Source organism: Magallana gigas, chromosome 10 (assembly GCF_963853765.1).
Source record: "Magallana gigas chromosome 10, xbMagGiga1.1, whole genome shotgun sequence".
NCBI lineage: Eukaryota > Metazoa > Mollusca > Bivalvia > Ostreida > Ostreidae > Magallana > Magallana gigas.
In genome coordinates, this window is record NC_088862.1 from 21082613 (window position 1) to 21309278 (window position 226666).

Sequence of the window (226666 nt, forward strand, 5' to 3'; positions counted from 1 at the left end):
AAACATTGTAACAATCATGTTAAAACATGATTTAAAAAAAACTATCCTTTATTGTAGTCCAATTAATTAAAAGGTATACATATAAATGTTAAATTGTTAATTGTCACTTCACACATGATCAAAACAAACTGGTGGTACGATCGAAAGCGCTTTGCTTCATTTTTAAATTGCACTGTGGCAACGCACTTTAAAAATCAGAGTACTGAAAGTACCGAAAGCCGGCCTCTTTTTTTTTGGGGGGGGGGGGGTTTACTTAGGCACATAGGTTCAATTGCACAAATTTCTTTAAATAGTGATTCATGTTTCAATAAGGCAAATATCTACTTTTGCCAGAGTCTTTAAATATTATTATCCTAATAGAACCGGTATATTCACACACCAAAAAACATTAAGATCATCTGTTTTACAATTTGTGAAAACTTTTTACCAATATCCAGACAGTGTAGAGTGTAGATTTGAATTCGTTAAATCCTTGAACACCTTTCATCTTTGACCAATTTTTATGCACTTCAAGAATTCAAAATTCAGCGCAAGAATATTTTGGAGAAACTGATTGAAATCATCTTATCACTTTCTGTCATCCTACAATTTGTGAAATTCAGCAGTAAAAGTTCAAGTTGTTACATATTTTACAGGCGTAGAGTTACTGAGGATATGAGAAGGGATATTGACACTTGGTTAATGTTTCTGGAAAATTTCAATGGAGTTACGTCATATAGATTGGTCTATTGATCAAACGATTTTGATCTCCAGTTATATACAGATAGTGCAGGTAATGCTAATTAAGGATGCGGGGCAATTTTCGGTCATCATTGGGCATACTTGGGTTGGCCGGACCATTGGAAGGCATCGGATATCTTCTCAGACATAACATTTTTGGAGCTAGTTCCTATAACTATGGCTTTTGCAATTTGGGGCAGCAATTTGTCTGGTAAAAGGCTAATAATTCATACTGATAATGAAGCCTTAGTTTCAATTCTCAATTTTTATACCTCAAAGTCCAAAAGAGTCATGTATTTGCTAAGGCATATAGTTTTGCAAGGTCTGATGCTTAATATTTAGTTTAAAGCTAAGCATATAGCAGGGATATACAATGTTCAAGCAGATTCTCTTTCTCGACAGCAATGGAATCGATTCAAGGCCGGTTTTCCAGGAGCAAACAGCCATCCACCCGCAATTCCTGCATCATTTCTGCACATGATTTACAGCTTAGATCCCAGGAGCTCCTGAGTTATGCTTTGTCAAACAATACCTGCAAACTGTATGATACTGCAGTAAACGCATTTCATTTGTTTTGTCAAGTCTATCAAAGTCGGCCAGTTTGGCCCCCATCTCAGTCAGATTTAGTCAATTTTGTGTCATATCTATCACTGCGGAAATTTTCAGCCAGCTCAATTAAAACATATATTGCAGGTTTTTCTTACCTTTGTAAATTACATGGCTTCCCAGACAGGACCCAAGATTTCTTACTTTAAAAAAGTTTTGCTTGGCATGAGCCGCAGCAATCCCCACCATGACACTAGACAACCAATTACCTTGCAGATTTTAACCAGCATGGTCCAGACCGTCTCAAGCATCTGCCATTAATATTATGAATCTACACTTCTTACAACTATATTTGTTGCAGCATTCTTTTGGGTTTTTCAGAATTGGCGAGTTAGTACAAAACACAAAGCAGGATGTGGGGCATGCTATTCAAGTGCAAAATGTGTCATATTCACCACTTGACAACACTATAAAACTTGTCATCTTTCAAAGACTGATCAGGCGGGTAGGAGGGCTGCTATTCAACTTAAGTCTACACATAGGATTGTTTGTCCTGTGTCCTGTATTAGGTTATATTTACAGTTGAGGCCGAATTGTAGGGGGTCATTATTTTGTCATATTTCAGGAAGTTCGGTGACTAAATACTAGATAGTATCAGTTTTCAATATGTTACCAGAGAAATTAGGTTTAGACACTAGGGTGTACAAGACACATGCATTCCGTATTGGTGCAGCATCTAATGCTTGGGCGTCAGGAGCAAGTCAGCACTCTATCGCAATTGAGGGTAGATGGAAATCTTCTTGCTTGCTTAATTATATAAGACAGTAGCTCCTTTTTAAAAAATGTTATTATAATAAGGTATTGAAGGTGAAAACCTTATCTCATGTTTTTATTTACATGTCAAATTTTTTTTAGATTATAGAAAAATCTGGATTGTTGGGTCATCCATCATTAAACATGCTTTTTGTCCTGCAAGGAAGTTTTGCCGGGGCACTGATTACAGCTAGATAGACACAAGGCATTCATTTTCTGGTAGGGCAAAGGGGGCATGAGGTGGGGTGAACTTTACTCTAAGATTAAGACATTGCTTAAAGTAGAATATCCACCTCAAATTTTGGTCATGCATTGCGGAGGCAATAATATCCCTATGCAAAACGATCCTTAATCAATTGAACTGCGATTTAGTATCATCAAAACCTTGGAAAAACTTTCTAGACTGAAGCCATCCACCACTTTAGTTTGGTCCCAGATTCTGCCAAGGGGTGTATGGAGGGATGGGAGGAATCCAGTAGCTTTAGAAGCGGCTAGGAAGCGAACAAATAGGGCTGTTGCGTCTGCACTTAAAAGGTTGGGTGGTAAATATATAAGATATCCAGAGCTGCGCATTGATAGCCCTGGTTTGTTTGCCACAGACAAGGTACATCTTTCTGGCCTGGGCAATGATTTATTTCTGTATCGCTTGCAACAAGCACTACAATTTTACATTATTGTCCGACCCCACTGTGTTTGCGTCGCCTAGAGTAGGGGAAGAGGGGCCATGGCTGCGCTATGACTAATTGGGTCATAGTTAGTCACACTTGACGGTGACTTCATGTTGTTGTTATTTCACCTTGGTCTCAGTCATGTTGACTTGAGAAAAATTTTGTGTGTGTGTTTTTTCTTACTTGGTCAATTTTCAGACCATATAACTATTGATAAACTATTATTTTACTTTATCATTTCAAGCAAGGGCATTATTTCACTACTACAACAAGTAGTTGTCTTATACTCTTATGCCTTTGGGCATTAATCTTCCCTGCCCTTCATGCTTTGATCTTGCTTTTTAATTTGTAATGGCTAAATGATATATAATGATTAATCTCAACCTGAAGCCCTCGTTCATGGGTGTAGCTCTACTGGTGGCGCAGACTATGCTGTGCATACTCTCGTGGCGGCATTCTGGCTTACCAGTAGTGCTTATTTCAACAATATCAATTGACAGTTATTTGCATTTGTATATATATTATGGACTAGCTGAGCAAGCAGTTGACCATCTGTTCCCAGGGCTCAAGCTTTTGCTTTGCTTGTTTGTTAGGGGTGCTCTGTAAGGCAAGAATTGATGCCTGGCTCCCACATTTTTTAAGCAGGCATGGCCAATCATCGCCAAATAAAACTTAAAATAATATACTGTGTAGTTGTTTTTCATTGGGCAATTCCCCAAACTTGTTTTGTTTTCTGTATTTCATCTTTGATAATTACGATACAAAAGTTCTGAGATGACTGCAATTACAAACTGACTGTAAGCTCAAACAAAATAAACTTGCATTGAAGGGGATGTTAATTATACGTTTAACAAAGGAATATAGAAGGAAAATGGTTTATTTAAACTTATTTTCATCCAGGTGTCATATATTAAATTTTGCACTTACTGGGTGGGTGTACATACAAATTGTACATTGTTGTAAATTTTTTATTTAAACCCACCCAGTAAATTCAAAAACTAAAGTTACTATGTGTGATTTCACTATGCAAGTATCCGGATATATAAATATTGTAAAGTTCTGACTTTTCAGCAAAACAGAGCTATTCATTACAATCAGTCATTTAATTTCAAGGCACGTGTACGGAGCTCTAATGATATTGATGTTTTTTTTTTGGTCAGCTGTTTTGTCAGCTGTTGTATCACAAACACTGTCATGCATCATCTCATGACAGAAAATCATTCTTTCGAGACGTCTTTCTAAATACACTTAATTGTTATATTAACTTAAACCGATGCTAACTGAAACAGCCTTTCCGGATCATCTTCGACGCCTCCAACATACTTTAAAGTCCAACAGTTCGTTAAAATAAATAACTTTATTTGTTTAGTGCAGAATCAATGTGAAGCCTAGTCAAACATTTACTTGGAAAACTAGAACTATTTCAAAATACCAATGCTTTATTTGGTCTACTTAAAGTACACAATAGTAAGACAATCACCTGTCTTATGTATACTCAGCAGAAACGAATAAATAACTAAAGTCGACGTTTGTTTACATTTATGAATGATTCTGATTATTCATATTTCATTATCTTTCAAGCATATGGTCAGAAAATCGGCACATTTTTGCTTATAATGGGAAAAGTCATCATGCAATATTCAACAACTAAAATCGGATGAAAGTAAAGATCTACAAAAATGAAAAGAACCTAAAGGTTTATGAAAATTAGATATAAAAATTCTTCTTTACATATTAGCACTTGAAAAAAAAGCTCATATGAATAAAGTGTGCAGAACTTAACTACTTGGTTAACACGAAAAAATATTGTAATTTAAACTATGTTGTTGATAAAATATTTAGGATACATGCATCTATATTTCAGTAAAATAATAATAAATATGTTTTGACCTTTCTTTGCAAAAATAAATGGAGTAAAGATTCCCGTTATACTTTTTATAAGAAATGCAATCGAAAGTTTCGAAAATATCTTATTTTCGACATACATATTCTCTTAAAGTATAAAGTACGGTTAACATGAAAAAAATCATTTATGATATCAAAAAAACTCTGGAAAAAATCAACTTAAACCCACGAAAATCATTTTTAGATTTTGACACTAGGAGATAGTTATACATACATGAAACATCAGTGTAAGGCAGACCTAGTAATGATAATTAGTTATCAGACATACCTTAAGTTTTAATGTATGATTTTTCAAGCTATAAACTGCCGTAAATTCCTTATTAAACGCGAGAAATTAATATCCGCGTAAAATCGCGATAAGCACATCTCGCGGATTTTAAAATCTCTCTTTAATTTGTGTACAGATGTAAATTTTTGGGAATATGATAAAAATTCGGCGTTCGCGATTTTACAATCTCGCGATTTGATGCTAAATCGTTGAATCGCGGAATTAGGTACTCGCGTAAAATAAGGAAATTATAGTATTATTCAGTGAAGAAATTTTTCAAAAATATGTATTGTAGGTTGTAAAATTTTAATATCTTTTTATATCGTTGTATATATAACTTATCTTAAGGTGATCGATATTGTCTATAAATGATTACAACGATCCAGTCCTTCAAAGATGGGTCCTTACTGGACAACATCGTCCATAGTTAGACCCATTTTTACAAGACCTTGGACTTTCAGAAGTACGTAGCTATCTATTTCTTGCTACACAACAAGTTACGAATGACGCTGTTTCAAGCGGAATATACACTGATTGCGTAGTCTTAGCTCAAAAGCCAGACAAATCGTGTTGATTTCAAAGAGCCATGGCTGAATTGCCAACAATGAAATAGACAGGCCTACGTCACATTGCTGTTTGACACAACTACCCAAAGTCCAAGACCTTGTTAAAATGGTTCTATATTGTACTGTTTACAATGTACTGAACTATATAATAATCATTATTATTTTTTTATGTTAAACCCATTGTCAGTGATAACGAACTTACTAGACTAAGTATTTAGTAGCAATGCAGTGAATGAATGCATATCTTTTCGGTTTCAACTTCATATGCACAAAGCCATGTCTAAATCTTGCATTATTTATACATATTTATTTTTGTAATAACAAACACTTCTCATAAGGTAATTACAATAATTATTTAATCATTAGGGAACAATGTAATGCTAGTATTTTAAATATTTAACAGTCCTCATTCTTCTGAATTTTTGTCTTTTTCAGCTGCCCTGCGTGAGGTGTAAACATCCAGCCTTTGTTCTAAATTCTGTGGAAGAAACATAGTGATAATGGGTGCTAATTTATCTTGATAGAGATTTTCATACATGTAATTTGATTATCACTAACAATCCGGTAATTTATTTTCATGCACCAAAATTAGATGAAAGCAAGATCAAAGAATTCGTTAAACAAACTCACTCTCTCTCTCTCTCTCTCTCTCTCTCTCTCTCTCTCTCTCTCTCTCTTTTAATTGATAAAATTTTACCTCTAGTTTACAATCCATTTTCTGAAACTCCTTCTCCCACTTCATTTGAGTTCTTTCCACCTGCAGAAGTTGGACATTCCTTTCTTTCAATGACTTCAAGTATCCAATCCATGCTCTTAAGATTATTTCACTCTGTCCTTGACCATTCCTATTGCTTTTTAACATCAACAAATTAGTCAGCAAATGTTTCATCTGATTCACCTTAGAACCGTTCAAGTAATTTTTAGCTCACCTAAGCTGAAAGCTCAAGTGAGCTATTCTGATCACATTTTGTCCGTCGTCCGTCTATCCGCCCCTCCGTCCGTCTGTAACCTTTTTACAATGTATATTTGAACTTCTTCTTTAAAACCAAATTTGTCACAAAGCATTCTTAAGGGAAGGAAAATATATTTTGCAAAAATAAAAGACCGATCTTAATTCAAAGCGAAGAAAACCTCGAAACTAGAGAAAAAGGGGGTGCATTTTTAAAAATCTCAACTACTGAGTGAAATTCAATTGATGTAATTTAGCATAAATAATCCTTATGGAAAGGAAAATATAAATTGCAAAAATTATGGGCTAATTCTTTTTCAAAACTGAGTTATTACGAAAATGATAATAAAGGAAAGGCGTGTTTCAATCAGTTTACAGCATTACATGAGTCTTGGTAAAATGGGCAGGCAAACCCGGGCCGGGGCAAAACAAAAGATTGGCAGTTATTAATCTACCAATCTCATTAAAATTTTTAGGATATGTTATGGACCAGTTTATTTGTCTTTGCTGTAAATATTACTGCAAAACAATATGCGTATTTTGGAATTGGCGATTGCCGATTTGCCCCGGCTTTTATTTTATTTGCCTACGCATTTTACCAAGACTCGTATTCCATACTTCTAAAACGGGGTTTTTGTTTAAAGCAGCCATGACATATGATAAACGGGTCGATCTGACTATGATGGATTTGTTTGTTGTGCAATAGTTCGCGTACGAAGAGAATCTTTGAAACATGCAAAATACATTGGTGCCGATTTTGTAAGGAAAATTAAATATAGAAAGTTAAATATTTAAATACGTTGTCAGTTTTCGCATATGACGGTGGTGTTAGCTTGTTTTGATTTTCGTTTCGTTTTCATTATTTATGCTTTGTTACCTGGGAACTATCGCCTGTATTTTGTAATTTTTACGAATCAAATCAAACAGAGACTTCGGTAAATCAGACAGTTAACTGTTTACCTGCGCAAATTAAAGGTCATATGAAACGATACCCTGACCATTTTGAGTTATATACGGGAATGAGTTCATAAGTGCCTATTTAATAAGACTGACATCGTTTTTTGAATATTTTATGCATCATGTGAGCGCCACAGTCGATCAAAATCACTTGATCGGGAAAAGGAACATTGACTTACGCGGCTTACCTCCCTTGCTTATGACGCCAGTATGACCCAATGGCCTTATAAAGCTATGTTGTGAATACAAATATCCATGTCATTTTGCAGTATTTTAAAAGCAAAAAATACTATCTTATATAAAAACTTGTATAATTATACCATAATCAACCACGGCAGTATTTTTTCTCTCAAGAAATGAAATCGTGTGCGTTTATATTTGATAGCGTGTACCTATTCAGTTTAGAGACTGCACGGAGAAAGAATGATTTTCTTCATACATGTAAATGTACATGCAAGTATAATATAATTTTAATATATGCATGTATATATGTTTTATTACAATCTTTTTAATGAAAAAAATAAGTGATCGTTTTTTCCCATTTGCACGTTCATGTAATTCATTAAGATTTTTTTTCTCTAAACAACTTGCATGTATAGGCCTCGTGGTGCCTAATTCGCTTCACGACTAAATTGTTTGTTTCGCTTTCAAACTCACAAACATGTTACCATTTAATTATTTTAAGTCTAAAAAAATTTCTTCGAATGTTTTGATTTGAAACGTGTACTTGTATGTGCGGTGTTTTGATTTTACAACGTGTATACATGTGTGGTGTTTACTCACAGAGCCCTTCTATCTCACTTTCTTCCGAAATTTTTTCTTTCGTTCTTTTATTATTATTGATGCTTGTTCTTAATAAAATCTGTTGATTATCTTCACATTCGTTCACAACTATTTTTATCAAACAACCGATTTATTTTACCGATACATTTTTAAATCCTTAAATGCCATATTTCCGCGAATTAAAGGATGATATGCTGTATATAACTACTCTCTGGGGCCCCCTCTTTATACAATGAATGTGAAATCTACACCAATTTGATAGTTTTCCAGACACGAGTAAATAAAAACGACACCGTTAAAACAGTTTCCATGATAGTTCTGACACATTAATGTTGCGGGGATAAAGGAATTATTGCTATTCCTAAGAAAATTTTACAGTGGAAAATTATCCTGGTTTGTAGCCATTTGTTATTTTTGAAAATGAGTGAGCCTTAGTAAAATAGAGTGATGTGCATGCAATACTGTAAAATTGATTTATTAAAGCTTTTTAACATGTCATGTGACAACATTTTTTCATTCCAGTGTATTCATCAATCAAGTGTGGGTAAAGTTATAAAAGTCACACGAGTTTACGCCAGGTAAACAACAGTCATTTAATTATAATGGAGAAGACAAATTAAATTTTTACATGTTTTTAATTTGAGGAATTGAGCGCACTGAGGTACATTTTTCTTCTTCACATCTATAGAATTTTTTGTATTAAAATACAATAACTATTATATTATATTTAAAAAAAAAATACAAAAACTAGTAAGTAGTTGAGGAAGAAAATGTACAATCATATATGCTCGCATAAATTTTTATCGCTTTATAAAGTGTGGGAGAGGGGATTTAGAACGAAATGTAGGGAATTGGAAGTTAACAGTGTACCCCTACCAAATGTTTAGTTTTATATTTTGCGTAGGATTTTCTTATTCTGTGTAAAAATAGTATTCCATAAGTTACAAAGTCAAAGATAACGTGTATGCAAAAATAAGCGTAAAATTCGAATACTTTACAATATCTATTTTTGTTATTCTACCGAGGGGCCACATGGCACAATATCTTTTGAACGCCCATTGTTGCTCAGGTGTCGGGTGAGCGATGTGGCCCCATGGGCCTCTTGTTTAACTTTACTCTTCTTTACTGAACTGACGTTACATGTAACTGTGATTGAGTGGTTTCTCTGTGTTTTTTTTAAGAAAGGTTTTTCTTTTTTGTAGGTAAAAATAGTATTTTAAAAACTGCCAAAACTATTAAACCCTTACTTATTGGTTGTTGTGGCTTTTGTAGGAGAAGAGGAAATTCAAAAGAAGAAATTTGTCGATGCATGATAGATTTTTCAATGCAATACATGTACCTCTGAGTTGGATGTAGGGTTGCTCTTAATATTTTTTGACATAAAGACTAAAAGTAAATCTAGTTAGTATAACAAAGAACTGTGAACGCTAACGCCTGTTTCCCGCCTACATTTTACATCCAAATATTTCGGAATTTCTGTCAGATATTCAAAAACTAAGTTTTCTACTAAAAGGTATAGTCAATTCCTAGTCAATTTATATCAAAATAAAATTTGTAATCAAATTACTTATTAAATCAAATTTATTATTTGTAATCAAATTACTTATTACTTAAAACAAAAGTTTTGCTAACGCGGGGTCGTAAAATTTTTTCATAGAAATCGGTCTCTATGAGTGAGGAAAATATTATTTATCGGCCAATATGTGCATAAAAACTTAATAATATTTACAATATATATCAAAGTAAAATTTCATTTTAATTCATATCTGTTAATTATTTTCGGTAAAAATACGCTAAATAACAATAATTAAGACCCCTCAAAAGCAATTTTCGTTTCAGGGGGGGGGGGGGGGGGAAGAGAGAGATGTTTCAAAAAACATTTCCGTTTTCCGTTATTTTCTATTATGAAATGAGCTATTTTAACCCAAAATACAAAGTTATAAAGTTTACCATCTTTGTTTGACCAAATCATTTATATTTAATGAAAATATTCATAAATGTTTACATTATTATAAAAAAAATAACTTTAATCTGTTAATTAGACAACTTTCAACAAATTACTTTTAGTTAGGCGGCTAGACAATGCTATCGTTCGCAGTCTTTTTTGGTTGAGACAGGTGGGTTAAAAAAGTAGTTTGCGTTCAATCGACATATTTAGCTAATGATATGCATTGGCTGGGTTCTAAATCAAACCAAATAAATGAAATAAAATTGAAATTAGGTTTTATTTGCTTTCAAAAAACATACTTCTTATGGACACGCTCTTTGACCAGTCTCTTCCGGTTGTTCATATCAAATTGGCTGAGGAAAAACATCGGAGAATTGTTGTAAAAGGTGAACTTGTTTTTGAAATGCAAACATGTTCACCTATGTAAAATGTTTTGGATCTTTTGTAACACTGACTTATGTATCATGCATGGTTGAATAATAAGTCGTTTCAAATACATCATACAGTATGTATCTGCAATATTTACCATAAACGTCAAATAAGTATTTCATTTTATATTTTAAACACAAAGAAACTTATACAGAATACTAAATAAATAAATAATGTATATTAAATATATATCAAAAATTGACAAAGTAAATTAGGAGATTTAGAAAAAATGGCCTTAATAAATTATGATAAAACAATTTCATATAATTAATAATGTTTATCAGATTTAAAAAAAAAAAATAGAAAATGCAATCATACGGTAGTCTAGAAAATATGTATTCTTTTCAAGTTTGTTAGGAAACTTCAAGACCAAATCATACAGTTGAAAGAGAATGGGTCATCTGCTGCAGGAGATCTAACCTTAGATTAAGTAAAGATACCAGCACTTTTCGATTACTTCTTATTCGCGTTTTTACTGGACAGCATCACCTGTTGAATTTTACCTCCGAGTGTTCATTTGTTTGGATTTTCTTTACTTTGAAATCATTCTGGAAAAAAAATTGTAACTGACAAATGTACAAAACATGCATCTATGGAAGGGAATTACCGCCAAAATTCTATGTATCTTGCTTTCATTCTTATTATGCTTACTTCTTTATTCTTCATTACATTTAGACTTGCATGTCACTTTATTGTTTTCATATTCATGCTTATCTAATTTCACTTTGATTCTCTTTTATTCTTTATTGCTTGCTTATTTCTATGTTGCAATATTCTCTTCTTATTCGTGTAAATTCTTTCTTCTATCTCTGTTACAAACGTGAATTCAAACACGCAAACCATAAGGCACTTTAAATAAAGACGAATACAAGTTGTATGAATTTAATGCTGCATTATGACGCCAGGTGGCAGTGTGTGCGCTACAATTGCTGCTCCCGAAGATTTATTAAAACGAAACTAACAAATGGCATAAATTTAATAAATTTGTGAAAACATCTCAAATTAAGGGCTTAGTATAGGAATATGAAATACGTGTTAATTTAGTCAACTTTTAACAAGCCACGATATACGCAGACTCAAAAAGATACGGGGTTTTTTTTGTATACATGTAAAATGTCTCCGCACGGTTCTAAAAAAATCATAAGGGGGGGGGGGGGGGGGGGGGCTGAGAGATAATTTTGTATTAATTTTATTGGTTAATTAACTTGAATAAAAGTGAATTTTCCATTGGGGGGATCTGATCTCATTCTAGATCCGCAATGCAATGCATTGTGTATATATATGCAGTAACAAATTTTTTGCAAATTATTTGCAGAAACGGTTAATTTTTAGAAGAGGAACATGTCATTAGTACTTGTCGACAGGACTCTATTTTCATTTGAGGTGAAAAGAGGTGGGGTGATGCACGGTTCTGTCCAGAGGTACCCGTGGAACATGTAGATGAAAAAGAAATAAATTAAAACCAAATTTAAAGATGTTTTTGAAAAACAATAAAAGGACTGGGGTACGAAATGCTTAGAAGTAGCTTTTCCTGTACTCTAGTACGTGTGAAAATTATCACTTGCATGAATCACTATGTACCTCTCGTTAGGCTACAGTACTGTGTACCCCTGATTAAATGCGATGATCCGCGTGAAATTCCGGGTTAAAAAACTTAAAACTGCAGGTTTTAAAATCATGGCTCACTTATTTTTCTAAAAGTTTTGAACTTGTGATATGAAAACAAAGATTGGTGCACGCGATTTTATATTCTTGCGATTCGGCACAGAACGGTGGAATCGCAGAAGTAAATAAACGTATACGCGGTTAGATTTGAAGGTGTTTATATAAGCTATGATACATGTAACTTAGAGACATGAACCTCATACATGTCTACCTGTCAACTGGTCTTGATTAAATGAAGAGTTGATTTGACCGACTTCCATATCAAGCTTGCGATGATGATAATTATGATACGGGTGCTAATTATGAGAACTGTAAGATTATATCGTCTTATGTAAATAACTGATGCGCAGACTTAGAATTTTATTTTATTTTAGGAGGGGGTCCAGTCACCCCACTACCCTTGAAAATTCACACTTTTTTAAAATTCACATAGTAAACCTACTGAAAATAGAACTCGACCTACCCCACCCCCTCCCCGGCAAACAAAATTATAAATTATCCCTTAGTACATAAACCTCCCCTACATTTCTTGATCTGAACATATAAACATTGGAACGAAATGTAATGGTGCGAAAAATCCCACATTCATCAAGCTACGTTTTTTTTTCCAGAGACCAGCAATTGTAGCGCGCACACTGCCGCCTGGCGTCATAATGCAGCATTCAATTCATGCAACACGTCTTTATTGAAAGTGCTTTATGGTTTGCGTTTTTGAATTCACGTTTGTAACAGAGATAGAAGAAAGAATTAACACGAATAAGAAGAGAATGTTGCAACATAGAATTAAGCAAACAATGAAGGATCAAAGAGAATCAAAGTGAAATTAGATAAGCATGACTATGAAAACAATAAAGTGACATGCAAGTGTAAATGTAAAGAAGAATAAAGAAGTAAGCATAATAAGAATGAAAGCAAGATACATAGAATTTTGGCGGTAATTCCCTTCCATATGCATCAGGGTTTATATGTTGTTCCGGCGAGATAAAATAATGTCAAACATTTTATGATTACTGTCTTCAGCAAAAAGGAAAAATTGTTAAAGATATAGCTTCATATAAACATGGTAACAAAGTAATAGTTCAGTGTGTATGTTTGTAATCTTTGGAATCAGTTGAATTTGTTTTTCAAATTTTTTTCAAATCATATTTTCCCCCAGAAACAAATAATAGACGTTTTTGTCAAAGGCAGTACACCTTATTCGGCTGTGAATTGGCAGGTAAATTATGTTGGATTTAATTATCATCGTCATATGTATTGAAAATAAATTGATTATCTAAAATGGAAACGTTCAGCCTTGATGATTACTTTAATTGAAGTGCATGATATGGCTCAAGTTCAAGTTCGGTTTATTCGCTCAAACCAAATAATTTGGTACAAGAGGAACATATATATAATACACACAAATACAAATCGTCAGAGGTACATACAAACAGGTACATTTTCATACAGGGAAAAAATATAAATAAAAAAGGACAGACTATAGAATCACTACTTATACATGTAAGATTTTGGTATAAAGGATCATAATAGGAAAACAACTAAGAGGAGCAGACAGCATCAAAAATATTTGAAATAAATACACATAATTTTCTTAGCGATTTACAATTGCAATTAGTCATGAGTTCAGAAAACTTAAAAAAATTTGGTCTTTTCCAATATTTTGTGTTTAGGTATTTTTTTCTTATTTCTTCTAGTGCCGAACATTCTAAAATATAATGGAATTCATCACCAATGAGACCTTTATTACACAAAAGACATAACCTCTCATTCAAAGGAATGTTATACCATCTGCCTGTCTCTACAGGAAAACGATGGTTTGATGTACGAAATTTAATGAATTTTTTTCTTAGTTTTACAGGTAAAATATCAAGATATTTCTCAAAGCCAAAATATGGTTTTAAAATTTTATACACCTGACCTCTGGAAGAACAATTTATATCATTGGACCATATTTCATAAATTGGTCTTTTAATCTTTGGTTTACAGTAGCAGATAGCCATTCTTTATTGACAAAATTATGGTTCTGCCAGACATATTGTAGCCCGCACACGTTCAAAATTCTTTGAATACAACATGCGTGTCAAACTTTTAAATATTTGATAGAAAGTTTTTATCCCATTTTATTCATCTTTTATTCATTTTTTTTTTTTTTGCGATAAGCTACACGACCAAAGACGATTTGTTGAATATTAATTAATCATCTTTTCAAAAAGCACATAAGAATAGTCAAACAAGATTTTAATTTATTTCTATTTTTATCACTGTTTGCAAAAGTAATTGAAAATAATTTTACATATCCATAATCTTTTTTTTTTTAATTATTAATTTTCCGTGCAAATCTTAAATGACACAAAGATTTACAAGATGTACAATGGTGGTTTTAGAAACACTTTCCCCCAGTTTTTCTAGTATTTTTTCCAAATAATTAAAGGGTCTGGCAACTAGATTATACATGCTGAAGTACATTTATATGTAAAGTACAATATTTCGATTCTCCAATAACTTTAACACAGAGATTAATTGCCAATATAAATTTATGAATTTGTTTCAGTATAAAGAGTATGCAAATTAACTTGTAAAAAAAATTATTTATATACCCGGTAGCAATAATTCATAGCCAAACAAACTGATGAAAATATCAGATACAAAGAACCAGTAGACAACTCACAGATAAAGTGAATAAAAGTCACTGGAAAAAAGATATAGTTCATTGAATCCCATAAATTAAAAAATAAGAAATGGAAGAAAATATCGCTCTGAAAACATATAATTGATATATATATCTTTTTGTGCACATTAAAAATAATAGAAAATATAACGATAATTGTTTACCGTTGTCGGTGTGGAATTACTGGCATCCCCAGCCTGATCAGTCTGTTGAACAGGTGGATTTTAAAACAGCTTTTTGGCCAGTTACCAAAATAAATGCAATACTTGAATTCACCTGACAGGGTGCAGAAGTGTCAAATGTTGAACAAGGTGTGAGAAGGTGATAGCTCGGTGAACGATCTTAATTTTTTTTAGTCTCTCTCCGGCTGGCACGTTTAACTTTCAGCAATAAATCTCAAGAAGTGACAGGTATCATAATTCTTCACACTAGATGAAATAAACTTATTATTATGAGAGAGAGAGAGAGAGAGAGAGAGAGAGAGAGAGAGAGAGAGAGAGAGAGAGAGAGAGAGAGAGAGAAAGTTTACTTTGTGAATTTTTCAAGGTCACATCTTGCGTTTAAGAAATGAAGTTTATATCATCATGTAATTCATGATATGCCAAGCACTTACTGACCTTCTGTTGTATATAAACACACGTTTATTTCTATTCTCAGTTGGCGTCTTCACCTGAGTTATTCCATTTTTGGGTCAAATTTTCAGCTTTTAATTTAACACTTTGTCGTACATCTTTTTGGAAAACGTGTTTGAGGTTAGGAATTGACGAAAACGTTAATGAAACAAATTTGGAAATAGGAATTAAACTATCGTGGTTAATTTTGATTTTTTTTTTATTTGAAAAAGATCGTTTGTCATCGTTAGCTGTGGAACCTTTCATTACCAGAAAGAGTTGTTTGTTTTCTTCAACCGTTCTGATAAAAGTTTTATAAAGGAGGGAGTAATCTTATTATCAGACAAACTTCTTTAAGTTATAATAAAAAATTCATTTAATTTTCAGAAATGAGACCATATTCCCACATGCTAGTGTCAGTTTAATTGAACATCTTGTTTTCTAAGCAAGTTCAGGCCAGGGTTATAATCTTTTTCCTTAATTTACCGGATGATAAAAATAAATGTGAATTTCATGTTGCACTGAAATCTATTTCAGATATTAAGTTTGAATCTATTCTTCGATTATATTACTAAATTAAAATAAATATTTAAAGAAATTGATACTGCTTAGTCTGTATTTCCTTTAATTTTCCTACATTTCATGATATTTTGATTATTTTTCTATGCATCTAATACTGATATATTTTTGATTTTTACACATCTTGAAGACTTTATACAGGCACGTAGCATCAAGGGGGAGGGGAGGGGGACGGGGGGGGCTGACCCCCCCCCCCACACACACACACTTTTTCTCGCAGCAACAAATTTTCTTTAATTTACATATTAAAAATATTGAATTTTTATGGAGTTTGCCCCCTACTTTTTTCTGAGCCCCCCCCCCCCCCCCCCGATTAGGTTTTTGAAGATCCTGAAAAGCTGCCCCCCCCCCACTTTTAAAAATGATGCTACGTGCCTGTTTTATATAGATTTAATAGACAAAAAGCTATTATATATATATTTATATATATATAATCTGATAAAAATGTAATTTGCTGCAGGAAAACCATATTTTAAAAACAATCTGAGACCGAATAATCCAGTCATTAGTTCTCAGTAGTTGAAAAAATCAGCGTAAATGTTCTTGTTTTTACAATGCTAATTAAGACCATAAAACTACAGTATTTCTGAATTACCAAAAAAAATGTGATATTTTCCTAAGCCACTGTTCCGCCAAAAATATAGTCTCTGTTAGATTCTAAATTTTGATTAATAATTGTATGCCAAGTTGTAAAATAGCAAGTATGATAGAAAAATTTGATCTTTTAATTTCATTTCATCTTGATTTAATGGACATTTAATCAAATGGACATTTGATATTTTGACAAGTCGAAAACCAGATAAGAATTCCTTCTTGAAAGTATCAACCACTTGTTCCCAGCGAACAAATACAAATTCAGCAGCACTGTCTTTTGTTAAACATTCTATACAGGGATAAAGAGGCGCGTCCCAAACTAACTACTGTGGTGTACACTATTAATATGCAAATTAATTTTCTTATATCTAAATAATATATAAAAACTAAACCAAAAAGCTTGTTTTTTGACACATTCTTTACATTATTACCCTTTGTGTCATATTTGAAAGTCAACATTTTATAATCCGCTCCGCTCTACATGAAATGCGAGAAGCAGAGCGGATCAGAAACTCTTTATATATCTTTATATAATCACTTATATCCCATTGCTTAAGGCCTTTCTCGTAGAGATGGGTGCATAAGTTTATTTCTATTTACCGCATGTTAAGGGTCTTGGACATCCCGTGACTTTTTAATACTTTTTAGCTTGGACAGTACGTCACAACATGACAATTGCAGCCCATTGTGAAACTGGTAATGTCACCAAAAGTTCGTGTCAGTTTCGGTCCACGAACCTACAGGTCCCGGGTTCGAATACAGCAGGGGCTTATCGATTTTGCAGCTTAAATTCACAAAGTTGTTACCATTCCCATTTTTATTTGAAAAGTTGTTTTGCTTGTTTTCTTTTGTTTTTGTTGTAAAATACCAAATAATTTCATATAATTTGGTAAAAAGAACGAAAGAAAGCGTAACAAACGAGAAAAAAACCTGCGCAGGTGTTGATTTATTCGGTCATAAATTTTATTTTTCCTTAAGCGATATAGGTAACATTTATGCAACGATGAATTTCCAAAATATACTGATATTTAATATTTCCATGCATATATGTAATGTAAATTATTTTCATTTCCATTGGATTATAATTTTCCATAATTAATATCTCACCTGTCAGGTGCGCCACAAAACTGTGTTTTGTACTCTCTATATAGGCAATAGTCTATCATGTGGTATATACAGATTTTATAATAAAACGGCATATTAAGCGGGATCGATGATCGTATCCATTTATAGACTGTATTGATCTCACTCAAAAGAAGAGTTTTATATTAAAATATAGAAGAAAAAAAAGCAAAATTGAAAAAAAAAAGCAACGAACCTTTTCTTCACTGAATAATAGTTTATAGTTAAACATAAGATTTCTTAAAATTTTAGGTACAGTAGAACTGATGGTTAATTTGTTGACTTCCCAGTCTCCTTAAAGTGACATGGGACACCTGTTGATATTAATGCAGATAAATGTACATTATAATCAAAATATCGTCACCGTTTTGGAAATTCAAATTTTACAATACTTGACCTATAAAATAATGTTTATAAAATTTTTGGATATAGGTAAAAATTATAAAAGAGCTGGATTCGAACTCATATTGTACAATTTTCGTAGTTAGTTTACGCTCTAACTCCTTTCGTTACGCTGTTAGGTCACAATTTTAGGAAAGAACAAATATAGAATCACACTGAATGTTATTATTTATTTCGATTAGGACTAAAGAGGGAAGTACGTCACATAATGGAGGTGTCCCATGCAACCTTAAGCGGATGCAAAAATGCAACCTTGGTACTGGCACACTATCCGACACAGTGTTATTGTTTGTAAAATTCTCAAAATATGAATGTTTTCGGTAACATACTAGTAATATCTTAAATAGTTATCTTTTTTTTTTTGGTATGATTATTATCTTAAATAAATTGTTTATTTATTTGGTAAAAAATACATCTTTTTGTCTAAAACCTATCATCGTCATTTCGAAGAAGAGAATAAAATGAATAAGCTTGTCTGTAAATAAATTTACATACAGGTTACATTATGTCCTTTTAAAATAAAGAGCTGAACACACGATAGGTTTATTCTCAAATGATAGGTCTAAATGGTGTCTTATAATTAGTTATAAACCTACTTCACTTTAAACCCCCCAAAAAATCATTATAAAAAGTACTAGAGTTACATGCACAGCCGTCATGAAAAAGTATTAGGGTATGCACTTTTTGCATTAATTTAAAAAAAAAATCGTATTTGATAAACACAACTTACGTAGATTTTATGCCATCGTTCTTGTTCATAAGCTTATGAATTTAAGACAGTTAAAACAAAAGTCATACATGTACATTGATCTCTATAAAATTCATCATTTTTGTTTCGGATATAGTCCAATGTTTTAAACCAAATTACAGATCCACTTGGAGTTAATTTGTTGCAAACATATTCACATTAAGTAAATTGATTTTATATTGGGTGGACACTTGATACTTCAGCGATGCAGCTTTTTTCTCTAGTTTAATAATACAAAAACTCGTGTTCTCCATGTGTGAATTGTTGAATTACACAACCTACATGTAATTAATAAAAAAACTTTCACCGAGACACTGCTAATCGGGTAAACTATATGGAAACCAGTCCGTTGATATTCCATTAAGCAAAAATGTCAATCATTTTGAAAGTCTCAAGAATTTGGACCAAGACCAAATTAAAGTAATTATCACTATCAGATAATGCTAACATATTAATCCTGCAAGTCGCAGCATTGTTACAGTTCTTGCCGGATATTTATGCCGCCTCCAAGGTGGCAGTTTTGCTCATTTTTTAAAGGATTCTTTCCAAAAAAAAACGTATGGAAAACAACCGGATTTCAATCAACAAAAACGCGGCGAGATGACCCACTATACATTAAAAATATCATTTTGCATCCCAACAATTGAACGGTTTGTTCCCGTTTTGCACACATTTGAAAATTTGGTATCGAAAAATTGTGTGCGAAACGGGAATTTGACCAGGTGAGATAATTGCTTAATTGCTATAGTCTATATCACAATTCCTGCGAGGGCAATTGACAATAAAATAAATAAAACATATCTACTCGCAATTGATATTTACATGTATTTTATGTTACAATATAACTTGCATAAAAGCACATTTACATAATAATTGACAACCATATTCATGAATTTGATTTCAAACATCAATTTGGTCATGAACAATTTCATAATATTTTTTAAACAAGAAAGCTTAAGATTATTGCAAAAATGTTGAATATGTAGCGCATTTGTTTAACTTACTTCCAATAGGAAGTACATGCTAAAAGTTTGAAGAGAAAATATCATATGTTAATATTTAATTATTGCTTTTGCTGACACAAATGGAAGAAATGTGTCTAGTGAAAACGCTGCTAAATATTTTCATTTATGTTGTGTTATGTCTTGAATAATCGAAGAAAAAAGACAACTGTATGATGATAAATCGGCAATTTTATATGCTTTAAAATCAGTAAAGATTATTTCACAAAACCTATCAAATGTAGACCTATTTGATGCATTTTCAACCTTTTTCAGTTCGAGGTATATCGAATCAATATTAAAATATTGTTTTGTCAGTTTTTTTATGTATTTAACCTCTGATTTGAAAAACTAGAAAGTGACCCGCCATATACTAAAGCGGTGATGTTATAAGAACTACTGTCAAGGTCGCTACTTCAAAGATTGAAATATTTTGTGATAAAGATCTGTTTTCTTTCATAATATTCTTTCTGTTGATACCAAACAATCAATTATAAACATGCGTTTTACATAATTTGCAACTCAATTGTAAAAAGAGACATGGAGTACCCCATATGACTGTCTACATGTATGTAGTGTTCCCCTTCATCATATAATTATCCATTGAATCAGCTTCCAATTGGCTTTGGACCAGCAATTTTTCCTAATTCATTTGGTTTCATATTTAAGGTGCATGGACAAAAATGTAAAAGTCAATTCATCTAATCTAATCATTATTTTTTTTATCAGACTTTTTAAATATATCATTATATTTATTTTATCAAACGAAAAAAAAATGTCAATTCATCTAATCTAATCATTATTTTTGTATCAGACTTTTTAAATATATCATTATATTTATTTTATCAAACGAAAAAAAAATGGTGATAGTTATTAGTTATTAGACCTAAAACACAACAAAATATCTATATTCTTCTTGTTTTATCATTAAGGCGCTGATAAAACAAAGGTAAAAATCTAGATAAAATCTTTGACCGAAAGCAGACTATAATTGCTATCACAACACAAATCACACCTATTGTTCTATACCCAATTATCAAATGTGTGCAAAACGGGAACACACCAATTGAACGTTTTGATTAAGGGGGGGGGGGGGGTTGTTAGCGCACCCCCCCCCCCAATACAAATCATACAAGTCCGTAAATTTGTGGCCAGTCACACATAGTATTTAAACAGCCTAGTTTGTTGTGCCTGAAATGGCTCAATGGTTAGTGCACCAGACATAAATTAACCTTTTATATCTAGGATTTTACGTTATGGGTTATTGGTTCGGTTCCCCCAAAATTAACGCAATAAACGAAAAATTAACGATTTTCTTATCGTTTGTTAAATATATCAAAAAACTGAATATAGTTGGAAATTGTGCTTTTGCAAACTTGTATTTTAATATATTTGAATGAATTTAATTGGGAAAAAATAAATTCAAATTTGTATTGGGGGGGTTGGGGGGTGGGGGGGGGGGTTGCGCTAACCCCCCATCTTCTTGTGATGATCAATTTTGTTAATTAATGAAAGTTAATTTTTTTAGGATACGTTATTTCATAAACAATGATCTTATCATTACAAAATGTTAAATCAAACTGCACTTCAATGGACATTCAATTTTGTGGATCAACTTAACAATAAAATCCACCAAAATGGTATTCAACGAATATACTAAAATATGAAACCAAATTAAATCGAAAGTTTAAATAATAATAAAACTAAGACAAAAAAGAGCAGTTATACATGTGTATTTTCTTTCAGTAGATGAATATAAGTGAACAAAAAATGATGTTTTTTTGGTAAAATACAACAGATACAATGCATTTCTAAGATGTGAATTTAAACAAACAACGCCCATCGGCGCATCGCCCTTTTTGACTTAATTAAGTTCGTTTTTTTAATGTTTATGAAACGAAAAACAAACAAAAAAGCCTCTAAATTCCACTAAGTCTTGCAAATAAGCAATTATATACTTTAACAGAAAATCATTTTCATTAAACTCCAACATGACAGTTTACACCCCTCCAGAAGCTCCACTATTGTCCAAGGCTCAAAGTTGAACTTTGCATTTTTCACAATCGTACGTGTGACATGTCAAAGTTTGGACAAACTTGAATCTACACTATATCAGTTTACCTGCACAGCTTCCTTTATAATCTTTCCACTCTACTATTTTTTTTTCAAACAATGAGAGACCACTGTAGTTTTAATCAGAAGAGCTCAATTGAGCCTTAAGACCATTCCATTCCATATTTTCAGCACTATTTAAAATAATTATCAAGTTGTATTCAAATCATAATAAATACCGACTTACCTAAACTTGTGTTAAATGTAAATTGGAAAAAAAAATAACAAAAAATATACCCCGTTTCAAACATTTTAACAACAATGTATATAGGTTATTAGGTTTTCAACTGTTGGCCATGAAACAACTGGGTCATTGACACTCAAGTTGAGTGTCAATCTCCTTAAAGTGAACAATAAAATCCCTCTGTTGCTGTTAGCATTTTTTAGATCAATTTATGATTAACAAAATATCAGCAATTTTAAAATATAATGTAGCAGATGGGCTTTTTTTGAGATTTGCAAAAAGATATAACTCAATTTTCATATAATGACTTGAAATTAAATAGAAACTGGTTTATTTCCCTCTTCAATAAAATTAATTCATATGGCAGCATTACATGTAGACCTTATGCAGCAATTGTTGAAAACTTGCCCATTAACTTTTTTTGCTTCAACAATAAAACATCAGCTGTAGTGTGTAATCACAAGATATGGCTTTTTTTAGTGTGATATTTCATAAACTTTCCATCCAGAGCTAATTAACGCATAAAACACTTTTAAAAATGTATTGTATACACTGTAAATACGCATCCATAAACTGGCTCATTTAACAATTTTTTTTTCACAGAGAAACATTTAAAATATTCTTTAGCTTAGCGGTTTTCACATTTAATTCATATACGTGTAATTATCAAGCAATGCTTGAAAATATCCACAATTAGGTTATATCTACTTGCCAGGTAATATACAATGAAAATTAGTGTTCCACTCTTATTCCAAGTTTTAAAATCTAACATGATTAAAATATTCTGTCACTAAAACACAATCTTTTTCTCATTCCATCCCATTGCTAAAATCTTAAAAAATCATTGGCTCAAACATACAATCACTGATTTTATTAACAAAAATTAAAAAATAAACTTGGACATTGAATGACTAGCAGGCAATTCTTTCCAACATCTTGGGAATTTCCATAAATATCCAATAACCACTTTTTGAACAATTTCAAATAGAAGAAAGTATTACCGGTAATTAAATTTAACTAAATTTTGTTATTTAATGGTTTTCTGTTTTGTTCAAAAAAGTAGGTACTAGTTTTTTGCAAGAATAAAAATTTTAAACTGTATTCATTAACAGTGAAAAAAAATCAATGTTAATCCCACCCCATCCCCCCCCCCCAAAAAATTAACCCAAGTAGTTTGTGAACTAATCTTGGCATCAGAATGAACACGTTCATTTTCCTGTTTGTACTTATGCTGAGAACTATCTATGATCATCAGATCATGTTCTCTGACCTCCGAACCTAAGCAGAAAATGTTCTATACCCCTGAGATTTTGAATGTACACGTATCTAAACAAATCATCTAACAAAGAAAGGTCTTAGCAGCAAGAAATATATTCAATGCACATTAATGTATGATCTGAACGGTAAAAAATGACATCTAAACTCTGTAGGAAATAATACCCAAACACATGAATCTGAGCTGACCATGTCCTAAGAAACCTTAGCAAAAAATCACACCATGCAAACAGCAGCATGCACTTCTATTGTTTCCTTGGAGAACAATTCAGAGCAGAGTGGACATTCTACAAAGGCTGACGGAGAGTCCAGCGTATACTCCTCAAATACTGGTGCCACCTCTGGTAAGACTAAAAAAAATATAGAAAAATATCATATTGAAATTAAAAAAAAAAATAGATTCAGATTTTTTTCCCCTGCTACCTAAGCGTTATTGACTTAAATGCTAAATTTTATTGAAATTGGTCAAATATTCTTTGTTTGTATAAAAAGGATCCAAAAGGCAAGGATTGAATACTGTAACCAACCCATTTAATAAATTACTTTAAGAAGTTTGGTTAGTCAACCAAATTTCCATTTAAATTCACTTATTTTTCTAAATATGATATCTCCTCCAGTCATATACATTCACCATTTTTTAGACAGGAGAAACCCAAACTTTTTTTGAACTGCAATTCTTTAAATAATTTAATATTTCATATAAAGTTACACAGCTCTTTTTTCAGGACAAAGAATATCCATCCAGCCCCTATAAATCATAAAAAGAATCATCCTTGTAGTATATGAAGTTAACTGAGAGGATCTGAACAGAAATCTCCACCACTGTACATGTACCTGTTTCAACAAGGCAGATGTCAGGCTGTTTGTCTCCGAAGGCATCAGCAGAAGTGTGCTCAGTATTTTTTCTTTCTCCTTTGTTGATTTTATTGTTTTTCCTAAATATAAATCACAAAGGCAAATCAAGACTTGTAGTGTATTGTTATGATTAATCTCCAAAAACTTTTGAATCCCCTTACATTTTCATTTTTAGACTACCCATGTTATCTATAAATAGCAACAACTCCTACAGACCTACACGTATCTCACCTTGGTTTGGCCATGTTCCCTTTGACCTTTCCCCCAGATGACCCTGTGGCTGACCCTGCTGCTGTAGACACCCACCCCGACCTCCCCACCCCCTCCATCCCTAGCCAACTCCTCTCCTCATCCTCCAGCTGCTGTCGCTTGGCTCCCCTGTTCAACTTGCTATCTGACCCACTGATGTCCCTTTTCCGTTTTCCGCTGCTAGGTGGAGTGGAACAATTCAGCCACTGATCATCGGTGGATGAAGGTGGATTAGGGTTCACGGGTCGGCTACAGACTGCCTTACCCACAAAGGAGCTCGATTTTACTCTATTGGGACTTGTCAATGAATCAACATGTCTGCCATGTTTATGAGATGGTCCTGCTTTTTTCATATGTAAACTTGATGATGGATTTTCACTAACTTTATCTACAATTTTACTCTTGTCTTTTTGCACAGAAGATTCATTAGACATGGATTCAGTCTGTTTGCACTTAATTCTAGAATGTCCTGTCCCTGCACTGTCATTTTCATCATTTTCATTCTTATTGTTCATGAATATCTCACATATATATTCTTGACTCAGTCTAATGAACACCTTCTTTTCTTCTACTGTTAGCTTTCTTTTTAGTTTCTTCTCAAACTTGTGCCTTATATCTGAAAAAAGAAGTCTTGTAGCAAGAAACACTGCTGCATAATTGCAAATTACAAGTAAATTGGACTAAAACTTATCAATTTTGGTGTCTGATCTGTCTCTGGGTTTGACACTTTCAATGGGTACAAATAGCTTGAGGGTCAAACTTGCTGAGCCCCTGAGAATCATTTATCAATTAAAAAATCCAAAAACCAGGTTATATTGCAGCTTTTACACCACAAGTTGCAAGAAAGTATATTCGTATATGTATAAATGTCAGCAAAACATATTGTAAAATATTCTACAATACAAAATACCGAGGGATTGGTAAATGATTCCGTAAATGATACGCATGTTTTTTCTGAGTAATTTTGCTACAATTCACTATGTTTCTGTCAAAGTACTCTACATGTTTAAGATGTCATTTTGCTTTTAAACAATTGCAGACCAAAGAACAATGAAATACTTTTACCTGCTATTGTGATTTTGTCCAGTTCTTCCCTCTTAAACTCATGGTCATCTAGAAATGTGAGGGCTTGTTCCTCAAACTAGAAGAAAAAAAATTGCAGGATAATTATGGTTTTGCTGCATACTTAAATTGGTAAGAAAGTAGACCAAGAGGAGCATGCACAAGTAGAACCATTTTAACATGACCTTGGACTTTCAGTTGAACGTAGCTATCTGTTTCTTGCGTCAAAACAAGTTAACAATGATGCAATTTCAAGCAAAATACACACCGATTGCGTAGTCTTAGCTCAAAAGCCTGACAAATCTTGTTGATTTCAAAGAGTCATGGCTGAGTGGCCAGCAAAGAAATAGACAGGCCTACGTCACATTGCTGTTTGATACAACTACCCAAAGTCCAAGCTTTTGTTAAAATGGTTCTTAAATGTACACAAACTGTTGAACTGGGAGGAAAATAAAGCAAGATGAGTGACAAAAAAAAATTGAAGGATTTAAAGAAAAGTAAAAATTTAAAAATAATCTACTCGAATCAAGAAACGAAACGAAATGGTGTCATATTTAAAACAAGGGCAGTTTGTGGATTTCTTTGTAAAACACAAACCTGTGGCGATGCCTGCTGAGCTGTATGCATCGAGTACAGTTTTGATTTTCCTTCAGGGGACTCGAGTTTAGGAGGGACTGAGAGCTTGTTCACACTTCCTGATGCAGCAAGAACCAGTTTAGCTGTCCTGTTCAGACAGTGCTCCTGTCCTACTCCATCTTCACCCGACCCTGCTATCTTCATTAATCTAGATTTCAGTTCTTTGGTTTTGCCATCACTGGAAGAAAAAAAAGATAGAGAAAACTAGACATATATGTACATGTAGTTCATTCGTTATGATAAACATTAATGAGTCATTGCAAAATTCACTATTAGTACATGTACTGTAGACTCCTTATTTTGCGTGGGTACTTAATTTAGCGATTCAACGGATCTTTATCAAAATGCGAGAATTAAAAACGTGAATGCCGAATTTCAATCATTGTTTCATGTAGTTTACTTTCATCCGGAAAAAGCGAGATTTTTAAAATCGCATGATGTGCTTCTCGCAATTTTACACAGATATTATTTCCTTGCGTTTAATTAGGAATCTACAATATTTGTTTAAGTAATAAATAACTTTAAATTATAATAAAGAAATATTGATAGTTTTTATAAGGATCCTTGTGCATCCATGTACAAGCAATTATCTCCTCTACCTGTTACTGTAGCTCTCCTTAACAGAAATACAGTTTTTGATGCATCAATATTAAAAACTCAACAATAAAATCCAAAGAAAATTAGATAATGTAATCACCAACAATGCCAAATACTGTTTTAAATCTTCAGAGTATGCACACAGCACTAACATGTAATTTAGATATTCCATAAGTTTATAATTTCTGTCAAGAATTTTTTAAAGAAAACTGAAGAACTTTTGATATTCAACTCCAGATTTTGCTCCCATCAGGATGAAAAAGACATTTACAAAGACTTCAATTGCCCTCTGACAGAACTGTTTACCTGGAGGATAACTTCCCAAAGAAATGTTTCTGGATGGACTTGACAGACTTTGGTGTGTTTAATTTATTTTCTGGAGAAGAAATTGCATCAGCTTCTGTTGTCTTAAAGCAGACAAATGATAACCCCATCTGTACATTTCTTCGGAACGGTTGGCGACAGATGATTTTCACCCTGTCCCATTTCTGTTTCAAAACATCCGTGGCAAAGTCAGCTGAAATAAAAAGAATTGATACACTGTACTGTGATTTTATATATATTTTCTCTGACAGCACATCAATAGTAATTTCTCAAAGAAAATGTACCATAAACGAAATATACCAGTTGGATATATTTTTGATATTCTGTCTGTCTGTCTCTCTCTCTCTCAATCATTCAATCTAACACAAACTGCATTATAAAGCAATAAAGCTATTGCCAATTTAGTAACTACTTTCATTTATTTACAGATACCTATATGTACATGTATAAATACATTATGTAACATTTTAAAAACTATATCTTATAAGTTTTATCGTCACATATTTTTAACTAAAAGCATAGTTTCGACAGAATTTAATATTTTTACTTGGTCCAAACATGCGTGTTTTGTTAAAGCTGGACTCCAGCCTACAATCCTGGGGGGTCATCACACTAGAGGTGGGGGCCAAGGTAACAAATTCCTGATTCAGCGGCCACTCTGAGCGCCCGACCTTGATCTCCACTGTAGCACACCATATTGTGCCTGTGTCAGAAAAAATCAGACAATGATAGCAAAATATAAGCATAAAAAGAATCTTAACCTCAAAATCTTTCCAAAATTTTCCACTTTCATGAAAAAGTTGATTTGTTAATGATTTTATTGCTAATTATTTTTAACAAATTTTTAAAGAACCTAGATAATGAAATTAAAGAAAGCTCATGGACCGGATCTATTGCACTGATCTATTTTATAACATCTGTAATGGCGGCATACATCCAGTACATGGAGAACATGAATACGCAGCTGATTGCTATGTGCTGAATAGAACAATACAACTAAGCCAGTGCTACGCCTGTAAGAAAAACATAATGGTGTATATTATGCACCCCTTTTTTACAAATTCTATTTTAAAAGTGTGTACCTATTATATTAGGCAAATATTACGGTAATGCATTTTAATTTATTTTTGACTTAAATTATAAAGACACTAGGGACGGACTTATGCATAAAAAAGTTGGTGTCAAACCCTGAAATGAAGTCTGAGACAGCTGGTATAAACTTACCTAGATCTATGTACGAAAGGTAGACAGCCTTTTTCAGTTGGAGTGTAACTTCTGCTTGTCCCGATTTATCCGCAGCTGAAGTGAGCCATTTCTTAAAGCCCTCATTGCTTATTAGATTATTAACTTTGAATTTGTCATCCTGAAAAAAGGCGTAAAAACATATCGGTCAACATAACTTCACCTGTTGTTTGATACATTCATGTTCGGTGATGATATTGGAGACTAATCTCATTAAATATGCCCATTAGATACTCAATCATTTGTATCTAAAAAATGAACAACAATTTAAGATATGTGTAAGAACAAAAAATGTTAGTATTCGTGAGACCTATCGAATGAATTCAAGAAAAAGGGGCTGGCTCCTTAAATTAGGAGCCAATTTAAGACTCCATACTCCATTGATCCCTCCAAATACATAAATAACATGATATTCTCGGAAAAATATACCTCAAGCAATTACCATTGTGTATAGAAAAATAATACATATATTGCAAACAATACGCTTACCTGTGAACTGAAAGATACGATATATTCTACAGATATTAGTCCCATGTTTTGAAAGAGCGCGCTAAATCATCTTTACTTCCGGTGGTACTTTTATAGATCAAGCGTACTTGGAATCATTCTATTAAGAAAGGACAATCAATGTACTGAAAATACTGATGCTAGTTGATAAATGGACCAAGTTTTACGTGGTAGGCAAGTGTCAATGCATCTGATTTTTAACAAGATAAGATAATTACAAATCCATCTAATGTTGGCTATTGGCCCTCTCTTCTTTATAATATGATATTATGATACCCCAGCATATGATTTATCAACATAATATTTGTATTGCCAATTCAATGTTATTTTCAGAATTATTGGTAATAAAAATTCACTGTTAAAATGTGAATAATTGTATACGTGAAATTTATAGGCAGAGCTACCGTCGGCATTGTGGCAATACTTGAAAATTAAATTGTGATTTATTCCAAACTTTCCTGAACACTTTGGGTAATTCTTCATCATTATTACTCCAGCAATTTATCATTTGATCCCTATATAATTAGATTGTGTCCGCCAACCTTCACATATACATGTACATATATTACCAAGGTGACTTATAGGCCCAATGGGCCGGGTGCCCAATATTCATGTACAAGTAGTTGTTATAAAATTTGTACGGTACAATTGTACATAATATGCACATGTCACTATAATAAATAATTTACTTACTATACACCTGATTTTGCATTGAAATTTACGTCATATAAGTATACGTATTAACATGACATAGGGCATCCAACTCCAAATGACGTATATACATGTATACACCCCTTCCGTGAAAAAGCATAGGAAAGGTGTTTACAGTTCCATTCTCTTATAAATACGATAAACTATCTACAAAACCAAATATAGGGTACAATGTAGATAGGGCGTTTAAAACAGACTTCCAGGACTTAAATTCATTATTAATAGTGAATTCAATGAACTCATTTAACATAGCCGTTTATAAAACGCAGACTATTCATGAAATCGAAATATTAAATAAGAAATGATAAAGCAAGAGAACCTTGGACATTTTAATATTATTAGGCAGACTCGTTGAAACATTTTTTGGACAACCTCTGGAAATACATTTGATAAAGGAAAAATCATATCGGTGAAAGTTCATATTTTAATAAACATGCACTGAAAAATATTTTAAAATAATGGATCGTCGATATCGATTTTCGGTACAAGCGGTTTTTACATATGTACATATACATAATTGTAAGTCCACTCACAGTTTGCCTCGATTTACTACATAGAATTAACTCCTAATTACATAACATTCTCATATTCTCACGACGTTAGGGGTTCAGCTGAGACCCATGGCCACGAGTGGGCTGAGTCAAGACCCCCGAGATAATACACAGTACATGTAAAAAAATAAAATAAAAAAGGCCTTGTCATAGCCATACTGTACATAAAGGGGTTGTAAAACAAGATGACATCACAATCATCCACATGAATCTATAATCTAGACTGGACCTGATAATACAATGCACGTGACTCTTTTCTCTATCTGATAGTTCATGAATCTTTGATAATAAGAGGGCAGGATGGTTGGGGCCATTTTGAGACTACGTTGATCTATCAATGCAAACTTTAAAGCTAAAATATATGATAATTTTCTTTACTACAGGCACGATGCATCGTTTTGGAAAAACGGGAGGCGGCAGACTTACTAAGTATATGAAATCTTGACACTTATTCTCTAGTGTCTCCAAAATCTAATCCCCCTGGGGGGTACCTTAAACTCTATATTTTTAATGAATGTTAATTTTGCTAAATCTTCTACATTTTTTTTTTTTTACAATTGGGGCATTCGAAATACAATTTTCTTTATGTAAATTCAAAATAAAATGATAATTGTGAAAAATTGGAGTGGGTCGGCAGGGTCCTCCCCTTCCCTCCGATGCTACGTATACGTGTCTGTACTAAAAATAGTTTATAACTTTAAAAATCATCATTTATCTTAACTGCATGGCTGCTAATTTATTGAATGGCTAATTTGTTGATCCTAGTCTTCTAAAGCACCCTCTTGTGTGTGTACATTTCTGAAAATAGTTTTTGACAATTCTTGTCCCGAAAAACTTCTTCCACTTGAAACTAAAGTACACACATGTAATTTGATCCAAACATTACAAACCAACTGAAAACAATTTCATATCAATTTTAAAATGTCAGTTCCGATGCATTTTATTCAAATTTTGCAAGAAGATAGGTGGATAAGGCGTGTAAAATACCAATGCACGGTCGGACAAGATACTAAAAAATTGAAATATCAAATCAATCTGATATTTCTTAAATTAACATTTCAAACAATATATATTAAACATATCATTGATTTTAAACCTATAAATATGTTCAATACCGGGAATATGTTGACTCAAACAGGCGTTTACGTATCAAAACCTGCAAATAGCGTCATTTTTCAGAACTTCAAGGCATTCTCTTCTATATATAAAGAGGGTCTGTGCTCCATATTTTTCTCATAACCTAAATAAGGTCTAATGGAAAACAAACCGACTTCAATCAACAAAAACGTGGAGAAGTGATCCACTATACATTAAAAATATCATTTTGTATCACAACAATTGAAAGTTTTGAAAAAAATAATACAAGTCCGTAAATTGGAGGCCAAAGTGACACATAGTATATAAACAGCCGACTTTGTTGTACGTGTCTGAAATGGCTTAGTGGCTAGCGCACCCGAGATAGGCTTAAGCTAACCTTATATATCTAGGGGTTTTATGTTATGGGTTCGATACCACAGAAATTTAAGGCAACATTTTTTTTCTTCTCTTTTGTTAAATATATCAAAAACTGAATATAGTTATAAATTATGCTTTTTCAAACTTGAATTAAAAGATATTTGAATAGATTCAATTGAAACAAAAATTTCAAAATTGTATTTTGAGACTAAATTTAAACTGAACAAATTCGGATCGACGACCTCGTCGTCCATCCTTTTTCAGACCGGAAGCTACAGACCGGAAGCTAATTTAAAACATCCGGGATAAGCTGACCCTATACACTATATGCGTCTTAAGTTTGATCATGGCTCGGGAAGGGTATTAACTTTACCCCCTTTTGGCCTCCTGTTGTGACATGCCTGTGTTTACTTTAGCATTCAATTTCTGCACACTGAACGTGTTTGATTTTGATTAGAAAACTAAGAGCACTACATAGTATTAATTTATAATGTAATCAACTCACTATTTGCTCATGTTTTGATCGAATAGTACATATCTAGTTCTTTAAATAGGGAGCGGTTGATTAAATATTTATATTATCGACAACCATTCATCAGATAATTAGATGTACAGATACATTATCAGGTCCGAACGTCATCTGGCGTGATCAAATTCTCATAAGCTACCTCTGCCATATTCAAATCGAAAAATACAGTTTTAAATTAGTAGTTTTTAAGTTTGAACTGAACAGTGAAATTCAACAATCTTTTTAAAAAGAAATATAACCTTTGACAATTTGAGGATATATATATATAGATTGTAACTATTCCAGACCAGAGGCCTATGGGCCACATCGATCACCCTATAACAATTTATGACCCAAGTCGATGCGACAAAATATAGTTTTTCTACATTGAAAACAATAAAATGGCATTTTCAATTGCACGATTTCATACAGTTTCTTGCACGACAATGAAACAAAACCTTCATTAGTCGCACGCATAGGACATTTAAGCGAATACAATTTATAATGTCATATATTGTGTAGCATAAGAATTTATCCTACATTTGGCAGTAATCTTTAAAAAAAAACCCACTACAACATTACAATTAGGGGCTAAGTCATATTGAAATATTTGTACCATAGGCGTTGGAACCGGAAGGAGGACTCTTGCGACATAACCATACCCATAACCCCCCCCCCCTTTTTTTGGCTTGTCAAGATTTCTGATAAGGTCTAGCCCCCCACCCCACCCCCAACTTTCAGTTTGCTTCCGACGCCAATGTGCACCATTAGTTTTCAAGTCTGGACCCCTCTTGTGTATTGAATAAAGTAAAAGGTTCACGCGAGAGAGAAAAATCGTTGATACGCGCGTTTTACTGGATGGGTGTAAATAAAAATTTACAACATAAGTACTCTCCAGAGATCTCCTGATGTGCTCTATTAGTATTTCGCGATCGCATACAAGATAATGTCGCACATCTGGACTTTTTCTCTTTTTATTTCAATATATATATATAATGATATCTTTTGAAAATGTTCCATTATATAAAATGAACCAATATCACAAGTTTACGAATTCAAATTTTTGGTGCCTGTTACACGATTTTCCGCAAAGTATATCCTCTAAAAATAAAATATTAATATTAAGCTCAACTCTGATAGGTACATGTACAAGGTACTTTACAGCATTAGACAGACATAGCTTAATTTACATGCGCGTCCACTTCACTGAGAAAACCATTTATATATAGATCCCATTCCCTTGCAGAAGATCATGCATCCTGCCAAGACCAGGCGCTGAGGAGACTGCATTTATAGCACACAGCTCATTCCTACCCAGACAAACGGCAGAAGATCGTATAAATGTATAATTATATTGTCCGTGGTTTACGGATCGAGGTGATTATTAAAGCACACTCTAAATATCTTTTTACCTCCGCAATCGACATTACCCCCTTATGGGCCCCTCGCTGCATTTACTGAACTGATTGTGACGTAAACCCACCTTGTTTCTAAACGCACATGTGTATGTGTAGGCAGAAATGTTTTCGCTAGCTAGAGGATGAGGATAGGGTTTATCAGAGGTGTTGGTTATGGATTATTGTTTATTTCCAGTCTCTCTGTCATTTTTCAAGTAACTGTTTACAAGCGATGGAAAACACGTAAGTACATTTGATTTCATGAATGGTATTTAATTATCAGTGCGCATTGTGACGCATCTAAAATGCATCAACATTTTATTTTTTTTCGTCGAGGAAATACTTTTTTTTTTTTAACAAAGAATAATACTAGTTCCTCATATTTTTATTCTCTAACTTGAATTAAATGTTTTCGGAAGTTTTTTGTCATGAAGAAGGTCACAAATTGAAATTTTCAGTATATTTGTTTTTACAAAGATAACCTAAAGCATACATGCTTGAGGCACGTGTAAAACATTCAAAACACTAGCTTGTGTCATAGGTCTATGATTAAACACAGCAGATGTGAGGTTGTCCGTAAACCAGGTGATACGCCGGTAGATGCTGATGCTCTCTCTCTCTCTCTCTCTCTCTCTCTCTCTCTCTCTCATTGAGACTCCATTGATAATGCGTCGCGCTATCAATTCTGTTGATCATACTATGGAGAAAATCGTGCGAAGATGTTGCTGAACAACTCCATTGGACTGTTACGATCAATATAGCCTGACCGTGCATAACGTGATGATGCCCCCATACTGATTACTGAGACATATGGCCGCCAAATGTCAGTCTGTGTCGGTACAATTGCCATGATCGGGGTTTTCTATTCTATATCCTTGTTGCAAGCGGATATGTCTGGTTCCAGAGAAAACATACCACAATAGGCATTTTTCTTTTTATAATGCATTTATGTTGAGACTTTAGAGTTAAAAATAGCAGAGAGAGAGAGAGAGAGAGAGAGAGAGAGAGAGAGAGAGGGGGGGGTATTTAGAATTATGTTTGAGGTGTCAACCATTTCACTTTTGATAAACATACTTTGAAATATTGGCTGTAAAAAGTCAATATTTTTCAAAAGGTTTCATCATTTCAACAAATTGATATGGCTTAATGTAAAAAATTGCTATGCCAATTTAATATCACAGTGTTGCAAATTGCCATTAATGAATAATGAACTTAATAACCTGCAATAGTGTTTCTTTAAGTTCAGTAATCTTAAAATATCTATAAATATATTAATGATAAATCAGAAATTCCCATGAGCATTAAAGTCATCAAAAAGTAAGGGTTGAGTTATTGCAATGCTAAAATATCAAGTACATTAATGTACATGTGTCTGCATACTTGTTTGTGCTTGGGTTAAAGCAATGTGAGGCTCAAGAAAGTTTCCCTTCTTCAAACTAAAATTCTTATAGATTCTGTCAAGACTTCATTGAAACAGGCTCAGCTGACAGGAAAAAGACCCTTCAGTATTCAACAGGGCTCTTTTTGCACTCTTCCTAGTCAGCCGAATATAATCCTAGTTATATCATTCATCTTTATCATGGTCAGGTCATAATCTTTGTTGTTGTCTTTCTATTTTTAACAAAATTGAATTGCACAAGTTTTGATGTAAATTTAAACCTTCTTTAATTAAAACAAAATTTAATCAACAGTTATTTTTTAGAGAAGACAACAAACTTACTCGAATAAATTGGAGCTCAACTTAAAGTTACCTGTATAAACTTTTTTTGGAAGGGTGGGGGGGGGGGGGGGGTGATGCCATTTTTTCTCAGCTTCAGGCTTGGTGGTGTAGACATAAGTGTAAATTATTGAAAACCTTTGGTATTTACAGATTTTGATTTCAGTTTTGGGAGTTTTGTGCCTCTTGAAATTAAATACATGTAAAAATAAACAAAGGAATTTTGCACTGCATGGTTGTATTGGCCCACCTACTTTCATGAATTTGTTTCATTTCAATGGTTTAAAAATAACAAGAAACTATGATAAAAAAAGAAAAAAACATTGCGTAGAAATAATTTTTTGGCAAGTGAGTTTTGAATGAATTTGAGAGCTCTATAGATAATTTACTTGCATTAGATGATGCTACTATAACTTTTTTATTGTCGATATATATATTATTGTAATTTTTTATGTACTATTTGTAGGTGATGTGGTTTCCTTTAAAGCTGAAGATATCTCCAAAAGAGAAAATACATGGCATCATTATGAGCAAAAAGTATGCTCTCTCTCTCTCTCTCTCTCTCTCTCTCTCTCTCTCTCTCTCTCTCTCTCTCTCTCATACACACTCACAAAGAGTCTGAGTCTTCTTACCCCATATTTGATATCATCTTTCTCAGCTTAGCTATAGGTTCAATATTTAATTTTCAAACAAAATGCAGAGCAATATTGAGTTTTCCTATTATTTGTAAAAATGGTATCATTATGAGCAAAAAGTATGCTCTCTCTCTCTCTCTCTCTCTCTCTCTCTCTCTCTCTCTCTCTCTCTCTCTCTCTCTCTCTCTCTCAAACACACTCACAAAGAGTCTGAGTCTTCTTACCCCATATTTGATATAATCTTTCTCAATATTAGCTTAGCTATAGGTTCAATATTTAATTTTCAAACAAAATGCAGAGCAATATTGAGTTTTCCTATTATTTGTAAAAATGGTCGAGGCAGTTAGGTAATAGACATTAATGCCAGTTTAGGAGGCAGTGAAATGTTTAATTTAACTACAATTCAATAATTTGTGTTATGCCTGTGGATTAAGATAATTAACATAAACAGAGGACTACCCGGTACTTTGAAGATAGGTAAACATTTAACATGTTTAAGAGCCCTAAGGAATGAACACAAATAAATGACTTAGAACCAATTAAGAATGCATGTCAATAAATGCTACAAGCTGCATGTAGAAGCGCTGTGACAGTCGTAATAAATAAAACAGCATGTCAGCATGACCTTAAGCTAGATTATTTATACATGTACTAATTACTTAAAAAAACCATTTCCTTAGGGACAAGATCAAAAGTTCAGTATCTGGAAAAGAAAGATATTACAATGTAAATTCACATAGTTTTATTCATGGCCACTCTACCACAGCAAAATTTATTTTTATGCTATGAAAACATTTCCTTATGAGTGAGATAAAAAATTCAATTTTTCAAAACAAAACTCCTAAATTCACATATTTTTATCAAAACCTCCTATCCATTGTTCATCTATTAATCTAGATCCTTTATCTCCTTCAAAACTATGATAAAAATACAAAAATTTTATAACTTCTTTAATTTACAAGATAAAGAAATTCAGTTGCCAACAAATGCAAAGTCCCATGCAGTACATTTTACACTTCAGATTCTTGATTATTGCTAGGGTAAAAGCACGAGAAGCAGTGCCTTCATCGAGGATTTCAAAATCCCTGGAGCTTTTATTTTTCAGACTGTTGTGAACTAAATGATATATTATAGAGAGAGTTTGTGCTTGTGATTTTATACTCTCACGATTTGATAAAATTGGCAAAATTACAGAATTAATATTACATGTACTCGCATAAAAAAAGGAATCTACAGTGTGCATTAATTATTTCATGTATAATTATAATTATGGGAATCTTGCATTGTACAGTCAGATGGGGGATCATCACATGTGAATTTATGGTAAGACAGGCCTTGAGTTTCTCAAATTTCCAATGGGACCCCTTTTAACATATGCACTTTCAGTCAGTGTGTTTCAAAAGGAAGCTATATATATTTTCAGCAGATTGTGTTACAGAAAAGACTGTATTGTAAAGATATCTAATCTTATTTCATTCCCTCTCTACACACCATACAATGTTCTAAAAAAAAAGAGGCAAAAATGTCTAACAGGGAGACACAAGGGGGTAATGGAAAGGCAATCTCTGACAATTTATTGATGTATGGTATTCACATTTTTAGCTGGATCGATACAACAGGAGTTTGACTAGAGGCCAGAGGATCCCGCCAGAAGATGCTGCTGTCATACAGAAAGTCAATCAAACACTGTGTAAGTCCTGCTACAGAATGTTTTAGCCCTTACTCCCCTCTTTTTTCCGTTTAGAGCTAATATGTATGGCACAAAGTTATCCCTTAATCCTTTAAACAGGAAGTAAGTCAATCTTATTCTCATTAAGGAGGCTGAGTTGTCAACAAATTAACCTTCAAATCTACCTTAACAGTGAACATTTGATCTATTTAGCCATGGACTAATTTACTAATTTAGAAAAAAACAAATTGGGTGTTAGAATTTGAATATTTGTAATAATTCCTTATACAAAGCTCTCTTTTTAAAGAAGATTGATACAGTCTAAAAATGGCCACAACCATCCAGCGTCTTAAGTCATTAATAATGAATGTAAGTTAATTATATTGTCTACTTATAGAAAATATACCCTTAATTTCTGCCCTGTGCGATATAAACAGAAAATTTGCCTACCCTTCCGGCTCTCTGGCTAACATGGGATGCCATATAAAAATTGCCATGTAATAATCTATATATATCATAATCTGTTTGTCGGCCGTTATAGGAAACAGCTATGATAATCAAACTCTCACAGCTATAGTGCAAATTAAAAGTAATGGAATATAAAATCCATGAAAAGCCGAGTTTACATGTAGTTCATCTTCCTACAGTTAAAAAGTTTCCTTTAATCTGAGTTTGGTTGGGAAATGGAGCATAAAAATCAGCAATAGAGATTTAAGAGATTCATGGAATTTTGAAGTATTTTCTTCAGAATATGAGAAATTTTGAATTATTTTGTGGGAACAAGCTTTGAATGCCCCCTTCTTGTTCCCCCCTGTTTAACTGTCATATTCTCCCTATTCTCCCCCTTTCTCTTTCTCTCTCTCTTTCTCTCTCTCACACACACATATAACGTAATAGATAAAAATACTGATAAGTATTTAAAAATAGATCATATCATTATAATGTTCTCTAATGGCAAGCTCTTAAACCTGAAATAGCAACAAAATACTTCAAGCCTCATTTTTTTTCATCTTCAAAAATAGCTATGATCTAAAGTTGTAAATCTTAGGTTAACTTTAATTTGTGAGGACCTTACTTTGCCATTCAACAGGTGGGCAGTCTGTTATGTGATGACAAATTGGCACAAATGAGCCACTTTCAGTAAAAGGATGAACTTTAGTTTCTAAAAAAATTTCAAATTAAACAAAAATTTTTTTTTACCCTATTAATAACACTACATGTAATTAAATTAAACAGGAAGAGTTCATTAGTTTGATTGAACTAAAAATCAACATTACAACAGGACACTCTGAATCTTTTCTGATATTAAAATTGAGGAGTATTTTTTTGCTATATCGAGGCATAGCCTGAGGTTAAAAATAAGGCCTTAGTGAGTCCATTGTTCAGGCCAAGTCGGGTTTTAGAGAATGCCTATGACTTGTAGAAGATAATACCTGGTAATCATTTTTACAAATAAACCACAAATAATAATTTTTATGTTCTGTATTAGAATTATAACTACATATTTTTTAGTTGATATACTTTTATTCGCAAGAAATTAGTGTATTGTTAAATTATTCTATTAGCAAATTGCAGCAAATTTTGAAAAACATTTTTAATTGGAAAATAGAGTTCTTCAAAAACAATGCATGCATGTGTGATTTCTAGTGGTTCAGAGTCTAGTCCATATTGAAGATTTAATCTCTCTAGCAACTGGGTAAACATGGTGTACTATACTGAAATGCTGTACAGCCATTACTAATTATTATACCATACATAACCTTTATCTGCTAGTTTTTTTTAAAGAGAAACAATACATGTAGTGCTTTGTAAATTTTATTAGATATTAATCTAGCACTCATTGAAATCTACATGTATCCATCACATGTCCCTAAGCAGGACATTCCCCTATGACCTACTTCCCCCCTCTAATCTAATCTACACATAAAGTGAGATACGCAATTCAAATTTCACTCTAGGAAAAAAAAAAACTTTTTAAAAATCTGACATTTTGAAGCTTTATTTACACGTCTATTCTATTGGAAATATAGGGATGGAGCAATGGTTGATTTTTGATAAGAGATACAAGAGAGATGGCAATGTCATATTGATGAAACAAGTCTGTACAGAAGCAATTAAAGGCCCCCCCCCCCCACACACACACACACACACACATGAGGGAAATTTATAGGATCCGGTAAAATTAACATTAAAATGAGTGATTAACACAATAGAAAACATTTTTCAATCAGATTTTACATTGGGTCTTTAAGAACTTCTAATGTACTTCCTTGTGTAAAATACACTTAATGCTTTCACTTTCATTTAATGTTGCCATTCCCTAACTGTGTAAGAAATGATTGTGGTTAATTCAAAAAGTGCAACCCCCCCCACCCCTTTATACATTTTAGATATATACCGGTAAGCTTAATAATTTGAATGATTGATCGGACCAGAGTGTTTCAACGTACCACCTGTGAAAAATTGAATTTGATAATCGATCATTTACGATATCTCCATTACTTCCCCAGTTTGAAACTAGCTGTTAAATGTTATCATGATTTATGTATATTTTTAGTTTCCTCCACTTCTTCTGTTGGCTCTTTACAAGTTCTTTACCGGCAATTGCATATCAAGAATTATTAGGACACTTAAAATATGGATATGATATGGAAGTAATTTAGCTAGTGTATAGGCATTTGGCTACATTAAAAAGAAACAACCCAGAGAATTGTGTATGTGCGTTTCCTCATTGTTCATTGTTCATTAGCAAATCAAATTCTGTTCAGCATGCGCTCACCGTTTACTCACCATTTAAGTGGAAAAGTATAAGAACCTTTCAGGGACTGTATTAGCGCGCGATAGGCCCAGATGAATTTTCCCAACAACAATTTGATGATTTTATCCAAATTCTAAAGCCACAGGCTCCTTTTTAAAACCAGAGAGAAATCATCTGCAGTCTGTTCTTCGTTATAATTATTTAGTCATAACAAAGGGAATAATTTCTGCAATGACTTAAGGGGGTAATGAAATCAACAGTTCAACACCTGTGCAAACTTTGACAAAGACTACTAAAAATCCATGTGTTCATATTACAGTAATCTATAATTATATATTGTCAGCAAATTCTTGTACTTGGTTTTTCGCTGTTTTTAAAAACGGGCCTTTGGCAGTTGAATTCTGAAAATTCATCAAAATTTTGGAAAAACTAGCATTTAAAGTTTATATTATTATACCCCCTGCAAACAAAGTTTGGGGGGGGGTATATAGGAATCACCTTGTCCGTCCGTCCGTCTGTCTGTCTGTCTGTCTGTCAGTCTGTCTGTCTGTCTGTCCGTCTGTCTGTGCAATCGTGTCCGGTCCATATCTTTCTTATGGAGAAACATTGGAAGTTCTTACTTCACACAAAGATTGCTTATGACCTAAAGGTGTGTCATGACCTTGACCCAAGGTCATTCGGGCAAGGTCAAGGTCACTGGCAGAAAAAGTGCAAAATTTGTGTCCGGTCCATATCTTTCTTATGGAGAAACATTGAAAGTTCTTACTTCACACAAAGATTGCTTATGACATAAGGGTGTGTCATGACCTTGACCCAAGGTCATTCGGGCAAGGTCAAGGTCACTGGCAGAAAAAGTGCAAAATATGTGTCCAGTCCATATCTTTCTTATGGGGAAACATTGGAAGTTTTTACTTCACACAAAGATTGCTTATGACCTAAGGGTGTGTCATGACCTTGACCCAAGGTCATTTGGGCAAGGTCAAGGTCACTGGCAGAAAAAATGCAAAATTCCTGTCCGGTCCATATCTTTCTTATGGGGAAACATTGGAAGTTCTTACTTCACACAAAGATTGCTTATGATCTAAAGGTGTGTCATGACCTTGACCCAAGGTCATTTGGGCAAGGTCAAGGTCACTGGCAAAAAAAATGCAAAATCCGTGTCCAGTCCATATCTTTCTTATGGGGAAACATAGAAGTTCTTACTTCACACAAAGATTGCTTATGATTTAAGGGTGTGTCATGACCTTGACCCAAGGTCAATTGAGAAAGTTCAAGGTCATTGTTTCAAAAAAGCTAAATTCTGTCTGTGTCATGTCTTGTATTAATGGAAATATTAGAAGCTAAAAATTAACAGTTTTCAAAAATAAAGCAGTTGTTACTGTAAATTCCTAATTAAACGCGGGGAATTAATATCCGCGTAAAATCGCGAGACGCATCCTTCGCGGATTTTAAAATCTCGCCATTATTTTCTGAGAGTTGAAAACTAAAAGAAATAAGGAGAAAAATTCAACGTTCGCGATTTTATATTCCCGCGATTTGATACAAACCAGCGGGATCGCGGAATTAAGTACTCGCGTAATATAAGGAATTTACAGTATTTATAGAAAATGGACAGTGAAATAGATTCATCCAATATTTTTTGTAATAGCAAAAATACACGCGTTATGATTTTTTTCTTAGCGGGGGGTATCAATTGTGAGCTTGCTCACAGTACCTCTAGTTAATTCTTTTTTGATGTGACTTTCATTTAATTTGACATCAGCATGGAGTATAGATAACACCTGCCTCTGCACCACAATCAAATAAATGAGTCACTGTTAGATTATAAACATGATTATTATTAAACATAAATGTACCACTCCACTGAACAAAAATTTAGGTGGCCACAATTATCTACACAGACAGTTTAGAGTGCAGGCTTAGTCTCACTTACTGAAATGTTTCGGTGATGGATTGCTACCAATTATGTATATGTAATGCACATGAAATTTGTCATCATCATGAACAAAATTGCTCTGTATAGTTATTGACCACATGATCTTAGTCATCATTAAATATGAGAGAGAGAGAGAGAGAGAGAGAGAGAGAGAGAGAGAGAGAGAGAGAGAGAGAGAGAGAGAGAGAAGGGGGAGGATCTTGTTTGTCAGATTCATAAGAATGGTTATAAAAAAGATTGAATCATTGTTGATATTTTTTACTCCTTGAGAGGGGTAGGAGAGGGGGATTTATTGGGAGGGGGAGCGGGGAGACAGCTTTAATTGACAAAACCATTAACATTTGCAAAAGGAAAGGGCCAAGATTCGTACCTAAACTAACAGTTGAAAAGTCACTGCTTAAGAAAGCGATGTGACTCATGTTTTGTTTTTTTCTCTCCAAAAGATTTTACCTCTGACAAAGTGGAAAATGAAACATTGGGGACTCAGTTCCTGGACTATGGTCGCCACCAAATTTCCTACGAAGACTTTCTTGACAAGGTAATGATTTACCGTACTATATAAGGTTTTATTGATTTTGTATAGAATCAAGAATTTTCCCATTTATTTTATTCGCATAAGGGAAAAAATTTAATAAATTGATTGGTTTTTTTTCTTGAAATCCCTTTGAAGGAACTTATAGTTTATATTTAATGTAGGTGGATATATGTATCACTTTTATAGGGCAATAACAGGCTCTAGTTGGCTCATAAACCATAAAACCATTAACTATTTGCATGTATTTGTGTCCATCTATTAAGTCAGACAAAAAAATTATACCAATTAAGAGTATCTATTTCATATTACGTAGACATAGCCTATCCATTTTTGACTATTTTCTGCAACTGCTGCTAGGTAAAAAAACCATTTTCCATTTGAAATACAATGTATAAAGGAGGAAAATTGGTGTTTAAGCATTACGCAAGTCTTGCCATATAATGTGCATTTATTTATTTATTTTTAAAATTTGAGACTTAACTGTAAGGCTTTGTGTAAAGATATAGCGCCTCATCGTGTGGGATTTCAATTTCGGCTTTTAAACAAGCAATAGGCTTACAAGCTTGATAATAAAAATCAGGGAGTTTAAATCATTTGACACCTTAATTTCCCTACTTATCTTTTATTAAGAGACATGTTCTAGTTGCAGGAAGTTAATTCAAGTGTTTGTATGAAGTCTGTTGTTCATGCTGCAACTCAACCATTCAGAGCACACAGAGCAGCTATCAGTAGTCATATTGTGTTTCAAGATTTTGATATCTCTGGTATATTTCCTGTTCGCTATTTTTTTAATGGACTTAATTATATATAATTGTTTAATGTTCAACAACAAGCAAAACACACATGTAAATTATGTAATTTGGGACAAAACCCAAGTGGGATTAAGGATGTGCTCAATGCGATCCAATTTTATCGAATTGTGCACATCAGAGTAAAACATTGTACTATTATATAGCTCTTAATAGTTAGTCTCAGATACTTTTTATATATTATCATCACTGGAAAGGAAGAGCAATTATCTTAGCCAATCGGAGGATTGTAATCTCAATTGAAAAAAAACAACTTTCCATGTGGGGAACATGTTACTTCATTAATACATACATGTATCTAATAACAATACCAAGAATATACTTATTAAACACTATTTAAAAGTGTTTAAAGTTAATTTTCACTATCCAATTATACCTGCGTAGAATGTAATAAAGTAATTTATAAATATTGTCAAAGTTGAGTGTCCAGACAAAATGTGAAGGCACAGAGGCAAATTGGCTCATAAGTTTATTTTACTTTAGTAAATAAAAGAAAAAATTGTATTTCTTTCTTTAAAAAAGTTGTTACATGCCAGTTTGATTTTTCCAGCCATCAGTTGATCTGACCAAGCTCCGAGCGAACTGGAGAGCAGACGCCCGGATCATCCAGAATGCCAGCAACAAGAAAAGTAGGTCGTCTGGATCTGTATACAATTTAATTACCACAATATGCCAGTAGTATTTTTTTAAAACTTATTTCTTGCTCAATACACAAAAATGTCTGTAGAATCATTTATTTTTTCATCATTTTTTGCCCAATTTTCTGAGATTTCTTTGATACCTCCCTTAAATTAATATATCCTTAATAAATATTGGACAACAAAATAAAAAACAAGTTGTTTTTGGCTCAGACCAGATTGACACAACTTCATTGGATAAAATGTGTCACACGATTGTCTATATTTCATAGTCGGCAAGATCTATATTATATACTGTATATATAGGGAATTCGAACATAATATAATCCTGTTATATTTCTTTTTTAAATTTACTAACTTCCCAAAAATCTGCAAATCGTTGACATAATAAAACTTTTATTATAAAGGTTTGAAACTATATATGTGGGGGGTTGTAAAAGTCCAAAAAAGGCTCATTCTATGGACTGAATTAACAGTCCAACCTATAATCACCTATTTCCTTAGACATACAGTATAAAATAAAACTTTGTGAGTGATAAAATAATGACAGTTCCTGAGAAAAAGGCCATCACCACAAATTCATTTGATGCCAGAATAACTTTGATAATAATGCTAGTAACATTCCTCTTTTGACCTTTCAAGTTAAATTATGAAATTGTTGTTGAATTAGCTTTGTCATCAATATCCATAGTGATTATGTTTATAATATGAAATGAATTCAGAAGCTTCAAAGAATCTCAACATTATGACCTTTAAAAAGGATTTTATTTTAAAATTAAGTGCCTGTATGTCCTGTAATGTGAAAGGGAAATAGTTGAATAGGGATGAAACACTGCTCTTTTCAGACAGTAGGGATGAGTTTCAATGGCACTTTTGTTTATCATAAGTAACTACTTGTGAACCACAGTGTAATATAGAATACAAATTTAAAGAAAGCATTTAAATTATTTCCTTATTACATGTAAGAGAAGATTACACCTGTCCAACAGATTCCGTTCATTTTCTTCACAGAGGTTGCACATATTGAAATGAAGTTTTGTAAACAGGTTTATCATAATAATATCTGGATCAAGGTAGATGTTGGGTACAGTCGAGCAATTTAGACAGAGTTAGGTCCCTTGGACATATAAAAATTCAATTGATTGCAGTTTCTGTTCATTTTCTTCGCAGAGAATGAACATACTGAAATGAAGTTTGGTATACAGATTTATCATGATAATATCTAGGTCAAGTTTTCAATTTTGGGTACGATCAAGCTATTTTCAACAGATTTATGCCTCTAATAATTTGCAGTTTCCGTTCCATTTATTTTCTTTGCAAAGATTGTACGTACTGAAATTTGGTATACAGATTTATTATAATAGTTATTTAAGTCAAGTTTAATTTTGGGTGTGATCAAATAACTGCTTTACAAACATCTTCTGTTTACAAAATAAATTTAAATGTTTATAATGCACAATGTCACTATATACATGTAGTATAATAAACATTATTATTATTATTTACTTACTTACTTATTAATTTATTTCAATAATTTTTAATTATAACTTTTAACATTTGATGGAATGTTTTTTTGATTTCTCTAGAATTGGGTTACAATTATATACATGTATTACATGGATTGCCAGTGCTCATTTGTATTCATATATGTGTTTCATTTAAATTGGTTGAATTTAAATGCATAAAATTCATTTAAACCTCAACTGAGAAAACCTTACTTTATAGAGTGGTAAAAACTTTTAATTCAGTGATAAAATTTGGCTAATGAGCATTTATTGATGAACAAAATATAGCATTGGCATGCAGCTACATGTATATTTGTTGCAAAAATTTTAATGATTTGAACGTTCTAAAAAACCTAATTTTGACATCACTTAAATAAGGGACTATATAAACATAAAATTCTTCCCCAAACTCTTCAAATTTTCACATGAATTGAATGATATACCGGTATTGCTAAGTTTGGAACCTTGCATTAACCACATTTGCATTACACATGCCTCCACTTAATCATAATTAATTTACACAAATAGAGTTGTTAGTACGTATTTATGAAATTTAATTAATGATTTTGATATTTTACTTGCCAAAAAATACTTAATAATGCAATTCCCCAAAATTTACTATCAAATTTAATTTAATGCTCATTTTGTCTGAACCATACTTTAATTCTCTCCCTTTCGCCCATTCTAGATAATACATGTACTTTCCATACAGAGTGCTGTTTGGCAAAGGATTTGCAGTGACTTTAAACCAAGGTTATAGGTCAAAGGTCTGGACCAAATTGAACCTGTGTAAAATTCATGCCCAGAAATACATGTAATTTCTTTTTCCATTGTCCCCTGTCTTTCGCCTAGGTACATGTATATATGTCTTCACACAAATTTGCAAGGGCAAGGTCACTGATGTAGGTCATACAATGTAGTAATCTGTAAAATGCATACCTGGGTCATATTTTCTTTACTCAAAAAAGAGTGTCTCCAGGTAAATAAGGGTTATACAGTGATAATGAACCAAGGACATGTATCTAGATTTAAAGTCAAAGTACATGTAACAGGAGATTTCTGTAAAATTCTAATCTAGAGGATTTAGAGTAAAAAATACTAATATATTCCACTGAGTTTTGCAAATAATTGACTTTTGAAAGAGACAAAATACATGTACTGTTTATATGATAAAGAACGACAACTGTGGCCAATACCTTTCAAGATCTTGAATGGTTCTTTTCAAATCCATTCGGGTTTTTTTTTTCAGTTGGGTGTTTGAGTTGCTATATATATGAAAAAATTTGATGATATTTTAAAGAAGATTATTTTATTTTTCAGGGTTTTTAACAATCGGCATACCCACAGTTAAACGAGAGAAGGACGAATACATTCTGAACACCGTCCAGTCCATTGTAAACTGTACCACAGAGAAGGAACTCGCCGAAATCTATATCGTGGTTTTCTTGGCCGATTTTGATGCAAAATGGAAGGAGGGAATTAGTCGGCAATTGCGTGAAAAGTTTGAAAAGATCATTTCGCTGGGAACTCTACATGTGATTCAGGCATGGGAGTCATTTTATCCGCCATTGGATAATTTGAAACATACATTCGTAGATCCTGAAACAAAAAAGAAATGGCGTGCGAAACAAAACGTAGATTACGCCTTTTTGTTTTTGTACAGCGAGACTTTAGCACAGTATTATATTCAAATGGAGGATGATATTTATACCATACCGGGCTATTTACAAGCCATTAAAGATTATATCCATAAATTCAGGGAACGCTGGGTTTGCTTGGAGTTTTCTGAGCTTGGTTTTATAGGTAAACTATACCACTCTGATGATATAAACAAACTTGCAAAAATGGTGCTTTTGTTTTACGCACAGCAACCGTGTGATGTGACGTATTTGAATTTCAATACACAGATGTTGCAGTTTAAGAGACACATAAGGCGACCGACCATATTTGAACACGTAGGATACCATTCTTCACTGCCAGGAAAAGTGCAACCTTTAAAAGACCGTTTCTTTCATTCCTATCCCAAGACATTGAAAGGGGACAACCCTCCCGCCAGTGTTTATACGAGCATGCCCTTTGAAGGCTATTTTAACCCTGATAACTGCTATAGTAGAGAAAATGGTATATTCTGGAGCACTAGATCTGGCAAAGCTAACGATTGGTTCACTGTGGCCTTCAGCGAACCACAAATGATAAGCAGAATTGAGATAGAAACGGGAACCCATACTCACCCGCATGATAAAATCCACTACGCTAAACTTGAAGCGAGTTTAGCCTCCCAGGCTAAAGGACCGGGAAAACCAGAGTGTGGTTCAAACAAACTGCTGGGGTATTTCGATGATGGGAATATAAAAGTTGACAACGTGCAATCTATTACTGGTCGTCATAGAATACACTGTCTGAATATCATTCTGACCAACAAACAAGAGACGTGGGTGATAGTGAAAGAAATAGCAGTATTTATAGCCCGTAAACGGTCTCAGTAGGCATAATTTGGGCATTTCTAGTCATACTACTTTGCTTATGAATTCACTTACAATATTATATGTATGTGGAGCGATGTAATTGGGTGTGATCGGTCAAAATTAAAAATGTCAAAAAAAACCCCCAAAAACAAGACTGGTGCCATACCATCCAGATTGCCAACAATGATGGCTATTTCAAGCTTTAATTCATCAAAGGTTATACTAGTCTTTATTTAACCTATACAGTGCAATACTCCTGTTTTCATTTATTTTGTCTTTCTCGTGGAACTTTACGATGTTTTAAAAGTACATGTTTATTTGTGTACAGCCATATAAAAGTAGAAAATATGTTGAGAAAGAAGAATATGTTTCCGGTGATGATGTCATTATCAGTAATTTATGTTAAGATATTACATGTAGTTACTTCTTGCCAAAAAAAAAATCTTGTTGATCTCTTACTTTGTATACTAGTAAGTGGGATAGGAATCAGACATTTATGATTTATGTACAGGTATACAGAGCTGTGTTTTAGAGAGCATTCCTGTTTGTGTCCTGTTTTGCTCACCTGGACCGATTGTTCAAATGAGCTTCTCTGATCTCCTTTCGTCCGTTGTCCATATCTGTCTCTATATTTTTTTTTCACTTTTCCACAGACGTGACGGAGACAATTTCAGCTTAACTTGGTACAACAATCATTGGATAACGTTGGTCAAAGGAAAGATTTAAATTTCCTTCTTCAGAATCAAGGAGCGAGTTAATTAAATCAAAAGTCTAATTAAAGCTTTCTGATATATACTAGGAAATGTATACCATATACACACAGAATGTTCTTCTGAAGAATATTACTGCTCCAAGTTGTAATATTATTGTTGAAGCAAGCTACATGAATATACATGTATGTTTACAGATTTAAGTAAACATGTATAAGATCCCCCTGGGGTAGGCTGCGGGAAATGTAAATTGTCATATGTAAATGATATTTATTTCGACATTTTTGAACAGTGATTGAAAAAGTAATAACCTAGACAAGCTCAAGTTTAATCTAAGTCTTAGTTTTACAGAAGGAATATACAGTGTAAAAGTGAGACTGAGATTAAAAGTGAGGTCATCTAAGTTTTAAGGGACTGGTGAGCGACGTGGCCCGTAATCTTCTATTTTAACTTGATTTTATATATATTTATTTATTAATGAATGATGAGACTGTGTCTAATGTTATACTCTGTCAGTTAAAGCATGGTTTAGACTATTTTTTTTTACATTCAGTTGAATTGATTTTTAAATTACGAACTGTTACATATATCCAAGTTTTTCCTTGTTATTTCAACTCAAATTCATTTCCCTTTGATATTACGAAGTATGAACCGATCTCAATTAGGAAGATTTTATTTGAAAGAAAGAATCTCCATAAAGGTTTACTTAGTAGTACAGGTTATATGCATTGTATAATAAACTTAAAATTGACAATTATTATAGTTAAAGTTTAAATGAACGTGTGAACGAATTTTAAGGAGAATGTATATTGTTATAATGGGTGCTCTTGAACGTGAACTTGAGGTCAACCACATATTTATAAGTAGAAATTGAAGTAGTAATTGAACTCTGTGTTTAAATACTTTTTTTCATGATGAAATAATTAAGAGTTGTTAGGAGTACCTATACATGAGCATAATTGTTATAACACGTAGACTGAAGGTATAAGGGTAACGTACGCAAAATTAAAAAAAAACAAAACACTTTAATATTTTGTATCGAGGAAATGTTTGCTTGTTAGCTGTTTCCCGGGAAACCAAGGGAATTATTTACTACATGTATCAGTACATAATCTGAAGCTTTGAATATTTATAGCAATTATTCCAAGAGGGTGGGGAAGTTGACCATCAACAGCATTCAAGTTGACCATCAACAGCATAAAAGTTGACCATCAACAGCATACTTTTTTTGGGGGGGGGGGGGGGAGATTTGTAGTGCATGGGGGTGGTTAACTTTCCGACATCGGGGCCTATACAAAAACTTCTTATATATTCTGATTTTTAGCGTCTCTGATGTTGACACGTTGGATTGTCATAAATGTAATGCTGTTTAAATATTACCCATGAAATCCACGATTATTTTCGAATAATTTTCGAATAATCACCAGCTTTTACTATCACGGTGCTTTAGAAAACAGAATTTGCTTTATATATGTAGTTGTATTTTAAAGACAATGCTGCTAATTTGTGTTTAATTACGTTTTTGTCATTCAGTGACTGATTCTATTAAATCACGATATTTATGAAATAAAAAATGTTGATTTAGATACAAATGGTGTTTTTATTTTGATGCTTAAAGATTGGCGGGAAAAGGAACGGCATAAAACATTTCGTTAGACGGTTTACAATGCAGAGGTTTTAATTACCGTTCGATATTTGGACATATGTATATTCTAAGGCAAATGAATTTTGTCAAAATACATATCCAACCCTAGTAATCAAATATTCATGATAAATATATGTAACATTGCCAGTGCATGGGGTTTAAGGTAGTCCATCTATTACTGAGGTGAATTTAACAATTTTGATTGAGATGAGCTATATTGAATATCTATTTTTAAAATAATTACGAGGCTGACATAAAGCAAACTCGGGAATATGTACTCAGTCGATATAAATGAACTTTTTGCACTTGGAACTTTTTGAAAGAGTTGTCTGTCCCTGGCAAAAATTTTAAAATTCAATTATTAGAAACATGTACGGTAAAAAATGGATTTTTTTTAGCATTATCAAAGAAAAGGAAAGCTTTTGCAACTTTTTACAGAGATTTGTTAGAAAATTATTTGTACTATAAAGATATATTTAAAAATGCATCTTTTCCCATAGACTTCAATGTTAACTTCAAGATATAATAAATTTGTAAATATTCAAAATTTTAAAATTTTTTAAAGATGAATCTTCATTATTAGATAAATCCCTTAACACCACACTAAGAATTTAGAAATTAAACTTGCAATTTATTAGATATGAAATATGATAGTTATGGATGGACTACCTTAAAATGCCTAATGGAAGACCTTTTTACACCCCATAACCGTTAAAGTTTAGAAATTAAACTTGCAATTTATTAGATATGAAATATGATAGTTATGGATGGACTACCTTAAATTGCATAATGGAATACCTTTTTACAACCCATAACCGTTAAAGTTTAGAAATTAAACTTGCAATTTATTAGATATGAAATATGATAGTTATGGATGGACTACCTTAAAGTACCTAATGTAACACCTTTTTACAACCCATAACCGTTAAAGTGATGGTTAATGAACAATAATACAAAACTATTTGGAACGATACTTTTTACTCAATATGATTGTCACTGTTTGTCTACCTTTGATTGCTAACACTATGTTTAACTCCGAATATACAATTAAGATGTATGTGAAACAAATGAAGAATAAAAATGTATGGAGGGAGATTTTTTCAATGTTTAGATTACAAAATTAGAATGTTTGGAATGTCCACTTGAAAGCTACAAATTACCACTAAGAGAAGCAGTTTCTACCGATACAGAGTTTTGGATGGGTCTGTGTGATAAATCATATGTTCCTATACTCTGTCCTGAGTTTTTGCTTCCACCACTTTTTGCTTGATATTTCAATAATAGTAAATACCTTTGTGCTCAAACTACGTTCATCCACTAATATGAAAAATGTCCAAATTATCTGTTTTGAAACGCCCCCTCTACCGCTTTAGGTTTCAAAACACATCCCAAAATTGAAAGTCTACGGAGATTTTGCATAGCATCAGCCATTAATAAGCCCGGATGATAACGTTAAAAAATTGCGCGAGGTATCCCGAGTACTTCCGAATGGAGAAAAGATGTAAATATTTCCCATTAATAATCTCCGTAAGAAAATTGTTTTCCTTCCTGTGAAATTTTATGATTGAAAAGGGATATAATTGTTCAATGAAGATATCTTGGATATATTCCCTTTCATCGATTTCAATTGTATTTCTTTCACAGGTATGTGTATTTTTATTAAAAATCATCAAAAAGCAATAACTTGCGACAGACTATAGGGGACATGGGAAGGAGACTATATACAGCTAACATGCCGTTAGGTTTGATGAGCGGAAGATGTATTTGTCGGCATTGGGATCTAATCTGGTTTTTGCATATTCTGATCGCAAGCCAACTAAAACTCTCACATGGTGACACATCATTGTAATTGCTTTGTCACAGTTATGCTATATATTGTGGAGGAAGTTGAACCAAAAACTTGGAACATTTTCGTCGGGGTTTCGTCGATAAGGCATGTCCATGATTAGTCATCATTTCGATGGAAGGAAGAGAAAACATCTATAGGCAACACATGCACAGATTCTAGACTTGTGTATGTTAACTCATGGACACCTATTTCTCATATATTAAAACAATAAATTGTTTTCTTTGGTGATTCATGCGGGATATGAAGGTGGCGGCATTGCATAAAATGTAATTTTTTTTTTGCTGCAATGAACACTTCCTCATAACCTGCATGAATCATCAAAGAAAGCATGTTATTGCTTATATTTGCATTTTTCTTTTAACTTAATAAATTGATTGTAAAAAGTAAGCGAAATTCACTCAATTACTGTTCATGCACATTAGTATGTAAGCTAACAGAAACAGCTAAATCGTTTCCTATTGGCATTTGAGTCTGACATCATCGTGATTATTTCGTCTCGAAAGCTAAACACGCAAAAAAAAATCCATAATATATCAATTCCATGGTCGCTTCTAGAGATGACAGCTTCGTTGTATTTAACGGTACAGATACTGAGACATAGAAGTTTTTTTGACATAAGTAATGCGCGGATCTACAGGGGGTTAGGGGGTCCGCCCCCTGTAAAATTCTTTCTTTTAATTACATTATAAAAATAACAAAAATATGCCTCCCTGGCAAACTGAAATAACCGTCTGACCCCCCCCCCCCCCCGGAAAAAATTTCTGGATCCGCGCATATCCAAGTACCAATTGTCATAAACATCTCAAATTCACTGTTGAAATTAAATGTAATAGTTCAGACCTCCATCACCTAGGAAAATAAGGTGTTTCTACAAATCCGGCGACAATAAGACTAAAATGCTCTAGATGGTGAAATGGCACTTAATTAAACTTTAGGTCGATATGAGTGATTTCTGGGAATCCAAAAACTACACCTGAACAAAAGTTACAAAAGGCTTTAGATGTGTTTGCAAATTATTGTGATATATGGAAACTTAATGTCAATATAGCCAAAACAAAAATCCTCATTTTTTCAAAAGGTGCAATGTCAAAGCGTAAATTTTTGTATAAAGGAGTAACTATTGAAAACGTAAAATCATTTTGCTATTTGGGTATTGTTTTATCAAGAAGTGGAAAATTTAATAATGCTAAAAAACATTTAGTAGAACAAGCGTCAAAGGCATTGTATGGTGTTTTACGTAAAATACGTTATTTTAGCCTACCAATTAATTGTCAGTTAGACCTATTTGACAAGGTCATTAACCCAATTTTACTTTACTCGTGCGAAGTGTGGGGTTACGAAAATTTAGATATTATTGAAAAGGTACATTTAAAATTTTTGAAATTTATTCTTAATCTTAAATCTAGTACTCCAAATTGTATGGTGTATGGAGAAACTGGAAGGTATCCATTGTCACTCTTTGTTAAAATTAAAATGATAATGTACTGGGCAAAAGTTTTGACAGCCCACGATTGTAAACTCACTAATGTAATCTATTGTTATTTTTATAGATGTTACAAAAATGGATCTTTTATACATCCATGGATAAAATGTATACATGATATACTCAACTCGTGCGGGTTGTCATATATATGGGAAAATCAAACAATATGTAGTTATAACTGGCTTAAGTCAACAGTTAAAGAAATATTACAAAATCAATTTGTACAAGATTGGAGAAGTATTGTAGATAACTCACCAAAATGTATTAATTATAGAATCTTTAAAACAAATCTCAATTTAGAAAAGTACTTGTTGATTTTACCTACAGATCTACGGATCACGTTTACAAAATTACGAACATGTAATCATCGATTCCCCATTGAAACAGGTAGATGGCATAATATTGAAAAACATTTAAGAAAATGTACAATGTGTGATTCTAATAGTATTGGGGATGAATTTCATTATATTTTAGAATGTACATATTTTGTAAACGACAGAAAAATGTTTTTACCCAAGAGATATTATGAAAACCCAAATATTATAAAATTTAACGAGCTCATGAATACTTTTAATGTAGAAAAACTAAAAAACTTGTCAATATTTATTAAGAAAATTTTCAAAGTCTGTTCTTCCAGAAACCAACTTTAACAACCTATTGTATTGTGATTTTAACTTTTTTTTTGTCATTATTACTTCTACTGTACATGTGATCCTTGACTGTATTCGTGTACATTTGTATATACTGATTTTGAACCTCAAATACCAGTGAACTGGTCTTGAGCGAATAAAGAATTGAAATTGAAACAATCCGAAACCTAATTCCTCTCCCTGGACAATGGTGTAAATCACAATATAAATTAGACTGAAAACAATTGAAATTAGCACTTATGTCGTAGAGTAAAACTTCAATTTGACTGAGTCAATCAAAAGTGGGGTGTATAAGAGTTAATAGAATAATTAAGCAATTTTAAATAACTAAAGTGAATTATTGTCTGGTACATTTATGATTTCTTTTAGAAACAGATAACAGTAACTCAAATTTCACGAAAATGTCTTCAATAAGAGTTTGTCAAAATTTCACTCCATGATAATTCTTTGACTTTATTGGATACATTGGTTTACAAAGGTTATAGATACAATATATTTCTTACTCACTAGAAACTTTGACATATATTACATGTAAATCGCACATCAAACCAACTAATAATTTCCCGTATTTCGGTAGAAATAGTTCACAAGCTAGCAGTGTTCAAAGCATTATTTCAAGATTCACCTGCCTAAGAGAGATAACTCTGCCAGTGAGATAGAACCCATTATTAAACAAACCACAAAACAAAATGAGAAACGTTTCTGCATTAAACTAGAAAAGAAAATTGTCACCGTCCAAATGCCATGGTTACTAAATATAAGCCACGCCTCAAAGGATGGAGAAACACAGACCTGATCTGCACAGATTTGTTTAAATCGGAACCAATTGTCGCTTACTGCAAAACTTAAAAACATTAATGACTTGATTATTAAATCTCAATTCTAATAATTCATGTTTCAATATTCTATGTATCTGAGTATGTGTATATGAGGCGGACAGTTCAAATATGATTATAAGTATTGTTTTTAAATCACTACAACAGTCAAAGGAATATCGAATGATTGACAGCGTCGTTTCCTAATAAATCAATGAAAAGTTAGAAATGACTATAATCATGAAGCACGACTTTTACTGCGAAACTGGAAGGGTCAAATATATCCACCTGGTCAAAATTTAAATAAGGAATAAGGAATCATTCTTTAAGTATTATGAGGTGATAATTTCGGTCGGGGTGTGATCAAATCCAATAAAGTCCGAAGGGCTTTATGATAGATTTGATCACGCCCCGACCGAAATTATTACCTCATAATATTCAAAGAATGATTCCTTATTACTTATATTTATATAATTTTAAGCCATCGTCCGATTAAATATTTAAATATAAATAAGCAAACCCCACTGGCGCCTCGATTTGGCGTCATTTGTATTATGAGTTATATAGTACAAAATCGATACGTAGTGTTATCACAGGCAAAGACACTGGAAAATGTAAATATACGAAAATAACATTCGCAGCGGTGACACAGTTGAAAAACGAAACGAAATGGTGTTGCCGTGACAATGCGGTAATCGATGTCTCCAACTGCGCCACAAGCGCTCTTAATCCCACTTATAATAGAAATACTGTAATTATCTCAAATAAATGCTTTTAAAATTGCTTATTTAAAGAATTTCGTATTGTTTTGTTTCCAAGAATCGGAAATTCTGTTACAAAAATACCGTGTAAGGGGTTAACTATTATGAAAATGCACAACTTTTCAAAACTTTTCTAAATATGATCGCATCTTTACTAGTGACGGATGATGTTAGCGCACTCATTACAGCATCTTCGCTAGCCAAGGGTTTTCGGTCCACTTTGCTTATGGGGAGCAAAGTGGACCGAAAACCCTTGGCTAGCGAAGATGTCATTACAGAGGTCTTATCAAGTTCCCTGGGACGACAATTGCTTTTACCATTGTATTACACACGTACCATCTTTTCAGCAGATAAATTATTCCCATTCTTTTGTCATATCCTATCATTTAGACCTTTATTTAATAAGGCAATCGATAGAAATCAAAATTGATTAATAGTTCAGAATTTAAAAACATCAAAGACATAAAAAAAATTACCAAAATATACATTTTTATAATAGTTTGTCGCAATTAGTCTGAGTTATTTTTTGTTTCTTAGTGTTTCTTTTCTATCAAGCATAGAAGCACTTTCTCATTGCTGGAAACTTAGGTTCCTTAAGGCTAGATATTATGCATATCCTTCTTACCTAAACCAAAACGCCCAATAATGCAGTGCACTCTGATGTTGAAATAGATAGGATAGTGATGAGATAAATGTTTATTAATTAAATACAGTTGTATAACGCACTGAAAACGTTCAAAAAGTCCTTGTTTATTGACAAATTATGAATTTTGCATATATTGATTTTCATCAAATGGAACACCCCCCCCCCTTTTCCAAATTGCTGGATCCGCCTCTGGTACGGATGATCGTGCGAGTCAGAGGGGGTATACACACCGCCCATATTCAGTAGACATAGTTGAAAGCGAGAAATGATGCCGCCAAAGAAGATACAGATGCAGCAGTATTTATTATTATACCTCAATATGATTATTCTATTATATATGATTGGTCTAGAAAGTCACGTGACAGGGCGATCTCATATGAATGAAAAAAGCCGATATGAGCATAGGATGTAGACAAATATAATTAAATCAAAAATATTTAATCATAATGATTCTCTTTATATTTCAGAACCAACTTAACTATCTATGATTTATGAAAGAAAAGTGAGACAGTTACATAGGAAATCAAACAATCACACTTTAATGTTGTGACTGTTGAAAAGTCAAATATTATTAGAAACTAGATCTCGTTACGAGTAACGAGTAGGTCTTCCGTCCGATTTTGTTTTCATATGATACGATGAAATATCGATATTCTCTGCCAAATCTGCGATCTTGGTGAATCTAGGTTTTTTGTCTCGAGACCGAAAACGGACGAACAAAAGAGGTTTATGAAAATAAAAGCTAGGGTTTTTTATACATATGTTTAGTGTACACTACTGTTAATCATAGCAGATGAAACACCAAAGATATTCAGTTAAACTTGTGAAAAAAATGAATTGTTTGAACTCTTCTGGTGAGTACCGGAAGTGACGGTTGACAAAAGAAAACCCGTTAAATATATCTTCAATCGATTGTCTATCATTTATAAAAGTTTGTGTCTCAATCACTTACAGTGACTAAAATCTCGCTGGTATCAATTTTGTAAAAAAGGCTAAGTACCAAAGATATTTGAAATCTTGCTTGTTTTCAAGTTATCTGTAATATAATTTACGAGTGTCTTGGCTCCTCATTTAAGGGGCCAGCCCCTTTTTCTTGAGTTCAATCGAAAGTTCTCACGAATACTAACATTTTTTGTTCTTACACCCATCTAAAATTGTTGTTCATTTTTGAGATACAAATGATTGAATATTTTAGGGGCCAGCCCTATAGATCCTTAATGGGGACAGACTTTGGAGTTTTGATTAGTGGAATTGATTAGAATTATCAATGCAAACATTTTCTTTTCTACATTGCCTAACAAAATATGTCTCCTTCTCTAGATATATTGCATCAAAGTTTAAGTACTTTGGCCCCTTAAAATCCCTAATTACGTCATAAATGGGTGTGAAAATGATTTTACCTGATAAATATTGCTACAATCAACAACTTTGCTTCTATATTGCATTACAAAATTTTGATCGTTTTTAAGTTATTTGCAATAGAGTTTAGGAGTGTCTTGGCCCCTAATTTAAGGGGCCAGCCCCTTTTTCTTGAGTTCAATCGAAAGTTCTCACGAATACTAACATTTTTTGTTCTTACACCCATCTAAAATTGTTGTTCATTTTTGAGATACAAATGATTGAATATTTTAGGGGCCAGCCCTATAGATCCTTAATGGGGACAGACTTTGGAGTTTTGATTAGTGGAATTGATTAGAATCATCAATGCAAACATTTTCTTTTCTACATTGCCTAACAAAATATGTCTCCTTCTCTAGATATATTGCATCAAAGTTTAAGTACTTTGGCCCCTTAAAATCCCTAATTACGTCATAAATGGGTGTGAAAATGATTTTACCTGATAAATATTGCTACAATCAACAACTTTGCTTCTATATTGCATTACAAAATTTTGATCGTTTTTAAGTTATTTGCAATAGAGTTTACGAGTGTCTTGGCCCCTAATTTAAGGGGCCAGCCCCTTTTTCTTGATTTTGTTGGAAAGAACGTTTAATTATCTACTATTTTTGTTATATATGTCTTAACAAAATATCAACTGATAAAAAGATACAGATGAAAACGTATGAAGAATTTGAATGAAAATTCGTACCCAATGTTCGTGCCTAGGCGAGCTCCAAAAAATGGCGCCACTGGCGTAAAACAAAATAATAGTGCACAACTTCAGACTATAGACTACCTATCCTGAAAAGGACTATGTGCGGTATGGTCAAATATCCGCCCCCGATTTCAACCAATTTTTAAATAGTATCGTATAAAAATGAAATCTTCACAAATCATTGTAAAGAGGATGCCTATAACTTTATTCTTGATTTTAGTCATCATTGCTCACTCGCTCTTTATCTATGACGTCACCTAAATGACCTAATTCCCGCAATTTTGCAAACAAATGAAGATATTCTCATTTTTGCTCTATATTTAGCATTCGGAAGTATAGAGCGCAGGTCTGCTCAAGTACAATTTTAACATATGTTTTTCTTCAGATAGTCATACATATTATACTAAAAAATGGTACTTGAGCAAGCCTGCGCTCGATGTTTCCCAGTCGACAAACCAGTCGGAAAACACCCATATTTTGCTACAAAACATCAATTTATCAAAATAATGCAATGTTCATGACGTCATTTCTACATTATGACGTCACTGTGGTGATAACCTTTTACACCTTTATTTCCAATATGATTTCAACTATCTTTCATCTTATTTTAAAGCTCTTTCTAAAACTTTGATTTTGGGGGCAAAAATTGCATAAAACCGCACTTTCATAGTCATATCTCTGATAGTTTCTGAGATCAGCTCTGCACAAAATAGGTCGTAAAAATGTACAAAATGGCCGATAAATCGGTACCGGAAGTGACGACAGGAAAAATCACTTACAGTGACTAAAATCTCGCTCGTATCAATTTTGTAAAAAAGGCTAAGTACCAAAGATATTTGAAATCTTGCTTGTTTTCAAGTTATCTGTAATATAGTTAACGAGTGTCTTGGCTCCTCATTTAAGGGGCCAGCCCCTTTTTCTTGAGTTCAATCGAAAGTTCTCACGAATACTAACATTTTTTGTTCTTACACCCATCTAAAATTGTTGTTCATTTTTGAGATACAAATGATTGAATATTTTAGGGGCCAGCCCTATAGATCCTTAATGGGGACAGACTTTGGAGTTTTGATTAGTGGAATTGATTAGAATCATCAATGCAAACATTTTCTTTTCTACATTGCCTAACAAAATATGTCTCCTTCTCTAGATATATTGCATCAAAGTTTAAGTACTTTGGCCCCTTAAAATCCCTAATTACGTCATAAATGGGTGTGAAAATGATTTTACCTGATAAATATTGCTACAATCAACAACTTTGCTTCTATATTGCATTACAAAATTTTGATCGTTTTTAAGTTATTTGCAATAGAGTTTACGAGTGTCTTGGCCCCTAATTTAAGGGGCCAGCCCCTTTTTCTTGATTTTGTTGGAAAGAACGTTTAATTATCTACTATTTTTGTTATATATGTCTTAACAAAATATCAACTGATAAAAAGATACAGATGAAAACGTATGAAGAATTTGAATGAAAATTCGTACCCAATGTTCGTGCCTAGGCGAGCTCCAGAAAATGGCGCCACTGGCGTAAAACAAAATAATAGTGCACAACTTCAGACTATAGACTACCTATCCTGAAAATTTCATAGTCATATCTCTGATAGTTTCTGAGATCAGCTCTGCACAAAATAGGTCGTAAAAATGTACAAAATGGCCGATAAATCGGTACCGGAAGTGCCGACAGGAAAAATCTCAAAAATGTATAAAATTTACATCAAGACTCATCTTCTCTGAAAAAATGGTCGAAATCGGTCGAATAGTTTTTGAGAAATTTCGTGCACAAAATTTGTGGAAAAAAAAAATAATAATAACTAGATACGACCTCGTTACGAGTAACGAGTAGGTCTTCCGTCCGATTTTTTTTTTTTTTTTAGATAAAATGATACCATGAGATATCGATACAATTTCAAAATTACCTCCCCCCCCCCCCCAAAAAAAAAATTGAAGGTAAAGAATAAAAACCCTAATTACGTCAGACATGGGCCTGACGATGACTCTTTCAAACCGATAATGTAGAGATCAACAACTTTGATTTTTATAATGCATAACAAAATATTTATCGTTTTCAAGTTCTTCGTAATAGAATTTACGAGTCTCCTGGTCCCTAATTAAAGGGGCCAGCCCCTTTTTCTTGATTTTATTGGATAGAACTTTTGATTCTCTACTACTTTTGTTCTATATGTCTTGTCAAAATATCAACTGATAAAAAGATACTGATCAAAACATATGGAAATTTTGATTCGAAATCTGTACCCCATTTTTGTGCCTAAGCGAGCTCCAAGGAATAGCGCCACTGGTGCAAAACAACTAAATAGTGCACAACTTCAAACCATGCTCTACCTATCCTGAAAATTTCAAAGTCATATCTCTTATAGTTTCTGAGATCAACTCTGCACAAAATTGGTCGTAAAAAATTACAAAATCGACCGTAAATCCGGACCGGAAGTGACGACGACAAAAAATTCAAAAACATATAAAATTCAGATAATTTCCCATCATCTGTGAAAAAATTGTTCAGATCGGTTGAGTAGTTTTCGAGAAATCGCGTGCACAAAATTTGGGAAAAAAAAATAATAATAAACAGTACGAAAACAATAAGGTCTTCCGTTGGAAACGGAAGACCTTAATAATAACTAGACACGATCTCGTTGCGAGCAACGAGGAGGTCTTCCGTCCGATTTTTAGAAGAGGAAATGACTTTGCCTTTTATCTTCATCAACGAAACATATCAAGAAATGCAGATGTGATCTAAAAGAGCGATGGATGAAGGATTATACACCCGGTTGGATTCCTAATTTGAAGGACCAGCCCATTTTATATCATATTAAATAAGAGATTTTTTGACCTAATAACAGGTCTAATGACCTGTAATAAAAAGAAACCAAAGAAAAAAAAGAGGGTCTTCCTTTGTAAACGGAAGACCCTAATAACAATAAGAATAGAAGGGTGTTCCGCCTGAGACGGAAGACCCTAATAATAAAAAACTGTTTTTGTCTAAATCTTAATTGAAGAGTGTTTTTCGACTTGTACTACAGTCCAACAACCCTTTTATTTTGAATATTTTAGTTAGAAAAAGAAATAAAAATGAGAGAAAGTAATAGAGAGAAAGAGCAAATCTTGGCTCCGGCGAGATTAGAACACACAACCTTTGCAGGTGTCTCAAAACATGGCTGACGCGAAATAATTCCCGAATTTATCTTTGAATATGGGGCGTTTTCGCCCGGAAGAGGAGCTGAGTTTTTGTATGAGATGAAAAACAACGTGTAAGATGTCTGACTATTCAGGTTTGGTAACAGTGCGAGGTCATTTGAAATATTGATGCGTGTTTGTGTCTGGTGGGGGTTGAAAAGACCCGAGCTTGATTTTTGTCTTAAATAAATCGAAAATAAAATTTTGAGATGTGGATCTCGGATTCGGTTAACAACAATTAGGGGAAGTCCTAAATCAATGACTGATGCATTTTACCCATGTATTTCAGTGTTGAGATTTTTTTTTCGTGTCGTTTACTATTATGTTTGACTGTTCTATTTCAGCAGGATTGATAAAATCTTTATAAATGCAGAAATAACGAAATCAGTAATTGTTCAATCGGCTGCATATTTGACAGACAATAAGAATGGGGTCCGAGGTTCATTTTCACGAATTTTCATTAGGATTGAGTGAAGGGCTTGGGAGTTAGAATTTTTTTTATAGTACGTGTCAAACACGACAATTGAAACTCAAATGCCAAAAACCTCATAACTCTGTTATTAATGAACGAATTGGTCTGGTAATTAGTACAGTAATCTAGAATGGTAATTAGTTGAAATTAAAGGCCCAAGATCAAAGATCAATCGGGCCAGAAAAACAAAATGATTTTATGAATTAGGAGGGGGGGGGGGGTCGGTCGGTGACTTCTATATTAAACGTAGAATATTAAATTCTAAACATCACATATTACACAATTTCTAAATACAATACATATGTTAGAACAATGTATAAGCGTTGTTTGAAAGATGTAACTATTGTTTTTTTTTTTTACATCTGTTTATTCTTAGGTTCAAACACTCATAAACGGGTGGTCAGTTTTTAAACCTTGTCGCAGTCACCCGTTTGTTTGTATAGTTACGAGTATAAACTTCGGAGGTTTTTCTTAATCCCGACAGGCAACAGATTTGTATCAGTATATAGACATGCACAAAAAAAGGAAAAAGTACACCATCTGTAATAAAAATGACTTTTTAGCGTTGACTTCCAATCAGTAAGAAGACAATCATTAAACGATGCATGAATCCATAGACATTATCCCGTAACTAACTTGATATAAAATATGTATAATTTTTGGACGCCAATGTTCATTTAGCTTCTATCCACTTTACTCCATGTTACCTGTACTAGTTCTTATTCAAATCCTAAAACATTTGTACTTTAGAGAGAGAGAGAGAGAGAGAGAGAGAGAGAGAGAGAGAGAGAGAGAGAGAGAGAGAGAGAGAGAGAGAGAGAGATTACATAGTGTTTTATAATGTTCAGGAAATCAAAATACAAGTTGCTGTCCTTTAAAAAAGGACTGCAATACGTGGACCATTTGCATGTGTTTCCAACGAAAACGTGAAAGCCTTAAAATTATCACAGATTCCACCGACTCTAGCCCCCTGCTTTTAACCACTAAATTTGTACGTTGTATTACGTATATATATCTATAGTTGACTTTTAATCTCAGAATTTAAAGGGTTCATACTTCTAAAATAATTATGATCTATATTAATGAAGATTGCATATATAGTAACAGGCATTCGGCGAATTCTAATTTTGGCGCACACATTACGCTTCGCACTACTTTGTTACATACGTTAAAACCATTAATCAAAACACAAATAAGAGAGAAAAAAGATTCGGCACTCAGGGACTGAACCCGGGTCGCCTGGGCACAAGTCCAACACTTTAACGACTGAGCTACGCGGACCCTCGCTTCAGAATTTTGGAGTCCAAAATCTCAAGAATGCGTGGATCGATTTTAAAACGAATATCATATTCAGAAGTTTTCAGAGCGTCTCTATCGAATGAAAAAATAAAAAAAATTTAAATCCAAATAATTGAAAAATTAAGGTTTTTCATTTCCTTCCGGTGACGACCGGAAGTGACGGCGGACGTTCGGATATGCGAAGGGCACTGCGGCCGTTCACTCTCTACCTTCTCTGAAAATTTGAAAGTCCTATCTTGAATACTTTTTGAGAAAAATCGTGAACAAGCAAAAACATAAAATTTTTAATATTTCGGTACCGGAAGTGACGACCAAAAAAATCTCGTGTAATTTTCTTACAAATTTTGTCATAAATAAGATCTGAAAGTTTCATAAAAATCGGCTGAAGCGTTTTTGAGAAAACGTGACAGAAAAAAAAATTAATAATAATAATAATAGAGGAAAAGAAACAAAGCAAAAACAATAAGGTCTTCCGTTTCCAACGGAAGACCTTAATGAACGTATTTTGTGTAATCATATGTTGCATGGTATAATAAAACGTTTATTGCATTAATGTTCAGGGAATATGAAGATTTATTCCCCAGAAAAAAAAACAAATTTCTCTCGGGCGAACCCCTCGGGAAATATAATTTTTCTTGAGGGAATAAATCTTCATGCATGTATTTCCCTCACCATCATGCAATAAATGTATATTGTAAATTTTTTTCTGAACCAGAGATACTTATACAAGGTATATATACTAGTAGCAAAGCATGGCATATTGAGGCTGATAAGTCGTGCAATGATAATAAAACGCTGCAAGATTACATGAGACACGTTGAGCAACAGTCTCACGGTTGCAAAACAGAAGCATAAACACCAACGATTTATCTTACGATCTTAATAAACCGTGTATCACTCGTGGGAGTACACAAAACGTCGTAAAACGTTCGTACTAATGTTTGTGCGTTGCACTGCGGTAATTTGGATCGCGTTCGGTTAGTGCATATCCACTATTCAGGGGAGACTTGATGCGACCAGTAAAACGTGTGCAACGAATGCGAGAGCTCATGCAACGTAAGCAAGGGCTCGTGCGAAGCTCAAAAATTTTGATCGCAAAGTGATGTAAAGTGGTCGTGCGCCAATTGTGAAAGGGGCTTAAGGAACGCTCATCATCGCAGTACAGACGCAGTGGTGGACCAATTGCCCTTGCACAGGCGCTCTCGGAATTCGGTGGGCTGGTACGGCCTTTTAACCAAAAGAAAAAAAGCGCCGTATGCACGCAGTCAGGTCACTCTGCACGCAGTGAGCGCTCTTTACACGTGGTGAATGCGAAGTGACAACTTGAAACACTATAAGCCGGAGCATAGTTAATCACAAGTTAGAACCACATCTACTTGGGAAGGCAGGATTCTGCCGCGGAAACTCCATTAAACGCTTCTGTACATCATCTTGTGAAAATTTCAAATAAAATTCGCAAACAATTAGGAATGTGTCTACGAGTCCACAGTGAATGTACATGTAATTTAACAACGCAGTGTTAGCTCTCTGGCCTGGTGTTGTCATGATAACTGTCATGTTGTAAATTTTGTGTTTGGATCATTATCAAAATATGCAGTCTTTTGCGTCAGTATCAATTTAAAAGGGGTGGGGGGATAATGTTCTGGGGAATATATACAGTACCATTGTATTTTAGAAACTTAAACCTTTATTGTTTAACAAATAAATTGAAAATTTTACTGCTATTATAAAAAAAATATTATTTGTTATGAGATTTCAGTGATTTTATGTTGTCATTAAATTTTTCCAACAATTTTTATCCTACAATATCTTCAATAATATTGATTTTTTATTCCAAAACTCACCGTTAATTTTAAAAACAACATTCATATTTTAATTTCTGCTATGCTCCTTATCAAGTTCTCTTTTAACAATCTCCGATCCTCAGCAAAGCGAAATAACTCGTTCCCATATCCCGAAATATTTTATGGGCGAAGGATCGTAGAGTTTTCAGTTTTGGTTGATCATCTAGAGCGAGGATGTGTTGTGTGCCATAAACCACTAAAGAACAAGATAGGGTATCGTACAAGATCTGCCCCCTAAACCTTGAAAAATCAAAACAATAAACTAAGAGTTGATACGTCTAATAATGCATGTACAATACCTAAACTTTTCCATCATAGTGAAAATTTGAAAGTTCTTGTCCCATTTGATTCAATTTGAATCGCTACTCTATTTTCTTGAATGAGATTTTGTCTGAAAAACCTGTTTTACGTCACAAAATACTGAAAATTCGATGTGAGCGGAAGCAAGAACCGCGATCATACTTTGGGTACAAGAAAATTCAAATATCATTGACTGATGATAAAAATATGAACGTGGTTCTCTCCTCCGCTCATGTGTTTATTTTGAAAATAATGACAAAAAAATCGATCGGGGAAATATTGATCGAGATTATTCCGGAATTGTCGGAAATCCTTTTGTAGCGAATTCCCGAGTGTGTTGTTTATTCCTTAAACATAAAATCAATACAACGAATAAGAAATCAGTTCGCTAATATAACAGAATCATTTTAACTGTAGATAAATTGTATAATTAAAGCAGTAAGCGTTTTGATAGGTTTTTCTTTTACGCTGCCTAGCTTACTTCCGGTTTTATTTTGGCGGTCGAAACAAGTTGTCGGCTGCAACATACATTACATTTTGTGACGATGAAGCTTTGCGCTATCACTGCAATATGCCGGTAAGTACTTAATTCAGTTATCATTTTTCCTAATTATGAAAATGATGATCAAATATCTGATACTAAAAGCGTTAAACGGAAATATTGTTTACACATTTACTAACGTGTTACATATTCCTATCAGACGATCATGATACATTTTCATTACGATGTATTGGGTTTTTTTTAAAAATTAATGCAGGTGAATTCCTTTTAGCATATATGCATGTACAAGTACTAGGGAGATGATTATATCACGGACACTGAAAGTAAATGAAAATAAATATACTGTAATGTATGAATGTATAAAATGCACTACAATAGACCAATCCACACTTTACAAAAGTTATGTCCCTTGGCCACCATCTTTGGGGAAAAGACAATAGGTTTCTCACAGTAGCCTTTGAAGTTTAGAGGTTTGTAACTTTGTCATTTGACAATGAAATTCTGTTTCTGTTGTGTAATTTGAATGCCCCAGGATGGGGCAACCCACACATTGAAGGAATATACTCAATTCAAAAAGATTTTATCACAGGAAGCCCAAATATTTGGTAGCATAAAGAAAAAAAAGTTGGTTTTTCCCTTTTGACATTTGGGTTGACCCCGCAAAGGGAAACAACTTTTGCAAAGTGTAGATTGGACTTTAACATTACATGTATGTATTTACATTAAAGTTCCTTTGTCGATTCATCATCACTGAACATGGGTGATGTGTAGGTTTGAAATTTACAGTTCTAAGTAAGTCTCCTGGCTGTGTATTTGTGTGTTCATTGTCTTTTTTTGTTTCAAAAATGTCAAATCCACATCAATAAATGCACATGTAATGTTTTAGTTGAAACAAAGGAAAATGTGTATGACAATATACATGTCCAACATTACCCCTCTCCCATTAACTCTACAAAAACAAAAGATGCAAAATACTTAAATACATGTACATGAAATGGCCCCAGCCATTTGAGCTGCATGATATATTAATATTGTTTACTTTTAAACCAACTCTCCAATACATGTTCATCATAAAACAAGGTATTATTTTATTTCGGAATAATTATTTTCCTCGGAATTCACCTTTTTCCTGATGAAATATTGTAATTGGCCCTAATAGCCTTAGTTACATGAAAAAAAATATAAATCCATGAGATAGTGTGATTTTAGCAGTGGCAGGGGTAATGGAGAAAAATACATGATTTGCTATGCTCTGAATTTATATACCAGTATTTATCTTATTTATTTGTTTTAATTTATTCTATTTATTTGTTTTGTAATTGTTTGTTTGTTCTTTATTTGATAAATTTTCATTTGTATAAATCAGATTTGTACGACAAATCTCCTAACATCTTCCGGTAGAAAAGGGGGGGGGGGGGTTAGTTTTTCACTGAAAAACTAACCCCCTTAGTTTTTCAGTGAAAAGCTAACCCCCCCCCCCCCCCCCATTCGCGTAAAATCCAGCTGCCTTTCAATTTAGACATTAATATTTGATCTGTAATACGTAAATCATCTCCACAAGCTGTAAATTCGCCACTATAACATCGTAGATGTTGACTGGAAGCAACACTGCACTCCTCAAATCTAAACTTACAATGAAACGAAGTGAAGTAGCCTTTGTATGCGACAATGCTTGGATAAAACGCGATGGCTACGATCGAGACGTACATAATCCAAACTGCGGTCGCGGCAGTTAAGAAATTCACCGAATTCCGAGTTACAATAAAACATCATAGCTATAAGCTGGACGTTATTTACATGACAAGTTCCGACAAGCACTGCATCCATTGCCACAGAAGATTTACCGATCCGCGTCACTTCCGTGTTCGTGACGTCATATATTCTGTTTGCACTGAGAGTTGAAATTGATCGGCGGATCATGAATTAAGCCTGAAATATCTACGAACTTAAAATTGAATACATCTTATCAGTCCCTGGCGACATGAAAATAAATATAATTTCAGCGGGGTTTACATGCTAAGTGTTTACACATTACTTAAGTAGAAATACTAACGTAACAAGTATATTTTCTCATATTTTACAGGTACATGTACTCTAACAGTACGGTATATAAATAACGTATATATCTTGAACAGGTATTTATATGTGTTGTTCAAGTTGTATTCATTAATTTGATTTTTTAATTACCATATTATTTCAGTTTCTGCATGTGATTACAGTACAAGCAGTACGGGTTTTTGTTTTACATATACTACATGTATAATAGGCATCTCTAACATTATAGGAGTGATGGACGTTTTGAATGCATGTTTCTTCTTTAGTCAAACTACACAAATAAGCAGTGGTGTGTAGACATGAATAAACGTCTCTCTGTATTTAACCTGTTGGGTTCATCATTTCTTTTAAAAAAATTCAATAATAATCAGTATTATTTTAATATCTACTGACATTACTTGAAATACCACGTTTCTAATATAATGCATTCTTGACGCAGTACGTTGAATCACATAATGCATTAGCGTGATCGTAATATTCATTCATTTTAATTTTATATTTGTAACATGCAGATATTAAAATTATATTGGAAAAAAACCCACAATGATTTCTATGGAAGTCTGCGATGTACGTTGTTATGAGTTGTGATAGAATTATGGGCTCATTGTAATTCTTCATTTTAATATTCCTTTTTTTTAAAATTTATATAGCTGGAGACATTTCCCATCACCTAAGTAAAATGCTGCGTCAGTGGTCTGGCAGAAACTAAAAAGTTCTCTTCAAAATATTAATTTAAAGTTTTGAAGTTTCAGGATCCGCCCATGAATATTTCTGCCAACTAAAGTGTCGATTTTAGTGTGCAAGTCTTCCAAAACTTCTTCAAACTGACGTATAGCCTACTGTTACGTCACGAAGCTAGAACTGGAGATGTTCAGAGGCATTTGCGAGCACCGGTTGCAGGCAGAGAGAGAGAGAGAGAGATAGAGAAAGAGAGAGAGAGAGAGAGAATATTAAATGATTTTTATGCATGCATTCATTTATTTTCAGAACTATGATTTAAGCATGTTAAACGGCATATATATGTACATACATGTGAATGCATGAAACATACGTACATGACTGAAGAAGATTGAATATTAAAGATCACCGACATGAAAGAAGATCGACTGAATTAAAATTACAGAAAACATAAATATTATGGACACTGCTTTCACAGAGAGAGAGAGAGAGAAAGAGAGAGAGAGAGAGAGAGAGAGAGAGAGAGAGAGAAGGGGGAGGGAGGGAGAATGCCATTAAAAAAAACCATTTATTTTTTAAACAAGTAATACATGTAGCTTTCCAAAAAGCTTGCCTGACAAATGAAAATTGTTTCAAAGGAAAGATGTACAAATTAGGCTATCTTTTAAAAAATATATATTTTTTAATTTTCGCTGCTGTTCATAAATTCATAAATGGAACGTGTATAATCAAGAATCAATTTAAATACATTTATTTTTTTCATCTAGTGCACGTACTACAATATATGGAAATATTCGCCCCGTTTTTTTTCGCCCATTTCGCCCCCGTTGTCAGCGGGCGAATTTAAGACTAGGCGAATTCAAATGTCTCAAAATATCTCAGTCTCTTTAAGCATAACTTTGGACGGGCGATTTCAAGACGGGGCGAAACCGTTTGCAACTGAATAAGGGCGAAAATATACGGTACAATAATTTGACTATAAGCTTGTAATGTGGATCTGGGCATTCTTTCCACATATTTCAACCGCTATTTATTATAATCATGATTATATTGTTGTTGAATGTGTATGCCCCTTGATGACCCTTTAATTGGTGAATAAACAAACATAGATTTTTAGAATTTTATTATTTCAAATTATTTTAGGATTGTTCATGTATCAAAAAATTGTAGGCTTGACAGCAGAAGAGAAAACAGACAAAATTTTTTTATTTGCTAAATAAAGATGCAAAACCAAAGGCCATTTTTGTCATTTCCAACCATAGGAATTTTTTTTTGTTTTCAAATAAAGCTACATGTGTACACGCGGTATTCTCACGATCCCAATTTGGACTCCTCCACTAATGTGATATTAATTTATTATGGCGCGAAGTTCCATTAACATGTACTTTCACCCTCTGCCTTTCACCGAAAGGATTAGATCATCGATGCCTTGAATGAACTCATTAATGAGCCCATCAATGGATCTATGGGGGGAGGGGGTCAAAGAAAGAAGATGGGGCAACAAGAGGGCGCAAATGCCCATTTGGTTTAGTATTGAAACAGAATTTTGAATTTTTTGAGTCAATTGTATGAATTAAAATAGTGATGCACACTACTAGTTATTGTTTAATGTACATTTAGTATGATACGTACATGTAAATTAGTTTTTTTTCATAATTAATGATATTGAACAATTGATCAAAAAATCGGGACAAGCCCCGCTTCAGCGAATCAGTTCCTCCAGAAAATATTCCAGCTTTAGGAATATATATTTATTTTAATCCGAACTGATTATTTTTTGTTGATAATGATACAGCAAACTACATTGAAGCGTTTAATAGTAGCTTACTCCACAAAAGTTTCTACGTAATGTTTTGACTGACCTTTGTCCAATCAGATCGTAGCTGGGCGGAGTTTAGACCTTAACTTGAGAGAGAGAGAGAGAGAGAGAGAAAGTTAACTGGTTAATGGAGTAAATTATAGCCTAGATGAGGCAAGTGACAAATCAAGGTCTAGTATATCTTTTTTAATTTATGAAACTTTGAAGACAACGATGTCTATATATAGATAATGTGAGGAGGTAATGTCAAACATCGAAGACTACGAATATTTAAGAAACTGTTTTTATTACATGTGTTACCGTTAGTACTCTAATCAAAGTTTGCCGAATCTTCCTGGAATTAAACATAGGTTGTAAATTTACTTTGTATAAAACTTTCTTCATGGTTACTCAGTCTGAAACATTCTTTACCTTAGGACGAATTTGTCCGCCATTGTTTTACTTTTCCACTAAGCATCCACCTGCGTTGCCTTTCCTTTACACAACATCTAAATTCATCATGTTCATAAGTGATCATTCGTTCGCATTTCAAAATATTTAATGTCCATATTCTCGGACTCCATGCTAGGAAATTTAGTTGGTTAGCTACGTCATTCTTATCCATGTACATGTTGTCGACGGCGCGCGGCCAAAGAAATTTTCACAATAGTTCTTTAAAACGCTTTAAAGTTATACCAATATAGGATATATATGTAATTTTTATAAACAGACCTTAATTAATTTGTTTGCAAGTTTATAACTAATGATTATTCCTTCATTGGCACCACTTATAATTTACTCAATTCACTCTCTCTCTCTCTCTCTCTCTCTCTCTCTCTCTCTCTCTCTCTCTCTCTCTCTCTCTCTCACATTCAAATCACGAGCGGCAATGTCTTAACTCCGCCCAGCTACGTACTTACATTCTACCATAATATACAACATCCCTGTGAATGTTATTGTCATTTAAATTTTAGACCACCTGTTTTTAATTGACCCTTTCATTTTCGCAGTAAAAATCGTGCCTCTTGTTTATAGCCTACAGTAGGGACTTGTTATCAAATATAAAATCTCGAGGTTTATTGATTTTAAACTTTATCTCCATTAATTGATGGATAAAATATGTTCTAGAAATAAATGTGACAATAAAAAAAAGCAATAGTTTTTTCTGCTGTTGCAACATTTAACATGCTTAGTAGAGACCCCCCCCCCCCCAAGGGTTTTTTTTTTCCATCCGCGCCTGACCTAGTAATGGCATCAATAGTGAAACATAATATACTATTTTATGCAGAATGTTTCTTGAAAATGTCTTGATATACTTAGTTCTTATGCAAAACAGACACCCATTATTTTTTTTTTAAAACATGGTATTGCACACAACAAGCATCAAACATGGCTATGATTTTTTAAAGTAACCTAAAGGCTAATGTTTATATTTTCAACCACTCTACACGTGGTTCAACACGACCGATAACTCTATTCTGAATATCATCGTTTAATTTGAATAACCGCTAGGTGGTGAAAAAAAAAAACCCATATCTTGAAAGATTTTCATGTTTTAACATAAATCAAAGTAGGATATGAATGTGAAAAACGACCAGAACTTACGTATTTTGAGAATATTATCCGAACACATATACTTCCGCTCGAAATTTCAAAGGAACTGAACAAATATCGGTGAAGTCTCGTGAACTTTCATTCGAGAACCTCTGGATTTATTATATACTTAACAACGATAGAGAAAACATTCCGAACACATTCGCAGGGGTGCACAATAGGCAACAATTTGTAGCGGTGACAGGCCCCCCCCTTCCACCAGGATTACACTTATATATGGTGAACCTCCCGTTTACTTGAATACTAATTGTTGCTAATTATATGCCATATGATAAATATTAATCTTTCTTACGTAAAATATTAATATTGCTAGCTCACATTGTCTGCACCGTTTTGGAGAATGCAACTTTCAAACCTTAAATATGCCTGATGTCTAGACGTCAGGCCAATTGCGTCATGCAGGCAAAAAGCACGAGAGCTCACTTTCAGACCCCCCCCCCCCCCAAAAAAAAAAAATAATAATGGGAGTCAATTCTTCAAACCCATGCAGCCAATCGATCCTCTTGCCTCTCTAATGTCAAATATGAGAGGGGACTTGATGTAAAAGTTAGCTTTTTTCTAATCTTTTAAGAAAACCAGGATTGTATTATTTAGAGAGCTCTATCATTGACAACCATTCAAACATTAGTATATACATAACTTTACTAATACATAAATATATGTGTATTGTCACGGTGTGAAATTCAATCTTTCGGACTATTTTTAATTATTGTGTAAATTATGTTTTTCGGACCTTGTGTTAATTGTTACAAAAACTTTTCATATATTTCGACAACTGCTTTATAAACGTTATAAATTCCGCGCAGCATTAATCCCACCTGAGGCACAATCAGTGATGGACATCTAATCTTTTAATTGACTTCTGTTTATGTTTATTAACACTTAAGCTTCTTTCATCATATTAATCCTTTTATGTACATGCTGCTAAAATGTCCCGAGTCACTCAATAGCTGTTTGATAATTGATTTACTTACATCTGTACTTCTTATGTTAATCCTTCATTGTGTTGTTCCATTGTTCATTATATATTATTCTGAATTGTAAATTATAGTCAGTTGGAATCAGACCTTCGGTGCTGATGCATATCAAACTCACGTAAAAATATATTTCATGTAAAATCTATATTAAAGTCTGAAAACTAAAACGCGTGTTGGCGTGTTGGAGGTTTGATGAGGCTGGGTCCAACAACAAGAGAATAAGCTCACCGTTGGCCCAGTATTAGTACTGTACGGGAGAGAGCCCCCCGTAATAGTATTATTAGATACTGGTATATAGCTGAATAACCAAAACTTGCATGTACAATTTAGATTACAGTCTCATCGGAGAGATTAATTCTGCACACCTTTAAAGGGCTGTATATAAATAAATCACATAAACATAAAGCCATCTTGGGATTTTTGACGACTGGAGCGGATCCTTAAAGTTCAGAAAGGACCGAGGATTCAATTGGGTCTTCGTCGAACACACCATCATGCTCTTCTCTTTCCACCTGATAATGATGTCAGCATTGCATGTCAGTTTTGCATCACCAACTACTTTACATATCTATATATGTGTACACTGGTGATATGTACGTATCTGTGCGATAAACCGTATATGCATGGGAGTTTTTATATCGAAAGGATACCTGCGGACTTCTTCCTCATCGGTAGATTGTTCATTGAATTTCTCAGTTTAATTATTATGTGTTAACGTTACGCCGCCCGAATAATTTTGCCATTTTTTTAGAATAAATTTTATAGCAGCGATCTGTGTTTACCCCCCCCCCCCCCCACACTCCTTTATCGATCAAATTCACCGCCCCAATAAGAAATACATTTAGATGAACCTGCGTTATACGTACGCATTCAAACATTAATCTGTGCACGCTCAAGTTGATCAAGTTACATGATCAAAATTTAAAGAATATATATATAATTTTGTTGTGCGTGGATATAAAGACAGGTGCGCTTTCCTATCCATAGTCCCAGTATTCGTGTACACTATAAGAATTTTCCTTACATTGACGGACAAAATGATCCTTCGTAATACTTGTACAGGCCTTCGAAGGTGCGAGTATGTTGCATTTTTACCGAGTAGAAAATCTCAGGTCAGGTGGTAAATCTCAGGTGAGGTGGGGGGGGGGGGGGGGGGCGGAGGGCTTAACGCTGCTAATCTCTATACACAGGAAGGAAATTAATACACAGGAAATAAATAAATTGTCAGAACTGATCTTAATTGGAATAACCTATTGTTCTTAATGTCTGTATGACGCGATTTATACGGAAATGATTCAGCCAATCGAACAGTTGAACTGTACGTTCTACATCGAAGTATGTGTCGTCCAAATTTTCTCTAAACAGACGTGCGTAAAGCACAAGTGAATAAATGCAGTAAATTAATTCTGCCTAAAAAAATATAGCTCAGCACATTGTACTTAATTTCAAAAAAATATTGTAAAAGAAAACAATGCGATCCATAAGAATCTGGAATGAAAAGGCAGCCATGTTACGATGACGATGATCGAGTTGTTTACCAACTCGTGCACCAAGTTCCATAGCCTGTATTACCAGTAAATAAAGCTTTAGTAGCTCATACGTTTGTTTTGAAAAGAAAATTTAATATGTTTTGAAGTTGCTCATCTTTGGAAATTTATTAGGTCGCACAAATTAAAATATGGTTTAATTTCTATTACTAAATTAAAAGTCCCGATCGGAATAATTAAATTGGGTGTAATGTTTATTATATATAAAACAATTGAGCGTTCACTCCAGATGCACCTGTTTTAAACCACAAAAGACGATGGCGAGAAAAGCGTTGTAGTTGTAATAGGATAAAAAGCTTTATTTATTTTCCTTTTTTGATGTTTTTGTTTTGTTTTGTTTTGTTTTTTGGGGGTTTTTTTTTTGGTCAAGATTTCGGATGTTTGCCGGTTTGCCATTTGTCAACTCTTCATTTACTAGCAGCAAAAAACACGTACACCCCGCAAGGTACATGTATACTATTACACTTTGTATTTAAGTTACACATGCGTTTGAAATCAAGCTCGCCCCCCCCCCCCCCCTTTCCTCCAGAAACAACAACAAAAATTCAAATGACCTGGCATTGTTACAAAACTGGGATAGTCAGACATATCATACATTTTTGTTTAATCTCATAAAAAATCAGCTCCTGTCCCGGGAGGAAACGCCCTAAATTCAACTCGGCATCTATCGGTTAGTTTAGCAGTCAACTATGTAGCACAATGGATATATACATGTAACTTCTGACCCACAAGTCCCGTGTTTGGAATATAGCATGGACCTTTTTTTAACCATCAATCTTATTAAAATAATTATAAGACTTGTATAAAACCGCTTTTAATAAATTTTAAACAGTTGATATCCCCCCCCCCCCTAAAAAAATAAATGGGTAGACCTTTATCTGTCAATCAAACACATGATATAATTCCATTTTTATGTATCACCGGGAAAATTAAGGTATTTCTATCAAACCCAAAAAAAATCCGAAGCCTAGGTCCCGACTGATGAAAGTGGAATTAATGGGTTTTTGCCTCAGTGGTACAATGTGATATTGGTATACATATCTGAAGGTCTGTAACTTTCGGTCTTAAAATTCCGATCCTCCAACCGAATTGTTTTTAGACCGGATGCTACAGACCTGCAGCTTATACCGGTTTAACAAATAAAGGAGTTTAGACAAAATGCCTTTAATTACAGTGCATCAAAATTGCATTTCATATTGATAATCTCTATAAAATATAAAAATTTGGGTTTACATGCAAAACTTTTCCCACAGGTGAAGAGGATTCTTACCTTATTCAATAATCCCAACACGTCACTTTCCAGTGGCGTCGGAAGCAAATTGAAAGGGGGGGGGGGGGGGGGGGCTAGACCTATCATCAAAAATCTTGACAAGCAAAACGGAAAAAAAGGCAAATTCCCCAAAGCATGACATGTGTGTGTGTGGAGGGAGTGGGGGGGGGGGGGGGGGTACCGATACCTTCAATCTTCAATATCACTCTTAAATTTCCTTATTTTCATTTCAAATTCTAATAGATACTCCCCCAAAAAATTAGAAGGGGGGGGGACAATTTCGTGATACTTCATTTTTTTTTATATGTAAATTAAAGAAAAATGATGTTTGCTGCGAGAAAAGTTGGGGGAGGGGGGCTGGCCTGACCACCCCCCCCCCCCCCCCGACGTTTTCGACGCCTTAAATTTGCTTTCTTTAAGCTGCTTATCCTGGTATATTTGCCTGCTTTGGATCCCTGCTCCAGTCGTGTCACTAGATTTGAAGAGTATAAGTAAAAATACACGTTATTAAAATATGACGGGTTTTTTCCCTAAAAGGTCAGCTCAGTGTGGTAGAACATAAATAAAAAAATACGATATTCAAATCTTGTTAAAGTGGTGCCCACCGATGGTCTAGGTAAGAATCTCAATGAAAGCTCATGTTTTGTTTTGTTGTTGTTTTTTTAAATAGAAAAAATTCACAAGAAGATTTTGCATTGCAAGGGACTTCAAAAGTACCCGGATAAAAAACTTCGATTATTGTGAAAGGTGTTTTAAGTGTCTTTGAATGGCAAAAATGTATTCTTTATCTAATTATAGACAGGAAGGAGGTGAGGGGGGGGGGGGGGGTAAACACTCATTTGCTACAGTCAGACCGGTATGACACTTATCACACAATGTCATGGAATTGAAATCTGATTTTATGCGTATTTGCAGCTTACGGGATTGAAATCTATTAAAAGCATGTTAAGACTATAAACCTAAAAGTGATTGATTTCTTTTTTATGAAAGATCCAGTAAAAATTCATCTTTTTTAAGAATCTACATAGCACATAATACACGTACTTATTTTATGGTCCAAATTCAACTAGCGTTTTCCTTTTCAACAAATCTGTTTCCTGTGAATTTAATTTTTATTTAATATTCAATCTTCAGTCATGTACGTATGTTTCATGCATTCACATGTATGTACATATATATGCCGTTTAACATGCTTAAATCATAGTTCTGAAAATAAATGTATGCATGCATAAAAATCATTTAATATTCTCTCTCTCTCTCTCTCTCTCTCTCTCTCTCTCTCTCTCTCTCTCTCTCTCTCTCTCTCTCTCTCTCTCTCTCTCTGTGCCTGCAACCGGTGCTCGCAAATGCCTCTGAACATCTCCAGTTCTAGCTTCGTGACGTAACAGTAGGCTATACGTCAGTTTGAAGAAGTTTTGGAAGACTTGCACACTAAAATCGACACTTTAGTTGGCAGAAATATTCATGGGCGGATCCTGAAACTTCAAAACTTTGAATTAATATTTTGAAGAGAACTCTTTAGTTTCTGCCAGACCACTGACGCAGCATTTTACTTAGGTGATGGGAAATGTCTCCAGCTATATAAATTTAAAAAAAAAAGGAATATTAAAATGAAGAATTACAATGAGCCCATAATTCTATCACAACTCATAACAACGTACATCGCAGACTTCCATAGAAATCATTGTGGGTTTTTTTCCAATATAATTTTAATATCTGCATGTTACAAATATAAAATTAAAATGAATGAATATTACGATCACGCTAATGCATTATGTGATTCAACGTACTGCGTCAAGAATGCATTATATTAGAAACGTGGTATTTCAAGTAATGTCAGTAGATATTAAAATAATACTGATTATTATTGAATTTTTTTAAAAGAAATGATGAACTCAACAGGTTAAATACAGAGAGACGTTTATTCATGTCTACACACCACTGCTTATTTGTGTAGTTTGACTTAAGAAGAAACATGCATTCAAAACGTCCATCATTCCTATAATGTTAGAGATGCCTTTTATACATGTAGTATATGTAAAAAAAAAACCCGTACTGCTTGTACTGTAATCACATGCAGAAACTGAAATAATATGGTAATTAAAAAATCAAATTAATGAATACAACTTGAACAACACATATAAATACCTGTTCAAGATATATACGTTATTTATATACCGTACTGTTAGAGTACATGTACCTGTAAAATATGAGAAAATATACTTGTTACGTTAGTATTTCTACTTAAGTAATGTGTAAACACTTAGCATGTAAACCCCGCTGAAATTATATTTATTTTCATGTCGCCAGGGACTGATAAGATGTATTCAATTTTAAGTTCGTAGATATTTCAGGCTTAATTCATGATCCGCCGATCAATTTCAACTCTCAGTGCAAACAGAATATATGACGTCACGAACACGGAAGTGACGCGGATCGGTAAATCTTCTGTGGCAATGGATGCAGTGCTTGTTGGAACTTGTCATGTAAATAACGTCCAGCTTATAGCTATGATGTTTTATTGTAACTCGGAATTCGGTGAATTTCTTAACTGCCGCGACCGCAGTTTGGATTATGTACGTCTCGATCGTAGCCATCGCGTTTTAGCCAAGCATTGTCGCATACAAAGGCTACTTCACTTCGTTTCATTGTAGTTTAGATTTGAGGAGTGCAGTGTTGCTTTCAGTCAACATCTACGATGTTATAGTGGCGAATTTACAGCTTGTGGAGATGATTTACGTATTACAGATCAAATATTAATGTCTAAATTGAAAGGCAGCTGGATTTTACGCGAATGGGGGGGGGGGGGTTAGCTTTTCACTGAAAAACTAAGGGGGTTAGTTTTTCAGTGAAAAACTAACCCCCCCCCCCCTTTTCTACCGGAAGATGTTAGGAGATTTGTCGAAATCTGATTTATACAAATGAAAATTTATCAAATTAAGAACAAACAAACAATTACAAAACAAATAAATAGAATAAATTAAAACAAATAAATAAGATAAATACTGGTATATAAATTCAGAGCATAGCAAATCATGTATTTTTCTCCATTACCCCTGCCACTGCTAAAATCACACTATCTCATGGATTTATTTTTTTTTTTCATGTAACTAAGGCTATTAGGGCCAATTACAATATTCCATCAGGAAAAAGGTGAATTCCGAGGAAAATAATTATTCCGAAATAAAATAATACCTTGTTATAATGGATTATACTCATGTATCTAATGTTATTTATGAAACTTTCAATTGATGAAATATAAGTTTAGAATCATTTAACATAATGATATAATAAAAAATATGTGTGTGTATTAATTACTGGAGATGAATCTCCATTTAACAGCAATATCAATATTATTAACTCTACTTAAATGAACCCTTTTCAATTCATGATTTCATTAGTTAATATGTGCACGTGACACTTTTTGTAAATAGTAGTCAAACCAATAACATTGGTGTAAACTAGATGCTATCATAAGACAGTAATACATGTACTGGCACTCAAGTGCTGTTCCTACCTAAATTACTCTCATTGGTAACTGTGGATGTATAATATTTTTTGATCAGTCAGTCTGTTAATTAGTCCACTGCACAGAATTTTCCAAAACTTTACAGCAAAGTAGGACACAAAAGTGTAGGCGCATTTTACTAGAAAAATATTTATTATAGAATTTTTCTCTTGTCAGAAGACAATATGACATTGTGTGGTTAAAAAAAAATCTTGTCTAATTAACAGATAACTTTTTCATCCAAATCTCCACACATGTATAACCCCTTTATTCATAACATGTTTTCAGCTAAATTCACTTCAGCAGTTCTCAGAAGATTGAAAAAGTAATAATTTTTAAATGAATTTCCAAATCAAGTTTTTTGTGACAAAGGCATTATGTCCCTTTTATTCATTAACTGATACTTATATATATATATATATATCAAAAAATTGCCAGACATATCTTGACATCACATATACCAGGTATTTGTGGTTCTTTGTTATATTATATTTTTCCCATTGGAATTTCAAAATTATATAGACCTGAAGTTGCACAGTTAATATGCTAAAAAAGTAACACATATAAAAGATTGACTCATATTATGTTTCTGCAATTTATACATGCACATAAGATGCATAATATACCCTGTTTACCTGAAAGTTAAAAAAAAACCTTAGTAAACTGGTAAATGTTTATGGAAAAGGTATAAAAGTTTTAAGTTTTAGGAGAATGTCCTGTCTTACTACTTGTTTGTGTACTAAACAATATTTCATGACTATTCATGTATACATACTAAATATATTCAACAATGTACATACATAAACAAATGCAATATTGTGAAAATAAAAATGTACCGGTAATACAGTGTATACTGGTAGTTCATTTTTTAGCTCACCTGAGCTGAAAGCTCAAGTGAGCTATTCTGATCACTTTTTGTCCGTCGTCCGTCCGTCCGTCCGTCTGTCCGTCCGTCCGTCTGTCCGTCTGTCTGTCCGTCTGTAAACTTTTTACATTTTGAACTTCTTCTCTAAAACCGCTTATCCAATTTCAATCAAATTTGGCACAAAGCATCCTTGTGGGAGGGCGAATATAAATTGCAGAAATAAAAGTCCGATCTGTATTCAAAGCGGAGAAAACCTTGAAACTGTAGAAAAAGGGGGGTGCATTTTTAAAAATCTTCTTCTCAAGAACTACTGATTCCAATTCAACGTAGTTTAGCATAAATTATCCTTATTGGAAGGAAAATGTAAATTGCAAAAATTAAGGTCTAATTCTGTTTCAAATCTGAGTTATTACGAAAATAATAATAAAGGAAAGGCGTGTTTCAATCAGTTTAATAGCTTCGGATTCGGCATCCGGTAAAATGGGTAGACAAGACTTGGCCTGGGCAAAACAAAAGATTGGCAGTTACTAATCTGCCAATCTCATTAAAATTTCAGGATATTTGATGGACAAGTATATTTGTATTTGCTGTAAATATTGCTGCAAAATAATGCGTATTTGGCATTGACGATTGCCGATCTGCCCCGGCTTTTATTTTGCCACGGCCCGGGTTTGCGTACCCATTTTACCAAGACTCGTATTCCATACTTCTAAAACGAGGTTCTTTGTTTAAAGCAGCCATGACATTATACGAAAAAGGGTCGATCTGACTATGATGAATTTGCTTGTTGTGCAACAGTTCGCGAATGAAGGGAAATTTTTGAAACATGCAAAATATATTAGTGCCGATTTTGTGAAGTAAATTGAGGCTAAATATTTCAATGCGTTGACAGTTTTCACACATGACGTTAATTGGTGTTAGCTTGTTCTGATTTTCGTTTCGTTTTCATTATTTATGCTTTGTAACCTGGGAACTATCGTCTTTATTTCGTGATTTTTACGTATCAAATCAAACAGAGACTTCGGTAAATCAAACAGTTAACCGTTTACCTGCGCAAATTAAGCAAAATCTGATGTATCAAAAAAGTACTGAAATACAATTTATTCTATCGGTAATTCGGCATTATCTTTTGCGTAATGGTAGATTAATGCAATAGGTTTTGTTGAGATGCTAGGCATTTTCTCGAGTTTATTCAGTTTAAATAGAGTTTGATATCGCTGTTGGAAATATGTAGGTATCTATACATGTATATATATGATTCATTTCGAAAAAATAAATTGTGTTCTTTATTTGTTATAGTGCATGCATGTTTCTTGTGTTTAATTGTTTACAATTTCTATTTACTAACCATGTTTGAGTGTTAAGCTTCGAATTATAAGCAAGATACAGAGATTTGCTCACAATTCTATGTTTGTACACAGATCTTAAAAACTAAAGATTAAAAAAAAAAAAATTGTCAAAATTTATTAAGAAAATTTTCAAAGTCTGTTCTTCCAGAAACAAACTTTAACAACTTATTGTATTGTAAACTTAACCTTTTTTAGCTCACCTGAGCCAAAGGCTCAAGTGAGCTTTTCTGATCACAATTTCTCCGTTGTCTGTCGTCGTCGTTGTTGTCGTTGTTGTAAACTTTTCACATTTTCATCTTCTTCTCAAGAACCACTAAACAGATTTCAACTAAATTTGGCACAAAGCATCACTAGGTGAAGGGAATTCAAGTTTGTTCAAATGAAGTGCCACGCCCTCTTTAAAGGGGAGATAATTGAGAATTATTGAAAATTTGTTGGTATTTTTTAAAAATCTTCTTCTTAAAAACTATTCGGCCTGAAAGCTTAAACTTGTGTGGAGGCATCATGAGGTAGTGTAGATTCAAGTTTGATCAAATCATGGTCCCCGGGGGTAGGGTGGGGCCACAATAGGGGGTCATGTTTTACATAGGAATATATAGAGAAAATCTTTAAAAATTTTCATCTCAAAAACTATTAGGCCAGGAAAGCTCAAATTTGAGTGGAAGCATCCTCAGATAGTGTAGATTCAAGTTTGTTCAAATCATGGTCCCCGGGGGTAGGGTGGGGCCACAATTGGGGGATCAGGTTTTATATAGGAATATATAGAGGAAATCTTTTAAAAATCTTCTTCTCAAAACTATTTGGCCAAGAAAGCTCAAATTGGCATGTAACCATCCTTAGGAAGTGTAGATTCAAGTTTGTTCAAATCATTGTCCCTGGAGGTAGGGCGGGGTCACAATGGGGGATAAATTTTTATAGATAGAGAAAATCTTTAAAAGTCTTCTTCTCAAAACTATTAGGCCAGGAAAGCCCAAATTTGAGTGGAAGCATCCCCAGATCATATAGATTCAAGTTTGTTTAAATAATAGTCCAGTGGTATGGTGAGGCCACAATGGGGGATGAATTTTTACTTAGGAATTTATAGAGAAAATCTTTAAAAATCTTCTTTTTAAAGACTATTTGGCCAGAAAAGGTTTAAAATTGTATAGAGGCATCCTCCGGTAGTGTAAATTCAAGTTTGCAAAATCACAGTCCCTAGTGGTAGGGCGGGACCGTGATGGCGGTTTGAATTTTTACATAGGAATATAAAGAGAAAATCTTTAAAAGTATTCTGGGAAAGTTTTCGGTTCAAAACTCAGTACTTGTGTGAAAGCACAGGTTATGCAGATTTAAGTTTGATGAAACCATGATTCCCTAGAGAAAAGTGGGGCCATGAAATGGGGGGGGGGGTATATAGGAATAGAGAAAAATCTTCTTACAGGTACAACAACAAAAGGGGCTTGGTATTTACCAAAAAATAAGAGGTGGATAAAAATTGGCAGATTTTCAATTTTTTTTTAGCAAGATCTACTGTACTCAGTTGTCAAGATATTTTGACACTGTAATGCTAATTTGATCAGAATGAAATCAATTGTTGCTCAGGTGAGCGATGTGGCCCCTGGGCCTCTTGTTTGTTATATTTGATGATTAGTTGATTGATTTTTAAACAACTTAACCTCTTTTTCAGATATGCCCAAGTCATACAAATGTGCTGTTTGTGGTAGGACACATTTGAAGCAGAGGCGACCTATCAAAACAAAAGAGCTGAAAAGATATGTGACTAAATTAATCAACAGAGAAATTCATATTGATGATGTGATTTGTAATAAGTGTAGAGCTCAGTACAGTAAAACTGTGATTAAATCAGAAAAGACACAAAAAGAAGCGTCCCTCATTGAAGGTGTTATATCAGAGGAGGAGGACTCAAATTATTTAGTCAATATTGAAACTTCAACTGCAGAACATTTGCAAAGTCCCAAGAATATAACATTAAAAGTTCACTCGACTACATCCTCTCATAAGTACTGTGTAATTTGCAAAGAATATCTCAGCAAAGGAAGAAAATCATCTGTTGTACCTCTAAATGCCAGAACACAATCATTTATCGAAAAAGGAATATTCATAAACAGCAAAGCACGTTGTTGTGTTAATCATTTGATTAACAAATTATTTACAAAGGAATCACTGAAGCTACTAAAATCCAAATATATAGAAACTTCATTCAACAGAACTGATATTGTAACTTTATTGGAAAATGTAAGAAAAACTTTGGCCCTCTCCAGTTGCTTAAACTTTGAGAATGTGCATCTATTATCAGACAGTGTATGTTACAGTTTAACTGGAATTACAAAAGAAAACTTTGAAGACATTGTATCCCATTTATCAACTTTGAGAAACAGCAGTGTTCGGACAATCAACACCTGTGTTGCCATTTTACTGACAAAGCTCAGAACTGGTTTGCCAAACCATCTATTGGGTGTTATATTTTCTCTCTCCAAAGATCAGATTCAGAGATGTATTCACAGTGGAAGGAATTGTTTGATGAAAGATTTTGTACCCCTACACATTGGATTTCAACATATATCACATGAAGATTTTGTTTCCAGGCATACTACACCTCTTTCCAAACAATTATTCTCAAGTCATGATGATGATGCTGCAATTGTTGTCTTGGATGGCACCTATGTGTACATCCAGAAGAGCTCAAACTATACCTTCCAAAGGATGTCATATAGCTTGCATAAACATAGACCCTTAGTTAAACCTATGGTCATTGTCGGAACTGATGGTTATATTTTGTCCATTTTGGGACCTTACTATGCGAAAAACAATGATGCCTTAATCACAAAACATATTCTGAAAACTAATACTGATGGAATGAAATCCTGGCTGAATGATAATGATATTTTCATAGTAGACCGTGGATTTAGGGATGTGTCTGGATATCTCATTGAGGAGGGATATGAAGTAAAAATGCCACAATATCTTCAAAAAGGCAACAGTCAGCACAGCACAGAAGAGGCTAATACAAGTAGACTTGTGACAAAAGTGAGATGGGTAGTTGAAAGTGTCAATGCAAGGATTAAACAATGGAAATTCTTTGATAAAGTAGTTTCCAACCATTACATACCATACATTGGCGATTTTCTACATATCGTTTGCGCATTATTTAACTGCTACCGTCCACACTTGGCAGACATGGATTCTTCCTCTAAAGAAATAGCAAAGAAAATGTTGGAGAGAAGTCTTAAGGGAAATGATGTTCAGAAAATGGTTGAAGAGGAAGGACTGCTAAGAAAAAGATCTGTTTTCAAAAAAGTTAATATGAACACCAGTGATACTGCAGTTCCCTTGCCTGAATTTCCCATATTGTCTATGGAAAAGCTGAGAGAAATTACATTTGGAATATATCAGTTAAAAGAGGCAAAAAACTATGTTTTGGATAATTTTACAGAAGATCAGTTTGAAGTGTTTGTGTGCAATTCAGTTGAAAACCTACTGAGAGTAAAACTGAGATCAAGACATTCTAACAGTGTCCGCCACACAGCGTTCATCCATTTTACTTTAGATGGCGAAATTAGTGGCTGGTACTGCACATGCAAAGTAGGGGCACGTGTTGTGGGATGCTGTGCCCATGTAGCCAGTGTCCTCTGGTATCTTGGATACTTTCGCTTTCTAGGAACTCAACTTCATCCTTTGAAGTTTCACGGTAGTATGACTGATGCCAGCCTCCTTCCAGAAACGGACAGTGAAAGTGAGAGTGAGGAAATCCCCGAAGAGTGAAGTTGAAGACATGTTGCATGGTTATAGTATTTGCATTTATGTATGTATCTTACTGTATACCGGAACATGATAATCTTATTGTGATAATTACTGATTTCAACTGTTAACTGTGCTGAAAAGAATTCTTTGTCAAAAATTAGTACACAAGTATATTATCGGCTTGACTTTTGTGTATGCATATTGAATACCAGTTAAATGTGCGCAACATCCTACATCTATTTCTTATTTAATGTAGTGTTATATATCTCTAAATCTCCATCTACAATTGTATACATTCATATACATGTAAAAGTGTGTAAAAGAAAGACTGTGTGGTCTTGCGAGCTTATTAACGACAAAAGTTGAGTTATATAGTTTTAATTTAATTAAGTCCGAAGGTGTTACGCATGACAATTTAAATGAGAAATTAGCTGATGAAGCGAGGCGGTATCCAAGATGGCGTCTTCCCGTGTTATTTTTCCTCCGAGATACCCACTTTTATAACGATGTTTCTTTTTCTACACAAGCCCCTGTGTTACGGGCAAGTGTCGGAATAATTAATAAGTAACAAGCTGTGGTGTTCCAAAAAGAGAGGGAGAGAGAGAAAGAAATAGAGAAAGAAAGAAAAGAGAGACCATCATATCACATTTACATTTAAGGAACGAATTTAATTTCCTATGTTATACGATATAACATAACTTGGGGCAGTTTACGCTTTTTAAACCGCGAAGCAGCGTATAAAAAAGCGTAAATTGTCCCAAGTTATGTTATTCTCGTATAACATAGGTAGAAATTAATTTATTTCTTATAATTTAATTTTCTACCGCTTAAATCAGAAAGAAAGGCTTATTTTTTTTTTTAGTAAAATGACGTTAATCTGTACAAAATTTAAACGTAACGGCAGGCAGATTAATACGTTTTGAACGCACGTCGTATTGTAAACGTTAGCAAGTGTATTCAATCACAGAAATCGAACATGTACCCTCATCGAACATGTATGTAAAAACATAAGTTAATTTTTAGTAAAAAAAAAAAACAAACCAGTTGTGTCATAATATATAGGTGTTTAAACAATTTAAGAAATTTTTCGCAAGGTAAGGTGAATCATTTCACCTAAATTTATTTGGTGACGAAATATCGATAGACTTGTTAAATGGTTTCGCAGAAAATAAGAGTGAAGAATGCAAAATTTGCAAGGCAAATTGACACATTAAAATTGCACCATAGACAACCTGAACACATGCAAATAATTTCATAGTTACTGTAGTTTATCGCTTCTTGAAATCTAAACTTTTCTTATACTACATTAATCATTTCCTTTTATTGTGGAAACACTGAGGGTGCTCGTTAAGACTGTGAGGTATTTTCAAAATGTCTTTATTAAAATGAAAGCTAAACATGACCCCTTGCTTTCGAAAATTTTTACAGTTCAGTTTTTCATCAGCCAACATCCGTCGTAATGGTCGATCATTACAGCAAAATGATGAATGGTGTTCATTGTTCCACTCTTAATCAAATACATGATTATGTCCATATTAATGAAAAATAAGCTTGTTATGTATCTGTGTATGAACGAGAGGCAAATTTGAATTTGAAAACAGGTGTTTGGATCGTTCCTAACAGAGTCAACAGATTCATGTACTATATGAAATCCAGAGAATGGCTGCTACTGTATCTCCTCAGTATTCAAACAGAAAGGATACAAGCATAATACGAGCATGTAAATTACATTGGATGTTTTCATGCAACCAATAAAATTCCTTACAATGATCTCTGCTGTACACGTTTAAAAATTATTCCGATGGCTGTCCTCATGAAACGGTCTTTGGTGGTGTAAAAACTTATAAACGAATGACACCAATTCATCGACTGTATCTCAAACGCATAACGTTTACAAGTCACCTACAGCATCATACAGTTTTCTTAAATTTGATATCTGAAAGCTGTTTTAGGAGAAGAGAAACTTGTGCATTACACAGTTTTTTACCTCCCAGTAGATAACTTCTTCGTTTTTTACTCTTTTCGTACTTTCTATTATCAAGATTTAAAAAAACCCGATAATGAATCTGGATATATGATTATGAATGAACGAATGAGACAAAAAAATATAAAACGGACATCTAATCAAGCGGTTGTCTTTATCAGGTTACATTGTTACCAAGTCATACAATTTTTACACGGCAGTTTATTGGATTTAGCTAAGCCATGGCCATTTACTGCTAATAAACGTACAGTTACAGAGTAACGTTATACATAAAAAAAACCCCTAGACTTGACAAAGACTTCATTTATGCATTTTTGGTGGGGCGTCAGTTGATGTCGATAGCCTGCCAATTTTTTTTTAATTCCAAATAAATAAGATTTTTATTTTTTTTCAATAAATACTGCACAATGGGCAAACTGCATAAAGCAATAATTATGTTACCGTTACATATAATGAAGAAAAAACCCCAATAACTTTTTTTATTAGTTAAAATTAAACGAGAAATATAGCAATATGATTGTCAAAGAAGAGACTTGATTTGGAGTGCACGAAAAAATGTTAGATTTTTTTTTCATCTACATAAAAACCTGACATAAATCACGTTTTTGAGTTATATAACACAATTCCCATTAACTGTACTTTAATCATAATTTCCTAACAAGGATGTTAACAATTGAAGATGAAGAGTATTGTGCGCCACGTTATGATCATTTATTGACGGCCATGAAACCAAAGGGCAAACACCATTTTGTCGTAAATGGGGACTTTTGCATGAACTGCATCATCAAACCATTTTCGTGTGTTTTGTAATTTGTCATTTTACAGCCTGTATAGCTTTTGGTTATTGTCTTTACAAATCCAGTACAAATCCTTTTTTTAACGAATCATTTATAATGCATCGTCTTTATATTATTTCTGTATCAAGTTGTATGTAAACACACTGTAACACACAAAATCTTCATTTGAAAAAAAAAAGATTTACAAAAGAGCATATAATAATGTTTAATCAGACGACGCCATACCGTAACAACAACGCGTATAATATAAAGTGCATGAATTTTAAGATAAATTCATTTTTGCGTTCGAAAGAGGACATTAATTCCAGAGTTTAACGCTCGGTGTCCAAATTCAACAAATAAATAAACACTGTTATTATGTAACAACACACATTAAAATTAAACTGATAATATCAATTACAATATAAATGGAAGTTGGAATAAGATATTAACACCAATACTTCAAAATAGTAAGTAAATTGCATTATAGCATGCAGTGGTTAAATTATGATATATCGAGATTATTCCTAGACTGAATTTTCATTTGAGAAAAAAATGTCAGTGTATGATTACCATACCTTTAAAATCTGGGGTTTTTTCTCCTTGAAAAACTTTCTGCGAAATTGGAAAAACCATATTTTGTTGTAAAGAGCGTTGAGGATGGTGGCTATTTTAGACTGTTTTTATTCATTATCCATGTGAAAAAAGAGGTTCTATTTTAAGCTAAATTGTTTAAAGTTTTTCTTTACTATATGACAATTTAAAGCTAAAAATATATCTCAAAATATATTTTGCAAAATCTGATTGTTGACCACTGAACTTCCTTACCCGCTTCACAGCTGTGAAATCTTATCAAACTCAAGAATTTCAGGAAAAGACAAAACATCCGGACTTTGATGCAGATAAACAAACTAGTTTCCAAGATAAAGGACTTATTTATTAGATAGCGCCTTGTATGGTTAACAGTTATGTGGTAAGTAACGAGACAAGTGTGGTTTTGAAGACGAATTTGTGCGAAAGGATTCTCATTTCATTTACACGTAGTTTAAAACTGTCAAGAATATGAAACCGATAGTTTAGAATTTGTGAAGGATGCTTTTAACGATTTAATGCTAATATTATGTTTTTGTTTGAGTAGGAATTCACAATATTAAACAAATGAGAGAAGCACAAGGGCTGTTGATTATTTTAAATACATTATACATTTTGTTAAGGAGCACTTATTTTAATTATTTATAAATACTAATTAAAAAATCAATAATTTTTCGAAAGCTTTATTGACTTCTTTACAGCTTTGTGCATGTACAGCGTGGTAATATAAACATTTATTTACATTTTCAGAAATCACACACCTATTGCATGAAAATGTGCTCAAGCACAACACCACACACGTAAGTCAATTTGTATTTCAACTTTACAAGTTATTACTCGCAAACCGATAATAAACTTATTTTCAAAATATTTTTCCAGTCAGTTGGCTTTCCAGGTAATGTCTCAGTCAGTTTATCATGGGATGTGTCACATAATAGGGACCCCAGAAGACGTTAGCTGTAGAAGGGATATGGTGGACATTAGCGAGTTCCTGAATAATCAACTGCGTACAAGTCTTGAGGGCAAAGAAATGCAAAGTGGTAGCCACAGAGAAGGATTCCGATTCCACACATCAGACATAGACGAAATGATAATAATACCTAGGCACCATGTAATCTGGGATATGTCACAATTTGGGTTGTACAACACCGACAGACATAAACTGATTCTCTGTAACTCTTCTGAGAGTCCACCAGGATTTACTTTACTTAGGCTCTTACCATCAGAAAACACATACACAATCGTTTACCAAGCTGAATTTTGTGAATGGAAAAACGGAGAGTTGTATATATCAAGCTCTAAATTCAGAGAGATCACATGTTCTCTAATAAGACCTAATTCTACAATGCATGGACCATGTGGTAGTGAACTTGTCGGAAGAACTATGTATGACTATGCCAATTGTTTTGTCAGTGATTTATGGCCTCCCACTGCATCATCATGGATCGAAAGATGTCATGTATGGCCTCCGCAACATGTTTCTAGCGACATTGTCCGAAATGGTTGTCACTTTGTTGCGATAGGACACAAACTAGGAAACCACGAAGACATCGAATGGAGAATATCTTTTTCTCAGGCAGAAAATAAACTTATCTATTCAATGAATCATACGCAATTTTCAACTTATGGCTTGCTGAAATTGTTCCTAAATGAAGTGATAAATGATGGATTAAGCGATGAAGAGAAACTGCTGTGTTCATATCACATGAAAACAGCCATTTTTTGGGCCATTCAGCAAAACATGCTTACTCAGTGGTGTCCAGAAAATATGATGGCGGGTTTCTGGATCTGCTTTAAAATTGTCTTAAAATGGGTGTATAACGGAGTTTGTCCAAATTTTTTTATTCCCCAAAACAACATGTTCTTAAGCCGTGTATATGGCGAAGACCAGAGAAATCTATTCAGAAGACTTCATGAATTGTATGAGAAGGGTTCATCTCTGTTGCTACACATTTCACCTATTAGAGACTGTATCCTTAAACACCTAATCTATATTGGATGTATAGTTTCTTACGATTGCGATTTGGGCTCTGAGGTAACGTTTGATGATAAATTATATAGTGAAATAGATCGTAGAGATACTTTAATAACCCGCAACCTACAGCGCTGTGCAAAAGCCCTTCTCACAATAGAACAGTTGATTTGTTCACCTCTGACAAGTTATATGATCATCCTGTTACAGAAGGTTTCAGCCACTGTCCTTCGAAATACTGCTTTTATACTACACAACCAATACATTGATAAAAGTGGCAACAAAAATACATATATCAGAGACAAAAAGTCACTCCATTTGCTTAGATTATCAATGAAATTTGGATATGTGTCGGACATGCTGTACATTGCAATGTTCTATTACAAAACATTCAGATACAAGGAAGCTTTAACTATCATAGATATATCAAAAGTCAAGATGTCACAACCATATGTCTTGTTTAGAGGAAATGGACAACGTTTGGCGTATATTGAGGCTGTGGGAGGACAACCTTGGTCTACAAAAATGAAACAAGCAATAGCAAGCCATCTTAGGCTTGACAATAATATTTGTTATATTACTGAATTGCTGCTGGAACAGAAGTCTGGTAATCGGAGCAATAGAAGTTGGATCCTCATATCACCATTCATTCTTGCAAATATGCTAGAGTTTTTAATCTGTAGACATAACGACACATCGAAAGCACAAGCGGCTCTAGATAATATAACTGCTCTTATACAGCACAGCGAACAGGGTTTTGTGGCTAAAGATACTATGGATATTTCGTGGGAGATTCTTGGGATCTGTCAAGAGATCAAGGGCAACATCCAGGCTGCCCGGTTTTCATTTCAGCAGTCACTTAAACAATATCCAATTTTTGAAATACAACTTGCTACCAGAGAGAGAATTCAAAACTTAAATGACCAAGAAAAGCATTGACCATCAATCACGTTAATTAATAATAAGAACAATTAGTTGTGACAACAAGGGAAAAGAACAATATGTGAACTAATCCAGATGATAAACATTTCACATGTCAGTCATAGCTGGAATGTCATCTTTGTTCTCTAATGAGTTGCTATTGATGTAAAGATGCTATTTATTACTTAATAAGGAATAAATAATCATTTATTTTCTTTCAAAGGATTATAGATATGGATCTGTTACAAAATAAAATTCCAAAACTTTATTTATCATTTATTTTATTTATCTTTGACAAGTAAAATGTTTTACGGTGCGACTGTTGGGGCGAGCGCAGCATGTGATCAAATAATGAATTATGATAAATCAATAAAAATAAAAGTAGCAACGGAACGTATATGAATTAGAATGAAAAGAAAAATAAAACATAGGCCTACATATTTTTTCAGTAAATTTTCATAAGTTTTTTTTCATTACATATTTAGGCAGAATTTGTCTCAGATGCAATGTTGTTGAATAATAAAGACTTTAACATAATGTTCATTGCAGTTTATTTCCTCTTTTCTTGCAGCAGACATTTTTCCTAAACTTTCATATAAAAAAATTGACTTATCATAAATCATAGAGTTGCCTTTAAAAAAAGTTCGTGGAAATTACCGTTAATATAGTGAATAAAATAAATGTGAGCATTCATTCAAATGAGAGCAAGTTACAACTGTTTCCTATCTCTGATAAAATGTTCACTTTCGTTAGCTCTGCAAGATTTTGAGGAGATTTTGGTATTATATTTCAGCAGATTTACAATAACTAGTTAGAGTAATTTCCCCTTATCAATTGTGAAGTCAAAGTTCAGGTCGGTCAAGTGTCGTCTGTCTCTTTAAAAACTTCCCTGAACAAAAAAATTACGCGAAACATACGGTTTTATTTACTTAAAAAGCATGATGTTCTTGAAATTACACATTTTATCTGTTTCTCAAAAGTTTTAAATTTAATTCTCGCAAGAATGTGAGGTTGGAAACCATTGGTACTTTGAATTGTGGGTCAAAATTTACTGACGCCGAAAAAATCTATCGGATCAATGTATAAGCCTTTGTGACGTCACTCGATTATTTTTGATTGAGAGTGTACTGAGGTGAACTTTAGAGGTAAGATTATTTTGTCATAGGCTTGGCACTGTACCAGTTATCGGCTAAAACTGAACGTTTTATTTTCCCATTGTCTTATTTCTTGATATTTTTTTTAGTAAAACTTGACATACTTTAAATAGTGAACTCCTTATTTATCAATCTGTTAGTTTATATCATTTTTTAGAACCCAAAACATCTTGTTTTGTGCCTTTTAGCACGCCCCGAATTTGCCGATTTTACGATTTACTGTACCAGTTATCGGCTTCGTGATAAAATACATAGAAAAATCCCTATACATGTTGATTTTATACTCTGCTAAATGTAATTTGAATTATGCCCCTTGTGGGGTCGGACTAAAGGTCGTAGGGTTTATGATACATAAACAAACCTCATTAAATTTATCGTTTATTATCATACGGTAATACACCAAATCGTAGACTATTCAGGATATAATTGTGCAATCAGGCGTTCAACTGCGCTACGAATCTCTCAACAATTAGTGAATTCCTTTTGTTTATACATGTTATATGTATTGATATTATATGTCAAATCAAAGAAGGGATATGATAACGTATCACAAGGAGGTAATATTCTATTTTTAACTTATTACGTCACTTCCCAACTGCTGAAAGTGCAAAGATGTAAAATCAGCGGTAAACAATGATCATTTAAGCTCATGTATAAGACATATTCAAAAAAGTTTTCTAGTAAACTTACTTTTCTTTATTGGGAACTGACGACTGAATTAAAAAATCTAGGATTGTCGCGTGCTATAAACCCGGACTATCAGTTTAGCCGATAACTGGTCTTAGCCGATAACTGGTACAGTACCAGTATAGTTGTGTCGACTGTATCCCGTATACATCGTTATTGTTTTTATTGTCTTGCTGATTCTCGTGAGAGTGTGAAGTGATATAAATTGCTGATATGTTTTACGGTGCGACTGTTGGGGCGAGCACAGCATGTGATCAAACAATGAATTATGATAAATAAATGAAAATAAAATTAACAACGTAATTAAATTTGATTGCAAAACATACCTATTTTTCAGTAAATTTACATTATTCATAGTTTATAAGATTTGTTATTGATTGATTGATTTATTTATAAGTAGAACAATAGTTCAATTTCAGATACAATGTTGTTTAATAATAAAGATTTTAATATAAATGTTCATTGCACGTACTCTATCTCCTCTTTTAAAGCGATTGTTACGTACGTCATCCCCTTTTTTGCAGTAGATATTTTTTTTTCTGAAAATTACATACAAAAATTGACTTACCTATTAAAAAATATATATTTTTTTCAATTTACACATAGAAAACCGACTTATCATGTAGTTGCCCCCTCCACTTTTAAGAACAATTAATTTTCAATTTTTTTTAATTAACGCTTAAAAAAAATTTGCTTATCATTTTTTACAAAAAGAAAATGGAGATTGGGAACATGTAATAAATGGAAGTGAAAATAAAGAAACCATTGAACTGCTAAAGATGTGAAGGATTTGAATTTACATGATTTTGAGAATTGACCTTTTTTTCTTTATGCCTTGTAAAGATTTTTTTGGATGAAGCTGCCTTCCACCCACCCACCCCCTTTAAAAAAACGACGCTACGTGTACGTTCATGGAAATTAACGTTACCGTAATTATAGTGAATAAAATAAATGTTAGCATTCATCCAAATGAGTGCAAGTTACAACTGTTTCCTATATCCGAAGAAATGTCAATTTTTAGCTTTGCAAGATTTTGAGAGGATTTTCAGCAGATTTACAATAACTTCAGTTAGAGTAATTTCCCCTTATTGTGACGTCATTGTTCACGTTGGCTAAGTGTCGTCTGACTCTTTGAAACTCCCCTGAGAAATAAAAGTACGCGAAGTATACTGTATTATTTACTTAAAAAGCACGATGTTCTTTTAAAAAATTACACTTCTTATATGCTTCTCAAAAGCTTTACTTTGATTCTCACGAGAACGTGAGGTTGGAAACCATTGGTACTATGAATTGTGGGTCAAAATTTACTGATGCCGAAAAAATCTATCGGATCAGTGTGTAAACCTTTGTGACGTCACTCGATTATTTTTGATTGAGTGTACTGAGGTGAACTTTAGAGGTAACATTGACTGTATCATTGTATGTCCTATACATCGGCATTGTTTTTATTGCCTTGCTGGTTCTCGTGAGAGTGGGAAGTGATAAAAATTGCCGTGATTACAGGGAACTACTGGAATGCAATACTGGTCCGATTTACTGACGCCAAAAAAATCCGTTGAATGAATGTGCAACTAGTCCTAATTTTCTATTTACACACGCCTTGCCCGTAGAGGTCGCTTCGCGCTGGCGCTGCGCTCGCCATGATTTCAGGGAACTACTCGGACGATTAAAACAATGCATTACTGGTCCGATTTACTGACGCCAAAAAAAAACCTGACGTTGAATGAATGTGCAACATGTCCAAATTTTTTCTATTCACACACGCCTTGCCGGTAGAGCTTGATTCGGGCCGGCAAGCTGCGCTTGCTATTAACTATGTTCAAATTGATATCTTTGAAAAAACAAAAACAAAAAAAAAACAAAAAAAAAAAACCAAAAAGCGGCTTTTGTACAACTTATGTAAATATGTATGTGTTGATAAGTTTTAAAAATTGTAAAAAATTAGCGATCTACTCTGTGTTTTTCCATTAAATTCTGATACCTTTAAATGCCTTAACATACAAAAGCCTAATCACTGCGCATGAATTTTCTTAATAGTTACATAATAAGTTTTCAAACATTTATCTCTTTAATATCGTTTGAAAATATACTCTAAAAATGTTTTTAAACACCATGTTTTACAGTTGCTAAATAATAAAGTTGATTCAATAGTTCAAAGAAAAAACTCAAGAGTACTTAATCATGGATAATATTTTCAAAGCTCATCTCAAAATTTTATGGGAATCAATTTTACAGCTGTTCTTGCTGTTACAAATTCACCCCCTCCGAGATCTAAATTAAATACCAATTATCAAATACGATAATTAATTTCATGAATAAGGAAATATGAATATAAGCATTGCATTGATTTGTTTTAGACGTCGTGGTGTCTATAAATGCTGTTAGCTGAGAAGGAAAAAATCATCAATTTGTCTGTTCACCTTACTTATTGAATATATCTCTCTCTCTCTCTCTCTCTCTCTCTCTCTCTCTCTCTCTCTCTCTCTCTCTGCGTGTGTGTGCGGTTCTGTATTTATCTTTCCCTGCAACAAATGAGAATAAATCATTGGAAATATAATGTAACACAATTTCATTTGTCATCATATTTTACATCTTGACTAAACAATTCCTGTTGCTAGCCTTTTAATTAGGTAAATATAAATTCTAAAACTGGTTTTATCAAGATAATTACAAATAAATAAATATATATTGTATAGAGAATTCCTAACGATTTGATGTTATCATATTCAGAGATGACCCATCCTCTCCCATCGGTTATAATTTGAGATCACCACTTTATGGCCCTTCAGGAGTACTTCATTACTTAATCTGGAAGTTCTCCATACTAGCTCGTCTTTTCTTTCGTAATATGTCTTCCTATATCTTTAAAGCAGCATGGTCCGATTTCGACTTAAACACATTGTTAGTCATGCTCAATTAAAAAGTCAAGCGATATGAGTAGAGCTATTAAATCATAGGACCAGGAAGCAATAAATCAAACGAAATTTTAAAATTTTTCATTATCAAAATTTTTCATGAATTTAATCAATGCCAAAAGAGTAAAAAAAGCAAACTTCATTTTTTCTTTAAAAAATGATGCATGTAATTGAACCATTGATTTATCTTTATTTTTTTTATATACTAAGAACCAAATTTAAAGCAATGTTAACGCTCTCATTCATATTGATCAAGCTATAAACAGGAATTAATCAATCATTCATATAAATTCAAGATAGACGAAAACAAGCTAATATTTGTCCACCAATGTTTTTTGTCATAAATTTATTTTTTTTTCTAGAGAAAAAAGTAAATTGCTGACACAACACATGGTATATATCATGCCTGATTATAAGGAAGATATTGGCATACCAAAAGTGCATATTGCCTGGTTATAAGGAAGATACCAAAAGTGCATATTGCTTGACAACTTACTTTATGGATTCTAAAGTTAGCACAGCTGTTCTCTGAGGGACAGAAAGACAGCTGAAACTTGAAAATGTAAGGGCTCTATATGAAAATAGAATAAAAACCCAGATTCAATTGGAGTAAATTTAAGAGGACTATAAGATTGTTGCCACTATTAGACTATAATAATTTCCTTTACTAAAAGAGGTCAATACAAAGATTAAGGAAACTATTGAGGTCAATACAAAGATTAAGGAAACTATTAGAAATTTGAATCTTGCAAAAATGAAATTTTACTCGACCAAATATAGTATATAGCTTAAAAAATAAGATAGATCTTATGGGTAATTTTTAATCTTTTATCTTAATCTTTATGAGTAGATATTTTGTGTGTTTGATATCCAAAAGTATAGTAAAGAGTTAAAATTTAATGTAAAGGTAAACGTTTTTTTATTTTTGTGTAAAGAAGATCACACTAAAAATTATCGAATATTAACGACCTCCGATTCTCAGCAAAGCGAGATAACTCGTTCCCATATCCCGAAATATTTTTTATTCGTACCATGAAGTCTGGCATTTATATTTTTCGGAAATCTTTTGTCAAAAAAAGAGAACATGTTACTAGTAAACAATCGAACATGGAGGGAGACTGTCAACTTTTCATTTACAAGAAATTAGATTCACCATAATACTAACAGCCATAATAATGATAATAAATTTGTAAAGATTTCCTAAATATATAATGTTTATTGTAGCTTTAGCCTATGCAGGAGTTGGAGAAGCTGTTATTACAAAGATGTTTTCTACAATAATCATCCATTGCCTGGCTCACAGTAATTTGAAAGAGAGAGAGAATGTGCTCCTGTATTTGAGTCACTTGCCCAGACCACATGCAGTGATGCATTGGAGGAGGAAGCTTACGAATCAAGGTAAAATTTGATATTTTCATTCATCACAGTATCAGTGAAAGTTTTCAGTTATAGATTTTTTCAAAGAAATTTTACACAGGCTTGAACTTTTCTTCATAAGTATACATGTGTGATTTCCATGCTTTATAATTCAAAATATTCCACTTTTTTTAGTAATACTGGCTTGGTACTGTCTAACGATGCTGGTTGGCAAATTAGAGGTAGAGGATTTTTTTTTATGTGTAAATGAATATGAAATAAAACTACAGTATGTAGTGGGTAAATTTTTTTTTTATATTTGCAAAACCCCAAAATGTGATAATGCTCTATGAAATAAATCAATTTTCACTTTGAAGACATGCATAGAACATGAAATTATTACTGATGTAAAGTAATATACAGAGTGACATACATGACTTAATGAATAAAAAAAAGGTTTATCCACATTTTTTCAGGTCACGGATCAATGATTGGATGCAAAACTCGAAAGGTGGTAGGCTATGACGTAATGGCAAAGACATGCAGAATATGTAAGAGTGCTGAGCTCCACAAACCTGAAAAAAAAATATGACTGCAGAAAGAATTGGGAAGGAAGCTCAAAATCAATGGAACCATCTATGGCCGTAAAAATCCTCAAAAGTATTGAAAACAAAGGACACAAGGTGAAAACTTTAGTGATTGATGATGATACCAGTACCATACATAAAGTGAGATTGTAAGCAAATGCTGACATACAGAAATGTAGCGACAAGAACCATACATTCAAGAACTTTACAAATAATCTGTATGCCTTACAAAAAGAGAAATATAAGAGGATACTGAGTGCGAAAACTATAAGTCACAAAAAGAAATGTTTTGCGTATGCTGTGTCATCTAACAAGGAAGATCCTGTGTCTCTTAAAGAGAATCTACTAGCAATTCCACACCACCTGTATGGCAATCATTCTTCATGTCAAATCAAATGGTGTAGATATCCACAAAACGAGGAAACGTACACACCGAAATATCTACCCTATGGGAAATATCTCACAGACTCTAATCTGTTTCAAGATCTTCAGCAACTCTTTACGTCGTTTGCTAATCAGTCAGAGAAATTTTCTTTACTTGAAAGCACTCAACATATTGAAAACTTCAATCATGTTGTTTCCAGGAGAAACCCAAAAAACAATTTCTACTCTGGATCTGAGAGTACCTACAGTGTTATAGTTGCCGCAGCAGTGTGCAAGAAGAATATCGGAGCTCCAAATGTTCTTCAAGTAAATTCATACAAAAGGTTATACCATTTATTGTCTTTGACACAATTGATTGAAAAATAGGAATCTAATATTCAATTTATATGTTTTATTATTACAGATACATGTACATGAAAAGCTAGCTTTGTCTCCTGGATCATGCACTGTTAAAGATACTGAAAGAAGAACGAAGAAAAGGAAATTGAATTTGGACCAGATATCTGCAAAGGAATTCAAAAAGAGAACAGTAGAATTGAAGAAAAAGTCATCGTCTGCAACAACTTCATCTGAAATAAGAGAGGGTGTAACTTATGAGAGTGCAGTTCTTTCACAGACTGGTAGCATCCCTAATGACAAACTCGAGACTATACCTCCCCTCCAGAACAACTTCACCAAGTTCCATTGCGTCCTGATGAATACAGTAGAGACTACTTTGATCTTGAGACAACTGGTTTAGATCAGTGTGTAAAATTGAAACTATCCTGATAAATACATGAAAAAATGAAATTTTCTTACAAACACGTCATCTTTTCTTTTATTTCAGATGCATCATGTGAAATAACACAAATAGCGGCAAGGTGTGGAGATTCTTCTTTCTGCCAGTATGTATTACCATCAGTTGTCATACAGGAGACGGCTTCAAGGATACCAGGACTTACATGTGACGGTTCAACTTTATATAAAAACGGTGTTCCCGTCCAAGCAGTTTCCATACAGAAGTGCTTGACATCATTTCATGAATGGCTAAATAATACACCGGGTATCAATAAACCAATACTATTTGCTCATAACTGCAGAAAATTCGATAATGTTGTTCAATGCAGAGCAATGAGGAAATGCTCTAATATACCATTGCAAGACTGCATTATTGTGATACTCTGCCTATGTTGAAGAATCTTGCATCTTGTAATACCACAAATTCAACTCTGGAGACCCTTGAGCTAGAAATTCTAGACTGTACATATGTGGCACATGATGCACATGAAGACTGTACATATCTACAGAAACTTGTCGAACATCACAGTGCAGATTCCTATTATTGGAACTATACTTTCAGTATGGATTATATGATGCAAGTTGTACTCCAGATTGAAGACTCTAAATGTAACTAGCAAACTTTGATGCCCTTGCTAACGAACAAAACAGTGTCTGAGAGCATGGTGAAAGGATATCTCTCTTTGGCCTTTCAATGCATCATCTGCAGTTAGCATAAAGAGGAGGAGGCTTTGATGGTGTACAAAGTGTACTGAGTGAGTGTTTTCAAGGAAAACCAAGAGTAAGAAAGCGCATTAACATTATTACATCTGTTGTTGACTTTTTGAAAGAAAACTCTTTCTCATACATGATGTAAAGATATTTTCTTTTATTTCCATTATTATAATGCTTGATACAGCACATTTTTATTTATTTTACATTTACATATCTACTGAATGTTTTTATGTGCAGCAGTTAAGTGTTATCATGCTCTACTGAATACAAATTAGCAAAACCTTGAAGTCACTTCTTTTCCCTTATATAAATCTATACGGATGATGATGCATTATCTTTGAAAAACGCATGGAAACAATACATGTAAGTGCTTCATTTATTATTATAATCATTAGTATGAGACTGTAAAATGTCATTTGCTTTAAAATTTAACTTTCAATTTTTGGTACCTGAGGATCGGAGAACTTTAAAAACAATGAATTTGATGAGATATATGCTTGTACAAAAAAATCTTGTCATTGGTGTTACAAGGAAAATAATATGAAAATATCTTAAAATACATCAAGTAAATAATATTGTACTACAGTTGGATTCATAGATCATAGTGACACCATTCCCTGCTACTAAAAAGATAAATGTACAGGATAAAGTATACAAAGAAATTAAAAAAGTACTAGGTGGAAATGACGTTGAACCTAGCTCACTAAAAGATTTAGTGTGAGTAAATTCTGTAATGCCTTATTGTAACATTCTTTGAAAAAGTTATACGAATTCAATAATGATATTTTTTATTGTTATTGTATTGTATTATATTGCTACACTTCTTATCAAATTCTGATGAAAATTCATGTTTGTTGTGCACAGGTATTTACAACAGGTGATAGACGAAAGTCTCAGGTGTGCTGTAATAGCTCCATGGACAGCCAGGTATCAGGATTTCGACTCCGAACTTGGAGGACATAAAATTCCCAAAAATGTAAGACAGCCCAAGGCCAAAAAACCCATTAGATAAATGTATTGGTACCATATAGCTAAAATGCTGCTACATTGATTTGTTTTATAATATTAAAATAGCAAAATTGAGTTTTCCCCTTTGCAAATATGAATTTGATTTTTCTGCTTTTAATCCTAGTAGACGTGCTTATTAAAGCAATATTCATGATTAAATTTTTTAATGTACAGTAAAACACGATATTAACAGCAGATAATAAGAGGGATTCATTATCACTGTAATAATACAATCATGTACTATAAATTCATAATACGGTACTATTTTAAGATTTGTTATAAGCATGTTTGCTGTAACTGTGTTTTACTGTATAGTTTGTTCATTGGTATGTTTATCAGAATTTTTTGGTCTGATCTTTTGTCGGTGTTAATTTTCCAGACACCGGTCATCCATGCTCTTGGTCTTAGTCTACAGAACGAGAAATACTTCCCACTCCCAAACAAGTATGTAGTTAATCCTTTATCATCAATGTTTCTCCCTCTCTAGCATACTTTACGCAAAAGTTACAGAGGTTTTTAAGAAATAAACAAGAAAATATTAAATACATGTAGTTTACTAAGGTTAATTTAAAATTGTCCTTACTTAAGTGGACACATGAAGCCGTTTTAATCAAAGTTATGGCCATTGTTGCTCAGTTGAACAATGTTGCCCATTGGCCTAATGTTTGAGTTTAATTTGACTGCTGTCAACTCTTGCTTAATAATGCTTACAAACATGATATAGTTTTAATTTATATTCATGGTAATTTTTAACAGGTTTGACCCTGATCGATTAAGTGCAGAAAATTCCAAATCGAGACCATCCTACTCTTTCCAGCGCTTTGGATTTGCTGGCAAGAGAAAGTGCCCTGCCGACATCTTTGCCTATGTTGAAGCTACAATAACACTATTTTCTATTCTTAGAAAGTTCAAGATCAAAATGGTGGAAGGTCAAGTTGTGACCCCAACTTTTGGCTTCGTGACTCACCCAACTGAAGAAGTTTGGATCACGTTGCAGAAAAGATAAAATTTATTATGATATGTGTAGAAATTGTTGTGCCATTGGAAACTGTAGTTTGATAAACTGTTATAATGCTTTCATATATGTTGTGGTGGTGAAAATCAGAAATTTTTCAATAATGTTCTAAATTCTGGCTTCTCTGAACATGTTTCATGTTCGTTGGTGTAGCACAGCTTTTTGTAATGATAAGGAAAAAGTTCAAAAACAGAAAAATTTCTTCGAACTATGAAAACATTATGTAGGTAGTTCATTAGTAGAAAACAAAGTTAATATATTTGATATTTAAATAATTGGGTATAAATACACCACATATGTTGCTTGACTCACTTTATGTCAAATATTTTATGTGCTTGCTTCTGTGTATGTGTTAGATAAGTTCTGCAAGAAGGTTGATAGTTGTTTTTCAAAACCTCTTTACATTATGTATACACGTATAAAATATATACATATAAAAGTTGTAAGGTGTCAGAAGAGTTTCTGATTGCGTTGTTTAGTTTTTTAGTTTGTTTTGTAGGTAATCGAGTGCTTAAATTTTTTTCGTTCGCAATATCATCAGAGCTTACCCCCCCCCCCCCCAAAAAAAAAAACCCTTGGCTAAAGGGCATTAAAGGTTGCTTAAATAAAGGACCTGGTCCTTTCATTGAAGAAAAATTGATGTGAAAATTTGGTGCACAATGTGGCCATCCTTGATGCAACTTCCAAGAATCGTTGATGTCTGTTTAAAAAGCACCAGCAGGAGTCGGGGGAAATATTTCAAATGAATGAAATATGTAGAGGGAGTCTTCAGAAGAATGAGGTGGCTGCAATTGTTAATATTCATTAGGAAGCAGATTGGAGCCATTAGTAGTTCAGAAAGATGCTGTTTTGTGGGCTCAAAGTCTGAACACACATGTAGAATTGCAGAAGATTTTTGAATATGTAGCTTAAATAAAGAGAGTTATGATCACACTACTGATTTTTTTTATTTACATATTGTGTATTGTGGAATTGAATTGTATGGTATCGATTATAAATAACATTAGTTATTTTTTTCGAATTTCTTTTATTTACATCATTCAATTTGATCAGTGACCAGTAAGTCTGAGAATGTATGTACATGCACTATATACTATTACTTGTTATTCCTTGGACTGAAATGGCACACTTTCATTGGTTTAAACATGGCACTTGACTGCCTGATATATTGCTACATGTATGTCCCGTAAGAAAGCGTCGGCCATAATACCGAAATTTAATTCTCACCAGAAGGACATAGAGATATATTTACATATATGGAGTATGATTCCCTCTATTTCTTACAGAAACTTGTAGTTAATTCATAGCTCTATAGAAACAGCAAGGCTTATATCTACCTGCTCCGTTTCTCGACTGGTCGAAATCTATGTAGCGGAAGAAAGTGACAGGACTGAAATCGACACGCCCTGTTTATCGATTGGTCGAAACCTACAGCTACCTTAGAAAAATCACGGACTGCACGAAATAATCATGATGATGTCAGACTCAAAGTCTCACAGGAGACGATTTGGCTGTTTCTTTTACCTAACGCACTTATGTACATTAACAGTAGATTAGTGAATTTTTCTTACTTTTTATAATCAATTTATTAATTAGTTAAAAGAAAGATGTAAATAAAAACAATAAAATGCTTTCTTTGATGATTCATGCGGGTTATAAAGGTAGCGGTCATTGCAGAAAAAAATACTGTATTTGTATAATGTATTTTTTTTCCAATGTCGCCACCTTCATATCCCAAATGAATCACCAAAGAAAGCATTTTTTGTTTAAATATCCGGCAGTCACGTGTCATGTTTAAAGCAATGAAAGTGTGACAATTCCGTTACGAGTACGTGGGGTTGCCATGAACTTGTTCTTGAGGAGTTTTCCCCTCGACTGTACACAGTTTTCAGAGTCGTGTAATTCTCCATGACTTTCAATTATTTCAATTCTGCTGTCTATCCTGTCCTTCATGGATTGAAAAAGGAAAAGTTGTGAGGAGTTGACTTTGATATTTGCGTCAGGGATTGCTCGAATAGATTTTTCTACAAGCAGGGTGTATTCAGTGTATGCGTAAGTTAAAACATGTATATGCGCGTCTTTTATTTCATCTCGAGCTTTCATGAAGTTGTTCGCATGTATGTGAATCTGAAATCTATAGAGGTGCTCCTTAAAGCTGTAATGTTCTCTCGTCTCTTTGTATAAGGATAGCGTCCATCTTGAGAGGTAATCTGATACTTGTACCAATCGTTCATGAAGAGGAGATATGTTCTCAGTGCCATTCTCCAGCCTGCTGTAGACATTTTTATTAAAGATAACTTTGAATCGTCAAACCTTGAGATTGCTTCCTTAGCCAGCATTAAATCTTCCTCTAACTTTGCGATGACTCTTGGAAACAAGATTTTTCCTTGTCTGTAATCTTGCTCTGAACCATGACAAATCCGTTTCGAACACTTGCCTGTAATATGAAACAGGGCGGTTGCACATTTTGTAAAACTGCATTGGAAAGGATACTATAGTTAAAGAACAACACATCGCTAAGAATTTCTTTAACCCTACTCAAAATTACGTAATTGTTATAAATTTCTCATTTGATTATAGCATAACCAGTAGTGACTTTGGACATTCATTGTAGCGTTCCAGGTAACAAACATGTGGGTCACCTTGAAATAAACAACTTACCGAAAATTCACACATGTTATTGAAAATAAATACAAGAAATTCGTTGATAAGGTACATTTTAATTCACTTGATTTGCATCTTAAAGATTCATTTCAATTTTATTTAGAGTTTAGAAATTATTTTACATTCGTGTCACTTCAATAACTAAAATGTATATTTAACGGGAAAAGTATTGTGTGCAACATATGCAATTGAAAGTAGAATGTTAGTTGCATGTAAAAGATCCTAACTTTAATTTATAAAAATAGAAAACCAGCAAAAATGTAAACAAAACTTTGAATGAACAGTACATTCTTATTATAATAGTTTTTCAAGAAGGTACTTCAGTTATTAAGTAACTTGCAGTTAATACACATTGATACATGAATTTAGATCCACAGTATAAAATACGTTTACTATTTTTATGTGGCATACAGGCTGCACGATACTACAGACTTAATTGGATCTTATCCCCAAACAATTCATCCGACAGTTTCCCCGGGTGTAGGTGTCAATGTAATACAGTTTCTTCTTGTCCTCACAATTCCCTTGTGGGTTTGAAAGCATCACTACCTTTGTATAGAATGGAATAAAAATTCACTATTTAAAACATTTTCTAGAAGGATAATATTGAGACACTGATACTGCAATATAAACGCGTAGATAAAGAATTAATAAAAGAAAAGATCAGATTTTAGCTTTTGACTAGAAATTAAGATTTTTCTTATGTGTTGATATGATCCATCACCCAAACCTCTTTTAAGTTGAGTCCGATGAGGACAGTGTTTCCGGGTGAAAATGGCTGACCCTTAATGTGGACGGTAGGAACTTCCTTGGAATCATGGACATTGAAGCCGTTTTATCCCTACGGCATCCTGTGGACCGGGCTTATACACGAACTCTGTCATGTGAAGACCACTTTCTCTACCTGCATCAAAGATTTGAAGCTGCCAATGAGAGTAGTGAAGGTACAGAAACGGGCAAAGATTGTCTGCTGATAAAGTTTACTGCATAACTAATTGGTAGACTCAGATCATGAAGGTAATCGGGATACAAGTGCTCAGAAGACGACACCAATATTATGTCGTATAACGTTATACTACATTGTAGTATGTGGCGCTGGACCGAATAACGGTAAGAAATACATCGTGTGGAGATTTTAAAGACGCGCTTCAAAACCTTAAATACTATCCAACGCAGTTTGGGAATTTCTTTTTATACAACTTCTCCATATAGGAGAATACCTCAGGTCAAGATATATTTCTGGTAGAAAACTTACATGCTCGATCCTTACATTGGAAGTTCTTATCAAGGATTCATTCATAATAAAGATTATAGATATAATGTTTATTAAGAATTACCTGTGGTCGTGACACTATTGCTGTATCCATTACGGTTATCCGTGTATGTGTAGCAAACACAATGGTCTGTGAGTTCTTAATCAAAGTCCTCTAGCTGCATGATTCTAGTTGTTTACTCATCTATGTTGCCCTGTCGAAGAAAACCATTTAGGTTTATTTCATGATCTCTATATAAAATATGGAAACTTTTTTTTCTTATATCTAAATTCTATGTGATAGCTTAAAAAAGATCATAGGCCACCTTCAAAATAAGGGGTTGAAACGTCGTCAAATTACATTCATAAACATAAAGTGATACCATTTTTGTTACAATACTGTTAGCTTTTTCAACCGATGATATATGATATATGATATATCACGACATACAGATGGGTTTTTACCAAACAGTTACTTGTCTTCTAATTGAGTAAATGTTAAACTTACTTTTTAATATCAAATAATCCTTTCTGTGTGCTCCTTGTAAGTAAAAAATCTTTTAGTGTTATATTTTCTGCTGAATATTTCATCAGGCTTGCGGCGGTGAAATTACCATGTTCCGAATTCATATCTCCAATCAATTTATATCTCCCCGCCATAGCTACTTTTGAAGCTCTTCAACCAATAAGATTCATTTTTACAATTAGATGTTAATACCTTCGGTCAATTTATACATGTATCTATCACCGCCATAGCTACTTTTGATTCCCAAAAATATGAAGCTTAAGACTACAGTTTTTTTTTACATGTATGTCAATATTGTAAACAAAGATATTTATTTAAAAAACAAAATAAGTAGCCTTGTATTGTTGTTCTTTTAATTTTATTATGCGACCGAGGTACCCTCTATGTCTTTGTTGCATAAAAAATATTGCTAAGCTAAAGCAAACACACTTTCACAGTATATCAATGATATCACAATAAAAGAGTGCGCAGTAGGCATAAACTATTCCATCCCCTTTTTTGTTGAGTCAAATCCCTGTGTATAATATATAAATGGTGCCTGTTTGGGAGGGTAACAGTTGAAATTGACACCCCGAGGAAACTTTTGTCAACCGACACGAAGCGGAGGTTGACAATGGTTCTCGAGGGGTGTCAGTAAAGTTATCTTTAATCTTGTAGCAATTAAACTTTTTCTAAAATACGTTGCCAGTCTAATAGATCGCAATTTATTGACCGGCGGTCCAACAGATCGCAGTCTATTGACTGGCAGTTCAATAGATCATTTCAAACCTGAATGCACATCCAAATAGACGAAAATATTTAATCTGTAATAAAACAACAAAATTCCTTTGATTAGGTAATAAAACGGATTATCAACTGCGTCTAAACCAATCAGATTTCAGTATTTAACATGAAAGTATAACAATAGATATATAGTATCGAAAGCGAAAGAATATTCAGCCAGTTACAAGTATGTTACATATAATGCTAAATATATATTCAAAACAACTTCATAAACAACTACCGATGTACGATAGAAGTTGGCTGAGAAATTAAAAGATGAGTACATACCGTGCTCAAATCTATCTACCCACTCTAAAAAACATGGCGTGTGCCACAGGACAGTAACGGCGTTAATTGATTAAAGTTATCTCCCGTGCCTCATATCTACATCTGTTGAATCCTGCACAAACGCTATATATATATATATATATATATATATATATATATATATATATATATATATATATATATATATATATATGAAATCCTGCACAAACGCTAGGCTATGGCATGTCAAACGTTGCAAAATTCGATCTTTTCCATTTGTATTGTATAAATATTCATTTGTATTGTATGATTTTCCATTTGTATTGTATAATTGTTTATTTGTATTGTATAATTGTTTATTTGTATTTTATAATTTTCCATTTGTATTCTATAATTCTAACTAATTATAGAATACAAACGGGAAATTATACAATACAAATAGAAAATTATAGAATACAAATAAAAATTATACAATATAAATAGATATCATAGAATACAAATGAAAATTGTACAATACAACTGTATACAATTGTATCAAGACGGCTGTGTGGTCAACATATAAACCATCAGACCTGACCAAAACTTGAACAAATGATATACTTGGGCATAATCTTATTTTAGTAAAAGAAAAAAAATCCTTATATTTAAGTTGTATGATTTGGGTATTTCCCTTCACCTATATATAAAGCTCTTTTTTCATAGGAAAGTAAATAAAGTCAAAATATGGCTATGACCATGCAGCCTAAATGTCAACACTTAATCGCATGTAAAATGATACACAATGAATGCGGGTATAGTTCTTTGTATTCCTTTAAATATTCTTCCTTATGTCAAATTCCACTTATAAAATAATTTTTAACACTCCCAGATAAGTCTATTCAGGGTTTTTTTTTTAATTTTTAGATGAAAAAAAGTCTGTTTTGAAAATAAAGAGGGTAGGATTGTGTGTGTGTGTGTGTGTGTGTGTGTGTGTGTGTGTGTGTGTGTGTGTGTGTGTGTGTGTGTGTGTGTGTGTGTGTGTGTGTGTTGGGGGGGGGGGGGGGAGGGGGGGTTAAGCAACCCCTAACCCCTGCGGTTATGGTGAAACGTGCATGTTTTACGTGTACATCATTTTTTCAGGGAAACTTTATATGGGTCATTATCAAAATATGCAGTCTTTTGCGTCAGTGTCAATTTAAAGGGGGAAAAATAATGTTCTGGGGAATATATATAGTACCATTGGATTTTAGAAACCTAAACCTTTATTGTTGAACAAATAAATTGACAATTTTACTGCTTAAAGTATGAAAAATATTATTTGTTATGAGATTTCAGTGAATTTATGTTGTCATTAAATTTTTCCAATGTCTTTAACCTACAATATCTTCAATAATATTGATGTTTATTCAAATAATCACCGTTAATTTTCAAAACAACATTCATATTTTAATTTCTGCTACGCTCCTTAACAAGTTCTCTTTTAAAAACAATGAATTTGATGAGATATATGCTTGTACAAAAAAATTTTGTCATTGGTGTTCCAAGGCAAATTATATAAAAATATATATTTAAACAACCCATTTTTGTGCGTTTTAACCATAGGTGTTTGAATAGTTTTTCGATAATATGTTTTTCTTTTTGTTTTTTTTATCAGGGTCTCTTTTGCCTTGTTTTGCTGTTAAATTTCCCGTCCCTACAGAACGTCAATACCTGTCAGGGAAGGAGGGTTCTTGGGTGCTGAAATATTTCCGGCTCCTGTTTTTATGAGTAGCCGTTTCCTTTTTCATGGGATATTTTAGATAGACCGCTGGGACCCGTTTCACTAAAAGGCGTACGCCCGGCGTAACCTTACGCCTGGCCTAAGTCCGGACTTAAGTCAATTATTTGGACTAAGGTCCGTTTCACTAAAAGGCGTAACTTTGCGCCCGCCTTAAGTTAAGCCAAAAATCTACGCCTAGCCAAGGGTAGTCGTAACTTTTGGCGTAAACATAAAATGATTGCTAATTCTGTTGCTGAGAATATCAGTGCTGACCGTAATATCATAACATCCATTTCTATATCATAATGCTTTCAGTCTATTTTCATGAAAGTCGACTTGGGGTGATATGGACTGTTATAACATTTAATTTATTTAGATCCTCGAGGTCTTTGTTCCAACATCCCCACACTTGGCGGGTGCCCTAGTCAAGGTGTTTCCGGAATGTCTCCTCCTCTACCTGGGGAGTAGCCCGTGTCCCAGTCTGTATAAAAGAGGAGGCAGGAAGACAGCTTCCAGATGACTACTCTTTTATTAATTTAATATGACATTTGAACAATAAATATCAATATTAATTACAATGAAATTTATCAACATTAATATTTATTACAAAAATCTCTGAAAATAAAATATTAGTTGAACCCTCTGAATCTATTAAATTTACATATGAGAATGCGCGCAAGCGTTAAAGTTTATCTTACCTGTATAAAAGAGGAGGCAGAAAAACAGCTTCCAGATGACTACTGGAGAGCCGTGTTTCCCGCACCCCAATTTTATACGCACGGACACTGCGCTACAACATTCTCCTCCTAATAATTAAATGCGATCAAGTGCATACTAATGATCTGACGCACCGTGGTCAGTAGAAGCGTTTTATTTAGATTTCTGACCCGGCGTCGACAGGCTCATCACTGGACTTAATAACACATTTCTCCATGAACATAAATAAACATACGCTATCTATCTAACGCATGTACTTTAACCAATTTCTATAGAATTTCCGTTATGATAGTAATGTTAAATTGTACAATTTATCATGTAAATTTTATTAATTTCATATGAATTTAAAAAAATAGAGAGTTTTGATAGGTGGTACCAATTCTTGAATGGAAATTTTCTTACCATGTTTTATGCACATTCTTTATATTTGCACTTGCCGTTTACATGTTAAAACGACATATTTAGACAATCGATATATAGTTTTCATTCGATTATTTTTATTCAAAAATTTGATTTACGTTTCAAATATTTTAGTAGATTTGGCAATTAATAATGCAGAAAATATACACACACGATGCACATGTAGTGCAAAGGTGTATTGGTATAAGAAATTTGTAGCATCTGCATGTCAAGCATTTCATCCCCTCCCCCCCCCCCAACTTCCACGCAAAATATGTGTGAGCGCGATATTTTGAAATTAAAAACTCTATAAGTGAATTATTGACTTTTATTTTTTCCTCTTTTTTATTTCATTTTTGGTGAGTAAAAGGTGTCATGTTTAGGAAGTTAAACTAAGGTTAATCACAAAAGTATTTTCAGTATTGTTTAAATGTAAATACATACATATGATGAAAGCCCCAACTGTGTTTTAGAGTCGTCCAAAGTCCTTAATTTTTTTTTTATATTAGATATTGTATTTATCATACAACCGATGCAAAACACTGACTCCAGATTAAATAGATTTTATTTCGTAGGTTACATACACCTACTATATATTAACTTAAAATTTATATGAAGCCTCACTAAATATACTAAATACACATAAAAGTGTACTTGGGTTGTTTATCTTGAGTTCACCATATATCGGACACATACATCTTTACCTTGGATCGGATAACTTTGGATAAACATTTACAAATTAAATAAACGTGCATGCACTTATGGTTTGTTTAATTTATTCCTGAATTAGAACTGATGAACGAATTTAACTATCACATTGTCAAAGAAATAGCAATATAGGCATCGTAAAATACGCCATCATTAAAAATTTGGTTACACACATTTTACACAAAGGTAATTTGAATGTTCGGCATTTGAAAGGACCAAGTAAAAATGTACCCTTTCACTTAAATAAATCGAAAAAAAACCTAACTTCTGAAACAAAATGTGTAAAAAAAAATTAGCCTTGGAATTCATCAATTTTACACTGACAAAAATCTAAATATGAAAGTAATAAATATATTTATCCGAACATCTTGGGGGTTTTTTTCCATGAAATAAGAAAATTTCGTTATTTTTCATATCTACTGTATGGTTGTCCGATGCTTGCTTAATATTGTCTGATCAATGGTTAAATAGCTCATTACTGCATGCATTAATTTGCTATATTTTCTATGTTTAAACAAATTCGCTGATTTTCTTTCAATGGTTAAGCAAGAAAAAACCAGAAAATTTAATAAAAAAATATTTATACTCGGGCCATAATTGACGCATGATCAAAAGAAAAATTCCAAGGGTGTTTGAAGCATGGTGAAATCACCGTAGATATCGATAATAAATTAGTTCTGTCAAGTTAATAATTTCAATTAAACATATCCTATATGCTTCATCAAATATATCCTTCAAATAAAACATTTCAGCAAGTTTTGCTGTGTGATTTTGTCACTTAACAGGATTAATTTTTAACAACAATGTACTGAATTAAATGAAACCAATATGCCTTAATACTTCGCGGCTCTCTCTCTCTCTCTCTCTCTCTCTCTCTCTCTCTCTCATGCAAATACAATTGACAAGTTTCTATCGTTCTATCTATATAAACAGTATCTATCTATCTATCTATCTATCTATCTATCTATCTATCTATCTATCTATCTATCTATCTATCTATCTATCTATCTATCTATCTATCTATCTACTGTTTATCATTTGTACGTGCATGTGCATAAGCTCGTTGTCAAGGACGTAAGTCTGGCCTTAAGGGTGTTGTTTACTCAGGGTTTGAGTTCTCAAATTCGGATTTGTTATTAAGTTCAATATAATGAGTAAAATTGTTCTAAACAGAAAAACTTTTTATAAAATGAATTATTATTGACAAAACATTAAATATTTTTACTATATTATGGAATTAAGCTAAAACAATAATTGACTTTTAGCCACACAGAGGAAATTCGAACTAAATTTTGCAGATTTTGTTTTCCGGTAAAATATTTTTGGTAGTACTCTAATATTGAAAGTTAAGACTTTATATTTTAGTATATATAATTTTGCATATTTTCTGTTGGTTTTACCTTACTTATTCATTAAAATAATCTTATGGCACGACTTTCATGAATATTGAAAAATCCTTAAAAAAGATAAAAGACACCATATCTCAAAATTTTGATCATTGACCTCATATAAATTTTATGCCAACAGAATAAGGTCAATATAAGTATTTTAAAACTATAGATGTTTTTGTATTATCATCATTCAATTTTTTGTAAAATTGGATCAATAATGGGTAGGGATTTGAAAACTGATTGAGGAAATTCGGACTGCAATATTTTAAAAAATTGTTGCTGAAATCTTCATGCATTGTTTCTATTTAGTGCTGTTACCATTCATAAACTGTATTTTATTTTTTAAAGTGTTGTTTTATTTGTAATATTTTAGCAATTAAAAAAATCTCAATCGTAGTGTAAAATTTTACGGGATTTTTCTTGATTTTTCAAAATATATTCAATGGCCATATAACTTAAAAAGTAGGTCATTGACCTACTTTTTTGAAAGTGAAAAATAACACTATATTCAAAGGTCTATAACATACAATATATGGTTTTTCATTATCATCAGTGGATCTTTTTTTCATTCTGAGTAAATGTCATCCTTAACTTAGTCCGATACTAGTATTTACGGCCAGGCGTACGCCTCTTAGTGAAACGCAATTTACGCCGGACTAAATTTTGGCGTACGTCCTAAGGCCTAACTTAAGTTTCGTCGTATCTTACGCCTTTTAGTGAAACGGGCCCCTGGTCTACAGTGAGCGAGTGAACTACGGCGACCCTTTCGACACATCTCTAAAACTACTTATGAATTTATACCTGAGGGTGATTCTCGCAGTTTAACAAGTTTATTATCGTCAATACAGATACATGCTATAACTTAGCATTGTGAAAGTTTGATATTTATAATTGTATTATGTGTGTCATTTGAAAACTTATATTCTGCATATTGAGTTTATTGAAAGAAACTTCCAATCAGCGTGGACCAGACCATGGGTCATTTACATTACCAAAGAAAACTTTCGTCTAATGCAGCCTCGATAGACCCGCATGTGAACATTTTACTTCAACTTAGTTCTGGTGGTTGCCGATATACCTATACCTGACTGTAACCACGTGTTCACCTGAGGGTTCTTCAATACCACGCGCGCCGGAACCAGGCTGACCAAATAGACTCAATTATTTCATTTGTATATTTCTGTTTGTTTATTTGGGGGTTTTTTTGTTTGTTGAATTTTCTGTTTAATTCTTATTTTATTTTGTTATTAAATATTTTGTAAAAAATTTTATACTTGTTCTTTTGATATATGTAAGTTCATCAGGATGCATAATCACACATCCTCACAAACGGTCAGTGGTGTAACCAAAAATTGTTGTTACACCACTGACAAAACTGTTACACCACATGACATTATTAATTATTTTACTTTTTCTTCCATTTCATTTATATTTTGAGCATTTTGAACAATTGTTATTTATCAATTTTACAAGTTAGACACTGTCACAATAAAGAAAGCTGGACTATTTAATTGCAATTGTGTTTTCTTAATCTGGAAGATGAGACCGGTTACACCTTTGACATTATTTGTTACACAATTGACATTTTGTATGCTTTAATTATGTTTTAACCATTTAAATACTTGGTTAAAAGATCAAAGTAAAGACAAATCAATTCTAATAAAGCAATGAAATTATCTACATTTTATTTTTATAAAAAAAATCAATTTATTCAATGACTCATAGTGTATTATAAGATATGTTATTCCACTGACATTTCACATTCCCTATTATGTTATGCTAAAATCTGTCAAATGCTTAAGGGTAACAAATGCTAGCTGAGCTTCAAAAAACATATAGACAAAGAGGAAGTTTATATGTGTTGTATGCATAGATTTGGGAGAAAATTGGAGAAATTTCAATTTTATTGTCCAAAATGTATGATTGATATGAGCTGGTATAGTATTGGCGATGTTGTTTGTGAGATTGATGAGCTAAAGAAAGTTCGAACTCGGTACAAGGTGGATAAAAGTTTGTGGATGCCAATAGTAAAAAATATAACATCAAAGAATGAGTGAATTCATGTAAAAAAAAAACCATATACATGCCTTTTTTTCTGTCAGTGGTGTAACATTGATTATAAGTGGGGTAACAGTGTGTCTACCTTCAGATTATGAAAGAATTGAGGCATGAAAACTTTTATTTAAGATCAAATTTATCATGTTTTAAATGCATTAAAAAATAGAAATTAGTTTATTTTACAAAATTTAACACGCTTATCTCTTATTTATTATCGCTACGTCAGTGGTGTAACTTTTATATCAGTGGTAAAACATAATAATCAGTGGTGTAACATGTACATTTTTCTCCAAATAAAACAAGCATTCTGAGAGTATTGCATAAGCAATACACGTCCCCTACCGGTTTGTATTATTCTATGAAAGCTTCCAAGCACACAACTATTTCAGAGCTATTGTAAACGAGATGTCATGCTTTAATCAGAGATAAAAGAACAGAGGAAATTAAAACTATATAGCTGATATAGAAATTATAAACAAAATAGGTAAAATAATACTCTTTATTTCATATCCTGTAATTTCGCCAAGTCCATTTTGTATTTGCTGGAAAAAATTGTGAAAACAATGCACTGTTATGCACAATATCATTTCTTACCGTCTTCTGTACCCCGAATCAAACCAAACAGTTAAATAGCCCAACCCGACAAAGAACCCGATTGTAATAATACAAAAAAAAAACCCTGCCGAATAAATTTACAACACAATGTTTGACACCATTTTACAGAATTTATTTGTTTGTTAGAAATGATAAAAGGAATGGTACAAGTAACGCACAATATTATTACTGACTACGTACTGGCCTCGTTTATTCAGTACACACCGAACCCGATAACGAACCCGAACATTAAAAAATTGGAATATAAAAAATTAATTTTCTCGAAAATATGTCAATCAGACGCTACAAAAGTGTAAACTTGATCTGTAGTTTGACATTTTGAAGCTGTTCAGCAAGTTTCATATTATTCCTCAAATGCATAAAGAAAAAAGTGTGGAAAACTGAAGTGGGACAGACAGACGGACGGACGGACGGACGGACAGACGGACGGACGGACTAACGGACGCAGAGGAAAGCTATAGTCCCCTCCGGTTGACTAATTAACTGACAATAGTACATGTATATTTGAAAACACCAGTGCATTTATAGTGATGTCTTTGTTATGTTCCGTTAAAAGAAAAATCCAGTTGTGTTCTTTTTAATGCTCAAATTAAAAATTTGTTGAGTAACATCAAGACTTTGTCTCAAATGTTATGTTGGTCACTATGTAAATGTGTCAAATATTTTCTGTTATCTAATTTTGATAACTTCAAATGAAGTTTGTTGATATAAACTTTATGTCCATCATTATAAAAGAATTATTTTATTTTATTTAAGAATTTTTTCCTATACTATATGCCTTTTACACCACTGACAAAATTTTCACAGTTCATTAAATTTTAGTCTAATTATCAACCAAATGGTAGATTCCAATGTTTGCAAATTTTTAGATGTTATACTTCATTGTTTGTTAAATGTGTTTTTTGCAATCAAAGTAATTTTTTCAGCAATTATTTTCTCATGTTTTACATTTAACAATTCTGTATATTTTGATAATGACCCATTTACACCCACCCAGTAAATTCAAAATTAACAACATGACAGTGTAATGGAGCTTAAAGACATTAACCTTGCAATCACCACCTTACAAAATTATTTGTGTTTAAAAGCCAATCTATAACTAAAGTGTTCATTAAAATTGTATTAAATCGTTTTTTGGAGCTTGTTATTCATTAAAAGTGAATCATTTAGAACGGAGTGAATTCATCTATACGATGCGTGGGTAAAAAATAACAAAATTAACATAGGAATTTTATTATAATCACAGAAATTCACCCATATAATTTTCCGCTATATGCGAATTTCAATTTTAATGTAATTTCCACAGATTCTGTAAAACATTCCATCTTTCCCAAATTGTATAATTTAGCAATTTCTTTTTAGGTTGTTGATGACAAGACCGATAAAAATTTATGGATATTTTATGAAACAGATATAACTTTCATAACCGGATCTACATGTAGGTACAGGGGTATTAATTTGTTATGCTCTATTTAACTTAACCCAATTTTATATATCGTTCAGGTGTAGGTACAGGGGTATTAATTTGTTATGCTCTATTTAACTGAACCCAATTTTATATATCGTTCAGGTGTAGGTACAGGGATATTAATTTGTTATGCTCTATTTAATTGAACCCAATTTTATATAACGTTCAGGTGTAGGTACAGGGATATTAATTTGTTATGCTCTATTTAATTGAACCCAATTTTATATATCGTTCAGGTGTAGGTACAGGGATATTACTTTGTTATGCTCTATTTAATTAAACCCAATTTTATATATTGTTCAGGTGTGGGACATTGTAAGCCTCGTAGCCCTTAATTGTAATTTGTACGTTTAAGTGTAAAATGAGCGTCAAATAACACCAAGAGTTAAAACTATAAGTTTTTTGACATTTCTATTCATCTCTCAACAAATTGAATAAATAAAGCTCTATGTACATCAAATTTCCCTTTGTTGATCCGAGATGTATACAATTATTTTCTGGTCTATGCTATATTTTGTTTTGACGGAGTAGCCACAAAAGTCATATTTTTGAAGTTTTGACGAATAAAGTTTACCATGTCAGACGAAAACCTGTTTTCGCTGTGACCCTTGATCGTGGTGATTGTAATAGAAAATCGGACAGAAGACTATTCTTAGATAACATCTTACTCTTTTCATTTGCAATCAATAAATACATCCAAGGACGGTGCACCACTGTGTTAATTTGCGTAAAATAAAAAAGAAATTGAAGGGCTTACCTCAACAAAGAACATGTAGCGATAATAGGAGCCAAGAGTACTGCGAGAAGATGCATGACCTTACTTATACAGCTGTGACATTGTTCTCAATAAAACAGTTAAACTATAGATCACTGATTGTTCGTACTCTGGACAGGTGTTCTCATCCCTTGTGTTTTTTAGTGTTACTGAATTCGCGGTGTTTTTGTAGAGTGACTTATGTGAATATTTTACTTTTATATTCATTGCAACGGTCACTCGTCTGTGTGTCCGTCAAAATATGATTTTTTATCCAAAAATTGCACATTTTTTTCGTCTCTTGGACTAATATATTTCTTACCCATTATGCTATCAAGTAATTTTCTGCTGATCTGATGAACTAGTTCCAGGTGTAGTGTAGTAGTTGTGAGATCATACAGATTTACTCAAACTGTATACAATACAATGTATACAATACAGTGTATTTGTTACTTATACAGACGCCGCACAGCATACGAATCGTAAGAGTCCAGTGATAAAATTCAGCTTGGAATTTGTAATGCGGTGACTCATTAAGATTATATATATATTAGATCTTGAAGGTCAGACGCGACCTATCTTCCATTTTTTCTAATTTTTTTCTATCTCCACAATGTGAAGATTTCCACTTAATAGTTTTATAATCATATTTTTAATGTAACTAAGGATATGAATATTTTTTTATTTAGATAAAAAGGGTTCATTTGAAATTGTATAGTATGGCTGTATCTAATATATGCATTCAAAATTCATTTTGCATGTTATTTTGAGAAAAAATCGAAATATTCTAGCTCCGAAAAGAGCCTGGTAATGTACCCTGAATTTTTGGGAATTAACAGGTTTAAATGTTAATAGATAAGGAATAATATATCAAGAAAAATTATATAAAATTGAGGAACGACTCGTGTGTCCTTAAGTTTGTTTTAGTTAGTTCGTTTTAAGGACTTTGTTACTTATGAAAGGGAAGCCTTAGGAACAGAGTAAACCCATCTAGATACGATGACGGTTATTAGGGGGAAATATGTGCATGCTTATTAGCCTCTTTTTTAAAGTTTCCCAAATTTTTGGGGTATTTCATATGTCATGCACAAATACATGCATGACAGCTACAACATTCATTTCTTAACGATAAAGGTCAGAATGACGCATAAAAACTTTTAAAGCGGCAATGCAGTGGTTTAATTATTTATTAGTCCCCTACCGGTTTTTACCGGAGGGGACTATAGCTTTCCTCTGCGTCCGTCAGACCGTCTGTCCGTCCGCCCGTCTGTCCGTCTGTCCGTCCGCCTGTCTGTCCCACTTCAGTTTTCCACCTTTTTTTTTCTTTATGCGTTTAAGGAATAATATGAAATTTGCTGAGCAGCTTCAAAATGTCAAACTACAGATCAAGTTTACACTTTTGTAGCGTCTGGTTGACATATTTTCGAGAAAATTAATTTTTTTATTCCATTTTTTTAATGTTCGGGTTCGATATTCTGCATAACAGTGCATTGCTTTCACAATTTCCACAAACCGGTAGGGGACGTGTATTGCTTATGCAATACTCTCAGAATGCTTGTTATACATGTAGCGTTCAGGTATTGGATAATTACACTCGTCCAGATTTTATAAGTACGTATGAGCGTCCAATTCAATTCTTTATTCACTCTAGACCAGCTCACTGCTATATGAAGTTTGTAACTCTTTAGCCCTGGTGGGGGTCCAGGGGGCGAAGCTCCTGGATTCTAGAAATTTTGTAGGGTAAAAATGAAATGTGAAAATTTATACTTTTGTGACATTTCTTCTCGTGAGTACACTTTAAAGTAAAACATTTTTAAAGGTTTGTAGATTCAAGACCTGCAGTAATCTGAAGAAACCTCTGCCTTGCAGAAATATAAAATAACATTCTCTTTTATTTTTATGGGGGTCCAGGGGGTGACGCCCCTGGATTCTAGAGATTTTGTAGGGTAAAAATGAAGTCTTCATATTTAGACTTTTGTGATATTTCTTCTCGTGATTATACTTAAAAGTAATAAGATTATTTATAATCTTAAAGGTTTGTAGATTTAAAACCTGCAGAAATCCCATCAAAACCAATTGCCTCGCAGAAATAGAAGAAACATTTCCTTTCATTTTTTATCCTTACGAATGGTCACATTTGAACCCAAGGATAGCGTAACTAAAATGGGCTTTCTATGTACGTTACACCATTGAACCCCCGGGTTTTCTTCATACTACTCCGTTGAAATTAGCCTAATGTTGAGAAATCCAATGAATTTCCAAAACGTTGATAATCCATTCTCGCAAATTTTATATTTTTATTGTCAGAAGGAGTATGATTTAACTTTATTTTGACAATTTTAGGGGGGGGGCGTCGGGTGCGCCCACTTAAATCCACCACTAATTTTGGAGACAAAATCAGAAGTTCAACATATGTACAAACAAATAAACACAAAAACAGGCAAGGATTACAAGCGTATGCATATGCAATAAAAAAAAAAAAAAGAATAGTAAAATACAATAGTATACGATGAATAGGGTTTTTTTTATAGGACAAGCAAATTAAAAGTTATATTATAACAGGTTTTTGACATTTTCATTAATCTTTCAACAAATTGAATAACTAATGCACTATATCCATCAGACTTAGCTTTGTTGATCCGAGATTTACATGTACAATGTATACCGTGTCATTTTTATTCTATGCTATTTTCTAATGTAAACGCCACAAAAGTCAGATTTCTGAAGTTCTTTGACTTTTCATAGATGAATAAAGTTTACCGTGTTAAAACCTGTTTTCGCCATGACTCGTGATCGTAATAAAAGAACGGAGAGAAGCGATGACCCCTTACAATAAAACAGCTGAATAGCTTCAATGAATACAAAAACAGTACATGCGTGAGAAAAAAAACTGAAGGGCTAACTTATAAAAGAGCATGTATGTGCGATAACAGCGATTGAAGGAAAACTCATAGTGAGCCGAGATTACTGTGAGAAGAAATTGCAAAAGAAGACCTTACAGCTGTGATTTTGTGCCTAACAGAACAAAAAAAAACTATAGATCACTGATTACTACTGTAGTTCTCTGAATGGTGACAATGAGATGTTCTCAACTTAAACAGGTTTTCTAATATCAGCCTTACCCGTTTTCACTTATTGGATCCTTTGTAGAGTGTTTCCTGTAAGTAGTTTCGTTTCTATTTTACTGAACTTCTGTCCGCCCTTCTCTCTCTCTCTCTGTCTCTCTCTTCTGTCTCTCTGTCTCTGTCTCTCTCTCTCTCTCTCTCTGTCTCTCTGTCTCTCTCTCTCTCTCTCTCTCTCTCTCTCTCTCTCTCTCTCTCATATTTCTACAGTTCTTTGTTACCATTGTGCTTGTGTTAAAAAAAACCCAAGTGACCGATTGAATTAATGAAGATGTGAAATGTATACAATATTGTTTGTTTCATCCAAATCCAAATCATATTTGCATCACAAAACACATTAATTACCAAAATATCAAGTTCACCAAATTCTCGTTATTTACGGTACCTCATTAAACAAAGCTAAACTTAATATACTATTTAATACAGTATGTCATAAGATGGCGATTTATATAATAAACGATTTGTACATACATGTAAATGATTTGGTCGAATATCGACATAACTCAGTGGTTAAAGTATCAGGCTCGTGAACCAGATCACGATTTAAATCTGCTTTGTTAATATTTACTGAATTAAATTTTTCAAAATATTTTTTGTATCCAAATGTTAACATTTTTTGTCCATTTGGCATATATACTTCATACCCATCATGATATCTATCTTTATCAAGAAATTGTCAGCTATTTTGAGGTACTATTCTTAGGTATAGTTTATTAGCAAGTGAGCCATCGTAAGAAAAAAATCCATACAGATTTACTCAAACTAAATACAGTGTATATATCAATCGTACAGACGCTACACAGCATACGAGTCGTCAGAATTCAGTGATAAAATTCAGCATGGAATTTATTCTAATAAGGTGACCCATTAAGATTATGCAGAGATAGTAAGTTACGAATCAATTTAATTAAGATATCAACATGCATGTTTAGCCCATATAAGTTACACCCCCCCCCCCAAGTTTTGCATTTCATTTTCCTAGCCCCCAAAAATCCAAGGTTTAATTATTAAGCATTCTGTGAAGAAGGATATATGATTTTTAAGATTTCTTAAAATATTTTATGCATATTGAAAATTGCTGTTAAGTTCGCGAGAGATATCTTTCCTGCGGTATTGTCAAAGTTATACAGCATCTTCATATATGGACACAAAATCAACGTCGCCGGATGTAACCAATGAATTTATTTCGCGGTAAAATCTTGGGAGCGTCATTTTAATAGCGTGGGTTCTCACTTTCTTTCAGGACGCCGATAGCTAATCATTGAAAATTTTCAAAGCGATCTGTAAAGCGGTAAGGTTTATATTTTTGTTTTATTTTACTTATGGAGCCCAATAAAGTACTTATATTGGGTCATTCTATTGTGCGCCACTTTCAACAATTCCTAGTAAGTAATAAGAATGTTAGGTACTGTGAGGATCTTGGTCTAAGAGCAAATCATAGGATATTTTATAGAGGAGTGGGAGGTCGCACTATTTCGGGCATTCTCCGCGAGGATGCGTGTTTCATTGAAAAAGTAACACCTCGTAACATAATTCTAATTGTTGGGGGCAATGATGTTCGACGTGCGACGTCTCCCGAAGAATTGACAGCAAATATTGAATCTCTTGTATCGGTACTGCACTATAGATTTGGAGTCGCTCAGATCCATGTATGTAAATTGCTGCCACGATTTAAGCAATGTTTTGATTACAACAGTACTGTAGATGAAGTAAATATCCTTCTCAAAGCTTCTCTGCACGGATTTGAATTCGCTTCATTTTGGGAGCAAAATGACCTCTTCCCTTCGCCCAAGTTCAAGGCGTGTGACCATAAATTTCTTTTTGACGGCGTCCACCTCAATAAACAAGGCAACGTTCATCTCTATAGAAGTTTGCGCGGACTTATTTTGTCTAGAATGCGTTAAAGTATTGGGCGATTATCTCTTGTAATTTCAAAGTTATCTTAGATATATATCCATAGCGTTATATATGTAGATCTACATACATATTTAGTATTATTTTATTTCTTTGTAATAAGCAAGAAATGGATTTTCCGTATTTGATATCCATCACATAGTCGTATCATAATTTACTAATTTCTCAAATTTGTTTTGCCACAGTAAGGCAGATCTCACTGCACTGGGATCAGCACAATTTACTAGTGTTTTACTTAGAATTTTCTTATTAATTTTTTGCCTCCCTGAGGCGGATCTCATTGCACTGGAATCAACGTAATTTATTTGTGTTTTCCTGAGATTTTTCATATTTGTTTTGTGACTTTATTATTTAACCAAATTTAGTTTGAGATAATCAGGAAAATGACAATAGATGATTATATAACAATAATTAATAAGTTTATAAAATTAATCATAAAATTATGAATATTTGATTCTTTATGCCATAATATTTCACAACTAAAATAATCCATAACTCCCATTACTGATGTAATCAATGATGTGATTGATATGATAATTTATGCAAAACATAATCCTTGTGGTCTGAAAGCGCATATAATTTTCAAGCCTTTTGTCAAAAGACAAACAAAAGAAAGGTAAGTTCTCTCTACAGGTAGAAGATAATAACAGTGTCTATCCATAAGTTCACAGTCAGTCTTTGCTCTCTCTATGCTAGATTAACTGGTCTAATATAACTTTTGAATGCATCTGATTTCCATCGACCTAAGAGTCTAATTTTGCTGTCACTCATGCCAATGTCCGCACAGTGAGACGCCATGCCTATCCGGAAAGAATGGCTAGTAAATAAATTCGACTCATATCCAACTTTGCAAATGATAGACAGATTTTTAATACTCCCGAAAATTTACCCCTGGAAACTGGAATATTTGGTACATAACAAAAAAGTGGCTCATTTTGTACTCCTCTTAACTTAATGTAGTCTTGTAGGCATTGAACTGGACAATACTTTTTATTACTTGCAGATTGAATAGCGAGAAAAAATGGTTTGCCCATTTGATGTTTATATGTAACAAATTTGATAATTAAATGATTTTGCTCCCTGGAAATTTGATTAAACTGAATTGAATTTTTGTTAAGTACCTTTTGACATGATGTTATTTCCCCGACTCTAAAGAATCCATAAAAGGCTAACAAAACATTGCTCTAAACAAGGCCTTTTCAAATGCACTGGAAACTGTAACTGTTAAAAAGTCACAAATTTGATGCCAAAAAATTTTTGTAATAGATATTCTATCATGGTGTGAGGGTTTAAGTTTGCGTGTTGATAAGAGCAATTTTTGTATAAAAAAGGACGAGCACGGGTCCCCAAAACTGTTGAGCTTATGGATGTAACTAATAGCAGAGAGATATGATGAAATAGTTGTTGCAGCATAGTCCTTTGAAAATAGGTAGGCAACATAGTATACTAATATATGTTGCTTCACTGGAAACTCAATAATTAACTCGTATTTCTCGGCAAAATCTTTAAAAACTGTCCAAGCATGTGAGTACGAAGCTAATGAGGAATTAGTAATGCTCGCATCGAATAGTCTTTGTATGTCACCTCTTAATTTGGATATGGCGGTAGTGGAGGAATGTTGACTGGATTGCTGCCGGCCCAGGGTGCCAGTTGTAAAAACTGATTTACCTTTGAACGAGAAAGACAATCACATAGTAAATTTTCTTTTGAAGTCAAATGCTGAGCTTTAAAATAAATTTTAAACTTTAAGCATATCAATCCCAGTTTTCGCAAAAGAAACATGATGTGCTTATCTTTTGCAGTTTGTTTATTAATGACATGAACCAGTGCTTGATTGTCTGTTTTAAACAAAATGCACTTATTAGCCATGTATTTTGACCAGACATCAACAGCCAAAACCATTGGGTATAATTCTAAAACTGTTATGTTCTGATTTCGCCAACTGTCATTCCATTCTCCTTTGAACCACTGACTACCAAAAACTGCAGCATACCCCACAGCTCCAGATGCATCTGTATATAACCTTAGTTCAGTTGAACTTAACCATATATCTGGGAGAAACATTGAGGAACCATTTAAATTACTCAAGAAATCAAACCAGACACTTAAATCCTCCTTAACTTGTTTCGTCATCCTAATTCTATAATACTGCTTTTTTACGCCAATAGTCAGATCTATTAGCCTCCTTAAAAAGGCCCTGCCTGGCAACACTACATTACAAGCAAAATTCAATAAACCTATAATTGATTGCAGCTGCTTTAATGTTAATTTAGATTGTTCCATCGCAAACTGAATTTTGTTGACACACTTTAATTTTTTTTCCTTTGGTAATCTCCATTCCATTTTTGTTGAATCCAAATCATAACCCAGGTAAGTTATAACCTGGTTAGGACCACATGTTTTTTCAAGAGAAATGGGAACCCCAATATCTGAACACATATTCAAGAAAGATTTCAGCTTGTAGACACATTGAGTTGGCGATGTATCCACAATGATAAAGTCATCCAAAACATGTGATATACATGGTATACCAAGTTTATTCTGTGCTATCCATTGTAGGGCTGTTGAAAATCGTTCAAATATTTTGCACGATGAACTTAGACCAAACTGCAAACATATATCGAAGTAATATTTACTCTTTCACTTGAAACCAAGGAACTGATACTGAGATTGATGAATATTAATAATTCTAAATGCTGACTAAATGTCAGTTTTACAACAGAAAGCACCTTTTCAACACTTTTTTATGAAATGAATAGGATCTGAAATGGATGAGTATTGAACAAATGAATCATCATGAGGTATGCCATCATAATTGATTGATTTTCTGGGTATGACAAATGATGAATCATTCTAAATTCACCTGGCTCTTTCTTTTCAACCAAACCCAGTGGTGAACACTGTAAATTGGAAAATGGTTTATTTTCAAAAGGTCCTTGAAATCTTCCAGCCGAAATTTCTTTTTGTATTTTTTGATCAATAATTTCTGGTTTTGTAAGAGCCGAATTTAATTTTTTTGACTCTATTCCAGGACATTCTCCAACAAAGCCTAAATAAAAACCATTTGAAAAACCCTGAACTAAAAAATTAGTTTCATCTTCATCCTACCCTGATAACCAATGAGCAAGTCTATTTACCTTGATTGGTGTTGGGCCCTTGCTTGGATGTACCAAAGGATTTTGATTGGTTATATTGTTTCCCTGTATTTGTACTACCTGTTTGGTTTTGATACTTCTGCATGATACGAAAAAGCTGCTTGGCTTGCTTTGTACATTGAATAAAAGGGTGTGACCCGCCGCAGTTATAACATCTGTGTTGGAAGCGATTAGACAAGCCTGCTGAACAAAGCTTACCTGAATGGTACTGGAAACAGACACCTCTTGGCATAGAGCTATATGACATATCTTTATGACTTTTGTTAGGTTTTGTAGATAGAGCTGTCGTCAGTCTGGCATTAACATATAACTCTATGTGTACATCACCCCATGAAATTTGTCCTTGGGCAACAAGCATCCTAAAATCAGTGTCGTAAGCTTTCCAATTGCCTTTGGTGTCTGCAATATCTTTGACTGATTCTAAATGCTTAGCCAATTTGGATTGTTGTTCTGGGTATTTCATACAATAAATTGCAGCAAATCTATTCCATGCTGTAAGCCAGTCATGCATAGATGAGAGAGTTACCTCGCTTTGGGAATCATTCTCGACCTGATGGATTGTCAGCTTGCATGGGCTGCCACCATCTTCTACCTGTAGAGAGAATATACCTTTCTTTTGTTTGTCTTTTGACAAAAGGCTTGAAAATTCTATGTGCTTTCAGACCACAAGGATTCTGTTTTGCATAAATTATCGTATCAATCACATCATTGATTACATCAGTAATGGGAGTTATGGATTATTTTAGTTGTGAAATATTATGGCATAAAGAATCAAATATTCATAATTTTATGATTAATTTTATAAAATTATTAATTATTGTCATATAATCATCTATTGTCATTTTCCTGATTATTTCAAACCAAATTTGGTTAATTAAATAATAAAGTCACAAAAGTGGCAGTGTGCAACATACCTATTTGTTATGTGATGTTTTACTGTACAAAGATGAAGGGCTCAATTTCGAGAAGATTGAGGTTAATTATTTCATGAATATGCGTGGAGTAATGTTATATGCAGTAATGGTCTATTTCGAACATTATCAATTATATATATATATATATATATATATATATATATATATATATATATATATATATATATATATAGTATTCTCTCGATTTCTTACGGAGACTTATAGTTAATTCATAGCTCTCTATAAACAGCCAGACGGAAATCTTCACGCCCCGTTTATCGATTGGTCGAAATCATTATGTATTTCTTCTTCAAAGTCGCTACCTTCATATCCCGAATAAATCACCGAAGAAACCATTTTAGTGTTTAGATAATATATAAGGACATTAACCAAGAGAGCTTACTCTCTCAATAAATTTAATAATTGTTTTTATAAATTTATGCAAATCTTGGTAAGTTGGTTTTTTGTTTGATACATTAAACAATACTTCAAATTTCAAAACATTTGGTTTGATATATGATATTTTGGTTAATACATGTTTCTAGCATCTGATTTACAAATATCAGAATAGTTAAACTGATCTTATAATATGTTGCGAAGTTTCATTTTTTACCGAGGAATATTTATAGAATTTTCATGCCATAGATAGGGAAAATCCAAATTTATCTAAAATGTTCTTTACAAATTCACACCATGGATTCTTATAGTTTTAGAGTACATGAAAAATTTGGAAGATAATTTAGAAATCTGAGAATTATTTAATTTACCCCAAACTGAAATCATTCTAACTTTGATATTAATGATACCCTTCCAAGTTCATCGTACACCATCAAGTTTGGTTTTGAGAAACTCAAATTTAATATATTCACAGAACTTAAGACGAAGTGTCTCAAAAAAGCTTTGTTCTTTAAAAACTCCATACTTTATAGCCGTATTAAAGGGGCTTTGACACGATTTGAGATCAAAAATTTTATTTTCATTTTTTAGGTATGAAATGGTTTACTGGTGCATTTTAAATGATTGGCTAAAATACTGAATGTTCTACGTGTATTATTTTGACTGATAATATGTTGCCTGTATATATGCAGGAGCGTGTGTGCTGTCATCACAATATATATGCTTTTTACTTATCCTTTTCCTAATGTACCTTTTCTTTACCCTCCTTTCTTAATCTTCAATATTTCCTTTCAATTTCAAATGCATTCGAGTCCCGGTTCCGGTGAGTATCATTTATGGAATTTGAAGAATCTCTTATTTTTGCTACCTAACGGTTAAGATAATATCCGTTAATTGTCAAGGGCTTGGCGACGTTGCAAAGCGCAGGGATGTTTTTAATTATTTGAGATCATTGAAATATAATTTATATTGTTTGCAGGACACACATTTTACAAAAGATAATGAAAATGAGGTCAGAAATTTATGGGGATCTCAATGCTATTTCAGTTCCTTTTCTTCAAATTCTAGAGGAGTTGCTGTCCTTGTAGATAATAATTTTGATTTCAAGGTTCTCGCTGAAAAAGGTGATATTGATGGGAATTTTTTATTACTTAAGATATCTATAGAAAGCCACGATGTATTATTATGCAATATTTATGGTCCAAATACGGACACCCCGCAATTTTATGAAAATATACAAATGCACATTGATGATATGCAATGCCAGAATGTTATCTGGTGTGGAGATTTTAATTTGGTTTTAGATCCTACTATAGATTGTTATAATTATAAGGGTATAAATAACCCGAAAGCTAGAAATAAGGTTCTAGAAAAGATTGAGACTTATGCATATATAGATCCTTTTAAACAGTTACATGAAGATTTACGTAGATAAACATGGAGAAAACGATCCCCTCTTAAGCAAAGCAGATAAGATTTTTTTTTTTATATCTGAATCATTGTTGTCTAGTTTAGAAACATGTACAATAGAATCCAGTTACAGGTCAGATCATTCGGCCATAAGCATGTCACTTGTCTTTAATGATTTTAAGAAAGGAAGAGGGCTGTGGAAATTTAATAACTCCTTACTTTATGATCATTATTTAGAGTGTATTAGAGATTTTATACTTCAAGTTAAGAAACAATATGCTTTACCAGTTTATAATATAAACAATTTACATCAGTTGCCAGACGAAAATATTCTTTTCACCATTAATGATCAGTTATTCCTTGAAACATTGTTAATGGAAATACGAGGTAAAACTATTTCTTATTCATCATATATTAAAAAGAAAAAAGAGAAACAGGAAAAAGAATTGGTGGAAGAAATTAAAGACATTGAAAAGAATATTTCTGAAAGCAATGTAGATTTACTATATAACAAAAATCAGGAATTAGAAAAGCCTAGAAAACATTAATTACAGGGCAATTATATTAGAAGTAGAGCAAAATGGAATGATGAAGGAGAAAAACCATCAAGTTATTTTTGTAAACTGGAGTCCAGGAATTTTATTAGTAAGATTATACCAAAATTGGAGTTAGATTGAGGGGAGGTAATATATGACCAGACAAAAATCCTGACTGAAACTGAAAACTTTTATACAAAATTATATGAAAACAAGTTAGATAATATCAACTTTGGTTTAAATAATGAATTAATATATGCTGACATTCCTAAACTGTCTGAAACGGAATCAGATTCTTTAGAGGGTGAAATTACTTTTAGTGAGGCTTCAAAAACACTTTCTAGTATGAAAGCTAATAAATCACCTGGATCTGATGGTTTTTCTTCAGAATTTTTAAAGGTTTTTTGGAAATACATTGGTGTTTTTGTTGTTAGATCTATAAATTATGGATATAAAAATAAAATATTAACAGTCACACAAAGACATGGTGTAATTACTTTGCTACCTAAAGGTGACAAAGCTAGACACTATATTAAGAACTGGCGTCCTATAACTTTATTAAATACTGTGTACAAAATTGCATCTGGGTGTATTGCTGCTAGATTAAAAAGATATTTACATAAACTTATAAATCCAGATCAAACTGGATTAATGTCTAATAGATATATTGGAGAAAACACAAGGTTAATATATGACATAATGCAATATACCGAAGATGAAGAAATTACCGGTCTTTTATTGCTTATCGACTTTGAAAAGGCTTTTGATACCTTATCTTGGAATTTTATACAACAAACTTTAGATTTTTCTAACTTTGGTCCCACTATTAGACAGTGGGTAAAGATTTTTTATACAAACATAACATCTGCGGTTAATCAAGGTGGCAATCTCTCTGAAATTTTTGATATTCAGATGGGGTGTAGACAAAGAGATGAATTATCCCCTTATATATTCCTGATTTGTGCAGAAATTTTGGCGATACAAATTAGAAAAAATGAAAAAATTAAAGGTATAGCAGTGGGTAATATAGAAAAAAAGATTTCGCAACTTGCAGATGACACCTCGATTATCCTGGATGGAAGTGAAGAAAGTTTATTAGAAACCATTTCTACATTACATAGATTCTCGGAAATGTCCGGCTTGTGTATTTATTATTCTAAAAATCATACTGTATGGATAGGTTCCAAAAATATAGTAATGATATACTTATTCCTAATAGCAAGTTGAATTGGGGATCTACTAAATTAACCTTGCTTGGAATAAATTTTGATGTTGATTTGCTAAATATGCCTAGTATTATCTATGATCCAAAATTGGTTAAAATTAAGTCTATCCGTAAACAATGGGAGAAAAGACATTTAACTCCCATTGGCAAGATTACAGTTATTAAGACATTAGTCGTACCTTTGTTGAACCATATACTATTGTCTATCCCAAACCCATCTGTCTTTTATTGTAAAGAATTAGAAAAGCTTATCTTTTCATTTATATGGAATGGCTCAACTCACAGAATAAAGAGGGATGTTCTTGTTCTAAAATATGAAGAAGGTGGTCTTAAGATGATAAATATCAAAGCATTTATATCTTCCATGAAATTATTCTGGGTGAGACTGCTTATTGTTACAAACAGGGGGTTGAGTCAATTCATACTTAATTTTAATCAAAATAAATTTACATCATGTGGTATTGAATACATTAATATACTTTTGAAATCATTAAAAAACAAGTTCTGGATAGATGTGTTTAAGGCATGGGTTGACCTGCATAATATATTAGAGTCTGGCGCAACTGCAGACTCACCTTTATTTTATAACCCTTTGATCCATATTGGAGGGAAATCCTTTTTTAATAAACAACTATTTGATAATAATATTAGATACATCAATGATATCATTGAGGAAGATAGTACTTTTCTTAGTTTTGATAAGTTTTGTGATATGTATACAAATGTAAAGGTCAACTTTTTAGAATATGCAAGTATAATCCATGCTGTAAAGACATACATCAGAAAATTGGGTGAAAACCAAACTTTAAGAAAATTAGCAAGCCCGCTTATTAGAGAAAACATACATAAAGTTATGAAATGTAAAAAGTCAAAGTTTTTTTTATGATATTTTTAACAATAATACCTCTGTGACAACAGTTAAAAGAAGGCGGAATGAATTATTAGATATAGAGGACATGGAATGGAAATTAATCCATAAACTACCTTTCATAATAACAAAAAACTGTAAACTTCAATGGTTCCAATACAGAATAATTAACACAATTTTAGCAACCAACGCTTTTCAATTCAAAATTAAAAAAAGTAAACTCTTAAATGTGTACCTTTTGTCACAGAGAAGCGGAAACTATAGAACATATATTGTGGGATTGTGAATGTGTTCAATCGTTTTTAGAAAATTTTAAACATTATTTAGAAGAAAAAATCAATTTTCAGGTTACATTTACCAAGAAAACTTTCATTCTAGGCATCCTTGGTAAAAGCAAAGATATCCTTAATATCATTTTTCTTTGGTTAAAGTACTATATTTACACAGTAAGGTGTACTGAGAAACAGTTGAGTGTTTCTTATGCAATGTCGTCTTTAAAGCTATTCTATGAAACACAGAAATTTATTTCTTATAAAAATGGTGAAAATGAGATTTTTGATACTCATTGGAACATCTGGAATCTAATTTTTACTTGAATTTTCCTTCTCTCTCTCAAATAAAATTTTGCACTTCTGAATTATTATATTTAAAGCATCATAATCATGCATTGTATGTCTGCAGAATGTCTGAAATAAAAGAAAGAAAAAAAAAGATTAACTGCCATTTCTTAGACAAAATGACATGTAAAGAACAATTTAAACTAATTCAATTTCTTCATAAATGCTATTATCTACAAAAGAAAGATCCATTTGATTAAAACTGACACCAATACAACACATATATAAAATGACAATATTCGAGCTTTGTTTACAAAACAAATTAAAAAATTATGAACTCTGTATCTTGCTTATATTTTGATATTTGACTTTCAAATTTTGACATAGCATTATAAACTTCTATATTTATCATTTTAAACATTGAAAATGGAAAAATAAAATTTGAAAAGTTTAAGTCAAATCGTGTCTAAGTCCCTTTAAAGTATTGGCTGGATAATTTTATTAAACATGTCTGTTTTACAGTCAATTGCTAAATTATGCTTTCTACATTTTTCGATACAACTATACATTGCTTTTAGTAGCCTTATCATATGTATCTTTAAACTTGAAATTGAATGAATTGTTTTTACAAAATGTAACATCTAAATACAAAATTTTTTAACTATTTCTAAATAAGAGCCTTCAAAAGTAAAATGGTTTTTGTTTTTATCCCTACGGTATATGACAACTTTGTTTGCTTTTTTTTTTACTGTTGAACCTAAGACGGCAGATTTTACAGTATCTTGTAGAAATATTCAAAACGTATTGTAATTCTTCAGGATTTTCAAACAATAAGATAGTATCATCAGCAGTAGAAGAAGTAGTAGAATTAAATTCCAATAAAAGATAGAAAATCAGAGAAAGAAAAACCTGAAAACTACTGTGCCTTTTATAATATGTTTTTGACGTCGTGGACGGAAATCTTAAGGACCTTAAGAACTTTAAAACATCACAAAGTCAATAATAAGAACCCCGTTCTCTCTCTCTCTCTCTCTCTCTCTCTCTCTCTCTCTCTCTCTCTCTCTCTCTCTCTCTCTCTCTCTCTCTCTCTCTCTCTCTCTCTCTCTCTTACCGAACCCAAACGATTCTAAGTACACCTGCTGTTTTGTAAGTTTAAAAAGCCAATTCAATTTAAGAGAAAAAATTGTATGTCACTTGTTATGTCATATTAGCATCCCCGTCCTCTGTCTACTGTCGTAGTTACCATTGCATTGATTGAACAATATCTTGCTTATATGGTCCCTTTAATTTTTTTTTATTTTTCTTACCATGCACACAATAAATGTTTAAGACAATGTGTGGTCTCAATGCAGCTAGAATTACAAAAATACCAAAGAACAAAATCATACAAAGCAAATCATTTACAGCACCAATAAAGCGATTTCTAATCCCTTTCTAACGATAATGCAACATGCATAGGGTATCGCAAAATTTAAATCAATTTCTCATAGAATAGCATCAAACGTCAGCTTTGACTGTTTTACTTATCAATAAAATGGTGATAAATCATTCATTTGTCATACAAATCACCCCTGCGAATGTTATTGTCATTCAAATTTTAGGCCACGTGGTTTTATTTGACCTTTTCAGTTTCGCAGTAAAAATCGTACCTCATGTTTATAGTCTACTGTGGAATCATTAAATTTCGTGGGGGCCAATTTTCGTGGATTGCTTACATTTCATAGGTTCGTGGGGACGTAATTTCGTGTATTCTTTAAAACATACAAAAGAAATATGACTTTATTACCCTCATTTATTAATTCATGGAGGATGTTAATTCGTGGATGAGAGGTACCCACGAATTCCACGAAAATTGAGCCACCACGAAATCTAATGATTCCACAGTATTTCACATTATCTAGGTTCTTGAAGTCAAATATAAAATCTTATGGTTTATTGATTTTAAACTTTATCTTCATTAATTGGTGAATAAAATGTGTTCTAGAAATAAATGTGACAATACCAAAATTAGTTTTTGTCTGCTGTTGCAACAACTAACATGCTTAAAAGAGATCCTTCCTGATGATTAATTTTCGATCCCCGCCTGACCTAGTCATAACATCAATAGTGAAACAGACTATACTATTTTATGTAGAATGTTCCTTGAAAATGGCTCGATATACTAAGTTTTAAATGAATAAAAGGAAACCAATTTTTTTTTTAAACATGGTATTGCACACCACAAGCATCAAACATGACTATGGTTTTATTGAGCAACCCAATGTTTATATTTTCAACCACTCTGCACGTGGTTGAACACGAGCGATAACTCTGTTCTGAATATTATCGTTTAGTATGAATAACTGCTAGATGGTGAAATAAGAAATACATATTAAAAGCTTTTCACGTTTTAACATGAATCAAACTAGGATATGATATAAAAAACGACCAGTACTTACGTATTTTGAGAATATTATCCGAACACTTATTTATACTTCCGCTCGAAATTTCACAGGAACTGAACAAATATCGGTGAAGTCTCGTGAACTTTCATTCGAGCACCTCTGGATTTATTTCGTACTTAGCAACGATAAAGAAAACATTCCGAACACATTCGCAGGGGTGCAAATAACTTGTTCCAAGTTCGTTTACCTTTTTTTAAATATTCACGATTTTAAAGTCGTATTTCTTAAGTTCTTGAATATTTTTATTGATCTTTAATTTCACTTTACCTCAGGCACTTGTAACATTAAAACCTTTTTTTACCAAAATCCTTTTTATTGAAAAAAAAATTCGGTGCCTGAAGCACACACAAGACGGATTTTTCTGCATATCTTAATGGCCACAGAGTAACGTAGTTTTTAACATGAGCTTGAACTACACACACATACATGTATATCATCATCATCATTTATTTATTATAGTGACATGTGTTACATCTTTAACAACTGAGTAGTATACAATTACATATATCAAACACCATCCGGCTCATTGGACCTATAAGTCACTGTAGTAAACACTAAGCAATACATGCGCGAGAATTTACTTTGTCTTAATTTAATGCAGAATGTATAAAATTAGCAGTTTGTCTTGGAAAATTGCAAATGAGAGTTTGAAATAGATTGTCTTGAGATAAATATGAATTATTCGAAAAATTAACACTTTGATAAAGTTCACTTCTGAGATTGTTATATAGAGCACATTTTAGAAGAAAGTGGAATTCGTCCTCTATTTCGTCCAAGATACAGAATTTACACGTGCGCTCAATGACAGCCCCCCCCCCCCCCCGAAATCGTCCGGTCTCTATCCTCAGCGGTAATAACCCACACCGAAACTGTGCCATTGTTGACCTCACATGTTTAGGAATATTCATTGAATATAATTTTCTAGGCAAAAACTTTCCTTTAAAAGTTTGTTTGTTCTTGATTTGGGAGTGTTATGAATATCTAATTGCCATGTGAATTCCTCCTCTCGCTGTTTGCCGATAAAATAGGTTATATTACATGGGTGCATATTTTCTTAGACTGTTAGTAAATCTTCATCATCTGGAATAGACTTTATGCGCTGGCTCGAACTTCGTTAACCACATAGTGATCGGTCCCACAGAAAAACCTTTTTGGTGATTCGGTCTTGTGTGTGTGTATATATATATATATATATATATATATATATATATATATATATATATATATATATATATATATATATATATATATATATATTTCTTTTGTTTTAAAAATTTAAATCCCTGTGTGTCATTTCAAGAAGAATTTTATACAATGACACGTGAACATAAGAAGTCACAGCTACATATAATTTAGACAACTCTCTCAAAGTGACACTTTAAAAATATAGAATTAATGGCATGTTATCAAGTTTTGACAGATCAACTTGAACTCAATGCATCTGATTAGAGTTCTGATCAATGGATATAAAAACGGTACATTGTTGTGTTCATTTGCATTAGAAAACAAAACTAAGTGCTTACCTTAACAAAACGAAAGCAAAATCTAGATATATGTGATATCTGTTTACAGTGATGAAATGATGAAAAGAAAATTCATCGTAGGCTTAGATCAATGCAAGAAGAAATCACAAAAGATGGACTTGCAGCTGTGACATTGTACTCAAAAGATTAAGCCAGGGTTAAACTGATCACACAGAGGATGGTGACAATGAGGTGTTCTCGTCAACAGTTTGTCGTTTGTCTGATTTCGGCCTCGGCCATAACCGTTTTTTCTCTTGTAACCCAATTTCTGGTACTTTTCCAGAGCAATTCCTGTAAGTATTTTAAACTCTCTCTCTCTCCTCTCTCTCTCTCTCTCTCTCTCTCTCTCTCTCTCTCTCATATTATCCCAAGTAATTCATGTATAACGCTCAATTTGTTACATGTAAAAAGCTCCATTTTTTACATCTGTATCTTGTTATTGTCAAATTGTAATTTTTACCAGTAAAGGACAAAGCAGTTTTTGTTAATAAAATCCTGCAAGTCATATTTTAATGGCAAAAACTCATTTATTTTACCATATTTAAGCAAAATTACATGTACATTATTGTCGTCCTGTACAAAAACGAATTTACAACATACATGTATTCCTTCCAGTAAAAAAAAAAAATTTTCGTTAAAAATGTAATGATTCATTCTAATCTTACTGTCATGAAGAGTCAGAAAGATAAAGATTTAGCATAATACAAGTGTTTGCAACATAATAAAATGTGAATGAATTAAACCCGTTCATGCATTTTAGATACGATCAAGAAACGCTGCTCAGGCTATGAGTCGTCGGAGTTTAGTAACAAAATTCAGCATAGAACTTTTAATAAGGTGACCTACAAAGATTATCTAGACAGAGTAAGTAAAGAATTACTTAAATTAAGATATCGACATGCATGTTTAACCCCTATAACTGGCCACAGTCAGACAACAACCCACTTTTGTGCAAACCTTTTTATTTCACCTGAACTGACATTTCCAATTAGGCCTACTTGCAGACCGTTGTTTGCGTTTTGTTCATAATTTGGCTATTCACGTTATTTCTCATTTTATTACAAATAATATGTATTAGAAAGTTGTGTCCAGTTATGTAATATAATAGACAACATAAATTGAGAATGATAAAAAGCGTGGTAGAAGAAACGCTTTCAAAGCCTATTCAAAACACTGACATTTGAGATAAAGATCATTTGTTATCATAAGAATAGAAGCCTATTAAATAAAGATATGTACAATTGGGAATATAATATAAAATCATCGAATAAGGGGATTATTCTATCGCGTTTTACGGTATTGAACAGCTGTTTCCAGGATATTGTTTGCAAAAAGATTGGTGCATTAGAATTACTATTGAATGAAATAAAACATTGATTTTAAAGTCCAGTTATGTAATATAATAGACAAAATATATGAGAATGATAAAAAGCGTGGTAGAAGAAACGCTTTTCAAGCCTATTCAAAACACTGGAATTTGAGATAAAGATCATTTGTAATATTATTAGAAGCCTATTCAATAAAGATATTTACGATTGGCAATTAATATAAAATAATCCAATAAGGTGATTCTTCTATCGCATTTTACAGCATTGAACGAACAGCTGTTTCCAGGATATTGTTCGCAAAGAGATGGGTGCATTAGAATTACTATTGAATGAAATAAAACATTGATTTTAAAGTCACGAGTTTGTAGTAGAGAATTGTTTGAGCAGTTACTTTACACCACTGCTGTAAACAGTGATAGGCGATAATATAAAATATGTTACCGGACTGACAATTGAGTTACACATTGAAAGTTGCAAAATTCAACCTGTCATTAATTCAGCTTTCTGTACTTGAACGAGTCATTTTGCATGACCAATGTTTATTGGTAAATAGTGCTTTCATTACCATTAGTCATTTAACCGCCCTGGCATAAGTTTCACTAAGCATTTTGTAATTTTTTTTTGAAAAAGCAATACGAGGGTCAATAAAAAAATACGAAGACTTTTGTCATAGCTATGTTACTTAACGTCATATCATTACTAAATTTGATAGACATAATTTAGCAATAGTTTCAAACAATTTGCAAGAAAAAAAAGTTTATAAATTCCTTTATATGTAAGAATTAATTAGAATCTAATCCTGCAAAAATGAGGTCACGGCGCACGGTCAAAATTTGTGTTATGTCAACAATAAACCATATAATGTTGAAAGTTATATCTCTTTAATTTGGGCTAAAAACCTAATAATATTGAAACCTCAAATTAAGTATAGTCATGGTATTCTACGTACCAAATAATGACGGGATGTATTGATTTGTCGAACAGATATTAGTAACTAAAGACAGATAGTCCTCTTTAGAATTGACTAAAAACATCGACGACGCCGGACGTCACGGCGCAACGAGAAGTACAAACAAAATAGATTTAACTCAGGAAAAAGCCGATACAAGCTGTGAAAATGCTCAATGGTGCAAAAAATAAGTCAACAATTATTTGCAAGTTTGTGTTTAACTGTAATAAATTTTGTGGGGGTGATGGTAATTGTATTTTGAATATATAACAGTCCGAAAGAGGGTAGAGTATCTGTAAATATTTGGTCAAAAAATAAGTAACGTTAACCGACGTTCAGAGTTATCCTTACTGCAAACTAAGAGATACACAGTTAGAAAATGAAAACTTTGAAGAACTAACTTATGATTCTCGAACAAATGTGTGCAAATAAGATGTTAAGTGGTTCAGTGTAATTTTTAAATTGTAAGGAGAAAGGCACAAGAGACTTAGCGTGATATAAAGATGGGGTGTATCTATAAACTGTGCATGTTTTATCTTGACGTCATGTTTTGAACGTTACCGTGCGCCGTGGTGACAAAACATGTTGTTTTTGAAAAAGGGTAACAAAAATACTGTCTCATCAAATGGACTAAAATTTCGCATATCAATAACATAAGTGTTGGTGCACAGATTTATCTGCTAATATGACTTTCTTGAGAAATACATGATAGACAGTCACATTGTCTTCGTACTTTTTTGTTTGACCCTCGTAAAAAAACTCATGTTCAAATTATAGGAACACTTCCCGATATTGACTTCGATGAAAATCATAATCTTTAATTTTTTTCAATGCAACACCTTGCGGGGGGGGGGGGGTATAATTTATTCAGTCGATCTTCAGTTAGTCAGTTAGCTGTCAGTCAGTCCTTCAGTCCTGTTTTTGTTAATTGAATAAAGAAATGAAATTTTACAAACCAACAGTTGGATTATGGCTCTGTTATCCTTTGTTTGTCTTCTTTCATACAGCCTTCTTCAGATCTTACAAGACTTCAAAATGAATGGAGGATAGATGCAACACTATTCCACAATTTCCCGAAAGAGAAAAGTAAGAACACTTACAATGTATTCACATCAATGTACACCATAAATCTGACTAGTATGAAGAAGTATGAGCATAACATAATTTAAACATTGATTTGAATTGTTGTTTTTATCTTCTACTGTAAGGATGGATGAGATCGGTAAACACAGAGACATAAATTTTAGGAGATTAATGTCGGCTTTTTCGATTGATAAAAAATACGCTAGTATTTTTAGTTTCTGTGAGGGATTAAATACAATACTTACATTTAAAATATTGATAAAGAACTTTATGACGTTATAAAAAGGATGATGATGATGATGATGATGATGATGATGATAATGATGATGATGATGATGATTGCAGGGTATCTAACCATAGGAATTCCAACGATTAAAAGAGTAGGCGACGAATATATCATGGACACGATCAATTCTTTAGTAAACAACACACGGCCAGAGCAACTCAAAGATATCTATATTGTGATTTTTCTGGCAGATTTTAATGAGACTTGGAGAGAAGACATTAGTGGAAGGTTAAACGAATCTTATCCACAACTCATTTCATCAGAAACTTTAGTCGTGATCAGCTCCTGGAAATCATTTTATCCGAGCCTGGAGAATCTTAATCATACATATAACGATAACTACAACAAACGGAAATGGCGCTCCAAGCAAAATGTTGATTATGCTTTCATTTTCTTATACTGTCAGCATTTGTCAACATATTACATGCAAATGGAAGACGATATTTACACAGTACCCAATTATCTTAAAGTAGTAAAGGATTACATATCTACGATGAACTTTCCATGGACATGTTTAGAGTTTTCAGAACTTGGGTTTATAGGTAAACTTTATCATTCATATGATCTTGAAAAGCTAGCTAAGATTGTACTGTTATTTTATGAAGAGCAACCCTGTGACTTTACATACTTATATTTTAATACTCTAATGTTACAATTCCAACGCATTATCCATCGTCCTACTATATTTCAACATGTTGGCTTGAAATCATCTCTCCCAGGAAAAGTCCAGCCATTGAAAGACAGATTTTTCGATAATATGGAGAAAACGTACAAAGGAGATAACCCTCCAGCAAAACTGTACACAAATTTGGTTGTACAATCCTCTTTCACCCCAGAGTCCGCTTACTTTTTGGAACCTGGCTATTTTTGGAGTAAAGGTAATGGAAAAAGAGGTGATTGGTTTACCGTAGTTTTCGATGATCCCCAAAAGGTTAAAAAGATAGTTATAGTTACCGGATCGCGCGAACATCAAACAGACAAAATCGAGCACGGCAAACTACAGGCAAGCCTAAGTTTGTTGAGTATTGATCAGTCTCAACCGAAATGTACGAACGATATTGACCTAGGATATTTAACAGGCGGAGTTTTAAAAGTGGACAATTTAACATCAATTCTAGGACCTTTCAGAATACACTGCCTGAGCATCATTTTAACCGCCAATCAGGACTGGTGGATTATTATAAAAGAAATTGCTGTATTTGTTGCTGATTGATATACATTATATGTTATTAATGTCTTTCACTTATATAAAGGAACTAAGTGTCAGCAAACACATTTTAACTCAAACCAACACCTACAAAAGATAATGTGTCAGTTGTCAAACGTTTTTCTACATCAAACATTTGACCACCAACATACTGTAAGTTTTTGAAATATTTAAAAGACATTTGATTGCTTACAAACATTTGATTCTGAAGACATTATTGATTTTTCTTGTATTTATGATATCTCAAAACAGACTGAAGTAATTTTTCATTTAGCGATTATTGAATTGAAACTAGATATAGAATGAATGTATCTGTCAAGGACTCAAATTTATGAAATGTGCTATTGTCTAAAGTCTTGAATTAAATAACTTCTTTACATGCTTTTTTCAGATCATATTTATATTTTACAACGTTATTTAATATATATCTTTACTGATTCTGAATTTCTCAAAAATTAACGAAACGGTTGCAACTTGTATAGTAGTAGTTATATATGCACAGAAATTTGGTAAGACACAATGTGTGGAATATATGATATAGTTTTTGTAATGTTCAGAGCTACAGACTAATTTTTCTAAGTTCCGGTGGACTTGCTGTAAATGTGTAAATATTGACCATATCTGGTCATCAAAGGTAGATCTGCTTTTGACATTAAAGAGAAGGCCGGCTCCCCTTGTACAGTTCTATAAATAAGTTTTACATCATTGAAACGCTCACACCTTTTATTAAGACCTTTAAAGTTTCATATCGTTTTAATTTCAAAACTTTTTTTTAACCTTTTATTATTTATCATATGTTCGACAGCATTTACATCCATTTACAAACCCTTTTTATCAACGACTCGGTTATGTGTGACCAAGAATGAATTCATTTAACACAAGCGAAAATGACAAGTTGAAGACTGTTTTTCTGTACACTTTGTTCTTGTCAGTTCATTGAATTCATTGATTCAATGCTGTAAAAATATATGTGAGAAATACATGTATCCTTCTCATACAATGATCAAATTTTTTTTTATATACTTTAACCTAATTACACCAGAAGAATGGTCTCATACATGTATAAACGATGGGAACTTTTGAAGTAAATAAACGAAATCTCCGTATATGAAAAGAAAACGATAAATGGCATGCTTCATGAGCATGAAAACAAAATGAAATCATTTGGTTTTGTTCTCCAATTGCTTGAAATTATTCAATCTGCATTTTTGAATCTATTGAAACATACTAAACTTAAACTTAATTTTTGGTTTAAAAATATATACCTAAATTGATGGTTGATTTGGAGAAACATTTTAAAACCTTATTTACTTTGTTGGTTTTTTTTAGACTTATTGCAATCTTACCTGCCTAATGCGTGAAATAAAGCACTTCCTTTTTATGTTACATTGTAAGTTTGTTTTAAGTTTTGTTTCAAGTTTGTTAAACAATCTTTGTATATCATTTTACATATCTTAATATAGCTTTGAAACAACTGGACTACTATTGCGATATGCAAAACACTAAAAAAAACTATCGTTTTACAACGTACATTTAATTATATAAAATCGGACTATACTACTTTAAAACCAAATTGAAATTGAGGGTCGACTTCATTTAAGCGCCCATTTTGTCACGAAGTAAAAGTAACATCGTGGCATTAGCTTTTTCGACAAGTCTAATTGACTCTAACTTGATTCAATTTTGGAATATCTTCCACTGTTGTATAATTATTAAAAGCAGACTAATCATTAATAAGTTTTCATGAGTCCTGTTTTTGTGCATCTAGTCGATTCATTGTTAAGTGAAATTACTACTCCCTTATTAGTTTAATTTAGCAATTCAGTTACAAGAATCTATTGTTAATTAGATTTAACAATATTCAAACTTTCATTTTATCCCGGAAAAAGAATCAGTACTTTTAAAATACATGTAAAGTCCATATGCAACTTTCAATATCAGTCAAAAGATAAGAACAGAGTTACTATAAATTATTTTTAGTAAACAAAGATTCACAATTTTTAATTCTAATGCAGTTTAGAAGTCTAAATAATTTATGCTTCATGTGTAAAAATAGTCGTTTATGGTTATCTCTTTCATAACATCAACTTTAGACTGTCAATATGTTTTTATCATTTTCACCCAAATGGCAAATGACTGGTTAAAAAAGTCCAAAAACATATTAGATGTTTCTATTGTTTGTGTGAATAATGTTTAAAACTATTAAAGAGACGCTTTTCAGTGTTTTAGTTGACCGTAAACATATAGACATTGACCCCATTTGGTCATCAAAGTTTAGACTGAATTTGACACTACAGAAAATATGTTTTCTGTATATGAATTTCTACATCATTTAAATACTATTACCTATTCTAAGTCATTGACCATGAATGAATTCACAAGGAAGAGCATTTTAGGATAGATTATTACCTATTTTTCTGGAGATTTTTTTTCTTTCGGTTTATCAGGAAATTTTCTTTTAAATGTATTTGTATTGATTGTCAAGTCGCCTCAGTACTAAACAAGACATTGCCATGCACATAAAAACTGAACGCAATAAAATATCGTGTACCCTATACTGATCATTCAGAGCTGCCTAGGATAACAAACATAATATGAATGCATAGATTTTAAAAACTCGTGTAATGATATTGGAGCATTAAAAGTCAACATTTTATGTCTCAGGTCAAAAAATAAGAAAGAAAAAAATGTTTTACAAATATGAAATTTTGTTTGCATTTTAAAGTCGTAAAATTTTCGCCTGAACTTCATTTTTTAATATCCTAGACAATAAGTATGGTGATAAAATAAAAATGATATAATTTCGTTTCAAAATAGTTTTTTAAGGTTTTATGGGACAACTATTTATATTAATGTGTGTACACAATAATCAAAATACTTTCGTCGTTTTAGAATTTTCAAATTTCACAATATTTGATCCAAAAATATGTTTTAATAATTTTTGAGAAGGTAAATATTATAAAAACTCGAGCAGCATTCAAACTCATGACCAACATATTTGTAGTCAACACTCTAACTCATTGGGCTACGCTGTAAGTTAATTTCGGGTAAGAAAAGATTATAAAATAATATTTGATTTCATTGTTTATTGCAATGTGACTTATGCAAAAAAAATGACGGGCTAACCTAATAAAAGAACATGGATGTGCGCTAACAGTGATGAAAGGAGAACTCATATATAATGGGCCGAGATTACTGTGAGAAGAAATCGCAAAAGATGGCCTTATAGCTGTAAAATTATAGCTGTAACATTATTATTGAACAGTTAAACTATAGATCATTGATTACCCGTACTCTGGATAGCGTCAACAAGATGTTCTCGAACCGTGGCCTATTTTCTGCTATGACCGCTTGTAAGTCGGAAAACCCCATTTAATTTAGAAAATATCCCAATATGCAAAATTACTTTCATTTTATGACAGCATACTGTTGTCTATTTATTCAAATATTTACCGTTGCATTGATTTTACCTTTTTAAAGAACATATTGCTTATATGGTCCCTTTATCGTGCAATCTTATTTTAACATTTTCACGATTCATCAATTTGTTGTCTGTTTTCGTATGTAAAATATCACACTGATTATTCTACTATTTTCTAATTCTTATATTTTTTAATTAGAAAATTAATTGCACAAAGCACAAGATGGATTTTATGTGTACTTCAAAAATGCATACCTTACAGATCATATCTTCAAAATGTTAATTTTTCCAAAAAGTAGTTTATAATTAGAAAAATTGATAAAGGGAAAATATTTAACCGTTTCATTTTTTGTATTGAAAATTAATAAATGGGGGTTGATATCCCAATTGCCTTTGTGCCATTTCAAAAAGACGTTTGTACAATGATTCGTGGACGGATAGATCGTCACAGCTATTTTTAGATAACTCTACATGCACAACCCTATAAAAGGGACATATGATGGACTTGCAGCTGTGGCATTTTACTCAAGAGATTAAGCCACGGGTTACTGACCAAACACAGGATAGTGACAATGAGGTGTTTTCGACGACATTACGCCGTTTGTCTGATTTCGGCCTTATCCGTGTTTTCTCTTGTTATCCAATTTATGGTACTTTTACAGAGTAGTCCCTGTAAGTATTTTAAACTCGCTATACATGACCCCCCCCCCTCTCTCTCTCTCTCTCTCTCTCTCTCTCTCTCTCTCTCTCTCTCTCTCTCTCCAAATGTTTAATTTATTACATACAGCAACATAAATAGTTGCAATTTTCATGTTGTAACTTGTAATTGTGAAATTTTTAATAACTACTAAAGGAACAAATCGATGATGTTTATAATCTTTCTGCCGGTCTTATTTTTTTCTTGGAAAAATGCTCAAAAGTGCCCATATTGAAGCAAAACTACATTGTTGTCGTCCTGCACAAAATTGCAAATTTATATTGGAGAAAACCCTCTCTTCTTGTATAAGTGTAAGGATTTATTTTAATCTTAGTTGTCACGAAGATTTGAGAAAGACAAAAATTGAGGAAGTTTTGCAGCTTAAAAGAATGTTTATGAAAACAGATACACTTCACTTTTCATTATAGGCACTGTAAACAGACTCTGCACAACGGAGTTCAGTGACAAAATTCAGCGTGGAACTTCTAATAAGGTGACCTACAAAGATTATTTAGACAGAGTAAGTATACGTAATGAATTGCTTTGATTAAGATATCAACATGCATATTTAACCCATATTACTAGCTAAAGTCGGGTTGTCACCTGAACCGAATGTTCGAATAAACATCTCCAATTACCTAATTGTCCGTTGTTTGACTTTTTGTTCATACGTTGGCTTTAACGTTACTTTTCATCATCTGACTAATACGTTGGAATAGAAAGCTGTGTTCAGTTATAAAATAGAGCAGAAACATGTACTAGTATTATGGGGATGGATAAAAACCTAGGTAGAACGAAATTATGTTAAGCTTATTCACAGCATCACTATTTGAGCTGAAAATAACCTGTAGTCTTATAAGAATGGAAGCTTATTGAATGAAAATATATGCGTCACGAAAAATTATCTGAAGTTAAGAAATAAGGTAAATCTTTCGTCGTGTTTTACAGTATTAGGCCGCAGTTTCTAGGATATTTTTTGCAAAAAGATTCATTACAATAATTATTGAATGAAATGAAACAATGACTTGAAAATCCCAATTTTGTTTTTAACAACTGTATAAGGAGTAAATTTATACCATTGCAAAGCTGTTAACAGTAACCGGCGATACTAAGGTATGTTGTCGGACTGAGCATTTAATTACACACTGAGCATTGCGAAATGTACTCTTATTTAATGTAACTTCTACGTTCTTGAACGAGGCATTTTGCATTATCAATGTTTTCGGTTAAACATCACTTTCTGGTGGTTTTTTTTTTCAAGATATATAGGGATCCATGATGTGTTATTTTACATCGATTACTATAAAAGAGACAGATTCCAATTCGTCGTTCACTAAGCATTTCGCAGATTTTTTTCAAAGCAATAAAAACCTATTGTTTTAATTGTGAGAACATTAGCCTACATTTACTTTGATAAAATGCATTGTTTTAAATCTTTAGATGTATTCAACATGCGGGGTATGATTAATATCACCTGTTTATAGGCCAGTCAATCAGTCATTCAGACAGTCTATCAATCTGTCAATCAGTCCCTCAGTCCTTTTTTTTTAAATTTAAAAAAAAAATGAAATTTTACGAACCAACAGTTATTAGATCCTGGCTATGTTTATTCTTTTTTTGTTTTTCATTTAGCCTTCTTCAGATCTTACAAGTCTTCAAAATGAGTGGAAGGTAGATGCAACACATTTTTAACAAATTCCCGAAAGAGAAAAGTAAGAATACTTATCATGTATTTACTTAAAGGAACAACACAATATGTATGTTAATAAAAATCAACGTAACTCATAATGATAATAACTTGGCTCACCTGTATTTTTCTGATTGCAATTTCTTTGGCGTCTGTCTGTCCGTAAACGATCCAGGTCAAGTACCATTAAGACTACAGCACCCAATTTTAAATTAAAACATCCGTGATTGAAGGACTTTCAAGTTTTTTTGAAAATTTGCAAGATTCCAATAAACTATAAAAGATAAAAAGGGATTATATAGAAATCTTCGTATTCATATCCACATTGCCTGAGACGTAAAACTGTTTTAATAATTGTTATACAATAAATGTAAGATATGTATGACTAAAAAGGGGTCAATATGTTGGGGGCTATAATTCAAAGACGTTTATTTCGAAATTAAATTTGGCATATAATTTGCTAAATTAACAATGAAATATAGAAGCAGGATAGCATGTTGATCATACTGATAATGAAAAATTGGATAGATATACAAAGAAGAGGAAAATTATGCTGCAAATTTTTTTTCAATTTTAAAAATCGAATTCATGATACTAGCGTTCCTTTTTGCATGACTAATTTTTTTAAACATATCACACATGTGTATGAAAATGGAGGGATCGGATTTATGCAATTAAAAGTGATGTATTAAATTCTGCTATAGGTTATGTTGGTTCGTCAGTATCAGTATCAGTATAAAAGAGTTTGAACATAACACACATTTAAACATTGAATTGTATAGTTTTGTATCCACTTCTGTAATGTTGAGTGAGTCTGGTTGGCACAGAAATATATATCCTAACTAATGTCGGCTTTTCTACTGATAAAATCTGCATTATTATTTTAGTTTTTGAGAGGGATTTGCATTTTACATTTAGAATATTCGTAAAGAATTTTATGACGGTATAACGTTTGATGATGATGATGATGATGATGATGATGATGATGATGATGATGATGATGAGTGCAGGGTTTCTAACCTTAGGAATTCCAACAATCAGAAGAGTAGGCGACGAGTATATTATGGACACAATCAAGTCTTTAGTGAACAACACACGGCCAGAGGAACTTAAAGATCTCTATATTGTGATTTTTCTGGCAGATTTTAATGAGACTTGGATAGATGACATCAGTAAAAGATTAAACAAATCTTATCCACAACTTATTTCATTAGAAACTTTAGTCGTGATCCGCTCCTGGAAATCATTTTATCCGAGCCTGGAGAATCTCAATCATACGTATAATGATAAATACGAAAAATGGCGCTCCAAGCAAAATGTTGATTATGCTTTCATATTGTTATACTGTCAGCATTTGTCAACATATTACATGCAAATGGAGGACGATGTTTACACTATACCAAATTATCTTAAAGTAATAAAAGAATACATATTTACGATGACCTTTCCATGGACATGTTTAGAGTTTTCAGAACTTGGTTTTATAGGTAAACTTTATCATTCATATGATCTTGAAAGGCTAGCTAAGATGGTGCTGTTATTTTATGAAAAACAACCCTGTGACTTTACATACTTATATTTTAATACTTTAATGTTACAATTCCAACGCATTATCCATCGGCCTACTATATTTCAACATGTTGGCTTGAAATCATCTCTCCCAGGAAAAGTTCAGCCATTAAAAGACAGATTTTTCGATAATTTGGAGAAAACGTACAAAGGAGATAACCCTCCCTCAAAACTGTACACAAATTTGGTTGTACAATCTTCTTTCACCCCAGAGTCCGCTTACATTTTGGAGCCTGGCTATTTTTGGAGTCAAAGTAATGAAAAAAGAGGTGATTGGTTTACCGTAGTTTTCGATGATCCCCAAAGGGTCAAAAGATAATGATAGTTACCGGATCGCGCGAACATCAAACAGACAAAATCGAGCACGGCAAACTACAGGCAAGCCTAAGTTTGTTGAGTATTGATCAATCTCAACCAAAATGTACGAACGATATTGACCTAGGATATTTAACAGGCGGAGTTTTAAAAGTGGACAATTTAACATCAATTCTAGGACCTTTCAGAATACACTGCCTGAGCATCATTTTAACCGCCAATCAGGACTGGTGGATTATTATAAAAGATATTGCTGTATTTGTTGCTGATTGATATACATTATATGTTAATAATGTCTTTCACTTATATAAAGGAACTAAGTGTCAGCAAACACATTTTAACTCAAACCAACACCTACAAAAGTTAATGTGTCAGTTGTCAAACGTTTTTCTACATCAAACATTTGACCACCAACATACTGTAAGTTTTTGAAATATTTAAAAGACATTTGATTGCTTACAAACATTTCATTCTGAAGACATTATTGATTTTTCTTGTATTTATGATATCTCAAAACAGACTGAAGTAATTTTTCATTTAGCGATTATTGAATTGAAACTAGATATAGAATGAATGTATCTGTCAAGGACTCAAATTTATGAAATGTGCTATTGTCTAAAGTCTTGAATTAAATAACTTCTTTACATGCTTTTTGCAGATCATATTTATATTTTACAACGTTATTTAATATATATCTTTACTGATTCTGAATTTCTCAAAAATTAACGAACGGTTGCAACTTGTATAGTAGTAGTTATATATGCACAGAAATTTGGTAAGACACAATGTGTGGAATATATGATATATTTTTTGTAATGTTCAAAACTACAGACTAATTTTTCTAAGTTCCGGTGGACTTGCTATAAACGTGTAAATATTGACTATATCTGGTTATCAAAGGTAGATCTGCTTTTGACATTAAAGAGAAGGCCGGCTCCCCTTGTACAGTTCTATAAATAAGTTTTACCTCATTGAAACGCTCACACCTTTTATTAAGACCTTTAAAGTTTCATATCATTTTAATTTCAAAACTGTTTTCTAACCTTTTATAATTTATCATATGTTCGACAGCATTAACATCCATTTACAAACCCTTTTTATCAACGACTCGGTTATGTGTGACCAAGAATGAATTCATTTAACACAAGCGAAAATGACAAGTTGAAGACTGTTTTTCTGAACACTTTGTTCTTGTCAGTTCATTAATATACTTGAGAGATACATGTATCCTTCTCAAACAATGATCAAATTTTTTTTATATACTTTAACCTAATTACACCAGAAGAATGGTCTCATACATGTATAAACGATGGGAACTTTTGAAGTAAATAAACGAAATCTCCGTATAGGAAAAGAAAACGATAAATGGCATGCTTCATGAGCATGAAAACAAAATGAAATCATTTGGTTTTGTTCTCCAAATGCTTGAAATTATTCAATCTGCATTCTTGTATCTGTTGAAACATACTAAACTTAAACTTAATTTTTGGTTTAAAAAAATATACCTAAATTGATGGTTGATTTGGAGAAACATTTTAAAACCTTATTTACTTTGTTGGGTTTTTTTTTTTAGACTTATTGCAATCTTACCTGCCTAATGCGTGAAATAAAGCACTTCCTTTTTATGTTACATTGTAAGTTTGTTTTAAGTTTTGTTTCAAGTTTGTTAAACAATCTTTGTATATCGTTTTACATATCTTAATATAGCTTTGAAACAACTGGACTACTATTGCGATATGCAAAACACTAAAAAAAAACCTATCGTTTTACAACGTACATTTAATTATATAAAATCGGACTATACTACTTTAAAACCAAATTGAAATTGAGGGTCGACTTCATTTAAGCGCCCATTTTGTCACGAAGTAAAAGTAACATCGTGGCATTAGCTTTTTCGACAAGTCTAATTGACTCTAACTTGATTCAATTTTGGAATATCTTCCACTGTTGTATAATTATTAAAAGCAGACTAATCATTAATAAAGTTTTCATGAGTCTTGTTTTTGTGCATCTAGTCGATTCATTGTTAAGTTAAATTACTACTCCCTTATCAGTTTAATTTAGCAATTCAGTTACAAGAATCTATTGTTAATTAGATTTAACAATATTCAAACTTTCATTTTATCCCGGCAAAAGAATCAGTACTTTTAAAATACATGTAAAGTCCATATGCAACTTTCAATATCAGTCAAAAGATAAGAACAGAGTTACTATAAATTATTTTTAGTAAACAAAGATTCACAATTTTTAATTCTAATGCAGTTTAGAAGTCTAAATAATTTATGGTTCATGTGTAAAAATAGTCATTTATGGTTATCTCTTTCATAACATCAACTTTAGACTGTCAATATTTTTTATCATTTTCACCCAAATGGCAAATGACTGGTTAAAAAAGTCAAAAAACATATTAGATATTTCTTTTGTTTGTGTGAATAATGTTTAAAACTATTAAAGAGACGCTTTTCAGTGTTTAAGTTGACCGTAAACATATAGACATTGACCCCATTTGGTCATCAAAGTTTAGACCGAATTTGACACTACAGAAAATATGTTTTCTGTATATGAATTTCTACATCATTTAAATACTAGTACCTATTCTAAGTCATTGACCATGAATGAATTCACAAGGAAGAGCATTTTAGGATAGATTATTACCTATTTTTCTGGAGATTTTTTTTCTTTCGGTTTATAAGGAATTTTTCTTTTAAATGTATTTGTATTGATTGTCAAGTCGCCTTAGTACTAAACAAGACATTGACATGTACATGAAAACTGAACGCAATAAAATATCGTGTACTCTGTACTGATCATTCAAAGCTGCCCAGGATAACAAACATAATATGAATGCATAGCTTTTAAAACCTCATGTAATGATATTGGAGCATAAAATAGTCAACATATTATGTCTCAGGTCAAAAATTAAAATAAACTAAATCTCGTTACGAGTAACGAGTAGGCCTTCCGTCCGATTTTGTTTGATATGATACGATGAAATATCGATACTCCCTGCCAAATCTGAGATCCTGATAAAAGTAGGTTTTTTGTCTCAAGACCGGAAACGAACGTAGGAAAGTGATTAATGAAAATAAAACCTGGTATTTCTTGTACATCACTGTTTATCATGCTAAATGAAACACCCAAGAAAGTCTGTTAAACTTGTCAAAACATGAATTCTTATAACCCTTCTGCCGAGTACCAGAAGTGACGGTTGACAAAATAAAACCTGTTAAACACATCTTCAATCAAATGGCTATCATTCATACAAGTTTCTTGTCTCAATCACTTACAGTGACTAATATCTCGCGGATATCAAAATTGTAAAAAGGATAGGTACTTTATGTATTTCACCAAAAATAGAATATGTTTGTATACTTAATATACTTAAACATATCTAAGATCGTGTACTGATATATTCATTCTATGTAAAATAAATAAGATAAGGGAAAAAATAATTTTTAAGTGCTGCCGATGACGTCCGGAAGTGACGACGAATCAAATAAAAATATGTAAACACAGATGCATATTTACGGCTATTATCGAACAAAGTTTGATTGTTTAAGTTTTCACCGTCTTTGTGATCTCGTGGAATCATTGTTTTCGTCTCTTAACAAGATACAGACAAACGGAAAGGCTCAGTGAAAATAAAAGTTAGCATTTTTTTAAACATTAGACAGCGTACTTTATTGTTTATCAATTTTACTGAGAGGACCGGAAGTGAAGGTTGACAAAATGAAAACGGTTAAAAGCATTGTCTCTCAAATGTCTATCATCTATCTTAGTTTCGTGTATTGATCACTTGACTTTCTGAGATCTCGTGGGTAAAACATTTATTTAAAAAAGGCTGTCTGAGATATTTGAGATATCTCACTGGAAGTACAATTTTTTGGGTTTTTTTTCAACATCGGATAGGTGACATATGTAAGGATTAATACATGTACCTATATTTCAATTCTATATAAAATAAATTAAAAGCAAAAACAAAAATTTGAAGTGCTTCGGGTAACGACAGGAAGTTCTGACGAACAAAACAAATTAGTTTAAAGACACCTACAACTATATGTCTATAATCTACCTGTATGCTCAAGTCCTGATCATTTTTTAGATCTTAGAGTTAAAAGCTTTTTGTCGCGAGACAGAAAATGTACGACAGGAAAAAAACTTTGGAAAAAATGAAAAAAAAATCCTCGAGATATAATTTGTTTCTATAACCCCTGAAAATTTCAAGAAAATCTATCCAACCATCTCCAAGAAATCTTGTGGACAAAAAAGGGGGAACAAAATTCGTACCCAATTTTTAAGCCATAGTGAGCTTTAAGGAATGGCGCCACTATTTGCAGTAAAATACTTGCATTGTAAGCTTGTCATTAAACTAATGTATTTTATTTAAAATAGATATAGTTATTCTAGCGATAAAGTGGAGGCCCGGATTTGCAGGCCAAATGAGGGAACGACAGAATTCTGAAAAGAAGCATGTTTTCCCTTATCATACGTACATGTGTATCACTATGAACGTCTTATGTATTATTATGCCTATGGTTGTTGTTTAAAATTGCTATTGTTAATATAAAAAAAAGTAAAAGGCAATAATTTACTAGCACTGACATTTTGTTCTAAAGAGTTAAACATATAATGCATTAATAAAGAAATTATTTTTCAGATTCAAACATTATCATAAGTACAACTAGCCATTTATCTACATATTTAGCACAGTCTTGTTCCTTTTTTATTTTCTTCGTGATTTTTATTAATTAATGATTTGTCCCAAAATATTTGAGGCCATGTAAAATAAAGAAAGACAACTCTTGAACAGGATCTTTCATACCAAGATTTATTGCAATAATTCAGTATTTCTTTTAATTTTTCAATTTCATTTCATCTGGATAAAAATCATACAAACTTCATCCCTGATTTTTTTTCATTCCTAAACTTTATAACAATTCACTTTCATAAGAATTTTAAAACAGAAATTTTTAAAATTTGACAAATAAGGGGTTATCTGGAACCAGACTGCTATTTCTAAAAGGCTTTAGAAAATAAAGTATTGTACTTTGAGGTATATATTATTGTTGATTACTGTGCCAAGTATTAGAAACGAATGCATGCAACAAAAATCTCCAAGACTTATTTGGTGTAGAGACCCACCTCAATCCAAATAATTTTGATCATCCATTCCACCGATTTAAATTTTTTCAACCCTGGCTTGAGTTTGATCAGCGACTTCCTGGCGAGTGACCGTTTTGTTTGCATTTAGAAGAACCAAACAACGCACAGAAGCATTTTCTGTACGGCCTCTTTTTTTAACATATAAGTTTTGAATAATATGTGGAAAACATTAGCGCTTTACCAAGATTTTGACGTTTTCGAAGAATAAAGGGGCTTGAACTGTCATCATGCAATTTTCTGAACTGTTTATGTTTTTCCTAAGCGTGTCTTAAAATACTTTGGTTTTCCATTCCCTCGAGCTTTTCCAGAGAAACTGTACGTACATGTATTCTTCATTGATTTCAAACTGTTTAATACTTTGATTTTTCTAATGTTTTGACATGTATATCGGTGAAATATTTAGCGACCGCTGTGCCATTATCAAGTTGAATTTCAATTAATTGTTTTATTTTGTTTTTAAAATCATACGTAATCCTGCATGCAAACGATGCGTATAAGGAAAAGGGTTTTTAAAGCAATGGCGATTAGGTCTCTGAAAGTATAAGTAAAAGTTATAATTTTCAATCACCAAACTTACAACATGTCATAGACATTAGCTTATGCAAAACAATGGTAAGGTGGTATGACACATCCATGTTATGATGTATTGTTTATCGAAATAAACAATAAAATTAAGGGTAATTATATGGGTAGTTTCTTTCCGAACATAGTCACCTAACAGCGATGGCAGTAGGTTAGAGGGTTTACTACAAATAAAAGATAAAAAAAAAGAGGGTTTACTACGAATCTGTAAGTCGTGAGTTCGAATCCCGCTGGGTGTGTTATCATTTTTACCTCTCCAAATTTTTTTAAAAGCTATTTTTTTTATACAAATTGAAAAATTTAAAATTTCTAAACCGGTGAAAGTATTTTAATTATAATATAGTTTAATCCACATTAATATCAACAGATCTTCCATGCCACCATAAAAAAGCCAAGGATATAACACATGATTGCACGTAAAATTTAAAATCAATTACCAACTGTGAAATGAAAGAGCGTAGCTTGCCTTCTACAGTGAGAGGAAAAAAAGTTACAAGTTTCATTTACGTTTACTTTCAGTATTTTAAATGAACAATGTTCAATCCATATTTTGTGCCTGTTTCGATTCCAGGAAATGTTTTTTTCTTTTCTTATCATCTGCAAGATTTGCAGAGTTGTAAATTTAACTACAAAAGATGTAAAATATATCTAAATAGAATATCTTAGCAAAAACAAAATTCATGAAACCTTTTGTCTAAAAAAAAACTAAAGATCATCTTTGAAATTCTACAAAAGCAAGATAACGTAAGGAGTAAAAAATCTATTCATACCATAACACCCGAGGTCATACTAAATTACTTATATTGTTGAAATTTGACCTAAGAATTTACAAAAGCGTCACAAAGGTAAATTGGAACAAGAAAATTAACACTACCTTTAATTTTAATGAAAAATGTTTTAAAGAACCTCTTTTTCACTATAACATTTGAAGATTTTTTATAGACAAAGTTAACTTGTTAAATTAAGTTAAAAATTCCAAGTGCTCACAAGGAGTCACGAAAGTGGATTAAAACCTTTACGTGTGAAAAAAGAAATTTACATTAATGACACGGGTCAGTCTGATTAAAGCCACCCCTTCTCCTTACACTCGTCGACTGTAAAGAGTAAGGGGTTGGTTTTTCAAGACTGAGGTTAAAATTTGAAGATTTTTCTATATATATATATTCATACAAAGGTCTCCTTTCAATGGAGATAAATATAGTCTAATAATAGCCACGACCATCCAACCCTCTTAATAAGATACATCTGGAAAAAAGTAAAGGGTATTAAGATTACAACAAAGAGAAAAGGGTGAGAAAAAAATAAACGAATTAAGGTTGCTGTTATAAAGTAGGTAATGTATGACACCTTATCTCTTGTCATTCGGTGACTTAATCAATTTAATGACTACCAGATTACAAAAAGTACATGTTAATCATAAGTATAATCATGTATGAACTCGAAATGACACAATGACATCAGAAATCTTTTAATTTAAATTCATAGATTGTAATTTATACCAAAATTATGTTTATTCAGTCCTCATTCACGAAATCTTCATCAAAGCTATGGCCAGTCCATTGTTAGTCAAAACTTTGTGGACAAAGTACATGTACTTCTTCGATGTGTGTACGTTGTCAGTATACTCCCAAGCTGCACAATTTCTTGTTTGAATATTACTGCAAACTCAAGAATAGTCTTTATGCAAATCTCCAAATTTATCAAATACGGCCGATGCATAATAATGATTATGTCAAAAGTAACTAGATACACAAATTATGTCTTTTGAATAATGCGTTGATATCAAGAACGTGAAAAACAATACCATACATTGCATCTCCTTAACAAAAATAAATAACGCCTTACGTCGTTAAAGAAGCTGCGTGTTAGGTCGCTTTGAAATTCTCATAGTTTATCAGGTGGCACAGATTAAATATCCCAAAGACGTTTTCTTATGCCTGAGAAGAATAAGCTAATGGTTAATCAAAACGTAAAAATAAAATCAGGGTGAATAGAGCGTCACGCAAAGGTATTTGAAGAGGAACTGATTTTTTAAATAAGTTGTCGCAAATCAGCAAGAATTACACTGCAGTGCGGTCGGTGCTCTTACCTCTCAAAGTTCCCACGGTCAAAGTAATCAATATCAATGATTTCAGAATTTCAGAGCTAAAAAACTGATTATTTATGTTTTACACGTTATGCGATTATATTTTTTTATTACCAACCTTTGTAATCAGATGTTTATAATTGTTAAAAAGATTCTTCAATTAATTAAAAGATCCCACCCTCACCAGACTACTTAAAATTTAAATCACTTAACTCAGTCTTCAACTCCTTGCCAGAAAAAAACCCCATAAATTTTAGGTTCAAACTTTGACTTGAGGCTGAGTATGACGTAAGAAAAGCTGGTGCCGGGGAACCAGGTTAGATCGGTGTGAGAAAACACAATATATAGAGTGGATCTAACGTTATTCCTAAAAAGTATTTAGTCTTTTCACATCAAGGAAATCAGTTCCGTAAGGTGACAATGAAATCATTCACACTTTACTCCCTTTGCCTTATTTTAATCGTATTTGTGTTGTTTATGGTTCTTCAACTTATTGTGCTTTCCCAGAGAAAATACTGTAAGTATTCAGATTTTCATCATGTCATACTAATATTTTCTTTCATTCATTATTGTTTTGTTGTTTTTTTTTTTTGTTTTTTTGTTTTTGTTTTTTTTGATAGATTTGTTTGAATATCTTAGCGTATTCTGAATTGATAATGTTATTCAAGAAATGTAAGGATGAAAAAATGTTTTTCACCAGAATGAAGCTACATTAATAATAACCCATTGTTTTATTTCAAGCATGTTCCTATTACAATATAATTAACTCGAGCTCTTATTATGCTTAAGAGCGGTACCGTATCAGAACAACTAATTGTACTTACATTGTTCAAACTTCATATATGCCATTATTCATGGGTCTTTAAGCTATTGGATTGAAATAACCTTTTCCTTTTTTGAATAGTCACCAAACGGTTTTTCATTTCAGTTGTATCAGTTTTTCTATGAATATGAATGCACTACTTCGGGATTTTATTTAGTCACAGTAGCATTGTTACAAGTATGGCATCATACATGTATGTACTTAAAATTTACTTAAAGAACTATCAAGAATGCATAACCGTGAAAGGTTCATCAATTAGGCACAGATTCATTTTGTTTATTTTTTTCAAACCATAATATAAATGGTACATGGTTTACAAAACAAAAATATTTAGAAATGTATAAATACAAATTGTAGTTAAAAGCATCGAAGTAAAGAGAGATGATATTCTTTTGAAAAAAAATAATTATAGACAACTTGTTCAATGCATCTATATCTGTAATGCTCAAATATAAGACCAATACTTCTAAACAATGACGCTCAAATAAATTGTGAAGTGCAATCTTATTCCATCTGTGGTTTAATGATATCATCCTCAATCCTTGAATTATGAAAAACTGCCTTAAAAAGTTTTTTCACTTAGATATTTTAACAATGTCTCTTTGCATGTTTTATTCAGTCGACATACTCTAAACCGTTATCTAAACTTTAACCAGTCCACTGGTAGTCAAGCAGCCTTGTGAACAATGTACATGGTCTTTTTTGATACGATCCGCGTGCTTTTTAGTATGCTCCCAAACTGTACAATTTCTCGTTTAAATATTATTACAAAATCAAGGGGGAGGAAACCTTTTTTTTAACTCCAAATCTATTAAAGATAAAGATGATGCTTCAACAACATAACTACTTTGTCAAAAGAAATTAGAAACACAAGATGATTCTTTCGAATAATGTGTTACTATCAAGAATTTGAAATAGAAATCCCTCCCTTGAACCCACTGAACATAGATATTAACGTCTTAAGTTGTGAAAGAAGTCAGACATGCTACAATTATGCCACTCTGTAACAAACATTGATGCAACGCCGCTGAATGATATAAAGCAGCAGTTATCATTATGTGTAATGATAAAACTTTTTATGTGACTGTGTTTTCTTGTTTTATGATATATGATATTTATTAACATTCATTGAGTCTCCTTTTTGGGCGTTTGACGATTATGTTATTAATTAGTGCGACATGTATCTGTGGGTCGACTTTTGGTTAAGTTCAGATCGATGAATCCAAGGGAATGCCTTCATAAACAATGGCAGTGGGTGGTAAAGGGGATTAGGCCTGCTGGCTCACCTGTAAAATCCCCATCAAACAGTTCAACAGTTCGGATAAGCCTGTCGACATGGGAAGGCCATCTTGTGAAGGTGACATTGACGAGGTGTGGTAGCATATTCTGTCGATGGTCCTCCAATTGCGGCTGTCGCTTGAGTAGCAGGGACTTCTTTGGCTGGGCTTAATAATAGCTAAGGCTAGTTTATCGTAGTCTATTGCACTTGCAGGTTGGTTGGTTTGTTACCAGATGGAATTAAAATTTAAATCTTGATCCAGCGATAACAACAATTGATTACATAATCGTCAGACGCCCAAATAGGAGACATAATGAATGTAAACAAATGTCATAAGTGATAAAACAAGAAGAAAACACATGTCACATAATAGGTATTTAAACTCCCCTGAAAGGGCCTTTACTAAATGTGACATCAGATCTCTGTAATACACAGTCCTTGGCCTTGAGAGATTATACTGTAATTTCTTCTAATCTAAGAAAAGCATGGAAGGTCAAAAAAGTGCACGAAACAAAAGCCTGAGGAAATATTGAGAAACTATGTGGTCTAGGACAGCAATTGTTTGTTGTAAAAAAGGCCCCATTAAAGTCAAACGTGCATCTTTCTAAGAACCCAACAATCGACATCCCTTTAAAATTTTCTTTGTGACAAATGGCTGTGTGGGATCAGTAATGTTGCACAGCTGACAGCAGGAATATGGGAAGGTATTGCGCTTGGAGAATAGTTTTGCAGACGTAAATGGCCAATAAAATTATAAATGTCAATACTGTGGAATCATTAGATTTCGTGGTGGCTCAATTTTCGTGGAATTCGTGGGTACCTCTCATCCACGAATTAATGTCCTCCACGAATTATATATTAGGGTTATAAGGTCATATTTCGTTTTGTAGGTATAAGAAAATACACGAAATTACGTCCCCACGAACCTATAAAATTTCAGCAATCCACGAAAATTGGCCCCCACGAAATCTGATGATTCCACAGTAACTGAAACTGAAAGTGAAATATGAGCTTTCCAAGCTTATAATAGGTTCCAACTTCTTCGGTGTGCCAGAGATGATGATAGTGATAGAGCCGATGATAACAGCTAACGGTCCTTGGGTACGACCTTCTGTACGTGATGTAGATGGGGAGCTATCTGAAAGGCTTCCTGAAATTTGAAACGAGAACCAATTATCGAATTATACAAAGTAAACTGAACATAAAGTTTAATAAATATAATACAAACAATTATGTTCTTAGTTCGTTACACTCAAACGAACATAAATTATTTGCCATATAAAACAACACATTATCATAGGATAGGAGGCGAATCGCTCAGATTTTATTCAACCACATTACATAAATTCTCTCTCTGTTTCTTATCAAATCCAATCACAGTAAATCAACTCGATCAATCAATCTCTCGTTTAACTCCATCCATGTGTACAATCATCAAACTACAAAAGATAAATTATAAACTTCAATACTGATAGCAAATCGATTATTACAAATAACATATCATAACAAGGGGTGGGTGGGTGGGAATATCTCTAATACGTGAACTAAGTTAAGAATCTGAGCCTTCGAATGGCTCATTTACCATATACACGCCCTTATATAACATCTCCACTCATGCGTACTAGTTACTATATAAATAGCCAATCATTGTAAACACCAATCACCCGTACCAAAACAAACCCGCCTAATTTCCCACATGTACAAATAATGCTCAGTACCCATGATAAATACATATATAATATAAAGTAAAAAAGCGTCCATAACTCGAACAACGACGGTGACACTTTTTTTCAATCACTTTATATTATGAGGACTAGAACCTAAAGTTTACTGTGTAAGGTTTAAAATCAAAAAGAAGAACGGAAATTGTAAATTATTTATAAAACTTTAAAAATTCCCCCCATTGAACCTCAAAGAAGCATTGACCCATTCATATATCCAACTGTGCTGTAATACAAAAGCATCTAGCTCATTTATGATTCCAATAGTATCATACACAATAGCCTAACCAAACACACCCTTTATTCATGGACGAGTGAACAGGTGTGCATGTTATAGTAAACCATCCCGCTGTACTGAGCAGACTTAAATTTAGATGATGATTTTTTTAACGCAAGGTACATTCAATGTATATAGAGGTCTACACTACCGGGAAAAACGAGAATACCGTTAGAATGATATTTTAGACTTGCAAGGAGAAAGGACAAATCAGAAATTTGACGAAAATTAACAGACAATTATTCCTTAAAAATTTTGATAGGAGTCTCATGAAGTCACAGTGCGACAATATTCCTTAAATTGTTAAAACTAAGGAAAAGGAGTGATATGGTTCAAGGTTCAAAGAGAAAGTCTAAAAGTGTTTATGGAAATGATTTATATGTGATCCCAAATCTATCAAAATTAAGAAAAGGAGATATTTCTGCTGAAATTTCATTCGTGGCTTACCGGATATACATTTATGGACGACAAGATTCTGTGTTAATTATAAATTTGGATTTATGTTGGAAATATACGTTTCAACATTTTGTCATTTTTATTTGTTTTATGCACTGAATAGTTTGGAGAAAACATCCCCTCCTCCGGCCTTCGGCCCTCGGAGGGAATCCATTACAGAAAGGGGTGTAAATGCATGTAACGGTTCACCGGAAATACATTGACCACGCAAAGAATCAACACTGACCAACAGGTGGCTGATAAAAAAAGACGTATGCATTGGCAAAATGTTTTTATGCAAGGGATGATGGCTTAATATTCAATTACAGCTGTACTTAGGAATTAAATAATCAAGTTTTTTGACGGAATAACTTAAGTTTATCATATATGTACATGTTTACAAGTGATGTCGACTGTCTTTCTCCCGAGGTATTCAGAAACACTAGTGTAAAAAAATCGCTTGCATCTTTCCTTTCGTTTAATGCATTTCACTGTTTGACAAAAAACCCACAACTAACTACTTATAGCCTACATGCTATCGCTTATTCTACATAAAGGTATAAGAATATATATTTACTTACGTACGTACAATGTTAACTTTGCCATAATTTAATTTTTTTCTGTTTGCTAGCAATGTTCATGTTTCTTATATTCTACTGCAAGTGAATAATACCGTGGTACATAGAAATAATGCTTTTTAAAAATGCAGACTTTACTGGTAAATTCTATTGGCAAAATACCGAAAGAACTCAAGATTCCATGTACAGATTCAACTGACGTCGCAAACGTCAAACTATGACGTCATTGATGATGTACGATGTAAGCATGAATACACAATATAAAATATCTAGATAAAACATGTTAAAGTTCAGTTTATATGCATTTCTTCCTCAAATATTTAATAAAATGATGATTTTGTAAATAATCACAAATAATTCTCTATCATTATTAATTAAATTCAGCTATTTCAATAAAAAGGAAGCAAATAATTACCCTTTAAAAGAGTGGTCTGTTTTATTTTCTGTTACTAAAATTTTCAAAATTTGTAAAATACAAATTGGCCACACCTGAGTACCTCTACGAAATTTTGCAGGCAGAAGCATTTATGCAATATCTCTCAGTTTTAAAAGTTTCAAAGAGGTACTCAAATGTGGACACATTCAAATTTGGGAAATACTGCAGTAAAATCTACAATTTTCAGCTATTTTTAACGACCATAGTATGTTTGATGATGCGCATGTGCTAAACGGTGGGGCCGAAGTAAAAAAATTTCATATGCTTAGAAGCAGAATATTGTGCCCTACATTATAAGTAATTACAATTTGTATTGTTTCAAACTTGAGTTTTGTGAAAATTTTAAGGCACATTTTGATGCTTCGTGGCTTTAGCTCTTTATGAAACAGATCCGTATCAACAAGAAAAAACGTTCATTTGCTTTAATTAGAAACAATGTCTTTTTTTAAAAGAATTTTTTATTTAAATTTATTTATTTTACAAAGATTGATCAGAAATTTCTTGTATTTATGTGCTTCGTTGGTCTGATGTTTAATACGATGTGGGAGGATAACGCAAAATTGGATTTTTTTTTCATATGGCATCTGTCTCGAGTAAAACAAAGAGTATGATTTTTGTTTCATTTTTTATTTCAATACTTGTTTATTTTTTAAGAAATGAAGATAATAATTTTTCTATTGATCGACGTATCAAAGAAAAAATTGACCGGAAAACTTCATCTTCCGGTCAATTTTTTCTTTGATACGTCGATCAATAGAAAAATTATTATCTTCATTTCTTATCATTTAATAAAACATTTTCAAATAAAAAAATGTGAAGTGTCATTGATCAAAAATGTAAATAATGTAAATGAAGCGGCGCGTATGAATACAAAACAACAACAGCAACAATATTCAAAATGGATGCGTCTTCAGCTGATGCAGAGCTATTGAACTGAATTTAATGGATTAAACACAAATAGTGAGTTAAAATCTGAACCGGCTGAATTGAAAACGAAAGGAAAATACATGCGGTAGCTTGTGATATTATTCACTGTGCAGAAAAACTCGTAATAAAACTAGTTTTCATGTGAGATCGCTGGAATATGCAACTGGACATAACCATCCAAGGAAAGGCGATCGGGGACGAAAATAGCTGATATGTCGACAAAGAATAGTATGTATAAGCGACTTTTGTAAACGGTGTGGTAACTAGATAGCCAGTGATGTACTTAAATGGTGTATCTGCCGCTTGGAATGCGCCGAAGGAGTTGATACCTACTCATAGCTTTTCTTTAGGACGCTTATTCTAAAGACCGATCATGTACGTGTGTAAATTTAAAAATTATCGTTACCAAATTTGAACAGCAGTGTTTCCGTGAAAGTTTATAGGCGTATATGTTCGTTATAATATTCCTGGAAAAGGAACAGCCAGCCTCGCTGCAAATGTTGATTGATCTCAAGCAGACGAAATCGTGAGAAGACGCTTTAATTTTCTATTTCGTGAATCAAATAATGTGTTTTGTTTATTTTTGAAGGTTAAACTTTCTGGTTTTTATATTCACAAGGTTGCATTTTGTTTGCTGACAATAAAACAAACACAACTTTACATTTTGTTGACAGTGTTTATCTTGGAAATTCCCGTTCTATAAATAGTGTTAGATCAGAACAGTTGAGAAAAGTAGATCCGGCAAAAAATTTTATTGATGCAGGTATCAAAGAAATTTTTCGACCAATCAGAAGCGCCGATATCTCATCAAACGAATAAATATTAAATGATTTCTGCATCAAAACAGTTTTCGCCTTTGCGTACTCAGCCACCTGTTGACTTGTCGTGTTATCAGTGTTTGTTAAACGATTTACGGTTAATCATTCACATGTGTCATGTCGGACGTGTCGGGTTAATTTGGTGTCTGAAAATTTATCAATTTTGGTGATTTTATTGAAAAAGTATTCAATTGAATACAGTATATTCCGGTATGCAATTATTATTTTCGAAATAAAAAATGAAAATTAGCACAGTAATTACCATCGAAGATGTCAAAAATTTCAGAAGAAAATTGAAAATTTTGCAAGAATAGACGATCAAGAGCAAATATCTAATTGTGAGCAACAATGTCCTCGAAACCGGCCATTTTTTTCTTCAAAACCACACCGCCGAATTAGACAAGTTCTGATGTACAAAATGGAAGTTTATCATCGTGCGTAACGCAGGTATTTAAAAAGTTAGTTATCTCTAAGTGACAAAGTCTTATCTTTTATATCAACCAACATTTTTGTTATCGCACTTTACATGCCTCATGTGTCTGTTATTTGATTACAGACAGTGTGTTCAACAGAGTGAAAAATGCTCTAATAGAAGAGGTACCATCATTCTTGTTAGGGAACAGGTAAAACTTTTAGATACTTTTTTCATTTGTTTAACGGTGTTACGTTTCAAATAGGTCTGTGATGAATAAACACGAAGAATTAATGGGTACATGCTTTTCTGTATCTTTTGGTCAAAGATATAGAAAAGATATCTTTTAAATCATGTCGAAAATGCTACGTTTCTTAAAAAAGATGCATACATAGTGTCATTAAATGATATATTAATGATATACACATTATAAAATAAACCAGTAAAACTTTCATATCTGGCTAGTTGAATTAAAACATTTCATGTCTCATCAAGGTAATGCATAAATATAAAGCTGGATAGAAACCTTCGGAGTTACCTTGGAATGTATAAAATGTACATGTGACCGCTTTGAACATAAAATTGTTGTTTATCAATACATTTTTTGCAAGAGAAGCGTAAATTAAAAACTACAATGCACCAATTTCTATTGATATCAACAAGACTGCAAAATGTATAATACGTAAAAACTGGATATCGTTCCTACAGTTTTCTTAACCAGAGTAAAGATCTATTTTGAACTAGTTTTTAATGATCAGAACAAAACACTTTTTATAAGAATGTGTACTTTATTAATTTTTCTAATCAATGCCGAAACCCAACCCTTAAACATAATGTATAAAAATTAAAACGCCAATAGAATACTGCATATTCTATTTTGTTTAATTTTCTGGTTATTAAACTTTTTTAACTGGAGAATGTTTAGGTTTCTAAATACTTTAAACTACTTATTGTGCCTTAAATTACAGAAAAAACACAACCAACAGCAGTACAAACAAAACATAACATCATTGCTTAGTTAAAATATTATGTCAAAAGAAATTTGATACAGAATTACGTCGGATGAATAAACCTGCTTACGGGTGTATGTGATTTAATGTAATCTGAAATCCTATGAAAGAGAAGTTGATACCTTTCATTCAAACTTAAATCAAAGAAAATAATGCCATGGACAATTTGCAAGCAGATGAGTTAAGTGTAGAAGAAGGCATTAGTTTGCAGCTTTTAAGTTTTGAACAATTCTCTTCATTGTCCCGGGAGCTGAACAAGAAAGATAAGCATGAAAGCTGTTCTACCATCCGCCATTTTCCTGATTTCGGTCGTATCTGTTTTTACACTGGTGTTCCAAATTTTACTACTTCTGCAGAGGAATAATCGTAAGTATTCGACTTTGGTTACTAATCTTAATTTTTTTTTGTCATCCTGTTCTTTGTTAGTTGTCTATGAAGTTCTCTCAAAGAATTTTGTCTGTATGTCTGCCTGTCTGTCTGTCTGTCTGTCTGTATGTCCAATTGTCCCTCTGTGAGTTATTCGCATTTTATTTAAGAACCAAAGGACAACTTAAAACAAACAAAACAAGAGCACTTTCACCTACAGGATAACTGAATTGTCCACATAAAGAACAGCTACCATTTTCTGAAGGAATTTTGTAAGATTTGTCAAAAATATTTTGCTCAAGATCTACTTCACAAGAAAAATAAATATTTATAATACATTTTTTCTTCTTACTGCAGAGAGATACTTTACAAATTAAAATTTTTTTAAACACTAAACCTATATCACACTCTGGTTTTCACCGTCGTGATGTTTGGGGAATAGCTCAGCAGATTTGTGGCTATGTGAGGAACTCACGTTCACAATACCTGAGGAATCAAAATCAAAATCCGTAGAAATTAATTAAAAGATGTTTATTTCGATGAGCCGCAATTGGAAAGTGGTTTCAAATCACAAATATAAAAATATAAAGTTGTACAATTTCAGAGATTAAAAGCATTATCTAAAACACAAATGATGATGTAAACAAACATGTAAACACGAGTGAAAATAACGTACAGTACACATAAAAAGAAATCAAAACAAGTTCAAGCACACGGCTTACCTATAAAATGTTTCCTTTGTAATAACATAATGGATCGAAAATGAATTATCGAAAGAATAAAATAATTACTTAAGATTTTGACATGTTTTAGAATTTAGCGGATAAAATTTCTATTTTCGTTTTGTATAGGTTAGCTTGTTTATCTCTTAGCACAGAAGAGTTCTTTTAATTTAGCGCGGTAAAATTTAAAGTTGAAATATAAAAAATTCGTGAAACTAATTAATTAATAAGGATAACGAATTACTTACGTTATTTAGTTCAATAACAAAATAAATATAAGTTGAACAGAATCTTTATAGTTAGATTTGATAATTTAAGAATTGTCATGATTTATTAATCAAATTCCCTTACAAGTAAATAATAATAAAAAAAACTTTTCAAAAGTCTTAAAATAAGATTTCCTAAATAATAAATATTATTAAAAAGTACTTAGAAATAATTTTGAGCTTACCTGAGGAATCAAAATCAAAATCCGTAGAAATTAATTAAAAGATGTTTATTTCGATGAGCCGCAATTGGAAAGTGATTTCGTAAAAATCACTTACCAACGCGGTCACTCTACGGACTTGAAATTGACCAATCAGGTAACTCATTTTAAAAAGGTTAACGCCCAATTTCGGCAAAATTTCTTTGATGCTTGACACTGTTAACTAAGCAAAAAAGGTGTTACAACAATTACTCGCATTTCCGCAAAGAAGACCTGTAACAAAGACAGGATTAACTTGAAGCCGAAACAAAATAAATAAGTTTATCTACGTGGAATTTCGAAGTGTCAAGCTAATGCGCCAAAGAATTTATTTCCAAAGAAACCGAAAAACGAAATGTTTACATTACTACCTAACAGCCTGTCAAAAATTCTTTAATGTAAAATGACATTCTATGTGTTACATAAGATGTGCTAGTAAACTTTGGGAGTGAAAATTAGTCTAAATAAGATTTATGTAAGAATACCATTTTAAGTTAAAAGAATGTATGAGATATTTCATCGCACTAAACGAAGTAAATTAATTAAACTAATTTCAATTATTAAATTTTGATACGTAATTAAAGGTCATAAATGCACGAATTTCTATTTCAAATAACAACATTTTTCAATTAATTGAACAGTTAAATATCATGAATTGCTGATTCATGTTACTTACTGTTATAGTTAAGTTTAAATTGATAAATTTTAAACTTTTAATGTAACACCTATATAAAATATAAGAATTCTTTCATGTAACAGGGATTGGAAAATTTATTAAGATGAACAAATCAAACTAATTAGTTACACGTTGTTATTGATATCAATTTTTACATCTATTTCACTCTCTTTTCAATAACATTTAATAGCACATTGATTTTTCATTCAGGTTCCGGGCATTTAGCTATTCAGAGTGGGCATGCACTGTATGACAATGCAAGAGATTTATTAGGGCCTTCCGTTGAAACGGAAGGCCTTTTTTATATTTTATGGTTCCTTTCTATTATTATTGACATTATTAGGATCTTCCGTTTTCAACGGAAGACCCTTTTGTTATTCTATGGTTTTCTTTTATTATTTTTTTTTTATTATAATTATTCCTTTTTATTTTTTTCCAACTCGAATATTTCAAAAATTGTTGTATGGATTGTTTTGAAATTGACAGGTATTTTATGATTTTAAAAGATCTCTATTATATTGAAAAATTAGCTAATGACGTCATCACGTTTGTCATAAAGTGACGTTTTTCACGTTTTAAAACGTGAGTTTGACCGGAGTTTTTCTCTTTTTTAATTTAAGATAGAGCTTTGACATTTATAGAGAAGGTAGAACATCCGATTTGATTATGACAAAAGACTAAAGACTATTAGTTTAAGAACTCTTTTTCTTACAGGAACTTCTAGCTTTACTTCCGACATTAACGGAAGAGCCACTCGTTCCTTTGCAACGAGCTTTGCTCTAGTTGTTATTATTCTCCTTCCTTTTTTTTTTTTTTTGAATTGTTTTTCATCTGCTCGTTACAGTTGCTACACTGAGATGTTTTGAAAATCTAACTGTAAAGATTAAAGGAAAGCTCAAAAAGCTATCAGGAATGTTGTAAATGCAAATAGGGACTAATTTTAAAAAATATAAAAATAAATTACTTCTTTATTACAGACACGGGTTTCAATTTTTTGAACACGTCAGAATTATGTGTCCAAAATTCTAATAAGGAAACTTACAAAGATTATCTAGATAAGGTAAGTTATGATTCTAATCAACTCTTCTGTGCAGTTACTCTGGCAAACCGGAAGTGAAATAGTGTTTGGACCGGGACATACTAAAGACCTGAAACATTAAAAACCTAAATGACCTGAAACTTTATATAAATGATAATTATACTTTTATGTTTTGCGTCAAATGAAACGATTTTGTGTGTGTAATTATTATATTTCCATATGGAATGTGGTAGAAAAATATCATGAAATGACATCCATATGAATATTTTACGCAAAAATATGAAAGACATGAAAATTTGAATTAGCCTAAAAATTTCACCTGACCTGAAATTTTATATAAACGATACGTTTTTATGTTCTGCGTCAAATTAGATGACTTTGTGTGGGGTTTTATCATATTTCCATTTGAAATGTGTTAGAAAATAACATCCATTAAACTTTGACCTGGCCTGAAAATGAGATATTTCATCAATAGATATATCTAATTCAAAATCATGATTTAAATTCCATATTTGCTTACCACCGCTGACAAAACTAAGTACTTAAAACTAATATATAAATTCGATGCAATGTATTAGGAGGCAATGTTTTTCAAGCTAACTTAATTATAATCACCTTGAAAATAGTTTGATTTTAAATTGTACGAACAATTTATGAGACATTTTTGTGTTTGTATGTATTCCTACGCCAGAGTTTAATATTGCTTGGATACAATTATTAAGAAATATTTTTTTATTACTGATACAAATGTGTATCTTAGAGTTCGATGACGTTGATTCTACCATATTTATTACACAACATGATTTATATGGGGTTTTCTGTTTCTTCATCTAATATACATATATTGTAGCTTGGAGTTCTCCTTGGAAAATCCCAAATAATAGAAAAAATGTACGCAATATTATTCATATACAGCCAAAGAACTACTTGTCAAGCAAAATAACATATCGTTGATTTTAGCAGAAAAATAATCAATAAAATCAACTGATTTAAGATAATTTCCTATTGAAAAAAATGGGAAAACAGTTAGGGTTAATGTTGGAAATTTTTCAAGTAAGCTATGTTGCTCATAGGCTTCTTATCCTGTGTTGCATTTTTATCATATTTGAGCTATCATTTTATTATGCTTTTTTTTATTATATACACTTTTTTAGCTTGACAAAACTAACAAGTTATAGAAATTTTTTTTAAATAAAATTCATCAAAATAATGGTAATTTATTAAATATATGGTACTCACTGAATGGCATACACATTCTAATTTGATTCATTTTCAGCCATCAGTGGATCTGACCAAGCTTCCAAGAAAATGGAGAGACGACGCCCAAATATTCAAGAACGCCAGCAACCAAAAAAGTAGGTCATCCTGGATGTGACGGAATATTTGAGAAATAAAGTACGAGTTTTCGTGATTGTTGCAGAATAACCTCCGAGGTCGAGAAATGTTGTTTTGAAAATTAAAACCGAGGCGTTAGCTGAGGCTTTTATATTTCAAACAACATTTCGAGACCGAAGAGGTTATCCTGCAACATTCACGATAACAAGAACTTTTTTCTATTCTACTAACAGCCCAGTATTTCTACAGATCGTTTCTCTTATAGAGAGACGATCTAGGTCATTGTGACGGCTGTTCCGTGTAACCCCAATGGTTTTGTTAGAAATTTTTACATGTGTATCGATCAAAGGAATCACGTACATGCAGACGACAGAATTTTTCTTTGGATTTTTAATACCCTTTACTTACTTTTAAAAATATCTTTGAATCATGTTCGTAATATTTTAAGTGCAATTCAATACGATTATTACTACTGCGCGTTATATATTTTATGTAAAAACACGCAGTGAAAATATGCTAGGGAGGTGCTAGGAACAGCCACATTGATCTCTTAAAAATAAACATTTGAGGCAATACACATCGTTTTGAGTGGAACTAACACATGAAATTGACATAGTTTTAAAAAATATTACGGTTTGAAGTTGTACTTTTATGGTCAGTGCGAGACAAATAGGTATTTCTGATCTGATAATTTACTGATGACGTTCGTGGTATATTGGAGAATAATAACCGTGGCATCTCTTTGATCTCGACAATAACTGTAGAAGAATAGTGTCTAATTTACGCCGTACATAGTACAACACTGTAAAATGTAAATCATAGTTTTACAAATACAAGAAAACCTTTGTTTAACAATCTTTATGCAGTGCCTTTGATCTCGTCTTTCGAATACATATACCTTCCATGCAGTTTCTTTGCATAAAGTGTCTTAAATAAATGGCATTAATTGTATTATCATCCATTGTATACTACCTAGTTTTACCAACAACATAAATTACTAAATCTCTGAATTTATGATTGATCTGTTATTTTATAAACAGAAAGGATGAAGTGTTGTGTATGCATGACAAAATCTATCTAAAAGGTTGTTTTATTTGCAGCATACAAATGTTGTTTTTCAAGGAGCTGTATTTACATTTCAGGGTTTTTAACAATCGGCATACCCACAGTTAAACGAGAGAAGGACGAATACATTCTGAACACCGTCCAGTCCATTGTAAACTGTACCACAGAGAAGGAACTCGCCGAAATCTATATCGTAGTTTTCTTGGCCGATTTTGATGCAAAATGGAAGGAGGGAATTAGTCGGCAATTGCGTGAAATGTTTGAAAAGATCATTTCGCTGGGAACTCTACATGTGATTCAGGCATGGGAGTCATTCTATCCGCAGTTAGATAATCTGACACATACATTTGAGGATCCAGAAACCAAAAAGAAATGGCGTGCGAAACAAAACGTGGATTATGCGTTTTTGTTTTTGTATAGCGAGACTTTAGCGCAGTATTATATACAAATGGAGGATGATATTTATACCATACCGGGATACTTACAAGCCATAAAAGACTATATTTCAAAATTTAAGGAACATTGGGTCTGTTTAGAGTTCTCTGAGCTTGGTTTTATAGGTAAACTCTACCACTCTTATGATATAAACAAACTGGCAAAAATGGTGCTTTTGTTTTATGCACAGCAACCGTGTGATGTGACGTATTTGAATTTCAATACACAGATGTTGCAGTTTAAGAGACACATTAGCCGACCGACCATATTTGAACACGTAGGATACCATTCTTCACTGCCAGGAAAAGTGCAACCTTTAAAAGACCGTTTCTTCCAATCATATCCCAAAACATTGAAAGGGGACAACCCTCCCGCCAGTGTTTATACGAACATGCCCTTTGAAGGGTATTTTAACCCTGATAACTGCTACAGTAGAGAAAATGGTATTTTCTGGAGCACTAGATCTGGCAAAGCTAACGATTGGTTCACAGTAGCCTTCAGTGTACCACAAATGGTAAACAAAATAGAGATAGATACAGGAATGCATATTTACCCAAACGATAAAATCCACCACGCAAAGCTTGAAGCAAGTTTAGCGTCCCAGGCTAAAGGACCGGGAAAACCAGAGTGTAGTTCGAACAAACTGCTGGGGTATTTCGATGATGGTAATATAAAAGTAGACAACGTTCAATCTATTACTGGTCGTCATAGAATACACTGTCTGAGTATCATTCTGACCAACAAACAAAAGACGTGGGTGATAGTGAGAGAAATAGCAGTATTTGTAGTCCATAAATGATAAAGGCATGTTTTAAAGATTTTCTCTGCTGTTGAATTTAATTTCAGAGAAAAGAAGAATGGATTTTGATAAGATTATTACTCAAACAAAACTTTACACGAACGAAACAAAAACCTGTAAGTTTTCAACAATATCATGAGTATCTTTCACTGTTCGTCAGACATTACAAGTTATTTCTTAAAACACAAACATAATTATGTTATAGAACATATAGTTATAAGATAAAGTCATAAAAAAGAAAAATGTAAAGGTAAAACAGAAATATCTTTTTTGGCTTTTAACCAAATGATTAACTTTAGATATTACATAAGCTATATCTTGTAAAATATCAATCTTAATGATTTCCTGATTGACCGTCAATTGTATATCCTTTTTAGCTCATCTGAACCGAAGGTTCAAGTGAGCTTTTCTGATCACCTGTTGTCCGTCGTCCGTCCGTCCGTCCGTCCGTCCGTCCGTCTGTCTGTCCGTCCGTCTGTAAACTTTTCACATTTTTGACTTCTTCTCTAGAACCACTGAGCCAAATTTAACCAAACTTGAGACAAAGCATCCTTATGAGAAGGGGATTCTAAATTGTTAAAATAAAGGTCACAACCCTTTTTAAAAGGGAGATAATTGCGAAACTGCGAAAATTGGGTGGGTCATACAATACACCAGATATGCCAATATTTACACCAAAGCTTGTATATATAGTGAAGATTCTAAATTGTAAAAATCGCGATCCCCGGGTCAATACTGGGGTCCCAAGAGGGGTTCAAAGTTGATTAAAAAAGACAAATTTAACATAGAAATATATGGGGGGAAATGTTTTTAAAAATGTATTCTCAAGGACTACAGTTCTAAAATTAGTGAGATTTATATACAAGTACCGTAAAAGTGTAGATTCTAAATTGTGAAAACCGTGATCCCCGGACTAATACTACATACGGCTCCAAAATATGTTCAAAGTTAAACATAGACTTATATAATGGGAAAATGTTTTAAACTCTTCTTTTTAAGAATTACAATGCTACAGTTTGTGAGATTACTGTGCAATCATTCTGAGATAGTGCAGATTCTAAATTGTTTAAATCATGTTTTTTTAAAAGAAGTATTAAAAAAAAAAAAAAAAAAGAAAGAACAAGGGACGTTATTGGCCAAAAAATGCCGTGTTTTAAAATCTAATGATACCTACCATTTTCAAAAGCCAAGAATAAACAAAAATCAGTGGTATATGATTTATTCATATAACTTTAGTGTAAGTATGATACATTTTACATTAAACACGGCGCCATTTTACATTTAACGAAGCCTTTAACGCGGCGTCATAAACATGACGGACAGGCTTAACTGGATTTTAACACAACCAAACATTTCTCTTATTTTTTTTTTTTTTTATTTTTTTTTTTTAAATATTTTTTTTGGTAATAGTAATTATTTCCAAACTTTCCATTCCCTTTGTTTAGAATAAGAATTTCGTATTAACTAACCCGGCATAGTTAGGGAATCCGTACTGCAGAGAAATACTCGAAAGCTAGAAGAGGTAAATGAATATATTATTTACATCCACCAAGTATGATTCCCTCTATTTTATTACGAAAATGGATTGTAAATTCATAGCTCTGTTGAAATTGACAGAACTGAAATATAAACGATCCAGTTCTTACTAGTTTATCGATCGGTCGAAACCTTCAGCAACCTAAGAAAAAATCCCGGACTACACGAAATAATCATGGTGATGTCAGAGTCAAATTCCAATAGGAGATGATTTGGCTGTTTCTTATACCTAACGTACTGATGTACGTAACAATAACTTTGTTAATTTTTCTGACTTTTTTCAACCAATTTATTTATTTGCTAATAGAAAGATGTAAATATAAACAATGAATTAGCGATCAATGCAGAGAAAAAGAACGCGGGTAATGTAATTTTTTTCTGCAATGTCGCCACCTTCATTTACATGAATCACCATAGAAAGCATTTTATTGTTTAATATTTTACTTATACTTTGTTAGTTTCTTGATTTTTTCGAATACACAAACAACTACATGTAATTTAATACAACCGACGCGCGTGGATAGAACAATTTAGCAACTTTATAAATGCGGGAATTTCACAAAGAAAATCATTTACCAACCGGTACAATAATATACAAGAAAACTGATTAATTAAACAGATGAATAATATATTTTAACTTCTAGCAAGTATTAAGAACGAGCACAGGTCAATGCACTTTCTTTTCAATCTAATTACGTGTGCTTTGTATAGATAAAACCTATAAACCTGGTCATAGATCGTCTACAAACTTTTAGTCATTGTGTGGATTGTTTAAATCGTTGTTTAAACCGTGAGTCTAGAATAAATAAAATTTATTCAAATAAGACTTTAGTAGTTCAGTCACTGTTAGTATGCACAAACATACATTCAGAGAGAGAGATATAGATAGAGAGAGAGAGAGAGAGAGAGATAGTTTATTTCTGTTCAACGTATAGAATATAATTATACAAATTAAACTTCACACTCGCAGTGTAAGAATCATATCAATCATAACAAACAATGTAAGACAGTTATTGCTGATTATACTTCTATTATCTTCGGATTTTGAAAAACAAAGGAACGACACGTTTTTGTTGTCGACTCGCGGAAGGAGCATGTGATGCAGCTAACGGGCTGAGTATATATATATATATATATATATATATATATATATATATATATATATATATATATATATATATATATATATATAAATATATATATATATATATATACATGTATAGCACGTGGACTCTGACACTGCTTGGTTGAATTTATGACAACTAGATTAAATAAATAGCTTATATTAGTGATTTGAAATTAAATGAACGTAAAGTTTAGTGTATCACACATTCTCTCTCTCTCTCTCTCTCTCTCTCTCTCGCTCTCTCTCTCTCTCTCTCTCTCTTGGAACAAGTGATGTAGCCTATAAACAAAAGGTTTCTAAGTGGTTTGATAAAGATGAAGTTTAAAATTTTAGACAAGATCACGAAAGACACTTTATCTACTGATTCACTAATTCTGCGCGCTAAAAAAATGAATATTTACATTTTTCAGTGTCTTTGCCTGTGATAACACTACGTATCGATTTTTATTCAAATGACGTATTATTGGGGCGCAAGTGGGGTTTGATTATTTATATTAAAATAATTAATCGTAAAATTGCTGAAAATTATATGAATATAAGTAATAAGATATCATTCTTTGAATATTATGAGGTGATAATTTCATAATACTCAAAGAATGATTCCTTATTCCTTTAATATACCGGTTTATGAAACATGTGCATGTTTTATAGGGAAAAAAATATTACTAGTAAATATAAAAATGTTTTATAGAAAGAAAATATAAGTTGAAATTAACTGCTTATATTGTTCTTATCGAGAAGGTATAATTGTTTTCATTAATATTTTAGATTTGATATCGCTGAATAGAGTAAAACCCGAGACACATTTCCAAAAACGAGCAACGGCGGACTTTTTTTTTGGGGGGGGGGGGGGGTTAAAATGGTATTAATCGGGTGACAGTCGGCAGTTTATCAGCCGTTGTATTGGACGATGTCGTATTCATTTTTCGTCGGCCGACCAATTTTGTGTCCATCGGGCCAAGTTACATTTTTTTTTCTGTGTCGGTGGCCGATTTCTTCAGTTAAACCAGTCGTTCAATACTAGTAGTCCATGTAGCAATTCTCGATCATCTTCCGACCTTCGGAAGACAGTTCTTATGTCTGTCGTCGATCGACCGAGCGGCATTTGGATTTCCTTAAATGTCGGCCGACTGACGATCGAGGGTCAACTTGTCTTTGGGGCGATTTTGACAAACCATCGGCTGATGCACTGACGATCAACCGTATACGGATTAGGTTTAACATTTACCGGCTATCGGTTAATCTATAAGCGGCGGTCAGGCGCGGAACCCTTTTTGTGATCGGCTTCCGCCGATCACAGTTGTGTCCATATGAGGCATCCGGCAAATTTAACTATTTGCGCACGCATTACGTCTTGCACTATTTTATTTACTATGCAATGACAACTTTATTGAAATCTATAATTAAACATAGATTACTTTAAACGTTACTCTTATCATTTTACCCTGAAAATAAAACATTTATAGGGTTACATACATAAAGATTCAAATCACGTTTTTTTTTCACATATGCGTAAGAATATTAGTCGGAAGCATGATTCGCCTATTAAGTGTACAGTTCATTCATGCCTTGCCATTTCGGAAATCATTAAAACGGTGTTATATATTTTTTACTGCATGTACATGTAGCGTATATTATATTAACAGAGTTGACCAATGGTATTTCATGCCGATCATTCCTTTAAAAGAAATACTTGTCATAGGCGTCGGAAGCAAATTGAAAGTGGGGGGGGCTAGACTAATCCTCAGAAATATTGAGAAAAAAGTAATTCCCAAAATCATGGAAATCCTAATCCGTGGGGGGGGGGGGGGGGGGGGGGGGGTGGTAAATACATTTCCAAAAAAAAATGTTACATGTTACTTACCCATATTTTTCTTCTCCAAAATCATGAAATTCCTAATCCGTGGGGGGGGGGGGGGGGAGGGGCTAGTATGCTTCTGAATCTAACCTCTCAATCTTTCAAAGTAAATTTAGGAACAATAATCTTTCCTGCGATAAAAAGTGGGGGGGCTGAACCCTCTATCATGCTATGTTTCTAATGATTAGGTATAACTTTGCAAAAAAGTGGGGGGGGGGGGGGGGGCTAAGCCCCCCCTAGCCCCCCCCCCCGGTTCCGACGCCTATGACTTGTCCTCAATAAATTGAAGCAATGCCCACGAAGTTACAGGTGAATATTCAGCAATTGCGAACTTGTCTATTTAATCGACCGACCATCGGTATTAGTCGAAAGTAAGAAAAGATCACAATATGACAATATGTCTAACGTCTGTTCTAGTTTTACGATTGATTAAACTACTTCGATCAGATATGACGGATACAAATGGACTTAAACATAAACTGTTTACTTGAAGAGGAAATTATTAGTGCTTTGATCAATCCTTTCAATATGTCGGCGATTATTTTCTGTTATGATCTCAAATAAAATTCACTGTGAAAATTTTATATAATCGTTTACATCGAAGTAGTGTATGTGTTGTAATTTTCTATTTATTTATTTATCAATTTATTTATTTTTCGGTTGCAATTTCTATTTCTTTTTTCCTTTTGGCTTCTCTTACGTATACAAAAAATTATTTTCGATTTTTATAAGATAAACCCTCTTTCACCGGTAAAAACCGCGTGTTACGCCGAGTAACTGTCCGTGTCGGATCGCGTTGTTTGAATTACGTTGTTGAAATGTGCAATTTTCTAATCCTTTTTGCTAAAATTCACATTGTTCACAGTTATTAACCGTCACCATTTTCAGTATATGAATTTGTTACGATACAGAAAATAATTATGTCAAATATTAAAGTGGTTAATGCATGTGAAAGGTTTTAATTTCAGCAAAGAATATTCATATTTCTATATATTATAACGATTTTTGGAGATCATTCCATGTTTAGCGTACACTAGTGACGTCATAATGAAAAATGACGTCATTTTGGTGCCTGTAGAATTTAGACAGTATCGAACTTAGTACAATGCACCACATCAAAAAACAAAACTAAGACGTTGAAAATATGATAAATTTTGCGGCCAAATACGGCTAATAACGTCCCTTGTTCTTTCCATGATAAGATTATCATCGTTAAATTATCTGGTTACACATGTGTATGTTTATCGACTAGTTTTTTGTTTTTTTGGAATTTCAATCCCGACATCAATTACTCACATATCGGGATACAAGTGATCGGGATCAAAGATCATAAATTCAAACAACTTCAAAAAGGTGTGGATCTTGGTTTTTACGAAGTTTTGATTCACAAACACACAGTTAGGAAAGATAAAGGAACAAAAGATATGGAAAAAAAGTAGGAATCATTGATAGACTTTCTCAACTATATATAGACTTTCCATGTTTTTTGAGTTTAGTCTATAAGACAGATGATCGATGAAAATGCAAAATCTAACATGCCTAATGTCCTCATCACACCTGCAATATTTTTATTTGATGAATCGATAAAGAAGCTTTTAATGATTGAAATACAAAACAGATGCCAATATCATCTTTTAATTATTTAATGAATATAATTCAATTTTTTCAGTGAAATTGGATTTTTTTTTTTTTACTGCAAATGGGTATTTTAAAGCTTAAAATTCAGTCTCAGTTGATGTGTAAAATAACTATGAATAAAAACATGCCAAAGATAAAATTGTTTCTTCTTTTTATGTATTGTTTAATATATGGCAAAATCTTGAAATATATGAGTTTTACAATATTTATTCAGAGTTCACTTCATAATAAACCCTTTCGAAATAAAATGATACAAGGACTATTGTTCAGGTGAGCGAGTTGTGGCCCATGGGCCTCTTGTTTTTATTTGAGGATAAGAAAGTTACTTCATGTACAGTTACATATCTTTGTGAAAGCCAATTAGAGATTTCGAACTAACGATTTTGAAAAAACGAAGGTACGCCCTGCTTTTGACCCTTTTCATACTCGCTTTTTCACACCAAGTTATATAAGTAAAGCTTTACCCAGGTAAAAATATTATTAATGCATTTACTTTGTGTACAATTAAATCTCCATTCCATGGATAATTCATCATTTCAGAAACACTGTAACATGTGATCTTTTCACTTTCATAAAAAATTTTTTTGATTTTATGCCTATCTGTAACAACTTTGCTTTTCGAAATGTTCGTGCTTTGCCAGAGAAACAACTGTATGTAATATTCATTGTTTTCTTTTCATTATTTTGTTATAATTAGCAAAATCTTTCTGCATTGAGTTAATGGTCTATGACTTCTGGTTTGTATCTTGATAGAAAACATTTGCTTAGGTGTATGTATAATTTGTTTCGAGTAAAAGTCTTTTTCAGTTAACTTCCTTTGTGTATATATTACATCTTGGCAATTATCTCATGATTAAAAACGTATTTTTTCATGTAAATTAGTCCTACATCTTATTTAACCTTTCTTGGATAGGCCTAATCAGTTCAATTTCTAACACCAATGTTAACTTTTAGAACGAGTAAATAATGATATTGTAAAAAAGTCAACCTGAATAAACAAGCATACAGCAGCTTCTACTCCTCTTAAGCTACACTAGCAGATCTTTTACACGTGTATGTAAGTGCATATATATATTTTTTAAAATAACGTTTACTGCATCGTAAGGTGAGAGTTCGCGATTTAAAGTGAGCTCTAATTTCAATGGTACATGTATGTACTTTTCTTTCAAGATGATCCATGCTATGATAAATTGTAATGCATGTATATATTATTTAAATCTTCAATATCGCAATTTCCGCCACCACCTACCTCCATGGAAAAAAATGAAAAAAATGCGAACTCCACGTTTTGCTTCTATATAATCTTTTGGCTTACTAATTAAGTACTAAACAAACTTTTAAAAAATTCAGACTGAGTAAACAATACTTTGGAAGTTCTTGGACTGCAGACTGTTTTAGTAATTTTCCAATATTGGTGCATTTTGAAATTACACTGCTATCTGTACAGGCGCTCTCTGTGTCTCATGATAATCCCCCCATGTAAGCTTGTCCCTTTAACTAACAGCTAAATAATGCAGTTTTCTTGCATGATAGACCGTGGCCAACTGCTTCATTGGACTTTGAGCGATTGTGTTTCAAAACATTCTGCTTTTTACAAAATCTTTCAACGAGAGGCTTCGCCAAAAATTGAATATTGGGAGACAGTGTAATGTACTGCCAATTTAAATTTTGAAGTTGAATCTAAAATGTTTCTTAAAATCGATGAAACAAGCCTCAACTGTGTGCATACACAAGAAAATACGATATGGGGTGTGATGAACCGTTATAGTTTATGAATTTTGTTTGCTTTTAGCAAACAAACACATAGAACCATTTTCTGTGTGATCTCATTTTTGAACAGATGGGTTTTTAATAATATGAAGAAAGCATGAACGTTTGACTTGGAAAATATAGGGACTTTAAACTGTCATCATGAGATCTTTTCAATTGTATGTGATTTTTCTAAGCGTATCTGTAATGACTTTGGTTTTCCATTCCCTCGAGCTTTTTCGGAGACACAACTGTACGTATTTTTCGTTGATTTTAAACTGTTTTCTCTTTTGATTTGATTTTTTTTAGATGTAAATCAGTGCAATATTTTACGACCTCTGTGTCTATATTAAGTAAAATTCTGATAATTTTTTTTTCATTTTGTTTTTAAAATTATACGCTAAACTGTATGCAAAAATAGCGTAATAGAAATAGGGTTTTTTTAAGCAATGGCGGTTAGATCTCTGAAGGTAAAAGTGAAAGTTATAAGTTTCAAACACCAAACTTACAACAATATGTCATGTTAAGGGTCATGGTCACGGTTTATTAAAATTCAAATTTTATTGTAATGTTCACAAATCTTAATTAAGGTATTTCAAAAAATGAGCCAAAATTTTATCGTCATTTGACAAGTTTCAAGTGAGATTCAGAGCTCGCAATTCTTTGTAGTATGCAAACAAAGTTCGAGCCACGTTTTTTTTTACATACATGTATTTTAATATACAGGTAAAATCTTTGTTTTCCATAGATTGTTCTAATTACATGTATTTAAGCAGTTTCTGATGCCGACACTTCTTATTCTGTTTAAGATAACGCATTTTCTATTCAACAACAAACATTGCACGAGTTTTTGTTTACATAAAAAGCTTTTGATTGTAAATTATTTATTTCGCTTTTAAACCGGCGAATGACGGTGAATAATTTCAGTTACCGATTGGAAATATCTTGTTAAACTATGTTAATATGATTTTTATTAATGATCTGCAAAAAAAAATCGGGACCTTGCTACAATGTAGATTATTATACTTGAGTTTACCTAACCAATATGTGGGTATTGGATAAACAAACTTTACATAAAAAAGTTGGGTAATCAATCTAAATGAAAAGCAAGAAATAAAATTATTTTAATCAAACAATTATTTTTTTCCAAAACAAAAGTGTGTAATTAAGCACAAAGTACCTGTGAAAGATAAGCTGCTCTCACTGATAAACAAATCAGTTTGTCTTTACCACTTTTGCTTGAAATTCTTTGTAGGTAGAAAAAGCATATCTAAACACCAAGAAGACTTATTGAAAATTTTAAAAAAGACCACTATGAAGTGAAAACACGTAACTAAGTGAAAAAAAAACCACCATCTACACAAGTTAAATGACTGGACCATTTATTTTCATTTTTTTTAAATGAACAATATTAAATCCGTATTTTGTGCATGTTTCGTTTTCAGGACAAATGTGATAGAACTGTCGTATTCGTTTCACCCGCACGTTTTGCGGACTCTGAAAGATATAAAATAGGTCTAACTAGAAAATTTTAGCGAAAACAAAATTTACAAAACCTTTTGCCTTCAAAAACTAAATTAAATGTTTTTACAAAAGCAAGATGACGTAAGGAGTGAAAAAGTCTACGCTTACCATTACTCCCTGTGTCATATTTAATTACTAATACTGTTGAAATTTGACCTCTGAATTTACAAAAATATCTCAAAGGTAAATTGGAACAAGAAAATTTACACTACGTTTGAGTTTATTGATATTTGTCAACAACACGGCATTTCAAGATTTTTCATTTCACCGAGGGCATTGAATTGTTAAATTAAGTCTATAATCTCAAGTGCTAACAAGGAGTCACAAAAGAGGATTTACATCTTCACGTGTGAAAGCAGAAATTTACATCAATAACCCGGATCAGTCCGATTAAAGCCACCCCTTCTCCTTACACTTGTCGACTGTTAGGAGAAAGGGTGTTTTCATCAGATTGAAGCTACATGTCGAATAAATTATTTCCATGTTTTATCATGTATGTTCCCATGCAATCTGACCAAAATGAGCTGCTATGATTCTCGCGAGCGGTAGCGTATCAGAACGTAATGGTATATTTGTACTTAGATTGTTTCAATTGCAGGTGTTTTTTTTTTATAATAATTATAGATGACTTGTTCAATGCATCTCTATCTTTAGTAGTAAAAAATAAGACAAATGCCTCTGCACAGTGATTTAAGATGATGTTCAGATTTGATGCTTTACATCATAAGCTGTTCTAAGAAAAAATCCAAATATTTAAATGTTAAAATTTGAATATTTTCTATATATTTATACAAAGCTTTCCTTTCAAAAGGAGATAATTATAGTCTAAAAATTGTCACGTCTGTCTCGTCCTCTTGATATGATACATCTGAGTAAAGTAAATGGGAATAAGATTCCAACCAAGAGAAAAAGGTGAGGAAAAAATATACGAATTAAAGTTGGTGTTGAAAATTAGGTAATGTGAGGCACCTAATCTCTTTTTTATGGCTTGACTTATTCAATATTCTTTTACAACAAGATCACAAAACGTTCATGTTTATCATGATCAGAATCATGCATGGAACCGAAATAACTCAATGAAATAAGAAATCTTTTCATTTAAATTCATAGACTGCAATTTCGATTACAACTATGAGTTCTTCAGTCAACATTCACCAAACATCATAGAAGCCATGACCAGTCCACTGTTAGTCAATCCAGCCTTGTGGACAAGGTACATTTACTTATTATATACGTGGACGTTTTTAGTATGTTCACAAACTTCTCCTTAGATCATTAATGCAAAATCAAGAAAAAAATGCCTTGTTTACAAACCTCATAATTTATTAAAAAGAACTGATGTATAGATAATACAACTTTTGTTTCAAAACCAATTATATAAACAAACTAGATTCGATCTCGTTGCGAGCAACAAGTGGGTCTTCCGTCCGTTTTTTGAGAAGATAAGACGATTTTTAGGATAAAATTGTAAATTTACACAAAAAAATAGGGAAATAAAATTGGGCACTCGGGGCTTGATCCCGGGTCGCTTGGGTACTTTTCCATGATTTAACGACTGAGCTTCTCGGACTCTCGCTTCTAGCAGTAATTATCCTTTGAATTTCATTGATTTCACAAACACATTCGAAATAAACCCTCAACCCTCCCCCTTTTTTAGGTGTGCCCTTAGACCTTGACCTTGGTCGTTTGATCTTGACCTCTTAGAACTGATGTGCTATAAGTGTATCAGCAAGATATATAACAGATTCATTTAATGTACAATTAGCTCTTTCGACCCCCTTTCTCCCTATTTTTAGGTTTGACCTTGACCTTTGACCTCTAAGAACTGGTGTATTATAAGTATATGCAACATATATATCAAATTTTGTTATATGTACAATTCGCTCCCCCCCCCCCCCCCCCAAGTTATCCCTTCTTTTGTACAAGAATTGATTTCTAATATGAAAATGACCCTCGATATTTGGACTGGAAATTGTATATTTCTATTTAAAATAATACCTAACAAAGTGTTATAACCGTTTGTCAGAATTTTTTAAAAGTTTGAAACCTTGTCTGCGATTTTACTCCAGACTGCGTTTTAGACTACGCCTCCGAATAAAAATTGTAGCTCCAGTAAAACTCTGTAGAACGAGGCGAAAATTCATGGGATTGTTCCTAACACTTAAATCTAAGTGTTTGTCAAATTTAAAACGAAAGGAACCATATTGAAGAAAGTAATCCATCTCCAGCGGCATCAAGCTATCATTCAGAGAAACGAAATTCCAACGCTCCGATATTTCTATCTAATAAATTCATGCTCGAATTTCACTGAAAATTTGTGTTTACATTTTTATCAGCAGTCTGTGACGATATTTGTTGAAGATCCACGAAAGGTAACTCTTCCTTCCCAGACCCCGTTTTTCAATGTTGTTAGTCGCAACAAGAGTTTGACCTGGGCTGTTGATTTCTTAGTCAACGCTATCCGGCACCATTGTTTACAAGCAGCACTGATTTTTATTAACAAATTGATAAGCATTTGAACCAATCGCTAAGCGCATATGTATTCATAATGCTTCTCAATTCTTTTTTTAAACATTTTCCGGAATGTAAACACGGCGGATCTAAACCATACGGGTGTGTATTGTTTTGCATCGCATCACATTCATTTAATTGACAGCCTATAGAATTTGAAACACGCACCTTTTAAGAGTGGTTAGTGACTGGAATGCAAAGCTAATGGTCGCAGGTTCGATATCCGTCTTGGCCGACTTCGACTTTTGTTTCCTTTTTATATTGAGTTGGAAATTGGTTTTTTTTTATTTACTCTTTAATTATTAAAATTAAACCATTTTTAAGGATGGAAAGGTCTGTAATTGTTCTGTTAGCAATTAGTCTACTAGTTATATATTTACTTCTACTATGTATTATTCCTTTTATTTCTTACAGAAAGTTATAGTTAATTCATAGCTCTATAGAAACAACCAGGCTGATATGTACACGACCCGTTAATCGATTGCGGCTGAAATTGTTAGATGTGAAATTGACACGCCCTGTTTATCGATTGGTCGAAACCTACAGCGACCTTACACAGTTTAATGGTCTCTTTAATGATTTATGCGGAATATGATGGAATATGATGTCTTTCAAATAATGCGTTAATATCAAGAATGTGAAAGACAATACCAAATCTGATATTTCTTGAACTTGAAACATGCCGTGAAAGAAGCTACGCTCAAGTTGGTTTGTAGTTCTCCTAGTTTATCAGTTGGCACAATTAAATATCCAAAGACGTGTTCACATACTTGAGAGAAGATATGTGATTAAATATGAAGATTAAATATCAAAAGAATAGAGGGTCACGCCAAGCTATTTGAAAAAAAAAACCCTGATTTTTTTTATTAAATAACTTGTCACGAATCAGCAAGAATTACACAGCAGTGCGGTCAGTGTCCTTCCTTCTCAAGCTCCTATTGTCAAAGTAATCAATATTTTAAAAAATCTTTTAGCTATTATTAGCTATTACATAGACTATTCATGATTTGATTTTATACATTTTATTATTCGAACCCGGTAAATCATTTTTAAATCGACAAAATTTTTAAAATGATTTTTAAATTAACTGATCAGGTCCCACCGTCGCCAAACTTTTTAAATCACTCAACTCAGTCTTCAACTCAAAGTGAATGAACTTGAGGTCAAAAATCTGACTTGAGGCTGAGTATAGACGGAAGGAAAGTTGGTGACGGTGGGACCAGATTGGATCTGTGTGCGAACACACACACACACACACACACACACACACACACACACACACACACACACACACACACACACACAGTGGATCTAACGTTATTCCTAAAAGAAATTCGTAGTTTTCTCACACCAAGGATATAAATTCAGTTATTACGTAAGATGACAATGACATCATTCCGACTCTTCTCCCTCCGTCTTATATTTGTCGTATTTGTGTTGTTCGTGGTTTTTCAACTTAATGTGCTTCCCGAGAGAAAATACTGTAAGTATTCAGATGCTTCGTCATGTGCTGCAAGTATTGTTATGATCATGAATCTTATTTTTGCCGTGTTTTATTTTTCTTTCTGTTAGATTTGTTTGAATACCTTGGCGTATTTCACATTAAAAATGTTACACAAGGAATGTAAAGATAATGGGGTGGTTTAATCATACTGAAGCTAACTAGATTAAAATATTTTAATGTTTCTTTTTAAGCATGCCCCGATTAAAATATTATTAAAATGATCTGTTATTATCCTCACGAGTGGTACTGTATCAGAACAACTAATTGTACTAAGTTTGTTCCAATGGCAGACATGCTATCATCGATGGGCCTTTCAGGTAATGAATGAACAAAACTTATTCTTTCTTTCAAATCATATCAATATTACATGAGGTACAAAACAAAATTATTTACATATGTATAAACACAAGGTCAATTAAAACAGACATGTAAAGAACATTTCAATTATAAATTTCGAGCCATACCAAAAAACGAAAAAAAAAACCTCAATGGTATCAGTAATCCTTTTATTGAAATTGTGTTTATTCAAGCAAGTCAACAAAACGCCAGCTATGACCAGTCCACTGTTAGTCAATACAGCCTTGTGGACAAAGTACATGTTCTTCTTATATAAATGTGCTTTTTTAGTGTGTGCCCCAACTGCGCAATTTGTCGCTAAAATATCAGTATAAATAAAAGAAAAAAATCACCTATACAAAGCCTTGATTTTATTGAGATAGATGATACATAAATAGAACTAATGTTTTTGTCGAAAATAACTGGATACACAAAATATTTCTTCCGTGTGTCTTTGATGCTTTGATATCAAGAATTTGAAATACAATACGTCGTAAAAGAAGTTAGACATGCTGCGTTTATGCCGCTCGTAGTTTAACCAGTATAATAAGGACACAATTAAATATCCAAAGAACGCTTAATTTATCCCCAAAAAATAATAACAATGGAAATAGCGCACCACGCTGAATTTTTTAAAAGTTAAGATGAATTGTCACAAATCAACAAAAATTACACAGCAGTGCTGACATTCCATTTATCTCCAAGTTACATGTACATATAGTTTAAACTCTTTAAAACAATTGAAAAACTTCCAGACCTGAATTGAAAAGAAGATTCAGAAATTGAACCTGGTGTTACCCTGACTTTTACAGGAATATATCCGTTAGTGGGATTATTTTTATCAATCCTCCTACACCAGGTTATAATTTTATAGAAGTTTTAAATCAAGGTCTATGACGATGTAAACTGATCCGTGTGAAAACACACAATATTCATAGTTAATGTATAGTCTTCCCTCAAAATTGTTTATTTTTTAAACTAGATCAGTTACGTAAGATGACAATGAAATCATCCCGATTTTACTCCCTTTGCCTTATTTGTATCGTATTTGTGTTGTTCATGGCTTTTCAACTTATTGTGTTTTTCAAGAGAAAATACTGTAGTATTCAGGTGCTTAATATTGGGCTGCTGATATAATTGTTGTCCTGATTTTTGGGAGTTGATTTAATCAACTCTCCTATGCAGTTACTCTGGCAAACCGAAAGTGAAACAGTGTTTGGACCTAAGCACAAATCATCACCGCTGACATGACATTTAAGTTCTTGAAAATAACAGAAAAAAATTCGATGTAATGTATGCTGAAGCATTGTTTTTCAAGGAAACTTAACTATAAACACGTTGAAAATAGTCAAATTTTATATACTTCGAACGACGGGGCTCTCTTGCTTGTCGAATATTAACGGAGACAGCCGAGCGTCTAGTTAAACAAGACAAGAGTTCAATATCAATAGTGCTTGGATCCATACAATTTTTAGAATTGTTTCGATGACTAATACATACTAGTAGTTGAAATCTATCTTTAAATATTACACATGATTCATATGGGGTTTCTTGAAATTCTTGTCGGAAAAGTCTAAAAATTCATATTATAACAAGGTGCGTAATTCAAATACAAACTAGAAACTAATTGCCATGCAAGATAAATTGATTTTAAAATAAATGATAATCGATAAAATCAACTCCCGTCAGTACTTCAGTACTTTGATTTTGTTTTGTAATTTCTTTTGTCAGTTTTGCTTAAATATCTTTGCGTATTCTGAATTGAAAAAAGTTCCGCTTTCATTTTATCCATAAAAATTTATATTGCAATTTCAAAAAAAAAAATTATTTTTACCATGCATTTGATCTTTGTATGAACATTTCAAAATGGGTGTACAAAGAACTGCTGTTTTAAATCAGCTTGTATACATTTGCCTATATTTTTTAAAGCGCAAAATCATTTTACGTATGAGATTGTTCTTATCTTTCTTTTGTGCGGGTTCGTGCGTATGAGTTCTGTCATAAAAAGTCCATCTGAACAACTTTATTTTATATTTTGAATAAGCAGGAAATTATATAATGCGTAAATTGAATAGACTAAATAGGACAGGGAAATATACATGTATGTACATACATACACAATATTATCTTAGTTCGACTGTCCACACGTTTTGCAGTCACCGCCTTTGTGTTATCAATACCAATCTTTACAAAATTTATGCCAAAATAAATAACTTTTATTTCCTGCTTATACAAAATCATCTTCTTTAATTAACCAAATACTTTCTGTAAGCTTAATGCTTTAAAGCGCTAAGGATAAGGTTGAACAAGACTCGTAATTCATAATAGCTCCGTCATTCTGGCGGCCTTTATAAAAAGGATAATATTGTGTACACATTGTATCGCTTCATTTATTTTCTTTAAATAGAAACGTGAACTTATAGAATAGAATGAATGATAATGATGTTTCTTAAGTGTCTTAAACACTTTTTTAAAAACAAAAATTCAAGAATTAGGAAAATTTACTTTTACTTGCAGTACATTCTAAGGAATAGATGTATTTGGTATTTTGAACCATCTTAAACAAAGCTTGTTATAAGAGTGTGTTCTTAACGATAACACACGTGTGTTAACGTTGTGCTATATTTGATTGGGTCAAATATTCAAAAATGGGATTACTCATAAAATGTGTTCGATATACTTTTGCAGTTTTACAGAAGCTGCTCACGATACAAGAAAGCCATCTAAAGATCTTTGCTTAACATTTATGTAAAGAACTGCATTATTTATTTATACCTAGTTTCAAACCTTTATCATACTAATACACACATGCATACTTACATTTTCTAGTGTTTTTGTAATAATACTATGAATCGCTTTAATAATGTTTAATCCGATACATGTCATTAATAACTTTTTAATATTTAATCGTACAATTGTTATAAATTATATGTATATACAATGTAAGTAATAAGGAATCTATCTCTTTTGATGTGATGAAATACGGTCGGGCATGATCTTAATCGGGTTTAATTGGATTTGATCACCCCATCTTATTTGTTCATCTCTTATTCCTAAAATAATAATTTCTTATTCCTTAAAAAAAATGACATTAATTTCTTTATATATACAGATATTAGTTTGACACCCCTTTGTTCACATGCCTATGAAAATATTTTCTTTACAATGCGATGACTCGTTTGTGGCCGTTTTTTTTTAAAACTAGTGACAATTTGTATTTGTTCAATATAGATACGCATCGAGGTTGTACCGGTCCCTCTCGATCGTCAGATGTAATTGACAAAATCCGGAGTGGAATTGCCAAAAAGGTTACATACAAAGACTATCTAGATAGGGTAAGTGATGATTAACATGTTCCAAGCTTTATCTATGTTGGTTATAGAAATTTGATATGTAACAAACAAAAACATTCAGAATTTAAGCTCCACATACGGCATACCTTATACTTTGAATTAACGTAGTCACATATATGTTGCAACTGTCTTTTTTCTTCAATTTTAATTTTATGGATTAAAAATGGATAATAAATAAAATGAATGTAGGAAGATTCCAAAAATGTCTAAAATATGTTTCATAAAAACACGCTGCGAAGGCTGCGTGAGTATTTCAGCGTGTATTGGCTATCTACCGCCCAATGGCGCATCGAAATAAAGAAGAAAAATGACTGTAACCAAAATATATTCTATCAAGAATGTATTAAAGGAACAACTAATGCGTACTCTTTATGTGTTCTTTTATTTAAAAACAAGACAAGAAATACGAACTGGAGCTGTTATGTTTCCTTTCGTTTGTCTGAAAAAGACAGACGGACGAACAGACAGACGGACGCCAGACAAATTATAATGGGAAAACTTCACTTTAAGGTTCATACCTTGTTAGCCCAACCCCTCTCCTTTAAAATTTGCACAGGCCATTAACAATATTAGATAAGAATTTATATTTTGTAACAAAAAAAGTTGATAAAAGTATTATACTTATTTGGGAAAATATCATAGCTTAATTTATACATATCATTAACAAAACTTGATAAGAATCAATATTTTGTAACGATTAATTGTTGGTGGAGGGATGAATATTTATTTGAAAGAAGTCATGGCATGATTTACTTGTATAGGAATTTTAAGAGAAATAAATCCTCTTTTATGAAAACCAAATACATGTACATGTATTTGTTAGCTTTGTAAGAGAGAAGTCTGCATTTTTTTGTATATATAATTTTGGTTGACTTATGATAGCGGCTTCTAAAACTTTAATATATTAACAATTATAGCATTTATATATGTCTTGAATTTTTTTTAAATAATACTAACTCATTTTTCACAAGTGGGTGGTCATCACACACGGACGCTGTCAAATAATTTAAAACGTACATTTCTGACTTTAATTTAAAATCAACACCTGAAAATGATAATCCGATCTTATTTTAATAATTTTATTTAAGGTCCGTGTCCCATGCTGCTTTTCAGTCAGTCTGCGCAGGTCAAAGTGAGAACAGCTATTTAATACCGTTGGATTGAATAATTTTATTCATAACCAGAGACTAGTTTATTGAAATTGATTTTTAAATATATATATAAGAAGGATAAGATTTTGTGTGTTTCCCTACCTTGAAATTTTTCATGTCTGCGAAAGAGATCTAAAATATTAAAATATCTGCTATTTTTGTACTTGGTTGTGATGGATTTCAAAATGTAGTTCTTTTTTAGGTCTGGCCAACTATTTAGAATTGCCTCAACTTGAGGCAATATCTCACATAAATTGGTAATGTTTCATACATACATTTTTTTTTTTAACAAGTGGTTTAAAAAATCAAAAAATGCCATACCCCACACCCCAAAGTGAAGGCTGCAAATTTCATAACTATGGCTAAACGTCTATTTGTCTGATAAAAGAGCATTGGTGTCTAGAAGAAGAGGCTGTTATTAAAACGTTTGCTGCTTGCTGGAGTCAGCCAGTGTTCATTGTCATTCCCGCTTAGATCAATGTAGCCAGTGTTTATTGAGCCCTGGCTGCTCGGTCCACTGTTTATTGCATTGTCCGCTTAGATCAGCCATGTGTTTATTGCCCCTCCCGCTTGGATCACTTCCGGTTATGTGTTGAACTGAAAGTTTGTTGTCTTTTCTGTTTGGATCAGCCCGGTCCAAAGACAGATGGCATATCCTGGACTTCAACGCAGGAAATGCCCTGATTCGCGATAGTGTGACGGGCGAAGCCCATCTATTGAATGTAATGTTCGCCCCATGTTTTGACACCATGTAACTTGAGCTATTATCAGAATGTATGTATCGACAAATAAAACTTGTGTTTGTTTTTATTATTTATTCAAGTAATTATACAGAGTAAGCTCCAGGGGATAGATCAATGTTTAGTGCCTTACCCGTTTGAATCAGCTGAGACCAGTGTTTATTGTCCTGTCTGCTCAGATTAGCCAAGTATTTATTGTCCTTCCCGCTGGATCAACTCAGTGTTTCTTGCCCTGGCCGCTCGGTTCAGTCCAGTGTTTTTCATGTCCGCTCACTTGAATTTACTCACTTTTTATGGTTCTATTGTTCTACCTGCTTGAATCAGACCCAGGTAATTTGTTGTACTGCAGGTATCTGTCCAACGTTTATTGACTTGCTTGTTTGGATGTTTGTTGTATTTTGGAGATCAGTCTGGAGTTTTTATTTCTTATTCAGAGTTATTGCAGTGGTGCATGACAGAATATTCATTTTTTAATTTAATACACCCCAAGATGAAAAAAGGATGTTGCTTCATTGTATATACCCATTTTATTTGCAAATTTTTACAATGGTTTGTTCAGATATTGTTTTGATGTGATGATTGATTCAAAATATGTTAATAAATTAACTATCTTGTTTCATAATCGAAAAAGTACGTGAGTGTTGCCTATGGCAAAGATTTATAATCTAGGACATTTTTAAATTAATTTCTTCATTCAATGTAAAATCATTTAGTTGTTAGAGGGACGTGTATGAGGGACGAAAATGTAACCTTTCGTTTCCCAGCATCTCATTATAAAACAACACATTTTAGACGATATACATTTAAGTGATTTGATCTTTAAAATATCATATCAAGACCTATCTTTAAATCAAGTTGTTAAAATGAAGTGTTTTAATGTCTTTGAATAAACGAAGTATTTTAATCATTTTGACCGTGTATAACGCAAATTAAAAGGAAGATATTATATTTTTACAATTCTGATATTAAAAAACAATACTTAAAATCAAAAATTTTGAACTGTTGATATGTTTAAAATATCAATATGTTCCCGTTACATAAATCAAATGACTTTGTTTTCTTTTTTATTTTAACAGCCCTCTTCAGATCTTACAACATTTCAAGAAGACTGGAAGGTGGAGGCCACACTATTCAATAAATTCCCAAAGGAAAAAAGTAGGTCATTTTCACTTACCATTGAGCAAAACGGGTACTAAAAAACAAATGATTGTTCTGCAAAATAAATTTTGCTGAATGAATATTTTTTTAATATGATGAGGATGAGGATGTTTCGTCTGATGATTAAAATGTAGCAAATAATTGTAGGGTTCCTCACTCTAGGAATTCCAACAGTCCGAAGAGTAGATGACGAGTATATAATGGACACAATTGAATCTTTAGTGAACAACACACAGCCAGAGGAACTTAAAGATATCTATATTGTGATTTTTCTGGCAGATTTCAATGAGACTTGGATAGAAGACATTAGTAGAAGATTAAATAAATCTTATCCACAACTCATTTCATCAGAAACTTTAGTCGTGATTCGCTCCTGGAAATCATTTTATCCTAGCCTGGAGAATCTTAATCATACGTATAACGATAACTACAACAAACGGAAATGGCGCTCCAAGCAAAATGTTGACTATGCATTCATATTCTTATACTGTCAGCATTTGTCCACATACTACATGCAAATGGAGGATGATATCTACACGATACCCAATTATCTTGATGTAGTCAAGGATTATATATCTACGATGAACTTTCCATGGACATGTTTAGAGTTTTCAGAACTTGGGTTTATAGGTAAACTTTATCATTCATATGATCTTGAAAAGCTAGCTAAGATGGTGTTGTTATTTTATGAAGAACAGCCCTGTGACTTTACATACTTATATTTTAATACTTTAATGTTACAATTCCAACGGTATATACATCGTCCAACTATTTTCCAACATGTTGGCTTAAAATCTTCGCTTCCTGGGAAAGTCCAACCGTTGAAAGACAGATTTTTTGACAACTTGGAGAAAACATATCAAGGAGATAATCCACCCGCAAAACTGTATACCAACTTCCTAGTCCAATCGCAAAACACCCCCGAGTCGGCCTACTACCAAGAGCCTGGCTATTTTTGGAGTCACAGGAATGGAAAAGCGGGCGATTGGTTTACTGTAGTTTTCGATGATCCCCAAAGGGTTGGAAAGATAATTGTAGAAACAGGATCACGGGAACACCCTCTCGACAGGATTCAACATGGCAAATTGCAGGCTAGCCTTAGTTTGGTAAAAATTGATAAATCTGAACCGAAATGCACAAATAATATAATTCTTGGACACTTCAAAGACGGGTTAATAAAAGTTAGCAATTTAACATCAGTTGTAGGACCTTTTAAAATACACTGTATAAGTATAATTCTCACCGCCAATCAGGACTGGTGGGTCATTATCAAAGAAATTGCTGTATTTCTTGCTGATTGAAATTTTGTTATTATATACTGATTAAAATTTATTTACTGACACTGTCATTTTATATAATATCAGTCTATTAGACGATTTACAAGTAAACCTTGAGCATTAACACATTTTCGTAAATGTACAGTAAAAACTTCTTTACCAATTCCAAATCTGATACTTGTACGAGTATCGAAGACATGTTAAAGACGAAAGATACACATGTACCTATCATAATTTAGTTTTTAAGATCACAAGTTTATTTTTTATCCTTGTTTTAAATATAAAAAAAGATGAAGTAAGGAACACATCGTCAGTCTGAGCCTCCTTCAAAGCAACTTTCCTAACAAGAATGCTTGAAACTAAAGATAATATCATAATAAAATTACATGTAGTTTTGTAAAAGTTACATAAAGATTTTTGCTTTATATTCATTTATAAAGAAACAGGTTCGAAATGTTTTATATTTTAAACGCATGGCCATTTTTTTGTAAGGAAAACAGCGTTTTTCTGACTTTAACTGCGCAAATTAACATCAATGCTAATTAAATAATTAATCTATTGTTTGTCAGAAATAAAAAGGGTCGAATTAAATTTTATCAGCCAAATGGTATATAAACTTATTTACTAGTATCTGGCCCCAGGATCATGAAGCAAACTTAGACTTAAGTCAAAACTTGTAAACTGCCTTAATTTCTCCTGATGGAAAACACTGACAAAATTGGAATGCTATTAAAAGGGTCTTGATAACATGTTTTTAAGTACAACTTTAAATTGTCATATTAAGATAAACAATTATTTTATAACTTATTGAAATTTTGACTTAAGTCTTAAATTGCTTCATGATCCCGGGGCCTGGTCTGGATGGATTCTAGCGTAAAACACACCAACAAATAAGTAATTGCAATACTTGTGTTTTATAATTCATATTTTGTAAGGCAATGTTTACAGTTACGGTTCTGTCCAATGGACAGTATCAATTGTATTTCATTTTTATCTCAAAGACCGTGTTTGGGTTTAGAAGTTTCTTGACTTTTTCATTCCATTCATCAACAAAAGAGCAATTATTTAGCTTGCGTAGATAGCCAAGTGATTAACACGCTGGGTGCGCACTGTTAAGGAATGAGTACCGCAAGTCTAAAGTTCAAATCCATTGCGGACAGAAAATGAAGCCCCATTTAGGTCAATTTTTCTGTCTCTTCGCGGGTCACACTAGTTAGATAAAAAGTGGTTCGCACGAGAGAAAAGGGTTACATGTAACTAATTTATATCACTGGATATTTCAATTACATCAGGTTTTAAATAAAATGAACAAAATCTGTGATGGTATTTTAATCTTTTATTCTGATACTGTAAATCACAAGTGCATTTCTGATTGAATCAGAGAAGACAAAAATGAGGGTTACTACTGGTCCAGTTTTGGCACTCCATCGCATATAAAGACAAGAATCATTCCAATTTCCCTTCACCAAATATACTGTGAAATCATGTTCTGTTTCCATTGAATTCGTTGGGCTAAATTTTCCTGGATTTCGTTGGTACCTCTGATATATGATTTTACAAATTTCCAACAAATTACGAAATATATCTTCGTTCATTTTACGGACAAGCAAAACTACGATATAATTTCCCATTTGACAATCCACAAAAATTAGCACCCCATGAATTTAAATGATTTCACAGTATAGATTGGTAGATCCAAATCACAAATTTAAATGAGGAACATGAACACATCTCATTCACACACAATGTTAACAATATTAAGAGATCAGGGATAACAATAGAATCGGTAATCACTCAAACAACATTGAACTAATCCAACTCTACCCAAAAGTCTTGTCCATTTTCATTTTGATTAAGAAAACATGTACACAAACTTCTCTCTTATACATCAAAGTAAATTAAACAGTTTTAAGATACGCGTTTTCATATAGTTCTTAAAAGCATAATTTTTGAAAATATGAAAATTGACTCATAGCATCATATTATTACATTAACATAAAAAGTTTATTTTTGAGAGAATATAGTATTCACTTTGCGTTTCATTCATTATTACAAATGTAGTTAGGGTTTAAGTGGCAAGAAACAAATCATTAATAAATTTGCATGTGAACATTAGCACAAAGTTGTGCTTTCGGACACTTGATATATAACGTCTTCTTTTCTTAAATCTAAATCGCGGAATACTTCATTTGGGTGTATTCATATATTGTCATATCACAGAAAATAATCATATCTACACAGATTGCATCGCACATAACTTTCTTCTTTGATTGCTGATATATTATAAAGTACATATACATGTATTTATTAAAATAAAATATTGTAAGAATAAACTATGACGTATATAGAACAACTTAATAAAGGGGGAGGGCTTACAAAAACACTTTGCCTGTTGCCCAATCCCAATTTGCTTGTACATGATAAATTACTTTTTAAATTAACTATGTTATATTAAACGTTATGATTTTTTTTTTAAACTTAGACACAAAAAAATCAATTGATTTGGACTAGCTATAAACTAACTATAAACGAACAACCTGATTTAAGATATACACACTCATTATATATATAAATATCTAATACCATTGCAATTGTCCATTGCAATCTTCAACAACTTTTTTTTTTTTTTACAAAACTCAACAATTATAACATTATAAGCACAAAAGGGAAAGAATGATATATAGGTATTTGTTTACTTATTGAAAAATAAAATAGATGTATGCTCATTACGTACTATGTAATGCGCATGTGTAAAGGAATGTGGAGTTACTCTATATGTTTTAAATATAATTATGATATAGTGTCAAAATTTATTAATAATACGAACAGGTAATTCGTTAAAACTTGTTTGAAAATTCGTCACAATAGTCAATGCTGTTTTGAATTGCATTGTTTTTTAATACAAAAATAAAACAGAACTCCTTGTATGTACAATGTATATAATATAACTTCGTCCAATATTTTATCAAATTTTATTTAGACAGTTCAACTGTTCTTATGCCCCTTTGTTAAAAACTTGATATCTCGAATAAAATTAAGCTGCATTCTTATCACTTTCTATAACATAATAACATGTAGTTATGACTTTAAGTTTCAATCCACGATAGGTAAGAAGTGAATCGGAGAGATTAATTTCATTAATCAATATCACTGTGCTTTTATTTTTTCCCAGAGGCAATATAATCTCATTTAATGTATTGCACTGATTACGACATACTTGTTCATAAATAGATTTGTAAGAGGAAATGCAACTCTAATAGTTCCACAAAAAATAGTTCCGACTAAGACTTTACTGGGTATTTAAACATACACTAATAAAAACACGCAGACTTATTCTGTACTAAATCTCCAATCTTATTACACTCAACCTGGACATAAACAGACTATGAACTGACTTAGCTTTTTTTTTATTTTGGAAATGTTTTGGCCCCTATTTATACAAGGGCAAAATGTACCTATTCCTTATATCAATCTCTCGGGCAATAATTGGAAATATTGAAATTTCCGAACACATTCAACTCGTACAGACAGGAGAAGATAATCACTACCACGTACACGAATAAACAAATCACTCCAAACTTTTTGTCGAGCCGCCATCTTGTCAAAAACATGGCGACCAGTAGGAATACGACTGTCGATAGGAGAGTAATGGCGGAGTAGGTCAGACCCTCGCTTTGAATCTTAATGGGGGCTCCGTCCTCCAAAGCCAGGGACTTCAACAGCCAGGGAAACCCGAGACACATTAAAATGTCAAACACATTGCTTCCAATGGAGTTCGATACGGCCATGTCACCTAAACCTAAAACGATTAAGGCGTTAGAATAAACTAAAGGTGGTAAAAATTAAATACAATTACATTTTTTTTCATTTACTTAATATTCTATTTTCATTTAATTGTGATCGATAAGTATTATATTGTAATTTTTTGATTTAACAATATTACGGGTTTAACAGCCGCCAAATCTCATAAAATAAAATATATGGCTCATAATTTTACAATATAAAACGCTTATGACATTTTGGTAAATGGTCAATATTTTAAAATATACATTTCGATATTTATGGGCTAATCACTATCACGTAAAATTTAAAAAGAGAGTAGATGATGCGCTTTTCTTCCACCACCGAGCTCCCTCTTAAAATTTTACCTAGTATTTAGATCTTAGACTTACTTTCTTATAATATAACCCACTTTTACATTCACTGATTTGATTAAACAAATGTGTTAATTCAGTGTTTCCTCTCTTTTCTTTTTGTTTTTCAAATCTGTCGATTGAAAATCTGCTATCACTGAATATGTATAAAAAAATAGCTGAATATTAAGTGACTTTCTTATTACATTAGGATGAAAGTGGGTTATATTCTAATGATATGTTATATGATATGATTTACGTAATTTAGACCTACCATCCCTGGCTACAAAAAGACTCGACAGACAGTCTGGTACACTGGTTCCTGCTGCTAGTAAAGTCAGACCCATAACGGTCTCCGGAATTTCTAGGGCGTCACCTAAAAAAAGAAATATTTGAAGATAAATTTTCATTTGACGTTGATATTGATTTTATGTTACAGAAGCAGTCTAAGTTTGCGTTGGGGTGTTAATAATAAATTTGTAAGCTTAATTGTATAAAATAAATTGTACAATGTACGTTCCAGAATAACTTTCCTGCAGAAGTTATTTCGCTTTTCATGCGAATGGAAACGAAAACAAAAGCAATTTAAAAGGATTTGATTGTCATATATATTACCATACTAAAAAAATGTACTTTGTACTTATAAATACATATTTAATTTAATCAGTGCATCAAGTAAATTCTTAAATGATTTATATCACTAAAAACCTTTTCATTGAACCATGCATGTTACTTTATAACTTTTCATAGACAGAAGCCTTTTTTTATTGTTAAAAGGATATTTTAGTTATAATCTAGAGAGATAAAAAATCAATACAAGATTTCGTTATCCAAAATTTTAAAATGGTCCTTAATATTCTCTCTCTCTCTCTCTCTCTCTCATTCATTCATTCATTATGGATGATTCATAAAATATAACTCAGTAAATATTACACAAGTACAGTGGTTGTACAGAGGAGTATCGACCTTCATCATCAAACTTTCACTACAAGTTACCTCCCTCATCATTTATTAAAAAAATTTCCGTCTAAGAAAAAAAATCACAAAAACATAAAGATAAATTATGTTTTCTTAGGAATTCAACATGTCAACGCCGTAGACCATGATTTTCTGGTGTATAAATAAATGTTCGATCGTATTTGAGTAGTTTATCAGGAAAAAATGTCATAAAAATAGCTATTTTGAACAGATGCAGATTTCTGATAGATTTGTTATCTTGTTTACATTGTGTCAGCGCCTGATGCTTTGATTTATCAAGTCTGCAATATCGACCGAAGAATCAAAGACGATTAGGCGAATTCTGATTTCGTTTGAGATATAAAAGCAAATCGATAACTGCAGAAAAAACAGCTATAAAAAGATATGCTAAAAAGGTCTCTAAATTGGTACTGTATCGATCACAACAAGTCTTTAAGGCATAGAAGGGCAAAATAAATGGAGAAAATCGTTCTCAATGACGTCATCGGTTGTTAGTGGTGTACATGCGCGACACTAACATCCTGGTTCCATGTCCGTTGCCAAGGGCAAAGATTTTAATGACCAATTAAAAAAAAGCTTTTTGTTCCGCAACACAGCTGTTATCAAGGGGCTTAGATAAGATTTTCAAAGCAAAAGAGAGAGAGAGAGAGAGAGAGAGAGAGAGAGAGAGAGAGAGAGAGAGAGAGAGAGAGAGAGAGAGAGAGAGAGAGACTGAGAGAAACAGACAAAAAGAAATCTATTTCAACATCAATGTACACTAATTTTATGCATTTATAAACATATTCGTCGACCAATAAATAACTACGTTCTTTAAGATTATCGAGAGAATAATGTATTTATGCAGGATAGGGATATATGAAATATTCAGAGTACAAAAATCATATTAAACTCTTGTACAAAATGTGATAATTTAATGATAAACTTATAACTACTTTTTAGAATATTGTGTATAAAAATGCCATGTCCTACACTGAAAAAAATTATGAATGAATTTTTACGTCATTATTTTGTGGTTAATTCCCTAGTTACCAAATGTATGCTAAATGTTCAATTCCCCTTAAACATGTATATACCTATTGTTGCATCCAGTTTTGGGATATTATTTATGAAAGTAGTCATATTGCAGATTTAATTTGATAAATAATATAAGTCAGAAAGGACACTAAATATGATATTGTGATAGACGAAATTCAAGTTCGGGGTTTTCTCTGCTTATCTTCGTATATATTTAAAAGAATAAGCATAGAAAACATCCGTCAAGAACATCATAAAATGATACATATGTAATATCAGAAAGAATACAATACCATATTATTCCGAAATTGGATCACGTTTGATAGGAAATCTTTGGTTTAAAAAAAATCACAACCCAAAATGCATTGCATAAATACGTGTCCAAAACAACCCTTAAGATTTTATATTCATTAATTATTAAAATATAAGTTATAGTGACTTCTAATAAACTTTGCTAAAGTTCACTTAGATCAATGCTGTAATCTAAAACTTACAACAGAAGAAAATACAACGCTATCTTGTTACATTGTAATACTTCAAATTGATGGGAAGCGACTACCGTTTTGAACAAAATATTAATATCCAATGATGTTAATAGTTTTACCGAGATCTTTCGGAAAGGTCCTAGCAGCTGCGATTGTATGTGTTTTCGGAAAGACCTGAGAAGTTGCAATTATAGTGATTGAAGGTGTTTTGCGAGATCTGCCGGAAAGACCCAAAAAGTTGCTATTGCGATGAGAGATGTTGTACGAGCTCTGCCGACAAGGCCCGAGAAATTGCAATTGCGGTTAAATCTACATGTATCTAAATTCCGAACTCTTCCGGAAAGACCCGAAAGGATCCGATTGGTGTGAACACTTACCAGCCACCGTGACCATCCACACCATGATGTAGGACAGGCCGGCGATCCACGCTATAGACATCACAAAGGTCACTGGGTACGTCTTGTGCCATCTGCCCGGGCGGCGACAGTCGGGAATCGTCACGAAGAACAGAGCGTGCATTGGAATCATGGCCACCCAGAAGATCCGCTTCAGGAACGTGTCGGGAATCTGCCACGGCGACTCGTATTCTTTAGCTGGAACAAAGAAGATTAAAGAAAAATTAACAGGAGGGCTTTGACTGTCGATAGAGATGATGCATGTATTCTACAAACAATTTTCAAACATGTACATGTATCTCCAAACCAAACAGGCAAAACCAGTTGCGACCAAAAAGAATTTGTTCTTGTTAGAGATAAGCTTAGCAATAAAACGAATGGGACTTTCCAAAAGTTTTCAAGCAATAAAAGTGTTTCCCTGAAAACAAAATACGTTTTACTGAATACCACTATATTTTGCACTATTATACATGTATAAAATTATTCGCCATGACTTTCACTGTGTAGAACAGGGATTTTCGTACATTTCAACTTTCATTAGTGGTAGGTAACGCATCGTAAAGCCAATGTGTATATGTGGGAGAACGTGCGTGAAGCATTAATTTCATAATATTCATAGGTTCAAACGAGTAAATGTAATGTGAGCAGGTGGTTGGGAAAACTTCAGACAAAGACTTTTATACTTTGTGCGCTGTACTTCTTCACTGTGATCACAAGCCTGACTTTTCTCTGTCAACACAATGTACGTATGTGCTAGTCACACATAAAAAATTCAAGTTTAACGGCTTTACAATAGGGATTGGCGGTACGTGTCGTGAAGACGCCATAGATGTGTGTGAGTACTGCAATGATAAATTGCCGAACGCCTTGAGGTTTGCAAAACAAGTTTTCTTTCCAAAAACACGCATATTTATATCATGGCATTTAAATGCTGTGTGCAATTTGTTTATTTGGCGCAAGTGCAAAAGAGTTTTTTGGAGGGGGGGGGGGGGGGGGTTCTAGCAGACGAATGGAACCAGAAACGCTCTAAAGTCTTACACTCCTTATGACCGGTGCTTTTTTCAAGCGATCTATTGCCCTGGCTATTGAAGGAGGATTCAATTTCTTTCGGAATGGTATTATGGTCAACGGAACCCGACCTATCGACTTTTTCTGATTCCAAAAGCGCCTGCCTTTCGTTTTGCTCGGGAAGGGTGCGGGAGTGATCCCCAATTCGGCCTCCAGACAGAGTGTGTAGATACTGATAGAAGAACTGCTCCAACCTCTTATTGAAGTACATCACAACAATGTACAAAATGTACATCAAGAACAAAACAAGACTCTCGTACCTAAAGAATACAAAATAAAAAAAAAAACAAGCATTAGTGATTCTGTATTGAGGGAACTTACAATCTTTATGGCCTTCGGCCGGGTGGTACTCTTTCTCGTCCCCCTCGCTGCTTTTCTCTTCGCTGCTACTACACTCTTCCTCCTCGTTTTTCACACTGAAGGTCGTCTCGTCGTCAGCTTTTGGGGACGAAGGGGTGGTGCCATTAGCACTCGACTTTGGGTTCTCATAATACAGCGGTTTGGCAGCCTCGGTCTGGTTCGAGTTGTGGTCCTCGTGCCTGTGCTTATGGGCATGTTTTCGATTTTTGATTTTCTTAAGGAGTCCCTCCATGAACGGTTCAATGGATTTGTTAAAATACATCAAAATGATGTAGATTACGTACATGCAAACCAGAACAAGTCCTTCATACCTGAAATGAAGCTGTTCGTCAAATATGGAACAAAAAATTACCTTCTTCTCAAAGCTGAAACAATCTTTTTTTTTTCGCGACAAAAAAAAAGGTCGTAATTGTTTTCAAAAGGAGAAGTGAACCATTGCATGCAAATTAGTATTCTGTGATTCTAAGTACGATGTAATGGCTAGCTTAAGTGACACAAAAAAGTAAGATTGTGTTTCAGGTTGTAACACAGCATAAGATTGTTCGTGTTAGTAAACTTACAACAAAGGATACCGATGGATGTACTCTAATTTGCTGACATTATATATTTATTGTAAATGTAAATATAATAGTGTATAGACCCCGTGAACGTTATAAATTGAGAGCAGCTGAAATAGATTCTTCTGATCCACTCAGACCCTTTTTTGTTATCAAAGAGAATCGATTATCTATAAGAATTCTTTTGTTGTGAGCAAAAAGATGCAATTTTGAATGTGCAAAACAGACAAAAGAACTAGGTTCAAACACATTTTTCCCCGACTCTAATTACATGTATTGGCTTTGTCTCTCTGAAAAAACAAGAAAGGTCTTTGTATAACACATAAGCTGAAGGGATTAACATATTTCCGGGAAAACATGTGAAGAGCATCTCTAATTACATTGCCATGGTTACCACATAACTAATGAGTAAAACATGGAGAAAAAAACAAGGTCAAAATATGTTCTAGTAATTGATTTCAGTGTATGTTTCTTGTCTTCGAAACTTGGCGCTTTTGTCTATTGAAAAATGTACATTGCACAAAAAATTCTTTGCAAGTTTGTTTTCTCTGAGAAAGATGTATTATTCCATGTTTTTTTTTTTGGTAAACACTTGTATTGTAATCACTTTGTAACGTTTAGTGTTATAGATAAGGAGTTGAAATTTTTTACAAGCTACAAGAATTGTTTTGTGTTGAAAAATTTCAAGGTGAGGCCATCTTTCAAGGCTGAACAAGCAAGTTCTCTGTTTTATGAAACAACGAACAATAGATTTATCCTGATCTTCAAATGTATAAGACTCTCCACTTAAAATTGTAGAGGAATGTAACATAGCTTTTGCCAAGGTTGTTCGTCTTTACTACTGCCATGCATCAGTCTATACAAACATTAAACGGCTTAACTGCAATTATCACATTTTTGCACATTTTAATCAAAACACGACTATTTCATATGTAGCTCAGTTTTACTATAATTACTGGTAACACGTAAAAATTGATCAAAAGCCGCACTTCTGTTGGGTTATCGAGTCTGGCTTACCCTACATTAATTTGATGAGCCTAGATTTCTTTTAAGTAGTATTGAAGAAATTGTCGGGCAATTTCAATTTGATCCATCCGATGTGTATTTATACGTTCAAAGAGTTTAAGTGATATAGATCTAGAGTATCTTGGTCAAATCGAGCATTAAAGCGACTGCGCTTTTTTCTGTATAAAGTTGATCTGTTGCTTTACCAAGGATAAGTACAGATGTACCGAGTATTTTCCTGTTCTTAATCAATAATTCATTATACTTATTTCGAAGGCCGTGGCATTTATTTTACGATGTTAGAAACGCTAATTGAAAAATAAAACTCATACTTTAGTCGTACTTGCAAGCACCTGTACGGCCTATAACTGCCACTGTTGTGTTAATACAATAGACACAAATCAGTGCGTTTGTTGCATTAATTTCGTAACCCAACCTGGGTAAGTTATCGAGACTGATGGGGTTTTATTTTCTTCTTGCTCTGATAACCGTTGTTCCTCTAATAACATTTGCATAATTTATGCATGAAAAACGTAAGAAAGTTGTTGGACGAGCTGAGAACTACAGAAATAAGTCGAGTATGATTTGTTGACAAGGTCCAAGAGACCATAAACTGAAAAAAGACATAATTATCAGAACTAAACTCAAGTTTTAGATTTTGAATATTTTTGTAATTAAAAAAAAAGATAGAAAAGTTGCAAGTTTGTATTGTTTACAAATGCAAAACATTCACGACAATGTAAATTATATTTCATTTTAAAATGACTTCATATATACTAAGTTTCAGTTTATGGTCAAGAGACCTGATTTACAGAACAACAAATGCTGGTGCAAACCAAAACTGACGTGATAAATAAACTGGTACCCACCATTGAACTTCGTTGTCGTATATGGTAATGATAAGAGCTGCAACAGACAGGAGGTAGTAAAGCGAATCACGAAGGACCGGGTACCAGGTTAACCGCACGATCTACAAAAAACAGAAAAAACTCTTAAATGCAAACTTTAAGATTTTTTTTTCCGTATTTGTCCGTTGATTTTCAATGTGCATTTAAGCACATGACTGGATATTTAGTTTGTTTATTTATTTTATTTCAAAATTTCCTGTAATATCATATGTTTATGTACATGTATGCAATTGTCTAGATATCCGTTACCATAATAAGAAGTCATAATTGTTACTAGTAGGTCATTTGAAGATCTGAATCGCCATACATCACTGATAATAGTGATATGTTAGTCTTTTTATGACACGAGCTTCCGTTTACATATCATGTCGATCAAATTATAATCACTGTTCGATATGATCCATCGTTTTGGGATTTTTTAAGGGGGGTGGGGGGGGGGGGGTTCTGCTAATATTTCACATTCAGCTGAAAAGCCATATCAGTAAACTGATTCTGAATGAATGTCATATTTAACCAATACATTCATTCATGATGGATGGATGGATGGATGGATGGATGGATGGATAAATAGATAGATAGATAGATAGATAGATAGATAGATAGATAGATAGATAGATAGATAGATAGATAGATAGATAGATAGATAGATAGATAGATAGATAAACATTGACTTTTGGTCTTTAATTAACCTTTCTAGACAGACAGGCAAAGTGACAGATGGTATCAAATCAAAGACCTGAACTTTCATATTGATTCCTTGTATACGAAAAGAAACATTAACTTAACAACTATAACCCCAATAGAACCATATTCACTGGAACCTTTTCTAAGACCCAAACGTTAATTGGTCACGTGATCAGAATACTTATATTAGTGATACACTGGAGAAAAGTCTTTTCGCATTGTCTTAAGTGAAATATAAACATAATAGATGGAAGCAAGATGGTTAACAATTATTTATAGGAACATTTCCATCGGTTTCCTAAACGATAGTTGAATGGTTTTGACGGCATGATAGAGTTCCAAGTAGGTTTGTTTTTTCCCTCTTCGCGTGCATCTTATGTATTATGATTTTTGATAACATCATCGTGGAGGGAAAAGAGGAAGAAAAGTGTAATATCTATAATTATGGCTCCGTGTAACCTACGATTTTGTTCTTCCACGCCCAGTCAAAAGCAGTGCAGTTAATTCAACAATGGAATGACTCGTACAGTCTATTTCTGGTAATAAATCAAGATAAACTAAACGAAGGACATGGAAAACAAGGGGATGGTTCACGGTATTGATTGCACTTTTGCACCGTCTTCAATTTTCATCCTTTCGAGGGTTCACAGAGAGATAGAAAACAACAGCCCCCCGATTTCCTGGCAAGCTATCGCAGTCCATCCTTGAAACATTATGTCTCGCATTATGAGTGAGGAATGGTCCGTAAAGGAGTGGAGTGTTGGGCATTCCTTGGTTTCAGAAAGCAAACTATCGGGGACCAACCCAGACTTTTGAACTCCGACTCTATACTTTGTGGGTGGCGTTAATTAAACAACGTGTACTTCCGGTTTCTCAGAACGAAAACAGCAATTAACTCTTCTGTTTCACGTAAATTGAGACGCAGACGATACAGATCACTATCAGCTGACATATTAGTCCATTGTCTGTTTTCTGTTTTGCTGTGATTTTTGTTTCCTCGTGCATACTTTTTTTAGTCTTTCACAAAGCTATTTTTATTTTTTACGATAATATCACACGAGATGAATGTTTGTACCCACCTTAACACATATGGCAATCTCTCTGCAGGCGATATCGTCATATTTATGAATTGTTCGGGCAATAAAGTATTTTTAATTGCATCTCTGTTTAACTTGTTTATCAGTCTCATATTCGTAAAAATAAAATGCATTTTCAAATACTATCAAATGTTTAATTTCGGTGTATAAAAACACGGTGTACTGAAAACAAAAAAAAATATCAAGAAGAGAAATCGATTATTGGATGAAAAAAATTCTTAGCGCCCAACCTCAAAATACTTTAATATTCTTATCAATGAATGTCAAAAATATGACGTCATAAAAGTTAAAGCAGTGTGAGATATGCGTCCAAAAGAAAACATTTTCCGTTTTACTTTCAATTCAAAGGCAACTTTAAAGTACAGTGCAAACAACCCCTCCACAAAATAGCAAAGACTGATAGAGTAGCCTGTTTAATTAGCCCAAACTTCCTTTTAATCATGTATTTGTTATATTTATCAAGTACAACGGATACGTTTAAAATAGAAATCGTTGTATAAAAATATATACGAAACTATATTAGTAAGACAAACAAGAAATAAAGACACTGTTGTTAATTCAGAGAAAAGTTGAAGTACCGTGTTCATAAAATACTGTATGAAGAACAACAACTGAATCAAGGGAAAAGTACAACAACAACAAAAACAAACTTTAGCGATGGAAACAAATTTGGTAACTACATTACATTACCTTTTCCCTAATGTTTAAAAATGTTTTTCATTTTCAATTTCCATGAGCAGATACATGTAATATGTGTAGATTTTATATTTCAAAGAGTTTTCGCAACAACAAAAATTGTTCGATCGAATTCGAAACGAGAACAAAATTTCGTACACTATGCATTGTAAAAGGAAGCAGTATATATTAACTATTTGGTAAAGGCATTGTAAACGAATCAGGTGGGTATCATATACACACACTGGCCATTAGCGAATCCACAGTGATTCCATTAACGTTGGTAATCAAACGATTAGAATTAGAAATATTTACACAATTAGCGTTTGTATAATGAATTAAGAAAACTCAAATACTGAAGTGCATTCTCGCTCTATAAACATTTAAAACAGGAATCAACCTTTTTTTATCTGTGGGAACGACGCAATCACTCAACAAAGCTTGATTGTATAGCATCATTATTATTATTATGTATTTTTCAAACTAGTTAATTTCACAAAAAAAAAGCGCCCAGTCCTCAAATTTGACTTGTTGTTATAATGACAGAACTATGTATTTATTTTTTTCATCCTCCCTCTATAACGCAACTTCATTTAATCGGAACTGGATTCAGTTGATATTAACTGTACATGTATCACTATCAAATTAACACTTTCATTAATTTTATTTAAGACAGCGCCGATGGATCTCGTTGTTGACACGATGTGTGACGTCACATATCATTGATAAAACCCATTGTCCACGAATACACGTTTCCTTGAAAACGTCAAATGAATTTCACTAAAATTAATCACGAAAATTGATACCCATAAATACCGATTAATTATTCTAAAAGGTTTTCTTATATCAACTATAAAATCAAAAAGGGATTCCTTGTAAGCACGTCATTTTTTAAATCAGTAATTCGAGGTTTTTTTAAATGATCTCAGTAATTAACATTAATGAGATAAAAATCTTCCATAGCTCTGTATAACATGGAACAGTGAGGTGGGGGGGGGGGTATATATCTATCACATGGAAACATGGAGTTATCAAGAAAACATCTGTTGTTTGTCTGAAACTTACAACAGCTGTTGAAGGCTGAAGCAATGAGTAACACAGCATCGTCTCAGCCGTAGTGTTCAACACTGCTGCATTTAACTGTTCTCAGTCTGGTTTAAAACTTTTTTTAAACATTTTCAAAGACGATGGGTGAATAAGGCGTGTAATCTGCCTATATGAGGATAGATATGATACTATAAAATTAAATTATCAACAAATTTTATATTTTTTTTATCTAAATTATTTAAAACAATGTATTTTTACCATAACATTGATTTATAAACCTTAAATATGTTAAATACTCGGAATAGGTTGATTTAAACTGGCGTATGTGTGTCAAAATCACCAAAATAGTGTCATATTTAGAATTTCAATGCATTTTCTTTTATAAAATGCGTCTGAGCTCCATATTTTTGTCATAGTCTATAAAAGGTTTGAAAGAAATCAAACCGATTTAAGTCAACAAAAACGTGGAGAGATGACCCACTATTGGATAAAATCACCACACTGGACAAAATTCACACACAGTATAAATATACCATCATAGTTTAAAGTAATCTAGTTCATGCACCTGAATTAATCATTCCCTCTCTGTTTATCTGTATAACCTATAATAGTCCTTGATTGTTATCATCAGACAGGTAAATATGTGTACCTATATATGATATATAGTATATTTAAGTAGATCACCTGGTTTAACACAAGCGATTGTTATCAGGTTGTTTTTTTTATTCGACAAATTGCAGAGACATAGACAGAAAGGGTGTCAGACAATTGTTATTAAGGTTACTCAATACACAGTGCACTTATTTCAGGGTACTTTTGGGTAGTTAGATGAGTCTGCAACTAAGTGCATTTTATATTTTAAAAAAAATACAATCAACAAATCACAGTGTGTAACTTTTATGATTTGTAGGTTCTAAGACAAAGATAAAGTATTGAAAACTTTTGAAATATGCAAGTATCTCGTCCTATAAAGTAGGTAAACTTTAAGGCGATTTTCATGTACATGCATATACCGGTACAGTGGGTTACACATGTATAATGACACGTACTCTTGTTGAAACTGAGCTAGACAACCTCAAAATACACACTTTTATGCGTTATAATTTACTCGAGGCATAAGAGTCAGTGTATAAAGTATGATACATGTACTTATATTTTTAACATTAATTCGCTATCATATAATGTGTTATTCCATACAAATGGTATAATTATTCCATATTGCAATGTAGGGAAAAGTATTGAGAGAGAATTGTTTGAAGCATCATCTTTCGATCTGTTTCTAAAATAGTTCCTGACATTTTTTATTTTTAAAAAGCCTAAAAGTGTTAAAGTGTTTAAGTTATAGAAGTAGCTTATTAATAAACAACACGAGACGCCTTTTTTCTTTTTTTACTTCAAATAACAAAACATCATCCGCTTTGGTTCTTTAAAAAGTTTTCTCCCTGTGGTTTTCTTTATCATGAGAGAAAATTAAGACTTCAGTTGCTTTTGTGCAAAATTATCTGATATCTGGTTTTTTTTTAGCTGGAGGTTTAAAATTATCTAAGACTCAAGTATTACGCAGCAAAAACTGAAAACAAAAAACTCAGAAAACAAAAACTACAACCAAAAATTAAATTGCGCATCGATTGAGGGATCAATGATTGTATAAAAATTGAGTTCAGATATTATAGCTCTTTAAAAGGCACTTTTTTGTCGAGGTTACTGGGTTTTATTACTCTTATGTCAATAGATGTCATAATCCTTCTTTTTTTCAAGCTTCGCCCTGAACTTGAAGTCTATCTCTGAATTGTATATCTCGAGTCTGGCTCTATCAACGATACAGGCACAACTGTACCGATTATAGGGGGCGCTTTTATCGGCTCATATGTGATTAATCGACATTGGTATATCTCCGCCAGAGATAAACACACATCAACACCTTGCAGCAATAATTGCATTATCCTAATCCAAAAGCACGACAATGCAAGCAGTGTTTAAAACAAGACTCTCAGATTGGGCCATTTTGTGAAAATGAAACACATTCAAAACGTTGAGTGCTTGATTTAAATCTTTCTAGCTGTGGGGGCTGATGCGAGATGAAATGCAAGTGCATCAATGTTAGAAGATTCTGCATTAAACCCACGACGGGTGGCCAAGACATGTTTTATATTTTATTTATTTTTAGAACGCGTGCGCTGACGTAGGTAGCGATATGAGCAATGATAACAACATGGATTTGAAGAATAATGGGACTCACATGTACAACTTATAAATTAAGCACTTTTTCTATCTCCGGTCACAGAAGAGTTCAACGAATTTTCAAGAGTTTGATGAATGCATCTACACGTATGGTGTGTAAAAAAGAGTTGTTTTTTTTTTAATCGTTTTTGTTTATATCTTAAATAAAACAATTTGCAGTTGCTTTAATGATGATAAATACGTATAATTTTAAAAAAAATTGCATGCACGACATCTTCTCATCCCAAATCAGAACCATTGAAACAATCACAGGATTTAGACACGCCTTGAGCTGAAATGTTCTTTAAAAGTTTCCCATATTTAATGTTCTTCACCAAAATATGAATGTTTTATGCTACAAGCGAGATACAGTTCAGAATGCTTTGTTTTGTAAATAAAGCTTAGACTTGTTTTTGTTTACATATTTTTGTTATATTGGTAAACAATTCATAAATTAATTCTTGCTTTTCAGTGTTTATAAAATGTTTTATTAACACAATGACACAGTTTTTTTTGTTGGTAATAAGTCATTTGTTTAAGATATGACTTTACAGTATACATGTACTAATTGCAAAAAAAAAAATACACTGTACATGTACCATTGCACAATCGTTGTTTCCAAAACAAAGACTTACAAACTGTGTTACTTTCATCTTGACTTCTGACATTCAAATGTTAGCCATTCTAGACATTGAAAAGGAAAAGATTGAAGTTTAGTTATTTTGAGCAGTAATCGTGTCTATGTTCATTCAATGCGATCTTGTCTGTTGCAATTCAACATCGATTCATCGATTGACTATTCGTTATTTTCTTTCAGTACGTTTTGACATCAACAAGTGCCATCTTTTTGCTATGACTCTTAGCGGCAGATTTTCATTTAGTCAATATATCATCATTGCTAGCCGCTATCATTCTGTTTCGTAACTTTCGTATATATGACTCCTGGTTGTAATTACAGCGTTAATTAGCTATAAGTGGTTGCTTTTTCGGGAAAAGAGTTTAAGTTTCATTAAAAAAAAATACAGAAGAGGATGATTTACAATGAAAATTAGCAACAAATTTATCCCGTTTTCGTATTTGGCTCTGTGTTACTATGTTAATATTTTTTTTCCGGCAGGCTTTTTTTATTATTATTATCCAGTAGGCTTATTTAAGATAATTTTGTGCTTTGTATTGGAGAACTAGTTCACTGGGTCAGCTAGTTTTTAGACTGTACCACGCAATAGAAACTAAGAAGCCTATGGACTCCCAACGTCTTGCTTAAAAACTGATAATTATGTTCTTATGAAGTATGTTAATATCCTGTCTTTTTCACTGACACAAGCAATTGTTTTACGAGGAAAAACATCGGTTTAAAGAGGTTTGGAAGTACGGAGATACAAGCATTAACAGGGTGGGGCAACTGTCAATGATGTTCCTGAATATGATGACTATTGATTTGTTTTCACATATTTTTTCCTTCAAAAATATTATATAATATTCTCTGTTTTTTTTAATTTTGTATATGCATGTAAATGAACTCGTATTTCATAATCTTACCTTACATCTAATCGTATAAGCCAACAGACACACATCTCAAGTGCTCTCTCTCTCTCTCTCTCTCTCTCTCTCTCTCTCTCTCTCTCTCTCTCTCTCTCTCTCTCTTTAAGAGAAGAAAAAAAAACGATTCGAAGACATTATATTCTATGAGATTCTCTAGGATCATCGATAGAACTCAGCGACAGAAGTTGAACAAGTCAAACACTGGTGGAACTAATTTCTGGTCCCCAGCATATAAAAGCTGTATTGACATATAAAAAAAACCGACTCAATAAGTTGCCGTATTACTCCAAAAGCAAACCGTTTTAATTGATCGGCTGTTTGCCTTACATGACAGAATCTATCGGTTATCGATATGCATGTAGAAGTCCCTGACCCGAACTATATAATAAAAGCCTCGGTATCAACGTGTTCTGAAGAGGCTGAGAGGGTTCTTTTCCCATACTTGTAATCCGCAGTTCAAACAAAGTAATCCCTGGCTTTGTTTGACAATACTGCCGTAAAAGACTTTGATAATGAATTAATGAATAAAAAATTTAATAATAAACGCTAATACAAAGAAGGATTAACTATTCTGGGTCAATAACACACCTGGTGATAACCCCCCCCCCCCCCCCTTCTGTACACTCCCTCACCCATCCCATGTTATTCGCATGGATTTGTGCTACATGTATCTGCCCTATAAATTGGAGAAGTTTCTCATCGAAGTAGGCCGTAGAACGTTTTATTTAAAAAGTTCTAAAAGTAATAAATCGAATGCTAGCAGCAGATAACTCTGGTTTAATTAAACTTAAATTAAAAAAGGTATATTATTCAACGCAGATGATTGGAAAATAATGCCTCTTTTAAACATGTACTTCATCGGGTGTCAATGCAAGAAAAATGAAACTGTTTTTATGTCGATATGGTCTGCAAAAAGTGAACTGAGTAGTTTACCTTTTCGGGGTCAACTAAAAAGGACTTAAACGTCTTGTGATGAATTCTCTTTAATTTTTTAGTTTTCTTCGGTGTTTGGGTATCGCAGGGCAATCAAAATACAAGTTGGAAACGGGTTTTTAATGTCAAATAATGTTATATCTAAAATAGTACGTAAAGCAATATGAGCTGCAATTTTCGAGCTGAAATTTTTTTACGAAAATATTATTTTCTACTAAAATGACAACAAATATCATGATTTTTAAATTTCTGTCAGCCAAATTTTTGTGGGAAAAGCCGTTAAGAAGCCGTAATTGAAGAAAAATTGAATTATAGTCATCCTGTACAAAAAATTGATCTGCTTTATATTCCTTAGAGGAGAAATAAATTTCTTCTCACAAAAATTCATGATTTTTTCAAATCTTATTTTTCATAAAAGTTTAAGTTACATGCAGACTTTTTTTTGCGGCAAAATAAAATTCTAAAAATTACAGCTCATATTGCTTTAAATCTTCCGGGTTTTTTTTTTTTTACAAAGGACATTACTTTTGCAAAGTGTGAACAGTTTTAATGAATAATATATTGGCATTCGTCTTTTCGTCGTTACATGTACATCAACTGTTTTTAAATTGATGATGTAAAAGGAGGATACAACATTATTCATGAACATGAGTAGTCGTTTAATTATAACAAATTTGATTATTTTAATTAAGTTTGCTGGATGTAAAAGAACGCGTCATCTGAGCATGATAGTACATATGTTTTCAACTGAATTTTTTGATTTGCATTTTCCCCATTTTGAGTTTATTTGATATATTTTTTAAAAGTACGATCGCCATACCATGCATACTACATTGAAATAGGGTACTTGTAAAATCACAAACCATTTCACACATACTCTGCTGCGGATATCAAAAGAGCATTAATTTTATTTCTCACTTTTGCTTTAACTTTCATTTGCACATAAAAAAACGGTTAATGGGGCCGTTTCATAGAATTAATGTACATTATTCTCAATATATCATTTTAATTGTTCAGGTTGGTATTTTCTGCTTTGATCGAACAATTGCCGAATGGACCTAGTTGTATTTGATGTTGAGAAAAAAAGCAATTCCAAATAACTTCATGTTTTAAAATTGAAAGACAAATTGTACTCATCAACACAAATTACTAGGGACAAAACGTAGCAAGAAAGATGAAGAATGCAAGTTACAGAGGAGAAATTATCATTGTTTTTTGCGGCAAAATAAAATTTCAAAAATTACACCCTCCGGAAAATGTTCTGGATCCGCGCATGTTACCTTATGCTGTATATTATTGCATTTACTGCTACAGTTGAAACAAATGAATTTCATCAAAAACCCGTATATCTAATGCGAGCACTCTGTATAAACCCCTTGTCTGCAGTAAGATTAATGTTGTGCATGTACAAGTAGTTCTATCTTATCTTTAGCTGATTCATTACAGTAATTCCGTTGTGTTATTTTTGCTTTTTGTTGTTGTTGATTTTAAAAAAAAAAAAATCATCATGCAATTGGGTTTAGCATTTCCAGAACCGAAGTAATCGTACATGTAATTGTATCACAAGCTTACTGTTAATTTATGTTCTATTTGTCTTTTTATGTACATCGTTTGTTTTTTGTTTAATTATTTATTGGCTTTGTATGTTTTTTTTTTGGGGGGGGGGGGGGGGGTTTCTGTTATTTATTTTTTTTCGTTTTTTCGGGTGGGGGTTCGGAGGGGGGGGGGGCTCTAATTGAGTTGAATTGAAATCAAATCAATTCTTGGCCAATCAGTTAAATCAGTTAAACAATGAAAAACCACAGCCGTAAATGACAAAATGAGACTCATATTGATGATGATCGTCCTTTAACGGTTGGGATTCCTGTCAAACTAATAACAATTCAAGGAAATCCTGCAGGCAGTCGGCAATCTCAAACTACTTAAATTCAACGTTGAATTTTCACTGACAAAAAAAAATGTGTTTTGCATTTTGTGATGAATTTCCTCAAAGAGTGATGGGAAATCTCACTGTTTTTGCATTTCTAACCAAGTTTAGTACAGAACAGTTGCAGAGTACTTCAGTATAAAGCTCACAGCTATGATAGATCGCACTGCAATAAATCAGTGTTCGTGAGTGAATTCTTCTTTTTTTCCAGAAAAGGAAAAACTCACCATTCCTGCAAACAGCCCGCACACCCCCACAATGAACAGGATGTTGAAGACGGCTGATCCAACAATGGTCCCCACTCCCACGTCGCTCTCGGCGATAAAGACACCTGTAAAACAGCAACAGAGGAAGTTCAGACAGCTGCGACAGAGGATATTCAGGCTGTGACAGAGGAAGTTCAGACGGCTTAAAGGCACTTGTCTCATTCCCGCTCGTCCGACCGATTGACTGACCTTATTATATCTTAATTGGGTCAAATGCCCGTTTGTCGCAATCGGACGAAAAAAGAAAACCTCATCAATTTCCGAAAAACTGAATATTACATTATTGTCTTGAGACGGCAAGACAATGATTCTAATATATTTTAAAACTGAATTTTCTTCATAATGAGAACATTTCCGGTTGCGTTGTCCTAATTTTTCTGAGCATGAATATTTGCATGATGCCATTGGTGAAGGCAACTCAGTTAATAGACTAATTTAACAAAAATGATTACAGTTCGTATTTGATGTATACATGTATTTTAGCAAACGTTGTAGCTTTTTGTTTAATCGTTCAGATCCGAACTGGGATTCTTTTTAAAAATCAAAATATATATAAGTTCATAGTTCTAAAACCATTCGTTTCGTATGTTGTCCCTATATGCCTTTATTGTCAGGAACTTTAGTTGCAAGGTATTTTATGATAACTTCACATCATTGGAATCTAGCTTAATATCTAGATTATATCATTCGTGATACAAGTTGTGTTGATGGTGATATATAAAAAAAAATTACTAATGGTTAGCTTGAATATTTTGACCTCTCATTGTAGCAGTATTGGATTTTTTTCTTATCATTTGAAGTCTGATACTATGATACAGCGCAATGAACAGCTAGGCTGCGAGATAAAACGGGATTAAGAAGGAGAAAGCTTTTAAAAATGTTCCGTTTATTTCAGAAACGTGAGAATGGACGAGTACCAAAGACACTAATATCAGAAATGAAATTAAAAATCAAAAATAGATCCTAATTCGCCATCAAGTAAGGTCTTTTTGACGTCATGGTATGAGAGTGAAAATGGAATCGAAAAAATGGACAGTTGTAATGTCGTATGCCGCGCAATAAAAGGGGAGAACAAATCTATAATTCCATTAGATAATCTATCAATCCTTGATGTAAAATTGTGTAATTAGGTAAGTTATTTCGGATCCGCGTAATCATTTGCTGGCTCTGTCCTGCCATTGTAATGCGGTGGAAGCCAGAAGAAGTGATGATTTTTCTGTAATAATGGTATAATGGCGACGATGACATAAGGTGATCGATTCATCGGAAACTGGGACACGAAAGATCATTCAAAATATGCTGACGCATAAAGTATGTTTGAAACAGATCCACTCTTTATATAATATGACACTGATGTCTACATAACAACATATTCTTGCACCTACATGTACATGTAATAAGATTTATCCAATTAAGGAGGTCTGGATTCCTCCATATTAAAATATGACGTACTTCCTTTCGGGAAAAAACCCATTAAACCCCCAATAACTATGATATGTAGACCATGAGTTCTAAAAGAGGTTTTTACAATATTTTACTATGTTTAAAAGAATTTTTAGATGATTTATAAATCCAAATATTGTGAATATTGAAAATTTTAAAACGGGGCTATCAAGCGATGCACATGCATCCATATTATTTTCTTTAAGTAAGAGTCCAATTCCATTCTTTATTCACATGAACATTCTTAACATACTTTTTATGACTTTTGATAATCAATATTTTGAAATATTGATCTTTTAAAATCTTCGAAACAACCCAAGGTTAGAAATCGTGTACTGAATATTTAAAATCAGCTTATGAATATTCATAGATACCTATTAAGGCCGTGAAGAATTCTGGGGCGGAACTTCCGGCCGCCATGAATGTAGCACCCGCAACATCTTCCTGTAAACTGAGTTCTGGAAATGAAGAGGAAATATCAATGATTTAAAATCAGTTCTCAACAATCAATTTTGCAACCTGTAATTCGTAGACACGCGATATACATGTACCTTTTCAGTATATTCAACTCCATATAAGTGTGCAAGTATACAAGGATATTTTTTTTTTACATAATGCACTTTCGTACATCTCATTCCCTTTCGCCGTCAATTGCAGGTGGGGACCTCTCTACAATCGCAACTTCTCGGGCCTTTCCGGCAAGCTCGGAAAAACACCTCGAATGTATTAACATCACCGGATGTTAGAATTTTATACAAAATGGAGTCGCTTCCCATTAAAATAAGTATCGGCTAGACAGTCTTGTATGTCGCTTCTGTGTTATATTTTAGTGTATATCGTTTACTTTAATGAAGTTTAACTCACATCTCAACAGATCTTAAAATATGTTTTATTTATATCAAATTTTACAAAAAGGGGGGTTGTCATGGACGCCTAGGTAATACATTCGAGGTGTTTTTCCGAGCTTGCCGGAAAGGCCCGAGAAGTTGCGATTGGACCTCTCTAAAGTCTTACAAAATGAGATTCGATGTGGGTTTTTTAATACATGTCATTTCCATTTTAAAGAAAAATAACAACAACCGTTTTCAAACCATTGTTCCCTTTTGCAAGTTCTGCAGGTCTGTAGCTCCTGGTCTGAAAAAAATCGTCCATCCGAATTTGTTTTTAGACCGGGGGCTACAGACCTGCAGCTTAGTTGAAGTCGGCTCTTTTAAGTATTAAAAAATGGTGAAAACTGTGGACTTTTTTTAATTGCTGTCTATAAAACAAATTTATATCATTCATCTCCATACATTTGTATTATCTGATTTATTCCATGCGCGGATCTAGTAGGGAGAGGATCAAAACCCTGCTAGAAAAGCCTGCCTTATAAAATCCATACAGTAAAATTACCAGTAACAGACCGCTTTGGAACCCCCCCCCCCGTAAACAAAATTATCGCTTGGACCTCTAACACCCTTGGAAAAAAAAATTCTCTGAGTCCGCGCACGTGTTCAATTAGCATACAAACAATTGCCCTCTCAAGATCTTTTTAATGATTATCCAAATTGTCTTTAATTTAAATGTCCTTTAAGTTTGAAGGTTAAACAAGAACAACAACAACAACAGTAAAAATCGAACAAAAGACAGAAGTATCCTATGAGTTCATCGCTAACACTCGACAGAATTTGACATTGAATGGATGGCGGTCCTTGGTGTTGGTTAACCCAGGCAATTCTGTGTTGTTTTTTTTTCTTGTGATCATGGTGAGCCCCGTTTGTTTATAATTAATAAACAGTCAGGATATTGCAGTAATTCTGCATGAGCTGCACACGCATGCATCAAAAGGAACCGCATCCTGGTCACGATTTGATGTTTCAAACATTCAAACAACAACCAACCCCCAACCCCAACCCTCTTTTTTATTATACTCTTAATATTTCGTTTATAATTGCTAAACGGACAGTTTGCTATTAAGAAATACTTGATTAGATTTAATATATTGATGCTGGCATACTTATGAATTACAGGTGCAAGGGGAAAATTAATATAATACGTCGAATAATAAAAAAAATTGTGCAAGTACATCAATTTTTTTTACGTCAGCAAATCTGATAATAATCCAACCAATATCGTAAACATGTATCGACTGGTGGTTTTTTTTTCAAAGAAAACATTATTAGATTCTTGTATTTTGTATTAAGAAACCCAGATACCAAAATCATGGTCACTGCATGAGTTGGGGAAACGTGACTTTAGTCGACATTTTGTTTTTTAAAGAAAACATTATTATATTTTCTTGTATTCTGTTATTAGAAAGCCCGGTAAAAAAAATGGCCACTTGCATGGGCTGGGGAAATGCAACGTTGACCTCTCATGCTCTGTTACACTATAATAAACCGCTAACGACAATTTCGCTGGCTACCACAATTTCTAATTGACGGTCGCAATATATCCCAGGCAATATTATAGTTTGGTTAACCAGTGAATGACAGATGCCGATCCCGATCACGTGACCAGAAGAAGAATATAACGGTCCCCTTAATTTCAAAGTTTTGTACATGCGTGCTGGCTCGGTAATGCATGGCGGGTACAAGGCTGAATATGAATAAATCTGCTGCTTAGAATTTCGTGACTTAAATGATATCGTTGTCACACGTAAGTTTTTAAACGAAAGATTAACATGTCCTAAACCACTAATACATGTATTTACATGTAGCAAATACACTCATAGACCCTCGGTAAATTTGTATTTTTGATTTGTAAATTAAAGTATATATGGTATATAGTGGTTTAACAAGACATATTTACAAGGAAGAAATTATCAAAAAAATCACTGATCTAAAACATAAAAAAGTACGTTTTAGGTATGTCCATTGTATTGTTACAGTGTAAATGTAACATTTTAATAGGATACATGTATAAGCGGATACATACATGTAGACGACAAAGGGGGGATAATTGTAACGAATTGTTTATTTATCGGTGAACCCAAATAAAGTTACCCAAAATTTCATGAATTTCAGACGATTAACGAAATATTATACAAAAAAGTTAAAAAGTTAAAAATCTTTGTAAACTCAAAATTAACAAATCAGCTTATAAAATATCATTCGCTTAATCTTTTTTAACAAAATAAGTAAACTTTTTCACTGTACTGACTCGCTTTAACCTACATGTATTTTTATGTATATCATAGAAAACGTACATTTCACATAGTATCAGCACAAAATAACCAAAATGAATAAAAAGCGGGACCAAAACATGACTATTACTTGGATCTCAATTAAAATTATTGTATATAAACGCATAAGCACGAACCCTTTATCAAGCATGTACTATATACATAATATATGGTCACAACAGAATTAAAAAAACGTAATCTGACCAACAGGGCGCTTACCGTCACAAATGATTTCTAGAGATGCACAGAAATAGTCGTCGCACACAATGGCCAGCGCCCCGAACACGTACAGCACAATCAGGATGTGAGCGAACACGCCCCCGTCCCGAGTTTCCTTCAGTGTCATAAAATTTCCCGGAAATTCTTCTGCAGAGCGTGTCGTGCAGTTTTTGTGATCCGATTCACTCCTGAGACCTGAAATTTGAAAGACAAAATGTACACATTTTTATTTTTATTTTTATTTCATTTAATTTGGTGAAAATCTTTCTAACAGTTTATCTACTTCAAGATTTGTCGAAACTACTAATTCTTGTTTTATTAAGTATAATTCACATGTACTGTAGTATTAAAATTTCTAAAGCTATTGATAAAAATGCATGCTACATGAATTTTAAAGAAGCATAGTCACGATTTGAGCGTATACTTTTATACTTATACTTTTATTTTCCCATTTTTCAACCAAAAATCTCGTATTGATATGTTATGCTAATTACAGTAATCGAGGAGAACTGTATACTTATTTACACCGTGATTTAGTGCGATCTCTTTATAGCGGAAACTGCAGCAGTTTACGCTGGTTTATAGCTATAAACTAAAATATATGAATCAGCATTAAAATCAAATTTATTTGATTGTTATAATTCTCGAAAGTACAGTGTTGATGGTTTGGAGAGAGAGAGAGAGAGAGAGAGAGAGAGAGAGAGAGAGAGAGAGAGAGAGAGAGAGAGAGAGAGAGAGAGAGAGAGAGAGAGAGAGAGAGAGAGAGTAATAAAAAGTTGGTATCATATCATAGCATAATTCAAATAACTTTACATTGTATTTAACTTCTTTCGTATTTTGAGAAATCGAGAGTTTCAGATTAGAATTCAAATATATAATTTTCATTCAACTATACAAAGGTTACCTTTAAAGGAAATCTAATTGCTTTAAAAAAAATTGTGTATTCAAATAATTAAAATAAACTTCAAAATTTGACGTGCTTAAAATATACATTTATGAAAAGAAACGTAATCAAAATCCATCATTTGTTTATTGTTTTACCGTTATTTTAGTGAGAAAATTATGACTAAAGAATGTTAATGATCTAATTATCACAAAAATCTGCCTTCTTAACCAGTTTTAAAAAAAACACACAGAAAAGTGCAAACTATGAATATATAGGTAAAATGCTTGTAAAACGATGTGCCATTGTTTGAATGGTAGAGAATGAGAAGGAAGCGTGTCAAATCCCGGAGAGAGATTTTTGTCTAATCGAAATCAACTCTAACAACTGTCTTAATTACGATAATTTTTAACTAAAGTAAAAATTTCGAAAATTCAGCTGGCATGCCAATTTTTATTGAATTATTCCTATCTTCGCCAAAACGTGTTTGCTTTTTAACTTAAACAAAAAATCACAGAGTTTTAATTACAAGAGAAATATCTTTACAAGGATTTTTCACTGGCATGAAAAAAAAGTGGAAATTTTGTCTGTTTGTTAGGCCACTACCTCATGAAACAAATGCATATTATGATTATTTCATGTGCGTGTATAAGTTAAATATGGTTTTAAAGCGATCTTATTTGATGCTTAGAAAGATATAATAATGAACGTTATAAATTGAAACCTCTTTTGTTAATTGGACTGATTAATCCAACTGTAAGATAAATTTTTGCATGAAAATATTAATCCAGATTTTTTTTTAATTTTCTTTCAAATTCTAAATAACATCGATTTTTTATAGAAATACTCGCATTGTTTTTAATTTTTATTCAAAGTTCGGAGATATCATGAATTAACTGGGCTTCGTCTTTTATATCAAGAAGCAAAGCCCTGCTCCAGCGATCGTGAAGCAGTCTTAGACTTGGGTCAAAATTTGTACACTGTTTTATTGTCTTATGATTAAAAACATCCAAAAAATGAAATTCTACTAAATTATGTCTTTATTACGTTGGTGGTTACATTTTAAGCGTTGTTTAATTACTATATTAGAATTACATGAATGATTGAAATTTAGACTTGCAAGTCTAAAAATGCTTCATGATCCCGACGTTTAATTGCTAGATACAGTTTTCCATCATGTACACCAGTCTTTATACTTTATAATATGATTTTATGAATCCTGTTTCCTATCAAAATGCATCGACCGGAAAGATTGTATGTAAACATGTATAATACATAATTCTAGCGAATATAGATTCGCTGGTTGAAATACAGAACTGCATTGTCCTTACAAAACAAACCCTGGTTATATGTCATTTGTGAGCAGGCTTTGAACAAGGACAATTTTCTATTTATGTGTTATTTATCCTCTCAATCCCCCATTGACAGAAACGAAACTGAAACCCAGTTAATTTTTATGGATTGTGACTTTATATCAGTCGGTTATGAAAATATATTTATTTATTTTTTTGCGACACGAAGAAATTGGGGGGGGGGGGGGTGTAGATTTCGTTTCCGGTCAGATCGGTTGACATTTGAATAAGATGACATGTATTTGTAAAGAGATATTGGGATTGCATAAGGGGATGGTGACCCCACACCTCCCCTCCCCATCCCCAGTTAGTCCCCCGCCCTACTTGTATTCTTTTCAGTCTGCTGATCAATGGGTAACAAATACTTGTATAGGAAATACTAGTAGTGTTTTTCAAGAATACAAATCTTTCATGTCGCTATGCAAGCACGGTAATTCTACCATACAGTACATCATTAACTTTTTCTCCCATCCCACCCCCCCCCCCCCCCCCCCGACATCTCCACCCCCATCGATTTCCTCTCTTAGTCAAATTTTTAAGGTGAAGAATAAATTGCGGTTTAAGAGGGCCGAATAGCCATGGTCATTTTTTTTTTAGACTTTTTTAATCTCCTTAAGCAGAAGAGCTCGTCAAAGAGATATAGGCAAACATTCAATTTTTAAACTAAAATATTTGGACGTTTTCTTTACTAAATAACAGTTTATGGCCAAAAAATATTATATATAATTAAAAGCTGAAGGTATATCTGGTAGGTCATTGACCATCCGGCCTCCTTAATTAATGTTTTCAGGTGAAGAAAGAATGCATAGTAGTTTAACATTGTTGACACCATCTGCTCTTCTAATATCTAGACACACACAAACGTAGCGATTAGCCACCGGTACTCGAGGTGCCCGCACTATCAGAAGTCTTTAATTATTCATGAGCTTCCACATAACACCGATTATCCAATTGACTCCACTGTTGACGCCAATGTTCATATATCTCGGCGGGTTTCGCCCTTTTTGCAAACTTGGCAGCTTAATTCAACAAATATTATATACCTTTATGAAAAAAACACACACATGCACGCAAAATGAATGAAATTGTAGGGTATTAAACCCAGCCCTAAAGCTCGGTGTACTTAAAGCGGTACAAATAGGTCTCCTAACAATAAGTTACTATTGATTGAACATATGCTATATATCTGTTGTCAAAGCCAAAAAGAACCGGAAGACGGAACGAAGAATTAAGCCTTTATTTCTATGGTGACATGTATAATAGAAAAACGGTGTCAATCAGTCATTCTCCATACGAAGTGGAACTCGGCTAAAAGTACGCGGTACTGTATAATTATATACATCTACATGGACTAAGTACATTCATGACTTAAATGTGCTCTGTATGTCAATCAAATGGAAGGCGTCATTGATTCATTTGACGTGAATAAAAAAGAAGGCAAGCAGAGTTTGATACAAAAAAAAGGGGGGGGGGGGGCACACAGTACCTTTTTTGGCAATTAGAGGCCACTCAGTTGTGTGACAGATTTTTTTTTTGAATTTGTCTTTCTCCCACTTTCAGGATCCATTTAAAATCATAACAGAATGTTTCCATAATATATTTTTCTTTATATAATTGGAGTTACAGACACTTGTACATTCACGTGATATTATTTCGTACTCATATAAAATGCAGATATAATCATTATACAATGATCTACATCATTTGAATATCATATTTTCCCCCCCAAAATTGCTAAAATTTTGCCTCAATGACTTACATAATTCTTATACATCATGCTTATATTTATTATATACGTAAACATTCAAATTCTTTACTACATTAATGAAAATATGCAGAAGGTTTGTAGGTGAATATCATCACAATTATACTTTATTAAAGCAGGCATTCAAAAAATCGAAAATGTTCCAACGCCCAACATTTCCCTGTAAATTGATCGTAATTCGTGCTTTTATCTTCTTGTATGCGCAAGTAAAAGCACAGAACGCAAAGGCAGTTACTTTGCAGTTAAAAGCCGAATCTTAAAGGCTGTTCTTAAATAGCCTAGGTCTTCAATCGATAGGTTCGTTATTAAAAAGTGATTACATGTGTATGTACATGGAAATCAAAACTGCGTCCTTGACCTCAATGACACGAAGTCCGTACCCATTACGAGGCTAATTATCTTGCTTGTTCTCAAATTATAGGCACGGGGAACTCGAGTTTTATTCAATCAAAGAGAGTCGATATTTGAGTTTTGTTCCTCAAATAGATCGGTTAATTGTATAAAAGGAAGAAATGTGATTACATTGGCTCTAGTGACGTCAACATCCGGGTACTCCAATTCATCAACAGACGACAGACAGAAATAAAACAAGATGGATTTATAAATTTATTATAACACAAATCCTCCCTCCTGCATCCCCGAAAAGGGCCTATTCATCCTGAACACACATTATTTCGGTGATTAAACGAAATTTTACGAACAGAGAGGCGTATATCGCATGTCGATGAATTCCGATTCATTGCATCCCGATCGAAAATTTATTTTAAATTCAGACAAACAGACATGTGTAAACAATTTTAAGGTATAAGTATATTTGCAAAGCATTTTATGGCTGGGTCATACATGTCAAAATTGAAATGTTAACCTTTACGACGGTGTCTGAGTTAACTTAAAACCAAATCAGACGGACGGACGGACGGACGGACTGCCAAAAACTTAAGACAAAGAGATTAACAGAGCAAAAACATGTTTTACTTTAATTTTTGAGCATATAATATCAACTTACTATAGGTGTACACGATATTGAACAGAGAGAGAGAGAGAGAGAGAAATAACTAATGGTATCGGCTTTTAATTTACTGTGTACCTGCTTCAGAGATAAGATTTGCTATCAGTACTTTTCTATATTTAATTATGGACAATGACGTCACGAGACGCGAACCTGCGTTTGAGACTGTTAGATGTTTATCTTTAGATTTACATGTCCCGTCCTTTCTCTCTCTCTCTCTCTCTCTCTCTCTCTCTCTCTCTCTCTCTCTCTCTCTCTCTCAGCGTCCCATTAATGACTTATCATCTAGCTTGATTTTCAAATACTGTAAATATTATCTATAGATTATCTTTAATCCTTAATTTCCTGTCAAATGACTAACTATTACATCGACTAAAAAAACTTAACAATTTTATCCTCTCTAAACTTGCTTTGCCTCGGTTAATCTTATTATCAATTCGCACACAGCACATTTAAAAGGGGTTATCGTCGATAACATTATTATTTTTATCCTGTATGTTTCATGTTAACACGTTTCATTATATATTTAACAAACATAGCCATATGATCTATATATCTATTGAAGTATAATCACAAAGCCAGATTGGCAGCTCCGAAAAAAGAATTTCTCTACAGACAGGTGTCTCATCTCGGTTTGTCATGACATGTGTTTCTTATAGCATCAAGTTGAAATGATCGCGAGCATGCAAACTTGGCCTTAATAAAAATTCCATATGCACAAGTATTCTATGCAATATTACATACACAATGAGCTTGTATTTTCTTGGTTTTAAGAAAGCAGGTGCCAATACGTCAAAATTTATCAACAATACCCTACCCACCCAAAAAAATATTTAAAAACAAGAAAATTTCTGTTTTTTATATTCCATGTTTTGATGAAAATTATAATATATAAACAAACATTACCTGGTTCAGACGTCCCATTGCCATAGGAAATAACATCTCTTTTTACCCGTAAAACTTCATCCAATTCAACTCCTTCCTGTTTGTTAATTTCGTTGTATACCCGGTGCAAAACATTGAAGACAACAAAAGCCACATAGATCAGAGCGAGACACAGTAATTTGGCGCCTTTTTTCTTCCCCCTCTTGCATGTCCGTTTCTGACACCCTCGGACGCTGAAATCCCCAGGGCCATCTTGAATCTGAATTTTAGAAGTGTCCCCTATCCGCCTGGGATCAAGGCTTTCCATTCCGAAAACTGAGACGATTCACTCCGATTTCTCATCGACTGGAGACGGGCACAAATTAAAAGGGGCGTTCAGGAACGATTATACTCGGGATAATATGTCATCAAGCCGGGTATCGAAGAGAGGCGAGGAGAAACGAAATACATGTAATACTGTAGTAGTACTATTAGTTGTCCACTATCTCTCGTTTAACGATGCGACGATCGAGCGAGCGAGCGAGCGCACTATATCCCCCAATACACCTTTACGGCCAAACGCAATCTCTTGTTTACTCTTGCATCAACGCCATAAAATAAACGTTTCCGATAACACAAATAAACATGTTCTGTTAATTTCTACGTATCAGCTGCATAGATATATATGTTTATAAAAATACACCTTAATATTCATAAAATTTTCTCTCGAAGATACATTATGCAGTAAGACGTTAGGTATTTTTTCAGACCTTCAACTTAATGAACAAGCAAACACGAAACCGGCTCGTTTAAAAATGCACGCGCTATATCATCTATTTATGTGCGAAGTTTTTCAAAACAATGGGAGTTCAGCGGGTTTTTTGTTTCTAATCGAGAGAGGTTGCATACATGTGTTGCTGCTTTTTTGCTGCAGAACAAAAATCGATTCCCCCCGTCGAGGGGCCCCGCTTTCGTATTCAATTGGTTAACCAGCAGCAATTTTTTCTTTACGTCAAAGTCGATAAATGCTTCGTTTTGTTTTGTTTATTTTTTTCAACATAATT

General features: G+C 32.9%; 8 protein-coding genes, 1 long non-coding RNA gene and 1 other non-coding gene across 16 annotated transcripts; 7 read left to right on the top strand and 3 right to left on the bottom strand.

Moving 5' to 3' along the window:
- Nucleotides 1-5701: 5701 nt before the first annotated feature.
- LOC117686545 (uncharacterized) lies at nucleotides 5702-15321 on the bottom strand. 2 transcript variants are annotated; one of them, XM_066073925.1, is made up of 5 exons: nucleotides 15050-15314; nucleotides 10973-11100; nucleotides 10423-10476; nucleotides 6184-6337; nucleotides 5702-5964 (listed from the first exon to the last, which is right to left on the bottom strand). In XM_066073925.1, the coding sequence occupies exons 3-5, from the start codon at nucleotides 10464-10466 to the stop codon at nucleotides 5893-5895; spliced, it is 270 nt and encodes an 89-aa protein (XP_065929997.1). In that variant the 5' UTR covers nucleotides 10467-10476; nucleotides 10973-11100; nucleotides 15050-15314; the 3' UTR covers nucleotides 5702-5892. The 2 variants fall into 2 exon arrangements, with proteins under 2 accessions (XP_065929997.1, XP_065929996.1); XM_066073924.1 differs by lacking the exon at nucleotides 10973-11100 and having other exon boundaries at nucleotides 15050-15321.
- Nucleotides 15322-23408: 8087 nt separating this feature from the next.
- Nucleotides 23409-29103, bottom strand: LOC105337784 (uncharacterized). Its single transcript, XM_034461660.2, has 9 exons — nucleotides 28968-29103; nucleotides 28461-28599; nucleotides 27784-27939; nucleotides 27219-27429; nucleotides 26277-26493; nucleotides 25683-25758; nucleotides 24600-25233; nucleotides 24348-24448; nucleotides 23409-23863 (listed from the first exon to the last, which is right to left on the bottom strand). Exons 1-9 carry the CDS (start codon nucleotides 29010-29012, stop codon nucleotides 23730-23732), a joined length of 1713 nt encoding a protein of 570 aa, XP_034317551.2. The 5' UTR covers nucleotides 29013-29103; the 3' UTR covers nucleotides 23409-23729.
- Nucleotides 29104-33643: 4540 nt separating this feature from the next.
- Nucleotides 33644-172785, top strand: LOC105324376 (alpha-1,3-mannosyl-glycoprotein 4-beta-N-acetylglucosaminyltransferase C). 3 transcript variants are annotated; one of them, XM_066073539.1, is made up of 6 exons: nucleotides 33644-33850; nucleotides 35791-35861; nucleotides 37562-37649; nucleotides 42766-42860; nucleotides 169792-169870; nucleotides 170993-172785. In XM_066073539.1, exons 1-6 carry the CDS (start codon nucleotides 33751-33753, stop codon nucleotides 172147-172149), a joined length of 1590 nt encoding a protein of 529 aa, XP_065929611.1. In that variant the 5' UTR covers nucleotides 33644-33750; the 3' UTR covers nucleotides 172150-172785. The 3 variants fall into 3 exon arrangements, with proteins under 3 accessions (XP_065929611.1, XP_065929610.1, XP_034309583.2); XM_066073538.1 differs by lacking the exons at nucleotides 169792-169870; nucleotides 170993-172785 and adding exons at nucleotides 44217-44295; nucleotides 47130-50576 and having other exon boundaries at nucleotides 33666-33850; XM_034453692.2 differs by lacking the exons at nucleotides 33644-33850; nucleotides 35791-35861; nucleotides 37562-37649; nucleotides 42766-42860 and adding exons at nucleotides 165178-165612; nucleotides 168454-168536.
- LOC136272206 (uncharacterized) lies at nucleotides 83814-86238 on the top strand. Its single transcript, XM_066073422.1, has one exon. It carries the CDS (start codon nucleotides 83861-83863, stop codon nucleotides 85952-85954), a length of 2094 nt encoding a protein of 697 aa, XP_065929494.1. The 5' UTR covers nucleotides 83814-83860; the 3' UTR covers nucleotides 85955-86238.
- Nucleotides 89566-92445, top strand: LOC105337780 (uncharacterized). The gene is made up of 3 exons (XR_010710466.1): nucleotides 89566-89666; nucleotides 90035-90084; nucleotides 90164-92445. It is a non-coding gene; the product is annotated as an uncharacterized lncRNA (long non-coding RNA).
- LOC105338276 (probable cytochrome P450 4d14) lies at nucleotides 98928-103236 on the top strand. The gene is made up of 7 exons (XM_066073427.1): nucleotides 98928-99025; nucleotides 99461-99566; nucleotides 99664-99963; nucleotides 101350-101468; nucleotides 101616-101727; nucleotides 102139-102203; nucleotides 102516-103236. Exons 1-7 carry the CDS (start codon nucleotides 98928-98930, stop codon nucleotides 102763-102765), a joined length of 1050 nt encoding a protein of 349 aa, XP_065929499.1. The 3' UTR covers nucleotides 102766-103236.
- On the top strand, nucleotides 120894-142260 carry LOC105320882 (alpha-1,3-mannosyl-glycoprotein 4-beta-N-acetylglucosaminyltransferase C). Of its 2 annotated transcripts, XM_066073679.1 has the most exons (6): nucleotides 120894-121253; nucleotides 122459-122506; nucleotides 136207-136450; nucleotides 136918-137021; nucleotides 139442-139520; nucleotides 139863-142260. In XM_066073679.1, exons 3-6 carry the CDS (start codon nucleotides 136336-136338, stop codon nucleotides 141014-141016), a joined length of 1452 nt encoding a protein of 483 aa, XP_065929751.1. In that variant the 5' UTR covers nucleotides 120894-121253; nucleotides 122459-122506; nucleotides 136207-136335; the 3' UTR covers nucleotides 141017-142260. The 2 variants fall into 2 exon arrangements, with proteins under 2 accessions (XP_065929751.1, XP_034309571.1); XM_034453680.2 differs by lacking the exon at nucleotides 122459-122506.
- Nucleotides 144890-150547, top strand: LOC117683796 (uncharacterized). The gene is made up of 4 exons (XR_010710263.1): nucleotides 144890-145103; nucleotides 145557-145648; nucleotides 146761-146840; nucleotides 147826-150547. It is a non-coding gene; the product is annotated as an uncharacterized protein (transcript).
- Nucleotides 172786-179537: 6752 nt separating the features above from the next.
- On the top strand, nucleotides 179538-194146 carry LOC117683793 (alpha-1,3-mannosyl-glycoprotein 4-beta-N-acetylglucosaminyltransferase C). Of its 2 annotated transcripts, none has more exons than XM_066072987.1 (4): nucleotides 179538-180309; nucleotides 189163-189266; nucleotides 192252-192330; nucleotides 192481-194146. In XM_066072987.1, the coding sequence occupies exons 1-4, from the start codon at nucleotides 180219-180221 to the stop codon at nucleotides 193632-193634; spliced, it is 1428 nt and encodes a 475-aa protein (XP_065929059.1). In that variant the 5' UTR covers nucleotides 179538-180218; the 3' UTR covers nucleotides 193635-194146. The 2 variants fall into 2 exon arrangements, with proteins under 2 accessions (XP_065929059.1, XP_034309573.2); XM_034453682.2 differs by lacking the exon at nucleotides 179538-180309 and adding an exon at nucleotides 184718-185574 and having other exon boundaries at nucleotides 192481-194142.
- Nucleotides 194147-194931: 785 nt separating this feature from the next.
- On the bottom strand, nucleotides 194932-226455 carry LOC105320645 (sodium/potassium/calcium exchanger 5). 2 transcript variants are annotated; one of them, XM_034453678.2, is made up of 9 exons: nucleotides 225645-226455; nucleotides 219730-219924; nucleotides 216722-216805; nucleotides 214866-214969; nucleotides 204475-204575; nucleotides 201654-201943; nucleotides 200598-200813; nucleotides 198018-198119; nucleotides 194932-197409 (listed from the first exon to the last, which is right to left on the bottom strand). In XM_034453678.2, the coding sequence occupies exons 1-9, from the start codon at nucleotides 225928-225930 to the stop codon at nucleotides 197078-197080; spliced, it is 1710 nt and encodes a 569-aa protein (XP_034309569.2). In that variant the 5' UTR covers nucleotides 225931-226455; the 3' UTR covers nucleotides 194932-197077. The 2 variants fall into 2 exon arrangements, with proteins under 2 accessions (XP_034309569.2, XP_034309568.2); XM_034453677.2 differs by lacking the exon at nucleotides 201654-201943 and adding an exon at nucleotides 202005-202354 and having other exon boundaries at nucleotides 225645-226440.
- Between the last annotated feature and the right edge of the window lie 211 nt (nucleotides 226456-226666).

Bases quoted from the DNA above. Each gene is read 5' to 3' on its own strand.
- LOC117686545 (XM_066073924.1), bottom strand. From the start codon at position 15,075: ATGCCAGTAATTCCACACCGACAACG. The intron at 10,477-15,049 runs GTAAACAATTAT...GTTTTTCCTCAG, and splicing joins GTAATTCCACACCGACAACG to CCAATTTGATATGAACAACC. The intron at 6,338-10,422 runs GTATGTTTTTTG...GATGTTAAAAAG, and splicing joins AAAGAGCGTGTCCATAAGAA to CAATAGGAATGGTCAAGGAC.
- LOC105337784 (XM_034461660.2), bottom strand. From the start codon at position 29,012: ATGGGACTAATATCTGTAGAATATATCGTATCTTTCAGTTCACAG. The intron at 27,430-27,783 runs GTAAAAATATTA...TTTTTATTTCAG, and splicing joins AACACGCATGTTTGGACCAA to CTGACTTTGCCACGGATGTT. The intron at 25,759-26,276 runs GTTTGTGTTTTA...TTTTTCTTCTAG, and splicing joins CTCAGCAGGCATCGCCACAG to TTTGAGGAACAAGCCCTCAC.
- LOC105324376 (XM_066073538.1), top strand. From the start codon at position 33,751: ATGAGGATAGGGTTTATCAGAGGTGTTGGTTATGGATTATTGTTTATT. The intron at 35,862-37,561 runs GTATGCTCTCTC...TCACATTTTTAG, and splicing joins GGCATCATTATGAGCAAAAA to CTGGATCGATACAACAGGAG. The intron at 42,861-44,216 runs GTAATGATTTAC...TGATTTTTCCAG, and splicing joins ACGAAGACTTTCTTGACAAG to CCATCAGTTGATCTGACCAA.
- LOC136272206 (XM_066073422.1), top strand. From the start codon at position 83,861: ATGCCCAAGTCATACAAATGTGCTGTTTGTGGTAGGACACATTTGAAG.
- LOC105338276 (XM_066073427.1), top strand. From the start codon at position 98,928: ATGGCCGTAAAAATCCTCAAAAGTATTGAAAACAAAGGACACAAGGTG. The intron at 99,026-99,460 runs GTAAGCAAATGC...TGTTGTTTCCAG, and splicing joins ACCATACATAAAGTGAGATT to GAGAAACCCAAAAAACAATT. The intron at 99,567-99,663 runs GTAAATTCATAC...TTATTATTACAG, and splicing joins GAGCTCCAAATGTTCTTCAA to ATACATGTACATGAAAAGCT.
- LOC105320882 (XM_066073679.1), top strand. From the start codon at position 136,336: ATGGTGACAATGAGGTGTTCTCGTCAACAGTTTGTCGTTTGTCTGATT. The intron at 136,451-136,917 runs GTAAGTATTTTA...CATGCATTTTAG, and splicing joins ACTTTTCCAGAGCAATTCCT to ATACGATCAAGAAACGCTGC. The intron at 139,521-139,862 runs GTAAGAACACTT...TGATGATTGCAG, and splicing joins CAATTTCCCGAAAGAGAAAA to GGTATCTAACCATAGGAATT.
- LOC117683793 (XM_034453682.2), top strand. From the start codon at position 185,472: ATGACAATGACATCATTCCGACTCTTCTCCCTCCGTCTTATATTTGTC. The intron at 185,575-189,162 runs GTAAGTATTCAG...TGTTCAATATAG, and splicing joins GCTTCCCGAGAGAAAATACT to ATACGCATCGAGGTTGTACC. The intron at 192,331-192,480 runs GTAGGTCATTTT...AAATAATTGTAG, and splicing joins TAAATTCCCAAAGGAAAAAA to GGTTCCTCACTCTAGGAATT.
- LOC105320645 (XM_034453677.2), bottom strand. From the start codon at position 225,930: ATGGAAAGCCTTGATCCCAGGCGGATAGGGGACACTTCTAAAATTCAG. The intron at 216,806-219,729 runs GTAAGCGCCCTG...CTTCATTTCCAG, and splicing joins TCTAGAAATCATTTGTGACG to AACTCAGTTTACAGGAAGAT. The intron at 200,814-202,004 runs GTAAGTTCCCTC...TCTTTGTTCCAG, and splicing joins GGCCGAAGGCCATAAAGATT to CTAAAGAATACGAGTCGCCG.